The 288358-nt window shown below is 47.1% G+C and overlaps 3 protein-coding genes, 1 long non-coding RNA gene and 1 pseudogene across 8 annotated transcripts; all 5 read left to right on the top strand.

Moving 5' to 3' along the window:
* The first annotated feature begins 9354 nt into the window (after nucleotides 1–9354).
* Nucleotides 9355–12439, top strand: LOC142577690 (uncharacterized). Its single transcript, XM_075687150.1, has 2 exons — nucleotides 9355–10040; nucleotides 11847–12439. The coding sequence occupies exons 1-2, from the start codon at nucleotides 9440–9442 to the stop codon at nucleotides 12437–12439; spliced, it is 1194 nt and encodes a 397-aa protein (XP_075543265.1). The 5' UTR covers nucleotides 9355–9439.
* Nucleotides 12440–33580: 21141 nt separating this feature from the next.
* On the top strand, nucleotides 33581–35995 carry LOC142578606 (uncharacterized). 2 transcript variants are annotated; one of them, XR_012827273.1, is made up of 4 exons: nucleotides 33581–33665; nucleotides 33792–33897; nucleotides 34454–34613; nucleotides 35428–35995. It is a non-coding gene; the product is annotated as an uncharacterized LOC142578606 (long non-coding RNA). The 2 variants fall into 2 exon arrangements; XR_012827272.1 differs by having other exon boundaries at nucleotides 33606–33665; nucleotides 33739–33897.
* A 579-nt stretch (nucleotides 35996–36574) lies between these two features.
* Nucleotides 36575–53601, top strand: LOC142578605 (gem-associated protein 8-like). 3 transcript variants are annotated; one of them, XM_075688007.1, is made up of 4 exons: nucleotides 36575–36919; nucleotides 37069–37122; nucleotides 44014–44139; nucleotides 53363–53601. In XM_075688007.1, the coding sequence occupies exons 1-4, from the start codon at nucleotides 36745–36747 to the stop codon at nucleotides 53557–53559; spliced, it is 552 nt and encodes a 183-aa protein (XP_075544122.1). In that variant the 5' UTR covers nucleotides 36575–36744; the 3' UTR covers nucleotides 53560–53601. The 3 variants fall into 3 exon arrangements, with proteins under 3 accessions (XP_075544122.1, XP_075544123.1, XP_075544124.1); XM_075688009.1 differs by having other exon boundaries at nucleotides 36739–36919; nucleotides 44019–44139; XM_075688008.1 differs by lacking the exon at nucleotides 37069–37122 and having other exon boundaries at nucleotides 36576–36919.
* Nucleotides 53602–71469: 17868 nt separating this feature from the next.
* On the top strand, nucleotides 71470–281522 carry ds (dachsous cadherin-related 1). Of its 2 annotated transcripts, none has more exons than XM_075688004.1 (25): nucleotides 71470–71729; nucleotides 78644–80375; nucleotides 100079–100265; nucleotides 100361–100597; nucleotides 112814–113062; nucleotides 116855–117045; nucleotides 131122–131541; nucleotides 143203–143605; nucleotides 150909–151187; nucleotides 159719–160054; nucleotides 178132–178247; nucleotides 180337–180477; nucleotides 191160–191541; nucleotides 192460–192684; nucleotides 201026–201352; nucleotides 209837–210209; nucleotides 226991–227239; nucleotides 235430–235572; nucleotides 240329–240541; nucleotides 240794–241020; nucleotides 248119–248398; nucleotides 265415–265692; nucleotides 268020–268158; nucleotides 269382–269553; nucleotides 278106–281522. In XM_075688004.1, the coding sequence occupies exons 2-25, from the start codon at nucleotides 78666–78668 to the stop codon at nucleotides 280051–280053; spliced, it is 9225 nt and encodes a 3074-aa protein (XP_075544119.1). In that variant the 5' UTR covers nucleotides 71470–71729; nucleotides 78644–78665; the 3' UTR covers nucleotides 280054–281522. The 2 variants fall into 2 exon arrangements, with proteins under 2 accessions (XP_075544119.1, XP_075544120.1); XM_075688005.1 differs by lacking the exon at nucleotides 71470–71729 and adding an exon at nucleotides 72195–72269.
* LOC142577632 (uncharacterized) lies at nucleotides 123686–125074 on the top strand (annotated as a pseudogene).
* Nucleotides 281523–288358: the final 6836 nt, after the last annotated feature.

Raw genomic sequence — 288358 nt, 5'->3', positions numbered from 1 at the left:
ATATAATAAGTAGAAGCTAATAATTCACAAATAGCGCCTTTGCACGGTGGCGCAGTGATGGATTGTGGCTATAAGGCACCAGCGCTGCTTGTGCAGAATATTGTTCAACTCTAAAACACTGCTTTCAAACATCATTGTTCTTACGTGCATTTGTATAGCTCCAGTTCTTGTGAACAACACACATCTGGTGGAAGATTAGCTTGCACCTGCAGTTGGGGCCAACGAATAGCCAGATTTCTGCCCGTTTTCATGTTATTAGCATGTTAGTAAAGGTAGTCGTCTTTATAGTGACCTGTTTGCCCAGTGTAGAAGCTGCTGCGGGGTGTCCGAATTTTGTACACATCTTCAGCTTTGTAGGGCACACAGCATCTGGCACATAGTTTGTCACAGGCCGTGTCTTCGGGGCAAGTTGAGTTGACCCGCTTGCAAAGGGAGAACCAAGCTTGCTGGATATGAAGTAAACCACCTGTACAATCAGAGGCCTTCTTCATTTTGTGTGAAATATGTGGTTATAGCGACCCTTTTTCTATGCACTTCTTGTCTAGCAGCGGTCTTTCTTGCTTTTGAAACACTCAGGATAGATTTCAGCAAGCTCGACAGGAATAACACTGGAAAACCAGCAGATGTTAATCATTGCAGTTATCATGCGAAGCTTCGTAGAGTATGATGAGGGCATAAATAAATGAGAGTGTTCCTCAAGGCTTTGTAGCACATGTCATTAGTTTGGAGCAACATGGTGTGTAGCACGTATTTGATCGCGTGCTATAGATTCAGCAGGTGTGGCCATGGTTGAAGTGCAGCGCAAGGTAAAAAAACAGATATCTATGAGCAGCACCCTGGTAAAGGAGAGGCTGGGAAAACTAGTGGGAAGCCTGTTGAACATCCGGTTGACCCTGTTGCTGGCTTCATCAGGCAAAGTGTGAAACCAGAGAAGGAAGTCATCAACACATCAGAAGGTTTTTACATATATATACTGTGCTAAGGTTCTCAGGCAGGTCTCTGTCATAACACGTTAAGTCAGCCTGCAGGCTATGCACGACCAACTACATATGCCTTCTGTTCGGACAAAGAACTGATCATCGTAACTGACGAGGATGGAGTGGGCAAAAAACAAAAACAGCAGCTCCATTAATCTAGTTCCACTGGTATCAGCAGTGTTTTGTAAGTGTGCACCGCCATACTCCCCAATGCTTTCTTGGGTGACACCAACAAGGACCAGCTTGAGGCAAGGGGTAATAGACGTCTTTACAAGCTAAAAATGCATGCATGCATGGACAGAACATTGTGTCCAGAAAGTAGGCCCTTCACAGGGGCACTGGAGAAGGAACAGATTATTGACAGTGGGCAAAGACAAGCTTCTCTGCTTGTTTTGCGATTCTGCGAACGAGGCGGAAGGCGTTGTCCATTTTTGCGATGATCTTGCGGAGGGCCGTTCGGTTCCCGCCGTTGAATTCGACAAACATGCCCAGGACCTGAATAACGTTGAACCCTGGGTATCACCCCCCGTCACAATTGCGAAGACTGATGCTGCTTTCGGAGACTGGCTTCCAATCTTTGGGTCTGCCTCCTGTCTCTTTTCTATAAAGCAGTAGCTCCGACTTGGCGGGGGAGCATCGACATCTGGTGAGGCGGAGATACTCGTCGATCACGTCGATCGCCTCCTGCATGACTTCTTCGACTTTGCCCTCGCAGCCGCCGGAGCACCATATGGTCATGTCGTCGGCGTAGATGGTGTGCTTGACGTCCTCGACACGTGCCAACCTCCCGGAAAGGCCAATCATACAGATGTTAAACAGTGTGGGGGAGATGACGGCGCCCTGACGAGTGCCCCGCCCACCGAGCGGCACATCTTCGGAGAGGAAATCTCCAATGCCAAGCTTGGCCTTCCTGTCCAATAGAAAAGAGCTAACGTAGCTGTGGAATCTGGAACCGAGACCCAGGTCTGAAATGGTCTTGACGATGAAGGTGTGGAGCACGCTGTCGAAAGCCTTCTAGAAGTCCAGACGGAGCAGAGCTTTGACGTCTCTGGAACGGCCATCCACAATCTGATGCTTGATTAGTTTCATAGCATCCTGCGTCGAGAGTCCAGCGCTGAAGCCGATCATGTTGAACGTGTAAACCTCGTTGCCTTGAGGCACCCGTTGAGCCTGCTGAGGACGACGCGCTCCATGACCTTGCCGACGCAGGAGGTCAGAGAAATCGGCTTGAGGTTCTCGATGTTCAAGGCCTTCCCGGGCTTGGGAATGAGCAACGTGTAGGCTGTCTTCCTTTCTGCAGGAACAACGCCGCTCTTCCAGGACTCGTTGATCTTGTCGGTCAGAAAGACGATCGACGTGTCGTCGAGGTTTCTCGACATTCTGTTGGTGACTCCGTACGGACCCGGCGCAGACTTGCGGTTGAGCGCGAAGATGGCCTGTCTGACCTCGGCAACGGACAAGTCTTCGTCCAGCTCGGGGAGAAGAAGGCCTCGGTAGTTCGGGAGTTGGGTCGCCGGATGCCCGTCGCGACGGACGGTCAGGTACTTCTGTATGAATATTGAGACGAGTTCATCGACCGTGTGAGACCTGGTGGCTTCGTGAAGGGCCCGGGCCAACGTATGCCTCTGATTTGACTTCGAGCCGCTTTCGTCGAGAAGGTGCTGCAGCATACCCCAGGATTTGCCGTTGCGCATCTGTCCGTCGATAGATTCGCAGTGCTCGTCCCACTGCTGCTGGCATAGCACCTTGCAGTGGTCATCCATGACCTTGTTGAGCTCCGAGATCATCTTTCGGAGTCTGCGATTGAGCCTTTGACCCTTCCGTCGGTGGAGCAGGGCGTTTTTGGCCTCGATCAGGTGGGCGAGTCAGCTGTCCATCTGCTCGACGTCGAGATCGGTTCCCACTTTGTTGGTGGTCGCGGAAGCGTCGTTCCGGATGCATTCGCACCATTCTACGAGAGTGACGGGTGCCCTGGCTCTCCCGGGTTCTTCGCGAATCTTGCGAAAATGGTCCCAATCGATCAACGTGAACACCCTGACCCTACTCCGAGATACCTTGCAGTTGGTCTCGAGAATGTAGTGGTCGCTGCCGAACTCCATGGCGGTGTTCTCCCAGCCCACGTCCTCGACGTTCCTGACGATGCGCGTATTAAAATCCTTGTCAGTGACCAGAGTGAGGTCCATTTGGTTGCGCCCCTTGGTAGTGTCGTAGACGTAACCCGATGCCGTACGGTGCGTTGAAGTCACCGACGACGACCGAGGGCCGAGGGGCGATCAAGTCGGTCGCTTTCTTGAGGATGGTCTTGAACTGCTGGCGCGAGTCCCTGGGGTTGCTATAGATACTGAGGACGAACACGCTGTTTCTGCGCTGATTCCCTTGCTGTACGCCGAGCAGGATCTCAACCATGACATATTCGATTCTACCACTCGCCAGCTTGAGGTAGTGGGTGAGATGAGTCAGCCTTTTATCGATCAAGTGCAAGTCCCTCGCCCCTTGGGCCGTCCCGACACGGCCCTGTAGCCCTGGAACGAGGCGGCGGAGACTAATGTTTCCTGGAGAGCAATGACTTGAGGTTTGACAGCGAAAGACCTGAAAAACTGCTGCAGAGGGGCTTTCTTGTTAGAATATCCCATGCATTTCCATTGCCAAATGCGAAAACTCTCTTTGGATCTATCCATTATGGCTGACCTGACGGACTACCACCTAACGGGGCAGTTAGGGCTGAGCAAAGACTGGGACCTCCTGTCGCCGCGCTGGTGGGATAATGAAGTCTAGTTTCCTTTAGTATGGCGGGAACGGTTAGCGGTTGTACGACGGAGGCGCATGAAGCCATTCGCGCCTCAATGTCGTCGATGCGATCTGCGAGAGCTCCGAGGCCCCTGTTGGGGTCCCCGAGCACAACCTGAATTTGGCGAACGCTATCGGTGAGGAAACTGACGCTTGCGGTTACCTGTTTGCGGCCGTCTATCAGCCCAATGAGAGTTTGCTTAATCTCGCTGACTTCTGCGGACAACGCTCCCGATTGTCATGTTTGTTTGACTACTTCCTGGCGTTTGGAGGACGTCGCAGTACCGTCTACCGGAGCTCGGATGGGAGTCTCGGTGGCTCTTACTGACGCACCGTTACCCGACATATTCGAAATGAGTTTCCTGATCTATGCCATTATGTCAACTAGCCTCTTGATCGTGTTCTTGAGGTCGTCGTTTTCTCTGCGTAAGCGATTGACTTCCTCGTCCCTAGCTTGCTCTGCGGGCAGGTCGTTACTAGGTGCCGGAGCAGCCTCGGTATTGGCGCCGGGCTTAGATGCTGCCTGGGCTCTGGCACCCGGGCGGCCCCTGGAACCGGATCTGGACCTGGATTTGGATCGGACCCGGGATCTTGACCTCGACCTGGCCCTGGAGCGGCTCCTGGTGCGACCCCTGGAGCGGCCTCAGGACCTGGATCTCCCCCTGGGCCGGGAGCGGATGCGACCGTATCGGCGTTGAGGCGATGCTTGCCGGGCTTGATTCGCGCGCTCCATAGGCGGGGAAATGTGCGGTGTTGAGGGCCCGGGAGCGTTGCCCCCGTCTGCGCCCGACGAGGTACGGCATCTGAAGTCTTCGCTTGCACTCCTTGGCGGCGGTCGCCTCCGCACAGCTTGCATTTGGGACAGGCACGTACGCAGGATTTTTTTTTTTTTTTGCGAGGGGGGGGGGGGCAACCCAAGGTAACTTTTCTATACAAATGAGGGGGGGGTACCTTTACTAGTACAAATGTGAATAACGCTCACCATTCGCCATAAAAACGCGTAATCCCACAAAAGAAAAATGAAATAAGGTGTATTTTACACTCCTTTACTTGGCAAACAAAGAAGCACGCCAAATGGACTCGCGCAGGAAAGAAGCGCAGGAAGAACACTGCCAAGAACAAGTAAAGATGCGAAAGTGTAAAATAAAAATTACGTTAGCAGAATATAACTTCAAAAACAGTACTTGGCAACAAAGGCACACGGACCGCGCGGAGTTGTGTTACTCCGCCAGCCGATGTTAGAAGCAAACAAAATCGTCGTCATGCGGCCTTTTCAAAATGGCGTCGTACTTGATACTTCCGGAGCACCTGCTGTTCTTCAAAAGTTTTTTCATCGGCGGAAACAATGAGCTGTGCAACAGACATGGACAAAATATATCGAGTCTGAGCATTTCACTCTTCAAAAGTCTGCTGTGCAGTTAATTTCTCTGCTGAACCCGTTTTACTCATGAAACTTCACTACCAACTGAAATGAAACTTCACAACAAATACTTGTAGCGAAGCAAGCATGTTATTTCAGTTCAATAATGAATTAGGCATTCGCCATTCCACTATAATAGGCGAGGGCAAAGGCATAAAATTACGCGCCAATAATTTTATTTTTGTAGTTACCGCCTTATTTGGGTAACAGAAGAGGTTTGAAGTACGAATTATTTGCAGCCTCGCGGAGGAACAGTGACTGGCGGTTATGAGGGCGTGGGCGGGGCTTCATTGCAGACTTAAGAGGAAGCTTTAGCTCGGGTGCTCCTATCTAAATACATGTAAAAGGGGAATTCGTTTTTCTCAGCAGTAACTGCACCAAATTTGAAGAGGTTTGTTGCATTTAAAAGAAAAATTAAACTCTAGTGACTGTTTGTTTCGAATTTTTGCTTTATATCGTCAATTTTTTCTTAAAAATTATCAAAAATCGCAAATTTTCAGAAATCTGGACTATCAAGTTTACAACTCTGTCTTTCGGCAACGAAAAATGATATCACAATTCTGTGACTTGCATCTAATAGTACATTTAAAGCGGACAAAAGTGATATTTTACATATGAATCTCAAAAAATTTAGTAATATGGAAATACACCTTTTGCAGAACCCTTGTAAACAACGCAACAAATTCACATAAGATGCAAAATTATATATCGAATTTGTCCGCTGTGAATGTTCCAATGGATACCGTTTACAGAACCGCAACATCTATTCTTGATGCAGCGCTATGAATTTGTAAACTTCGTGCTTCTACTTTTTTCAAACTGTCGAATATTTGAAAATCTTTCTAACAAAATTCAGGCACTAAATCGAAATTCCGCTTGATACAGTCACTAGAATTTAACTGTCTCTCTCAAATACAACAAATTTCATTAATATCGGCCCAGGGGTTATCTCAGAAAACGTTTTTGCGTTTTACGTGTATTTGAATAGGCCGCCTTGGAGTTGGGCCCGAGCTAAAGCTTCTTCTTAAATTGTATCCGACTATAGTAGCGTTTTTTGAATTATCTCTGGAAGAAATATACAGAAATATATATTTGCAGAACAATCACAGTTCTTTTGGATCCCTCGTTTACTGCTCTAACAAGTTAAGTGCCACAACCGATTCTTAATTATTGTTATTTGGGAAGTTACGTAACGATGCGTGGCCGCCAATCGCATACAACCGCGTATGGCGCAGGAGGCTGCGACTCTACACGTACTGCGCCCACCGCGGAAGGTTAGAAAAACATCTGCATAAGCACAGCAGAGAAGTGGCAACGTTAAGCGCCTCGAATGATAACTGTAGAAGCGTCATTCAGAACACACGGAATTGTCCTCCACTTCCGGCGGCGTTCTCTCTATACTTTCTACTTAATTAAAAAGATGTTGATCCATGAATATTTTCATAAACAACGGTTACATTTGTTAATTTTTGCTTTTCCTTCCTGTTTGGATGTTGCCTTGGCTATGTCCCTTAGTAGATCGCTTAATTTCTCAAATCCTGGCGACTCTTGTTTCCAGTTGGCAATTTTGCAGGAAAGGAGCTGTACAATTAGGGAAAAACCACAAGAGTTAAGAGGTGACAGTCATAGTGCCTATGAGTTTCAAGGTTATTCTAGGGATTGATGATGGATGCTATCTCGCATTATGTTGTTATCCACATTATCTAACCGATATCACGGGTATATGGTTCCGAGGATCTGTCAGCGTCGCGGTGAGCCGTCACTCGAGGAAATAATGAAACAAAAAGAAAAGTTAAACGCAATTGGCATTTTCTCTGGCCGCAACTCGTTCCACGTGCATACAGACCAGCAGACCATGAACTGAATCCCTTTCCTGGTTCCTGGATCAGTCTAAACGAAGAAGGTTGAACTTACGAAGCAACAACGATGGGCGTGACCGTTGAATAGACGTTAACAACTGAATGCATCTCGAGTTAATCGCGCGCGCACCGAATTGATGAGTAAACTGGCCATCACATCCCAGGAGACGCCGATAACTATCGCCATCCAAAAGGAGTGAAAAAGGCAGCAAAATGTTAACCGCCGAATAGCCGTCAAGTCTCAACATTGATTTGGCGGCGCTTTAGGAATGTGTGTGAGAAATGGTGGCGTATGCGGGGAGTGGGGGGGAGGGGGGTATGCGTCTTAATTTCGGGGGGGGGGGGGGGTCCCTCCCTTGGGTGCGTGCCTGATTTGGGATCGCACCTATGCAGAGCGTCTGGGTTTGCTTCTCCGCATCCCCTGCAGATGGCGTCGTTGGACGAAGGGCAGACGTCGGAGCGGTGCTCGAGTCGGCCGCAGCGTCGATTTGCTTGCGGAATAAAGTGCACCTGATTATGGTGCCGCCGTACGAGACAAAATTTGGCACCCGGTACCCCTCGAACAGGACCACCACGGTGCCGGTGTTCTTGAATATTCTGGCGCCCAGCGCCGTGGGGTTTCTCGCGTTGACGAGTTTTTTGTCGATCGCCGCGGGCCCGTCGGTAAGGGAGACGCCTCGGATGACGCCCTTGCACGTGGAGTGGTGGGCGGCCTCGTAAGCGCCCACCTCAAAACGTTGACCGGCGACGGAGATGCCCTCGATGCTGATGTAGCGTGCAGCATTGTCCCTGTTGGGTGTGCTGATCACCAGTATATTTTGTTGAAACTTGGGACACATCGTGTCGGTGTCCCGCGACGCCGAATCGAACCCGGCAGCCTGCCATATGGCGTCGGTGACTGCGGTAGGTCCGAACTTGCCGATACACAGGCCTCCCGTGGGTCGCATGACGACCTTTGCCTCCTCCTTGGGCAGCGGAGGCATCCTGCCCCCTCTGATGATCTTGCTTTTCATACCCGCGCGGTCGGCGCGGTCCAGAGCGTTCGAACCGGCGTTATGCTGAACGTCGATCACACTGGCATTGGCCGCGTTTCTCATTCTCATTGAAGAACCTCTGGCGGAAAGGAGCTGCCACCCGGAGTCTTTAGTGAAGTCCTCGGGGGCTAAAAACTCCCCTTCCACCTCAAACTCCATCACAAAGTCGCTGCAAAAGCCTCCGACGAGAAGAGGCGGGCGAGCGATTTCTCGCCGCGCGAACCCTAACACGTTTAGGCTCAACACACAGTAACGGCGTAGTCAAAAGAAAAACGGCAAGAAATATCACAAATGTCCAGCCACCCATGAAAGTCGGGTATTGGCGTGTTCCTTTTGACTTCACGGATCCGAAAATGTAGAAAGTTCAGGGTTTCAGACTCGAGAAACATCCGAAAAGTTGGCAAAAAGCAGGACCCGAGCGAACCACGTCACATGTGGCTCAAACCTATTACCTATTACCGAGTGCCTGAATAAACTTTGTTTGGGTCCAGCAAAACGCGATGTGAAGATTCTTGTTGCTCTTTAACGAACCTTTTTCACGGCGACATAGGTCCCTGTAAACGCAGAACTAAGCAAGTGCTGCCTTGAGAAGAGACTTTTTGATGCCGCTTTGGAGTACTGGATATGTGCTACTCGGTCTGTGCTCGTCTCCAATGAACCACTTTGATGCCACCCTGGGTCACTGGGTATGTGCCAGTAGGCCGGTCTTCATTGAACGTCTTTGACGGCCACTTAGGTAACTAGGTGCGTACCACTGGGGATGTGTCGCTCTAGATTGCCGAAAGATATCCCTTAAGTTTCTCCGATGCTGAGTGGAATCGAAACAACGTCACAAGGGCTCCTCAAGAACACCAATCCGGTGCATTACTAGTCTGCGCAACAAGTGCAGTGGGTGTGCGCCGCTTTTCAATGAGCCTCTCGCCAACTTGGGTCTCATTTTTGAAGCCTCGAAGGTGAGGGGCCGATGCAAGTGAGGACTCTTATTCCGAATGATTGTGCTGCTGGAGAAGCGTGGCTGTTGCGCCGAGGCGCACCAGTTCCTGAGAGAATTAACGCACAGGTGCAAATCGGTCCTGGTGAACAAGTTCCTAGCTGTCATTTGTAGTGTCCATGTATAGCACTCTTTGGAATGAAGGAAGGCAACCCGGGGGTTCAAGAGGGCTTCCAAGATGGCTGCAGTTTCGTTGAAATAAATGTGTGCGCGTTCCCAACAGAATCGGCCATAATCAGTCTCCAATGCTCGAACCACCATACGTTACAATGGCAACGAAGATGCGTCTGAACTTCGTGAAGGCTGCCAAGCAACGATTTTAAGCAGAACGAAGATACCAACACACATTGTCGAAACTTCTACTTTGCGGTATGGCGCACAACATGCGTCCATCGTTCCCTTTCTTTGACGCGCGCGCCACTGACGCCAACAACGTCGGCACCGAGTGGTTGAAGTGGGTGAAACGCTTCGAAAACTTCATCGTAGCCTGCGGTATCACAGCTGATGCCCGGAAGACGGCCATACTACTACACTACGCGGGGGAAGAAGTGTATGACATATACTGTGCACTACCCGATCCTCCCGCAGCCGCAGCTGCGTCTACCGTTTCAAGTACCGGTGGCTCCAGTAACGCAACCCCTCTCTGCACCGCAGCACGTAGGAAGCTCGATGACTATTTCGCACCCCCAGTAAACACTACCTTCGAGGTTTACCGCTTTCGTCAAGCCAAGCAAATGGAAAGCGAGTCGCTCGACGCATTTTACGCCAGGCTACGACAGCTTGTTAGGCACTGTACTTTCGCCGATGACGACACCGAAATCAAAAATCAAATATTGCTGTCCACAACGTCGACACGTCTACGCCAGTACGCCATGCAGCATGACCTCGACTTGCAAGGAATTCTCAAACAAGGCAGGTTATTTAAAGAGGTCGAACACGACATCTCCGTGATCGAGCAAGAAAGCCGACAGTGTAAGGAAAACTCGGCGTCAGCGTCTACACTTTGTTGCGTACTCCAGGGTAGCGTACCGTACTGCTGCCGAGAAGTAGCGGCGCCTGCCTATCGAAGCTCGACCGACATTGCTTATTGGGTAGCGTGGCGTTGTCGGCGGGCTGCAGGCATCCGGTAGATCATGGTGACCAAGCAGGGGCGAGACGATTTGCTAGTGCGAAACTTGCACGGTTTATTCAAAGGTAGTTGAAAGAAAATAAGAAAAGCATGAAGTATGAAGTCTCAAGTAAGAAGTATATCAAAGTACATTTCGGAGCCCCTTAAATAGCTCTCTACAAGTGTGGGCGGGATCTTGCGTCCATCGATGACACGTGACAGGCACGGAGAGAGGGCCCCTCCTCCTGCAGTACCAAACACGGGAAGGAGAGGTCGATCCTCTCAGCAACGAATCCGGTCGGGTGAACGACCCCTCCGGTGCGCGTGTGCTCCGGTGCATGGAAGGTCGGGTGAATGACCCCTCCGGTGCACGTGGGCTCTTGATCAGAGGAGGTCGGGTGAATGACTCCTCCGGTGCACGTGGGCTCCGGTTCCGGGAAGGTCGGGTGAATGACCTGCCGCCACGTGGTGTCAGACGCCAACCCTAACAACTTGCAGTAAACTCCGAGCGCACCTCGCGACCTCATCAGCCGAAGCACCATGGGAAAGAGCCGTCACGGACTCGTGAGCCTCCGCGCCATCAACGGGCAAACGCGACATGCTACAACTGCGGAAAACCATGGCCTCACAGTAAGGGACGCTCTAGTTGCCCCGCTCTCGGCAAACGGTGTACTGCGTGTCACAAAACTGGACACTTTGCTAGTGTGTGTCGTTCAGCACACAAAGCCGTACACGCAATCGTGCGGGACAGCAGCCCTGACAGTGATGAACACGTTTTCATGACCTCCTCTCATTGTCACGCAGTCACGGGATCTCCACATGTGGACGTCAAACTTGATGGCGAGGACGTCCGTTTTACAATTGATACTGGCGCTACCGTGTCTGTCGTCGGTTCGAACAGCTTAAAAAATCGTTTAAGCAAGGAAACGCTGTCCAAGACATCTAAGAAAGTATTTGCTTATGGGGCAAATCCTCCTTTACCGCTACTTGGAAAGCTTGATGTTGTCATGACCTACAAGGAGAGCAGCAGCAATGAAACTCTCTACGTTGTGTCTGGAGACTGTGCACCACTGCTCAGTTTCTCTACAGCTTCCCGTCTAGGACTAGTCCAGATCACGTATAGTCTGGGAGAGGTTACCAGCAGACTGGATCCGAGGATGGCCTACCCAGACCTCTTCAAGGGAGTGGGCTGTCTAAAGGACTTCCAGGTGCACCTCCATGTTGACCCCAGTGTTCAACCAGTAGCCCAACCTCACAGACGTATTCCCTTCTTTATGCGAAAGCCACTGGAAAAAGAGCTCGAAAGGCTACAGTCCCTTGGCATAATCGAAAAGACCAAAGGACCAACCCCCTGGGTATCACCAATTGTGGCAGTACCGAAGCCACATGACCCCGAGCACATTCGAATGTGTGCTGACATGCGCTGTGCCAACCAAGCTATCCAGCGTGAGAGACACGTCACACCCACAGTGGACGACATCTTTGTTGCTTTGAACGGCTCCATCTTATTCACTAAACTCGATCTGAAAGATGGGTACCACCAACTAGAACTTGACTCATCATCCCGTGCGATCACCACTTTCTCCACACATGCTGGGCTCTTCCGATACAAGAGACTCAACTTCAGAATCAACTAAGCAGCCGAAGTGTTTCAGGACACCATCCGTCAGGTTCTAACATCCCCAACGTGCTCAACGTAAGCGATGACATATTGGTGTATGGAAAGACTGAGAAAGAGCATGATAAGACTTTTAAGGCCACACTGGAATGCCTACTTGCAAGTGGTCTCACACTGAACGTCAAGAAATGCAAGTTCAACCAACGGGAACTTACATTTTTCGGGCATGTGTTCTCCAGCAATGGTGTGCAACCGGACCCTACTAAGGTGTCTGCGATCTTGGGTGCATCACCACCTTCCAGCGCCACTGAAGTGAAGAGTCTCCTCGGGCTCGTTAACTACTGTGGTCGGTTCATACCCAACTTGGCCCACCTCACCCAATCACTCGGGAAACTCACGGCCAAAGGAGAGGACTGGTGTTGGACAGACATACAGCAAGACGCCCTGGACGAACTGAAGAGACAGCTTTCCGAGGCCACAACTCTCGCCTACTTCGATCCAGGAAAGAACATCACACTCATTGTAGACGCTGCTCCTCATGGCCTTGGTGCCATTCTCACGCAGACATCCGGAAGCGAAACCAGAGTGGTAGCATATGGGAGTCGTGCTCTTTCTCCTGTGGAGGCACGCTACTCTCAAATTTAACGGGAAATGCTGGCCGTGGTGTGGGGAATCGAGCATTTTCACATCTACTTGCATGGGGCAGCATTCTGTCTACTGACAGACCACAAGCCATTGGTCAGAATTCTCAGCAACCCTTGCTCCCTGCCTTCAGCATGGCTGGAGCGTTTGGCACTTCGAATTCAACAATACACCTATGAAGTGCAACACACTAGTGGTCCAAGTGACTGACAACCCATCTGACTACTTGTCCCGACACCCAGTAAACTCCACGTCACCATTTCGGTGCATGGAGTCTGTCGCCGAACAGTATCTGAACTTCATTGTGTCTCATAGTTTGCCTCGTGCCATGACCAGAGAGGAGGTAACCGAAGCAACGCTCGCTGACCCGGTGATGAAATCGCTCAAGAAAGCCCTAAAGCAACCACAGCAAGGCAAAGATTGGAAGACCACAACTCTGATGCCGTTCTCTCGCGTTGTGGCAGAACTGTCAAGTTTCCAAAGAAGGCCTTGTGTTAAGAGGCACGCGGATAGTACTGCCAGCACAACTTCACACTAAGGCGGTGCATCTTGCACATCGAGGACACCAAGGCATTGTCAAGACAAAACAGCTGTCGCGTGAGAAAGTGTGGTTTCCAGGGATAGACTCTTTAGTGAACCAGACAGTTAAGAGTTGCCTGGCATGCCAAGCGAACACACCAGTACACCATCGAGATCCCTTGCCAATCCAGGAGCTGCCTCGAGGCCCGTGGACTGAACTGTCGTTAGATTTTGCTGGCCCTTTCCCTGATGGCAAGTATGCCATGGCAGTGGTGGATGATTTCTCCAAGTACCCAGTTGTTAGCATCCTACACACTCTTGCAGCACCTACAGTCATCAAGCAACTGCGCACTGTTTTCGCTCAGTTCGGCTAACCAGAAGGTGTAAAGTCAGACAATGGCTCACCATTTCAGAGTGAGAGTTTTGCAGAGTTCGCCAGCGAGCTCGGGTTCAAGCATCACCGGATCACTCCACGGTGGCCAGAGGCTAATGGGGAAGCCGAAAGATTCATGCGCACCCTCAAGAAGTCTATACTCGCAAGTCGTGTCAGCCACTTGCATTGGACTAATGAGCTTCAGTCGTTCCTGCTGGCTTATAGGTCCACACCCCATAGTTCCACAGGAAAATCTCCGTTTCAACTTCTGTTTGGGAGACCCATGAAGAATCTTCTACCGACACTTGTCGCTGGTACTCACAACTCGGCTCACTATGAGGCCAGACAGAATGACACTAAAAGAAAAGCATACAACAAGTGGTACGTCGACACTCGGAGGCATACGAGTAAGGCATACTTGGCAGCAGCGACGACACATCTACTACAACGCTGAACGCCTGTCTGCATTTTGCCGCAGATTCCCCTGTCCCAGAGGCTGCAAGTTGTGTCCCCCACCAGTTCGTTCTGCAAGCGTGTCCGGAGCGTGGCGTGACATGACGTGGCAGACACGGCAGCGATTTTCCTGGTAAAGCACGACTGTTAGCTGAGCCAATCAACTGCGGCATCGGCGGCGACGTCACAGCGTCAAAGCTTCATAAACGAGTGCTTCGCGGGAGTTCGATTCACTTGGCAGCAGCGACAACGCATCTACTACAACGCTGAACGCCTGTCTGCATTTTGCCGCAGGTTGGTGTTTTAAGATACTATTGCATACAATTTACCGTCGCTGCTGCCGGGTTTCATTGCTTTGTTTTCTTTGCTTTGTTCTTTGCTTTGTGGAGTGCATATTTTCTGTTGATAATTGTATGGCTAAGGAAATAGCTAAACTAAAAGAGGAAATGAAAGCTGAACTCACTCAACTGAAACAGGAATTTAGGGATCAACTAAAGCAGTATCGTGAGGCATTGGAAAGGGACATGCGCAATGAGATTCGAGAAATGAAAATAGAGCACAAAAATCGAATTCAGAGCATTGAGTTTGGTCACACCTCAGTTGAAGAACTGAAGACAAGACTGAATGCTGAAGAAACTGCAAGACGAAAACTAGAAAATGAAAATATAGTGCTTCAAGAAAGATGCAACGCCCTCGAAGGCAGGGCCCGAGAACTTGAAAAACGCTTTGTGCACTCGGAGCAGTACTCGAGAAACAAAAATCTCGAAATACAAGGCGTCGTAAAAAAAGATAATGAGAATGTGCTGGACACCGTTCAGATGATCGGGAAAGTTATCAAAGAAGAAATTGTCGAGACTGACATTGAAATGTGTCACCGTGTACCCGCCCGAGACCCAGAAAAATCGAATATCATTGTGCAGTTTAAATCCAGGACCAAGCGCGATGCTGTGCTTAACAAGGCAAAGAGGGCACGTCTTTCTAACAAGTATATTGGAAATGAAAACACTCACAAAATTTACGTGAATGAGCACCTATGCCCTACCCTAAAGCAACTACTCGGAAATGCTATCGGTAGAAAACGTGACCATGGATGGAAGTCCGTCTGGTCGCATAATGGCAGGATATTCGCGAGGCAGTCTGACGACACACCCATTGTAAGAATACAGCATCACGAAAATATTTCGAAGATATGCTAAGTGTTGTGTTAAATCTTGTACTTTCTGTTCAAAATGGAATATTTTGAATTTGCGCTACCACAAAACGTTCATCTACAGGATACCAAGCTTATCTCTGTTTTGCATTTTAATTCCCGTTCCGCTATTCACAAAAGTGACAGTATCTCTTGTCTTCTCAACCAATTTCCTTTCCAGTTCGACGTCATCATGATTTCTGAAACTTTGTTTCAAAATAGCTACGATGTCGTCGGCCTGGATGGATATACTTCTTTTTACCTTAACCGTCAGAATAGGCGAGGGGGTGGCGTTGCCCTTTATATTAAAAATAATTACCATTATGAACTAATGCCAGAGTTTACATTCATAATTCTTGACTGCGAGATGTTAACTGTCAAGGACGAGAAAAGGGTCTTATCAGTAATATACCGCCCTCCGAGCGGAAGTATTGAGAATTTCATTGATTGTTTTGGTAAGCTTCTGGAGTTCTGTTCATTTAATAATGTTCATTTTGTCTGTGGAGGCGACTTCAACATAAATATTTTAGATAAAAATAAGTATGTGCAGGATTTAAACAATCTACTACTATCATTTGGCTTTACCAATCTGATCACTACACCAACGAGGGTTACTCAATCTACCTCATCTGCCCTCGACCTTCTTATTACAAATATAGAAACCTCAGTCTGCACCGCGGGTACGCTTTCTAATGATATTAGTGATCACTGTCCAGTCTTTATAGTGTACGCATTAGATAACAGTATCAAACAAAACATTGAATTACTTACCTACCAACACATTTCTAACGAAGCACTGGATTTATTCAGTCTAGCTGTAGGTACGCAAAACTGGGATTCCGTGTTAAGAGAAAAAAAATGTTAATGAAGCGTATAACAAGTTTCTTGCACTATTTGTGCGCATCTACACTGCGCATTTCCCCTTCAAGCAAGTTAGGAAATCAAAAACGATACGAAAACCGTGGATTATGAGTGAGCACATCAAAATGATAAAAAAGAAGAACCGCCTTTATCATGCGTTCTTGCACTCCAGATCGGAAATTAAACTTAAGGAATTCAAAACCGAAAGAAATAAACTGAATAAAATACTAAGGCAGGCAAAAATAGATTACTATCAACGTCTGTTTTTCGAAATCAACAAGAAACGTCCGGATGCGGTTTGGAAAATAATAACGTTTTAGGTCGTCAAACTAAAAGTAGTGTACCCAAGTCGATAAGCTACGCAAATTGCGAATTGATCGGTAAAGCAATGGCAGACCATTTCAATACTCATTTTGTGAATGCAAGCTTTACGCACACCCATGACTCCCAAGTCATGTATTCACTAGATAAATGTGTTTCAGAAACTATATTTATGGAGCCAACTGACGAACATGAGGTGTTTACAACAATAAAAAATCTTAATAACAGCAATGCATTGGATATTGACAATTTACAAATTAAGCCAATAAAATATGTCTTACATCACTTGCCATTTATCCGTACGTTGGTCCATATATTCAATCTAGCTATAGAATCGGCGACTTTCCCAGACGGCATGAAACGAGCTAAAGTATCCGTGCTATACAAACATGGCGATATAAATAATGCTTCTAATTATAGACCAATATCTGTCCTACCCATTTTTTCCAAAGTGCTAGAAAAAATTATTGCTACGCGCCTAACAAAGTTTCTGGACAGACATGATGTAGTAACAAACTCACAGTTTGGTTTTAGAAAAGGTAGATCTACGGAAGCCGCCCTTTTATCCTTGAAGGAAAGTATTGTGCAAAGCATAGACAACGGAGAATTCGCCCTCGGGCTCTTCGTTGATTTTAGCAAGGCATTTGATTGCATCAGTCATGACATTCTTAAATATAAACTATCAATATATGGAGTACGCGGACATCCACTCACTTTAATGGAATCATATCTCAGAAATAGAACTCAGTGTGTATGTATTAACAACGTCCTATCTTCTTTCTTGACACTTAAAAATGGAGTGCCGCAAGGGAGTGTTTTGGGCCCACTATTATTTAACTTATATATTAATGACTTAGTAAATAAAGATCCTACAGTTGATTTCTTTATATATGCGGATGATAGTACTATACTCTTCTGTGGAAAAGACGCAAACGAACTAATTATCAGGTGTAATGCATTGCTAATGAAACTATCTGATTGGTCACATTCAAATGTGATCAGAATTAACCCCACTAAAACGAAAGCTATTCTTTTCAGAGCCAGAAACAAACCTTTTCAGTTGGAACATTCAATCACTTATTTAGGCAAACACATAGAACTAGTTAATGAACACAAAATACTTGGAGTAATATTTTCATGTCATTTGAGTTGGGGTGCTCATTTTAATAACCTTCGAAACAAGTTTTCTGCAGTCGCCGGTGTACTATCTCGCTGTAGAGCTTACATGCCGACAAAAGCCAAGCTACAAATGTATCATGCATTGTTCACCTCGCAATTTAATTATTGCAGTTTAGTATGGGCAACCACAACACGAACTAACATAAATAAAATAGTTACATTACAAAAGGCGCTTTTCCGACACATTTCTAATATTGAAGCCCGATCAACAACAAAAACATTGTCACAAACATACGAAATCATATGGGTAGATCGATACTACGAATATCGTCTTTTACAAATATTTTATTTTGCAAGGAAAGAATGGAGAGATTTTCTTACATCATTAGCGACCTTGCAGCACCATGACATACCTGTGCATTTCAGAAACCCTGAACTTTGGCTTGTACCGCGCTTTCGCACCGAGTATAAGTTACAATCTATTAAACACAATTTGCCGAAAATTCTAAATAAACATGTTCACGCTAATAAATTATCTCGTAAAGAGTTGAAGATGTATTTCGTTAACCTATAACATATATATATTCATGTATAACGATGCATATAAATGACCATGTTTTCTTTTTTGCCTTTTTGTTTTATTTGTACAAAAATGTCTTGTTGTTTCTTACATACCCTGTCATAAGCATGTCTCTGAGTTTTCAATTTATGTTTAGTTTATGTTTAGTAAATTTCTGCTTAAGTTATTTTTTTTTGTACCAAAAAGGTTGCTGTTTTCGTTCTGCCATGTATAACGCCTCCTGGGTCCAGTCAAGCTGCTGACGGCAGCTTTTAGCCCGGGAGGACGTTTCTAGTCTGTACTAGAAGAACAATAAACTTGAACTTGAAAAAACAACCAGCTGTGTGTGGGACAACAAGTCCTCTGTAAACAGGACAGGTCAAACAAGTTTTCGCCTTACTTGACCCACACCCATGCTCAATCACCAAAGTCAATGGCTCCAGAATCACAGCGTCCAGAGATGGAGTGTCGATTTGTCGCAACTCAAGTTTCTTCAAAGATGCAAGCACAGTTCAAGTGGAACGGCATCAGGACCCGACCGACATGCCATATCTGGATGATGAAGCTGTGCCGAGTAACAGTGACCTTCCAACCCCCAGCATAGCTACTCCTAGCCAAGCCATATCAGCAGCTCCCAAGACCGTCTCACAGCGGTACCCCCAACGATCCAGGCAACGACCTAGGCACCTGAAAGACTTCGTGTTTAAGCAAAACTGATTTTTCCTTCCCTGAGGGGATGATGTAGTGTCCATGTATAGCACTCTTTGGAATGAAGGAAGGCAACCCGGGGATTCAAGGGGGCTTCCAAGATGGCTGCAGTTTCGTTGCAATAAATGTGTGTGCGTTCCCAACAGAATCGGCCGTAATCAGTCTCCAATGCTCGAACTACCATACGTTACATCATTCAATATAGATGTCCCGTTTTGGGACAGCCTGTAAGTCCGCAAACTTGAGTCAGGCAAGGAAAACAGTTTTTTGACAGTCCCATTCAAACTGGGTGCCCAATGTAGTACCACAATTCAACAAACACGGCAGATCTAGAAATATGTTTAGGTCTATGTGAGACATGCCGTTCCTTTAAATGCTTCAGTATTGTTCTCATGATAGTGCACCGGATTACTGAAAACAGCCGTTTATATTGCAGAAGCTGCTTAGTTGAGCGGACGTACAGTCGGGAACGGCGCTACATTGAAGGTATGAAATATAAGATAAGCGTAACATGTTTTTGTCAGTAATCAGACTCGAGAACAATTTCTTTCGTTTACACCACTAGAAAAAAGCCGAAGGACGCAACTACCTTCTTTTTTTCTTGTTCTTTTTCAATTGAACAAATTCTAGCGTTTTACGTCTGACGATATCCTTATGAGGCACCCTGTTCAGTTCTCACCATCTGGGGTTCTTTAACATGCCCCTAAACACAATTACGAATCGAATTCCGCGACCTGGTTGGGGCCTGTGATAGCAGCGCAACGCCATATATCCGCTTAACAGCGAAGGTGTTAAGGGCTACTTTCCCCACTATCACGTCCGCGTGCAGAAAAAATCACGAAGATAGTACAATACCGGGCCGACCCGCGGCGAAGGTGCATTTCGCCATTAAGGGGCCCCCGTACACAGCTTCGCTGGTACAGAGTGGAAGGGCACTGAGGTTTGTTGTTGTCAAGCATGGACTGGACATAAAATTTCACCCGGCTTACGGGCCAAAGATTAGCATATATAATCGCTACCTAAAACTGTTTTCGGCTCCCTAGTGCCGTCCGCAATAAAAAAGAACCGTGCCAATTACTCCGCGTTCTTTTACGCGAGGAAGACGGAAACATGAATGGTATGTTGCACTGCAGTTTTTTTTTCTATCAGAGTACTTCCCGTAAATCTGAGTACAGGGTGCCGGATGGGCCGATATGTTTTATTTGTTTGAAGCGGCAAGCAGGACGTTTACATGTGTTTTTTTTTTCTGGCTGCGCTTCGCAAGACCTGATAAAGAACTATATGCGCAAGAATACACACGAGGGATACATACTGCTTGAAGAACAAGAAAAAGACTTGTACACCAAAGGGAACCGTGCACTAACATAGTAGAATGAAAGCCGACACTGCGGCCCCAATGCACGCGCAGTCACCGAGCAGCATTAAAAATCAGTAAAATGAAATAAAGGAGAGAAACAAAGGCATCTATTTCAAGGCATAAATGCATGTCATATACAATTATAAACATCATTTGGGCGGTCTGATCGCAAACAGTGCCGTTGTCAGATGGGAAGAGTACTTGGCACCTGGGGGTGCCGCGTCCCAGAGCTTACATGTACGCATCAACCCAACATCATCCGATGCATTGACCCCGGCACTCCCCTTCTACCCGGGCTAACTGGGCGGGGGGCTTTGGTTCGGGCCAACGGTCCTTCCCGGACAAGGGGGCTGTTGTGGTGCAGCACGACTGAGTTACTGCACTCAACACACAAACAGCCACGTCGGTGTTACAGGACACAAGCCTGACTGACCCTCGGACTGCCTTGACGCAAAAGAGGTCAAGGCACACAACCATGGACGCCACCAAAGCCATCCGCGGAGCAGCGCGACCACACGAGCGTTCGCCCCGACCGGTTGCATCTCTGGGCTCCACTGAGCCAAACAAAACCCCATAGAACGACTGGCACACACGGCCGAGTCGAGCGACCTTAGGAGCATGCGTCATAACTTAATGGAGAGCTTTCCACCTGATTCATCAAAAATAACGGCAGGACGAGCCCACACTTCAAGAAACTTCTTGTCGCCCAAGCGATGCCGCCCTCGGGTGAAATGTTACCAGACCTCCTTCCGTGCTTTCGCAAGCACTTCGTGAAGGCCCGGCGCTCGTTCCCCCGAAAATTGCATCACAGCGTGCCAACCAAACTTGGTATCAGCACTCGGCGAGAAGAAGCACGAACTGGTTGACCGCCTGATTAGGCAAAGGGTGCAAAAATCGAACCTTCTGATATGGAACACCTGGGAGCTTAAAGAGACAAGCAATCCTTTGGAGAAGAGCTGCAGGAAGCAAACACTGCGTAAAGATATGAACCGAGTCCTCACGACCAACACAAAAGGGGCACACTCCACAAGCCGGGACGGCTGTGAGGGGCCTGTAACTCAACGGCAAACACCCTCGCGCCAGGCGGTACATGAACGTAGCTCGCCTAGCGTCGAGGAAACTGGCCGTGATGAGCTTCCAGTTTGGCCTGTGGATGGAGAGATCGTACCTTTGGCAATGCGAGGGGAGACCTGGCGTGAGGATATCGACTAGTTCTTGGATTGGAGTTGAAACTACGTAAATGCCGGGGTTTACCTTGCGGAGGAGAGAAATGGCAGCAGCCGCATAAATGGTGGACGGGGAACCTGAGCGAGGCACACAGTGGGAAAACGTGCTCTGAGAAAACAAGCGGAGTCGAGTGCTAAGGAGAAAGTAGGTCAAGCTTCGAGTTAGGAGCATATTGCCCTTACAAAAATTTTAATGTGTTTTTTTAGAAAGTATTTTCAATATTCTCTATAGAACTCTATTGTGTTTATTTTGATTGCCTATAGAATTTTCCTATAGAGTTCCAAAAGTTATTTGGCCACCGCATTCTTATAGGAACTCTAAAGACGCATTTCTATAGAACATTTCTATCGAGTTGCTTTAGAGATGCTAAAGACAAATTTCTATAGAATATTTCTATCGAGTTTCTTTAGAGATGCTAAAGACAAATTTCTATAGAATATTTCTATCGAGTTTGTTTAGAGAAGCTAGAGACAAATTTCTATAGAATATTTCTATCGAGTTTCTTTAGAGATGCTAAAGGCAAATTTCTATAGAATATTTCTATCGAGTTGCTTTGGAGATGCTGAAGGCAAATTTCTATAGAATATTTCTATCGAGTTGCTGTAGAGATGCTAAAGGCAAAATTCTATAGAATATTTCTATGCAGTTGCTTCCGAGTCCCTACAAGCAAATGCCTATAAAAGCTAGGCCGATATGTGTAAAGTACTCGCAATTTACCAAAGTTCTACTTAGGCAATAAGGACTACAGTAAATGCAGTGGCAAAATAATTGGTGCTACAACCACAAAGTATTCAGTTTGAAATGTTTATTGCACTCAGAGTAGATACATGCTTCATACATGTGGCATACACGCTTCAGACTAGAACTTGCAACACATAAACTGTAGCTGCTAACATGCTTCTCAGGTCAAGCTGGTGGTGCAAACACACGAAACATGAGGTAAAAGAATCAGTGGCAGACTTGATTACAGTTGACACCTGGCAATAACAGGCTTGACTAGGACAAGAAACCATACCATTAAAACTGCAAAAGGAGTGCCTGTTCCAGCAGTGCAGAATGAACGGTTGGATACTAAAGCCTGAAAATAGACTGATATGAATGTGCACTGCAATGTTGTGTCAGCCTGACGAAACGACACAGCATTTTAGTCTGTTTAAGTGCAAAAATAACACTGGCAGTCGCTGCAAAAATGTGGCAAATAATGGCTTTCACAGGTAAGTACACCATATACCGAAACCACAGAGCATTTTAGTCTATGTTTATGTGTAAAATTAGCACTGGCAGGCCCTGCAAAAATGTGACAAAGAGTGGTTTTCATAGAGCAGTACAGCATATATCGTACAAAGCTTAAAAGCTTGTATTTCGTTGTAATGGAAACAATTTTGAGACCAGAGCCAATATTCTAATTAGGGTGAGAAATACAAACCAGACCGACACACGCAATGACTAAAAAAGAGATTTAGCTCAGGAGCTCCTATGTAATGCACATGAACAGTAAAATAGTTTTTCTCGGCAACTATGGAACCAAATTTGATGAGGTTTGATACATTTAAAAATGTTTCCGTTCGTTACTGGAAAGTTCCGGGCTCGCAGCGTTAAAGAAAGGAAACGCATCAAGGCAGATAACGATTATTGTTGTGTGGCAGAAGGGGCAAGCAAAAGGGTGTAACCTTGCCTAAGAGTGTATACAGCCAGATATACACCCCAATGGGTGTAAACATTTAGCGTAAGAAAAGTTGACACCCTTTGGAGTGTATATTTGCCGCACAACGATAGTCGTCATCTGTCTTGCCCGCATTACCGGGCTCAAAGGAAATGCGGAAAAGACAGATGACGATTATCGTTGTGTGGCAAATATACACCCCAAAGGGTGCAACTGTTTTTAGAGTGTAGAGTGTATGTTGTTTTACCAATAGGTGTTCATTGGTTTCACTGCTGCTCAGCAGTCATGGAGGCATTACGGAATCGAGGTGTACACGAGCCGTATGTAAAAATACTGAAAGATATCTATAGCGGCTCCACAGCCACCGTAGTCCTCCATAAAGAAAGCAACAAAATCCCAATAAAGAAAGGCGTCAGGCAGGGAGATACGATCTCTCCAATGTTATTCAAGGCGTGTTTACAGGAGGTATTCAGAGACCTGGATTGGGAAGAATTGGGGATAAGAATTAATGGAGAATACCTTAGTAACTTGCGATTCACTGATGATATTACCTTGCTTAGTAACTCAGAGGACCGATTGCTATACATGCTCACTGACCTGGAGAGGCAAAGCAGAAGAGTGGGTCTAAAAATTAGTCAGCAGAAAACTAAAGTAATGTTTAACAGTCTCGGAAGAGGACAGCAGTTTACGATAGGTAGCGAGGCACCGCAAGTGGTAAGGGAATACATCTACCTAGGGCAGGTTGTGACCGCGGATCCGGATCATGAGACTGAAATAATCAGAAGAATAAGAATGGGCTGGGGTGCGTTTGGCAGGCATTCTCAGATCATTAACAGCAGGTTGCCATTATCCCTCAAGAGAAAAGTGTGTAATAGCTGTGTCTTACCAGTACTCACCTACGGGGCAGAAACCTGGAGGCTTACGAAAAGGGTTCTACTTAAGTTGAGGACGACACAACGAGCTATGGAATGAAGAATGATAGGTGTAACGTTAAGGGATAATAAAGGAGCAGATTGGGTGAAGGAACAAACTCGAGTTAATGACATCTTAGTTAAAATCATGGGCAGGACATGTACAGGACAAGCATGGGCAAGACATGTAATGAGGAGGGAAGATAACCGATGGTCATTAACGGTTACGGACTGGATTTCGAGGGACGGGAAGCGGAGCAGGGGACGGCAGAAGGTTACGTGGGCGGATGAGATTAAGAAGTTTGCAGGGACGACATGGCCTCATTAGTACATAACCGGGATAGTTTGAGAAGTATGGGAGAGGCCTTTGCCCTGCAGTGGGCGTTGATGATGATGACTGATGATGGTGAACGAGGCTGATGATGATGAACGTAATGGTTTCACTAGCCAAGACAAGCCAAACTCGATCCTTTCCAGGGTTGCCAGACTGGGCTATTAATAGCCAAATTGGGCTACTTTGTGCCCGAGTTGGCGTCAGAATTTTTCTTTTTGGCTATGTGGCTAGTTTTGGGCTACTTATTCCTGTGTAAAAAAAGTAAAAATAGTTAAGCAGAAATGAAAGGCACGCTGGAATCAAAAAATTGAAGGACGCTTAAGCTTCGCCTTCAAGAGTTGAACGCGACAGCGTTCCCGTCGACCCGCCAAGGGGTATAAGACAGTGGGCTACGGCGCAGCGACTACGCGCCCCGCATCGGACGCGGTGAGCGTCGAGCAACGCAGCGTTCGGCGCGACAACGAAATGTGCGCCTGAGCAAGCGACGCACGCCTGAGCCTTAGAAACAGCTCGTTTCTAAGGCAACACCGCGTTCACTAGAGGCGCTTTTGTACCGCTTTGAAGCATCGAACTCATGGCTCAGTGGTAACGTCTCCGTCTCACACTCCGGAGACCCTGGTTCGATTCCCACCCAGCCAATCTTGGAAGTTGCTTTTTATTTATGAAGTGCCTGCCGTGATTTATCGCTCACGGCCAACGCCGCGGACGCCGACGCCGACACCGACACCGACGCCGACGACACCGGCTTTTCTGCGACACGAGCTCCTTAACGCTATCGCGTTAAAATGCAGAACACAGCGGGTTAAAGAAATTGAGCGCGTCTGTTACAAAATCAAAATGTGCAAGTTCTATGTGAGAGCTAGAACACATATGCATGTCAAAAAGTCAATGATCGCGTCCTTTTGATAATTTTAATTAAGAAAGCTGGCCCCTGGAAACACGCCTCCATTCGCGAACTAACGCTACCCGCGCGCGCGCCAGCGAACATAGACTGTTGCTATATAGCTGTTTCCACATGTGAGCTTTCGGCGTTCTAGATACGTTTTAAGCCTGAGATTGTTTTAGCTCCAGTTGACGATGCGCCGCGGGCATCTCGGTGCTAGAACGGAGGGACAACACCGAACTGAACCTAACCGACATTTGCCGAATGTTCTGCCTGCCGCATGAGGCCTACGTGGCAATTCGTTAGGACCCTTCCTGCCCAAATTGGCCCTGCTCCATCGCCAACGTAGAACATATCCTCTTCCGTTGCCCCACAGCCACCACAGTCATCCGTTCCCTACACAACTCCAAACCCTCCTCCTGTGTTTGCTATCATGAAATGCCGCCGTCGAACGAGTGTTCATGCAGCCAGGTTTCGCTCATTAAAACCAACCTTCGAAATAGAATGCCGAACAAGACATTGGTAGCGCTCCTCCACGTGATGTTTGGCCTGTCCAGGAACGGAGGCTGCTGCAATGATTTTAAACCGGGCCAAGAATTTTTGCCCCGTTTCAGCTCTGACATTTTGTACGGACCAGCAAAGCAGTTCCACTTCGCAATAAGCTCGTGACGCTCAATCATAGCATACTTTTTTATGTCTATATAGCGTACTATATTTTGTACCAACCGCCATCTATTGTGTTAGACTTTGTCTTGCAATTTTTCGTAGTTTTTGTTTTAGTGTATTGTGTGGTATTAAGCGAAATTATCATGCGCTGGAAGTAATAATACCGAACGCATCCCAAGCAACCTTGGCCAACTGCCGCTGCTTGGCCGATCGTCGGGAAATGATCGTCAAACGACTATATTGGCCAGCGAAGGTTGGCGAGAGGTCGGTATGACAACGGCCGCCGCCTTTACCGGCGGGCAGTCGGCAGAGGGCGTCTTGCCAACCTCTCTGTCAGACTGACTCCCGACCCACCAGTTGGTCGCCGGCTCGGTACGATGGCAACGCGTCGGGCCAATGCCCGAGGCCGATGAGTAGCATAATTTAATTTTTATATCAATTCCTGTCTGTCGGTCTATACTTATAAAATTATCACTATGGAAATTTATTATAGGTGAAGGTAATACATTGTTATGCTTACAGAATTTATACTTTTCGTGACTATTACATATACACAGCTGCATTATAGCGCAATGCGTTCAGAAACAGCGATATATGTGTGTGGGACCGTTTTCTGAAGCAATATGAAACTCGTCGAACGCGTACATATGTGAATTAACCTGCCATGCTTCTTTAAGGGAAATTCTCGGGATGCTTGCAAGGATTAATTCTGTAAACATGCGGAATTTCACGTGGGCTGTGGTATATATTATGAATTTTCGCTAATTCTTTTTTACTGTAATTTAAACACTAACCTTCTAGAAATATTTGGGGTTTAACAAAGCAAACGTCACTAAATTAAACTTGTACCTACCGCCCTAAACATGGCCTCCGAGATGCCATCATAGAGCGCCGACGAATCTCTGGGGCGGAGCGCTGAAGCGGTTAGTGCGACCAGACATCGCATCGCTCTGTTTTAGAGCTGCCCTCGGCGCGCTGCACGCGCTGCCACGTTCGCTGCACTGCTAGTTTTCCTCCTACTCCCTCCCACAAGCGTCTCCTCTCCACAAACGTCACCCCCCTCTTCCACCCGGACTCTCCGCCTCCGCGCCAAGAGCTGCAACACAGAGGCGCCTTCCCCACCCACTGCATTCAGCCACCACTAAAAAGAGACGCGTTTTACGATGATTGGCATCTTTCTTTGCCTCCCTCAAGCTCCTTTTTGCATCAACTAATAGCGCTTTCACTCGTGTGAACGACAAGTGCACCAGAACATACGTATGCTCAGCCTGAAGTTAACTTATGCGAATTATTACAGACTGTGGAGCTAGGAGTCCTTGAATTCCGCTCAGCAGGCAGTACCGAGCGGTGATGCTTTCATTCCCAAACAGAAAAAACTAATGTAGGCCTTGCTCCACAGTGAATTTTTTCTATTTCATTTATCACGGCAAGACTATTCGTATCCTCCTCTTTTGGATATTTGACGTAAGGAAAGTGTCAGAAAACTAGTTAAACATCTATTTACTACAGCTGGCGCAGATATATTGTTTACTCAAAATGAATTGGTCCGATATGAATTCACAATTTAAAATTTCGGAAGAACATGCGCGACGAGGTGATAACACTGAACGCACGCTGAGCATTTGCCAAAAGGCGAACGCGAATTGTATTGAACCAAGAATAGAACTACGGTTAGGAAAATGCATATTATGTGGAAACCGCTGGAAACAAAAAAAACAGTGGCGCAAGAAAAAAAGAGGACTAGAAACAGAATGAGCCCTGTGTCCTCGTCTTTCACGCCATGATGTTTCCCATGAGCCAAATAGCCCAAGCAAACGTTATGCGACATACTAAGAATTAACTTCCCCTAATAAAAGTGCTGATGCCTTCATTTTGCAGGAGATGACTGGGGAGCGCCAGCGGTTTTCTGTTCCTGCTTTGCTACGGGACTGTGAAACGTAAATGCATCAATAGTATAACTTCGGTGTTGCACCTACAGCAACACAATCTCGAAATCTTCTCAGCCAATCTTTTCTTCCTTTTAGTAGAAATGATTTGGCTGCTACGACGGCGCAATTCATCTGCTACGGCACCGAGTCCCACTACCCATTCTCTAAATTTTTGTTTCTTCTTTCAAGAAATGGTTTGCCAAAGGCTCGAGGATCCCTTTTTACGAGTGCGTCCCAGCAAGACTTTCTCTGTTGCACGCTTCTGCAGCAGCACTTCGCGCTCGCCTAGGTTTTCTCGCATAGTTTCCGCGTGGGCGATTTTCAAATAGCAATGCAAGGTTTTCCCTCATGGTGCGGGCTGCCGATTTGACACTCGGCACGCCGCATGCCGGTTTTCCATTTGGGCTGGCAAGCGCTCTGTTAGGCACTCATACATAACAGACAACTGTATCCTCGCAGTAAGCGCGTTTCTCTTCGGTGCAACAAAAAATACGTTCCTTCATAAAAAATCTAACACGTATGATTTCGGCTCATATGTATATCTACAGCACACCGACCTCTTAATGGAATAGTGCTTTATGTTCAGATTCATGATTTATCATTCGCTATGTGCCACTGGCTGCGCGCAATTCAGTCTAATCCTTCAGACTGAGCATGTGCCATCTTCTTCGGGTGATTCGTGACGGACGGCGCGGCGCTGCTCAAGACTGTGAAGTCTCCTTTCGTTTCGAACTCGCGCTGCTGCTTGCGGACGGAATGCTTTTCTCCGGAGCCTGAGGGGACGAAACTTGTTCTGGCCTTTTTTTTCTTTCTTTTTCAGCTTCTTCTTGGATCACTGGTAAAGAAAGTTGTGAGTTCGGCGGCAAGCGAACCGCCTGGTTTCCGCGACCCCGAATGTAAAGACGAACACAGCCCCCTCACTCCCCCCACCAACACGTCGCGCGAGAGCAGGCGGGGTCCATTCATGCCGTGCAGGCGGCGATCATGTTACAGCGGGGCTGGGGAGAGGAGCGGGCTCCCTGCCGCCGAAACGCGCCGGCGCGCGTATACTACTCCTTGCCCCGCAAAACACACAGTGGAAAGTGCGTGATATATCCTAAGAACTTGAAAAGGCGGTAGCGCAAGAAGACACGGACGGAGACGAGAGGACAAGGATGGGTGCTGAACTTCCAAAAACATTTATTGTGAATGAATCAAGAATATATACATGCTGTCCGAGCCCGGTGTAATCATCTGCGCATTCGTTAATATGCCAACTATTTGTCTGACAGCGTGATGGATGCCATGTTGACACATCCCCATGCTTACACAGCTTTTTTTTCTCTCCTCCATCGATGATGGAAATAAAGTTCAAGTTCACTTCTAGAAATCGGTTCAGATTCTGCGATTTCCCGTATAACACGAGTTTTACTCTTCTTAATAACGAAAGTGTTTACAAGGTCGGGCGAACAGTCCCTGCAAGTCAGACAATGACTTGCCAGAAAACCTTCGAAATCTTTTCCTTCACGCGGATTTTTTTACATTGTTTGCGTGCTTCCTTAACCTATCATTAACACATCTCCCAGTATGGCCAATGTACACTATTCCGCACCTTAAAAGAATTTCATAGACTACCCCTTATGCGTATTCAATAAAAGGCGGCCTGTGCTTTATGCCGCAGTCACGTTACTGGCTTGCTTCCGGGTCGGTCATTCTACAAAGCTTTTACAGCTTATGGGGAGCAGCGAACACTCGTAACGCTGAGCCACCTTTTCCAAACTGTGGGATAGTGTGTGAACGTAAGGTATCACAGCTACATTCTGCCTACGCTGTGCGCGGGTTTCGCACGTTTGTGGCTTTGTGCGCATATTTCTCAGCAGGTTCCCTGCAGTGTTCTTAGCAAAAAAAAAAAAAAAGTAAAGCCCTCCTCCATTGCACCCTGTGAAAGTGGATGTACAACGAAACGATTGTCGACGTTAGACGACGTTACTCAGGAACCAACCACCACTACACCACAAGCGACGTACGTAACGCGGGCACGCATGTATACGGAAGTGCAGCATACATGGCCCCCGCCAAGCGCAAGAGCCTTATGGAACTAAATGAATCTTTGAGGGTAAATTGTCAGAAAATGCGTAAAATACAACTTAAGCACAAGCTTCAGACATGATAACTTCGGATTGCAAATCGAGTATGCGGGAAAACATAATTCTGTTGCGCGGAAACTGAAAGTCAAAGCCCTTTTCTAGCTGCCATTTGAGGTCTGTCTGAGTGGCCACGGCCGGTAGGTGGCGGTACCTCAGATTAGTACCACAGAGAAAGGTGGAAAAAAAATGCGAGCTCGCCATGCAATAGGCTGCATAAACATGCAGGGCGCCAGAAGAAAGGAAAAGCGCTTTTAAATTGAGGAGCAGTTAAATAGAGAACAAATCGGGGTGTATGCGATTATAAAAAACGCACCTTAGAGACTTAAAAGATGCACCAGTCATTGAGAATTATGTTTGGGAAGGTTGCAACAGAACTAAATCGAAAGGAAAGGGAGGGGGGCCGGAATGTTCAAATGGGAAAAAGCATATTCAAAGTGTCAAGGGCATCTTTGGTTTTCAGGCACAATGAGTGGAAATAAAACTTGGCTGGGCTTAACGTATTTATGAACGAGAAAACATTGCAGAGAGAAGAACCAAGGCTTAGCGGAATGCCTAAGTGCTGATATTAGGCGTTTTCCGAAATAATGCCGAAATTACCCTGTTAGATGACATGAATGCCCACATACAGGATCTAGACGTTTATACCGACAACAGGAAGTTATTGCTGGACCTTTGTGAGCAACGTAACCTCGTTATCGTAATTACGGGCCGTAAATCTGATGGTCAGATCAGATGGGAAGTTGGAAATAGGCAATCGACTATTGGTTACTGTCTGATGACGGAAGATATTTATGATAAGTTCAGATCAGTTGAGATAAGTTGAGCCATTGGCGAGTAAGACTGTAGTAACACAAGGACTGGCCATAAACGCACCATTTTGAAAATGGGATATGTAGTTGTGAAGGAGAGCACGGAGCGAAGAATGGCCAGTCCAACTTTGAACGCTCAACAAATAACAAATATAGCCGCGGCAGTCGAGAAAGAACACGGCAAATGGCCAAGCAAAAAGTGGGAATACAGTGAGCTTCTAAATGTAATGACGAGAGAAATTAGGAAGGAGAAGCAACACGTTTGTTGGAAAACAAAAAGGAAGTCAAAAAAGCTGGTGGAACAGCGTGATACCCGAAGCATGATGCATGATGCGCATGCATCATGCATCATGCTTGTGCGCATGCGCACTTCGTGTAATATATATATATATATATATATATATATATATATATATATATATATATATATATATATATATATATATATATATATATATATATATATATCGTTTTTTTTGTGAGACCGAAAGTCCCCTCTCATGTTATATTAGTGGTCGCGTCATTTTGTGCATATACGCTAAGCGTTTAATTGGTTTTTTAGTGACGTGCCACAAGGGACCATGCACACTGTCCGACAGCCGCTGAGCCAATTCGTATATTTAAGAAGCTGTGTTGGTGCAGCTTAGTCTTGCAGAGGCCGCCAAATTTAATGTCTTGTCATCGGTCACAAGAAAAGCTAGCATAATAAAGTAACGGGGCACGAAAGGTCTTCACGAGTGGTTCAGGCAGCAATTGAACAACACTTTGAAATTGAACCTTCAGGCCATGCGTTCACACGCGCCAGTGCGTTCCGACAGGCTGCGCAGTGCTTCGAAGAAGTGAGAGGTAGCAATTTTTTTTTGTTGTTGCTTTTGCGTAACAAATGTTGAAGGACGAATATATATAATGACGGAATATATACCAGCTATACAAAAGCGATGACGGCGGTTCATCACACGGGGAAAAACAGCAACCATCACATACAGACGTTAGTGACAGTTCATCTGGCAGTTAGATCACCTTCCGGCTAAAGGATGGTTCTGTGTTTTCTTCTGGACTGATAGAACTCTAGTAATTAGAGTGAATAATGAAATCAGAATCAAATTTATTTTCGCCATATATGCGGGTGCGCATGCAACGACCACTATTATGAGAGCAAGAGTACGTGGAGACCAGTGTGCAAGTCGCAAGAAGAAGACATATCGCGTAAGTATTACATTTGCTTTATCAAAAAGCACAAGATTTCAATACTTCAAAAACGGATATGTTTGCAACACTATTGTGTCGTTCATTATTGCTTTCTTCTTTTGTAGTTAAACTATCGAGAAAATAACTATTTAACGGGGAACAAAATTTAATCAAGTGGATATTGCATTAGACAGTTCTCGTAATAGTCATCTGAACTGCAGAAAGAGTCAAGCAAAATTGTTCGCGAACGGCGCGTTAATTGTAAACGGCCCTGTCGCAGCACAGAAAAAATCTTCAAACGAACTAAGCGCAGGCGACTCGTGGACTGTACAGTTCTAGGAAACATTTCAGTTAGATGTTTTCTCTGGGAAGGGTGAAAGAAGCGATTATACGAAGGCGAATTGTGAAGAGATGTCAAAATCTGCAATTTTTCTAGCTATTGTCGATTCGTCTAAGAATAATTAAGGCTGCATGCCAATCAATGTAAATCATAAAATAGAGCATTTCTGCTGTCGACGTGGATTTGATTGGGAAGAACTAGAGTTAGATCAAATTCTTCCAATTTTCGCTCAATTAACTAATGACGTTCAACAATCAAGCAGTTAAGAATTAATAAATTCATGGTATATCATGAGTGTTTTTTCATGCGCCGTCTCCTGTGAAGCATATCTACCATTTTCGTGCAAAGCTCTCTGGAAAGCGTATTGACTGTGTATGCATGCATGCACCTATCGAACTTCGTGCACATATAGACGTGATGCTTTGACGATAAATACTTATTAAAATTCAAATTATTTATTTCTGCCTTGTAAAGGTACAGACAGCAGAGGCGCAGAAAAAGCTGTCAGATACAGATTGACAAAGCCGCAGCCCCCTTTCGCTTGGCAGAGCCTTTACAGCGACACTTTTAAAACAAAGACAATTGCACCCGGTAATAACAGGTATACAATACTGAGCAAGTACGAAAGGAAACCAATCAAGATTATACGATATTTGTACAATACTCCCAAACAAGAAAACAGAACCTACATGCTAACGTACATAGCACCCAAAGTACTGTTCGACGCGTTGAAGAGGTCAAAATTATTGTTCACATAAGGTATATACATATTCGTATAGAGCTACCAATCCCTGCAAAATATAGAACGCAGATTTTCATTACACACACGCACGCACGCACGTGCACAGCACACACACCAAAAGGAAACGGCAACGCGCTCACAGGAAGCGCCTCAAAAAAGAAAAAAAAGGAAAAGTGTGGGGAACCGAGGTCGTCTTGGGCTGTCGCCTCTCCCAGAAGGAATGAAGAGGTTCTTGGAAAGCAGGGACGGGCGATTCTCTCTGTCAGCATCAGCTCCCACCAGCGAGGACGGGGCGAGAAAGCGAAACGGGGCTTTCCTTGCTGTCTATTTTTTCTTCGTCAGGCCAACGCCGCCTGCTCACAGGGGCGCAGGCGAGTTCCCGCCAAATGGCGCGGGGGCGCAAGCAGTTGCGTGAGTTGCCGCCAAATAGCTCTGGATGCCAGCTCGTTCCGCGTCTCTTGGTAGACTAGTTGGTGCATTTCTGCTATCATGGACTGCGCATATAAACGCAAACTACACAAAAGTGACAAGAACAGCGCAAGCCCTTTCCATGCAGTGGAGCCGCCGTATCTCGCCGTTCAAGATATGCGTACTCGTAAGTGGCATTTTAATTTCACGTTGTGTAATGCATGACTGTCTTTTTCAAGTGAACAAAGGTCGCTTTGTATTGTGTAAATGGTTTTGCAACGTATGATAAACTCCTTGTTTTTCGGGCTTATTTTTTCTGACAGGAAGAAAAAAAAAGAGGCTTTACATGAGAACGGATCAAGCGTTCGACAGTTGGGACAGGGAAATGTGAGACGTACTTTCATGTATATATTTCGAATATTATTTTTTCGTCTTGTATTCTCGTCAATTTTTCTCTAGGAAACACTGGAACGACAAAATTGAAGCACAGTGTGCGAATGACCTGCTACGCTCGGAACTGTTATCACCATTCGGGAAGAAATCGGGTAAGACGCTCGTCTGGTTATTATTGCGGAAAAGTCATAATTAATTAGAAGTTGCTTTCGTTCCTTCCCACAGATGAAAAAACATAACTGTAAATACCTGTATGATATACGTCTGGTGCATTGCAGGTAAGAATGGATTGTGTGTGGCGCGCTTCACCGCATGTGGACTAGAGTAGATCTAGGAACATCAGACAAGAAGACACGTATGTGAAACCCTGCGGATAGCCCATATGTAAGTTCTTCCTCAATTTTTCTTTTGTTGCCTTTTCGTAGTTTACGTGTAATACTTTGTCACCGCGGTCTCGACGTTATGTATACCTATACATTTGTCTCGTGGCAGTCTGCGTGCTATTTTGTTTGTGCAACTGTGTGTTGTATTCATTTATCGCGCTGCCTGGATGGTTTTTTTTTCACTGATATTCCGACCAAAGTCGGTAAACCTATCCTTCCTGTCCTCATGTTTCCTTGGGCGGCTCTAAAGCGTATCTTAGAGGAATACTTAGCTTCAGATTCCCGCATGGAACAGATGGTGAATAACATGCTGTGTTTTCTTTTTAGAGAAACTATGTATTCATGTTTAATATTTGGTTGATTTTCATTTTGTCATTCATACAATACCGCAGCCATATGCCATTCTGTCATAGAACGTTGTTTCTAGATATATTTGTTTTATGTGGTTAAAACATTTAAAACGAGAGCGTTTCTTATCCTGGCCATTATTTTTTACAGACCACGATAACCACGTATTTGGATGTCTGGTTTAACTCTACGTGCGCTGGTTCGTGCAGGTGAACTTTTTTTCCAGATACGGAGGAACGGACACCGGTCGTGCCGTGAGCACTATTCTGCAGGGCATACTTACAAATGAAGCTGCACTGCAGTTCAGCTGGAAAGGGTCGCAGGGGAGGAAGCACGCCTTCGTGAAGCTCATGGCCATCACGAATATAAGTAAGAAATATGGCATAACAATCAGCTTTCTAGTGCACGTTGCGAACATCGGTACCAACTGCATGCTTAGTTTTTTTTTCTTCATTCAAACAAGCTGCTGCTTATTGCATCTTGCTGCGTCCAGTATTAGCATTTTCTTTAATAAAATAATGCCGTAATAAGTGAGTTCTACTTGCGGCGTCCATATTTTGCCACTGCTTTTGAGGAGTTTGTTTTGCTTCACCATATAATATATGCTGTATATGCTGTTTCTGCTTTAACCCATGTATGCTAACTGTTTTCTGCAAAACATAGACCTATCATCGTTGCCATCATGTCAGCAAGTATATGTATCATGCCATAAGCTTCCCCTCTTGCCTCTCCACATTTACCTATTCACCTCCTTGTGCCGCTTGGCGCGCTCCGGGCTCCGGCGCGTTCTTTGTCTCAGCGTTTCAACTCGGCTGTTTCATACAGTGCTCACGGGAAGCAACAAGACCTATCGTGGTGTAAATAGCCGCGCTACCTATAGACACAGTAGCCACTGTGTATGCGTGTTTTGCTATGGTTCCGTGTTCAGTTCCCGCTATTGCTAACGACATATAAATTACCAACTATCCGGTACTTACACGATTTGTGTCGTCCAGCCACTCTTCCTGACAGCTTCGATACTGATTTGCACGTCACTAATATTGCTTTGTTGTCGTTTCTTTAATGTTTCGTGAATATCTGACTTATGATCTTTTTGATTGTTTCACTTCTTCAAATGGAATGCGACTCACCAACTGAACTATAAAGCGGGGGCAGCTTTCTTATATGTGCCGCTTTTTTGCAGCATTTGTGAGGAGCACGTTCCCTGACGCTTCACTAGCATCAGTGGCTAGAGTCGCAAAACGCTGGTTGGTTGGAGCAGCTGACAGGGATGGAGGCCGGAATGAAAGAAGGCGCCGTGACCCTGCTTCAAGCCCACCAAATATGAACTAGTGTTTGAAACTTGTGAACGTGTCGGTGTACATATCCAATTTAAGACAATTACAAGAAATAAAGACCTGTATCAGAATCTTTTGCCTGGCATTTATGTGGCATGAAAAGTACAAAAAAGCGTTCGCTTTCGTGTGGTACTTCTATGACGGCCACCACACAAGCATGATGCATGATGCACATGCTGTTGTAAATGCATGATGCAAAAGCTACGATTATTCGGGGCGTCAAAAGCAACGTCGGCTTTCAGCACCGGGCCGGTGCAATGCCGACCATTATTGTCGTCAGGGCCATGGCTGGCCCGCGTGTGGCAAGCGCTCGGCTGCGTTGGCCAAATAGAATGGCCCTACGGCTGGCCGACTGACTACGAACCTAAAGCCTTGGTAGGCCCTCGTATGGGACGCCGTCGGCCAAGTCGGCCACAGTGGTCGGGCCTACATCGATTGCCGACGATCGGCCGACGTTAGGCCAATGTCAATCCCCAAAGCTGGGCCGCCCTTGGTTGCCGAGGTCGGGCCAACCGTTTTGCAGTCGGCCGGAGACGTCGGGCCGACTTTTTGCCACGGTCTTTTTGTTGCTTGGGATGAATGCATGGCATTGCTTAGCGTGTTTAGAGCGCGGTGCTATTTGTGTGTCGTTCTTTTCGTGATTTTTTGGTGCTCAGGGAAAAATAAAACAGTGCATTTGCAATGAAGACCGCATTTGCCTTATCATGAATTTACCTGCATGCCAGCGTTTTTGCACTTCTTGCGCTTGTGTATCATCTGTTTTCCCCCGTGAGGATGCGCGCGGAGGTCATGAGTGATCAAGCGTGAGAAAACTAATATAGAGGTAACCTTGCGGAAAATTAATTTAATATGCTTAAGAAATGACTTCACAAGAAGACAAAGCTTTTTGGCTACTTTTGGGCTACCAAAAAGTTTCACTTTTGCCTACATTTGGGCTACTGCGGAGGCCAATTTGGCTACCTGTGGTTGGAGCAATCTGGCAACCCTGATCTGATTTCTTTTTGTACTTTTGAATTGGCGTATGCACTTTATTCTATGGTATGCAGTTACATAGGCTCTATGCATTCTGATTTAGGCGGTTTTGGTTTAATGGTACAAGTAAGTGATTGGAACTGCTTCGTCGTGTGTTTGCGTCGTTTTTTCTTCTAGTGCGCGTAGTCGACATGCGACCTTACGCATCACTCAATACTGAGTCTGAGTCATGCATGCGGGGTCGATGGTACCAGAATCCACTGTTCAAGCGCTACTGGCATCACTATCACAACACACTGAACTGGTTTCAACATCACCAGCAACTTTTGCGTGATGTCGCCGCCCAAAGCGCAGCGTCGAGTGATTGTGAGTCTCAAACTGAACATAGAATCGTCAAGACACCGCTTAACAGCATTGAAGTAACGTCTGGAGCGTTTGCCGCTTTAATTTTGCGAAGAGTGGCGCATTTAAATGGTGCTTTCTTTCCCCCCCCCCCCCATAATTTTCCATGTTAGGTAACACCTATATTGAGAGGAGGCCCCTTCAAACTTGCCAAGAACTGTGCACATGTAAGTGTCATGCAGTTTCACTACTACTGTATGCACTTGGCGACGGGAATTGGCGATGCTGGGAGCTTCGTATTTCTTGTAAATCTAAAAATGTTAAAACACCTCCCGTCACGAGGAGGGTATTACATAAAGGCACGAGCCACATAACACATCTTGGAACGCGACCCACCATAGCATAAATATTCGCGTACGAATAAATTACAAAAGGAAAAGATTGGTTGTGCAGTACAAAAGGTAATCCAAATCAGTGAACACAATGGCACAACAAAATGAAAGCAGGGGCGGGTATTTTGTAAGAGTCCACCTAGTGGACTGTCCATTTCGGCTGCTGCTGATTGGCTAGGGCCGCTCATCTCCTCTCCTACAGCTGCATCCAATCAGCAGCGGCCGAAATGGACAGTCCACCAGGTGGACTCTTACGGAATACCCTCTCAGGCTGAGCACATTACGTGCACACAAAATACTTCAAACTTAATGAGGCAATCTTCGTTCCATCTGCTCAATGGTATGTGCTGTCCCCGCATCTCGATACGGTTTCTTAAAACTGGATCCTTGCTGGTGCCGGAAGGGTGACCTCGCACTCTCACTTGACATGATTTCAGATGTACACATTTGCTATTACAAGACGAGTCGCAAGATACTTGCAAAGGGGCAAAATGCAAGAGCAGCCGTGTACTGTGCACTGGGTGCAGGTCAAAGAGCCCCAGAGAGGTGGTAAAAATTAATCTGTAGTTTCCTGCTACGGCATACCCATTATCATATTGTGGTTCTGACACATAAAACACCAGAATTTAATTTTCAATACTTGAAAACATTTTAACAATAAGGACCAAAATGAAGTAACACTAGATATTATGATGACATACAATGAATATTTTGGGTGGCATGCTTCCCCCTCCCTAGAGTTTGCTTTTTGCTTGCAGTTTAACCTTTTGAATAAATTTTGTGAAAACAAACTAGACAATCTTTGCCAGAGTAGTGGGGGTAGATCGTCGGGCAGTGTTCTCTGCAGTTGGGCTCCATGTTGCATCCTGTGGTCATGAATGCCATTGATTAGGATGAGTCATATCCTTCCCTCACTTGCACTGCGTCTTCCTTTCATCTGCCCTTTTGGCGCCCTGAGGGTCAAAACAATGCCTAACCTCCTTTCCAAGATGGTGTTTCACTGCTTGGGCATCAATGCATCTTTGTAGCGCGCAACACCGGTCCTTCGTGTCACGCCTTGTTTGCCAGTTAAGCAGCTCAGCTTGACATCCTTTGTTTCCGCTACAGCTAGAACTCGCAATGCTGGGACGTTGCAGAAAATTCCAGGTGATAGTGGAAGATTGGTTGACAACACAGAAAAGTGACCAAGCAATGGCTTTTCGCCATGACCTGAGCAGTATGCGGCAGCAGAAGACTAGGCACCTTCGAGAAAATTCTCAAGTCTCAGTACACCTGGGAATCGTTCGTAAGATGACTGGCTTTCCTTTGTTGTGTTTCCCTTCATGCCTATCAAGCTACTTGGGTGTAATGGGCATTTGCAAAATCTTGAATCTTGAATCTTCAAGAAAGGGGACGCCAAAGACTTGAAAAATTATAGACCGATCAGCTTACTGTCCGTTGCCTACAAAGTATTTACTAAGGTAATTGCAAATAGAATCACGAACACCTTAGACTTCTGTCAACCAAAGGACCAGGCAGGATTCCGTAAAGGCTACTCAACAATAGACCATATTCACACTATCAGTCAAGTGATAGAGAAATGCGCAGAATATAACCAACCCTTATATATAGCTTTCATTGATTACGAGAAAGCGTTTGATTCAGTCGAAACCTCAGCAGTCATGGAGGCATTACGGAATCAGGGTGTAGATGAGCCATATGTAAAAATACTGGAAGATATATATAGCGGCTCCACAGCCACCGTAGTCCTCCATAAAGCAAGCAACAAAATCCCAATAAAGAAAGGCGTCAGGCAGGGAGATACGATATCTCCAATGCTATTCACAGCGTGTTTACAGGAGGTATTCAGAGACCTGGATTGGGAAGAATTGGGGATAAAAGTTAATGGAGAATACCCTAGTAACTTGCGATTCGCTGATGATATTGCCTTGCTTAGTAACTCAGGGGACCAATTGCAATGCATGCTCACTGACCTGGAGAGGCAAAGCAGAAGAGTGGGTTTAAAAATTAATCTGCAGAAAACTAAAGTAATGCTTAACAGTCTCGGAAGAGAACAGCAATTTACAATAGGCAGCGAGGCACTGGAAGTCGTAAGGGAATACATCTACTTAGGGCAGGTAGTGACGGCGGATCCAGATCATGAGACGGAAATAATCAGAAGAATAAGAATGGGCTGGGGTGCGTTTGGCAGGCATTCTCAGATCATGAACAGCAGGTTGCCATTATCCCTCAAGAGAAAAGTATATAATAGCTGTGTCTTACCAGTACTCACCTACGGGGCAGAAACCTGGAGGCTTACGAAAAGGGTTCTACTCAAATTGAGGACGACGCAACGAGCTATGGAAAGAAAAATGATAGGTGTAACGTTAAGGGATAAGACAAGAGCAGATTAGGTGAGGGAACAAACGCGAGTTAATGACATCTTAGTTGAAATCAAGAAAAAGAAATGGGCATGGGCAGGACATGTAATGAGGAGGGAAGACACCGATGGTCATTAAGGGTTACGGACTGGATCCCAAGGGAAGGGAAGCGTAGCAGGGGGCGGCAGAAAGTTAGGTGGGCGGATGAGATTAAGAAGTTTGCAGGCACGGCATGGCCACAATTAGTACATGACCGGGGTTGTTGGAGAAGTATGAGAGAGGCCTTTGCCCTGCAGTGGGCGTAACCAGGCTGATGATGATGATGATGATGAATCTTCACTAAAGGGAAAGATTCTCATCCATCCGAGAGCAGCACAAAGTTTAAAGATATTATGCAGATCCCATACGCTGTGGGAATCAGTGTAAGTGAAGCTTTCTGTGCTGTTTGCTTTGATTGAAGATAGTTAACGGTGATGTTGATGGTGAGTGTTTCATTTCTTCAATGTTTAGTGCAAGACGAGAGTGCTGAGTTTATGTTGAATGTTACATTGTGTGCACCACTGCTGTTTGTCTTCATTGTACACGTAACACACAGGAAGAGGTGTTTGCTTGAGCCGTTGTTGTGCACCTTACTCCATAACCTCTGAAATAGTTGAGCGTATTCATTTCCTCACATGGCACATCGCACCATGGCAGAAGCATTAAACTTTAATTGAATTATGGGGCTGTACATGCCAAAACCACAATCAGACTATGAGGCACATCGCAGTGGAAGGCTCCAGATTAATTTTGACACCGTGGTGTTTTTTAAGATGTCCCTAAATCTAAGTGCATGAGAGTTTTTTTTATTTCGCCCCCATTTAAATGCAGCTGTCGCAGTCGGGATCTAATCCACGACTTCGTCCAATGCCATAGCTGCAAAGCTACTGCAGCAGGCACCGAAGTGTTGACGTGCGACCGTTTCGGTAGTATCACTTAGACCCTGCGGTGCGCTTTAATCAATGTGGGTCTGCTTCTGCACACCCAGCTTAAGTTGTCCACTTGACATACTTCAATGGTGTTTATTTTTCAGAAATAGCAGAAATGTACCGTCATGTACGTTGAACTTAAATTTATCCAGTTTCCCTGCAACCACTGTCGTCTCTATAGTAGTCATGAATACATCTTCTCTGGTGAGATGTGTTAATGGCCACGCAATGCAAAAAAAATTATAAATAAACTGCCGGTAGTAGGCGCAAAGGCCCAGAAAACATCGCACCGCCTTTTTATGAGATGGCATTGGGAAATTAGTGATGGCAGCAATTTTATCAGGGACATGTTGGACACCTTGATGACTAACGATGGGATCGATGAATTGAGGTTCTTCAAAACCAAAATGGCGCTTTTCAGGGTTCAAAGTTAGACCAGCTGAGCGTATTGCTTCAAAGACCGTCTTCAGTCTTCGTAAGTGCTCTTCGAACGTGGCGGAAAAAACAATCGCATCGTCATGATATACCAGGCAGGTTTGCCATTTGAGGCCTGAGAGTACCAGGTCCATTAGCCGTTGAAATGTTGCTGGCGCAGAATACAAACCGAAGGGAAGCACCTGAAATACATAAAGTTCGTCGGGCATCACAAATGCAGTCTTTTCACAATCTCTCTCATCAACTTCGTTTCGCCAGTAGCCACTTTTCAAGACCATCGACGAAAAGTAACATGCGTTTCATAGCCTGTCCAGTGAATCATCGATACACGGTAGTGGATAAACATCTTTCTTGGGATCTCGTCGAGTTTTCAATAACTGACGCAGAAGTGCAGCTACCACCCTTCTTTTTTACCAATACGACAGGTGGTGCCGAAGGATGGCCGAATAACCCCATCCTTGAGCATTGTCTTCACTTTTCTTTTTATTGCCTCGTACACTGTGGTGATACACGGTAAAGATTCTATCGAGTGGGTCTTGCGTCAGCTTCGGTGATAATGCGGTGCTTGGTGGGCAACATGTGGCAAACTTTTCATGCAGGTGAGACGCAGCTGTGAAACTGATTGACGAGCTCAAGAAGGCTGTTGTATTTGACGGGCGATAAAGTTTGACTGACATCAACCACAGGTGCAGGCCTAGGCACAGTGGACACCGCATGCTCCACTAAGAGGTGGTCTTGTATTGGGGTGAATTCGTCGAAGTAAGCAACAGTAGTGCCTTTAACAATGTGTCAACATTCCCTGCCAAAATTTGGTAGCAGGAGCTCAGCATGTCTGTCGAGTAATAACATTAATCAGTGGGTTAAGCAGTTGAAGGCTACGCAGTTTGTTGGACAAACCCCGTTCTGGTAGGCCATCGGTAAGTGACAAGTCTGTAGAGGCTATATGGGAGAGCTAATCGAACTGCACTGAGCAGGTATGAAACTTGGAGAGTTTTCCTTTTATTTGGTGAAAATATCACATTTATATCTTGTTTCGTTGATTTCCTGTGACTAATCGAAAGTGCACCATGACTTTACAGACACACTGTGTGCGTGTGTGCGCATACATACACAAACATACAACTGGGACCACTGGTTATGTGCTGGCAGCTGTCCTTGCCGAGTAGACAACTTGGACTGTGTGCCTATTCTTGGCCAGTCCCCCCAAATTAATTTGCTACTATTTTGAGACGAGGAGCATGAAACCTTAAATGACAACTTCGGCACTGGGTATTTGCTGCTGAGTATCATCAGTGAGAAACAAATGAGTTACTTAAACAACTTGTGCAACCACCTTTCGTAATCACTTGCAGTAATATAAGCAGGAGCATTGATAAACTTAGACATAGCATCCCTTCAGACGGACTTCAGAATGTGCATTAGCATAATTTTTTGTCTGTGGACAAACTTTGGTCTGTGATCGAGTTTTTGATGGTTGCGGAGGGTACCGTAGAGCATTAAAGTTACAGACAGAGGAGAAAAAGTTCATTGGTGCAGTCACTATAAATGTTGTCTTTGTATGCCCAGGCATGCTGGTGTGTTGGCCACTACTACATGCCAACATGAAACTCTGGGCCAGTGATTGATAATGTGACACAAACCCCAGCCACTGTGTTTCCTATATTAAATTTAACATGGCCAATTCTGTGTATTTGGCTTTTAAAATCATATTAAGTGTTGTTTATCACTTGGTACTTAGCAAGAAATTTCTTTATGCTGTAAATTTATGGCGCATTCCAATACCTGGGTGTTCTTGGTAATGCAGATACAGCCCTATAATTTGATGCAGGATTATGAATGCCACCCTTACGTACAAGGCATATGCAGGTTAGCTTAAGGTTGGAAGGGAAAATGCAGTATTATGTACATGCAGCAGATAGTACAAGCTATGGTTTGGGAGATAAGACTCTTAACATACTTGGGAGGTACAGCACTTATTTAATCAACACCTGTAACGACACTATTATGGGTCCTGTTTATTACTAATTCTTTAGAAGGGGTGACTAGTGCAAAACTAATTGAGTTAAGCTGTCTTGACCTTTATGACAATGGTACTTGGTCACTCTGACTGGAAAGTGGCAAACTGTTGCCAATATTCATTTATAGCCATAGTTTGGCATACTCGCAAGTCCACTGATTCGTACTCACTCCAGGCTGATTTCAAAGATGGGTGATGTAGCATCGGTGAGTAACGAAGGGAGGTTAGTATGACTGGACATGTGTATGAACGTCAGTGGGTGCTCAGTGTCAGTGGAAGCAAGTATGAACACCAGTGAGTTGTAATGTTCATAGGCAGAAGGGGGGGCTGTCTCATCACCTGTGTCTCAGGGAAAGGCTTCTCAGATGTGATGACCTGTTTGCTCCTTTTTGTAAAGCTGTCTAATACAATGCCCACCTGCTTTGGTCTCACTGATAATGGCAGTATCGCAAATAATAATGTGCATATTGAGCTGAACTTAGTGCAGTCGCACATTTGGTACATCATTCTTCTTGGTGTTTTCAGTGGAGACGGTTTCGCTCATTAATTTGTACACAAAAGTACCACCGGACTTGCTTTTTCAGTGGCGAAAATTTGTTACTGGCATTTTCTTCGGCTGAGATCTGTTTCAGATGCACTGCTCTAGTCAGTGTTAGGTATTCGTAAAGCACTGAAGAAAAGTGCTATATGCTTGCATAAATGCACAGTTAATTCCGCCATTGTGTGCAAGTCATGGCCAGATGTTTGAAGTGCAGTACAATGATTGGGGAAAATTGCAGGAGAAAGAGCAAAGGCTGTTTGGAGACACTTTCATGAGTTGGCTGAATTAATGATGTAGCAAACAGCAGTTGTGGAATGTGGGATGGCTGCCCAAGTAGTATGCAGACTGCCACTTGCCTTCCCAACTGCGCACAACTGTTGTGCTCTTATACTTTGTTGTTTTTAGTGCAGGCTTCGCAAACAGGGCAGGATGATCACTTTGAGACTCCTGAGGATGGTGACTTTGAGATGCCAGTGACTGAAGAGCTGATTGCTTTCTTTGAGCACAGTGCACGGCATCGTAAAAGTCTTGGTGAGTACCCCACATTGTTGTAACCTTAAAGCAAGGTTCGTTGGCATTTCATGGATCGTTGCATACAATCTAGCACTTTTTTTTTCTCTTGCCCACTGCTGATCCATTATCTTTCCAATTCTGCATTATTGCATTTGCATTATTGCAATTGCATTATTGCAATTCAAAGATTTGTATATACTAAAATCTGTACCCACTCCTGCTATATGACCCATAATCATATCACCTGTTGATTTGTTCTTTTCTAGTGTCATTTCTTTTGTATGTACTAATACCTGTACCCATTCCTGCTATGTCTCGAAATAGAGACAGCAATATTTGTAAATAGAAAAAAATAAATAAGCATGAGGTAGAGATTCCCCTTGTTTTTGCAGTTAAAGAATGATTACAATTCAACTTATACAAAATGACTAATTAGAAAATTCTTTAGTGCAGTTGTTAATTAGTAGCAGTGGGTAAATACTCAGTTTCTAATAAAATTGAATACATGCTAACTATTCCTATTCAAAGCTGCTTCAGCTCAAAGCTGATTCCTTAGATTAGTCTAAAGTTTTTTACAAGGTTCCACACAGCAAACTGCTACACATTATTTAAGTGGCACCTTTTCTTGAAAGTGAGCAACATACTGGAATGGGTGTGACATGAGCTCTGGGCTTCAACTCGTCGGTTCCTCTCATTTGAGGAGGTGCCTATCGCTTTCCAGGGTGCATTTATGGTAACCCTTCAAGGTCTAACAAATCTGCCAGACGACAAAGGAATGGTTACAGCACAGGGCGAAACACTTTTCTAGAAAATTATGAAGTGTGTGCATAGCATAGGTCTGGTATCTCTGGGCTGTTAAACTTCATTGCTGACGTTGCCTAAGGCAAAACAAATGTTTGGAAAACTGCAGGAGAGAGCAAGTGATTTATTATGGCAAATAATTTATGCCGAATCCCACAAGGTGCAGGAAAGATTATGAAATTATTCATGATTATGATTATGAATTGAAACCAAAGCTTTTTATCTCAAGCCAAAAATAAACGTGTGAACTTAGAGGCTGACTTTTCAATAGGCTTTTCAAGAACGGACCTTGTTCGGTCTGCAAAAATGTTAGGTGTGTTATTTGATAGCGATGTGTCATGGACTGATCACATAGATTTCCTTGCAAGAAAACAGCTGAAATTACTCACGCTGCACTCTCTGTTAGACTTCAGGCTGTCATGAGCCTATTGTAAAGGTGAGAAACAAAACCAGTCATACATTATGTCCTTAACACAGCTTGTTAGAAACCGAACAGAATACAGCACACGATCACGCGAACAATGGCATGTGCCACATCCTCGAACCAACTATGCTTTTCATATCATTACTTACCACGCCTGTTAAATCTTTCAGGGTCAATGACATAAATATACGGCGTCGCGAACAAGTCCAAAATGGTCGACATTGTATATTTACGGCGCCGTCTGTACGTTTAAGAAGCGCGCCAATTTCCTAACTTATTCTTTTCTGTCATGTGCTGCCACTATGTGGGAATATGGCGAATTTTTTTCACGCGCCTCCCTCTCTTGGTTTTCGTTACATGGTTTGTTTTAGAGCTAGTTTGCTCCCGCGCGTCTATATACTACTGCGCGCGGGTGGGCGGCGGTTTGGGTTTTGTTTCGCGGGTGGTTTTGGCTTCTTGCGCTTGCAAAACTGATGGCTATCTCATTACTAATTGATCAAAGGGTGACAGCTTGTTTCTCGCTCATTTAGTGCTCACAGGGGTGCGCATAGGAAGTATGCCGCCGTGCATGCGTTCCCGTTGCTTTTTTTTTATTTTTTGAGACTCGTGAAAACTTCTTGCCTCTGGTTGGCGATAAGATGAAGATTAGCGGAAGTTTGTCACACGTCTTACTTTTTTGACGGGCACACAACCACACAGTTTTCTTTAGTGCGCGCACCTACGCAGTTCAATTACGCTATAGACGTAAATATTAGTGTAAGAGAAGGAAGATTTGACACTTGCGAAATATTCTCATGTGCGCATTTTCAAAGCCTTGACCTATGTGTATAACAATGCATCAAATCTTTAATTCTTATAAGTTTATTTCCTTTCTTATTGTTGTTATTCATGAATGAAGAGTACATATATACTAACGCAAAATATTTTTTTCTCACTTTACGGTCACCCTAAAGCACGGAGTAAGACATATAGGAGGTGAAACTCCCGTCAGCGCGAGCGAGCGCGGGCGACCAGATAAAGTCACAATTGTTGCATGCGCCGACGCTACCGTATACAGTGGCGGCACCATGCGGCACGTCGTAGAAGCCGCAGCGGGAAAAAAAAAAAAAGCAGCGCCCGGCAGGCGGCTCGGCGGCTCCGGCCACTCCGTGGTAGAAGTCAGGCGCGCGCGGCCGAACGGGAGCAACACGCTCAACCGGTTGCCCTGGCAACCGAAACGGCGGTAATTTCTTCCCATGCCGCCAGGTGCCGCCAGCATGAAAACATATCCGCGGGCTTGTGACCTTTACTGGTCGCCGCAAACAGCGGAGTTTCCACTCCTAAATATTTCTTGCTCCGTGCCCTAAAAAAATTGCGGTACATATTTTTTTTTTTTTTCGAAACAAGTCCGTAAGAAGAATTGGAATCTGCAGTAAAAAAATCGACCCTGGGTGGTCACATATAGAGGGGAAAAAAAAAGACCCTCAGAGGGTTAAACACACTCATGCGCAATAACATCAATGTCACTTCTTGCTCTGTTTCGCATTTGTACGAGTTTTTCAGCAAAATTTGATCGTGACCAAATTTGCTGTTTCATGCTGCTTTCTGAAATTGTAAAATTTTGCAATTTGCTGCTTTTTTTCTCATGTGTAAACTGCAGATTGCTTGATCTCTTGCCGTGTTGGCTTATATTGAAACTTTCTTTTTTTGCCAGCACAAGTTGGCACGTGGAACTGGCTCTGCAATGGTGGTGCCATTCAAGACTTTGCTATGTTTCATACAGGTGTTCGCAGGAAGCGATTCTCGACAACTTTGTCTCAACATCGAGCTTGATGGCGACTGCGCAGATTCGTCACCAGGACCATTCCGGCATAACAAATTAGATGATCTAGCTAGAAGCAGAAAATGTCAGGCCGCCAAATTCGGAAGGTGCAATTTCCTGGACAACGAACCTTGGGCGACCTACATACATCACCTCGAGCTACAACAGTAGTAGAACATCAGTCGCTCACTGAGGCATGGAACCAGCTCTGTGATGGCGGTGCCATTCACGACTTTGCTATGTTTCATACAGGTGTTCGCAGGAAGCGATTCTTGACAACTTTGTCACAACATCGAGCTTGATGGCGACTGCGCAGATTCATCACCGGGACCGTTCCGGCATAGCAAATTAAATGATCAAGCTAGAAGCAGAAAATGTCAGGCCACCAAATTCGGAAGGTGCAATTTCCTGGACAACGAACCTTGGGCGGCCTACATACATCACCTCGAGCTACAACAGTCGTGGAACATCAGTCGCTCACTGAGGCATAGAACCGGCTCTGCGATGGCGGTGCTATTCACTACTTTGCTATGTTTCATACAGGTGTTCGCAGGAAGCGATTCTTGACAGCTTTGTCACAACATCGAGCTTGATGGCGACTGCGCAGATTCATCACCGGGACCGTTCCGGCATAACAAATTATATGATCAAGCTAGAAGCAGAAAATGCCAGGCCGCCAAATTTGGAAGGTCTAGTTTCCTGGACAATAAACCTTAGGCGACCTGCATACATCACCTCAAGCTACAAAAGTGCTGGAACATCAGTCACTCACTGGGGCGTGGAACCGGCTCTGCGATGGCGGTGCAATTCACAACTTTGCTGTGTTTCATGCAGGTTAGTCTTTGCAAACCCTATAGCTTTTATGGCATTGTTGCATTGCCGGTTCCATCCCCATTGCTTTTCGCATCTGTACCTTCTCACATAGATAATAGAACACGCGTTTATCATAGGCGTTGTCACTTTGTGCTTTTTCGTCGTTTTGCTTTCTATCTTTTGCTATTGCTTGTGTGCAATAATGTTGTGCTGAATCCCGGCCCTGATACTGCCCTCCTAAAGGAACCTTTAAGTGGCCAAAAAGAAATCAAAGAAAAGTTGTCATCCATAGAAAACTTCCAGGCTGAACAGCAGGTTGCTCTGACTGACTTAAGAAGCCACTTGGGTGAGCTTGAAGCAAAGATAAATAAAATTGATGAGCTCCAGTCGGCAGTTTCAAACAGCCGGATAATAGCGGAGCAGAATCGGGCCGGAATTGACACTCTGGTGCCTAAAGTTGATGACATTGAAAACAAGAGCAGACATAATAATCTGGTCTTCTATGGCATTAACGATAATGATGAACATGAGAGGGCAGTCAAATCTGAAAGCACAGTGTCAGAACTGTGGCGGTCTCATTTAGAAATAGAGCAAGTTAGCATTGAAAGGGCGCACCGACTAAGCAGGTTTAGTTCACAGAAAAAACGGCCACTAATAGCTAAATTTGCCAGTTATAAAAATAAGCAAAGTATTCTAGTTATGGCAAAGAAGTTTAAGGGTACATGTATTAGCGTCTAGGAAGATTTCCAGAGACTGTGCAAAAGAAAAGAAAGATGTTATGGGATTACACCAAAATGCACTGTAAAGAGGGTGATAAAGCAAGCCTTTGTTATGAATCTTTGTTTCTCAACAACATGAAGTACACTTATGATGAGGCACTTCATTCAGTAATACAATCAGGGTGACAGTGAAGCAACGGTACCAAGCTCAAAGTATTGCTTGTCAATTGCAGAAGCATTACCAATAAGGTTGATTTCGCTAACCTTCATATGACTAATCCCACTGTCATTCTTGGAACCGAGTCGTGGCTGAACAGTGAAATTAGTGAGAATGAAATATTTCCCGTAAATTATGCGGCTTATCAGAGAGACAGAGATCGACACGGGGGTGGTGTGTTTATATTAGTTAAATAGAAGGTTAATTCTAATAAATTAGAAATGGAGCCACGAACAGCTGAATCTATCTGGGTGAAGTTGCGTTTGCAAAATGGAAAGACTGTGACAGTCTACTCCTTGTATAAGCCACTGGGGAGCCAGATTACTGTAATCAGTGATTTGAAAGAGGAACATGGAGACAGTAAATAATGAACATATTGATACATGCACCTTCCCAGCTTAGTGGCTGTGGCATTGCACTGCAAAGCTCGAGGTCACAGCTACGATTCTGGCCACGACAACTGCATTTGGATGGGGGTGGAAATGCAAGGAACACTCGGGCTTTGATTAGATTTGGGTGCACGTTGAAGCACCCCAGGTTATCAAAGTTATTCCACGAGTCCTCCACTACACTGTGCCTCATAATCATATCGTTGTGGGGCACGTAAAATCCCAAAATTTAATTTAAATAATTACTTTTAAGCACGCAAAGGCTGTGGGGGGACTTAGGGATTTAATTTTGCAGGCACGTGATTTCCTTGTCTAGTAATTATATAGATACAGTGCTGACGCATGAAGGGCCGCACATAACAATGATAAAGGCATTGACGATCTCACATGTGCACTGATCTGCATGCCTCTTGATGATGCTGACATCCTTTACTTTCGGGCTGTACCCACATGACCAGCAATGAAAAGCCAGGTTACCACCATTTATCTGTGTTATGTTGTTAGCGTGCTCCCAGGGACAATCAGTGAGGCGATCATTGTCTGATCCGTGTAGAATCAGCTGCAGTTCAAAGGGAGGTCATAGACGACCTTCGTGATGCAGCTAGTGAAGGGCAAGATTCTGCATATCTGCAAGATTATCCCTTCCTTTCCAAATGTACTCAAAATCCCCCAGTCATTCATGTAATCATATTGTGATGTGTCTGTGTGTTGCATTGACTGCTTTTTTTTCTGCGTGCCATATTTTTCCCTCCCTGCGCAATAAACAACATTAGTTGGAAGTTCTGTGCCTGTGTTCCCTTAATTTTATAGTTCCATTTTCACACTGTTTGTCGTTGTACCAACATAAAACCCACAAGCAACCATTTTTAGGTAGTATATTACCCAACTAATGTGTTGCCACACAAAGAAGCAGAGGGGAAGCATCATGTTCCTCATTATTCAGTATTTGTATTGCCTTATGTTGAACATGTGACATGAAACTTCTGGTGCACAACAGCAAGTACCTTGTTTATTGCGAGATTGTCAGTTATCTACAGAAGTGAAGACGAGCATGCATGTCATCAGAATGTGTCATCTGCAGCGCTGGATAGAATTTGTATTTATTCAAGCAAAAATTTGTGCAACAATGCACAGGTCCTTTCATTTTGTTTTATCAGTCTCAAATGCTCATTCCTCTCTGATTTGCTTAATCAAGGTGGCCTTTGTTTTGTACTGTTATGTGTGGAGAGACACAAAGGAACTAATTACTATGTATTTACAAGAGCAGCGCAGCCAGAGACCAAGATGGAAACCGGCTCATGCCAAGCCCAGATTCCCATCTTTGTCTTTTTTTGCACTGTGTCTTAAGCATCTGTTGTATCGCAACAGCACGAACCTGTAATTATATGAGACTCGTCTGTTGGTGTGCTGCCAAGCTCAAAACTTGTAGGTACCATGGCCAATAGCAGACAGGACAGGAATCCCTGTGCAGCATGGGTACATTGTGTAAATTACTTCCACCAGTACAGACAAACTTTAATCTAACGAACATGGATATAAAATATTATTGGATTTAATGAAGTAAATATGAAATTGTGCAGCAAAAAGAACATAAAAAATTCTGGACATCGAAAACGCTAAAGCCAACATGGCATCAGTCCGCATGCTTCGCATGTGCGTCCACAGATGTGTGCCTGTGTGGAAGTGCAGTTGGCAGTTCCTTTCTTCAAGGCCTTCAACCTGGCACAAGTTGGATATTCAACCAACTTAAGTTTTCAAAGTGAATGATATCAGAAAATATGCAAACAATGGCGTATCCATATGAGCTTGAGGCTTTATACCTTCGGGTTATAATTTCAACATATCAGAAAACAATGTTATCTTTCTCGGGCACTCGAACAACTGAACATCTAGGAGGCTGACTATTAATGTGCGGGCCGAAAGAAAAGCCTGGACCCGAGTAGGATAATCTAAAATATATATATCAACTTAAAAAAGAGCAGCTGCTCTGAGGAGACACGGCCATGTGGCAGATCGTCTCCTGATGCATCACTGTGAGCCGGCCTAGTTGGTATTGATTAATTGTGAAACTTTGCACTCAACAAACAGGGACAAAGAAAGATACCCAAGGACAAGTGCTTGTCCTTGTGTATCTTCCTTTGTCCCCGTTTGTTTAATGCAAAGTTTCACGATGTCTCCTGATGCCGAAAATACTCTGTATGCTCATCCACATCTGTCATGTCCGTGATGATGTGCTTTTCGAACCTTGCCGACTAAAGCGTCACATGTAAATCCACACGTGGATATGGGATGTGTGGATATAGGACACGTGGATCGTTTTGGGACATCCATGGAACTCTTTGTGTCGGCTGGGTTATTGTGAACCCAGCCAATACAAAAGACAAGGTGTTTCACAGGATAGTTATTTGTCGCGTGTTTGCTTAGTAAAAGACTATGCTGCGCATCTTTCGTTATGAAATAAATAAATAGCATCACCCTGCACTCTAAATGCCGAAGTCATCGCCTTTCCTTGAGATTTATGTGCACTATTTTGTAAGATTGTGTGGTGCAACATCCTTACGCTGTTGAGATGCGCCTATTGAGTTCCCGCTGGTTTGTTGAGAGGCAGAAGGCATTGAGCAGAACGACTGAGTTGACTATGGTGTATGCATATGGTGTACGCAATGGGCCAACACGGCCTAAAACATGGCCGGGGTCTCTGGCTCGCCAGTCCGTCGCTGGGCCATTGGGCACAAGATGGGATAAATTTTTTCACACGAAAAAGGAGTCGCTGTGAACCCTGCATGCTCGCTTAATCACCTGCACATGTTTCCAGGGGCAAGGACATCATTGTTTCCCAGAAGATGCCCCCAAACTCAACAAATCGCCATCGGAAGGGCAGCTTGGTAGCCTTCACATGTTTGCTTGCAAGGCGAAAGGTTTCTTCATTCCCTGAAACTGCCCTGAAACACGACCAGTCATCCTTGAGGTGGCCCCGTTGGTTGTTGGACACAATGCCGGTTAATTACCTGATGCCTTCATTCACTACAGCCTTAGTGCCTGTCTGCTGCTTGCTTACGCGGCGAGCCGTATGGTGGTTCGGTGTGTTACCTGACTGACATAACAGAGGCTCAACCGCTTGACACACTTGAATTCCTTCACTCAACCTCAGCGTGTGTTTGCTGCACCTACTATGTGCACATATTCTGAAATCCCTCCACAGACTCAACCAAAGCGAGCCAACTAAATCTACTGCTTGCCTATCATGTGAGGGCCTATTTCCCATCATCCCACTCCTCAAAATTTTTTATAACTAGGCTTCAAGATTGTCATGTGACGCTCCCTCTTAGTTTTTTCCTTCCTCCATTCATGAAACACTGCCATAGCAAACATGACGACCACAAACGAGGTTGCCGTCATGTTGACTTGCAGGAAACCTCAGATTTGGTTGCCAACTCCCCACGAAGCGGCGCTCGGTTTCAGTGCGGCCGGTGGAGCATCTGGGGACATATTCTGCAACGATCACTGCGGCAATACTATTGCCTTCACGTGACCTAGTGCTCAACCAGCCAATCAGCTCATCCAATTTTGCTCAATCTAAGCAGCTGTCAATATGTTTGCACTCATAGACATTGTTGAGCGTGAGATCAGAAGTTAGACTGACGGCCGCAGTAGCGGAGAACCTATTCGCGTGCGGTTCCCTCCTTGTCCGAGAAGTCTGTTGGTGGCATGTGCGTCTTGGTCAGCGGCTTGGTTTGGTTTTCAGTCAGCAAGCCAACTTGCTGATCCCGCGCGAACACAGATTACATAGTTGCGTCTTCGCAGCGGTGCAGGGTGTATGTATGTAATTAATTGTTTGCCTTGTCAGCATGGCAAGACAAGTTGTCAAAATCTGTAGGAGACCCTTTGCTGGCCCATCTGAGGCACCCTGCTTGCATTTCTTTTGCATAGACTTGATCGCTATGTTTTTTCCCCCACTAATATATGCATGTATGTTTATAACGAATATCGGATACAACGAAGGTATTTTCGTGTCCGACGCAACATTGTTATAATGAAGTTTGCCTCTAGAACACTGTCTTGTCGGCTTACATGCAGGTGACTCTGGGGTCGAGCAGAAGTGTCAGTGGCGGCAAACGACAGCTTCAGCCTCCTGCCGGCACCACGTGCAGCTGTATGGGCCGGCTGCCGCAGCCGCAGTGCGAGGCATGGAGACTGCCATGCAGCTCTCCTTCGAACACTTCACCGACAGCCAGCAGCCCAAACCATGGCCGAACATCCCGCTCAAGCTCTGACCTTGCCATTAAATGACAGTCATGCAGGAAATGACACGGATATGTATTGTGTGTTCATGTCCGCCAGTGAAGAATGGCCATCACACAAAATTTGCATCCGAGTTTGCTTTTCTGTATAGAACGCGAATGAAGAAGCCATCATTGAAGGCTGGATGAACATCACAGCATGTGCTCACCTTTACAGAATCTTGTTGCTTTGAAGGAGCTGATATGCTACACGCAAGGGCAAACATAAATGGAATGAAAGATTGAGACACAGCCATGCTGGCTTTGTCTACAAACGGCTCTTCCTTGTCCGCCAGCAAGCAACCCTAGCTTTCTTTTGCAACCTGCTGCACATCCTCACACCATCCATGAATCACAAAAACCTCAGGAGCATATCAGCACACATGCGAAGTGACGATCTCGCTCCCAACCATAATGCCAAATGGTACCACGACATGGTATATCATTTAATCACAGCGCCCTAGTTGAAACTCCATAGCAATCCCCACTATCCCTAGAATCCTGGATCTTCATTCCAAGGGCTATCCATCAAGCAAGGATCTGTTACGGATGGGGCGCTTGCAGCCAGCAACGAAACTTTTCTATACTCTGTCTCAGAAATAGTTTGCAGCACTGCCGATGGCACAAGGCATACACAGGAATATCCTAGTGCAGCGGAATATAGCTCCGGGTGCAACTGTCTGATTATTGGCGGGATTAGTGAGTTTTATTTTTTCTTGGTACATTATAGATTACAGTGATATGTGACATGTTAGAACTCTTGCACGTGCACATCGTATACCGCGAATTACCGTGACGGTGAGCAGACTACGCGGCCCGGATGAACACATCTCAAGGGGCATTCAGCCTTCCTATTGGCTAAGAACTCCTGCAGCTTCCGAAGTGCTGCAAACAACTTGTCAGATGGCACAGCTGGCACGCGCTCGCTAACCAATGAGGTATCCTGCTCTCTTCCTCCGCATCTACGCTTTCCGTGCATTACTCTCGGTTTTTGTTGTAGCTATATAAAGAAACTTATTATGCGCTTTCCTTGTGTCACCTTGGCACAGCCATTCTAGGGGATTGGCCAAGAATGCGCATATACGAATACCACATACGCATTGCTGAAGTTGTCCGGGCCCATACCCAGTGACCCAAATTGCCTACTAGGCCGGACAGCAGCACCTAGCTGCAAGTAGTCTACCTGGGCACCTACTCAGCAGACCATGTCGCTTGGCAAGACAGCACATACCTATTGACCGCGAGATCGAGTGTACTTTGCATTGATTTTGGTAGGTTCTGTGATCCATCGTAGTGCCTAACTTTTCACGTAATCCAATCTAGCGGCCTGCTATCTGTTCATAATTGTTCCGATATTTTTTATACTGTTGCAGGTGTGTGATTTTTACTTAAAGCTGGAATATGCAAGAACCACCAGCACTTGTACTAAAACGACCTACCAAATTCCAAACTTCATTTTAAAAAATCCAGTAATGACTATGATCGTTAACCACATTCTCAAATAGCAAAATTGTTAACAGTTTCTGCAAATAAGAATATTGCCATGTATGTTCTGTCTCTCTGCATTTGAGCATAATAGTAGTAGCCATTTCGTGCTGATTTCAAGCGTTTTCCTTTATTTATTTTATGCATCTTAAGATATATATAGTATTTAAATGTGTGCATTTTACTGCATGAACACTATTCCTTCCACATTTTACTATGGTGAGTTTTTGGACCAAGTGGCAATAATGAAATACGTGTCTGAGAAACTAATTTATATAGTTTCACCCTGTTGCACATTTTATGTTTGTCTTTTACTTTCCTGTTGTTTTTTCTCTATCTTAAAACTGCAGATTTGTTGTCAAAGAAATGGATAGTGCGTTGTATTGAATGAACTGAGGAAAACGTCCGAAAATGAACATTCTCTGATCAATAAAAAGAATTTCGGCAGATACACTTAAAGGGCCCCGCACCAGGTCCGGCTATTTTGACCTGACAAGCGCCGTGCGTACAGTGTACCCTGGAAAGAGCTTATATTTCAAACCGAATGTCTTTTGCCCTTGTCCTCACAGGCACCGTGCTCCCAGCCGAAGAGCTGACGCGTATCGCACAAGTGCGTCTACGTACATGGCAGTGTTGCGACGTCACTTATGGTACATGATTTCGACATATGTTCAAGGCAACATCTGTTATTTGTGTAATCTGCTGCTTCAATCGACGTATTAAAGTTTAGAGGAAATAATGAAACACACATATCAAATGTCTGTGTTTTGTTTTACTTCGCACCGCAGCAAGAGAGATGTACTTCTGTTTAGTCAGCTTGTTCCCTCATAGTGCAGTCGCATGCGCAGAAAATGAAACTATGTCATTTGCTACCATATTCCAATGCACAATCATGATCTGTGATCCACTTGTGTCAGCCTCAGTATATGTGTAGCGCTGACTTATACCGCTAGTCAGGTGTTCTCATGCACAGCGTGCAAAATCGTGCACTGCGCGAAACGAGACAAACACAACAGCTCACGTGCGATGCCTCCAGCTCAACGTGATCCTTGAGCTCCGGTATGGGAGAACACAGAACGAATTTCTAGCCTTTTTTTTTCTAGCCTCCACTTGCGGAGGCTAGAAGGGGCTGGAATCATGGGTTCGCGGCACTGGAATATTCATATTGTGGCTATTCATGAACCAATTAGAAAAATTCTTGTGGGAGAACACTTCCTAGAGGGCACCCGCCGTGGTTGCTCAGTGGCTATGGTGTTGGGCTGCTGAGCACGAGGTCGCGGGATCGAATCCCGGCCACGGCGGCCGCATTTCGATGGGGGCGAAATGCGAAAACACCCGTGTGCTTAGATTTAGGTGCACGTTAAAGAACCCCAGGTGGTCAAAATTTCCGGAGTCCTCCACTACGGCGTGCCTCATAATCAGAAAGTGGTTTTGGCACGTAAAACCCCAAATATTATTATTATTATTATTCCTAGAGGGCACGTAATAACTTCCAGCATATAACCAGAATTTTCTATGTGGCCTGGGGAGGGCCTTTTAATACTGCTTATGTGTGGGAATGCTAAAGCATTGTCGCTTTGGTGAAATGTTTTCGCTTTAGTATTCATCCGCATGTCGTCGTGCGCATTGTAAAGTTGCACGGGGTACCTTTTGAAACATGACGGCGGTGGTAAGCCTCATTTTATACACTCATGATATGGCATTGATAGTGTTGTTGTTTCCACTCACCAGGGCCGTGACTAGGGGGGAAGGTATTTAGGGAGTCCTGACCACCCGCCGGGCCCCCCCGAAAAGTATACAATCTAGCCATAGGGCTACCGATCAGCACCAGCATGGACAAGTTGCTACAATTAGGCCTACACAACACGATAGAAGAGCTCATTCAAGCGCAATGTACGGCACAATATGAACGCCTCTCCAAGACTAGAGCAGGCAGATGCATCCTAGAGAGACTAGACATAGGTTACCACACACTGCACGGTGTCAAAGTGGACATCCCGAGAGAGACCAAGGAAACAATGGTAATACCCCCCATATCAAAGAACATGCACCCAGAACACAATAAGGACAGACGAGAGAACAGAGCGAAGCAGATACAGAAGAAATTCGGCAACGACAAGGACCCAGTCTTCGTAGATGCGGCTCGATACAGTCGCAGACGGGGTTTTGCGGCAGCCGTAATTGATAGTGAGAAACAGTGCAAGACGTGCACGACAATACGCACCACAAGTAACAAGCCAGAGGAAGAAGTAGCCATAGCGCTCGCAGTAGTTCAGGCTAACGCAACCGTGGTAGTCAGCGACTCTCAGACGGCAATAAGAAACTTTGCCAACGGCCGAATCTCCCCGGAGGCACTACGCATTCTTCTTGCAGGAGGCCAAAATTGCAAAAGAAGGATATTCATCACATGGACACCCGCTCACAACCTCGCGGAGGACGGCAACAATGAGGTGGCACACGACGCGGCTCAAGGGCTTACGGACCAAGCCGCAGTCGCAAGTGGCACCCTCCGGACGTGACGGTGCGGTAAATGAGTGGGAGTGGAGGACAAAATGACCCCATATAATGACATGACGAAACACTATAGGTTACAGAGGGACATATTCCCGCGACCTCACGCAAAATTGACAAGAAAGCAGTCTATAGATCGCATGGTGGCAGTTGCAAAGTAGGACGTATCCGAATCCTGCGCTCTCGCACATCCTATATCCGGATATATATCAAGCAGACAAATGCAACACATGTGAATCCAGAGCCACTCTGGAGCATGTATTATGGGAATGCCGATGGATATATAACAATAACGAGAATGCGGCCTCTAGCAACAGCCTTCGCACGCGCTGCGAAGCCCCGCCCTCGAGGATCAACTATGGGCCGTCCAGCGGGCCGAGGATGCCGCCAGGACCCACGAACTCCTGGCCGTCACCTATAAGCGGGGCCTTTGGCCCTCCCCACCAACTCACAGGGCATGCAATAAAGTTATTTCCTCCTCCTCCTCCTTTAACTTTTTGGGTAATACTAAAATATTTATATGCCATCACAGCAATCTGCGTGCAGTTGCCAAAATTTTTCATACACTGCAACTTGCCTGATATTACTTCCCTCTTCTTTCCTCAATTAAGCCTTCTCTTTTACAAGGCCACCTCAGCGCCCCCTCTCTCGCCCACCCGCCTTGCATAGCCGTGCATCTCACCCTCCTGTTCCTTCATATCTATCTTTTTTTCTACTTCACCCCATGGCGGCTCCTTTATTGGTTCCTGATGCTTTCCCTGCCCATTGCCGCTTGATTCTCTGCCTGTGCGGAACGCGCTTGTCGGTTTCCAGTCCCTGTGAAAAATATCTACGTCTGTCTCAATGGCAGCAGCAAGCTGTCTGCAGACTTTTGCGGAACAATGACACACCGACACATGTCGCTCCTCCACGTTTCCTGGGTCCTACCACAGAAAAAAGCAAGCCTAAGCAATCATCAAAGGGTCGTCGCGATGGTGGTGAGAGGAAAGCATTTCAAGCAATTCCACGTGGCAGCAAACTCATGCCGTCATGGGATAATTGCTGCCGCCAGAGATGTGCGGATGTAAAGAACACAGTGAAAAAAATGCGCCACCTGTTCCCAAGCCAAAGTGTGGCGCTCTGCAGGCCACACAAGTGGGTCGGGCTCTGCTGGCTTGTCTATAGCAAGCACACAGCTCTGACCGTATGGATAGCATGGTGAAGAAAAAGAAAGCAAAACCTGCAGGACGGCATGAGGGGAGAAAAAAGATAGGAGGTGGCTTTTCCTTGCCTTCCATATAAGATAGAAAAAAAAAAACAGATATTTGCTGCAGTGAAGCCGACATTTCCCTTCCTTCTGGATTATTTAAAAAGAAAAAGGTCTGTTGTAGTAAAATGCAGAGCCCAAGGATATTCTGCAGTTTTAAGCGCAATACAAGTGTGGAACAGGAGAGGGTGCGAGGGTAGATTTCCTGCGCATTCGTTCTCTCTCTCTCTTCGTCCAACGTTTTTGCCAAGAAATTACAAATGTGTCTCTTTGGAGTCGCTGGGCACTTACATTTGCATGCACAGGATTGCGGTAGCAAAAGACATGCAGCAACAACCAAGCAAACGAAACTTGCATCTTACTTCAAGAAAGTTCGAGCGGAGGATACAGGTGGACGAGAAGAGTTAACCCTGTCAATGGACAAAACTGTCCCTTTCTGTGCACAGCCAGAAAGCCAAGTGCGTCAGAACTTTAGCAGCGACTCAGGAAAATGCACAGGCATATGTGAATCACCTGAGAATTAATTGCAGCAGGCCCTAATGAACAGCAAGCACGACACACCCATGCGCCACGGCAAATGGTGGCGGCCGCCGTGCAGCTCCAAGTGACCTTTTCTCTACAGTCGGCACCGTGCAAAGTGATCCCTTGACCACGGAGTAATACATAAGCAAGGTGAGTGGCATGGCACACACACATTCTGGTTCACCTGCCCTCGGTGTGGTGGGTGCAAATATTTTTTTGTCCTTTTTTGTCTTTTTTTTTTCTTTTTGTCTCAAATACTAAGCATGTACTTGATCCGGAGACAATGGAGAGGCTGCTGCTTGATCCCTGTACCCCTCCGGCTAACTAGGATTATCCAGCCACAGTGAAAAGAAATCTGAAGTTCCAACCTCACTGGGCAGATTGTTACGTACAGCTTGTTTATTCAGAGAACCTTCAAGGAGCGTTATGCAAATATTGCATGGTCTTTGTAGGTGAGTATGCAGGAAGGGGAGCACCAGCGCTTGGGCTGCTTTGTATCTAAGGCGTTTACCAATTACAAGAAAGCCATGCACACCTTCAAGAGTCGTGCATCGAGCAGTTGCCACAGCATGTCAACAACGCTATCTGAGAACTTTCTAGTGGTCCAGTCCTGCCCATAGCATGACATCTTAACACAACTTGACCACGGCCTTAAAAACCTGCAGGCAGAAGAAAACCACAAGAACTTGCTACAGAAAATGGAAACAATCCTGTTTTGTAGCAGGCAGCAAGTGCCACTTCGTGGCACAGACAGCTCTGGTCCAGTAAATATGTCTCAAATGCAGCCATTGACAAATGACAAAAATTTCTGTGCACTGCTTAGAATGAGGGACAAGTGTGGAGATGCTGTGTTGGGAGCTCATGTTGAATCCTCTTAGGCAAATGCCCTGTACACGTCATGAGCCCAAAAATTAAAAATGAGTTGATCATCCTCTGTGGTGAAACCATACAAAAAAAAGATAGTTGACAACGTCAACTAGGGTTCATGTTTTTCAGTTCTAGCTTACTGGTATATCTTGCAGTGCCCACAATTCCCTATGTATGAGGTATGTCGAACACGATGCTTTCAAACTACCCCATACTTAAAGAATATTTTGTAGGTTTCGTTCCTGTGTACAATCTTACTGGCAAAGCTCTGGCGTGCACAATCCTGGACAGCCTTAGGGGTCATGGCTTTGTCCTGCACCTACTTTGCGGGCAAGGATACAACAGCATGGCATCAATGAGCGTTCACCTAAACAGTGTTCAAGCCTTCATTTGTCAAACTGCATCTATAGCGTACGTGCATTGTAGCGCCCACTCATTAAATCTTGCTTTGCTTCACAAATGCAAACTCCCCGGCATTCGCAACTGTTTGGGAACTGTATCCGCAGCCTGTGCATTTGTGAGGGCTTCGCCACAGAGGACGAACCAGCTGCAAGACAAAGGAGAAAACTTAACACAAGAAAGAAAAATCGCTTGTCTCATTTTGCCAGACAATGTGAGTGGAGAGTCACGATGCACTTCAGCATTTGCTTGATCTATACGTGCCCATTGTCCAATTTGTTGAATATTTGGAAGAGGCCATGTCATCTGATACTTTATCAAAGGCTTCTCAAATGCTCAGTGCCATCACGAAGCTTTAGTCTGTCATTTCGCTTCCGATCTATAGCGATCTAGCTGGCTCTTTTCTTTAACACCACCACTTTGCAAGTTTCTGCAAAATGTTGACTGCAGCTTGTCTCAAGCATACGATCACATAAAGAATGTTATAGACGTTCTTTCCAGAAAAAGTGCGAGTGCGAGAACAGAATTTAGTAAGATTTTTCAGAAGTCGCTCTCTTTGCAGCACATCAGAAATGTTGAGATGGCCCTAGCACACATCACCAGAAAGCAGATGCAAAGAAGCAACGTACCTTCTGCCGTTCTGCTACTCACGAAAAACACTACTGGAGGAATGTGTATTTACCTTTGCTGGCGTACTTCGAAAATCAATTAAGAGACCGTTTCAATGCCCAGATAGGGAGGTTATGGTTGGGCTTAACACGCGACTGCCAAAATTTTGCGGATTGGCTAGCCTTTCTGCTATTGATGACGCAGCGAAGTTTTACCTTGGCGACATTCCTGTGCCTGATGCCCCCAAAGCATATGTAGTTGATGCTGTTGAAGCAGACTTTTGCAAGTTGCCAAGAAGGAAGAACTTCCTCGCTTAAACTGCTCTCAGTGTTTCAAGTGTCCACTACAAGCTAGCCCTAACTAGCCCAAGCCCAAGCTGCAGCCATTCTATGTTCTCTGCGATTCTGAGGAAACTTCTGAGCAAGCAGATAGTGAGAACGGTAACAAAAATTTGATGTGAGTACGGGAAACTTTTTTGTTTGCTTCTAAACATTCATACCTTTCTTGCGTCGCGTTTGCATTGTATTGTTATGTCAGGAGCCGTCTGTAAACAGAGATCAGTATCTCTTCAAAAACAAACAGAACCTTGTGAAACACTCAAGGGGGGACGTGGCTTTCGAATAGCAAAATATGTAGAAAAAATCGATTTTTTGAAAATCACATTTTCAGTTTCTATAACACTTTTTCTATCTGATTCCGAAATATCACCACTATAAACCACGCAGAAATGCCCTAAAAATTATTTTATAGGCCAAGGTGGCAAAAAATTTTGCGGAAATCAAGTAAGAACAGCGTTTTTTCAAGCCACAACGTACGCTAAACCTATGTGTACGCTAAAAAATAGCGGATCGTCACTGCGCATTCGCTGAACGCTAAACGAAATAGCGAGTATAGCGGGCGTACGCAACTCAAAAGCGTTGGCGTTTTTGCGGAGTTTGTGGGAAACATGGCGGCGGTCCCGGCTGCCCGCTTCGAATTGAATTTGGCGTTGCTTTTGTAAAATGCACTTCGTTCGTAGCAAATGATTGTTTAGTCTCAGGCCGCTTCGACGGCCGAGTATTATGGATAACCTCGTTGTGCTTTCGAGATCACTTCTCGTTTCCAACGAGTCGAAGCCTAACAAAAGAAACGTTCGAGATGTCAGCGTCACCTATCGCTACAGGCGGGAAATAGCCGCAACGACGGCATATGGCCTCTGAGATTTAAAGATATCGCCGGCCAACTAAAATTGTGGGAAACATGCGCTGCTTAGCGTACGCTACACTTTGCGTATAGCGTACGCTATAAGTTGCATACGCTAAACTAAATTTAGACAGTTTTAGTTTAGCGTCCGCAACTATAGCGTACGCTAAGCAGCGCACGTTTTCTACAATTTTAGTTGGCCGGCGATATTTTTAGATCTCAAAGGCAATATGCCGTCGTTGTGGCTATTTCGCGTCTTTAGCGACAGGTGGCGCTGACATCTCAAATGTTCTCGGAAAGGAAAAAAGAAACCGAAAAGCTGGTGGAACAAGGAGATACGAGATGCGATCGCCGAACGACAGAAAGCATCTCGAGAGCACAGGCAGGCAAAGAAGGCGCAGTTGCCACAGGATGAAGCAACCAGTAAATGGGAAATATACCGGGAGAAAAAGTCTATGGTTCAAATACTGGTGCAAGCAAAATTAAAAGGTGAAAGTGAAAGTTGGTTGTCAGAAATACGTGAGAAAAAGAAGGCCGCACCTAGAATATTTTGGAATCACATAAAATTATTAGGCAGGAAGTCAACAACAATACAACAACATATCCTAGACGAAGATGAAAACAGACTGGAAGGAGAAGCAGCGCAATAAATTACATCCAAAAAGTAACAGCCGAATCTTTCCAAGGCAAGGACGAGGTTGTATTTGAAGAAAAAAAGAACATGAAAGAGACCCAAGGGGGAAAGGAGCTAGTGCTTACAAATTTAAACTGGAAGAAAGCGGAAGATAAAATTCCTAAGCGCACAGCCACAGGGCTAGACGAGGTTCCCGTTAGGCTGATAAATGATCGAACTGGGACCAAAAAGTAAGGAAGCTCTCGTGAAAGCAGTTGAAAAAACTTTAAAAGATAGACGAATACCAGACAGTTGGCGACAAAGTAGAATGAATTTAATTTATAAAGGTAAGGGGGAGAAAGACATAATTCACTCGTATAGACCGTTGACCATTACATCGGTAATATACAGGCTAGCAATGCAGGCAATCAAATTAAAGCTTCAAGCATGGGCAGAAAATAATGGCATTTTGGGAGAGCTTCAGAATGGCTTTAGAATAGGTAGGCGTTTGGATGATAACTTGTTTGTTCTTACTCAGTGTATTGAAATATCAAAAGCAGAAAGCAGACCGTTGTATGTGGCCTTTTTGGACATTACAGGAGCATACGACAACGTACGTAGACCGCAGCATTTTGTGGGATATTCTGGAAGGGGAAGGATTAGGTAACGATTGTATACAGCTTTTGAGAGAGATTTACCTAGAAAATACTGTTTGCATTGAATGGGAAGGGATGAGGAGCGAGGAGAAAGTTCATATCAACAAGGGACTGAGGCAGGGGTGCCTTTTATCCCCACTGCTGTTTATGATGTACATGGTGAGGATGGAGATGGCGCATGAAGGAAGTAAGATCGGGTTTATAATCTCTCATACAAACAGGCGGGTACAGTAGTAGCAGCTTCCAGCTTTATTTTATGCGGACGACATTGTGTTGCTAGCTAACAAGCAAAGTGATTTGCAACGTCTGGCTTATATCTGTGGACAGGAAGGCAACAATTCAGGTTTGAAATTTAGTGTTAGAAAATCAGGTGTTATGGTATTCAACGAAAACAGTGAACAGACAGTGGAGATACAGGGCCAAGAAATACCTCGGGTAACAGAATATAAATACCTTGGTATATGGATAAACGAAGGCAATGGATATATGAAAACACAGGAAAAAACCATAACAGTCAAGGGGAAGAGAAATGCAGCCATAATGAAGCACAGAGCGCTATGGGGATACAATAGGTACGAGGTCCTCCGAGGTATGTGGAAAGGGGTAATGGTTCCAGGACTTACTTTTGGAAATGCGGTTGTTTGCTTTAAATCAGGGGTACAATCAGGACTCGACGGGAACCAAAGGTCAGTGGGTCGCCTCGCATTGGGCGCTCACGGGAAGACTGCAAATGAAGCTGTGCAAGGGGATATGGGCTGGACTAGTTTTGAAGTGAGGGAAGCTCGCAGTAAAATTGAGTATGAAGAACGGCTGAGGAATATGGAAGAAAGTAAATGGGCTGGGAGAGTGTTCAGGTATCTGTACAGGCAAAACATTAAAACATTGATTCACAGTGGAGGAAAAGAACTAGGAAGCTTACCAGCAAGTATGCGGCCTGTGGGGTGGGCAACACAGCAACAAAGAAGGTCAAGCGGAAAGTCAGAGAGGCTGAATTAATCTCATGGGTGGCGGCAATGGAAAAGAAACCTGCCATGAGTAACTACTTAAGGGGAAAAAACGAAATTAGGAAAGAAACCATTTATGATAACTCAAAGGGAAGCTCATTACTTTTCGAAGCGAGATCGGGATGCCTTAGAACACGCACCTATAAAGCGAGATATAAGAAGGAAGAAGAAGCATGTGCTTGCTGCGGTAAAGCTAGGGAAACGACGGAGCATATTTTATTAGAATGTGAAGACGTCTATCCAGCGGTCGATTTAAGCACCACTGGCCTCCTTGAAGCCCTTGGGTTCAGCGGGAGCAGTGGTAAAGCAAACAGGTCCGCAATAGACATCAGTAAGAGGCGATTGGAGGATTGGTGGAAGAAAAGTAGGGAAACGACAAAAGACGGAGACTTACAAAAGCACAGTTCGCAATAGGGTATCAGAAGCATCCCGAGCAACGGCGACGCGGACTTAGCGACCCAGATTCGCGCGCGGAATCCTCAGACATGCGGCTAAGAAGCCTTTCAGCACTCGGTGCTTCGGAATTCGCGACCAAGCACATCACGCACGTAATCCTCGAACCGCGGCTAAGCATATCGCGCATATGAGTCTCCGACTCAGTGGTCAAGCACATCGCGCGCGGACATATTGAACCCTCGCCTAAGCATTTTGTGCATCGGCACCTCGGACTGCGTGACAAACGCATCAAGTGTCTCTCCTCGAGCCCCCGTCTAGGCATTTCCCGCGTCGGCACTTCGGACTGCGCGAATACGCGCATCGAGTACGTGTCGACTCCTCGAGCCCCCGTCTAGGCATTTCGCGCGTCAGCACCTCGGACTTCGCGAATAAGCGCATCGAGTGTCGACTCCTCGAGCCCCCGTCTAGGCATTTCCCGCGTCGGCAACTCGGACTGCGCGAATAAGCGCATCGAGTGTCCACTACTCGAGCCCCCGTCTAGGCATTTCGCGCGTCGGCACCTCGGACAGCGCGAATAAGCACATCGAGTACGTGTCGACTCCTCGAGCCCCCGTCTAGGCATTTCGCGCGTCAGCACCTCGGACTTCGCGAATAAGCGCATCGAGTGTCGACTCCTCGAGCCCCCGTCTAGGCATTTCCCGCGTCGGCACCTCGGACTTCGCGAATAAGCGCATCGAGTGTCGACTCCTCGAGCCCCCGTCTAGGCATTTCCCGCGTCGGCACCTCGGACTGCGCGAATAAGCGCATCGAGTGTCCACTACTCGAGCCCCCGTCCAGGCATTTCCCGCGTCGGCACCTTGGACTGCGCGAATAAGCGCATCGAGTACGTGTCGACTCCTCGAGCCCCCGTCTAGGCATTCCGCGCGTCGGCACCTCGGACTGCGCGAATAAGCGCATCGAGTGTCGACTCCTCGAGACCCCGTCTAGGCATTTCGCCCGTCGGCACCTCGGACTGCGCGAATAAGCGCATCGAGTGTCGACTCCTCGAGACCCCGTCTAGGCATTTCGCCCGTCGGCACCTCGGACTGCGCGAATAAGCGCATCGAGTGTCCACTACTCGAGCCCCCGTCTAGGCATTTCGCGCGTCGGCACCTCGGACAGCGCGAATAAGCACATCGAGTACGTGTCGACTCCTCGAGCCCCCGTCTAGGCATTTCGCGCGTCAGCACCTCGGACTTCGCGAATAAGCGCATCGAGTGTCGACTCCTCGAGCCCCCGTCTAGGCATTTCGCGCGTCAGCACCTCGGACTTCGCGAATAAGCGCATCGAGTGTCGACTCCTCGAGCCCCCGTCTAGGCATTTCCCGCGTCGGCACCTCGGACTGCGCGAATAAGCGCATCGAGTGTCCACTACTCGAGCCCCCGTCCAGGCATTTCCCGCGTCGGCACCTTGGACTGCGCGAATAAGCGCATCGAGTACGTGTCGACTCCTCGAGCCCCCGTCTAGGCATTCCGCGCGTCGGCACCTCGGACTGCGCGAATAAGCGCATCGAGTGTCGACTCCTCGAGACCCCGTCTAGGCATTTCGCCCGTCGGCACCTCGGACTGCGCGAATAAGCGCATCGAGTGTCGACTCCTCGAGACCCCGTCTAGGCATTTCGCCCGTCGGCACCTCGGACTGCGCGAATAAGCGCATCGAGTGTCCACTACTCGAGCCCCCGTCTAGGCATTTCGCGCGTCGGCACCTCGGACAGCGCGAATAAGCGCATCGAGTACGTGTCGACTCCTCGAGCCCCCGTCTAGGCATTTCGCGCGTCAGCACCTCGGACTGCGCGAATAAGCGCATCGAGTACGTGTCGACTCCTCGAGCCCACGTCCAGGCATTTCCCGCGTCGGCACCTCGGACAGCGCGAATAAGCGCATCGAGTACGTGTCGACTCCTCGAGCCCCCGTCTGGGCATTTCGCGCGTCAGCACCTCGGACTTCGCGAATAAGCGCATCGAGTGTCGACTCCTCGAGCCCCCGTCTAGGCATTTCGCGCATCAGCACCTTGGACTGCGCGAATAAGCGCATCGAGTACGTGTCGACTCCTCGAGCCCACGTCCAGGCATTTCCCGCGTCGGCACCTCGGACTTCGCGAATAAGCGCATCGTGTGTCGACTCCTCGAGCCCCCGTCTAGGCATTTCGCGCGTCAGCACCTCGGACTTCGCGAATAAGCGCATCGAGTGTCCACTACTCGAGCCCCCGTCTAGGCATTTCGCGCGTCGGCACCTCGGACAGCGCGAATAAGCGCATCGAGTACGTGTCGACTCCTCGAGCCCCCGTCTAGGCATTTCGCGCGTCAGCACCTCGGACTGCGCGAATAAGCGCATCGAGTACGTGTCGACTCCTCGAGCCCACGTCCAGGCATTTCCCGCGTCGGCACCTCGGACAGCGCGAATAAGCGCATCGAGTACGTGTCGACTCCTCGAGCCCCCGTCTGGGCATTTCGCGCGTCAGCACCTCGGACTTCGCGAATAAGCGCATCGAGTGTCGACTCCTCGAGCCCCCGTCTAGGCATTTCGCGCGTCAGCACCTCGGACTGCGCGAATAAGCGCATCGAGTACGTGTCGACTCCTCGAGCCCACGTCCAGGCATTTCCCGCGTCGGCACCTCGGACTTCGCGAATAAGCGCATCGTGTGTCGACTCCTCGAGCCCCCGTCTAGGCATTTCGCGCGTCAGCACCTCGGACTTCGCGAATAAGCGCATCGAGTGTCGACTCCTCGAGACCCCGTCTAGGCATTTCGCGCGTCGGCACCTCGGACTGCGCGAATAAGCGCATCGAGTGTCCACTACTCGAGCCCCGGCTAGGCATTTCGCGCGTCGGCACCTCGGACTGCGCGAATAAGCGCATCGAGTACGTGTCGACTCCTCGAGCCCACGTCCAGGCATTTCCCGCGTCGGCACCTCGGACAGCGCGAATAAGCGCATCGAGTACGTGTCGACTCCTCGAGCCGCCGTCTGGGTATTTCGCGCGTCGGCACCTCGGACAGCGCGAATAAGCGCATCGAGTACGTGTCCACTCCTCGAGCCCACGTCCAGGCATTTCCCGCGTCGGCACCTCGGACAGCGCGAATAAGCGCATCGAGTGTCCACTACTCGAGCCCCCGTCCAGGCATTTCCCGCGTCGGCACCTCGGACTGCGCGAATAAGCGCATCGAGTTCGTGTCGACTCCTCGAGCCCACGTCCAGGCATTTCCCGCGTCGGCACCTCGGACAGCGCGAATAAGCGCATCGAGTACGTGTCTACTCCTCGAGCCCACGTCCAGGCATTTCCCGCGTCGGCACCTCGGACAGCGCGAATAAGCGCATCGAGTGTCCACTACTCGAGCCCCCGTCCAGGCATTTCCCGCGTCGGCACCTTGGACTGCGCGAATAAGCGCATCGAGTTCGTGTCGACTCCTTGAGCCCCCGTCAAGGCATTTCGCGCGTCGGCACCTCAGACTGCGCGAATAAGCGCATCGAGTGTCCACTACTCGAGCCGCCGTCTAGGCATTTCGCGCGTCGGCACCTCGGACAGCGCGAATAAGCGCATCGAGTACGTGTCGACTCCTCGAGCCCCCGTCTAGGCATTTCGCGCGTCAGCACCTCGGACTTCGCGAATAAGCGCATCGAGTACGTGTCGACTCCTCGAGCCCACGTCCAGGCATTTCCCGCGTCGGCACCTCGGACAGCGCGAATAAGCGCATCGAGTATGTGTCGACTCCTCGAGCCCCCGTCTGGGCATTTCGCGCGTCAGCACCTCGGACTTCGCGAATAAGCGCATCGAGTGTCGACTCCTCGAGACCCCGTCTAGGCATTTCGCGCGTCAGCACCTTGGACTGCGCGAATAAGCGCATCGAGTACGTGTCAACTCCTCGAGCCCACGTCCAGGCATTTCCCGCGTCGGCACCTCGGACAGCGCGAATAAGCGCATCGAGTACGTGTCGACTCCTCGAGCCCCCGCCTGGGTATTTCGCGCGTCGGCACCTCGGACAGCGCGAATAAGCGCATCGAGTACGTGTCCACTCCTCGAGCCCACGTCCAGGCATTTCCCGCGTCGGCACCTCGGACAGCGCGAATAAGCGCATCGAGTGTCCACTACTCGAGCCCCCGTCCAGGCATTTCCCGCGTCGGCACCTCGGACTGCGCGAATAAGCGCATCGAGTTCGTGTCGACTCCTCGAGCCCACGTCCAGGCATTTCCCGCGTCGGCACCTCGGACAGCGCGAATAAGCGCATCGAGTACGTGTCCACTCCTCGAGCCCACGTCCAGGCATTTCCCGCGTCGGCACCTCGGACAGCGCGAATAAGCGCATCGAGTGTCCACTACTCGAGCCCCCGTCTAGGCATTTCGCGCGTCGGCACCTCGGACAGCGCGAATAAGCGCATCGAGTACGTGTCGACTCCTCGAGCCCCCGTCTAGGCATTTCGCGCGTCAGCACCTCGGACTTCGCGAATAAGCGCATCGAGTACGTGTCGACTCCTCGAGCCCACGTCCAGGCATTTCCCGCGTCGGCACCTCGGACAGCGCGAATAAGCGCATCGAGTATGTGTCGACTCCTCGAGCCCCCGTCTGGGCATTTCGCGCGTCAGCACCTCGGACTTCGCGAATAAGCGCATCGAGTGTCGACTCCTCGAGACCCCGTCTAGGCATTTCGCGCGTCAGCACCTTGGACTGCGCGAATAAGCGCATCGAGTATGTCGACTCCTCGAGCCCACGTCCAGGCATTTCCCGCGTCGGCACCTCGGACAGCGCGAATAAGCGCATCGAGTACGTGTCGACTCCTCGAGCCCCCGTCTGGGCATTTCGCGCGTCAGCACCTCGGACTTCGCGAATAAGCGCATCGAGTGTCGACTCCTCGAGCCCCCGTCTAGGCATTTCGCGCGTCAGCACCTTGGACTGCGCGAATAAGCGCATCGAGTGCGTGTCGACTCCTCGAGCCCACGTCCAGGCATTTCGCGCGTCGGCACCTCGGACTGCGCGAATAAGCGCATCGAGTGTCCACTACTCGAGCCCCCGTCTAGGCATTTCGCGCGTCGGCACCTCGGACAGCGCGAATAAGCACATCGAGTACGTGTCGACTCCTCGAGCCCCCGTCTGGGCATTTCGCGCGTCGGCACCTCGGACAGCGCGAATAAGCGCATAGAGTGTCGACTCCTTGTATCTTCGGCTAGGCATTTCACGCATCGGCACCTCGGACCCGCAACCAAGCATATCACGCCGCCGCCTGATTTTCGCGAAGTTAAGCAAATAATGCTTTCGCATTAAAGTCATTCTGTTTATTCTCATAAACCATTCTCTTAATTTTGGCTGTAGGAAATCATTGTCACGTCTGGGACATTAATTCAGGGCCTGGTATTTTATTTTTGTCTAAATATATAGGGTGTCGCAACTATGATATGCACCAAGATTTAAATATATGCAAATGATACGTTGCTCGACAAAACCAAGGTAATGTTTTTGCCGTCGCTTGGAGATATTCAGGCTCTTTTTGCATTCTGCCTGATTATTAGTGTTCATTAATTAATCAACTTCCCAAATATAATTAGACGAAACGTGTCAATGATACAATTGTCGAGCAACATGAAAAACTCCCGCTATAGCTTTCTGTGGCTCAATATATACGTGCTACATACAAGTGTTTTTCCTAGCGTGAAAGAAGCCCGTGAATACACGTAGATTACCTCGAGCCGGGAGTCGCGCGGCAATTCTGTGTATTCGCGGGCTTCTTTCACGCTTTGAAAAACACATTTATGTACGTATTAAGGAACAGAAAGCTCGCGAATACACGTAAAGTACCTCGAGCCGGCAGTCGCGCGGCAATTCTGTGTGTGTTCGTGGGCTTCTTTCACGCTTTGAAAAACACTTTTATGTGGCTCGTATTGAGGAACAGAAAGCTGTATCGGTTTTTTTTTCATGTTTCTCGATCAAGCAATTCGCAGAGAAGGAAAAGAACGATATCGAAATTGATTTGAGGGTCGGAGCTGCCCATACGCACATTGGTATTAGAATGTATATGCGTTTCGTATCCTCAATGGAACTATGTTATATATGACGCCGTACTCTACGTACACAGCTAGTTGTCGGTCGCTAAAGAGATTAGCGCACCGCGGGACATTGACCCACGTGCTTACTGTTAAGGACAACTGCTGAATGAACGCTCTTTCGTCCCGTTTCTCGCACTGTTAGGCCAACAGCTTAATTGTTGATATGCGAAACTCCATGGAACGCAGTGATCAAGCTCAGAGAGCTAGCGGACGACGGAGTGCAGCTTTGGGAAATGTACCGAGTCACGGTTGCCTTTAAGATCCCGGCTGCAGCTTTGTGAAGAGTGCGCGGGTTGTCCCTGTGTTCCGCAAACGTTGCTGCCCCGATCGAGTGAGTTTCGGCAAGTCGAGGCGTTGGGCAAGTGAACTGACGACGCCGGATTTTCCTGCGGCCAGGATCGGCGGCACGTCACGTTCTCGGAAGAGAGAGGGAAGGCGAGGTCAGCGGCAGCCTTCTTCTCTCCCGGTCGGCGGGGCTGACAGCGAACAATCTGGGACCGTCTTTGTTCGACCTGTTGAGCGAGTCCCCCCTCGCAGCAGCACCGCGCTCAAGCCATGGCCGGCCGGATTCCTTTGCCCCCAAGAGGTGCACCGCTGCACCAGAGGTGAGGTTCAAGGGGCCCGCGGTTTGCGTCAGACCTCCGGTTCTTCGTTGACAAGTTGTGGGCGCGAGGTACCAGCGGTCGGTTCAAATGCACCGCATCTAAGGTCTGATCTTCGTTTGAAGGCATGGCCGCGGCGTCGCCGAATTGTAATCGTGTTCCACGGCTCGCCCTGAACACTGGCTTAAGATTTGACCGCCTGACTTCCCTCTTTTTTTTTCCCGCGTCGTTGCGAGTATTTGCATATATACACCGTACCGAGGGCCGCCAGGAATTTGTTCGGTTTTGACTTTTATGTATGCTTGCCCAGAACCGTGCAAATGCTAGATCTGTATGTTCTTGCCTGTGAAAGCGTGTTAATGAGTGGAATTGAAAAGTTAAAATGCCACGATAGTTTCCACAAGTCTGTCGCAGTAACGGCGGTCAGAGTGCAGCGCCTTATTTTACGGCGCGTGGCCTGCGTGCAGACGAGACTGTCAAACTGCAGCGCATGGCGTGTGCTACCACGCCAGTGGCCGCGGGCAACATGACTGGAATTAAATGGTTCGTATTGAAGAAAAGTGATTTTTATTGGTGCGAATGATTACAGCCGCTTTAGCACGAGCTACTGTCAAACCGCGATGGACATGTTTGCAGCGAGCGCGGCAGCCCCTGCGACTGCTCGTCTTGGCAAGTGGGCGGAGCCGAGAGCTGACAGGTAGCTCGGATTATCGTGGTTTGAGCCGAGGTGCTGTACTGAATATTTGAAAACATTGTGTAAATCACTGTTCAAGAACACTTTTTCTGGCAAAAATTAAGTTAATATATTGTACATGTATATTTGACTAGCCATATATGAATGATTATAATTTATTATATGCAACGTTTATCTTCCTGGAAGAACATCTTGACTCAAAATTTGTCAACATCATTATTATTTGTTGAACTTCCTACCAGGAAACCTGGCTGCTTGAATAGTACTACTCACGACGCACACCTATAGGCTCACTGACAGTATCAATTTAACTGGCTATTTTGACCTGCATGCTTATATGTATAACCATGTCTGGCTGAGTACGTGGTAAAGGCAACTGGAAGCGTACCCTTCTAGAAGTTTACCATATTAACCCCTTACTGAACGAATTTTAATTTTATTAATTTGACAATTAAGCCTAATGTTAACATATGATATGCTAAACAAAACTCTCTTTAAAAAGAAATGGTTGGTTGTGATATTATGAGTCAGAATTGTCACATATGTAATACACCATGCAGTTATGGGTATATTTTGCAACTGCAGAAAAGCATTTGAATTGCAAAAAACTTGTAAAAAATATCAGAACCATTGAAAAAACTTGACACATTATTTAAGAAATGGAGTGTTTCTTACAACTCTATTTCGTACAAGTTTCATTAAAATTTAGAGTCTTAATTGATAGCTTCAATATATAAGTTGGCTCATTTATAGACCTTCATTCTATGTTATTGCTTTGCATAGTTTTTAGAAGTTTGACGCTAACCAATAGGGAACCCTTTTCTTCTAAGATGAAAGGGCACTGAGGGACCTGATTTTTCTTAGTCACAACCACATGAAGCCAGGGAAAACATCGGCAAAAGTGTTCGTTGTGTTATTTGAAGTGCAGAAATTATAAACTAAAGGGAAAATGAAAGTGAGTGAAAAAACAATTTGCCGCCAGCAGGAACTGAGCCCACAACCTCCACATTACAGGTGCGTTTCACTACCAATTGTGCTGGGGTAGCAGCTGTTCCCACATCCTCATTCGTGGATGTCTATGTATGACGTCTACAAGATCTAACCTGGGGAGTGTTTATAGCCAGTGGTACTCATAGCCATGGTGGCTGATGTGGAACGAGAGTTAATTGTTGCTGCCGTTACTAGCTCTTGGAACGCTCCACCCTATAATGGTGCTAATAGAGAGTATAGCTGATACAAACATTATATTTTGTCACAAAATTTGCTCTTTTGTGAGAGAACAAATCTCTGCTCTCTTCCACAAACCGTGCGTTCCGTGCGTTTTTTTATGCTGTCGAAAAAAACCCGAAAAAAAAATGTTACAAAAATTCCAAACATGGCCCAAATCAGAAAGTTCTTTTTAGTTTGATGCGTCTTGGCGCATTTTCTATTTCACACAGAAACTTGAAAAAAGCATCAAACACAGAATGTTTTCTTTGCAACGTATATGCAGAATAGTATCTTCCTACATTAAACTCAAGAGAAAAAGATAGTTAAAAATGAACAATTTTTAACCAACAACTTATTTTCAAAAGATAAAACAACAAAAATCTCCGGTTCCAATTTTTGAAAAAAATTTGGATGTCACAACGAGGTTCAGTCACAACAGCGGTACAGAAAAAGCGACCGAAAGAGTGCGGTGCTGTTCAGTACAAACATTTCTACTTGGTCTAGCTATTTACGACATACGCGATGCATGCGGCACATAGCTTGGTCTGAATATTCTGTGCCGATTATTTACGCGTTCACAAGAAGAAGATTGCTAAGAAAAAAATTTTCATTGGGTAAACGTTTTGGATGTTGCCTCCCTGCGGAAGCTACTGCCAGAGGCTAAGGGTATTCACAACACCGACGAGGTCTGCCAGCACTGCTTTACATGCCTCAAGGAAATTCTGTCTTCATCTAGTGACACCCAAAATGAAGCAGATGAGACATTCCTTCAGGAAGAAGATGTTTGCTGACTTGAACAGGTACATCCACCTTTCTTCTGATGTCTCGTCATTGAAGCCACCATCTTCCATTCATAAATGCAGCAAACAGTCTTGTAAAAAGAGAAAATGGGCTGAGATTGAAAGTGTTGTAGTGACGAAGGTATGTTCAACTCTAAGCACTGCATACAGAAGCGTTGGTACACCTGAACCGTCTGTGATGGAATGCTGTGCATGCGCTGGCTGTTTAAATAGCTTGAAGTAAGTGAACGAGTCTTCAAGGTTCTATCGAGAGCACATCCATCTCTTAACCATCGTGCCACCAGAAGTTCAAAACAAACGCATTCAAGAGGCAATTCCAGTTGTCACAACATATATGCTCAGAAAGGCATGAAATTGGTGTGAGAAGCATGGAATGTGGTCATATTTTTATCCGTACATGAGGTCAAGGTTAAGCCCGTTGAATGTGCAAACTGCGCTCAACTACTTCACCAAGGACGAACTTGGGTGCTCTGGGCAGAGCCCGAACAAGAAAGATGTTGTGTCAGTCATCACGAATGGCCAGAAAGAGCATGTCTTGAAGCGGTTTATGACACATTCTATTCGCGAGACGTTCCAGATGTTCAAAGCAGCTCACCCCGAAAGTGCCATCGCCCTGTCAAAGTTTTACAGCCTCTATCCAATATGGATGTTGCTTGCACCACAAGAGGTCTGCATTTATTGCTCTAATGCGAACCTTTGTGTCTCTGCGCTTCAGAACTTATGACATTGAAATTTCATTGCAAGGCATGAAAGCATTGTGCCTTTGCAGCTCCCCAACCACAGATTGTATGTTAGGTGAATGTGAGCGCGGACCATGGAATGAAAGTCTCACTTTGGCCAGTCTGGGAATGGTCGACGAGGATGAGGTCACATTTGCTGTTTGGGAAAGAGGTGACTTGATCAAAAAGACGTTGTCCCCACCCCTTCTTGTGAAAGAACTCGGCGAATGGGTGACTGAATGGATTCCTCACGAATACACGTGCCGCACTCAAGCCATGGCTCTTTATGAGGTAAACAAGTGCGAGCAGCGCTGAAGGATTGTACTGCATTTTGATTTTGCGGGAAGCTGGACTGTACTTCCCTCAAATGATACACCATAGTACCATTAGCCACAAGAAACAAATCTACATTTTCACTTGTGTTGCCACGACAAGGAAAGCAACACACAGCTTTGCTGCCATAAGCGACAATATGCATTATGACGCAGCACGTGCCCGCTACACCCAGGTAGAGTGCACAACGTGTTAGATGAAAAAGCACCCACATACTGTCATAAATGAGAAGAAAGGGGCTTAACCGAGAGGCCCGATGTTTATTAGTCATATAATAAGAAGCCAACAAACAGTGACACCAAGGACAACATAGAGGAAATTACTTGTGCTTAATAAATCAAATAAAGAAACGATAAATTAATGGAAATGAAAGTGGATGAAAAAGCAACTTGCTGCAGGTGGTGAACGATCCCGCAACCTTTGCATTTCGCGTGCGATGCTCTACTGATTGAGCTACTGCAGCGCCATTTCCCCATCCACTTTCTTGGGTATTTATGTTTCCTAGTAGAACCCTGGGAGTGTTAGCCAGCATCACCACTCACAGACCTTGGCAGCGGATGTGGAACATCCTTTCTGCCGCAGGCGTCACAAGAACGTCATCTTTTTTGGTGAAGGCAACCGGTCAATAAACCCACACATGCTACCTGAAGGCATCGATGTTGCTGGATTCGAGACCCTCGTTATGTAATGCATGTTTGATTTCTTGTGGAATTGCTCTTCAGTGCATTACATAAGCAAAGGAGTTCTGAGTTCTAAGTTGGAAAACTGTCGCTTGCTTCAGCAAATTTTTAAAATTTTTCTCATGCATTGCAAGCTTATCATTATAATAAAGTCAAAGAAACTTGAAAATCGCCATTCACTCATATATGTTGTGAGCCTGAATTAAACCAAATGCTGAATTGAGTGAGACCTAATGAAGTGTGCAGTCCTTAGCTACTCTGTGCTAGTCTGTGAAAATTATAGTTCATTGTAACAAAATAAAAATCCTTAGCAATCCTGCATGGTTCAGGGCTATTTAGGTTTCTGATGTATACTTCTACACTACCATGAGGTTGTTTTGACATAATATCACAGATGCATGTACTTTCTCCGAGACCATGCCATCAGAAAAACTTCATTTGGGCCTAGTTGGTACACAATTCTGAGCTTAATCTTACAGCGCTAACACCAAAGACAGACCACAAAAGGAAAAGTGCAGTTAGGGTAAAAACAAAGTTTATAGACTTTTGTAAAAAACTGGAACTGATGTCACTTGCAAAAAGCATAGGGAACAGTAGATGCAGGTGCCTATCGGTATTTTTTAAGACTAAGACCTACAAGCCAGATTCACCATTCAGGACCATTATCAGTGAATCTGGTTGTTGGAAGATGAATGTAAGCCAATTCCTGCAAAAGAATTTAAAGTTACTAACAGTCATCATCATCATCAGCCTGGTTACGCCCACTGCAGGGCAAAGGCCTCTCCCATACTTCTCCAACAACCCCGGTTCACTAACAGTAAACGACCCTTTCCGAACAAAGAACTCAGATGACATGGTGCAGTTTTTGCTTGGGAATCAGGATGTAGGTTATAGCTTTCTGTTGATGTTGAAGATTTATTTTCTTCAGTTCCACAGTGTGAATTCCTGTCTTCGGTACATGCATGTATTGAGTATAGTAGTACGATATCGTTCCAGAATGAGCGCCGGACTTTCAGTGGGTAACTTTTTAAGTCTTTTAGAATATTACCTTCCAGTTACTTTTATTGTTTTTAATGACCAACCGTATTTACAACGGAATGGTATTTGTGTTGGGTCGTGTGTTGCTCCCATTCTTGTTGATATTTCTTCGTCTAGTGTGGACCATTCTTTAGACCATGCCTTTATTGAGTGGAAAGTTTTAAAAGTCTTTAGGTAGGTTGACAATTTTTTGCTATTTTTATCGCTTGACTACTCCTACCAGGATACGATCAATAAGGTTTTAAATGATTTTAAGCTGCATCGACAAGGTCTTGTTTTTACCCACGAGAGTCCACAAAACAATGTATTGCAGTTTTTGGAACTAAAGCTTGAGTTCTGTGAACGCAATGTGTGTTGGGTGCATCAAACCCGTGCAAAAAAGGAACTTTTGTCCTTGAAGTCTGCGCACTCGAAAATTGTGAAAAGAGGCATTGCGTCGTCTTGTGTGAAATTGGCTCGTAAGAGTTCGTGTGTGCACAAGATGCAAGAAAGTTTTGATAATCAGATCAGCCGACTTCTGGTAGCTGGGTTCCCTATGTCGCTTTTGACTGCCGTGGTTGAAGCTCTGATTCAGAGAAGAAAAACCACAAAAAGGCCGGCCGCTGAACATGAAACGCGAAGGCCTGTGGTGGTCCCTTATACACACAAGGTCACCCATCAACTCAAGAAAGTTGCTTGCAGGCATGGTGTTCCTTTGGCGTTTTCTGCGCTGGATAAGCTTTCAAAGCTGTGCTCCCGCACCTACGGAGAGAGCAGAGGAGGATGCCAAATTCGGCATGGTGCTTCATACGTGTTGTGCACTGTCGGCGTGGTTTATGCCATTCCACTCTCACGTGGTAAGACGTACGTTGGCCAGACAAGGCGTTGCGTCGATGAGCGACTCAGGGAACATGCGAAAAAAAAATAAACAAAAATGTAGATAGAGGAGCACACCTTGTTGCGCACATAAACTCTTGCAACAATTGTGAGGCACGACTTAATGGGACGTCGATTCTTGTCAAAAGCAAGAATGAGCATGCATGGCTTGCCTTAAAGGCCTACCACATAAAAAGACAGACAAGGCAATTATTGCATCAGTGACACATTTTTGTCCCTGCACCCATCTGAATTTGACTTTCTACATTTGCGTATGTGATAATTTGACAGATCTCTGTAATGGAATCTGTGCGTCTGCGCGGTTGTATGGCGTAGGGTTTGTATATGCATCGACGATGAAGAAATAAAGTTGTTAGTAAACAGCCCCAGTGTGTGTTGTATCTTCCTTTTGTGGTCCGTCTTAGGTGTTTGCGCTGTAAGTTTAAGTTCAGAATCTTGCCATCAGAGCAATCTTATTTCCTGGGAGCACAGCACTGTGTAGTAAATGGCTGCCAGGTCTTGGTGGTTCGAGTGATTATTTCCAGACTGTATGTGTGTTGCTAGGTGAAAATGTTGTGTGTATTTTCAGGCATCATTCATGACCCTCAGCCATGTGGCAGTGGCTCCTCTGGGCGGCCTGCTGCCTGGTGGTGGGTGCGGAGCTTGTCCAGGAGTTTGAGGTGGCTGAGGGCGTGCCGGCTGGCAGCTTGGTGGGTGTCATTGGGCGGGACACGGGCACTCAGCCACCGTACCTGATTGTGCCGGCACCTGGCTCAGCTGTGGACTCGGACCTGAGCATAGACCAGGCCTCTGGACAGGTGCGCACCAGCGTGGTGCTAGACAGGGAACTGCGCAGCGAGTACTCCTTCGTAGCAATACCACCAAGTGGCGACAATGTGCGCGTTAGCATCCGTGTGCTCGATGTCAATGACAACGCACCCGAGTTTCCTGTGGACAGCATGTCACTTGAGTTTCCAGAGAACACACCTCGAGACGTTAAGCGCACCCTCAGTCCCGCGCGAGACCGGGATTTGGGTGAGTTCAGCACACAGCACTATCGAATTGCTTCTGGAAATGTGGACGGGGCCTTCCGTCTGGCTTCCCATCGGGAGCGCGATGATGTGCTGTATTTGGACCTACAAATTAGTGGGGCCCTGGACAGAGAAGCAACGCCCTTCTACAGCCTGCAGGTGGAGGCCTTTGATGGAGGCCGGCCACCACTGCGGGGCACGATGACAGTCAACATCACCATCCTCGATGTCAACGATAACCCGCCTGCCTTCAACCAAAGTCGCTATGTGGGGCGTGTGCCGGAGAATGCCAGTGTGGGCACCGCAGTGCTGCGTGTCCTTGCCACCGATGCCGATGCAGGTGACAATGGCCGTGTGCGCTACTCCATTAACCGGCGCCAGAGTGACCGTGATGGACTCTTTGCTATTGATGCCGAGTCAGGCCTGGTGTCCGTCAGCAAGCCTCTGGACTTTGAGGCCAAGGACACCCACGAGTTGGTGGTGGTGGCGCGTGACTGTGGTGACCAGCCTTTGGAGGCAACTGCCTTTGTGTCAGTGCTGTTGACTGATGTGAATGACAACCAGCCGAGCATTAACCTCATATTTCTCAGTGACGATGCATCACCCAAGGTGTCAGAGGATGCACGTCCTGGGGAGCTGGTGGCACGCGTCAGTGTCAATGACCCTGACTCAAAAGCCGAGTATGCCAATGTCAATGTGAGTCTCAGTGGAGGAGATGGGCACTTCGGTCTGGCCACCCAGGACAACATAATCTACCTTGTCATGGTAGCACAGCCGCTGGACCGAGAGACTCGTGCTCGGTATGGCATGTTACTCACAGCCACGGATCAAGGTAGCCCACCCCTGAATGCCTCTCGCTCTTTTGAGCTGGCTGTCACTGACACCAATGACAATGCACCCGAGTTTGACCAGGACACATACCATGCCAGTGTGCTCGAGGTGGCAGACCCTGGCACGTCAGTGCTACAGCTGACTGCTTCTGACCGTGATGAAGGACGCAACTCACTGCTGCGCTATTCCATCCAGCACACCCCAGACACGTACTCGCAGTGGTTCCACGTAGACTCGCGCACGGGCCTGGTGACTACACGCACTCCCATTGACTGTGAAACAAGCCCTGTGCCACGTGTCACTGTGCTTGCTACAGACAGTGGGGAGCCCCCACTGTCAGCTAGTGCCACATTGCTTGTCACCATCAGTGATGTGAATGACAACGAACCCATATTTGACCAGAGCTTTTACAACATCACTGTGGCCGAAGATGAACCCATCGGCAAGTGTGTTCTCAGGGTGAGTCCTGTTGCCTTTGAGAAACTGCATTAGAATTTTCTTGAACAGACTACAGCAGTTGTATGTACTGACAAATCATGCAGGACACAGTTAAAAAAAAGACTGGCAGTGCATGACTTCAAATACAGACAGAGCTTGACACTTACATCTTGATGTTGACTAATACAACTCCTGTCCAGAACTTTTGTTATCTCCTTACATGTAGTGTACAGTTAAATGATATTACAAAGTAAAGCCACTGTGAAACAAGTGTTTATAAGCACGGTTGTTGCTCACCCTCAGGTTCTTTTTAAGCCTACGTATTTAGGTTTAAAAGGGCCAATTTCATTTCCTTCTTTAGAATAAATAAATTGAGAAATCATAATGCAGAAGCACCATTTCTCACATAAATTCTGCTAAAGCATACACAATCTACTACGAACAACTTAGAGTTGTAGTTTTAACCTGCTAAGACAACGTTTGACACAGAATATTTTAAAATAGTACAAGTACCAATAAGTGCATGATGCATGTACTAAAAGGAAATTAAAGACATAGCCAATAAGAGTGTTGCACTGCTTTTGCCAGTCAAGTCTGCAGTCAGTGGCACATTTCAGCAGTTCCTGCCAGGTTGTCCAAGGGCTCAAAGCTCTGAGTTGTGGCATTTCAGGTGGAGGCACTGGCCAAGGATCGAAGATGTCTGTCACAATCATGCTATCATCATTGTGCATTTAGCAATATAAACATTGCTTTTCAAAGTTCATGCTGTGATGTTCCATGCAGGGAATTTCACATTTCACGAGTTTTTGCCGAGGACTTTGGCTTAGGCTAGGTTTTTTTTTAAAGTCGTCTTTGCCGCGATACAGCTGCGTTATGCGGTGAAGCATACGAATGTCGCAACTGTGGTTTTGGTTTTTTATTCGATTGCACCGAGCAGGCAGTTTAGGCCCATTATACTTGGAAACAAAAAAAAAATTACCGACGATTACGTTACTTCCTAATGCGAAATTTGAGCGCAGCAAATAAGCTGTTTCACCTTTTCGATAGATTGAGGCAAAGAAATCGAGCAACACATGTATGCGCTATCACAGAATTTTTTTTTTTATTTTTCACACGTATTCCTTTAACAAAGACTCCACTAGGTAAGCTTCTGCTTCGGCGGCACGCACCTCTGGATTCTGACGGCGACGGCGCTGGGCCTCTGCTCTGGCAGCTCATTTAGCAGCAGCAGCAGCAGCAGCAGACGGAGGACTTCCATCGGTCGTCTCGCTCATGGCTCAGAAAGAACTGGCAGATAATTTCGCAGTGGCGAACGGCAGCGGCAATTTCGGCTCGGGCGGTGCACATATACAGATCCGCCGCCACCGATCTGGCTCTCTGATTGCCACCGCACAGGGCGAACGGCAGCGGCAATTTCGGCTCGGGCGGTGCACATATACAGATCCGCCGCCACCGATCTGGCTCTCTGATTGCCACCGCACAGGGGTTGCATTGGAGGAGGAGCGAAGAAAGGAATTAAGTTCGAGCCGGCGCTTTGACAACCGGAGACTCGCAGGAAGAGGGGGGAGGGGGGCGGCGTGTACACCCAGCGGCAAACGATGGGGGCAGAAGCGCGCGCAGCAAGCGGACAACACGATAAAGGGAGGAGGGAAGAGATAGCAGCGACTGACTGATGCCGCTGACGCCGATAGTGAGTCAACCCCAGCTGCGGAGTTGGTTTCAGGGACAACGCCGCCGATGCAGACACAAACAATATGATACCCTCGCTTCCGCAGCGCTAAGAACCAGGTCTAGCCGTGGGAAGGTGGTCACGTATTCGTCGACGTGCCAGGGCCTACGTGAAATAACCGGCGCGTCGGCAACTGAAGAGCACCCTATCCGCCACACAAGAACAGGGGGGGTGGGGGGACCCTTTCCTCCTCTTTCTGCATGGCGGCGACGGTGTTCTATGCAGTCACGTTATCTTGACTCTCTAGCGGCGTCAGCGGCATCCAGCGGTATCAGTCGGTCGCTGCTAGCGCTGGGGGGATGAAAGGGGGGCGGAGCTGGTTACGAGGCCGACGACAACGACGACGACGACGCGAAACCCAGGAACGGACGCCAAAGAGCTGCGCTCTAAAAAGCCGTGTGTTAGAATCAGGTAAATGCCATAATCAAACATTGTAAGGCACAGTTATTGCTTGAAAATCTTCAAAGCTTGCCAAAAATAAGTGTTTTTGACGATAGATGGCGTGTGTTGTGGGGATGCTCAACTCGCACGCATCCCCAGATGTTGTTTTCGCTGCATGGCTCTTGTGTCTTCTGTAATCTGGCTTCTCCGTGTAGCTAAGCGGTGGCAACGATCGGTGTGGTTGCAGCATATTACAGGGGATGGCACGAGTGTTGTGCTACTAACACCACCTAACGGTGGGGTTACTCGGACTCAAAAGGGAGTAGGCTCTTTAATTTCATTTTTATTTCCTTAAAGACCCCCATAGGGATTTTACATAAGGGGTGGGGTTAACATGAGAAAGCAAAACATTTTTTTTTCATGATGACAGGTGGGATGTAATTTTTTCTAGGAAGATAGATGGACAGGTGATGGCTGCAATTTCATAGGGAAGGTCGTTCCATTGCTTGCTGTTCGGAGGAAAAATGACTTCGAAAATGTAGTCGTACGGGCACGTTGGCGTGAAACTTTCAGCGGATGACCAATTTGGTGAGATGTGCGTGATGGTGGTGCGCAGATGTATGGCTGCTGTTTGAGCTGAGAAAAATAAAATTTGTGAAATAGGCACAGGCTAGAAATACAGCGACGGAGGGAACGACTGCATAATTGGGACTGTAGCTTGAGAGATTAAACACTAATATAGGATGAGTATGAGCGGTAAATGAAACGGGCGGCTCTGTTTTGCATAGCTTCTAATGAGTCAATGAGGTATGCTTGCTGTGAATTCCAGATAGTGGATGCATACTCAAGTTATAGCCTGATTAATGATTTATAAGCTAGTAGCTTTACATTTTGAGGGGCGTCGCCAAGATGACGTTTAAGAAAGCCTAGTTTTTTATTCGCAGATGATATTAACTTTGTTACGTGCTCGTACCATGATAAGTCATTGCTGATAGTGATGCTGAGGTAAGTATAGAACGGGACAAGTTCGACAGGAGAATAGGAAATAGATTGTAAATAAATGCGGGTTGTGACGACGATGAAAGGACATGAGCTTCCACTTATTGGGATTAAGTGTCATCAACCAGTGATTGCACCATGATTGAATGCGGTTAAGATTGTCCTGGAGGGATTCTTGATCAGCTGTATTAGTAATTGGGGCATAAATAATGCAATCGTCGGCGAACAGACGGACATGATATGATAAATTTTGTGGCAGATCGTTAATATAAATTAAGAATAGGAGGGGGCCAAGGACAGTTTCCTGAGGAATGCCCGATGTTACCGGTAGACAGTTAGAGGAGTAGTTGTTAATAGTAACGGATTGTGAACAATGTGTGAGGAATTCTTTTAACCATGCAATAATTTCTTGATGCAAGTTTAGTCTGGAAGGTTTTAACAGTAGACGTTGATGAGGTACCTTATCGAATGCTTTGGTGAAGTCTAAAAAGATGGCGTCAGTTTGTAAGTTACCATCAAAGTTGGAATGAAGATCGGAAAGATGGCAAGCTGTGTCTCGCATGATAAGCCTTTTCTAAATCCATGTTGGGATGGAGTGAAAAAATTTATAGAGTCTAGATGCTGCATTATCTGGGAGATGATACTCTTCCTCTTTGGCTTAAGGTTGGTGAGCAGTGCGGACATTTTGTGCACTCGCCCACTGTTTGCGGGGCTGCCCTGCGAAAGGCTTGGGAGCAGGACACCGGAATGGACGAACATGATAGTCTGAATGCGCCACCATTCGTGTGACCATACACGTGAACGATTAGACGTTGGTGTCCAGCATGAGAGCAAACATATTTGCTCACTATCTGGTTGCGGTGAACCGGAATTTTAGATTTGTCACGCGCCCATTGGCATGTTCTACCTGCCACAGTTGCTTAGTGGCTATGGTGTTGGGCTACACGAGGTTGCGGGATCAAAGCCTGGCCACGGCGGCCACATTTTGGTGAGGGCGAAATGTGAAAACATCCGTGTACTTAGATTTAGGTGCACGTTAAAAAACCCCAGGTAGGGAAAATTCCCGGAGTCCCCCACTACGGCATGCCTCGTAATCAGATTGTGATTTTGGCATGTAAAATGCCATAATTTAATTGGCATGTTGTATGAGTTGTGATTCGGCTAGCCATCATTAGCGTATGAAAGGTGCAGTGAATGCCCTTTTGATTGTTTCCGCTACTGTGGAGACCTACTTGGTCTCAAGAGCATGTGCGAGACCCCACAGCATTCAACAATTCACTGTCCCCTAACCTCAGTCGAGATAGACGCTGCCACTAAAGGGGTTGTGGGTCACCATAGGGGTCAGTTGCCTGGTGACCAGTCAAGTGCAAGTTATCTCGCAAAGGCCAATTTTAGGATCGAAAAAACGAAAGTTTGGGCCAGTAGCTGTATGGGTGCTGTCCAGGACCGTTGGTCGGAATCGAATACACTGGTGCGAAATTAACAGAAGTCAATTTTATTAGTTTTGACTGGTTGAGTGGACGGGTGAAACTTTGCAATGACAGGTGGTAAGCAAAGAAGTAACACAGAGAGCAGCTGCTTAACAGTTTGCCATGCGATGGCTTTGTGCCGCCATAGTTGTTTTTGTGATGGTTGCTTGTGAGTGGGAACAGTGATTCCTCATCTTTGCTAGATGTGTATTGATGTCCGATGGCTCATTTCACAACAAAATGCAGTATTGAGCAAAAGTTTCTGCTCTAATGAGGACAGGTGGAACAGGAAAATATTTTGTCAAATTTGCGAGGATGCAGGAGTGTAGAATGCTGCCCTCCACACAGACGTGCTCGGGAGTGACAGCACAGGAAGAAAATGAGCAGCAGATGACACGTAGAAATATTTGTAAAAATTTTTGTGGCTCCTGTTGACAAAAGACATGTTCTAAAGGGAACTCTTCTTGTACCTAAGAAAGATTTGTGGCTGCGTGGGAAACATAAGTTATCTCGAGTCATTACTGCAAGCTCCATGGCATTTTGCTATCTAGTTGGCACTAATTTCAGCTTCTGGTGAATACTTTGTGTAGATCTATTAAAGAGACTCTAAATGCAAACATTGGGTTAAGCTAAAATGATAGGTTGGTTCTTCGTGTCCAATGGTCATTAAAAAAAAATTCTAGAACAGAGCTCCTGTAAGCAAGAAAACTACATAAATGTTGGACATAATAGGCACTGCCACTGTGAAAACGCAGTGCCAGCTCCCATGATGTAGTATAATATTCCCCTTGTAACTGTTAAATTCCAGTCAGCCACTTACTTGCAACCACATGATGCTGACAGATGCTGATACCAGATAAAGCATAGGCGAAATCAACTAGTGCTATATTTTATTGAAGTGTGGAAATAATCAGCAAAAGGGAAATTAAAGTGGATGAAAAACACTGGATCTGGGAACCGAGCTGCTACAGTATGTTGGCACACTTTCTTGAGTGCACTAGATCTAGCCCAAGGAGTCATGGTGAGTGCCACTTATGGCCAGGTGACTGCTGTTCCACATTGCAATCATACATACGCACACCTAGGCTTTACAGGGTGCTGGGAGATGATTTTCAAAGACAACCATGCTTGCTTCGCAAGAACAAAGAAAGCAACTCTCTGAGGTGAACGGGTTTCACTTCCACTGCCATGACCGTGTTTGGCACTGGCTCCCAGGGCCCAAGCAAAATGGATGGGAGGGAGGCTGCCACAGGAGCTTAATCTGTAAATCATTGCATACACATAATGCAGAATAGTATTCAGTTCGGTTTCCACATGCGGTAAGTTGTCTTTTTGTCTACTTTCATTTACCTTTACCGTAGTATTTATGCATTTCAGTTAAAAACCTAACAGTTAATTTGCCCTATGTTTCTCTGGCATCAGTGCCTGTTGTCATCATGTGTTCATCGTGTGGTCGCCATCCTGAGGTATGCGAGCATTTCTGACATGTGGCTTGGTCCTGGAATATGTTGTGCAGAAATTTAGTGCACTGATAAATTGAGTGTGTAGTGAGGTGAGCCCTAGAGTGAGTGTAGAATAACTGACCACCATCAACAGAAGTGTTCTCCAGTGTGCATGCTTCTTGGCCAGCACAACTGACTAGCTGGATACATGCTTGTTGGTATAAGTCAAGTGTACATGGCTGAGGATAAGAGGGCATAAGGACCTTATGGTTAAGCAAAGCATTTTCTTTAGGCTCATAAATGGCACATCTGTAATCAATGTGACTTGTTACTTGGAAAACAGCTTGTCTTATAATGGTTTCTTTCTCTTTATTCTTTGTGGTTCTTTTTAAATACGTAAACATTTCTGTGCTCACCCAACGAGAAAAACCGTCCGTCACGTAAGACAATATGTAGGTCGATCCCTGATTGAGTGCAATTGCGAGCTGACCCACAGCAGAGGTGAAGCAGGCTTCAAGTACTCGGCAAAGTGAAGCGAAACATGCATACATTCTTTGGAATCACCCATACAATATAGACAGAGCCCGTATCAGCGAGTGGCTTTACCTTCGTGCTGCCTGTCGCTTCCACGCGAACAAAACGGCGAGTACACAGTGCTCACAAATCTCTCGGCACACGCCTTACCTTGCCCCTTTCGCAGATCGCTTTCAAAATATGGGTCTGCACATCTCTCTTCAACGCGAAGTGGCGAGAACACAGCACACGAAGCTATCAGCAGTTGGCACTCTGTCGGCATCACAGATCGCGTTGAAGATATGTTCCATGCAGTGCATATTGGTTCATAAGGAGCTAAAGAGCGATCATCATCATCAGCAGCAGCAGCAGCAGCCTGGTTATGCCCACTGCAGGGCAAAGGCCTCTCCCACACTTCTCAAACTACCCTGGTCATGTACTAATTGTGGCCATGTTGTCCCTGCAAACTTCGTAATCTCATCCACCCACCTAACTTTCTGCTGCCCCCTGCTACGCTTCCCTTCCCTTGGAATCCAGTCTGTAACCCTTAATGACCATCGGTTATCTTCCCTCCTCATTACATGTCCTGCCCATGCCCATTTCTTTTTCTTGATTTCAACTAAGATATCATTGACTCGCGTTTGTTCCCTCACCCAATCAGCTCTTTTCTTATCCCTTAATGTTACACCTATCATTCTTCTTTCCATAGCTCGCTATGTCGTCCTCAATTTAAGTAGAACCCTTTTCGTAAGCCTCCAGGTTTCTGCCCCATACGTGAGTACTGGTAAGACACAGCTGTTATAAACTTTTCTCTTAAGGGATAATGGCAATCTGCTGTTCATGATCTGAGAATGCCTGCCAAACGCGCCCCAGCCCATTCTAATTCTTCTGATTATTTCAGTCTTAGGACAGTCACTACCTGTCCTAAGTAGATGTATTCCCTTACCACTTCCAGTGGCTCACTACCTATCGTAAACTGCTGTTCTCTTCCGAGACTTTTAAACATTACTTTAGTTTTCTGCAAATTAATTTTTAGACCCACCCTTCGGCTTTGCCTCTCCAGGTCAGTGAGCATGCATTGCAGCTGGTTCCCTGAGTTACTAAGCAAGGCAATATCATCAGTGAATCGCAAGTTACTAAGGTATTCTCCATTAACTCTTTTCCCCAATTCTTCCCCATCAAGGTCTCTCAATACCTCCTGTAAACATGCTGTGAAGAGCATTGGAGAGATCGTATCTCCCTGCCTGACGCCTTTCTTTATTGGGATTTTGTTGCTTTCTTTATGGAGGACTATGGTGGCTGTGGAGCCGCTATAGATATCTTTCAGTATTTTTACATACGGCTCGTCTACACCCTGATTCCGCAATGCCTCCATGACTACTGCATGACTGCTAAAGAGCGATACCAGCTTATAATGATCGGAACGTCATCAGCGCACCTGGTGCTACCACATGCAGCACTTTGCTTGCCTCATCAGTTCACCTTGCGCCACTGTCCACAGTAGTTTGTGTTACCGCCACGGTGTCGTTTATACTGGCCACATAAATATATACTGGCCTATATACATATACTGGCCACATAACATTGATAATGACGTCAGGCTGGGTGGAGATGAGCAAGTGGTACAATGCTTACTCATACTTAGACAACTCCCAGAGGAGTTTCCTCTTGAACTTTTTCTTTGTGACCAAATATCATTTTTTTTTAAATGTATGTAAGGAGATGTTGGTGCTTCATATATGTGCTAGCTACTTCTATGCTCCATTGTGCAATAACAATAGGAATGCGCAGAGTAGAACAAAGCCATAGCAATACAAAAAAGCACTAAAGAATTAACATTTGCTAACATTCTAGGTGTTTGACCAATAATGTGCACATACCCAAGGCTGAAACTGTCATTTAAGGCTTCATACTCTATTCTGGAAGTTTGTTTGGGGGATCTATTCTGGGGATTTGCCATGAATGGGCGCACACCCAGCGGCCCCCCCACACACACCCACACATGCATGCAGTGGCGGCAGCACAGTGTACCGGGTGATTCCACGAGAGACCAAACATACATGTCTGCTTGATATTTTTTATTTTGTCTGTTTTTTTTTATATGTCATATAGGAATGGTTCAAACTGTGTGGAAACGAAAATTTTATTTCCGTAACCAAAAATCGTTTCCAGCAAGCCAAAAAAATATTTGAAAGTGGCGGCGTGAGCATCCTCCTATTACTTACCGCAACATTTTCCAGTTTTGCAGCTGAATTAAATGCAAACTAAAAAAATGTGTTGAAAAACATTTCTACTCATTTTAGTACGCTTCGCAGTAAATTACTTCCATGCGTTTTTTTTATGCTGTCCACCAAAGAAAGAAAATGTAAAGAAATTCCAAACAAGGCCCAAATCAGAAAAGTGTTGTCACTTTGATGTCTTGGCGCGTTTTCTATTTTACGCAGAAACTTGAAAAAAATGTCAAACATAGAACGTTCTCCTTGCAGTATTTATGCAAAATGTTATCTTCCTACATGATATACAAGAGAAGAAAAAAAATGTTAAATAAAGAAGTGTTTTCAAAAAAACTCATTTTCAAAAATAAAACAAAAAACAAAACTCCAGTTCCAATTTTTGAAAAATTTTGGGATGGAAGTCCGCTTATGTCGTGCAAAACGTGGGTGCAATAATATGTTTCCTCATTTCCTTTATTCACAAAATATAACAGGCCACAGTGGCCCATGTTGAACATGCTGGCGTCAGTACCTCTGCTGGTTGTCTGTCATTTGCATTCTTGCATGTATAGTTTTGATTTCTCTGCTGCTTTAGAACTTCGCTCTGGCAGCTTCTTTTCAACAAAAATGTATTGTCAGATTTTATTTGTGTCTAGCGTGTGCACAGATTGGGGGGGGGGTACATTGAGGTCTGGCACCCTCTAAAGTGCTAATGTGTACTGAGTTTTCAGCCTACAACCTCTGTAGGCATCGCACTTACATTTCCATTATTCGCTTGTTAACGGCACGCGAGACACCGCGAGTGGCTGGTCTTGCCAAAAACCTGCCTGGTGTACACGGTAAATTACACTCGACGACTGATAATTCAGACTCCACGGGGAACGTAATTAAGTCGGAACTAACGAATGTCTGAAAAAATGAATGTATCCAAAAAAGATCACTGTACATGTATTTGCCTTTTAGGCCCCTGTGCAAGGAATAAGTGGTCGATGTGTTGCTGCACGCACTTCCACTTGCGTTGTGGGGATGCGCGACTCTCGCGCGTCCCCTGATGTTTTTCCCGCATGGCGCGTCTCCTGTAATCCGGCTTCGCCGCGAGGCCTGCGTGATGCCCGCGGCGGTCGATGTGGTTGGGGCGCAGTGCGAGAGATGGCGCGAGTGTTGCGTTGCTAACGCCGCCTCACGGCAGGGTTACTTGGGGGCGCAGGGGAGGACGGGCTGCCTCTTCCCCGGCGGGTCGGCGAAGAGCGTGGACATCCCGCGCGCCGCCGACCCATGCTTCTGCGAGACCGCCTCGCGTGGCCGCCTCGGAACGCGCCACCGTCCGCGTGACCGTACACGCGAATGACCAGGCGTTGGGATCCAGCATGGGGCGAACATATTAGCTCGCTTTCCGGTCGCGGTGAGTCGGACTTCTAGATTTGTCGCGCGCCCATCGGCATGTTTTGTGGATAGCAACTCGGCTAGCAGGCATTGATTTATGAAAGGTGCAGTAAATGCCCTTGTGATTGTTTGCACTACTGTGTTGTCGTTCCTTTGTCCCAAGAGCACGGGTGAGAGACTCCACAACGTGCAACCAAGTCCACCTGTATTTCTGCTAGTGTTGAGTTTCACTGTACGCCGATGCAAGGACTGCAAAGGCTTGAGTCAGATCCGCATGTGGAAGGCTCCAGAGCACATAACACATCATCATCCGAGTCACTGTTTGACGATGGGAGAACTTGCTCAATTATTTTGTAATAGTTCAGTACGGCACACAACGAAACCGCGCTGTCGACGTCTGCAAAGTCTTCAAATCTAATGGTGGCAGGAATCGGCACACTGCAGCCTAGTGGGTCATCAGTGATGTCTGCATTTGAGCTCGCTGTAGGTGGCAGTTCAGCCTCTTCAGTTACGAAGCCGGGCTCATTCGGACTGCGAGGGCACCGTTGGTGCCATTTGATGTAAACTGTCTTCTTAGAGCCAGTGGAGCGCTGTCTGGAATGTAAACTAAACAAACAAGCACAGCATGGCAAAACTGCGTCATATTTCCTTATATTTTGTCAATATATATTGTGTGCTGCATATCTGCAAGGCAAACTCAACAAACAGAATGACAATAGCGGGCCATGCGCGGTGGTGCCGGAAAAGGATGTGATGATCGCGCTGTTGGTGCAACCTCACAATTCAGGCAAGGCCTCCAAGTATGGCAGTTGCAGTTAAATCTCAGAGGCGTAGAGCGGTGACCTAGGCAAGGCCTGAGAGATTACCATCTAGCATGTGATCTGAGGCCATACTTGATGGATCGAGGTTGCCGGAGGAGATAATGGCGACAGAGTTGGCATAAGGTACAGCCATGGACGGTATCCAGATAATGAAATGTAGAGCTGGCGGCTGTCCAAAATATTGGTCTTCTTTACACATTAAGTCTATGGGGCCATTGGCGGTGCCTAAAAAGCTCTCCAAATTACCGGGCATGTCCGGATTATCAATGTCCGATTTATTGGTCAGCAACTGTACGCGGCGCCAAGGCAGGCTAATCTGTAAGCGAGGGAATGCTTCCATAATCAGCAGCTGTGCCATTATGGAGGTGCTACTTCACTGCCTGCTCCCCATACCCCACGTGCAATGGATACTGGAACCTTCTGTGGCACCACTGCGTGTGACTCATGCTGTGCCTTTATAAAAACTTATCTGAGTCATTTCTGGAGCCATTTCTTTCGTTTCCCATTATGGCAAGTTTTCTGCGTCGCTTACAAATAATGTCTTCCTGTCTTACCTCAACCTTCACCTTTGGTTTCAGCTGTCTGAAAAAAGGCAGTGCGGCATGACTGAGCCGAAGGCTGCCGAAGTTGCCTAATTTATTATGTTTTGCCAGCACCTCGCTGATGCGCTTTCCCTCGTCGAGAACAGCAGAGGTTACTGGTGGTGCCAGGCAGACATTGCCCTTCGATAATGAGCGCGGCCCACAAGTTTCCGCAGTGAAAAGCTTTGGGCGGCCTTGTTCGTGAAACATGAAACCGCGAGACGTTCTGGAGGCTGTCACAACAGCGGTGCAGAAAAAGTGACAGAAAGGATGCGGTGCTGTTCAGTACAAACGTTTCCACTTGGTCTAGCTATTTACTACATACGTGATGCATGCGGCTCATAGCTTGGTATGAATATTCTGTGCCAATTACTTACGCGTTCGCAAGAAGAAGATTGCTAAGAAAAAAAAATTTCATTGCGTAAATGTTTTGGATGTTGCCTTCCTGCGGAAGCTACTGCCAGAGGCTTACGATATTCACAACACCGACGACGTTTGCCAGCACTGCTTTACATGCCTCAAGGAAATCCTATCTTCATCTAGTGACACCCACAATGAAGCAGATGAGACATTCCTTTAGGAAGAAGAAGCGATTGATGACTTGAACAAGTACATCCACCTTTCTTCTGATGTCTCATCATTGAAGCCACCATCTTCCATTTACAAATGCAGCCAACAATCTTGTGGAAAGAGAAAATGGGCCCAGATTGAAAGTGTTGTAGCGACGAAGATACGCTCAACTTTAAGTGCTGTGTACGGAAGCGTCGGTACACCTGAACCGTCTGTGATGGAATGTTGTGCATGCTCTGGCTGTTTAAATAGCTGGAAGCAAGTGTACGAGTCTTGACGGTTCTATCGAGAGCGCCTCCATCTCTTAACCATCGTGCCACCAGAAGTTCAAAACAAATGCATTCAAGAGGCAATTCAAGTTGTCACAACATATATGCTCAGAAAGGCATGAAATTGGCGCGAGAAGCATGGAATGTGGTCATATTTTGATCCGTACATGAGGTCAAGGTTAAGCCCGTTGGATGTGCAAGCTGCACTCGACTACTTTGCCAAGGATGAACTTGGGTGCTCTGGGCAGGGCCCGAACAAGAAGTATGTTGTGTCAGTCATCACGAATGGCCAGAAAGAGCATGTCTCGAAGCGGTTTATGACACATTCTATCCGCGAGACGTTCCGGATGTTCAAAGCGGCTCACTCCGAAAGTGCCATCGCCCTGTCAAAGTTTTACAGCCTCTATCCAATATGGATGTTGCTTGCACCACAAGAGGTTTGCATTTATTGCTCTAATGTGAACCTTTGTGTCTCCGTGCTTGAGAACTTATGACATTGAAATCTCATTGTAAGGCATGAAAGCATTGTGCCTTTGCAGCTCCCCAACCACAGATTGTATGTTAGGTGAATGCGAGTGCAGGCCATGGAATGAAAGTCTCACTTTGGCCAGTCTGGGAATGGTTGACACGTATGAGGTCACATTTGCTGTTTGGGAAAAAGGTGACTTGATCAAAAAGACGTCCCCAACCCTTTTTGGGAAAGAACTCGGCAAATGGGTGACCGAATGGATTCCTCACAAATACATATGCCGCACTCAAGCCATGGCTCTTCATGAGGTAAATAAGTGCGAGCAGCGCTGAAGCATTGTACTGCATTTTGATTTTGCGGGAAGCTGGACAGTCCTCTCAAATGAAACACAATCGTACCATTGGCACAAGAAACAAATCTCCATTTTCAACTGTGCTGCCACAAAGAGGATGCGAAGAACCCGACCTATATATACTTTGGCGAGGAAAGCATGTCGTCTTCAAGACAAATCTACTTGTTGAAACGTGGGTCCTGCTTTCACCTTGTTCTCATTTTGCTTATCGTCTTGAATTTCCATCTCCTGCCTTCCTCGTGTTTTCCCCACAAAGAGGAAAGCAACACAAAGCTTTGCTGTCATAAGCGACAACTTGCATCACGACGCAGCATGTGCCTGCTACACCCCAGGTGGAGTGCACGATGTGTTAGATGAAAAAGCACCCGTCTACTGTCATGTAACATATGTCGGCAATGGTGCAGCAAGCCATTTTAAAAATAGGTACCAACAGTATGAGTTGTGCCATTCCAAATATACGTCCGCGAGGTGAATACTTTTCGCTATCAGGCATGGGAAGAACGCCTGCGATGGTGTGGGTCGATTCTTGAAGCATCAAGCTTACCTGCACAACCTGAGGTCTGGAAGCGCTACCTCCATTCATTCAGCACATGAGATGGCCTCCCAATTGAGTGGCAACCTCAAGAATGTGGCCCTGTTTCATGCATCTGCTGCAGCCATCGAGGAGCATCGTCAGCAGAAGTCAGTGGAGTGGAAGTCAGTGCCGCGTGTGCCGGGAATTCAGTCATGGCATGTGTGGATGTGTGCTCGTGATCAGTCAAGTGGACATGTGTTGTCCGTTGTGAGAGCTGCCGCTAGCCAGCTTAAGGTGATTAAACCCTTTTAAATACTAACTGCAATGGACACGCAATAAATTTGTTCGAGCACCACAAGTAATGTCGAGTTTGTTCTCCCTTGAGCTTCAGAAAGCAAAGCAGAAAACACGTTCTCTGTTCTTGCCACATTAAAAAACCCAGTTAAACCTTGCTTCATTTGTGGCAACCGTTGCCTTTTCTTTTTTTAAGAGAGAGTAAATGTTAACAAACCGGAAGGAGTCATCACGGCACTAAAGCCAGCACACTCAACACGGGCCTCTTTGTCCCATTATACATATATTTTGTGAATAAAGCAAATGAAGAAACATATCACACCACGTTTTGCCTGACATAAGCAGCCTTCCCTCCAAAATTTTTAGGAAATTGGAATCAGAGTTCTTTTTCTTTCTTTGAAAAAAAGTTTATTTAACTATATTTTTCTTCTCTTATGTTTCATGTAGGAAGATAGTTTACATAAATGTTCCAAAGAGAACATTCTATGTTTGACACTTTTTTTTTTTTCAAGTTTCTGTGTAAAATAGAAAACGCACCAAGACGCATCAAAGTTACATTTTTCTGATCTGGGCCATGGTTGGAACGTTTTTGTTTCTGGACAGCCTAAAAAGACTCATGGAACTGATTTACTGTGAAGCGTGTTAAAATGAGCTGAAAATCTTTTCAACACAACCGTTTTAGTTTGCATTCAATTCGGCTATGAAAGCTGAAAATATTGTGGTTAGGAATAAAAAAAACACTCGCCCCGCCACCTTCAAATATTTTTTTTTGGTTTCCTAGGAACACTTTTCAGGAGTAAAGTTCTTGGTTTTGTGCAGTTTGAATATTCCGATATGGCATAAAAAACCAGACAAAACAAAGATACCAAGGGGACATGCATGTTTGGTCTCTTGTGGAACCCTACTTAGAATGACAGCAGCCAGTGCATATCCTCTGTTTAAAGTCTCTCTCTCTCTCTCTCTCCATTAATGAAAAATGTTCACTAATGAAGAGTAAATAATTAAGTAATACTTCGTGATGAAAATATACTGGCCGTAAGTACGTATGACTACGGCTACTATGCAGTCAGTACGATTTCTCTAGAGCTCTTGGGTATTTTTAAAATCTTGGTCCAAGTTATCTGGGACACGTATGTATATCTGATGAAGAAATAGCCAAAGCCAGAGCCCAATCGCTTCAATCTCTGTTTTTTCACCTGGTCTCCTTATTGCTGCGGGGAAGTTTGATCCTGAGCCCCAATTATGACAGCGGTAAAAACGCAATGTGAGAAACACAGCTTTTGGGCTACTGGCTAAAAAACAGTGCAGTGAACTTGTCTATTCTTGCGAGGTACATGCAAGGTAACTTTTACTTTGTAATCATTGATATAGTTCTGTTTCAAAGCCAAGAAAACTCACTGACTATTACGATATTCCCTAATGCAAAATTTGAGCGCAGCTCTATATGTGTTTTCATTTTGCAACATATTGAGGCATTCCACCGATCACTGTGCCAACTGGCAGAGTCATGACGTGCGGTGCTACATATAGACTGGCCACATAGTTGCCACTTCCCAGCAACTGTAGCTTATGCAACCATAATCTTTAGTGGGAAACTCTTGCAGCTAATGGTGTGTACGAAGGTGAGCTTTCCAGTTTTCTTTATTTCTCCTGTAAGGCCGCTGATGTGGATGCACGGATGTGAGCGCCATCTGGTGGTGCTTTAAGGTGGCATCCTCCGCTTTTCTCCTTGTGCTTCCGCTGCACCCTCCTCCTCCACTTTCCTCCTCATGCTCTTGCCATCTTTTATCCGCCGCTGCACTCTGAATTAGCGTTCATCCTCCGCTGTGCTTGTTTGCTCGGCTTCACCGAGGTATGACACTGAGGCATGCCGACGCTCAGCGCAGGAATGGGCGCCTAAAAGCGGCGCTCTAAAATTCTGAACTCCCAACATGGTTTGCGTTGCTAGCGGTTCTTTGGCTGACATCTGATGCTGAGATTTGATGCTCTCATACTGGTCTTCGTCGCACGAAAATTACTGCGATCACCTTCGCAGCTTTGCTGTGAAATTCTGTTTATCATCATAACCACTGCAATCACTCCATCATCTTCGGCAGCATCAGTTCATTGCTGTGCTCACGAACTGCCTTAGTTCATCACTTCAGGTACATATAACTGCTCACTTTTCAGCGCTCTGGTGGTGCAGGTGACATTGTGCTGGTTGAAATTGAATGCTTTGAACATATTCGTCTGGCTCTGTCAGAGTGCTTAGGCACTGTCACCTTTGAGTGGGATCAAAATGCGACAGAATTCCGGTCACGTGGCTCCTTTGATTGTCTTGTAAGCAGCTCAATGTTTCTTTCAGACAGGCCTTCTCTGACTTGAATCTCAAAAGAGCACTGTATGAATAAATCAAATGTGCCATTAAAGGGATGCTAAAGAGAAAAATAATTTCACCTATATGTATGTGTAAGTTACCCTTCTGCAACGCCACCCTTACCGTGAGAAGATGCTTGGCAAGCCAGAAGCATGAATGGTGATGCCACTTCCTGCACCAGGTGGCTGTGACACCAGGCATAGGCCTAGTGAACTCAGTAAAGATGGACTGTATTGTGTTCTAAAGAAGCCAAGGACTGAACATAGAAAGTCTAGGGAACATTTACTGAGCCAATTTGGTCCAAATGGGATAAAATCCATGTCATGCTGACCTACCGACGTTGAGGTTTCGGTGCAAAATTCAAAAAGTGCTACTTCTACCTTCATTTTCTCTTCAGATAATTAACCTATTATTGCAAAATTAATGATAATAGAGTTTTGAAGGAATACTGACCTGATTAAGGTTTGCTCTTTAGTGTAATCCTTTGCCACCCTATTCCCTATTCTGTTGTGCTCTTGTTACAGTAGAATCTTGATAAACTGAAATTGCTTAAACGGAACTACCGCTCAAACAGAACACCATTCTTGTGGTTGGTTGGTTTTGTAATCATGCCATGCTGTCTGCAATGTCTCTCAGTTAATGGAACTCCTGATAAACGGAACCAATTTCCCTGGTCCCTTGAGGTCCCGTTTAAAGAGAGTACACTGTATTTGCATTTGCTTATCTCTTAATTTCACACTGTTACTATTTGGTACTTCTCAAACATAATTGATATTAGTAGCTGAATGTATATGTCAGTGCTGATGCCATGTGTTTGTGTAGATGCTAACTCCTGGTGTTTTCTTTATATGCACCAAATTTTGCAGAATTGCATGTGGTGTGTGCCACAAATGCAACTTTCAAAGCAAAGCTTTCTTTGCCTCTTCCTTCAATTTTCCCCACTGCTGCTGTCTGGCACACCGCGTTGGGGGGTGGTTCAGAGCATGTGTATACATGACAGGAGTGCAGCAGGGAGGAAAGACAACACAAGAAACTTGTTTGGACCTTTGCACCGCATCAAATGTGCACAATGCCCCCTGGAGTGCCCTGTGCATCACCAAATTAGCTTGACACCTGTAATTATCCATGACCTCCTGCAAAAATATTGCATAAATTGCGGCACTTACCTTTCTACTAATGTGCAAGTCTAGAGGGAAGCTGGACAGAAAATGGCAGAGGAGGGGGGAGAAAAGGCAGGGAATAAGTAGAACTGACGCAGTCACGAAACGAGTGAGTAACAGCCTTGCCACTCTTTGCTTACAGTTCCCATAAAATAGGGGGGGAGGGGGGAATAGGGGAGAGTGCGACGTGAGAAGGCAAGGAAACACTACTACTGTAGACACGACAGTGGTTGTGGGCAAACAGGATAAATATAAGTTCAAGGTTCGGTATGGCATGTTTATGCTATTTCTGAAAAATAAACACCCTGCAAATTTGTCACGCGGACAACTTACACAGGGTGCACAGAAGCAGAGCCACATTAATTTTATTTATTTATTTATTTAAAATACTTTCAAGGCCCGAAGGCATTACAGAAAGGAGTGTGTGAACATAACAAAAACATATTCAATGTGGCGTTTCATGAATGGTGGTTTTGGAAGGTGTCGGTATCAGGATGGCTGCAACAGTGGCAGGAAGATGGTTCCAATCTTTGCTTATGGTAGGGATGAATGCATTACTACAAAGTTTAGTACGTGAAGACAGCACACCAACTTTGAAACTCTGGTCAGAGCAAGATGATATGTATGGCGGTTGGGTGATAAGCTGTTCTTTCAACAAAAGGTTGTGGTGGTAGATTTTATGGAAGAGCAAAAGGCAGATGCATCTACGACGGAAAGAAAGTTCTAGCAAGTTAAGTGTTGTTTTCATTGAGGTAACGCTAGCATATCGGGAATAGTTTGATAAGATGAAACGCGCTGCACAATTTTGATGCCTGCATGATTTTGGTGTGCCTCATAATCTGACTGTGGTTTTGACATGTACAGCCCCACAATTCAATTAAAGCTTAATACTTCTGCCACGATGCAATGTGTCATGTGAGGCAATGAGTATGTTCAACACTCTCAGAGGTTGTGAAATAAGGTACACCACAAGGCCTTAAGCAAACACCTCCCCCTGTGTGTTCTGCGTACTATGCAGGTAACGTTTAACATTAACTCATCACTCTCGTGTTGGACAAAACGTTTAAGAAACTAAACATTTGCCGTCAACATCGCTAATTACTCATCAACCAAAGCAAACAGCTCAGAAAGCTTCGCTTACATAATTTCCCACAGTGTGAGGGATATGCATAATTTTCATCTGGGTTACTGAGGGCATTAGACACATGAGAAATCACAATGCTAGGTTAGGCAATTCAGTATATTTTGTTAATTGGCTATACGGTAAGTCACTTTAGGACATATGTTGAACTTCTGCATATGAAACCTGAATTTACTATTGGCATGCCGATTGAGTAGAGACTAGATTTTGTACAACTTTTCATGTGCTATGGAATCGTTCATATTTTAATTTTTTTACTTTCATTACAGGACGTTTTAAAATTAGTGCCAGCTTCAGAATTCCTACTAAATTGACATGCATTGAGCCTGCTTCAGTTCTGCAATTCCAATGTGTTCTTTAATTAAACAGCCAAATAACAGATGTTGGTTAACTGAATGAATGAACCAATTAGATAATGTGATTTCTCATGTAACTAGATTTGTGTCTTTGACTAATGCACCTGAAAAGCAAGGTTTGTGTTGCCAGAGAGCGCAGGATCGAATCCCGGCTGTGGTGCCTGCATTTTGATGGAGGCGAGATGCAAAAGCGCCTAAGTACCGTGCATTGGGTGCACACTAAAGAAACCCAACTGGTCCAAATTAATCCAGAGTCCCCTACAGCTTGCCTCAGAATCATGTTGTGGTTTTCGTGTGTAAGACCCCGGAATTTATTTTAGCTAAGAACTGTCTTATGTGCCATCAATAATATAAAATCTGGTACACCTGATGGAAAGCTCTCGGTATCTTATGCGCAGTGGGCTTACATGCAGTGACAAGACATTGCTGCTTTTATTTTTTCAGAATATATGTGTAGATTTCTCATGACCTTTCTCCTATTAGTGAAAAATGGAATAGTGTGGGTCCTGTAAGCTGCAGTAGGCATGGTGTAAAAGCTTAACTGATTCCTTATGCAGTTTTCATGTATGCCCAGTCTGCTGTGCTGATGCTTCAGACTACCAGAAAGACTTAAACAATGAGAAAAACACGACTGTGTGCATGTTACAAGAAGTACCAGATGTAATGAGTTAACCGCAGTCATTGGTGGTTATTGGAACCTTTACTCTCCCAGGTGTCAGCCACTGATCCTGACTGTGGTGTGAATGCCATGGTGAACTTCACATTGGGCGGTGGGCCCAGCAGTGACTTCCGACAGTACTTTGCCGTGCATCCCAGCACTGGGGAACTGTGCTTGATAGCCAGCCTTGACCGGGAGCATAGGAGTTCCTATGAGATCCCCATTGCTGCCACCGATCGAGGTATCTATTAGGTTAACCAGTGACAGTGCTTTGATGATATAGGTGCTTTTCCATCTCCTTCTTTCACTGAACTTGACTGTTTCTGTGTGCTGCAGGTGGACTAAGCACCATGGCTATGGTGAAGGTGTATGTGCGGGATGTGAATGACAACCGGCCCATCTTCTACCCTCGCGAGTACAATGTGAGCCTTCGTGAGCAGGACACCCTGGCTGCTACCACACCTGTGGCTGTAGTGGTGGCCAGTGATGCTGACTCGGGGCCCTTTGGGACCGTCTCGTATCACATTGTCAGTGGCAATGATTTGGGCATTTTCCGAGTTGACCCCACTTCAGGCAAGTTATCTGATCTAGTTTGGGGTAAGAAGAGTTGATGGAAATTCGAAGTACTTATTTGCTACTAGCTATCTTTCTGGCTTCTCTAAAGATGTGAAAGATTGGAAGTGCATATGGTGTGTGTGGGGAACAGGAAATTTCATGGTGAACTTTCTGCCTATTAGATGTATTCTCTTGAGAGGTAATGTGACATAATGCATTTCTCTTTATTCACCTAAAGATGTGTGCTCTTTTTATTGCAATAGCAATTATATGGACACTCCAGGCATATTTCTGCCGTCGGCATCGCTGTGAGGTTCCCTATACAGTCTACAGGTGATAAAATTGTCAAAAGCGGGGAGGAAGCGCGCCGCCTTCCGTCGCACACAAGGCTTTGGAGGGAGGGTGGGTTGGGAGGGTTGGCGTGCTGCCACCTGCATGTCGCCGCAAGGGCCACGAGCTTGTAATGCAGCTTTTTCCTTCAGCCCTCTACATCCTCAGGGTAAATTAAGTGAAATAAAATGAATAAATACAGTCAGCGTCCAATTTTGCGGACCCTCTAGGGGCCACGAAAACGTCTGAAAAATCGGGCAGTCCAAAAAAAATGTGTACTTTTTACTGCCCCCAAGGCTTCAAATTGCCACAGGCACGTCCGAAATAGCTCTAAAGGCCTGCCAGTACAGAGGTGAGCAGCTTTGTCTAGGACACGCCGCTGAGGTTCTGCGGAGCGAGGCAGCGCCGTCTAACATTAGTGGTTGGGTTCGAGATAGGTGTCCACTGCGCAGGTGTAGCAAAAAACCCGGCTGCCTGCTCACCACCTTCTTTTTCCAGTTCCCACTTTGTGTGTTTGCTTCCCACAGCAAGGGCCACACTGCATGCCTATGTGGCTTTAATATGGCCTTGCCTCGGCGGCCAGTACAGCGCCGTGCTGCAGTGTTTTACGCATGTAACAAGGTGGCCAGGCGAGTGACAATAGGTGACGGCAGGTGACCACGTGTTTTTGCAGAGCTCGCAAATTCACCGTTCTGTGCAGATACAAAATGCACTACTCGTTTCTAACACGCAGCGCAAAGACTAGTGAACAGACAACACTGCCGGTGAGCATGGTGCATATTGTTATGGTTCACTTTGTGCGATAATGAATGGAACGGATGCCAAATGCCTGAGACACAATATGCCTAATCGTCGCGCTCATCAACTTGAAAAAGCTTGTCTATCAGGTGTGTGTGGCTGGATTCTGCATCAGTGTAAATCCTACTCACCTTTGTCCTACGTTCAACCTTTCTATGCCAAAGAGTGGTTTCTTTCCATGTTCCTTCGTGTGGTTTGACCCGACGTGACCTATGTTCAACCTTTCTACACCAAAGAGCGGTTTTCTCCACGTTCCTCTGTGTGGGTTGACTTGACATGTCCTGACAAGGCCTGCTACCAGGGAGTAAGAGAGAAGGAGGTTGCCTGGATGGTGGAGGGCATAAGAAGGCCAGCAAGACGCCACATGGAGACAATTCTTCTCTGCCCTTGCGTGCAGGGGCACGCACGCTAAACGTTTCTGTATTCTTTTGCCTTGGAGCGCACTGCTCACCCGTAATGATGTATTATACCTCTGTTATTGTTTTTACATCACCTCGTCTTCCCTGCCAAACCCTCTCCGATGGTCAATGTGGTTCGAGCTCCAAGCAGACGCTGTTGAAGTTCTCCAAAACTCCTTCCCCATAACAACCACGATGTCGAGTATACAAAAATGCGCGGTCACCTGCTATCACTCATGTTTTCTTGCCAGTTGCCTGATTACACATGTAAAACGGCGGCATGGCACTGAACTGGCCGCTGTGGCAATGCCATATTAACACCAAATAGACACGCACTGCGGCTTTGCAGCCACCAATAGCGAACGCACAAGGTGGGATCTGGCATAAGGAAATGATGAGCAGGCACCTGGCTCTTTTTGCCGCATATCCGCAGTTATCTCGAACCCAGCGGCTAAAGTTAGACGGTGCTGCCTTGCTCCACAGAGCCCTGGTGGCGCATTCTAGACAAGGCTGCTCACCTCTGTACGCTTATTAGGCGTATCGGTGCTGGCACTTTGATAGGGGACAGCAGGTGCACGTGTGTATAAGTAGGGTTGTTCATTTTTGGGTAAAACCTGATTTTACCGGATTTTTGCACCCCGAACATGTTTCAGGAGAATCGGGTTAAACTCGATTTCTTCCCGAATGGACCTTCCCAGTAGCGATGTGCACAATTGTGCGCTGACAGTCCACCATTCTCTCCGCGCGCCCTGTGCAATGTAAACAAACAGCCCCATTCTCACCCTGTTGCTTGAAAAGTAGATGTTGCTTTCTAGTGCTGCACTTTTTTATCCCCCCTTTCTTGACAGGTTGCCGTGAGTTCGTACGTGCACACACCTAAAGAAAAGGTTTGCAGAGGAAAGGGGCAAACACGTTTGAGGCTGACCATGCACCGAGCACATGGCTGCCAGTCAGGGAGTAACAAATTTAGGATGAAAAAAGAAAGCCAAGAAAACAGCGCTTCACCTACTGCAAATTAGTCTCGGGTATCTGCACTTGCTTCTATGGCTTTCATATGAAAGGAATGGGTGTCCAGTCAGTGGGGAAGGGATTGAGCGACGAAGATGTTCAATGCATGTGTTTTTTACCAGCGAGGGCCCCGATGCCTATTCTCACTTTTCTTCAGTCAGCCTCTGTCACGGTGAGTTAGACACACTCGTGGGTCGGCCTTGTTGAGAGCCATGTAGCGTTCTGAATCCCCCATGCTTCATGCAGATTGTGATTTACTGTTTCGACTGTCCACAAAATAAGGGAAAGAATCCACTGCACTCACAATTCTGTTTCGACAGGAACAGCAAGATTCCGAGAATGGTGGCATTGTTCCGATTTGAAGGACTTCAAAAAAAGGGTTACGTTTTATGGGGGGGCGGTGAAAGACAAACGAAAGAATGTGACCAGCAAGCGATAGGTGGTTGGTCTCTTACATTTTAATACAGGTGTTCTCGACAAATTCGAAGCACTGCTAACAAAGAACTCACCAGCCACCTGGAAAGAAGGAACTTGCAATGAAGTGAATCATGCATCTGATTGGTTTAGAGTGCGAACTCTATCCAATGATATGCATGATCACCATCGTCGCTTCCCATTACAAGGGGCGACTGGTGAACGCAGAGCCACCGTCACGAACATAAGGCTCCAGTACGCGGCACGGGAAAATTAAGCATGGAGATGGGAAGAAAACGAAAGACACTGTATGACTGGTGTAAAGAGCATGAAGATCTTTAGATAGCAACGAAAGACAGTGAAGGCAGCCGCGCGTTAGTGTGCAAATATTGCAACACTGATATGGTCGCTGATCCAGTGAAGAAACCCATGACCGAATTTGCGACCATCTAGCGTCATCTCGTCATAAAAAGTTCAAGATGCTGACCCAGGAAGCTGAGAAGGCGGGAACATCTCAGTAGACGCTCTTTGATATGTCCTGTAGACAATGTGCGAAAGAAACTGAAGTGGACGGCATAATCCATGACTTCGTTCGTGCCCTAGTGTACAGTGGAATCGGCATCCACCAGGTGGACGGACCTCTGGGGGACTTTAGGCTCAAATATTGCAAGACCGCGAAGACAAAGGCTTTGACTGGAATACAGCCGAACCCACTTATAATGATACCGGTTTTAACAATATATCGGTTATAACAGTGAGAAGCTACTGCACTGTCAACTTGTGCATGTTTTCCATGGTGAAATAACCCGCTTACTACAATGCGCCGATGCCACATTATCGGTTATAGCAATGAAGTCTGGCTGCTGGATGTCCGAGCTGAAAGCTAATGAAATGTGAAATCCTTGAAAAGCAAAAAAAGAGAAATTCGAGCCGCTGCACGATGGGCCGCTGCTCCAACAGTCACCGTGCACTCATTTTCATGTGGGAAGCAATATATCGGACAAACTGGGCGTTGCCTCAATGATTGGCTCCGCGAACACAGCAACATTGTAAAATATGGCTCCGGTGGTTTCTTGGCAATTCATTGTCGCGATCATGGCTGCAAACCTCTTGAGGACCAATGCACAATTGTTTCCCGTGGCAGTACGCAGCTCATCCGTGAAATATCTGAAGCGCAGATGATCGCAAAATTGGGTGATAAGTGTGTTAGCTTCCCTTCTCTGGCTCTCACAGAAAAAGAACTAAGTTTCTTGACGCGGCATCACATGACTTGTAACTATGTTACTTGAATGCGCAGCTCATTTTCATGTAAGTGCATGCGCGGTCTACACTGCTTCACATGTATAAAATTGGTTTCAGTGGTACATTAAACCTAGTTGAAAGTTTGCGCTTGGTGTGTCGTCCCCTCACATCCGTGTCGTTTTTGGTTGCGCAATATCATTTGAGTAACCATTATAAAGCCTACAAGTAATAAAGCCAAGGCAAGTTTTGGTGTAGCATTTTTTTTTTTTTTCGTGGAAGTGTGGATAAAATGGGGGCATCTGCTTAAGCATGCTTGGTGCGTGCAGACTGCTTGGTATGTCTTGAAGAGTCGTTCACATAACATTTGACGGCATTCGACAGATGGTAAGTGGGATCATCATTAGCTAGACTTGTCACAAGATCATTACATGGGAAAGAAAAAAAAAATCGAATTTTGATGACAAAATTCAGGGGCGCGATCATTACGCGAGTGCAATCATTATGCAAGTAAATACGGTACTTATGAAAAAGGAGTTGTTTATGCGAAGGCAATCCTGATGAGAGACACACTCGGTTCCTTTTTAGATGCCCAGAAAATTCTTGAAAGCGGAAAACTTCCAATGCCCAGCTTTGATAACCTGGTAAACGTCAAGCAGCAGCAGACTGTCAGCGAACTTTCAACGACGATCGGTAAAAGCGATGAGGCCAGAGCTATTTTGTCTATGTTACCCAAGAGCAGTGCCAGATTAGTAAAAACATGTTGCGAAGAGTTCCGCACGAAACTCGCTACAAAATGGCACTGCACTGTTGAACGGAACGTCTCAAAGAGGAAAACCAGCTAAGTTTGTGGAAGTTGGGAGCTGTCCTGGATCCGTTTCAGAAGTGTCTGTTGGGGCAGTCATTTGATGACTACCGACCTCTGTTCATGTCTGTAACTGAAGATGTAAATTTGCTTCATGACAAGTTCAACCAGTACTTGCTGGAAGCAAGCCCCACAAACACAACTGCCGAACTCATAGAGTATTGGCATGACTCTTACCACTCGTTACCCCAGGATGGCAAGTGCTGCACTGACATTGTTGTGCCTAGCTAATGGAAACTGTGATGTCGAGAGAACTTTCTCGTAGCTGAGATACGTTCAATGACCGGACAGGTCTCTAATGGAGACACTCATGTTGCGCATGCAGATGATAATGTATATAAACTAGGGTGTGTAAAAAATCGATGACCAGCTTTTCGTGAATAAAATGTTTAATTTCTTAGAAGTTATCAATGCTCTTTACTGTTATCATTACTGATTTATTTCCAAACAAATGCCAAATTTCGATGAATATTTGCTAGAAAACCGTGCTGTCCCCTTGATTACCAGCTTGAAACAAACACCGATTTTAGTGTGTTAGAGTCAAGAAGCCTGTGATACTTTCCGATAAAATAAACTGAGTGTATTACTTAGTACATCTGCAGATTTAACCAGAAAAAAAAGTATTTTGGAACGGTTTCACAAAAAAAAAATCTGATTTCTCCCCGACTATCAGTTCTTACCCCAATATAAAAAATATATAAAACCCGAGACGAACAACCCTATGTATAAGGAATATGTACTAGGTCTCGTAACAATTGCCTCTTTCATATGCTTCACTGCAATACTTTACTTACGCTTCATCGCGTAGCACTGCTGTATTGAGCCGAAGCTGACTTTTGGGATCCGTCATTATGCAACGCACCATGCTTTCCGAGCTTTGAAACCATTGGCGAGGATTACAAAGGCAAAGTCTTTTGCTAATAGTGGAGAATTGTTTCAGTGAAAAACATGGCACAGAACAGCAAGAAACTTGGTAGCAAACGTCGAAATAGTTGTGCCTGGTGTAGCTGCGATGGTGGCTATGGCTGCAAGCAGATCTCCATGCGAGAGTGCCGGTTCGAGGTGGTGAGATAGTTAAAATGGCAACGGTGGTGGCTTCCATTAATACCATTCTGGACCTTTGGCGATAGCAAAAAGTCCGGAAAATCAGACGGCGAAGGTTTTTGACGTCTGAAATTTCAGGCGTTCTTGTACATAGGCTCTATGGGGTACATGGCGGTGTCGCGAAGGCGTCTGAATTATCGGGCATGTCAGAAAAATCTGTCGTCTGTGCTCTTGCGGCCTAGCTGATTCCCCACCTCATGTGTACAATAGTCTTCTGCAAAAGCCACGACGCAAATTATTTACAAGAGGCTAAAGAAAATTAAAGATTGTCATTTAATTGGTGCATATCAGTTTTGCAAGCCAAGAAGTTCCTCACAGATGTTACGGAATTGAAAATGTTTAATTAATGAACTACGGTGTAGGAGGCAGGCAAGCTTTCATCTTGCTGGTTGCAATTGCAAGCATACTTGACAAACAGGTGCCAAAGGGAGGAAGCAAGACAGTCGGATCACTTTCAGTTCTTTCACTAGATTAGGTATGACAATTCTGGAGTGGCAAGGTATAAGAAAGGTGCGCTATCATGATGGTGGTGACAGAGCTCGTGCTTTTGCACTACACTCATGGTGTGCACGCTCTGATATCGCACGCGCCGGATGACCACCATGGGTTCGAGCACTCTGAGCCACCATGCATGCAGGGTGCCGAGTCTGCACTTGCTCCGGCCCTCTGCACTTGCTCCGGCCCGCTATGCCTACCGCACATGTACCCCGCTGGTCCCAGCTAGGTGAAGGCAAGCCCGCATGTGCAGCAAGGGAGACCGTATAGGCGAAGTTCTCCAGGAAGGGCGAACAACATTTATTCAGCTGGGACCCGATACAACAAGTTTAAACAACACATCCGAATCTAACTCTAATTGTGACACAATACATCGCCAAATGGTCACCTGTGGCCGCTAGTAGCACACCGCATTAGAGAAAACAAAGAACTCAGTAGAAAGAGGCTGCCTATTCTTTGGTCAGCGCCTGCCATCGCACACCTCACAGCAGAGAAAATGGAAACAGAAAGAAACAGAAGAACAGACGGGGGCACGATCGCAAGGCAATGCCTCAGGACATCGACACAATGGAAGAGGGCATGTGCCTGCCGAGGCTGGGACCCTGAGAGCCGAAGTAACCATTGGTTGCCGACGGAGAAAGGACGCTGCCGCTGGCAGACAGAAACGCGTACGCACCTTCCGACGCCCCCTGATGTGGTCTCCCCAGGCCACGTCTTGCGCACGCACACCTGGAGTGCATGCAACCAGGGCCCGAATCTTGCCAAAAGTCGGCCAATGAGTGAAGCCTGTCGACCTTCCCGTGGGCGGGATGACAGCCGAGTGACAGTGTTTTATGACCCGCTGCCATCCCTTCCAGAAAGGGAGGAGAGGGACACGGAGCCCTTGGAAGTGCAACGCAATGGCATCGCACAACCACTGCATGCACTCGAAACCCCACAACCTCTAGAATTAAAGGTTATGTCTATCATGCAGGGTGCAGATACAGTGAAACCTTTTTGCTGCGATCCTGTTTCTTACAATTTCGTGGTGCTAGCGTTCGTGATAGAGAACACAAAAAGTGACTCAGTACAGTTTGTGGGGATTGAAATATGCCCCCGTGCCTTTGTGTGGGCAGTCATCTGTTATGTCGTCCCTATGCCTCTCCCTTCCGACTCGCGACGGTCATCGGTGGTGGTGCTCGACTCGTGGTGGTTTGCAGTGGAGGTGCTTGCATTGGCTGCCAGCAGTTCACCACTGTCAGGAAAGTGAGCGTGAGGGAGATCTCTGCAGGACAGCACTGGGTATACACATGCTTTATGCTTGTCCGCCGGCCCCTTTGTGTCTCAGACTTGAGTTTGCCTGCAGTGCCTTTGCACATACGGCGAGTGCGTGCCTTGTGTTGATCCTTTCCGGGTGGTAAGCTGAAGAGTGGTGCCTAGTGCTTGCGCTTGGTCCGCACTTATCAGAGGCCCAAGCCAATGAAGATTGCCCACGCTCTCGTAAGTGCACCCATTTGTTATCATGAGAGCAAGCAGCATATACTTTTCCTCGCGGCTTGTCGTGCTTAGGTAATCATCCTCTTGCAGCGACGTGCTAGTGGTGCCATTTCTATATTTTTCACCCTTGGTGTGGGAGCCCTTTGATTCTTGTGTGGGCCCGGACCCAAGCGTTTGTGTATTGTTGGGTGTTGCTGCAGACAATAAATGGTCTCTTGCATGTGTAGCATTCAGTTCCCCCTTTTGGGGCCAAGTGCGTGTGCACCTAGCTGGGACCCGAGTATGTGTGCACTGGGGTGCTAAAGTATGAGAGGCGACGGCTGATGTGGCCCTGTGGCTCGCTAAGCTCAAACCCGCGGTGGTCAGTACTCCTGTGAGATACTAGACTCCCATGCTTACGTCTCTTTTTTTTTACTGGCTAATACGTTCCCGGAAAACAATCTTTCGGCACCAACGTCTGGCTGGCGTCGCCCAATAGCTTGATTTCATTTTGGTTTTGCGTTGCTGTTTTAAAACGTTATGCAATAGAAAAACAACAACATACGTGTCGGGCCATTCAGGACCCACCTGCTCGCTGCACATCGGTGTCTCGTGCTGCAACGATTTGTGCAACACTTCGGATTATGTAGAGGTCAACTACAGTTGAGTCTGCTGAATATTTTAGGGACTTTGGATTGTACATTTTCCTAGTTAGTATGTTTTTTTTTTCTTGCACATTTTCAGGACATATGGACGAGGTTCTACTGTATTTCTGGCCATGTCAACCATCGTTTGTGCAAGTTACGAGACCATAATGCTTCAGGTTAAGGTTATTTTAATAGTTGCTTCATGCAATTCCACAGTATTGATGAAACGGTGTTTTCAACACTGCTTCGCTTTTTTTTTTTCACATCTATGGGACTCATGCTAAAGTTCACCTAGCTCACCCAAAACAAAGTGCTTCTACTCAAAAATGGAAATGCTTGCACCGAAGGTGATTTTTCTGCTCCCAAAGCTACTCCGAAACATGCTATACAGTTGAATCTTAATACAACTTCTCCTTCCTGTCGTATTTCCTTTCTTTCGTCCCGTGTCAGTTTAGCGCTACTCCTGCAACTATGAAAAACTTTGTTAAATTGCAAATTTTGTTAATGCGAGGTTCTAAAGTTTTAGCGGTAAAAAGTAATTTCACAAATTCACAGAACATCCCCGGTGGATAGTATCTTGTCACTAATTACTTATAAGCAAATCGCAAGAAGGCCTTCCATAATAGCGTGGTTATGAGTGCCAGCGCATGCAGTGCAGATCGGGCTAAAAGCAGTGCATTAGCGTGGCTCATGGCACTCGAGATTACCATTTTGCTTCACATGGCACCGTAAATCTTGGGTTCCATGGCGGACCGGGCTTAGTGCCCACAGCTGTCATCAGATGGCGCCCTCAAATTAAAAACAAACGTGCAAGAGATGCGGATATTTTTTTTAAAGGAAAGAGAAAGGAACTGTTGGAGTTTTGCCAGAAAGGCAGAGCATTGATGGCGATGCAAAGAGACAACTACATGAAGTAAGGTTCGTAGGTTTACCGTCATCACGCACACTTGGGCAAAAATCACTTGATGACCAAGAAGACTCGTCGCAACGCGAGCAAATGCATCACACCGTGCCTTGAAAACTTCAGATTACGCGACCACCAACACTAGACACACGGGAACAAAATGTGCCTGAAAGCACCAACCATGTCATCTTTGGCTTTGCACTTGCCAAAGATTACCTCCAAGATACGGCGCTTGGCCTGCATATGGACAGCCATGCGCAGCTACAGCAAGAGCACAGGAGAGGAGACGAACATGCTAGGCAGAGAGGGTCAGTAGGTATGCATCCCCTGCCCCTTTCTAGTGTGTGCTTGATCACATTACAGCGCGCTCACCCCTTCCCCAGCCCCCTTGCACTGAAGGAATCGCCAGCTTTGGTGTTTCACCTAGCACTCCGAGCTGCTGCGTGCCCTGCGGTCTCCGTAAGTTATTATGTGACAAATTGTGCAGCACTGTCTCTTGCATACTGCGTCGCGGCGCACGCACTTCGATTGCGTTTTTGTCGCTTGAACTTTTCATGTGGAAGTACACTTGCAAATAACTTCTTCCTCGGCCATCATTTTTATAGTCTTTTGCTAGATTTACCAGCCATACAGGCTCCAAGTACATGCTTGAAATGACTGAAAACATCCTTAAATTGAAACCGTGTAACGAAATTACTTCGCTAAATTAAGAAAGAAAATACACCGTCTTCAGTGGAACTAGGATTGCAAAATACGCAGTTTCATTAAATAGAGGTTTGTTAAAATGAGCTTTGACTGTACACAGTAGAACCTATTGCATATGTTGTGGAAAAAAATGTGAGAAAAGGTTGAACTAGCCAGGAAAACATCCGGCATGAAGTCACTAAAATATTTGGCAGGTTCGGCGGCCTATGTAATGTGAAGTGCCATGCGAATCCTTGCAGCATGAGATGCTGACACGCATTGAGCCGGTGGGGCCTGAGCAGTCATAGACATGCTTTGCCGTTCTCTTGTTTCATAGTGTTGTAAGATGCAACAGGAAGCCAAAATGAAATCGAGCTCATGAGCGATGCTGGAATACGATGCCACCATAGCCGAACCTGGTGCTGACTTTGTGCTGCCTGTAGCAGGGAATGGTACACTTCCAACGGCATTACGCCACACATGTTGTGAAACAGATAGATGTGGATGCTTATTGCAGTAGGATTAGCACTGATAGCTGTGAACACAATGTGCGATGACCTGCCAGGAATATTTGCTGGTACCAGAAGAGGAAACCGAGTGCATGCTGGCATTTTCACGTGCCGCAAGCAGGTGAGTATTATGGGGAAGCTACCGTCGCAGCTGCCTGCTACTCTCCATTGTGTGGGCCTTGCGCTTTATCCGTTCACATAGGCTCTAGAGGCCGGATAACATACTGACATACCGAACCTTGGTGCCAAAAGGTTGTGTTTTCCAAGAATGTATTAACAGGTAAAAAAGAAGCATAACTGTATTACGTAATTTTTTATGTTCTCGACTGTGAACGTTGGTGCCAGGAAATTGTATGAATCAACGTCGTATCAACAAAGTTCTACTGTGCTCCATTTCATACATAGCAGGCAATAACACGGAGGACAGATCTTTTTTGCAAGCCATGAAGTTCCTCACAGATATTAAGGATTTGAAAATGTTTGAATAACCAGATGAAAGTGATCTGTCTTGCTTCTTGCCTTTGGGCACCTATTTAAATGGTCCACTATGCTTGCAACTGTAACGAGAAAGATGAAAGCTTGCCTGCCACCTTAATAGTAGTTGGTTAATCAAGCATTATTGATTGCTTAACATCTGTGAGACTTGGCTTGCAAAAGTGACAAGCCCTTCGTAGCGTTGCCTGCTAAGTATGAATGTGTTTCCCCCCTTCCTCTTTTTGCAACACTGAAATTGCCCCTTGTATTTCATTCTGGCTTGCAATATATATGTAAGCAGGTGTCTATGTTTATTCTGCTTATGAATTGATTGTCTGATGGGAAATAGTGTTCGTAATCAAGTGGCTCTACTGAGGAGTATCTTACTGCGTGCATTCACATTAAAGAATAGTGAATCACATATGAAACAAAGAGATAGGCACACATCATGTAATTCAATGTAAAATTATGTCTAATACTTTATGTCGTGAAAGATGATGTATTTGTTACATGAAGGGTGTAGGGAATTTCTGAACCTGTTTACCACCACCAAATGAGTGGAGCGACATGTTTCTGTGACCAGTGGCTACAGTGCATCATTTTCGTTTACGGCCAGGGCATACTACCCCATAATCTGGAAATACAAACATGCACAAATAATATGTAGTAACTTCACATAAGCTTGTGTCTATAAGTTGTAGTGTTAATATGTGACGTAGAAAGCATCGCAGATCAACGAGAAACTGCACTGTGAAATGCACGAAGTGCTTCCACAGCGTTGCCTGCTATGTATGAAACAGGAGTATAGGCTGCTTGCTGCACCCCCGTGCATGGCACAATTACATCGCATGGGATGAAGGTATTGCTGGAACACTTGGCTAAGCCGCTTTGGCATATGTGTCTTGTGCAGGGGAGCTACTGGTGGTTGGGCAGCTGGGCAGGTCACAGCCACTGCATGAGCTCCGGCTTGCAGCACAGGACGGGGGAGGCCTACGATCGCTGCTCGACGCCCGTGTCTATGTCAGTGTGCTGGGTCGGGGCCAGCGGCCACCCCTTTTCCAGCGACCGCGCTACGCCTTCCAGGTGCGGGAAGATGCGGCACCAAGTACTGTCATCGGCACTGTGGCTGCTGCTGCTGCTGCTGCTGCCAGGGCCCCTGGTGAGTCATTTCAACATTTTTGGCGCCAGCTTTCTGTATCAGCTGCTTTTGTTGTTCTCAGTGTAGTTATGTGGGTTCTGTATCTGGTTGCCATGAAATCCTGCATATGAGTTTTTTCCTTGCATTTTGACATCTCAAGTTTGCTACACTTAATCATAGTGGCATACCAACTATATCTAGAGTGGGAGGGCAAAGCGCAGACAATCTGACCCCCCTCTACCCCTCTCCCCCCCCCTCTCTCTCTCTCTCTCTCTCTATATATATATATATATATATATATATATATATATATATATATATGTGTGTGGTGCAAATCACTATTACATTAAGGGAAATAGCTTCAAAATGCTTCTGTCAGTTATATTTATACTTAATAGACAGGGACCTATTTATCAATCACACATTTATCAATCCTTTCCCATTTTTCCTTGTCCATTCACCTCGCCGTCTGTACCCTACTTCCAATGCCCCTGACAGCAGCTCCTCCATGCGATCGCCGTCGCCTCAGCGCCGTCGCTCTCCAACCCAACCTTGCCGCTTTTCCTCGCCAAACCGACGGACAGAAAACTAGGCCATGCAGCCCTTGGATGTAGTGCTGCATCACGTTGGTCCTGTCCAAATCCTTCGTTGACGCTCCTCACCAACACGAACCTAATTGAAGCAGAGGTAGATGGTGTTCCGTTGACGGCATTAATTGATACTGGAGCCCAAGTGTCCATGACGAGCACTAACCTATGTCGTCGCCTCAAAAAAGTTCTTACGCCTGCGCCACTGTTGCCGTCAGGGGTATGTGCACTGCTCGCATAGGAATTGCTGGCCTCCAAATTCCAGTCCTGTTCTTCATGTTGACCAATTGCCCTCATGACCTAATCTTCAGGCTCGTACCTATTCGTCGCACCTATTCGTGATGTCTTCCTGGTGCGCGACATCTTTGTGTGACACCCCATCGTAAACCTTGCCTCTAATCGGATGTGTCTCCCCGTTATCAACTTTGGCTTGGCGAAGTAAGTGTTACCTGAAGGCATAGCGGTAGCCACGCTCCGGTCAGTGACAGACGACCACGTCACTGCTTTTGCAGCTGACGCGTCTCCAGATCCTCCTGATTACGCGTAGGAGCCTTAAACCTTGACGGCCCATCACGTCCCATGGTCGCTCTGGACCTCGCGCCTGACTTATATCGCCTTTTGCTTTCCTACCGTGACATATTTGACATTGCCAATCGACCACTTGGTCAGACGTCCCTGACTAAGTGGTCGCGGGTGAAGAGCGTGTGAAATGCAGTTCCCGAGAAAAGGATAAATAAGTACATGTGCCAATATCTTCACATCGGCGGTAGGAAGCGAAGCCAGCCACGCTTTCACGTTCAATCCACCCTTGTGGCTGATACAGCCGCCCGCAGTGCAATGACACTGTCATGACAAGCGCTAGCAGCAGGGAGAAAATGCTTTGTCTGCCTCTCGCTTCAATGCATCTCCGAAACTCGAGATTGAGCAACGCCCAGTGCTAATCATGGGATGACAGCGCACTATGTCACGGCATTTCAGTTCACCCAGTCTTTGCACATGTGCAGATTACCTCTAAAACAGCCGTGCGCAGCCACGACCAGACTAGAAAAAGAGGCGCATGTTGCGGGGATGCGAGACTCTCACGTGTCCCCTGATATGTTGTTTTCCCGCATAGCTCTCGTCTCCTGTAACCCGGCTTCGCTGCGTGGCCTGATGCCCGCGGCAGTCGGTCTGGTTGAAGCGCAGTACGAGAGATGGTGTGAGTATTGCGCTGCTAACACCACCTAACGGCGGGGTTACTTGGGCGCGGAAAGGAGAAGGCGCTTCCTCTTTGGCTCGAGATTGGCAAGTAGCGCGGACGTTCCATGTGTGTGCCGATCCATGCTTCTGCGAGACCGTCTCGTGAGGGCTCGTTCGAATGCGCCACCGTTCGCGTGACCGTACGCGCGAACAACCAGGCGTTGGGATCCAGAATGGGTCGAACATATTCGCTCGCTATCCGGTTGCGGTGAGTCGGACTTCTAGATTTGTCGCGCGCCCATCGGCATGCTTTGTGGATAGCAAGTTGGCTAGCAGGCATTAAAGGTGCAATAAATGCCCTCGTGATTGTTTGCAGTACTGTGTTGTCGTTCCTTTGTCCCAAGAGCACGGGTGAGAACCCCACAACGTCAACCTGACCTCCCCTCTCGCCTTGCTTGCACGGGAAGGGTCTGCTCATTAAGCCACTATCCTTCTCGGCTCACCCTCGCACACTTTCACTTGCACCTAAGCATTCAGCACATGGGTCACGATAGGATCTTATCCCACTTAAACTTTATGTGGAAAATTGCTGCTCCACTTTTGTGATGGCTCTTGGTCGCGCACACAGTGCAGTCAGCACTGCGTGCATGTCGCTCTCTTGTGTCCTCATCTTTGTTGCGTGGTGTCCTTTTCCAATGAATCGCCAACAAGCCCAAGCTTCCACACTAAGTTTACGTTCGTTGTCTTGGTATTCCTTTGAGGCAGCAGTGAAATTGTGGATAAGCACACTTCATTATACAGTCGACTTCCATTAATTAAATACCTATGGGATTGACAAACTTTATCTAATTACCCGGCGGCTCAAATCAAACATGACGCTTAAGAAACGGCAGAACATACTGCTGATTCATTTGTCAGTATTTGTCTGATTCTAACACCTCCTGAATCAAACCTGTGCCCACTTTCTATGCGTCCAAAGTAAAACTGACGTAGAAATGACAATAAAGCTCCTACACAAAATAGAAATCTAACATGCACCCAATTTTAGCAAGAAAAATGGACAAGAGTCTAATATGTGTTGCACTGTGGTGGCCGGTTTTTCAAAAGTCAGCTTCGCCGCTTGATTTTTAGTATCACCTTCGCCACAATGCACCTATGTTATGCGGTAAAGCACATGAACGTCGCAAAGGCAGTTTCGTATAGAATTGGCAGCGTGCAGGCAATTTCCTGCCCAATTTCCATGGAAAAAAGTGCATTATAATCGAGTAAATACCGCATGCAAACATTGTGAGCTAGGGTTATTGCTTGAAATATTCAATCGGAGATAATGTGTTTTCAGCATATTCACTGTCACTTAAGCATCGCCGAGACGCGCTGCCTATAAAGAGGATTTGGGTCACTGTAGGGGTCAGGTGCATGCGCACTGACTGGTAAATTTTGAGTTATCCGATGAAGGCTAATTTTAGGATCAAAATGTTGAAAGCTTGGGCTCATAGAAAAGCATGAGTGCGCCAACCTGGACCTTCATTCGGAATTGTATTAATTAAAAAATCGAAATAACTGAAGTCGAATTAACGGAAGTCAGCTGTATTGAGGTTCAAAATACATGGTGTCTATGGACAAGAAGCTACATCGTTATGTTGAGAATTTTGTTACATTGAAGTTTACTATATTGAGGTTTAACTTTGCTGTACGCTACCAGATGCAAAAATTTTTATTTTCGGATGGTTTGACAACAAAGATCGCTAGAATGATGTGGCGGTGTTTTTAAGGTGAGTATGTTCCTCAGCTACAGGTTTCAGGGCTCTATGTTTCATCACTGCTTGTCAGGTTGATGACATTTCAGCACTGATGTATGTAAATAGTTTTGAATATACCTTAAATAAATATTGGTATCAATGCTGATACCAGCATTTCTCACTCTTAATTCTGGCTGTCATTTTTGAGCAACCATGGTATTTTCTATTGTGGTGGCTCTTTCTTGTGAATAACGTGTTTTTTGCAAAAACTGAGTGGCGTGCTGCTGAATCGCTTGGGGCACTTGCAGCAGCCGGGGGTGGTCAGCCCAAGGTGCGCTACTCCATCTACTCTGGCGATCCTGAGGGCTACTTCTCGATTGACACCCACCTGGGCAGTATCCGTGTGGAGCGCCCTCTGGACCACGAGGCACACCCATTCCTGCTGTTGAACGTGCAAGCTACGGCTGGCACCCAGCCCCCTGCCTATGGCCACACTCAGGTGCAGTCTCGCATGCCAAGCTTGTTGTGGTATGGCAGATTACAGCACTCCACACTGTGCTGTAGTGCTTGTAGTGAGACTGTGCTGTGCCCTTCATGCACATGGTTCCACAAATTTTAGGATACCATACTTTCTAAGAGGCAGGGCTGCACATAAAGCTGCATTCCTGGACAGAAGGAGAAGCCTGAGCACCATGACAAAAGGACTTAGTAGGGCAACATAGAAAGGGTTGCCTTGGACGACACCTATGACTGGTAGAATGGAGGCTAGGATGGGTGGAAAGGGAGGAACTGCACAAAGTGGCGAGGGGGACACCAAATAAGAAATGTACTACAGTGGAACTCCGTTCATAGGTTCCTCGTTGTTGCATTCTCGCAGTCCCAACCTAACTACCATGTATTATGTTCTCCCTTGATATGTCATCATTCCGTAATTATCTCGCATCTTGCGTTGCATTTGAATGCAGCGGTCACATGAATTTAGCCATGCAGCAGCCAGCCGGTACGCTGCAACAAGCGGCCAGGTGCTGCACAAGCATATAGAAAGAAAATGTTCTTAGAGCATTTAGCAAAGCACCTGAAGAAGTGTGTATCAGCTAAAACCTACTGGGAACCATGCACACTGGGCCAAATCCTTCGAGTGCAGAGCTGCACTTATTTTCGGGCTGGCAAGGCTCTTGTATGCATTGTATAATTGCTGGTTCTGTTTAGTCACCTTTGCCGCAATAAAGCCATGTTATGCGGCGAAGCATACGCAAAATATTTAGGCGGAGCATATCAAGAGTTGAAAGAAATCTGGTATGTGTGGGTGGCGCAGCAGTGGAGCTCTGGGGTTGGGCATAAATAGAAACACGCTTCTGGGATAATGCTCCCCCCCCCCCCCCCCAGTCACTTTGCCAGTAATTTGGACTTGCTTGGGGGGGAGGGAGCTTGCTCGGAATTTTTATGGTACACTCTTCTTCTCATGCTTTCATCATACTCTCCTCCTCTGCTTTCCGCCTCGTGGTTCTGCTGCACCCTCCTCCTCCGAATTTGCTCTTTCGTCCTCTGCTGTGCTTGTTCACTCAGTTATGAGGGATGCCGACACTCGCCGCAGGAATGGGCGCCTAAGAGCTGTGCTCTGAAAAGGCAGTGGGATCGGCCGTTTTCATTCCCAAGAAACGAGAAGCTGTGACACATGTGACAAATGTGGGTGCTGGCAGTGTGCTGCGACAAATAGCAGCCTTCAGACACCGACAGAGTTTGTGGATTTCACTTGTGCTTTTCTCCAAAATTTGAACCAAGCGGCTGCTGCCTTGGCAGTGTCCTGCTGCTGTGTTGGCAGTGTCCTGCTGCTTTGGTGCTGGATGATGTTAACTCAGAGTGTGAACACAGAAGGCAACTACTGGAACAAATGTGCTCATGTTTACATTTACGTGATGCTAACAGCACGTGACACATAGGCATACTTGACACGTGTTAGATAAGTGTTAACTACGTAAACAGCAGTTTGCTACTGTAGTGTACAAGCATTTAAACCTCCTGCTGCATCGATTGATGTCACATGGGTACTTATGATCACGGCTGAGCGATATCCGGATAGAGTGCTGCTACATGGGCATTTCTGATCGCAATTTCGCTCGATCTGGATCCATTCTATCATGATCGAGCTTCTTGATCACGATCGTAGATGTGGATTGTCTGCACTCTCAGTGCTCAGTGAGCGCAACCAAATGTCTCCATAAGTCCGTCCACGGCAAGGCTACATGCCCTAACCGAGCGGTATGATTTCATTGCTCCCACGTGCAGTATGGTCCAGGCAGGTTCACAAGGTGAACATTTATGTTGCCGAATTGCAGGCTTGGCCAGCACTTTGGTCATTCTTCCAGCTGTCTACGAAGAAAGGATCAGTGTGCTGCTTGCTATAAGCGAATAGTTTATCGACATACCACTGACAGGCAGCTTCTGGCAGAAAACTCACGTAGTTGTATAAATCCATCACAGCAGATTGCCATAATAATACAGTAAAAGCTTGTTAATTCGAATTCCGCAGGAATGCTATGAAAATTCTAATTATACAAAATTTGCACTAATGAAAGCCAGAGGGAAAAAATTGCTCGGTTAAGGTGTGCATATAGTTCGACGTGGCGTGAGCACGCGCACACACATGCTACGTCACGCAGGCGTGAACAACAACGTCTATACTTTGAATCACTGGAGCAGCCAACATAACCGGATGCGGCCAACACGGTCCGATGTGCCCGACGTCAAAGATGGCTCTTGCTCCATCCGCGCGTTGGTCAGAAAAAGAAATCTTGCAGTTTCACCCGAAAGCGAAGCATCAATTGCGATAGCAAATTAGTAGATAAATATACGAAGTAAGGATAACAGGTTTATCAGCCATATAAGCTTGTAAACATTCGCTTACTAACTAAAGTAACAAGTACGGTGTCACGCGCGCACAGGTAAACATGAACACATTTCGCTTGATCACCGCGGAAACTCGCTAAAAAATGCTGGGCTGAGGAATTGCAGCAGTAGCAGCGAGCGAATTGACCTTCGTACAGCTCTCGCTTCAATGCAAACCAAACATATAAAGCACATTGAATACGGAGCTACTGGCACTACGTGCACTACGCGGACTTTGGCCACGTCGCAGATCGCTTTCAAGATACGGCACCCGCATGCACGACCTACTGGAACTCCAGACGTGCACAGATATCCGGTTTCTATGGGAGCCACTTGCGCCAACTCTCGTTCAACCATTGGCCGTTGGTGTCGCTTTTATAACCTGTTCGGCTCCTACTCTACAGTTGACTGGTGCGGCGGCTGTTGTGTTGTGACGAACTGCTTGTCTAGTTGATGATTTTTGCGAACGCAGTGACAGTAATGTCACAAGGCTTTGATCGGTCACTTGGCTCCAAAAGTTGACTGCCCGAACCTAAAAAATGTCGGAGCGTGTAGTCCACTGCTCTCTAAAATAGAATTAAATAGCCGCTCATATATTGCCCTTTTCAGGCAGGAGCAAACTGTGCAGATCTCGCAGATTATTATAAGTCACATTGTATAGTTAGTAAAGTACACAACAGTTTCATTGTATACGTTGTAAAATTCATTTCTGCGCTCTTTAGGAACTTGAAATTACCCTAATGTTCAACGACAGAATGATTACCACTCATTTTAACTCTTAAAAGTTGTCTGTGAATGTGTCGTGAGCTCGGAAAGAGAATCACGCACACAGCTTCACTGCGTACGTATCCTTGGCACCACTGTTATTCTTAAACTGTACCACGCAGAAAAGCTAGCTTTACAGTTTGAAAAGAGTTCCGTGGCATAATTTAAGGCGTGCAGTGCAGCACATTTTAAAGCACTGGGATCACTTTTGCAAGCTTTCTACTCAGCTAGACATCCAACGACATTAAAAACAAGATATGCTCAGCTTTCCTTGAAACAGACTCGATCAACCTATTGCACATGTCAGGCGGAGGACTTACTCCTGAATACTTTTTCCAGATCATCTGCCTTTCACTACGGCACACAGCAGTAAATCCTAATGTCATCTACGACATTAGGCTATCTGTAATCAACTCAAAAAAGCTGGATTATCGTATGAATCTTTTAAAACAATTTTTCCAGTCTCTTATGGAGGCTAGGAAAGGGAAATTATTGCTGTCGATCTAGCATTGCATCTGCCACTTATGCTCGTTGTTTACATTTCTTGCACAGCTCCTCCTCTTCTACTTTCACTGTTCAAATGCAAAGCACTCAAAAATTTCTGTTTTCATTTTATATTTGTGAATTTATTCATTTAATGTTAATACAAGCGCTTTATGCCTGCTGAAATGGCAGCACGAGCACTGAACAAATTGCAGAAGCAGACGACAGTGAACAGGATACAACTAGCACCACTCTGCTCATACGTTCTGTCCCTAGCAGCAAAAGGGGCGAAATCGACCAAGCATGCTGAAGCGGGGAGATCTGTGCAGGTCTGGCGTGCAGTAGGTCGTGCTCGCATGGCCACGCAGTAAGCAGCAGCCGCCAAAGAAGACCCCCCCCTTCTGCCTCACCCCCGTGCCTCGCGTGCGACAAGAGAGGACGAGCATCCACTTCACCTTCCTCATGCGCGTTTGCCTGCTCACTCATCATCATCATCATAATCATCATCATCAGCCTGGTTACGCCCACTGCAGGGCAAAGGCCTTTCCCATACTTCTCCAACTACCCTGGTCATGTACTAATTGTGGCCATGTCGTCCCTGCAAACTTCTTAATCTCATCTGCCCACCTAACTTTCTGCTGCCCCCTGCTACCCTTCCCTTCCCTTGGAATCCAGTCCGTAACCTTTAATGACCATCGGTTACCTTCCCTCCTCATTACATGTCCTGCCGATGCCCATTTCCTTTTCTTGATTTCAACTAAGATGTCATTAACTCGCGTTTGCTCCCTCACCCAATCTACTCTTTTCTTATCCCTTAACGTTACACCTGTCATTCTTCTTTCCATAGCTCGTTGCGTCGTCCTCAATTTAAGTAGAACCCTTTTCGTAAGCCTCCAGGTTTCTGCCCCGTAGGTGAGTACTGGTAAGACACAGCTATTATACACTTTTCTCTTGAAAGATAATGGCAACCTGCTGTTCATGATCTGGGAATGCCTGCCAAATGCACCCCAGCCCATTCTTATTCTTCTGATTATTTCCGTCTCATGATCCGGATCCACGGTTACTACCTGCCCTAAGTAGATGTATTCCCTTACCACTTCCAGTGGATCGCTACCTATTGTAAATTGCTGTTCTCTTCCGAGACTGTTAAACATTACTTTAGTTCTCTGCAGATTAATTTTTAGACCCACTCTTCTGCTTTGCCTCTCCAGGTCAGTGAGCATGTATTGCAATTGGTCCCCTGAGTTACTAAGCAAGGCAATATCCCCAGCGAATCGCAAGTTACTAAGGTATTCTCCATTAACTCTTATCCTCAATTCTTCCCAATCCAGGTCTCTGAATATCTCCTATAAACACGCTGTGAATAGCATTGGAGAGATTGTATCTCCCTGCTTGATGCCTTTCATTATTGAGATTTTGTTGCTTTCTTTATGGAGGACTACGGTGACTGTGGAGCCGCTGTAGATATCTTTCAGTATTTTTACATACGGCTCGTCTACACCGATTCCGTAATGCCTCCATGACTGCTGTGGTTTCGACAGAATCAAACGCTTTCTCGTAATCAATGAAAGCTATATATACGGGTTGGTTATATTCCGCACATTTCTCTATCACCTGATTGACAGTGTGAATATTGTCTATTGTTGAGTAGCCTTTACGGAATCCTGCCTGGTCCTTTGGTTGACAGAAGTCTAAGGTGTTCCTGATTCTATTTGCGATTACCTTAGTAAATAGTTTGTAGGCAACGGACAGTAAGCTGATCGGTCTATAATTTTTCAAGTCTTTGGTGTCCCCTCTCTTATGGATTAGGATTATGTTAGCATTCTTCCAAGATTCCGGTACGCTCGAGGTCATGAGGCATTGCGTACTCAGGGTGGCCAGTTTTTCTAGAACAATCTGCCCACCATCCGCCCGCTCACTGTCGCACGCTTCCTCTTGCACATACGGCATATGGCCCACAGCTATGATTTTATCGCCCTTGAGCTTTATACAGAACCTCACTGGAGAGAAGTGACCTGCAACAGAGGCGTTGGCCATGCCATGGCCAGGTGCAAACGCGTCTCTCTCCAGTCAGGCCTAAACAAAGGGCCGCATATGTAAAAAGCAAAGCCGCAGGGCCTGCACGGTGACGCCAGCATCACCAACGTCCTCCCACACACTAGCACTTTCCCCATTCACGATGGCGCGGAGTTCAAATTATCTGTGGTGGTGCTGCTTTTGGGGTGAATTAGCGGGCTGTTACATACATATTGCTTTCAGTACATTTCTGGGTGGATCATATAGCTGCTACTTCGAATTATCCGAAATTTTGAAATAACGAGTTGTGAATTAACGAGATTTTACTGTAATGGCATGAGAGAAAAGTTTTGCCCACCAACTCTTTGCGTACTTCTCGCACTTTGCTTTGTGCGGGGCCCATGACGTCACACTGCTTACAAAAGGGAGAGGGAGAGATCCATTGTATCACTGAACATAGCCTCCTATATTTTTTCATGCTCGCGCAATGGTGCTGCAGAGACCGTCTGTGGCCCTCTCCCATCCTCCTTGATTCACGCCTCTGCTCTGCGTGAGAGGCGCTCGCACCCCATACTTGCATTCCCTCGGACTCGCTGACCGAGCTTGCTTCTCATCCCTCATCAGAAGCCAGAGTGTGCTCGTTTCTTGTGGACAAAATGCACGTCAAACAGAGGCTACTTTAACATAAAGTAAGGGACGCCTTCATCGGCGAAGTAGACTATGGTGGGAGTATCATAAGAAAACAACAATGAGCCTTTGCTGGCCAACTCACTTCTGTGCTTCATCCTCAATGGCCTTTCATTTTCGTTCAAAATACCCGTGGCCTACGTCTTCACGAGAAATTGCACTGGCCGCGAGCTGCACACGCTCATGCAACACGTCCTGAGGGAAGTTGAAGACATAGGATTTTTCGTCATGCGTATTGTCACCGACAACCACAAGATCAATGTCTTAGCATTCCAACTTCTATTCAACGGAAGCCCCACGCATTCTATCGGAACACCAAATCAAAGAATCGAAATCAGTGCCACTTGGTCAAAAACGTGCGATCACAGTTTTTGTCCTGTGACATCTGAAAAGGAGGCGAAATAACTGCGAACCACTTGAAGAGCCTCTACAAAATGCAGCAAGGCAGCCTTGTAGAGCCAGTTCGATTTATAACGAAAACCTGTGTTCCCACAAATATTGAAAAAATGAACGTGAAGAGAGCAGTTCAAGTTTTGTCTCCTGCCGTGAAAACTGCACTGAAGCTCCTGCAAGAGCAAACGGGCCACACATGCGACACAAGTTTCGCGGTTGTGGGACCGACGGTTGAATTCATGGACACCGTGCACCGCTGGTTCATGCTCATGCACATGAGCAATTGTACCCAGCACATACACCAGAACAATGCCGACTGCAAGCAGTTCGAATCTACAAGCGATGTACGGCTAAACTGGCTTGAAACAAGCTTCCTCGACTGCCTGGCCGATCTCAAAAGCGAGTGCCTGGCGAAGAACTTCTTAACCAAGGAAACTTACGAAGGCCTGGTGTTGACAATTCGTTCAAATGTTGACTGTGTTTGATATCTTCTGGAAGAGATGTGCTTTCACTTTATTTTATGGAGGAAAATGTCGTCTGACCCGATCGAGTCATTTTTTGGCTGGCTGAGGAAGCCAGCAGGCTCAAATGATCAAACAGATGCCCAAGCTGTTCTCTCAGGTATTGAGAAGTCTCCGAAGACTGGTATCGCATCGGCATCAAGTAGGAGCAACGTAATGGCAGCAGAAGGCAACGATTGCTTGTCAATGCTGCCGCAACAGAAAAACACACGGGAAGGAACCAGCAAGGAATTCCCTGCAAATGCATGTAGAGAGCTCACAGAGCAACTCAAGTGAGAACAGCCTCGGCTTCCTACTCCAGATGTCGCAGCATTGGCTATGGTATGCGGCTATTTGGCAAGAGCTGTACAAGAAAAGATCGATTGTGTGGAGTGCAACAAAGCCAAACGCCTCGGCGCCCTTGCACTCGCTGATAAAGCACCAAGACAGCGGTGAACTCATCTACCCATCTGGACAACTTTTAGCGGTTCTCTATGCATTAGAGAAATTTATCAGCTTTCTTCTCGCAAGAAGGCACATGAATCAGCCTTTGAAAAAGGCTGTGAGTGGAGGCTGCAATACTCCACGAGCACAAAACCTTGATGTGCTCGACACCAGGATATCAAGAGAACCTGCTGAAACTATTGCTGACAAAGTCTTTTTTGCCCAATATTCACAAATTTTGCAATGAAGGCGACAGGCAAACACGACTTGGCTAAAGTGTTTGAAATAAAATTGCTATTCCGAAAAACCCTCAAAATGTGGAGTATGATGTCACAGTTCGGTGCTTTCTGGTGAAGGGCTGACTCTCCACATCATGTTTTAGGTTGCTTACTTCTGATGCACATTGTCTAGAAACATCAATTCAACGTGCGATTTTATTTTATAGTTCTATGTCAAATACGAATGCCAAACGTGTCTCCACGAGCGCGCGCACAAGCAGCGCCGTCGCGTCATCTGCTCTGGGACGGTATGGGAAGGCAGCGCGATCTGATGGCGGGCGCATGAACTAGGCGGTACGGATGGTGCGCTTTGTTTCTCCCGTCAGTGGGCGGGCATGAAAAAATATAGGAGGCTATGCACTGAACATCACGTCTAGGTCATCAGAAAAGTGTTCAGTCAAAGAGGTTTATAACTATGTGACTGCCAATCACTTAGGCATTTTGGAAGATCTTTAAAATACATATGATGTGTTTTCACACGTCTGACTTTTGAGGCTCCGTAGGTGCCATGAAAGTGTCTGAAAAATCGGGTAGTCTGAAAACATGAATGCATGCTTTTTGCTACCCTCAAGGGCTCAGATCGCCACAGGCATGTCCGAAATAGCTCCCAAGACCTGCTAGTATACTTATTAGACGTATCGGTGCTCTTATTGTGACAGGAGAAGTTGAGTGCACGCATTTATAATTAAAGAATACATACCGTATCCTATGACAGTGGCCATTTTTCATTCTTAGTATGCTTCACCTCAATACATTGCACATGCTTGACCTTGTAACACCTCTGTTTGCGGCAAAGCTGACTTTTGGGAACTGGCATAATTACTGTTACGACTTTGCACCGCTGCCACCACTATTACAACTTTGAGGTGGTCCCGTAGCGCTCGTCACCCGTTTCGTGACAGAGCGTTGGTAGCGAAGACTCCGAGTCAGGCGTCGGTGAGAATAACGAAAGGGATTTTATACACTATATACAGGTCATTATACAGGACAAGATCGGCTCACAGCAAACGCGACTGTTCCCGCACGGCGACGTCCGGCGAGACTCCAATGCGTGACACATCTCACTCCACTCGAGAGTGGCACTCGGCTCCCGGTGGGTCGGTGGATCCGGTTTTCCAGGCGGCGGCGGCGGGACTTATAAAGCCCTGAGAAACGATTGTTACTCAAATGGCCCAATACAAAGCAAGCACTCGACGGTCGCCCGAGAGGTCAAACCAGCAACCGCGCTTGCCACCCGCTTCCAAGTTGCCATGCGCGGTGACCTCCAGGCAAAAGGAAATACGGCGCTGGGCTGTCTAGCACTTTGTTGCACGTTTGGACGTGTCGCTTGCCGATGCTTCTGCTCAGGACGCCGCTGCTTGACGGCTCAGCATCTTGACTTTGTGGGGTCTCTCCTCCCGTACTCTTGGGACAAAGGAACGACAACACAGTAGTGCAAACAATCACAAGGGCATTTATTGGGCCTTTCATAGATAAGTGCCTGCTAGCCGAGTTGCTATCCACAAAACATGCCGATGGGCGCGCGACAAATCTAGAAGTCTGACTCACCGCGACCGGAAGCGAGCGAATATGTTCGCCCCATGCTGGATCCCAACGCCTGGTCGTTCGCGCGTACAGTCACGCGAATCGTGGCGCGTTCGAGGGCGGCCACGCGAGGCGGTCTCGCAGAAGCATGGGTCGGCGCGCACGCGGGATACGTCCCCGCCGCGCGCCGACCCGCCGGGCAAGAGGGTCGCTGCACGTGCGGCACGGCCGTCCCGCTTCCTGTCTCCAACCCAACAGCCCGAGCGCCTTGTCTCCCGACGCCCGAGCAACCCCGCAGCGGCGCGACGCTCGCGCCATCTCTCGCACCGCGCTTGTACCACCCGACCGCCGCGGGCGCCAGGCCACGCGGCGGGCGAAGCCGCCCTGCAGGAGACGAGCCATGCGGGAAAACTAGATCTCAGGGGAGGCGTGAGAGTCACGCATCCCCACATCCCCCCAACCTTAAATCACTACATATTCCAGCGAGACATGTGACACGGTCTAACATCAAACTGTGCTTCGCAAACAAGGTAGAACATTAAACAGTGGTCGCGCCGAAGAAATGTCCGCACGCTGTCCATAACATGCGAGCCGACATTGTCCTTGGGTGCACCGCTGGCGTCCGCCGGTCACAGCGGCAGCTTTGCAGACTCGACGGCACGATGCCAGGCCAGGACTCCGGAGACGACGACGCAGTAGTCGGTACGAACAAGCGTCGCTCGCGCCGACGCGCCCTGCTGGGAAGAGCCGCCGTAGCTGTCGGTGACCGCCGGCTCTTTTGTCCGCCACCGGGGGTTGTGAGCTGGATGCAGGAGGCCGCCGAAGTCGCCGCGCCGAACTGGCCACAGCATCACCATCGCCCGGGGTGGCTCGGTCGTAGTCCGGGGCAGCAGCGCAGACGATGTGCAGGTGACGGCAAACCAGGGGTGACTCCAATCACGCTGCGTAAACTCAACACACTCGGCAAACACTAAAGTAGTGCAAGGGAGAGGAATTATGCATGCGCATCGCCCACGTGGTACGATGTTCAACTCGGCTAGCAAAAGATCGGGCAGCTACTCAGATGCTAAGTTCACGTGAACGAAGCTCGCTTTCTTGAGTCGAACGAGTAATTTCAATTCGTGCGAGGCTAAATAGCATGAGGGAAGCGAATTGCAACACCTCAACGCCACGGTCCAGCAGGTTGTGTCCCTCCACGTGCGACAGGCAGCTTCGTAAAGCCTTAGGCCTAAATCGTCGCTACCCTGACAACAACCGGCATCCAAAAACAACACCCAAAATGAGCGCAAAACAGGCAGCCGCGAGGAGACGTTAGCTCTGTGAGGTGGTCCTACTCCGCTCGGTGCACAAAGCATCCGAGTTGACGGCGCCCACCGTCCCAGACGGTGTCGGAGCGCCCGGTGCCAGGCCGCAATACTAGTCAGCCCGTAGTGGCACCCGTGGCCCGCGGCCACCCGGCTCCCAGAGCCGCGACTTCATCCGAGTCAAAGAGATAGAAGAAGCTATTTACATAAGAAATTCGGATCACCCACGAGGCTTCCGTACTCACTCGCTTCAGGCTTGCCACTGCTCTGCGGGCGCTCAGCCTCGCTCTCCCAGGATGCAGACCACGTGGCTCTCGTACCGACGAATGCCATTAAAAAAAAAAACACTTGCGAAAAGGCTTAGCATGTTGACATGTTCAAACACACTACTGCTACCATCACCTCGCTCAAGAAAGCACGCCGCCGACGCTAGCGATCAAAATCCACGCTAGGCCTACGCTTCGGTTCAAACAAAGGTCTCGAACGAAGCAAACTGTTAAAACTATCGTCCGATGCCCCAAGAGTCCCACGTTGGGCGCCAGATGTGGGGTCTCTCCTCCCGTACTCTTGGGACAAAGGAACAACACAGTAGTGCAAACAATCACAAGGGCATTTATTGGGCCTTTCATAGATAAGTGCCTGCTAGCCGAGTTGCTATCCACAAAACATGCCGATGGGCGCGGGACAAATCTAGAAGTCTGACTCACCGCGACCGGAAGCGAGCGAATATGTTCGCCCCATGCTGGATCCCAACGCCTGGTCGTTCGCGCGTACAGTCACGCGAATCGTGGCGCGTTCGAGGGCGGCCACGCGAGGCGGTCTCGCAGAAGCATGGGTCGGCGCGCACGCGGGATACGTCCCCGCCGCGCGCCGACCCGCCGGGCAAGAGGGTCGCTGCACGTGCGGCACGGCCGTCCCGCTTCCTGTCTCCAACCCAACAGCCCGAGCGCCTTGTCTCCCGACGCCCGAGTAACCCCGCAGCGGCGCGACGCTCGCGCCATCTCTCGCACCGCGCTTGTACCACCCGACCGCCGCGGGCGCCAGGCCACGCGGCGGGCGAAGCCGCCCTGCAGGAGACGAGCCATGCGGGAAAACTAGATCTCAGGGGAGGCGTGAGAGTCACGCAACCCCACAACTTGTCAAGGGAGAATTAGGGTGCTGTGCCTTTCGGCGCAGCCCCGGGTTTGTCCAAAGGGCGTTCGCAGGATAAATTCTGCATCTTGTAGATTCCGATTCCGGGCTGGTGGTAATGGCACAACATTACACACTGTGGGGATGCGTGACTCTCACGCCTCCCCTGAGATCTAGTTTTCCCGCATGGCTCGTCTCCTGCAGGGCGGCTTCGCCCGCCGCGTGGCCTGGCGCCCGCGGCGGTCGGGTGGTACAAGCGCGGTGCGAGAGATGGCGCGAGCGTCGCGCCGCTGCGGGGTTACTCGGGCGTCGGGAGACAAGGCGCTCGGGCTGTTGGGTTCGAGACAGCAAGCGGGACGGTCGTGCAGCGACCCTCTTCCCCGGCGGGTCGGCGCGCGGCGGGGACGTCCCGCGCGCGCGCGCTGCGACCCATGATTCTGCGAGACCGCCTCGCGTGGCCGCCTTCGAACGCGCCACGATTCACGTGACTGTACGCGCGAACGACCAGGCGTTGGGATCCAGCATGGGGCGAACATATTCGCTCGCTTCCGGTCGCGGTGAGTCAGACTTCTAGATTTGTCGCGCGCCCATCGGCATGTTTTGTGGATAGCAACTCGGCTAGCAGGCATTGATTTATGAAAGGTGCAATAAATGCCCTTGTGATTGTTTGCACTACTGTGTTGTCGTTCCTTTGTCCCAAGAGTACGGGTGTGAGAGACCCCACAACACTTCAAAGCTGTCTGCGAGAATGACATAGGTGGAGTCGACGGCATTGCCAACAGTGGCAAATTATTTCAATGAAAAGCATGGAACCAAACAGCTGAAAGCTTGGTAGCGAATGACAAAGCAGCTTGGACTAGCGTTTCCAGGATTGGCATGCAAGGACGCTGGTTTGACAGTGCGAGATAGTCAAAATAGTGGCACTATTGGCTTCTATTAATGTTGTTTCAAACTTGCAGTCACAGCAAAAAGCATGGAAAATTGGACTGAAAATGGTTTCAGCATCCGAAATTTCAGACGTCCTTATATATTAGTTTGTGGTGATGCCCTGAAGGCGTTAGAATTATTGGGCATATCCGAAATATCGGCCACCAGAAAAATTGGTCGTTGACTGCTGTCGCATGTACTTGCAGAAATCTTTGGGCTTACCTTTGTGATATGGTTACATGCTGTGCAGAATTATTTATCCTGAAACAAACATTGAAGGTGAAAAAACAATGCTGTGCAGAATTATTTATCCTGAAACAAACATTGAAGGTGAAAAAACAATGTGTAGACCACTTTTAAACAAGCAGATTTGGCCGTGGGCATACACACATATTTCATCTTTCATGTTTCATGTGTCAAGTTCTAATGTTATAGGTGTGGTCCTATTCAAGCAAGACGGGGTAGTGAACAGCCACCTGTAGTTGGCTCTCAGTTGCAACCTTTGTGTTGGTAAGCCCAGTTCATGCTTTTAAAGACAAACTACCTTATAAATTGGAGTATAGGTTCTGGGAATATAGGTCGACCCCTTACATTGAAGAAAGAAAAAAGAGAAATAAAAAGATTGACACAATGGGTTTAAGTTCACAATGGCGCTGCAGGTTTGCAGCAAACTGACTGCTATCGAACGTGCATGGAGCTCCCGCATGAAGTCTGTAAGTGTGTCCTGAAGCTCTGGGTGCATTGCGTGATGCCCACGAAGTTACGTTTTATGTGGGTTGCACACTGAAAGGTTTCCTTTTGGTGGCCACCAATATCATATGCTTTATTCAGAGACCCTAAACTGGCGCTGAGCGGCCATTTGCCATTAATTTGGTGAAGTCTCTACCTGCGCTACTCATCGCTCATCAGACAAATCACACATGAAGTTGATCGGAAGAGCAAACACAAGAAGACACAGCGACAAAAACAAGAAAAAAAAATGCCAGCAATCACGTTTGGATATGGATGCAGTTTTGGCTAAGCGCTTGCCAGCATGCACACCATAGGTTGCCAGACAATGACTAACATTCAGCTAAAAACCTGTGAATAAGATTAGTCTTATTCCTTAGTCTTGTTTTTCATAAAACTAGCTCTACTTGTGTTTCGATTTATACAGTGATCTCGAGTTGTGTCATTTCTGTGACACACATGTGATGGCATTTCTCGTGTGCCCATGTTGAGAGACCGGTACATGCAGGTGAACGTGACAATCTGGGATGTCAACGACAATGCGCCACGCTTCGAGAGTGCAGTGCTCAAGCTGAGCTTGCCTGAGAATGTGGCCGTTGGTACAGCAACATACGTGGCACAGGCGCACGATGCTGATGCAGGGCGAAATGGCGCGGTACGCTACTCGCTGCTCGAGGCACCCCCAGGTCTCTTTGAACTCGGGCCTCGGTCGGGGCGACTGGCCCTACTTCGGCCACTGGACTACGAGACGCAGCCTCGCTTGCACCTCGTGTTGGGCGCAGCAGATGGGGGCACCCCAGTGCAGTCAGCCTCTATGACATTGCTCATTGAGGTGCAGGATGTCAATGACAATCCCCCAGTGTTCGACCGGCCTGTGTACAGTGTCAATGTGCTCGAGTCCCTGCCAGCCAACTCGCATTTCCTGCAGGTAAGACACCAACTGAGGGTGCTGCAAGTAATTAAGGTCTATAGAGAAGTAACTACGTTTACTTGCGTCATGTTTCTAATTTTTCACTGTGTGCCAGTGTTGCACTAGGAATTTTATTATACCAATGTTGCACAAAAACACCCATTGACACAACATTTGTGCAAATTCATCAATCAACCCTATTCTGGAAAGGTTCTACTGGGACTTTGGCCGAACCCTTGTGCAATGTCCTAAAGGCTTTTATCAAATTCTTGCATTAGAGCAGTCTTGATTTGAGACTTTGAAGAGTCTACACTGTTCAAGTTGCTTCTCCCATCTCCCTTCCACCCCACCGACATCAGCAAGAGGGTGAAGGGAGACGAGAGATGGGCGACGAAGGTGCGCCATGTGGAGTGTGCAGCATAGAGGTGGATGTGGCGAAGCAGCTCTCATTGTATTTCTTCTGTTGGATTTCGCATTCATTTTATGCACATTCACCCACTAGTCAGATTTAGTTGTTATAGTCAATAGTGCGGCATGGGAGCATTGTAGTAAGCTGTTTATATTACCATAGAGTACAAACGAATGTTCACCATGGCAGCTGCTCATTGGTATGTCTGAGTATTGTTAAAACCAGTTCAATAATGCTTCGTTTATTCGGCCCTCATGAGTCTGGACTTAATAAAATTGTTTTTGTTAATTCAGAGGTATTTAGCTGGATGTCTGTTAATTTACATAACTCGCGGCGAGCACGAAGCGTCGCAAGAGAGCAAAAATGGCAGTAGCATTTAATTGAAACCAAAAACCAGTTAATTAATGGAACGCTGGGACGCTTCATGCCTTATTGTGCCTTTATAACCTTTATTCTCGTGTTTACAGGCACAAATAACACCACATTAACTGCATGCCTTCGTAATTGCGTAGTTGCCATCCATGATTGCGTGCATCGGCCGCTTGCTTTCAGAACAATGTGGTCGCCATTCATGATCATGTCGATAATGACCGTAATATCGCACGCAGTGGATACTGCAAACGGCAGTTTCGTTTTGACTCAGTGGGTGCATTGCCATCCATGATTGGGGGAATAGCGACCATGGTTTTGTCCACAGCAGTTGCGGCAAGCAGTAGTTCTGTTCTGGCTCTGTGCATGCATTGGCCGCTTGCCTTTTGGTTGTCACATGTCTAGTTTTCTAGCGGGGGCTGAGTGGACACGAAAGCATGGCTGGCTTCGCCTCTTGCTGCTGATGTGAAGAGATAGTCGACACGGCATGAAACCATATGTTTCATTGTCGACTCTGAAATTCAACAAATTCTCAATTCAGATTTGCTTTTTGTGGATGCCTGATAACTAGACAAATATGGCGGCCCCTTCCGCATAAGAAATATTCATTGGCAGCTGTACTTATTTGCATAATAGGTCGAATTTCAATGTAACAAAATTTTGATATAACGAAGCAAATTGCTGATTTTACTGGCTTAGTTATATCAAGGTTTAGCTGCACAATAATATTTAGCCAGACTGAAATTTCATTGCAGTTTTTCCCATCCTGGTGTCAACTTCATGTGTTTTTCATCCCTTACAGTCGCTGATCAAACCTCACGGGGACTGCGGAAATGTCTGAATAAACAGGTGTCTGGAAAAGCAGATTAAGGAAAAAAAAAAAAAGAAATCCTTTATTTCCACGCACTTATTCGGGTTCGGCAGTAGGCTTCAAGAAATCGTGAATGCGCCATTGCACGCTGTTCCGTATACGTGCAATCAGATAAGCCTGAATCACGGAGAGGGTTGTATGGTCACTCTAGGCGGCTGAAAGCACAGTCACTGCCTGTACACGCTCCGCATGCAACGGCAGCATGGCACATGGTGCGTCATCTTCCAACTTGGAGTCGTCGTCCGGCGGTGCAGCAGAAACGAATGACGAATGATCTCGCCGTCATCGAGTTCTGCGCATGTCAGTACAGCAGTGTCAGCACCTGTGAAACTGTCAAATGAGACGGTGTCCGTAATCGCAATGCAACCACTGCACAGGTCTCGGCAGAACATTTTTGGCGTCAGTAGGGAGAACATCGGAAGGCGACAAATCCTAGGCCTCCTGGCACCCGCTTGCCGGCATTCCCCAGCGCAGTCTGCGCGGGCATTGCCAGCGCCATTAGACACTTGACGCGATGTTTCCGTATGCCACGTTGCATCACTGCAACGTCGACACAGCACACAAAGCAAACATCACTACGCCATCACGCCGACACCAGTCACACAAGTGAAAAACGTTGCCTACTCGCAGCGTCGTGCACGAAGAAAGAAACAAATCAGCTGCTGGGTTGTCTTGATATGGCTTACTAAGCTGAGACCAGAACTGCTGTAGCCACGAACCAGGCAGAAATGACGATGATGAGTGGGGATTTGCAGTAGCGCCACTTCCTGGGGCAGCAAGGAGGCTCCGTTCAAAACAAAAATGGCGTTCAGCAAGTCGAACCATGCACTGGTCAGAGTGGGTGCATAGTGCTCTCGATCGAGTTGGCTCAAGGAGTGTCCTAAAAATCCGATGAGAAGTTGCAAGGTGTCCAAACTTTCGTCAGTTCTTATACATTATGGTCTATGGGGAAAATGGCGGTGCCGCAAAGCAGACCAAATAATCGAGCATGTCCGAATTTTTGGAGTCCGAAAAATCAGTCGGCGGCTGTATTTCAAAAGCTTTTGCACCAGAGTCTAGATATCTTAAAATCTGTACTGCAATACCTGTGAGAAATCACTACCCAAAGATTTCCACAATTTGTCTGCAGCTGCAATATCGCTGAAAAGGGAAAGCAGAATTTCGTGTAAACAGCAACTTTTGTTTAATGGCGTCAACTAACCATGGCATGTGCCCTGCGCCTGCGCAGTCTCCTGCAAGAGAGGCCCTGATGTCACTCGACTCCCAGAGTTATCCACTCCTGGTGAAGCGAGCCTCTTGCACTTAGTGCTGCACAGAACAAAGTCTGGGGAGAGAAAGCAACTGTGATAACTGCAGTCTGGTTGACAGACTGACAACAGCGCACACAGTGGGCAGGTTTCACACTTGCCAAGCCGGGTCCATGTGCACTGTATTTATTTCCTTAAAACTGCGGTGCCTCCTATCTGCCGGAACGACAACTGATCCTATCACGTCCCTCCCCCTTTATTTAGATAGTGCCAAAACAGCGTGTACTTAAAGGCTGGCTGCAGTGAAATTCTAGACTGCATAAAAATAAGAAGCCCTATTTCAGATAATGTGCCTATGTAAAAAATATTACGCTTGGAATATGAGTGGATGCTTCCCAAAACACTCGCAGAAATACAATGTTTTTGATACCAAAACTGAAAAAAAAAAAAACACCGCCATTACCACTCGCCGGAAGTGACTTACTATTTAAGCTGTAGAGAACCAGCGCTCAGGTCATCAGCTTCCTTTGCTTGCATGCCATTCCCTTGTATCAGCAAACAAGTTCCACACGTCTGCTAGCCACAGAGTTAGTATACTCTGCTGGCTGCTGCTTGTGCTGTGCCCACGCTGTTGCGCACCTACGATGTTCTTTTAATGCACAGTATTCTGCGTTCTGCCTCTGCTCGAAGAAGAGTGCATTGGGGTGGCCAAGCTAAAGGCCCAGATAAACGCGGAAGCGATCCATGCGCAGTGCAGTTACGCTATGTCGTCGAAAATTGGGTGCTCTGCAGTCTAGCTTGGCTGGTCCAAGAATATAACAGGTCCTATCTCACGCCAGAGTCACTCGAGCAGGCTTCATTGCGCGCTACCTTAGCTGACCAGCAGCATGCTGGCCTATACAGTTGCGGACCTCGTGGGGACCAAAAAATAGTCTCGCTGGTTGTTTCGGAATCCCGCTCCTAGTGATTATGATATAGTGCTGACTAAAAAAGAAAGAAAGTCCCGTCCCCTGAAGCAAACGTTTTGTCAGCGAAGGAAAAGTGGGAAGATGGCACGCTCTCTCTGTTGATAGCATGCACCTCCCAATCTTGGAGGCTATAGAGTGGGCCACTGGAAGCCAAGCCTGGCCAAGCTTGCAGAAAATCCTGCATGGTATCGTGGCTCGAAACGAGTGATTTAGTCTGGAGAAACGAACTTTTGGGCCTAAACCTGTCTGAAAAATTGGTCGTGGAGATGCATAAACTCAATGGAAACTCTGATGGTGCATTTATGAAGCCCAGAATATCCATCAAGTCCAAATTCTTGGAGTCCCGAAAATCTGTAGGCAACTGTATACAGTTTGGTTTCACTGAAGTGAACATTTTGAGTTTGCATCTTCGACAAACGACAAAGTGCTTGCTCGCCATGCGCTTCTGTGTTTGTGCAACGGCAACAACTGTTTGTCACACTGCTGTGGGTCACATTTAACGTGCAGGGTAAAATTTTAATAGCAATCTTAGCGTCTCTGGCATGACGCACCTGACTTCACTGGCTGCGGCCTAGCATGCTAGAAACACTGGACTTGTCGACCGATCAGACAACTACTGCCATCTGTAGTAAAAGATGAGGAGCAGCTAAGGCTCAGCACGGCTGGGCTAGTCGGGTGCACCCTCTGCCTGGCCGTAGGCTTGGCGCAAAGTGTGTGTAAAATTACGGCCAGAAGTTTCACCTATTTCGCTCTGGCGGCATCGCATTCCTGCATGGTTTGCCACCACATCTATACCATGGCTGCCGCGCCGCATTCTCCTTCATAACGAATGCAGCAAGTTGTTCCTTCCGACATTGTTTGTGGCACTGTGAGAAAAAATGCTTTCGTTCGTCTACCTCGACAACTCCGATGTAGAGACGTGCTAAATGTCTCGAAGTTGATGCACTACCGGAAATGATTGCTCGAGAATATTGCCCCTGAATGCAACTTGCCTTTGCTTTTCATGTGCTATCATGGCTTATAGTAAGTTATAGTCATCCAGAGAATGTGTTTGGCAAGCAGATCTTGCATGGGTAAGTAACTGTGCTCATGAAATGTGGCTTGTGCATTGAGGTGCAGTTCACGCGCTTGGTACGTGTTGGCAGGTCTGCATTGCACTTGCCGGCTATGGCATGATGTACGCTTGTGCTCTGAAAGTTGGGACAGGAAAGATGTGTTCGGCCTTCCTCTACACAGCGTTGTGTACTGCACAGCCATCGCTCATTTTCGAGTATGTGTTCAAGCACCTGATTGCCATGCAACACGTAGGCATTCTTGCAACAGCTCAAATAATGTGCTCAATGAGAAAGCGCACCGAGAAAGACACCCATCAACTTGTAAATGTTGAGCGAGTGATGCGCCTGGGTGCAACTGAGAGATCAGCAGTCGTGAACAGCAAATTCTGAAACATTTACCATATCCAGATCGCTACCGCTCATCGCCAGGTACGTGCATTGTCTGCTTAGGTGCTATTTAAAGGCTGCTATTAAGAAAATAAGACAGTTACCAGCTATGCAGCTTTGCCAAGATTACACAGATAGTATATGCTAAGCATTTATAGACAATTTAGCCCGTATGAAATTTCATTGCAGTTGGCCTTTAAGGTGGTGGTACTATGTCAGCCATCTTGCGAGTAGTTTATATTCGCCCACCAGGCGGCGCCACTCAGTCATGACTGAAGAAATTGCGTTGAATGGGAAGGGATGAGAAGCGTGGAGAAAGTTCAAATCAACAAGGGACTGAGGCACGGGTGCCCTTTATCCCCACTGCTGTTTATGATGTACATGGTGAGGATGGAGAGGGTGCTAGAAGGAAGTAATATCGGGTTTAATCTCTCATACAAACAGGCAGGTACAGTAATAGAGCAGCAACTCCCAGGTTTATTTTATGCGGACGACATTGTGTTGCTCGCTAACAAGCAAAGTGATTTGCAACGTCTGGCTAATATCTGTGGACAGGAAGGCAACAATTTAGGTTTGAAATTTAGTGTTAGAAAATCAGGGGTTATGGTATTCAACGAAAACAGTGCACAGACAGTGGAGATACAGGGCCAAGAAATACCTCGGGTAACAGAATATAAATACCTTGGTATATGGATAAACGAAGGCAATGGATATATGAAAACACAGGAAAAAACCATAACAGTCAAGGGGAAGAGAAATGCAGCCATAATGAAGCACAGAGCGCTATGGGGATACAATAGGTACGAGGTCATCCGAGGTATGTGGAAAGGGGTAATGGTTCCAGGACTTACTTTTGGAAATGCGGTTGTTTGCTTTAAATCAGGGGTACAATCAGGGCTCGACGGGAACCAAAGGTCAGTGGGTCGCCTCGCATTGGGCGCTCACGGGAAGACTACAAATGAAGCTGTGCAGGGGGATATGGGCTGGACTAGTTTTGAAGTGAGGGAAGCTCGCAGTAAAATTGAGTATGAAGAACGGCTGAGGAATATGGAAGAAAGTAAATGGGCTGGGAGAGTGTTCAGGTATCTGTACAGGCAAAACATTGATTCACAGTGGAGGAAAAGAACTAGGAAGCTTACCAGCAAGTATGCGGCCTGTGGGGTGGGCAACACAGCAACAAAGAAGGTCAAGCGGAAAGTCAGAGAGGCTGAATTAATCTCATGGGTGGCGGCAATGGAAAAGAAACCTGCCATGAGTAACTACTTAAGAGGAAAAAACGAAATCAGGAAAGAAACCATTTATGATAACTCAAAGGGAAGCTCATTACTTTTCGAAGCGAGATCGAGATGCCTTAGAACATGCACCTATAAAGCGAAATATAAGAAGGAAGAAGAAGCATGTGCTTGCTGCGGTAAAGCTAGGGAAACGACGGAGCATATTTTATTAGAATGTGAAGACGTCTACCCAGCAGTCAATTTAGGCACCACTGGCCTCCTTGAAGCCCTTGGGTTCAGCGGGAGCAGTGGTAAAGCAAACAGGTCCGCAATAGACATTAGTAAGAGGCGATTGGAGGATTGGTGGAAGAAAAGTAGGGAAACGACAAAAGACGGAGACGTACAAAAACACAGTTCGCAATAGGAGATCAGAAAATTTGGACGTGGTAGTTCATAGTGTTTTTTTTTTCCTTTTCTTTTTTCATTGGTTAACCCAGGTAGGATATTAGGCAGCATAGTAGCAAGAGCTTGGTGGCGCAACCCACCGCCCCGTTCCAAAGGGGACGCTCATAACATCCATCCATGAAGAAATGCTCTTTGCCCATGCAGCACAGCGTTATCGCTCGGCGCAGGACACACCTGCATGTATCGGAAGTTTCTCCAATGTTACTGATGCTTCTATCCATTGTCTGTTGTCACCGACGCTCATGAAATCTGATTGTATGAGCGACATTAATTGTCTAGTGCTTTCTGGAAGACACGCAGGCAGCAGGGATTACTCTGGAAGCTTTGATGACTCATGTATACAGTCGAACCCGACTATATCGAACCCGTTTACATCGAATTATTCTATATATCGAACAATTTCTAGACACGATATAGTTACAATGAGTATATATCGCAAAAATTACGCTTACATCGAACAAAAATAGCAGCGACACCTGATATATCGAACGTCAAGCGGCGGAAAGTGCCCCCGGAAGTTGGCTTTCCCTCGCAGTGGCGGAGAAAACCCGGCTGCGCGGCTCCATCCAACCGCTCTCCCTACCGTGACCGCGCCCGACCGCGCTGCCTCGGACGAGCCGTCGGCACCCCCCCTGCAAAAAATGATCCTGGCCCGCCCACAGCGCTTGCTCAGACAGCCAATCAGATGCTCTTGTGCCCTCGTCATGCAAGATGGCGAAAGTGCGACTTGTCTCGCTGTTTTTGTGTGCGCCTTGTAGGCCTTCTCTCGCAGTGTTGCCGTGATGAAGCGGAAGAATTTGCCTTTCGTCGTGAAGCTCGCAATCATAAATCGTGTCGAACGCGGTGAGAAGTCTGATGTCCCCGCAGAGCACAACATTCCGAGGAGCACTCTCGGCACGATCTTGAAGAATAAGGGGGAGATTAGGGCTAAAGCGTCCAAACTCGCGACCCAGTGCCCGTGGCGCCCGACCCGTACGCACGGCCGTGTACGAGTGGTTAATCTGAAATTGCTTCAGCCGTGCCGATTTCCGCGTGCTCAGTGATGACCGTAAATTCTGAATAATGCGACGAAGCCGTTGCCAGTGTTGCCGAAGTTTGGAGCGAACTGTCAGAATTTCCGGAAGCTGTTGACGAATCAACAGTGGATGAGTTTGTGAGCGCAAATGATGTGTCGCGACCACGGGAGAGCCCGAAAACGAAGACTACATTGCCAACATTGTACCGAGCACAAGTGAAAGTGGGCACAATGAGGAAAGCAACGACGGTCCTTGGCCCACATCCTCCGAAGCGATTGGTGCGCTCGCACTAGTCCGGTGCTTCTGCGCGAATGCGGAAAATTGCGGCCTCAGCTGCTCCGACTCCTTAATGTAGAAAAGTGCGTGCGTCGCAGGCAGCGAAATTGCCAAAGCAGAAGGAAATGCAGGACTATTTCGTGCGAAACTAAGCTAGTTTAATCAATAAAGTGATTTTATAAATGGTACGTGCTTTTATGACATCCAATTATTTAGCAGGCTTATATCGAATTATGCTCTATATCGAACTGATAGGCGTTTTTTTGCGAGTTCGATATAGCCGGGTTCGACTGTAAAACCCGACGCGTTTCGCCGCTGATCAGATTTCGCCGATCGCCGACCGTGTTCGCCGCTATCGTTGTGCTTCGAGTGCAACTTGCTTTTCTGGGCACAGGTTTGCCCAATAAAGTACGTTTCGTCATTCACAGTTTTGCGACTGTTTTCTTTACCGTCACTCCTACGTGACACTAGGAATACAACTGAACCAGTAGTATGACAAATTCCTTCTGACCACGAAGTTACTGCAGGTTGCCTTTGCAGTGCCAGTTGATTAGTGTCTATTAGGAATCTCAGTAGCGTGAAGGAACACGACACAAAAGAAAAGCAGGGTAGTCTGTCGACCTCAGTGTCCCCGCGACAATGAGACATGCCCAGAAAGACGAATGCGTCCGTGTCCTGTGTTCTTTTTCTCCTTTCCCTGTCTTTGCGGCTGTCTTCCTGACCGTCCCGACGCACTTGCCACGTGTAGATGACAAGACGTGGATTTTATTCGGGGTTGTGAAAAGAAAAGGCAGAGGGTAGTCTTGCTGGCCTGACAGTGCGGATGGCTGACAGCTAAACATCGGCCAGCAGGAGGATAGGGTAAATAGTAGACATGAGGGAAAGTGGTAACTCAGCGCACTCTCGCATTGCGTGGCCAGCACTGTCTTGTTCCGTGTGACATGTAGGCCGTGGGCAAAAGCGCGCACATGCGCTTTTGTCTGCCGTTCATGAGCGGATGCTGTTCTCGTCGAAAATTTGAAGGTATCTCATCAAAAAGGCGCATTCTTGTAGAGCAAATTTCACTATTACTGCTTTCTTCATATTTTTTTTTATGTGAAGGCTTTAATTGCTAAAGCAGGCGTTTGTCTTCTCTATTGATATGTGATGTATGTAATGTTTTCACTCAATTACATTCCTAGCTTACTTCATGGACGTGAAAACTCGCTACAATAAATTGCGGTACAGAAAAGCGACGATAACGGATGCATATAACAATGTTCTTTGTCACACTTTCTCGACATGTATGGTATTGGGCAAAACAACACATGAACGGGACACTATAGCTAATAAGGCTGTATTTCAGATCCCGTCATTCTTTACATGTTTCGGGAGGAGGGGGGTATGAGCTGCGCAACTATGAAATAGCGTGAAAAAACACAAATAGACGGGGCATTCGCAATAATGCTAGCCATGAGGCTCCCTTTTCATCTTTCTCGGCTCCCTTTTCATCTTTCTCGTCCGTTGATTTTGGGACCCTCGTCTACATACTACATGTACTAAACTGATGTTTAGTATGTATTCATCATTATCAACATATGAGGTGCTCTTTTTTGTGCGCTTCGTCACATGTTCTCTCCTTGATGTTACTTATTATGACAATGCAACATGCAAAACTTCTTGCAATAAGTTTGCGCTCGACTGTTAGTGAAGTATTAGAATAATATATTGAATGGCGAAATTGCACATCAGGTTTGAATAGCCTGCCGAAACATGTCGTAATCAATAAATACGATCTCCGCGGCGTTCGTTTTTCGGAACGCTCGACTGTTGGTGAGTTTTCTTTAGAAGGTAGCATTTTAGGGCCGCCAACTTCCATATAATTTCAAATCGTCTGTTAGGTTCGGTTATAATCACAAATCAAGTCATAGGGCATGTGTGATCCCCACTTCAGCAGTGGAATAGCATACTCAGGTCGCTTATGTTGAAATTTTTTACAGTATTTACAACTTCAAGTTAACAGGGTCCTTTATTTGCCATGTATACCTAGAACATGAAATCGCCTTTCTGAATTGAAAGTCATGGTGCATTTATAAACATAGTAGCTAACATTGTACGATAAGAAATTGTGCTAATGTGTGCTTGCACTGTTAAATTTTGTATAATCACTGAGCCTGTCATATTATTATGTTAATTATACTTGTATTCGGTTCTACTTTTATTTCATCATCATCATCATCATCATCAGCCTGGTTACGCCCACTGCAGGGCAAAGGCCTCTCCCATACTTCTCCAACAACCCCGGTCATGTACTAATTGTGGCCATGCCGTGCCTGCAAACTTCTTAATCTCATCCGCCCACCTAACTTTCTGCCGCCCCCTGCTACGCTTCCCTTCCCTTGGGATCCAGTCCGTAACCCTTAATGACCATCGGTTATCTTCCCTCCTCATTACGTGTCCTGCCCATGCCCATTTCTTTTTCTTGATTTCAACTAAGATGTCATTAACTCGCGTTTGTTCCCTCACCCAATCTGCTCTTTTCTTATCCCTTAACGTTACACCTATCATTCTTCTTTCCATAGCTCGCTGTGTCGTCCTCATTTTAAGTAGAACCCTTTTCGTAAGCCTCCAGGTTTCTGCCCTGTAGGTGAGTACTGGTAAGACACAGCTATTATACACTTTTCTCTTGAGGGATAATGGCAACCTGCTGTTCATGATCTGAGAATGCCTGCCAAACGCACCCCAGCCCATTCTTATTCTTCTGATTATTTCCGTCTCATGATCCGGATCCACCGTCACTACCTGCCCTAAGTAGATGTATTCCCTTACGACTTCCACTGCCTCGCTGCCTATTGTAAATTGCTGTTCTCTTCCGAGACTGTTAAACATTACTTTAGTTTTCTGCAGATTAATTTTTAGACCCACTCTTCTGCTTTGCCTCTCCAGGTCAGTGAGCATGCATTGCAATTGGTCCTACTTTTATTTGTCCACCTACATATATATTAGCACTCATTCATTTCTAGCAACATTTTTTTCTTGATAATACTGCATTAAAGGGAACTGTGTTATGTATGGCTTGATTGACCGGTTGCCTTCACCCTAAAAAGATCGCATTTTCATTACGCCTGTGGCAGAAAGGATGTGCCACATCCGCTGCCAAGGTCTGTGAGTGGTGGCGCTGGCTGACACTCCCAGGGTTATTTCATTTATTAAGCACAAGTAATTTCCCCTACGTTGTCTTTGGTGTCAGTGTTTGTTGGCTTCTTATGATATCACTTCCCTGTATATGTCACTTAACCTTGAATGTTATTCTGAACCAACCAGCGCGAAATGAATTGCTGTGATTCATTGCCAGAAACGTACATATTTCTGTTAACCTGAGCATGCTAAGAACCCTCGTGACTGCTGCTCCTGGTGCTGCAGGTGAGTGCCACCGATCGGGACACTGGCAACAATGCTCGGCTGACATTTCGGCTGACAGCGAGCAGCGAGTTTGGCATTTTCCCGAACAGTGGCCTGCTTTACCTCCGTGAGCCACTAGACCGGGAATCCTGCGATTTGTACTGGCTCTCAGTTGTGGTTGTGGACAATGGCAGCCCAGCCATGTCAGCCACAGCCAGTGTGGAAGTGCATGTCCTTGACGCGAATGACAATGCACCCGAGTTCAGCACCAGAGCCTTGGAGCTGATTGTGCCGGAAAATGTGCCAGCAGGCCACCTGGTTGGTCGAGTACAGGCTCGTGACCAGGACACTGGCAGCAATGCTGTGCTTCGCTACAGCCTGCTGCATGCCAACAGCAGCAGCTTTAAGATCGACCCAGCTACTGGTGAGTGCACTATGTAGTCCGTAGAATTATGCTTGCTCATCCTCAAGCAGTCAAGATTTTCACCACAGAGGGCTATATGAAATGAGTTATACCAGAGATGCTACAGCTAGGCTGCTTGTGCCTAAGTGCTGCTACATTTGCGACTTGCTGTGCCAAGCTATGCCAAAACCGTAATGAAGGGTTTGTGCTCAGGCCAGCTTTATCAAAAGTGGCAGCAATGTGACTAACCTAGTTTTGAAATGATTAACAGTCGTTGTACCAAAAATGTAATTGAAGCCAACGTTTCAACAAGAGGACTTGTCTTCATCAAGGCAACAACTGCATTCCTTCACAGCATTTATCCGCACAAAGCTCACTGCCCCCCGTACTCCGTAATGGTTGAGGGGGTGATAAAACCTGTGAAGTATGTAGCAGTCACTATAGCTCCTTGCTTGGCCCATATTTTCGATAAGGCGATCTCATTAGCTATTTTCCTGCAGAGAATGAAAATGACTAAAGTATCTGTTGTATTTCAAAGGTGGTGACAAATATTTTCTTAGTAATAAATAGGGTTGTGCAATTTAATTACTCCAATATCTCTGGATCGAAATAAATGGTTAACGGTCGAATTAGTTGATTTTCAAATTGAATATCTACTATTTGATTTTTCGAGTATTCAATACATTCGGTGTAGAGACCTGCGACATGTGCTGCAAAATGAGCGCCGAGTGCACCACGGGTGGCCTCCCCCTGGCAGACGCATGTGGGAAAGGAGGCGCCTTTTTTTCTCTCTTCCTATGCGGGGAGCCAGACGGCCTTTCTCGCGGTGACACAACTCTTTTGCAAACTGGTTGCAGTGCTCTCAGTCGTGGTTTGTGTGAAAAAACTGTGTGCGCAGACCGTGGCGAAGTGAGCGGCTGCGGCTCTAGGCATCAGCTTCATAGTGCATCAACACTTTTGGCGGTGGCACACAGAAAGGAAGCACCGTTGAACCTGATAAGCGATAGGCTGGACGCTCGTTCGAGAGCGCTGCAATATGATACCGCATGAGTGCAGTCAGGTGGTTTTATTTCACATTTCATGGACTTTCTTTAAAAGCCGAAAAAGAAAGAACTGCACATATGTTGCCACAAAAAATTGGATAAAGTGAATATTAAAAATTTTGCATAATTCATCTTAGTTAATTAAATAATTAAGCGGAATATAGAAAGTACTATAAGGAGTGCCACATGACAGGAAACCATATGCCGTCGGTTTCATTCAACTGTGGCTAACAACTTTTAAATTTCTTGGCACAAGTTACATGGAACACCCTGTATATGGAAAAGGCAAAACAGATTTATTATGCGACAAATTTCAAGTGGCTGGAGTGAAATACCTGCTTTAATTTTCATTATGCCATAAGTTTTGTCATAGTTACTTGTGATGAAGCACACTGCTCTATTTTGAATTTATTCTAGCATAAAAACTAAGTAATCTTAGTATGAAGGTCATACTGATTAAGTAAATTCTAACTGTGGGCAAACAAAAGTCTGATATGCCAATTTACAAACTGTAGAAGGGGATTTATGCAAGTTCTTTTTGAGATAATCCAGAGCTTTTTAGGCTTTTATGCAGGTAGCTGTTATTTGTGTACTCCAGGAAAGATTTGTTGCACGTTCAATGCCAATGTCAGAGGGACAGTGGTGATACTTACAGTCGAGGACTGATCGTTCGGACTCCACGGGGAACATAAGTAAATCCAAACTATTGAACGTCCAAAAAGATGAATGTATCCAAAAACGATTATTTTATTTACGTTTTAAGGCCCCTGTGCAAAGAAGAAGTGGTCGATTCATTGCTGCACACATTTCCGCTATGTGCAACAAGTCCACCTGTATTTCTGCCAGTTTTGTGTTGTCTCTGTATGCCGATGCAAGACTGCAAAGGCTTGAGTTAGATCCGCAAGTGAAGGCTCTGGACACAGCTGATCCAGGTGGACGTGCTCCGAAGCACACATCACATCATCATCATCCGAATTACAGTCGCAGTATCTTGCTCAATTGTTTCGTCATCCTTCAGTTCTGCACGCAACGACACCGCACTGTTGACGTCTGCAAATTCTTCAAATGTAACAGTGGCAGGAATTTGCACACTGCATCCTAGCAGGTCATCAATGATGTCTACATTTGAGCTCGTTGTGGCAGGCGGCAGTTCAGGCTCTTGAGTTGCGAAGCCGGGCTCATTCGGACTGCAAAGGCACCGTTGGTGCCATTTGACGCGGCCTGTCGATAACTTAACGAGAAAGACTTCTTGAAGCCAGCAGAGCGTTGTCTAGTACACATACTAAACAAACAAACAAGCACAGAATGGTGGGACGCTGTCCAGAAGGCAAATTCAACAAACAGAGCGGGCCATGCATGGTGGTGCCGGAATGGATGTGATGATCGCGATGTTGGTGCAACCTCACAATTCAGGCAAAGCCTCCAAGATTGGCATTTGCAGCTAAATCTCTGAGGCACAGTAGTTCGACCAGGGCAAGGCCTTAGAGATTGCCATCTAGTGTGTAATCTCTGAGGCCATACTTGGTGTCTCAAATCTCTGAGGCCGTACTTGACGTCTCATCGAGGTCGCCAGAGCAGATAATGGCGGCAGAGCGCCGGCGTACACTACAGCCATGGACAGAGTCCTAATAATCGAATGTAGAACTGGCGGCTGTCCGAAATATTGGTTGTCTTTACACATTAAGTCTATGGGGCCATTAGTGGTGCCGCGAAGCTGTCCGGATTATTGGTGTCCGATTTATCGGTTGGCGACTGTATGATGTAAAAGAAGCTAGATGTTTTCGCGAGAAAAGAATAATTTTACAGTTGTCTAAGTTTAGGGTCATCTGCCATGTAATGCACCAGAAACTGACAAGGTTAAGGATCGACATTTGGGCGAGTTGGTACTGTTTAAACATCTTGAAGGTGCAGCGCAATATGGCCAAGACAGAAGGCAGGAACACACAGGACAGCACTCATGTGATGGACAGCGCTGTCCTGTGTGCTTCTGCCTTCTGTCTTCGTCATAATGCGCTGCCTCTTCAAGATGACATGGTTAAGGTCATTACGTAATAATAATAAATGGTCATCGGGGGTTATCGTATGGTATATAATGCAAGTGTCTGCAAAAAAACCTTAAAAGCATAGTTGTAGCTAGTGAGGTAGAAAGATGGGCGAGTTGGAAAGGGTGCATACTTATTAACCAGCGCGAAAACAATGGAAGACACAGGGGAACGTGGCAAATTGTTTGTTATTCTGAAAGGTTCTTATAGTGAAAGCCTCAAAATTAACCATTCAGCCCATCAGATATCCATCAGTTCATAATTTGTGACCATATGAGCTATCCATGAAAACGTCGCGCTTGGCTGTTGTTTCTGCCGCCAAGCACCACGGCAGCAATGGAGTGGCGTGTGCAAAAGAGATGCTGACGCCAAGAAAACCCGACAAGGAAGCTCTATGTCCCCTATGAATCATATGTTTCTTTTTGTTTGTTTTTAACGCTCCTTGCCATGGACACCCACTGCAACCGTCTTGTCTCGCTTGAGGTGGATACCTGAACTATTTCAAAATGCAAGCACTTGTAAACGACGCCATCCAGAAAATGTGACCTTGTGGCACCTCCGCGAGTGCAAAGGTTACATTTCTCCACGCGTGTGGCTGGTATGGCTGCAGAAAGAAGCACAAAGGAAAAAAGAGGCATGCGTAGAAAGAAGGGCGAAGGAATAAAAAGATGCGCCTCTCTCGCTAGGCGACACTAGTCTGGGCGTCATGGCCTCCTCAATAGAAAAAAGAACGGTCCCTTCCCACACTCCGGTATTTTTCTCCTCCTATGAACCTTTTCATCGTGCGAGGAGGAAAGGGTGCACAGCGAACCTTTCCTCCTCTCCGGCTTGTGCGATCCAGTGCAGCACTGCTTGAAAGTATTGCTCTTGCATGCTGCGGAACGATTTCGAGATGTTTTAGATCGTACTTCGTGAAATTTATGCAATTTCCGTTCATATAAGGTCGTCAGGGAAGCCTTTCGGTGCATCGGTAACTACACACACGTGGAAATATCTCTTCGGGGCGCAAACATGTGACACGCATTATCAGCCGCAGTGCGTGTATCTGTTTGCGTATATTATTATATAATAATAACTATTTTGCATATATTGGTTTTAATTCTTGAAGAGAGACGGTTTCTCTGCATTACCAGCATGACATCGTAAATCTGCTCCCTATCTGATCGCTTGGCATTGGGACTAAAACATAAGAGCGCATGCTCGCGTACGGTCAACCTAAGGCAGCCACAAAACATCTGAGCGGCAGGCGCTATTAAATCTTTGTGATACACCGGTATCGTTTTCACGCATTTCAAGTCTAGTGGGCTTGAAATCACTATATGTCTGCACTAGCCTCCTGCATGAGGCTGATGGTGCTGCTCAACGCAGCGATCATTGCGGTAGGTGAACCAGCATTATACATATATAAGCTATTGGCTTCAGTATTCCCTTTTTGCTGTGCAAAGCCATAATATATGAGAAGGATCAATGCGATGGCTATTTTTACGGATGAAATTTTTGTAATACGTGTGAGTGCGTCGTAGAGAACGGAACGAACACAACCGGAAAAAAAAAAAATTCGATTATCATCCTCTTTCTCAAAAACGGAGAAAATGGGCTAATGCCACAATACGATCTTGCATATTCATGCCTCACAATGTTTATAGATTTATAAAGATTGATGCCGTATGCTTGGACAATGCGCTATATAGAAGATATCTGTAGAAGATATATAAGATATCTGCAATCCAGCACCTACCACTACTTAGTATGCTCGCACAGTTCGCAAACGGTTGCTTTGCTGGACAAGCTTAATTCACACTGTAAGGTGTGCTGTTATTACTAACTAAAATAATCTTATTTATGGGGGGGAACCTCATCCACCAAACCAAGTAGTCACGCAATGTAATCTGTCGCTAACAATTTGAACGCTTGTCAAAGTATAACAGCACAGCTCCTTTCTCAGCAGAACGGTACCCACACTGTTACGATCGTTGCGTAAGTTTCATTGCTCCTAAACCACAGCTTAGAACTAGATGATAATACTGCAATAAGGTCACATTAGTGAATGGAACATTCAGAAATACACAATTGGTCTCTGAGGCTGATGGTAGGCTCAAATATGCGCGCACACACTGCGCTGTGTGCTCCATCTGCCTCAACGCCAGCAGAAAGTCTGGCCATACCAACTTGAACCACTTCAGTATGTCTCACAGAACCATTTACCATATACAAGACGCATGTCATACTAAATAGACCGTACAAGCCCGAAAACAATCGCCAGCAACTACTGCCGAGCGTACACCTGCCATGCAGAACGGAGCGCTCGCCCCAGCCAGCATGCTGTTTGCTCATAGATGGTGCCACTGCGTAGCAATATGGTGGTGCCCATGAAAAAATGGTCTATACCATCTCAGGTCTTTCGAACCCATGCGCTGCAGTGTCTGCTTTCTGCGTCATGCCGTCTGCTAGCCTACTGTTCCAGTTGCTGTAAGGGATACATGGAAATAATCTAAGAATCATTTCGAAATATTAGTTTGTAGTACTGAGTCATTGTTAACATGATATGGAAATTAAGTAACAATAATTATTTTGAAACGTTTGGTATTGTGAAGTTCGTAATACTGAAATATTTTTACATTGAAGCTAGAAGCAGTTAGCTGGGGATTTCTGAAAAGTTTGTTAATGTGGTGTTTGTAGAAATGATGTTTCACTGTATTTGGTATTTGCATGACCCTACTTGCAAACCCTTGTATTTGGAAAACGAGATTGAAGGGCCCTTAAAACTATTAAAAATAAATGTGCTCCTTGAATTTCTTTAAAACGTGGGTTGGGGGTGACCTTTGAACATTCAAAGTAACAAACTTTGCATAGTGGCTATGCCGTGTACACTGTCTGTCGGGAAACAATCCTAGATATGTATTTTCTTTTGAGAGTGTCGCTAAACGATTGCAAAGTGAAGTGTCCACAGCCACCAACGACATGCTTGTTTAAATAACCGTTGCCATTGCAGAGCTAGACAAAGCCAGATCAAACAACCAAGCTGTGCCACCATTTTGTTGTGTTGCTAGTTAATTAATGCCACAGCCATCATGGCTCCATTTTCAAGCCCTAGGCTCTAGAATTGCTTCGTGGAAAGTAAGTTTCAGCCATTTGGCATTAACACGGCGACTATCTTTGGCTGTAGTCAGACACTATTAACCATCATGCCAGAAGGTGATTGATATTACTACAATGGGAAAGTCAGCTTAGAAAAGTGACCTGAAAGGTAAAAAGGAGATTTCATAATTTATCAGTGTATGTGTATGTGTAAGCTTCATTCCCCCTCCTTGAATTTTGACTTTCAGCATCCTTGAAATCCTTGAATTGTCCTTGAATTTAGAGTCAAATGTTCTGCATGAATCTTGGATGTTACACTTAATGTATCCCCCATTTCTACTCAATGTGAGCTCGGTGTCATGTACACTTTTTTAAGGACTCTGGTAAACATTCAAACATTACAGATAATGGCGGTATGACACTCTGGAAGACTTGAATAAGTAATTTACTACAGAGGTGGTAATTAACTTACACAGATTTAACATTTATTGTTTGACACTCACAAGATGCTTTCTGCTTCAATGAAATAGAAACAATGTACCCCTTATAGTTCACCAAGAAAACTGGGGAAACCAACTACATGTCTCATAAAAGCACAAAATCTGGGAGAAAACAATTATTCAGTAATTATTTTCAAACCACATATATAACCTACACGCTTCAAAACTATTGCTACATGTCTCCCATAAATATGGCCCTTATTTCCTTTAAATATTAAGTCTCTGCTGTTGTTGCTTCTCTCAGGGGAGCGGGGAAACATTTTGAACATTTCACAATGCCCCTAAACAGGCTATAGACAAGGGTTTAACAGTTTTCATTTATTCCCTAATTAACCTAGACATTTCATAATTTGCCTGCATATTGTCCCTAACATGTGCCATATTTCTCAATCTATAAACCGTGTTGTGAGTTATCTATTTTTCTTTTTCAGAAAAAACGTGGCAATGCGCGTATAAAGTCCTTGAGCACTTTTAGTTTCACTGATAGCTTCCTTGTAAAAAGCAGTGAGGCTTTCTTGCCATGCATTGCACAAACCATGAGCTTCACTTCATCAGCATTGGGACAGCCATGAGTGCTAGAGGTGTGTGTGCCCCACATGAGTGCCGTTTGAAGATGGCGCAACAGTGCTGCTAGTGTTGGCACTGCTGCTGCTGTGTGTAGGTGATGTGCACAGCCTGGCCACCCTGGATCGTGAGGCCCAGGCCAGTTACGAGCTGCTGGTACAAGCTCAAGACCAGGGCACACCTGCGCTCTCGAGCACAGCACGGCTGCGGATTCTGGTGGCCGACGAGAATGACAATGCACCAATCTTTGTGGAACCCCTGGACCGTTTGCTGAGTGTGCGTGAGCATCAGCCTGCTGGTAGTGAGCTGGTGCAAGTGCGTGCTGTGGATGCTGATGATGGGCCCAACGGTCAAGTCATCTACGAGATTGTTCCAGGTTTGGCCTCTCCACTTATTGGAGCCCACTGATGTCTTAATCAGAAAAATCACTTTGAAACCACACAACTATGGCTATCATGTGCCCACTTGTATACAATGCCATCCAGTGAGGGGAGCATTGTTTCCTTCTGGTTGGCTTGAAGAAGTGTCTTCCTGCATTTTTGTTTTCATTGACCAGTTCAATTGAAATTCATTTCTGCTTATTACTGTGGTAGATTTACATATAGAGTTAAACCTGGGTGTAACAAACCTCGTAGCGAATTCCTGGATTTAACAAATTTTTTTCATTCCCCACTGCCACCCCATAGAAGCCAATGTATTTCTGACCTCCATGTAACGAATGCATTGTGGCAATTGACCTTGTTGTAACAAATTTTCAATGCTCATCATTTACCGTATTTACACGATTGTAAGTTGACTCGAATGTAAGTTGACCCCCCCATATCGCGTGACAGGAAAAAAAAAAGAAGAGCATACCCGAGGGCGCATTCAATAACAAAAATTTATTAGTGGCTGACATGGTCACTGGACTACTCGCCTGCACTAGTGCTGCCATCGTCATCGTTGCTACGGTCCCACAGCGCATCGTTGTCCCGCGAAATTTCACATTTGGCAAACGACTGCACCACGACATCTTGTGGAACAGCAGCCCACGCCGAATGCACCCAACCACACACAGCCGTCAGGGAGGCTCTTTTGACAGGTCTGGTTGGCGTAATTTTGCGGTCTTCTGCCGACAGCCATTCGTTGTAATCACGGCGGAGCAGGTCCTTAAAAGGCGAAGATCTGGGCTTGTTTCATGACCATGTCGTACTTCACTAGCGAGGACCGATCGCGCATTTCAGCGACGTACACCGCAAGCTTAGCCTACAGCTCCGGAAAGCGTCAGACTTCGGCACGTGGGAAATTCCTCACTTGCCGTCACAGGTGAAAATTTCGCTTCGCTGCAGTCGCCACTCTCGTACCACCCGTTCAGAAACATCGGAACTTGTGGCCTGCTGAGCATTGATTTGTTTCTTCGGCGTAAAGGATGGCAGCCCTCTTGAACGCTGCTGTGAACGAGTGCCGAATGATTAGTGAGCCTGGAGCACTCATGATGAGATGACTGAGGAAGCATAGAAGTAGCACGTAGCCGGCAGTCAAGTGGAACGCGTCAAACCAGTGCCTTTCGTCCAACTATAGAGAAAGCTAAGCGCAACAGGCAAAGAGAAACCTGCAAGCGGTGTCTGCTCTTCCATAACTACCCATGCTCCCCGCAAGCGCCGTTGTTCTGAGGGTGCCGCCGCGAATGGAACAGTGGTGCTTCCATCAACTATTGACACCCCCTCATGAGTGTTGTGTGCACTGTAAAACTCTCAAAAATGTTGAAAAACCCTTCCGAAAAGTGAATAAACACGTGGGATAGCGAAAAGCTACGGGTAGGGCCATAGAGCAAACATAAAATTGTAACTATGTTGTAGTTCCCGTTGGTCTCGCTTTTTTGGCGGTGCCATGTTTTGGTTTTGATTGTAAGTCGACCCCCCACTTCAGATTTTCAAACTTAAAAAAAGTGGTTGACTTACAATCGTGTAAATACGGTATTATTGTTAGCAGTAGCTCTACTGAAAATTCTGGTAAATAATGCGTAACTTTTGTAATTCATAAATAAGGCAAGCGGCCGATCACGAGGGGAACGCATGTGATTGCAGCGAGCCAGAGCAATTGATCCAGTCTGCCATGATGATGATGATGAAAGTCGCTAGCTTCCCTAGCGCTGCTCTGTGACAAGCGGATCAGCCTCTGCATTTTTCACTTATGCATGGTGACACCAGGTATCACTACTGTGCCTACCTGTTTTAGTTTTCTTTAGGCTTATGTGCATTGGCATGGACAGTGCTTTCTCTAACTAGATGTCTGCGACGTCACTTCCTTTTCCATTGGAGGCTCCCTGCCTCATTTGCAAGCCAGAACTGCAGAGCGGCGCTCACAACCGTACCGTGGGAGTCCCGCAATCCTCGTCAGTGCAGCTTGCTGTTGACAGGCCAAGTCGGTAGATTCCGCGCTCGTGGCTGGTGCAGGAGGCCCTGGTCTAAGGGTGCTTGTATTCATCAAAAACTGTCAAAACACTGGGCACGATAACTGGCTTCAGCAGCTACTGCGTAAGTCTTTCCTAAAGTCCATAGTGTGGAAGTTCTAACTGCACACTACAGGGCACTACAGGGTAACTTGATGGCACTTAATCCTTACTCGAAATTGCCAAAGCCACTGGTCACGCAAACTGCTGTTGGAAGGTATCTCATGAAGACATGCCCGGGTCCCTTTTTTCTCTGACTAGATGAGCATTGTGGCATGCAGCAATGGCACATTACTGTACAAAACCTACTGTGGTAAGCTGAATAAACGAAGAAATAGCATGAATTTTGTGTGCTTACGCATGCATCACAACATGTGGTCATCATCTGCTCGAGTTTTACCAATGGCACAGCCTCCAGTGTGTTGCGAGCGTCCTCTGTGAGGCAGCTCCAGTAGTCGTACCAAGAGGACAGGTGTAAAAGGGAGAGGGAAGCGCAGGTGTCTAGTTAGAGGAAGCACTGGCATGACACGGTGGTGGAGCTGTGTGAACGTGACAGTGGACACGATGTGAGTGTTAACTTCTGCAGTGTATCGCACATTTCTCATGGTGTTTGTTAACTTTGGAAATGAGTTTGGCGAGGAAGCGCAAAATTTTGTCTTTCGAGGACAAGCTTTCAATTGATAATGTGGTTGCCGAGGGCAAGAAAGAGGATGTTTCTGCTCGGTTCAACATCCTAACCAGCAACCTGCCAACTATCTTGAATGCAAAAGAAAGCATTCGCAGTGCATTGGAGTCCGTAATAAGTTTGAAGAAAAAAAAAAGGATCAAATTGTCGACTTAGGCTGATGTGGACAACGCCGTGTTTACGTGGTTTTTGGATACACGGGCATAAATGAATGAACCAGGGAACATGAACTAAATCTAATGAAAGATGGCAGGGAACATTTGGCAGCGCACTGCAAGGCCCGCATGTGCAAACCACATTTTCGTGAGATTAAGATTCTTGGTAGAAGCAGAAATCAAACAGCATGTAAGCTAATGGAAGCTTATCATATAAAAAAGAAAGGTTCAAGTTGCATTAGTGATACATCTGTCTGGCTCTACAAATCGGAAATGAGATTGTTCGACTGCTGGATAACCTAGGTTCGTGAACAGTTTGTGTATGCATGTATATATGTATTTCTGGGTTACCACCCAAACTAAATCAGTTGGAAGAGCTGCCCGTGTTGTCTTCTGTGTGTCTTCCTTTTTTGTATGTGTTTTAACATGCAGCAAAAAACATGTCTTTTAGCGAGCACCAACTAGGCCAACAAGCAGTTCTGTTGCAACACCACTCTTATTCCCTATGAGGACGTATCATCAGTGAGAGGGATCAGCTTCTCGTCAAAATGTGTCAGCACTTGGTTGGACACTAGTAGTTGTTTCACATGGTCGAACACCATCTGCTGTGTTTTTCCCCACAGCCAGGACACCTTCTTATCTAACAAACGGTGCAGGAGTTCTGCAATAGTGGCTTTGTGTGGCAGAAATACATGATAGAAATTTAGACAACCCAGGAATGCCTGCAGCTCAGCTTTGTTTTGAAGGCCGCGGTGCCTTAAAAGGCCCCTCACCTGGCCATTTTGAGCTGACAAGCGCATAGCATACAATGCATGATAGTGATCGTGTTTGCAAAGAATTACATCGCTACATGCCACAGAGAGGTCTAAAATTTCAATCTGAACACCATTTTCCCTTTCCCTCGCGGCGACCGCGCTCCAAGCCGGACAGTGACGAACTCGTGTCCCTGCGCCTATGTACTCATGTCCGCAGTGTGACATCGCTCGTGGCGACACGTAACCTCTAGAATTATTCAAGGCATCATCTGTTATTTGTGTGATCTGTTGCTTAAATTGACGAATTGAAGTTTAAAGAAATATTAATGCATACAAACGGAGTGCCTGCGTGCTTTTTGTTTTACTTCGCACCGAAGCAAGAGAGATGTACTTCCGCTTTGTTTGCCTGTTCCCATGGTAGTGCAGTCACGTGCGCAGGTACCAAAACTGTGCCATTTCTTACCGTGTTTCAGCACTTGGTCATGCTCTGCGACCCGCTTGTTCTGCCTCAGTATTTGTGCAGCACTGAATTACACTGCTAGTCATGTGTCCTTGTGCACTGCGCGCAAAATCATGCACTGTGTGAAATGAGACAATCACAACTCGTCTGTGACGCCGTCAGCAGAAGTGCGCAACGCTGAAAAAAAAAAGCGAGGAGAAAAAAGAAATGAAGGCGGGGTCCATGACATATGCGTCATGCGATCCTTGAGGTCCGGTATGGAAGAACGCAGGGAAGGAATTTTGCTTGCGGAGGCTTGACAGGCCGAGTGGAGAGAGTGTCATGCTTGGCAGTGGACCTTGCCTGCTGAAATCATGTGTTCACGGCGCTCAAATATTTCTATCTACTATTAAGGAGCCAATTTGAAAATTTTTTTCGGCAGAACGATCCCTAGAAGTGCATAGCAACTTCCAGCGTATAACCGAAATTTACTATGGGGCCTGGTGAGGGGCTAACGTTGGCTTGCATCTTGGCCGGTCTCGAGTGGATTCCTTCCACATTGACTCGGAAACCCAGAAATTGCACTTGAGTCACTCCTAGCTGACATCTTTCTTTTTTGACCTTAAGCCCAAACTCTTGGAACCGTTGGAGGACCTCTAGAAGCTGACTAAGCAATTCTTGGTGCGAGGCTCCCGAAATTAGGACATCATCAAAATATGGAATAATGCCTAGTAGTTCGTGCAGTAGCTTTTCTAATAAACTTTGGAAGATGCCAGGTGCCCCGCTGACCCCGAATTGTGACCAGCAGAAGCAGAGAGCACCCCGATGAATCACAATGGTCTGTGCGTCTACAGATTCATCTGTCACTGGAAACTGCTGGTAGGCCTGTGCCAAATCTAGCTTTGCAAAAACAGCTCCACCAGAAATGCATGCCAGCAGATGGCTGACCACTGGCACCAGGTATGAGTGCAGCTGCAAGGCCTTGTTGATTGTACTTTTGTAGTCTGCACAGATGCGGATGTCCCCATTTGCATTCAGTTGCGCAGCAATAGGGGTTTCCCAAGAAGCGTGATCAACTGGCTCTAGGGCACTTTATCGTAACAGTTTGTATAGCTCGGCATCAATTTTAGGTTGTGGGGATGCGCGACCCTCACGCCTCCCCTGATGTTTTTCCCGCATAGCGCGTCTACTGTATTCCGGCTTCGCCGCGTGGCCTGCGTGATGCCCGCGGCGGTCGATGAGAATCCCACATCTGGCGCCCAACGTGGGACTCTTGGGGCATCGGACGATAGTTTTAACAGTTTTGCTTCGTTCGAGACCTTTGTTTGAACCGAAGCGTAGGCCTAGCGTGAATTTTGATAGCTAGCGTTGGCGGCGTGCTTTCTTGAGCAAGGTGATGGTGGCTGTAGTGTGTTTGAACATGTCAACATGCTAAGCCTTTTCGCAAGTGTTTTTTTAATGACATTCGTCAGTACGAGAGCCACGTGGTCTGCATCCTGGGAGAGCGAGGCTCAGCGCCCGTGGAGCATTGCCAAGCCTGAAGCGAGTGAGTACGGAAGCCTCGTGGGTGGTCCGAATTATTTATGTAAATAGCTTCTTCTATCTCTTTGACTCTGATGAAGTCGCGGCTCTGGGAGCCGGGTGGCCGCGGGCCACGGGTGCCACTACGGGCTGACTGGTATTGCGGCCTGGCACCGGGGGCTCCGACACCGTCTAGGACGGTGGCCGCCGTCAACTCGGATGCTGTGTGCACCGAGCGGGGTAGGACCACCTCACAGAGCTAACGTCTCCTCGCGGCTGCCTGTTTTGCGCTCATTTTGGGTGTTGTTTTTGGATGCCGGTTGTTGTCAGGGCAGCGACGCTTTAGGCCTAAGGCTTTACGAAGCTGCCTGTCGCACGTGGAGGGACACAACCTGGTGGACCGTGGCGTTGAGGTGTTGCAATTTGCTTCCCTCATTCTATTTAGCCTCGCACGAATTGAAATTACTCGTTCGACTCAAGGAAGCGAGCTTCGTTCACGTGAACTTAGCATCTGAGTAGCTGCCCGATCTTTGCTAGCCGAGTTGAACATCGTACCACGTGGGCGATGCGCATGCAGAATTCCTCTCCCTTGCACTACTTTAGTGTTTGCCGAGTGTGTTGAGTTTACGCAGCGTGATTGGAGTCACCCCTGCTTTGCCGTCACCTGCACATCGTCTGCGCTGCTGCCCCGGACTACGATCGAGCCACCCCGGGCGATGGTGATGCTGTGGCCAGTTCGGCGCGGCGACTTTGGCGGCCTCCTGTATCCAGCTCACAACCCTCGGCGGCGGACAAAAGAGCTGGCGGTTACCGACAGCTACGGCGGCTCTTGCCAGCAGGGCACGTCGGCGCGAGCAACGCTTGCTCGTACCGACTACTGCGTCGTCGTCTCCGGAGTCCTGGCCTGGGATCGTGCCGTCGAGTCGCAAATATGCTGCTGTGACCGGCGGACGCCAGCGGTGTACCCAAGGACAGTCGCCTCGCATGTTACGGACAGCGTGTATACATTTCTTCTGCGCGACCACTGTTGTGTGTACTATCTTGTTCGCGAATCACGGGTTAATGTTAGACCGTGTCACATGTTTCGCCGGAATAAGAAGTGATTTAAGGTTGGGGGGATGTGGGGATGCGCGACCCTCGCGCCTCCCCTGATGTTTTTCCCGCATAGCGTGTCTCCTGTATTCCGGCTTCGCCGCGTGGCCTGCATGATGCCCGCGGCGGTCGATGTGGTTGGGACGCAGTGCGATAGATGGCGCGAGTGTTGCGCTGCTAACGCTGCCGACAGGCGAGGTTACTTGGGCGCCGGGTGACAAGGCGCTTCCTCTTTCCCGGCGGGTCGGGGAACAGCGTGGATGTCCTGCGCGCCGACCCATGCTTCTGCGAGACCGCCTCGCGTGGCTGCCTTGGAACGTGCCACCGTTCGCGTGACCGTACACGCGAATGACCAGGCGTTGGGATCCAGCATGGGGCGAACATATTCGCTCACGATGCGTTCGCGGTGAGTCGGACTTCTAGATTTGTTGCGCGCCCATCGGCATGCTTTGTGGATAGCAACTCGGCTAGCAGGCATTGATCTATGATAGGTGCAATAAATGCCCTTGTGATTGTTTGCACTACTGTGTTGTCGTTCCTTTGTCCCAAGAGCACGGGTGTGAGAGAATCCCACAAGGTCGAAGCGCTAAAGGAACCCTTTTTGCTTTCAGGCGGATAGCTACAACCGCAGGGTTATGTGCAAACTGCATGGGTAGTCCCTTGTAGCAGCCCAGTGTTCCATAGAACACAGAGGCAAAGTCTCTGAATATGTTATTGAGTGAGAATTGTAGCTGGCCGATATGTTGCACCCCTGTGATATTGATACCGAGCGCTGGAAACCACTCCAGCCCGAGAAAGCTTGGGTGCTCGCACTTGACAATGACAAGGCAGAGTGGGCCGTCAAAATTTTTGAACTGCACTTGGACGGTAGCAATCCCACGCACATCGATATGTTTGGATTGATAGTTCCTCATGATGATGTCAAGTGGCTGCAGCTTTGGGACACAGCCCTTTGGAAAAATACATCCGGCGGTGGCGTAGGAAATGATTGAAAAAGTTGATCTCGAGTCCACCTCCATCTGACACTGTGCACCTTCGATTCTGACTCCCCCATCCTCATGTAGCTTCTACTTGGCGGGTTGAGGCACATTGGTGATAGCAATCATTGCCAAGTCATCGCAGTAAGAGATGTTTGTTCGAGGAGTGGTCTTGAAACTTTGCGTCCGGCCTTCGGCTTCGGAATTTTGACATGGGTCAGGCTGCCTCCGGGACCGGCAGACCGTAGCAGTGTGCCTGGTTTTTCCACGTCCTCAGCGCTGCACATCATGGAACTGACACAGGCGGTGTTTATGTGGGCCCCACAGCTGGCGCAGAAGCTGCTCACCAGTCTCTCCATGTCGCGTCACTAACCGGGACTCGCATGTAACTGAAGAACATCTTTGGAGGAGTCTTGCTCGCCGTCATCAACCATCTTCGTTCCTTGGTGCACTGGCTCAAATCGCGGTGTGTTTGTGCTTTGGAGTGTGGGTACGCTGGTTTTTCGGGCAATGGCCACCAAGGGAGAATTTCATTAGGAGCTCTGGTCACAACATATGTTAATTTGCGCACTTTCTACAAGAACTTTACACCCCTCAAATTGTGCATTCTGTGTAAACCTTTCAGAACTGCCTGTTTGGGTACATGTAACTTATAAAAACACTTTTGTCACTGTTCTGGTGGGCTACCTGTATTAAACAAGTGGACTGCTCTGCTGGAGAAAATGGTCCATATTCCATGTGTGATGCATGTTAAATTAAGATAGATTTGTTTTGTGGAAGGTGAGCTTAGCCATCTTGTTGGAGTTTGGTGAGCATTCTGTCGGTGAGAGGATTGGCATGATGGCATTGCAGGCAGTGGTCAGCAACGAGATGGGCGTATGGCCTTTGCCGTGGATGCACACACGGGCCGGCTGACCACACGGCTGGTGCTCGACCGCGAGAGCCAGGAGGAGTTCTCGCTGGTGCTGGTGGCACACGATGGGGGCCTGCCACCACGTGAGGCTCGGCTGGCACTGCTGGTGCGTGTGCTGGGCCTTCACCAGCCACCTGGAGTGGCTGCTGGTGGCTCCACCCGGAGGATGCACGTCCGTGAGGGAGTGGCTGCAGGCACTGTGTTGGGCTCCCTGGCACCACACCCAGCAGGGGCCACCTTTTGCCTCTTGGGGGATCCACATGTCTTTGATGTTGGTGAGCTGTACTTTCATACACAAAGATTGGAGGATACTTAAGCTTCGACTGGTGGAACGCAATAGCATTCAAAGATCCCTGACTGCTTCTCACGTTTCCCAGCAACTGCAGCTTACGTAATCGTAATGTTTACCGGGAAACGCTGGTGACGAACGCTATGCACGAAGGCAAACTGACTGTTAGAAATCCTGCCTTTTGCATGAGCCAATCCGGAGGAGTGCACAGCAGCGGCAAAAAATGTCGTAATTTTCATGTTTTTGTTATTGTTTCGTGCTTTTATTACAGTTAAACCTCGATATAACGAACTTCAACACAACGAAAACCTCTATATAATGAAGTATTTACTTTTCATAGCTTCTTGTCCATAGAACACCATGTAATTAGAACCTCAATATAACAAAGTGTGTTTGTATGCGATTTCAATATAACAGAATTTCGCTTCCGCTGCAAAGGAATGCCGAGAATAAACGGAAGCTTCAGCGGATGCAGATGGTCAAATGATTTAATTACAAGCGGCTGCTTGCAAACGCACGTCTCAAATCGCACGTGACATGACAAGAGCGACGGCCGAACTGAAGCTGCATCATGTTTCGTATAAAGTCCAAGTGTGATAAGATCCTATCGCGCCTCGTGCAGTTTGTGCTTTAGGTGCGAGTGAAAGTGTAAGAAAGATGGTGGCTTTACACACGAGTGCCGTCTCCTCGTGGAGAAAAGGGAAAGAGGGGGAAGGGAGCGAGCTCGTGGTAACATGATCAAGCGCACACGAGGGCGTGGAGGAGGGGGGGGGGGTCAGTTTGCGCGTGGCCCAATTTCTGGTGTGCGTCTTGGCCATTGCTACGCATGGCTGTAAGCGCAACTGAGCGCCTACGCAGCCGCGCACCCTGCTTTAGAGGTAATTTGCTGTGTGTGCAAAGAGTGGGTGTGCTGAGACGGCGCGACATTATGTAAGCTGTCTTCCTTCACATTTAGTATTGAAGATTGCATAATCTCTAGTTTCGGTGACCCGTTGGAGCGAGAGGCAAATGAAGCATTCGCTCACTGCTACCGGCGCTTTTCATAATAGCGTCATCCCAGTGCGGGCGATGCTATCAGTTGTGGGGGCAGAGTGCATGCGGAAGCGGGGCTGGCTTCGCTTAATTCGTACTGCCTATGTGAAGATATGGTCGACGTGGCATGAAATTGTATCATTTGTCGTCGACTCCCAAGTTCATCCAAAGGAATTGTTTTCTCATTCAAATTGGATAATTCTGAAAATACTGCAGCCCCTTTCCGTGTAAGAAAAATCGATCGGTGACAGTACTTATTTGCATAAAGATCGAATTTTAATACAAAAAAGTTTCGATATCACGAAGCAAATTTCTGATTTTACCTACTACCTTACATTGAGGTTTAACTGCGTTTAAGTCTGAGAAGATTTAACATTAAAGGCACGCACTATTGGTGTTATGTTTCATGACACTTGTTTGTGGGCTGTCATTCTCAAAATTCTGAGGAATAACTTTGTCAAGCATGTAAGATAGGGTATTAGCAACTTTAGTGATAGAATGGTGTCTGCTGTGTACAAGCTGTCATCTGCTTAATGAGCTAGGATGCATGTCCCCGGAAAATGGAATGAGTCATCGTATTATGGCGACAACACGCTCATTTTCTACCTTGAGACAACATACATGACCTACCACCGGAATGAGCGCACATTCTAGGCTCCGCTATCGCTATCTTGCGCAACGCAATTGATTCGGCTCGGCAGGCTGAGAAGCGGCCGAATATCACCAATAGTGTTGCGCACGGCACAGGTATCCGCTTGTGCGACACAAGCGCCGGTGCTGCCATCTCTTGTTCTCTTCGCTGCTTACTTACACTGCATGAGGATACGCGAGGAAACTTAAAGGTGCCACTTTGTGTGCATTTCTTCTCTATAAAGTAAAAAGCTGCCATTATCATAACTTCTGTTGATGCATCATGTCATAACTTCTGTTGATGAATCTTGATTACAACACAAACGCAGCAGTGAAAAGTGCAAAAATTCGCAAAAGGTTTATGATATTCAACCAATATTATTTCAAATAAATTATTATTTTTTTAATTATGGCCCAAAACCCAAATACCAACATCATTTAGCCAAATTTACGTTTAGGAAATGACCCCTCCCGTGACGCTAATCACGGCATATTCCTTCAGTCAATCAGCAAGCTGATATGGCAGCTATCTTGGACCGCGACCACATATTTGGGAAATTGCAAATGTATTTAGCAGGCTTCTGCATGCTACCACTCAATTTCTTTTTGAAGTGCTAACATCACAATGTAGCTGCCAAGGACCAGGAAAAAGTATTAGTCGATAAAATTTGGACGTCCATGTGGCATTTCGTCATCTTGATAAAAATGCAAAATTCCATTTTGCAAAACTTCCGCTTCCCGTCACAAATTTAGAAACACGTGACCTCTTGACAACCAATCAGACGCGCGCTGTGATGCAAGAGGCCGACTCATTGAAAATTTTATTCTGACCTCTAGTGCCTGCGTGTTTAATAAGAAGGAACCAACATATTACAGCATTCATATTCATCCATAGACATAGCAATAGGCTCTGCTTCCCTTCTGCCTCATCTGGAATGGAATGTGATGAATAATCCTTTTGGAAGTAACCACTTCCCTATAACTTTAAACTCAATAATGAAGCATGACAACCTTCCCCATGTTCCCATTTGAAAATTAGCATCGGCTGACTGGGAGAATTTTAAAGAATCTACTCATTTACCACCTGATTTTATAAACACTTTTAGTATATATGAAGCTGTCGCATATCTTACCGCTTTTATTATTGATGCTGCTGAAAAGTTTATCCCGCAAACAAATGGTGGTTCACTTAAAAGACATGTTTTCTGGTGGAATGAAAACTGTAGAGATGCGCGAAAGAGGCAGAATAAGGCATGGGGAACATTGCGTAGGTCACCGAATGCAGAAAATCTAATTGAATTTAAACACATAAAATCGCAGGGAAGGCGGATACAACGTCAGGCGAAGAGAGAAAGCTGGGTGAGGTTCCTTTCAGGTATAAGTTCTTACACACAGGAGGCAAAAGTTTGGAATGGCGTAAGGGGGCTAAAAGGGCAGCAAATAAATTCGTTGCCTCTGGTGAACGATCAAGTGAATACCTTAGAAGAGCAGGCAGACACCCTAGGGGAGTACCTTGAGCATGTGTCGAGCTCAATCCACTATTCCCAGTCCTTCCTTAAACATTAAGAAATAGAAGAATGTAAGCCAATCATACGTAAATGCAGACAGAATGAACCGTATAACCGGCCTTTCAGTATTGACAAGTTGAGAGCTGCCTTGAACACATGCAAAAGCTCTGCACCGGGACCTGACAGAGTCATATATGACATGATCAGAAACTTACATACTGACACAAGTTACACTACTTGCACTGTTTAACTCTATTTGGGCTGCGGGATACCTCCCATCCACATGGAAAGAAGCGATTGTGGTTCCTGTTCTGAAGCAGGGAAAATACCCTTCCTTGGCGGCAAGTTATCGTCCGATAGCTCTTATAAATTGTCTGTGTAAGCTTTTTGAAAAAATGATTGATCGCAGACTCATACATTTCCTGGAACTCAACAATATGCTCGATCCTTATCAGTGTGGCTTCAGAGAAGGGTGGTCGACAACCGATCATCTTGTGCGCATTGAAGAATATATCCGCGATGCATTTGTACACAGACAGTTTTTCCTATCGATATTCCTTGATATGGAGAAGGTGTATGACCCAACATGGCGCTACGGGATCTTACGAGACTTGTCGGGAATGGCCATCTGTGGAAATATACTGAAAATAATTGAAAGCTATTTGTCGAATCGTATCTTCCACATGAAAATCGGCAAAGTATTATCGCAACCTTTTATACAAGAAACTGGTGTACCCCAGGGAGGCGTACTCAGTTGCACACTCTTTATTGTTGAGATGAACACACTTCGGTGCTTCTCTGCCACCGGCCATCTTTTATTCCGTATACATAGACGATATACAAATAGGTTTCAAATCGTGCAACCTTACAGTGTGTGAGAGAGACAGGTACAGGAGGGCTTAAACAAGGTGTCCAACTGGGCAGACCAAAGTGGATTTAAAATCAACCCCCAATAAAGCTCTTGTGTTCTCTTTACAAGAAAGAGAGGCCTGGTTCCTGATCCTTTCCTAGAACTGGGCGGGCAACAAATTGCTTTCAACAAATAGCACAAATTTCTAGGTGTTACACTTGACTCCAGGCTTACTTTCATTTCACACATAAGGTGTCTTCAAGCAAAATGTCTAAAAACAATGAATTTACTTAAAATTCTATCCCACACAACATGGGGTAGGGATAGGAACTGTTTACTAAATCTTTATAGGAGCCTAGTTCGATCACGATTAGTTTATGGTGCCATAGCATATCACTCTGCCACGCAGAGCGCGCTAAATATGTTAGACCCCGTTCATCATATGGGTATCCGCCTGGCCACTGGCACATTTAGAACAAGCCCTGTCAAAAGTCTATATGTAGAGTCAGATGAGTGGTCACTCCATTTTCAGAGAACATACATCAGCTTCACCTATTTTCTGAAAGTGCGCTCTAATAAAGAACATCCGTGTTTCACAACCGTTAACGACTTGACGTGGGGAACACTTTTTCGTAATAAACCCTCTATGTGACTTCCTTTATCATTGCGTGCAAAAGAACTTAGCGAAGAAATGGATCCCCAACCCCTTGAGCGATGGGAGACCTTGTTATCCAGGCCGGCCCTACCGATTCAGCTCGCACTGACGGACAGGGGCCAGGAGCTGCTGGGAACATACGGGCCCCGTAACTAGGGGACCACCCCGTCTGGTGCCTGCGTGCACCACTGATTCATTTCGGGCCCAATAAACGTTGATTCATCATCATCCCAGTTCTTGAACGCCACCTAATGCCACCAGCTAAGCTATTACTGCCCTGGGAGTGGCAGGTGATAGACTGTGATGTATCCTTTGTAGAGATCACAAAGCATGTACCTGACCTCGAAATCGCTATGCATTTCCGTTAACTTCAATCGAAGTGCACCTGCTTCGAATTCTACACAGACGTGTCAAAATCACATGCTGGTGTATCTTATGCTGCTGTTGGTCCCTCTTCTTCTAAATCTGACATATTGAACCCGCTACCAAGTATCTTCACTGCAGAAGCCTATGCAGTACTATCTGCAGTAAAACATATTGTTACGGGGTTAAAAACAGTCAGACGTATATATACAGGATATTTACAATAATCGTAGCAGCTGACAAGATGGTAAACAGCGCGCGAAGTCCAGAGCATCGTCTTCTTCCGACCAAGCTGACAACATCTTCTTCGTCAGCATGTCACATGACCCCCGGCGGCGGAAGCACCGGCTCGGTCCTGGCTAGGAGGCGGGCGAGTGATACAACTTAAGACATGCGACATGGACCACGTCGGAGCGATGCTGAGCCACGGTTAGCTCAAGAGGGGCGATTTCGTACGTGGCGTCAGTTACTTTACGCAAAACACAGTAAGGGCCAGAGTAACGTAAAAGTAACTTCTCCGAGAGGCCACCGCGACGCGACGGCGACCAAAGGAGAACCAGGGTGCCCAGTGTGTAATGGACGTCACGATGGCGGGCGTCATATAAGCGTCGCTGATTGTCCTGTGACTCCACAAGTCGACATCGGGCAATATGGCATGCTTCTTGAGCTTTGAGTATGGCTTAACGGGCATACTCGGACGTGGAATTCAGGCTAGCAGGCAGAATGGTGTCGAAAAGTAGCGTAGGGTCGCGGCCAAACAAGAAGAAGAATTGAGAGAAGCCGGCGGTATCATGGCGAGACGAATTATAGGCGAAAGTAACAAACGGCAGCGCAACGTCCCAGTTGCGATGATCAGCGGAGACATGCATGGACAGCATGTCAGTAAGGGTGTGGTGAAGGCGCTCTGTTACCGTTCGTTTGTGGATGGTAAGCAGTAGCAAGGTTGTGTTTAGTTGTGTACGAGTGCAGAATGTCGTTGACAACTTTAGAAAGAAAGTAACGGCCGCGGTCGGTGAGGAGCTGTCGAGGGGCGCCGTAGTGGAGGATGACGTTCCCTAGGAGGAAGTCGGCGGCATCGGTTGCACATCTTGTCGGAAGAGCTCGTGTGATTACATATCGGGTGGCGTAGTCTGTTGCTACAGCAATCCACTTGTTTCCCAAATCAGACGTAGGAAAAGGGCCTACATGATCAACACCTACTCGGAAGAATGGTTCTGATGGTACGTCAAGTGGTTGAAGGCGACCAGCAGAGAGTGTGGTCGGCTTTTTGCGTCGTTGACAAAGGTCACATGCAGCGACGTAACGGCAGATGTCATGGTATCATCATCATCATCAGCCTAGTTACGCCCACTGCAGGGCAAAGGCCTCTCCCATACTTCTCCAACTACCCCGGTCATGTACTAATTGTGGCCATGTTGTCCCTGCAAACGTCTTAATTTCATCCGCCCACCTAACTCTCTGCCGCCCCCTGCTACGCTTCCCTTCCCTTGGAATCCAGTCCGTAACCCTTAATGACCATCGGTTATCTTCCCTCCTCATTACATGTCCTGCCCATGCCCATTTCTTTTTCTTGATTTCAACTAAGATGTCGTTTACCCGCGTTTGTTGCCTCACCCAATCTGCTCTTTTCTTATCCCTTAAAGGGACACTAAAGGTTACTATTAAGTCAACGTGAACAGTTGAAATACCATCACAGAAACCTCGAAATGCTTGTTTCGTGCCAAGGAGAGACTTATTTTAAGAGAAAATGCATTCTGAAGCGTCCGCGTACCTCTAGCGCAGTTCAAATCGCCCGCCCTCCGATCGAGGAGTATTAACATCATGGTCTCATAGTGACGTTGCGCCATCGGTGAGTAGAACGGCGTCCGGAGACGGCGCTACGGCTTTTCTGCGCAAAACGCGAACGCGCGGGCAGAAACAGAGCCAAGACAGAGCCGACAGCAGAGCGAAAGCGGGAGTATGGTGGCTAGCGGAAGGAGAAACGAATTACGTCCCACATTACGTCCCACGGCACACGGAGAGTCCGTTTTCGTTAAACTATAGCCTGCGGCGAGCTCGCAGCGTGGTCGGCGTGGTCTATGAGAAGCGACGAGCCTTTTCGCACTCGCAACAGGGCATAAAAATGTGCGAATCGACGCAAAACTCGGCCTAGAAACGTGCTTCGCCACAGCCAGGGCTCAATACGACCCAAGCTGGCACGACCCAGATGTCGTTTCCCGCACCGCCACCAGGCGCCGCTACTATACCTCAAACTCCAGCGCAAGACGCCCATAAGCTGGTACTTCATTCTATGACGCTAACTTCGACGCTCGTCGCAATGGACCCTGACACCGACAGATTGGCTCGCGATGGTGGGCTCAACTTCAGCGATTTGAGCACCGACGAGCGCGACCTGCTGCTGAGGGCTCGCACTGCCGGCGTCGTTGCGTACTACGACGGCGGCCTCGACACCGGCTCTCCGGAGCGGGAAAGCAACGAGGGCTTCCCACGACATCACATGGACGTGGCATTCTCGCTGCTTGTTCCAAATGAAAGTTTCGCGAGCCAGCAGAACCCTCACAGCACGACGCGATAACGAAACTACTGAAACTCCAAAGCGTGCGCGGCGCAGAGTCGAACGAAAACGAAACCTTTAGAACACCTATATTACTGAAGGGTAACGTCAAAATGTTACTTTTTCTTAGAATCGAATAGACGTAGACAAGTAGCATTTTTTCCGTCTTATAATCGAATGAAATGATATTTTTAATACGAGTAGTTGAGTATTAGTAACACAAATTATGAGGAGTCCTTTCGTCATCGGGCTAGTACCGGAATGTCGCTGGGGGGTCTCAAATCGTGTCATACACTTACCTCAATTTCTCGGTTACTAAAGCTCTGTTCGCGATTATATTGACGCCTTAGACGTTCTAGAACATTGCTCTACCACTTTAACTTGAGTTTCTGGTAACCTTTAGTGTCCCTTTAACGTTACACCCATCATTCTTCTTTCCATAGCTCGTTGCGTCGTCCTCAATTTCAGCAGAACCCTTTTCGTAAGCCTCCAGGTTTCTGCCCCATATGTGAGTACTGGTAACACACAGCTGTTATACACTTTCCTTTTGAGGGATAGTGGCAACCTGCTGTTCATGATTTGAGAATGCCTGCCAAACGCACCCCAGCCCATTCTTATTCTTCTGGTTATTTCAGTCTCATGATCCGGATCCGTGGTCACTACCTGCCCTAAGTAGATGTATTCCCTTACCACTTCCAGTGCTTCGCTACCTATCGTAAACTGCTGTTCTCTTCCGAGACTGTTAAACAATACTTTAGTTTTCTGCAAATTAATTTTCAGACCCACCCTTCTGCTTTGCCTCTCCAGGTCAGTGAGCACGCATTGCAATTGGTCTCCTGAGTTACTAAGCAAGGCAATATCATCAGCGAATCGCAAGTTGCTAAGGTATTCTCCATCAACTTTTATCCCCAATTCTTCCCACTCCAGGCCTCTGAATACCTCCTGTAAACATGCTGTGAATAGCATTGGAGATATCGTATCTCCCTGTCTGACGCCTTTCTTTATAGGGATTTTGTTACTTTCTTTGTGGAGGACTACGGTGGCTGTGGAGCCGCTATAGATATCTTCCAGTATTTTTAAATATGGCTCATCTACACCCTGATTCCGTAATGCCTCCATGACTGCTGTGGTTTCGACTGAATCAAACGCTTTCTCGTAATCAATGAAAGCTATATATAAGGGTTGGTTATATTCTGCACATTTCTCTATCACTTGATTGACAGTGTGAATATGGTCTATTGTTGAGTAGCCTTTACGGAATCCTGCCTGGTCCTTTGGTTGACAGAAGTCTAAGGTGTTCCTGATTCTATTTGCGATTACCTTAGTAAATACTTTGTAGGCAACGGACAGTAAGCTGATCGGTCTATAATTTTTCAAGTCTTTGGCGTCCCCTTTCTTATGGATTAGGATTATGTTAGCGTTCTTCCAAGATTCCGGTACGCTCGAGGTTATGAGGCATTGCGTATACAGGGTGGCCAGTTTCTCTAGAACAATCTGACCACCATCCTTCAACAAATCTGCTGTTACCTGATCCTCCCCAGCTGTCTTCCCCCTTTGCATAGCTCCTAAGGCTTTCTTTACTTCTTCTGGCGTTACCTGTGGGATTTCGAATTCCTCTAGGCTATTCTCTCTTCCACTATCGTCGTGGGTACCACTGGTACTGTATAAATCTCTATAGAACTCCTCAGCCACTTGAACTATCTCATCCATATTAGTAACGATATTGCCGGCTTTGTCTCTTAACGCACACATCTGATTCTTGCCTATTCCTAGTTTCTTCTTCACTGTTTTTAGGCTTCCTCCGTTCCTGAGAGCCTGTTCAATTCTATCCATATTATAGTTTCTGATGTCCGCTGTCTTACGCTTGTTGATTAACTTAGAAAGTTCTGCCAGTTCTATTCTAGCAGTAAGGTTAGAGGCTTTCATACATTGGCGTTTCTTGATCAGATCTTTCGTCTCCTGCGATAGCTTACTGGTTTCCTGTCTAACGGCGTTACCACCGACTTCTATTGCGCACTCCTTAATGATGCTCCATGAGATTGTCATTCATTGCTGCAACACTAAGGTCCTCTTCCTGAGTTAAAGCCGAGTACCTGTTCTGTAGCTTGATCCGGAATTCCTCTAGTTTCCCTCTTACCGCTAACTCATTGATTGGCTTCTTGTGTACCAGTTTCTTCTGTTCCCTCCTCAAGTCTAGGCTAATTCGAGTTCTTACCATTCTATGGTCACTGCAGCGTACCTTGCCGAGCACGTCTACATCTTGTATGATGCCAGGGTTCGCGCAGAATATGAAGTCGATTTCATTTCTAGTCTCACCATTCGGGCTCCTCCACGTCCACTTTCGACTAACCCGCTTGCGGAAAAAGGTGTTCATTATCCGCATATTATTCTGTTCTGCAAACTCTACTAATAATTCTCCTCTGCTATTCCTAGAGCCTATGCCATATTCCCCCACTGACTTGTCTCCAGCCTGCTTCTTGCCTACCCTGGCATTGAAGTCGCCCATCAGTATAGTGTATTTTGTTTTGACTTTACCCATCGCCGATTCCACGTCTTCATAAAAGCTTTCGACTTCCTGGTCATCATGACTGCATGTAGGGGCATAGACTTGTACCACCTTCAATTTGTACCTCTTATTAAGCTTCACAACAAGACCTGCCACCCTCTCGTTAATGCTATAGAATTCCTGTATGTTACCAGCTATTTCCTTATTAATCAGGAATCCGACTCCTAGTTCTTGTCTCTCTGCTAAGCCCCGGTAACACAGTACATGCCCGCTTTTTAGCACTGTATATGCTTCTTTTGTCCTCCTAACCTCACTGAGCCCTATTATATCCCATTTACTACCCTCTAATTCCTCCAATAACACTGCTAGACTCGCCTCACTAGATAGCGTTCTAATGTTAAACGTTGCCAGGTTCAGATTCCAATGGCGGCCTGTCCGGAGCCAGGTATTCTTAGCACCCTCTGCAGCGTCACAGATCTGACCGCCGCTGTGGTCAGTTGTTTCGCGGCTGCTGGGGACTGAGGGCCGGGGTTTGATTGTTGTATTCATATAGGAGGTTGTGGCCAAGTACTGCACCAGGGTGGCCAATCCTGCTCTGGTGAGAGAGTGCGTTACCGGTTCTGGTCACCGGGATCAGGCCGCACTCCAGGCCTGTTTGTGCAATTTTCTCAACACACGTTTTTTTTTTTTATTTTCCGGTGGAGAATTGCGCGGCACCGGAATTTGAATCACGGTCCTTTTGCACTGGAGACGGATACTCTACAGTCCCCGCAGGACTTAAATTAAAAATTGGATTCTGGGGTTTTGCGTGACAAAACCACTTTCTGATTATGCACGCCGTAGTGGAGGGCTCCGAAAATTTCGACCACCTGGGGTTCTTTAACGTGCACCAAATTCTAAGTACACGGGTGTTTTCACATTTCGCCCCCATCGAAATGCGGCCGCCGTGGCCGGGGTCCGATCCCGCGACCTCGTGCTCAGCAGTCTAACACCATTCTAACACCAGTCTAACACCACTGAGCAACCACGGCGGGTCCCGCAGGAGTTGTACGCCTCATTTAACCTACAGTGGTGCCCAATTTGATCAGTCAAGGTGGGCCAATCTGAGCTCGGTTATACCGCATGGATGGCACTCGGCTAGAGAACCTGGTATTTATGACCTGCACATGTGTGGCCACACATAATTGAGGATATATAATTTTTCTTTTTTAGGAGGGTTTCTGTACAGTGATAAAATGAAGGAAAAGACATTAAAAAAAAAGAAAAAAAAGGGGGCGGAAAAAAGGAACATAACTTGTGATTTGAACTCGTGATCCTTCAATGTTGCCCGGAAAGGTAGCTCAGTCGGTTGGTTCGTCAAGCCAGCGGTTACTTTCAAGTGCCATAGCTCCTGCTCCGAGCCTCATACTTATGTGGAAAGGGGCTGGTGTTGTCCGCGACAGTATGTCATGGTATAGAACAGGCCAATAAAAGCGCCGACGAACGCGGTCATAGGTCCGTGACGCCAAGGTAACCGGCAGTCGGGACATCATGAAGCTGGGCGAGAACAGTCTGACGCAGATGCTCAGGCTCAGGCAGGGCCGTCCGGGCGCATGTTAGAGCGGTACAATATACCATCTTGGAGTTCAAACATGCAAAGGGAAGGATCGGGCATCGTTGAAGCGAGCCATTGAATAAGGTCTTGTAAGGAGGCATCCCGACGTTGTTCGGCTCCAATATCGCGAAAACCAGCCAGAGAGAGAACGGTGACAGGTATGCCGGCCGCAGAAACGTCAGGAGGGTCGACAGGATGGCGTGACAAGCAGTCCGCATCTTGATGTAACCGGCCGGTCTTGTATACAACTGAGTAGTTGTATTCTTGAAGGCGCAGAGCCCAGCGGCCAAGGCGCCCTGAAGGATCTTTGAGGGACGAAAGCCAACACAGAGCGTGGTGATCAGTGATGACTGTGAATTGGTGGCCGTACAAATAGGGACAGAATTTACCCACTGCCCAAACGAGAGCCAGACACTCGCGTTCAGTGATAGAATAATTGCGCTCAGCAGAGGAGAGAAGGCGGCTGGCGTAGGCAATAACACGTTCTCGCCCTTGTTGTTTCTGTGCCAAGATAGCGCCAATACCGTGGCCACTGGCATCGGTACGGACTTCTGCTGGAGCTGACGCATCAAAGTGAGCGAGAATGGGCGGGGACGTAAGCAGCCCAATCAGCTCGGTGAAAGCACCAGCTTGCTCAGGGCCCCAAATGAATGCGGCGTCTTTCTTGAGGAGCTGTGTGAGAGGGCGCGCAGCGTTCGCAAAATTTCGGGCAAACCGACAGAAGTAGGAGCAAAGGCCCAAGGAGCTGCGAACATCCATGGCACATGTTGGCACGGGAAAGTTTTTCACTGCCCGTAATTTATCGGGATCAGGGCGTACACCAGAAGAATCGACGAGATGCCCGAGCACAGAGATTTCCTGACGACCGAAGTGGCATTTGGACGAATTTAATTGTAGCCCAACCTGACGGAAAACAGATAGGATCATCAATAGGCGTTCGAGGTGTGTCTCAAAAGTCGGAGAAAAAACAATCACGTCGTCCAGGTAACAAAGGCAAATGGACCACTTGAAACCATGTAGGAGGGCGTCCATCATTCGTTCAAATGTGGCCGGGGCATTACATAAACCGAAAGGCATCACTTTGAGCTGGTACAGGCCATCGGGAGTAATAAATGCTGTCTTCTCGCGGTCCATGTCGTCGACGGCAATTTGCCAGTAGCCCGAGCGAAGGTCGATGGACGAAAAATATTGTACTCTATGCAGGCAGTCCAGGGCATCGTCAATTTGTGGTAGCAGATAGACGTCCCTCTTGGTTACCTTGTTGAGGTGTCGATAATGCACGCAAAATCGCCAACTGTTGTCCTTCTTTTTAACTTGTACAACAGAGGATGCCCATGAGCTGCAAGAAGGTTCGGTGATGTCTCGAGAAAGCATCTTGTCAACTTCATGTTGGATGATTTGTTGCTCAGTAGGTGAGACGCGGTAGGGTCGCCGATGGATCGGGCTCGCATCACCGGTGTTTATTCGATGTTTTACGACAGATGTTTGTCCTAGAGGGCACTCTCCAAAGTCAAATATGTCCCAGTATGAGGCAAGGAGGCAACGTAGTTCATTAGCACGCTGGGGCGGAAGGTCGGGAGCAATCATTATTGTTAGGGCATTCAAGTCTGAAGGGACAGAGGGCGAAGCAAGAGTTGAACACGAGGAGCTGTTACAAGTTAAAGCCGAAATGCTGTAGTCTCTGGCCGGCGTTATTTGCGCCAGGGATATTCCGCGCGGGAGTACTTGTGTACAAAGTCCAAAGTTCACAAGTGGAAGGCAGGACACGTTGTCCGAAATGGTAATGACGGTGTGAGGAAAAGTGACATTATGCGAGAGCAGGACATCCGGATTAGGGGATACAATGTAGTCACCGTCTGGTATAAGTGGAACGAGGGAGACACCTATGTAGGTAACGGCACGGTGCGGGAGGCGAATATGCTCTGTGGAACATGGCCGTATCGGAGCACTATCGGTAGGGTCAATAGCAGCGGGTAGAGCGAGTTGCACAACACCAGCAGAACAGTCTATCAAAGCAGAGTGTGTAGACAGAAAGTCAAGGCCCAGAATGAGGTCGTGAGGGCAGTGCTCTAGAACATAAAATAAAGCAGAAGTATGATGTCCGGCGACACTCACGTGAGCCGGACACATGCCAATAACGGCTGGTGTTCCACCGTTGGCGACTTGGACCACAGGCGACGGGGCAGGAGTAAGGACTTTCTTGAGACGATTCCGAAGCTGAGCATTCATCACAGATACCGTATTTACACGATTGTAAGTCGACCCCTTTTTTAAAATTTGAAAGTCTGAAGTTGGGGGGTCGACTTACAATCGAAACCAAAACATGGCCGCGCCAAAAAAAGCGATACAAACAAGAGCTACAATGTAGTTACAATTTTATGTTTGCTCTATGGCCCTACCCATATCTTTTTGCTATCCCGCGTGTTTGTTCGCTTTTCGGAAGGGTTTTTCAACATTTTTGAGAGTCTTACAGTGCATGCAACACTTATGGGGGGGTGTCGATAGTTGATGGAAGCGCCGCTGTTCCCATTTGCGGCGGCACCCTCAGAACGGCGGCGCTTGTGAGGGGTATCGGTAGTTCATGGAAGAGCAGACGCCGCTCGCGGGTTTCTCTGTTTAAAGGCATTGGAATTGGTTTGACCAACTTTTTGACGCGTTCCACTTGACTGCCGGCTACGTGCTACTTCTATGCTTCCCCAGTCGTCATGAGTGCTGCAGGCCCACTAATTGTTCGGCACTCGTTCACAGCAGCGTTCAAGGGGGCTGCCATCCTTTACGCCGAAGAAACAAATCACTGCGCAGCGGGCCGCAATTTCGATGTTTCTAAATGGGTGGTGCGAGAGTGGCGACTGCAGCGAAGCGAAATTTTCACCCTGTGACGGCAAGTGACAAATTTCCCACGTGCTGAAGTCTGGACGCTTTCCGGAGCTGTAGGCTAAGCTTGCGGCGTACGTCGCTGAAATGCGTGATCGGTCCCTGCCATTGAAGTGCGACGTGGTCATGAAACAAGCCCGGACCTTCGCCTTAATTTAAAGGTTCTGCTCCGCCGTGAGTACAACGAGTGGCTGGCGGCAGAAGACTGCGAAATTACGCCAACCGGACCTGTCAAAAGAGCCTCCGTGATGGCTGCGTGTGGTTGGGTGCATTTGGCGTGGGCTGCTGTTCTGCAAGATGTCCTGGTGCGGTCGTTTGCCAAATTTGAAATTTTGCTGGACCACGACGCGCTGTGATGACGATGGCAGACGATGACGATGGCAGCACTAGTGAAGACGAGTAGTCGAGTGACCATGTCAGCTACTAATAAATTTTCGTTATCGAATGCGCCCTCGGGTATGCTCTATTTTTTTTTTTTTCCGGTCAAGCGATATGGGGGGGTCGACTTACATTCGAGTCGACTTACAATCGTGTAAATACGGTATGTGCGCGCCAGTGTCAATCAGAGCCATAACAGGTACACCATCCACATTCACTTTAACGAGGTTCCGATGTGTGGGCAAGGTCAGAAGAGCATTTTTGCGTCGGGTCGGTTTGGCAGCATCACCTCCAGGTGTTGTACCCGTTTGTTTTCCGGAAGGGTGCGCCGGAAGGAGCTAGGGGACGGTGATCGGCGAGATGGGGGCGATCAGGAGAAGCGGCGACATGCCGAAGGAGAGCAGCTAGAACGGGTAGGCAGAGAAGTGTCGCCAGAATGTACTGGCTGCGTTTGCGGGGGGAACCGAGGAGCGGCATAAGGGCTGTGGGATGGGAGGTAGGCCCAGGGGGTCGAAATCCACGAAGACTGGCAGTGACGTGAAATATGGCTGTTACGGCCACAAGTGAAGCATATAGGCTTGTCGTCTGGAGTGCGCCATTCGGCCAGATTGCGATACCGTGTTGGGGCATTCAGGTTGCGGGTGCGTATGACAGTGCTGGACGTAGTGTAGTCAGGTCGATTAACTGAGCAAACGTTGGTCAAGCCATTGTTGGCCAATTCCTGGCGCACGACGGACTGTATCAGTGAGACAGTCGCCTGGCAATTGTCGGGGCCATGGGTTGGGGTTGTGACAGGAGATGCGGCTTCTATTTCACGTCGGATGATATGTCGGATGATAGGACGTCATCAGAGCGATCGGGCGTGGGCGGACTGCGGAGGTCTTTACAGGTGGACGTAGCAGCGATGTTGGGAAGGCGGGGAAATGGCTGGGCAATGCGGTGACTCTTGGCTTCTTCAAACCGCCGGAGTTCGGTAATAATGGCTTGTTCAGTGGAAGAATTCTTGAAAACAAGGAGGTAGAAGGCATCATCTGCTATGCCCGTAATGATGTGTACAACTTTATCAGGTTCGGACATCTTAGGATCCACTTTGCAGCACAGAGCGAGCCCGTCCTGGATGTACGTGAGGTAGGATTCAGTGCACGTCTGGACACCCGAAGCAAGGTCTTTTTGGGCGGCACACTGACGTCCAACAGGCTTGCCAAACAAATCTTTCAGCTTCTGTTTACAAATGTCCCAGCTGGTAAGTTCCTCCTCGGGGGTCTGAAACAAGACGCGTGCCGTGCCCACGAGGTAAAATATCAAATTAGCGAGCATGATGGTCTGATCCCAGTGGTTGCTGGAACTCACCCGCTCATATAGTTGAAGCCAGTCTTCAACATCAGCGTCGTCAGTGCCAGAAAAGGTTCCTGGGTCGCGGGGTTGTGCTAGAATGACGGTGGGCGTGGGTGCCGACGGGCCCGAAGCATCCTCGCCTTGTGCTGGCATTGTAAATGCAGCCAAGGAGTGCCCGCTGCGTAAATCCGTCTTGATAATGATCCCGCAACATCCATAAAAAATGTTACAGGGTTAAAAACAGTCAGACGTTGTGGGGTCTCACACATCCGTGCTCTTGGGACAAAGGAACGACAACACAGTAGTGCAAACAATCACAAGGGCATTTATTGCACCTTTCGTAGATCAGTGCCTGCTAGCCGAGTTGCTATCCACAAAACATGCCGATGGGCGCGCGACAAATCTAGAAGTCTGACTCACCGCGACCGGAAGCGAGCAAATATGTTCGCCCCATGCTGGATCCCAACGCCTGGTCCTTCGCGTGTATGGTCACGCGAATCGTGGCGCGTTCGAAGGCGGCCACGCGAGGCGGTCTCGCAGAAGCCTCGGTCGGCGGTGCGCGGGATGTCCACGCCGTTCGCCGACGCGCCGGGGAAGAGCCAGCCCGTTCTGCCCTGCGCCCCCAAGTAACCCTGCCTTCAGGCGGCGTTAGCAACGCAACACTCGCGCCATCTCTCGCACTGCGCCCCAACCACATCGACCGCCGTGGGCATCACGCAGGCCACGCGGCGAAGCCGGATTACAGGAGACGTGCCATGCGGGAAAAACATATCAGGGGACGCGCGAGAGTCGCGCATCCCCACAACGTATATTTACAAGATATTTACAATAATCGTAGCGGCTGACAAGATGGTAGACAGCGCGCAAAGTCCAGATTCGTCCAGTCCAGTCCTATCAAGCAGATAGAAACAAATACGTTTAATGGCTATAGACTGCATTAGTGAAGAAAAATTGACCAGCAGCTCTGACCGCCTATGAGGGCCACCGAAAAGTGCTTCCAGGAGAAAGAGGGGTGTGCAAATCTGCAAGCCTGCCATGTTCAGGAGAATGAGGCACTGCTGCAGAACACTTATCACTGGAAGGAGGTAACTCATGTATAGGTTTTCATCCTGTTGAACACTAGTTCTCGCCAAAGTGCTCAAAGCTGTGCTGTGTTGCCTGTTGTACTTTGTTTCATCAGAAATTTAACTGGTTACATGTGATTGGTTACTGAAAAAAAAAAGTAATTGAATTAAGCGAGCATTACTGAGTTAACAAAACAATTGTTCAGTTACTAAACTACTAAAAATTATGATTACAAGTAATTATTACAGGTAATCCATTACATACAAATCTGTTAAGTTCGTAGTTCACACTTTTGGCAGTGTTTGATTTATCACTGACCCTGTGACGTGCCACTGTCATGGCTTGTAAAAAAAACAAGCCCTAAAAATCTTGGTTTTAGGTAGTAGTTTGCAGTCAAGTGTAATGATAAATCTGGCTTTTGTGACCAGTGGGGTAAGCCCCACTGCATACAAAGCATACAAAGCCTAAAAATTTAACAGTACAAGTACTAGTAGAGTCTGCCGGACCTTTGTTTGGGTAGCTGCCGACAGCAAAATTGCATTTGTACTGATGAACTTCAAAACATCAGTAATATAATCAAATATCTTGTGTGAACAAGGGTCAGATGTTGAACTCGTTTATGATTGCTTGGATGGCATTATAAGTGATGGTGTTTAATTAACTTGTAAGCTGATGTTACTGTTTGTGTTTTGATGTGCTCCATGGGTGGATACTTGCAGGTCAGCACTCCGGGGATGTGTTCACTGTGGGGGAAGTGGACTTTGAAACTGGCGGTGAGCACCAGCTGCAGGTGCGATTGGATGATGCTGGCACCACCACACTTATCCATGTCCAGGTATGTCATTTACTAAATCAATGCCTGTCTAGATCGCTGCTATGAAACTGCAAGAACTGGATCTGCCTCTGGCTGTCTTGACACTGTTGAGCACGCAAGCGGGTGATGCCAATCCTCTGTGGAGGCATCTTCTCCATTTTCAGTGTTCTGTCAACACAGTAACAAGGCATGACACAAACCAGGGACAATACTGTGGTCCTTCTGCTTGCCTAGAGTAGTCTGAAGAGCACTCTATCATTGGTACAGCCGAACCCTGTTATAGCAGTCGCACGGGAGACCAAATTACCTTCACTATAATGAATAATAAATACACTCGCAGGTACGGTTATACCTAAATATAGCAAACTTCAATATAACTAAGTATTTAACTTTTTATAGCTTCTCCATAAAGCACCATGTTTTAGAACCTCAATATGATGAAGTGTTTTATACATGATCTCAATATAATGAAATTTTACTGCCACCGTGAAGGAATACCAAGACCATAAATGGAAACTTCCACGAACGCACACGGACGAATGGTTGAATTACAAGTGCATGCTTGTGAACACACCTCTCATATCGCGTGACCAAGACCAACTGTCGAAGCAGAGCAGCATCTTACATTCCCTACAGAGTCCAAGTGTGATAAGATCCTATCGTACCCAGCTCACTGTAGTCTTTGGGTGCGAGTAAAAACGTGTGAGGTTGCGCCAAGAAGGTTCGTGGCTTGATGAACGTCGTCTTCATGTGAACAAGGGAATAAAGGGCATAGGGGAGCGAGCTCGCCGTAATGTGATCAAGCGCACATGAGGGGAGGGGGTCGAAACGGGGGACAGGTTTGCCCACGTCTCCTTTTCTAGAGCAGCTGTGGCTGCGCATGGCTGTCTGTGCAGCCGAGCGCATACCAAGAGCCATGTGGCTGAGCATGGCTTGGTTTCTCAAAAGTCATCATCCATGCTGTGGGATTCCTAGGGTCTCGCAGGAATACCTCCCACCATGGGTTCGAGCTTAGCAAGCCACAGGGCTGCGTCAGCCATTGCCTTACGTGCCATTGCGCGCATGTGCTCAGGTGTCAAAGGGGCTACCGAGCGCTACGCATGCAGGAAAACACGGTATTGCCCTGAGTTGGAAGAAACCCTTCGTTGCCTGCGGCACAAAAATGCCTGTTCGCGGGAACCAAAGGCGAAAATGCAAACAGGGGCACCTATAGCACATTGAGGCAAGAGTAGAGGCTCCCGTGACGTGACGCGGGGAAAAGTCCCACAGCTATAAGTCTTGCTTTCGCGATAACCAATGGGCCAACTCACAAGAGCTCGGGTAACGTGTACATGTTGGTGTGCACACAGAAAGTAACTATCATGTCAACAGTAAAACACAGCATGAGCATGTCTAGTGCACCGATAACCCTCCGCATGTCACTCCAGCACATCACGTTCAGGTGTACGCCAGGTATACGTTTTGGTGAAAACTTGACTTGGCACGGTGTGTTTGGCAAAATATCTCTCCTATATGTAGTTGACACCCTAAAAGAAAAGTGTAAACAGGTTTTGTCACTTACAAAACACGGCACACCGTGTAACAACATTAACATCTGAAACTGTTTACTTTGCCACGCTAGTTGAAAGGCCGGGCTCCATAGACAAATCATCACTGTCGGCGTCTAAACCAGATGATCCAATGTCATCTAAGGACTCCTCACTACTGCTCACATTGCGAATTTCAGCATCTTCAGACTTCTTCAGCAGTGCGTGACGCATTTTCGGCGCCATGTTGCAAAAACTTGATGCTATCTCCTCCGCTGCTTTTTTCTTCTTTTCTTCTTCTTTTTTTGTGGGAACTCTTGCGCTGGAATGCAAAAAAAAATCAAGAACAAAGAAAATGTGTAATAGTTTTATTACTGGCTAGATGGCGTTAGGTGTCGGTAAGTGCGGAGTTTTATTTTTGGCAGGACATTTAAAACCATCTATCCATAATGAACGATGCTCTGTGGCACGGTAAGGAAAGAGTTAATTGGGTCGCTTGAATCTTGGGTCCGTTGAAGTTCACTCAAGTTCACTATAAATGGTTTCGACTCTGTTTAATGTGGTTTGTATTCTCTAAAATGCAGATTCAAGTGGAAGACTTGAACGACTGTGCACCCACCTTTCCGGAGGACCCTGTGCACTTTTCCGTTGCTGAAGACGTCCCCCAAGGAACTGTAGTGTGGACGTTTGCTGCTCAAGACTTGGACAGTGGCGATAATGGCAAGGTCTGTGCTGCATTCTATTAATCCACTTCACGCATAGCAGCTGCCCTGTCGTATTGCCAAGGGCAAATTCGTCAACACACACTCTAAACAGGAAGCTCCATCGCATAAGGTATTTATTAGCAGCATAGACAGTTTATAGCGTAAATCGCTGGAGTTGCAAATATCCGCCCTATAAGTGGTACTGCACTATAACCAAAAGAAAATTTGTCAAAGGCTGCATAAGTGCAAGACATGTGGACCAAGCAGTGGCACATACCTGAGAATCGAGGCATGTGACCAGGCTGTTTGCACCCGTTTAATTTACTCACGTTAACTAGTTAACGTTCAAGTACCCACAGTTCTCTCATGGAGCAAACAAAATGCAGAAAAAAAAAATGACGTAGAGGAAAGTAATTTGCCAACTAAATTTTCAGACCTGCTCTATCATTTCAATTTCCCCGTGGCACTACCACCAACTCCACAGAACTTGTGGGGATGCGTGACTCACGCGCGTCTCCAGATATCTTGTTTTCCCCCATCTCCTGCAATCCCGCTTCGCCGCGTGGCCTGCGTGACGCCCGCGGCGGTCGATGTGGTTGAAGCGCGGTGCGAGAGATGGCGCGAGTGTCGCGCCGCTGCGGGGTTACTTGGGCGCCGGGAGACAAGGCGCTTGCGCTTTCCCGGCGGGTCGGCGAACAACGCGGACATTCCGCGCGTGGCGGGCTGTCTCTTTCCTGGCGGGTCGGGGAACAGCGTGGACGTCCCGCGCGCCGACCCATGCTTCTGCGAGACCGCCTCGCGTGGCTGCCTTGGAACGCGCCACCGTCGGCGTGACCGCACACGCGAATGACCAGGCGTTGGGATCCAGCATGGGGCGAACATATTCGCTCGCGATGTGTTTGCGGTGACTCGGACTTCTAGATTTGTCGCGCGCCCATCGGCATGTTTTGGGGATAGCAACTCGGCTAGCAGGCATTGATCTATATATGAAAGGTGCATAAATGCCCTTGTGATTGTTTGCACTACTGTGTTGTCGTTCCTTTGTCCCAAGAGTACGGGAGGAGAGACCCCACATCTGGCTGCCCAACGTGGGACTCTTGGGACATCGGACGATAGATTTAACAGTTTGCTTCGTTCGAGACCTTTGTTTGAACCGAAGCGTAGGCCTAGCGTAAATTTTGATCGCTAGCGTCGGCGGCGTGCTTTCTTGAGCGACGTGATGGTGGCTGTAGTGTGTTTGAACATGTCAACATGCTAAGCCTTTTCGCAAGTGTTTCTTTAATGACATTCGTCGGTACGAGAGCCACGTGGTCTGCATCCTGGGAGAGCGAGGCTCAGCGCCCGCGGAGCATTGCCAAGCCTGAAGCGAGTGAGTACGGAAGCATCGTGGGTGGTCCGAATTTCTTATGTAAATAGCTTCTTCTATCTCTTTGACTCGGATGAAGTCGCGGCTCTGGGAGCCGGGTGGCCGCGGGCCACGGGTGCCACTACGGGCTGACTGGTATTGCGGCCTGGCACCGGGCGCTCCGACACCGTCTGGGACGGTGGGCGCCGTCAACTCGGATGCTGTGTGCACCGAGCGGAGTAGGACCACCTCACAGAGCTGACGTCTCCTCACGGCTGCCTGTTTTGCGCTCATTTTGGGGGTTGTTTTTGGATGCCGGTTGTTGTCAGGGTAGCGACGCTTTAGGCCTAATGCCCCGTTCACACTGAGACATTCGGCGTCTGGAGCGGCGCCCAGTTCGGCGGCGGCGAGATCCGTCAGAATAGCCCCTTCCGCGCCGATCGCTCCCGTACCGATTTTTGCGGCAGCTGCCGCCGGATTGCCTCGCCGCCGCGCGGCGCTGACCAATCGGGGAGCGCGAAACAGAACTTCCAAAGATGGCGGCCGAGTCTCACGTCATGTCGCAGTCGTCGCAGTCATCAAAGTCCACCGCGACATCCGAAATGCTCATCGAACTGGTGCGCAACCACCCAGTCCTCTACGATAAGCACCACTTGAAGCACAAAGACAACGTGCTGAAGGATGACTTGTGGCACAAGATCGGTCGTGAGCTTCGGCGAATGCTTCTGCGCGTCGTGCATCGCCAGAAAGATGCTTGCCAACAGGCCGAGCAGTACTGCCTCTTCTTGCTCAGGGTTCGTCATTGTCTTTCCAAGTAATGGTGGAGACGCGCAACATAAACACGCGAACTCGACGCGAGCGGAGACAACTGCGCAATTTCGAGCCACGCAAACATCCGGGATATCCTGCGCTTGATTGGAGGTTGGCACTTTATGGGGCAGATGGCGATGTATGTGTTTCCGGCGGCGCGGTCCGCAAGCAGTGTGAACTACGCGATTTTCGGCGGGAGGAGAATTCCATTCGCTGTAGACGCCGGATTCCTCAGTGTGAACTTACCATAAGGCTTTACGAAGCTGCCTGTCGCACGTGGAGGGACACAACCTGGTGGATCGTGGCGTTGAGGTGTTGCAAGTTGCTTCCCTCATTCTATTTAGCCTCGCACGAATTGAAATTACTCGTTCGACTCAAGGAAGCGAGCTTCGTTCACGTGAACTTAGCATCTGAGTAGCTGCCCGATCTTTGCTAGCCGAGTTGAACATCGTACCACGTGGGCGATACGCATGCAGAATTCCTCTCCCTTGCACTACTTTAGTGTTTGCCGAGTGTGTTGAGTGTACGCAGCGTGATTGGAGTCACCCCTGACTTGCTGTCACCTGCACATCGTCTGCGCTGCTGCCCCGGACTACGATCGAGCCACCCCGGGCGATGGTGATGCTGTGGCCAGTTCGGCGCGGCAACTTCGGCGGCCTCTTGTATGCAGCTCGCAACCCTCGGCGGCGGACAGAAGAGCCGGCAGTCACCGACAGCTACGGCGGCTCTTGCCAGCAGGGCGCGTCGACACAAGCGACGCTTGCTCGTACCGACTACTGCGTCGTCGTCTCCAGAGTCCTGGCCTGGGATCGTGCCGTCGAGTCGCAAAGCTGCTGCTGTGACCGGCGGACGCCAGCGGTGTACCCAAGGACAGTCGGCTCGCATGTTATGGACAGCGTGTAGACATTTCTTCTGCGCGACCACTGTTGCATGTACTATCTTGTTCGCGAAGCAAGGGGTAATGTTAGACCGTGTCGCATGTTTCGCCGGAATTAGAAGTGATTTAAGGGTGGGGGGATGTGGGGATGCGCAACTCACGCGCGTCCCCAGATATCTTGTTTTCCCCCATCTCCTGCAATCCCGCTTCGCCGCGTGGCCAGCGTGACGCGCGCGGCGGTCGATGTGGTTGAAGCGCGGTGCGAGAGATGGTGCGAGTGTCGCGCCGCTGCGGGGTTACTTGGGCGCCGAGAGACAAGGCGCTTGCGCTTTCCCGGCGGGTCGGCGAACAGCGCGGACATTCCGCGCACGGACATTCCGCGCGCGGCGGGCTGTCTCTTTCCTGGCGGGTCGGGGAACAGCGTGGACGTCCCGCGCGCCGACCCATGCTTCTGCGAGACCGCCTCGCGTGGCTGCCTTGGAATGCGCCACCGTCCGCGTGACCGCACACGCGAATGACCAGGCGTTGGGATCCAGCATGGGGCGAACATATTCGCTCGCGGTGCGTTCGCGGTAAGTCGGACTTCTAGATTTGTCGCGCGCCCATTGGCATGTTTTGTGGATAGCAACTCGGCTAGCCGGCATTGATCTATGAAAAGTGCAATAAATGCCCTTGTGATTGTTTGCACTACTGTGTTGTCGTTCCTTTGTCGCAAGAGTACGGGAGGAGAGACCCCACAAACTATGCACTGTTTCAGTAGTTCCATGCAGCAGAGTCAAGGCTATGCGACCTGCGAGCGCAGATTCTTGTGCAGCAAGCTGTCGTGTTACAGCTCGAAACCTGTTGAACGACTAAATGGCCTTGATAAGTGGACTTGTCGGCAGGTGTTTAATTGGAAGTTTCTGTGCAGGCTGCAGCTGCAGTTTATTCTGCGAATTTGCTTCATTCTTTAGTAAAGTATGTGTTGAGGCTCTATGATACTGAAAATAGAGTTGTCCACTTGTTCAATTGAAGATGTGCACAGAACAAAAAAATTAATGTAGTGCTGCCATACAGACATTTATTTGGATTTAAAAAGTACGAACAGTTAATTGATTTTACAGGGACTAAATTCATACATGTAGTTGACACAGCCGCAACACCACAGACGACTCCCTCCTGGGTAGTGCTTCATCCTTTGTTAAAATTACGTCCGCTGACTTGCTCACATGGTATCATTCCAAGCTGCTTTATTACGTGAAAGCAACAAATAAGTTGGTAATGAACATGCTTGGTACAGTGTGGAAAGAGCGCAGTAAATGTGTGTAATGCGGTAAGTGGCTGCACTTAGGAATGTCGGCGAGCTCACTGTGTGCAAGTGGATTTTACAAGAGAAATCAAGAGATGCCACCACCATCCCGTGTGACACACTGGCCAAATACTCCTTCCGAATCCTCTGCTTCTGCTGTCTCTGCAGCACCCTCCTTCTTCTCTGTATCTCTAAATATCTTGAATGCGTATGCTTTTTTTGGTGTCGGAGCGAATATACAACGAATTGCCTACCACTGCTGTCACAACAGCTGATCTCGCTGCGCACTTGCAGTTGTAGTAGTAAATCCTGCCACCAGCTGCACTGCAGCACTCACCGCTAGCAGACGACAGGTCACGGAAGGGCACCTTCAAGGTGTTCGCCCCCTTGATTGGTCAAAGAAGCCTGTAGCATCCACAGTGCTACACACAACTACTGAAACAGAGAACAATAAAAGCTCTTAATTCAAACTCTGTTAATTCGAGCTTACAGTTAATTCGAACTGACACCTTGGTCCTGGCACAGCCCTGTATATTTCAGTGGTGTAAAACTCCAGATAATTCAAATGGGTCGGTATCCATGACGGTTAATTCAAACTGGGAGCCCCTAGTTTACAGCCCCTGGTTTACATGGCCAGCGCCATCTTTGTGTCTGAGAGTGCAACTTCATGGTCTCGTCGACAGAGAAACGCAGATGTCTGTAATGAGGGCCTTCCTTCACAAAAGACTCAGAAAAGTCCCTGCACCTGCTGTACCGTGCACAGTACATGTTACCGACGACAGTGCACCACCGGTTGTCGGCATGTGTACAGCACGAGTAACATGCCGGCCATCAAACCACCGTCTTATTTATTGCGTTGGAGCGATGTCCACATTACTTGATTTTGGGGCTGGACTTTCTTTCAACCCATTCTGCCCTAATAGACTACGCTACAGGTGTCATGCAGCTGGATCTTCCTTCTGACAACTACTTTGTTTCTGATGCCCATCATCCGTCCCTGTGTTCTACAGAATTCGCCCGGTTGCTGCCTCAAGCTGCTACTACTGCGCCTTTTACCGCTCAACCACATGTTCCTGATGGCGACTACAATGTCTCTCCACTTGTAGACGTTATTCTACTGCATGGCGTCGTGCTCCCAAGTCTCGTTGTCACCATTGTCGATACTTCTCCGTGGTTTCCCATTCTCAACTTTGGATCTGTTGCGCACATTCTTCCTGGTAACATGACAGTGGCCTGTCTGGCGCCTGTGCATGGGTACGAGATATCTCCGCTCACGCCCACTATTTCTGCCTCTGTCAGCCCTATCGTCGCGTGTTCCCGTTCGGCTTCATCACCCTACCAAGACGTCAATAAAATGATGGCTACCAACCTCTCTCCAGCTCAAACTGAAGACCTTAGGCGCATTCTGTTTAGTTACCGCAATACTGTATTTACCCAAATGTAACGCTAGTTCTTTTACCAAAAATAGAAGTGAAAAGTCACCCCCCACATTACATTCGAATACTAGGTATAAAAATGCTAAGAAAGGCACCAAACACTCATTATTAAGCTCGCTTAATGTGCCGCATTTACATGTGTGTCAATTGACCTGTTCCTTAAAATTCGCACGCTCGAAATTCAGCGGTCAATTAATATGTGAACCGCGGCCAGGGCGAGTTGCGAATGTGGTGCAAACATGAAAAAGGCAGAGCAAACGACACCAACGAGAGCGTGCCAGCTACGAGTCACCTAGCAGGGACCAAACGCGCGCGAAATGGACGCGCCTTTTTCTCACCACTAGGTGATTCTACGACGAGCACCCTTTGGCGCGCAAAATGGACGTGCCTTTTTCTCACCACTAGGTGATTGTAGTGACGTAGCAATCAGTTTGGGCGGGCCACTGGTGGCGCGTCCTGGGCACTTGTTTCCATGATAGTACCACGTGACCCACGCCACCGATTCCTCAGGCAGTGCATAGCAGTATTGTCTGTTCAGCGCTTAGACACTGTGGTCTGTTCCTGCCTGCTTAATGTACCTACATCCAAAATGGCATGCTCTCACACTCAGTATACTGCTGGCTTCAAACGCAATACTATTCTACTCGCCAAAAAAGTCGATAACTCAGCAGCCGCAAGAAGCCTGGACATCAACGAATCGACGATGAGGGGGTGGAGGAATCATCGCCAGGAGTGGTTCAATTGCAACAGTCATAGAAAAGGTTCCCTTGGGCCCAAGAAAGGCCACTTCCCGGATTTGGAGCGTCGTCTTGCGGACTTCGTTGGTGAACAACGCCCCCGGCTTCTTAGTGTGAGCATTGAAATGCTTCAGTGCAAAGCTTGTGAACTTGCACGAGACGCGGGTTTGGCACCAAACCAATTCAAGGCATCACGCAGCTGGATAAAGAAGTTCATGCGAAGGGCCAATTTTTCCCTTCGACACACTACCTCGATTTGTCAGAAACTACTCGAGGACTTCGAGTCGAAACCTCGCATTTCAGCGGTATGTCATTGATCTCCACAGCTCTACCAACATGCCTCTTGGACACATCGGGAATGTGGACCGAACCCCCATGTGCCTTGATATGCCAATGGTTAGGACAGTGCACAAGTCTGGTGAACATGAAGTTCGGATTAGAAACACTGGAAACGAAAAGAATCGGATAACAGTTATGCTCGCATGTTTGGCTGATGGTCGCAAGCTCTCTCCCTTCATAATTTTTTGCCGGAAGACTATCCTGAAAGAAACATTTCCAAACAATGTTGTCGTATGCTGCCACGAAAAAGGCTGGATGGACTCGGAATTCGTCATAGATTGGATTTCCAGCATTTGAGACCGAAGGCCAGGTGCATTGCTACATCCAGAATCAATATTGGCATTGGATTCTTTTTGAGGTTACCTCACACCCAGCGTGAAAGAAAAGCTGCAGCGTGACCGAACGCATTTGGTTGTTATACCGGATGAAATGACGTCCATTCTTCAGCCCTTGGATGTTTGCTTGAACAAGCCGTCTAAGGATCGCTTGCGGCAGCTGTACAGTGAAACCTCATTAAACCGTAGTTGGCCGGAGCTCGAGAAAGGTACGTACTAAACGGTAGTACTGTTTAACCGAATGAGATCGCCCACTTACCTGTCGAAAACGGAACTCAGACAGAGTGCGATGAAAGGGGAAAAAACATGCAGTATTTATTCACTTCGCGCGACAAAAGCATTATTTTCGTTTGATGCCGCAGCGGCCTAGCACGCCAACGACAGCGGCCTCAAACTTACTGAGGCTGCGTGCCAGCTTTTCAGCCAGCCCCCTCCCTCTTCTCGGCAAACACTCGCATGGCAGATTCCTCCTTGGCGTTACGTATTCACCGAGCACGTGCGCAATAGTGCTGCAGAAGTCCCGGGGGCGCCTTTTTCATTACGGGTGCCGGAGTTTGGAATAATTTTCATTTGGAATAGTTCTGTTATCGCGCCCCTATTGTCGTCGCGACGATTGCATTCATGAGGCTGATGCAACGCGCAGCTTATGCCACTGTCGGGGCTGAATCGCCCGCGCTATCGCTTTCCGTGTCGTCCTCGTCACTGTCGCTAGTCGACACTTCGGCAACAACAGAGGCAACGATGGCGAAAAGTCGAACCTCGTAGCCGACATATCTTCGCGGTCGCAGCAGCGCTGCCGAGCAACTTCTTCGCATTCCAAATGCCACACACTGTAGTCAACAGAAGATCCCTGTTGCGTGTCAGCGCCCACTTCTTCGTGTCACGTTCGATAGCACGGACGATGTCTAATTTTTCTTCTATGCTGAGCACCTGGCGTCTTTTTTTATCCAAGCTTCGGAACGACGCGAGTCCTCGCTTGCACGACGCCATAAGCTCTCTGGCACCGCGTCGAAATGATGTTGATGTTGATGTGGCTTCACGCACAAACGCACAGGGCGCTTGGAGGCCTTTGTTCCGATCTCTGAGGCGTGTTGTTCTGCCGGGCCGCCCGATGGAGACGGCGCAGCGCCGAGTTTGCGCGACGAAAAGTTCAAAAGCTACGTTTTAACCGATGCGTACGCAGTAAGCTGGTAAGGTTTATGCGGATACGAAACACATTATGTTCAATGGCCGCTGAGTCGGGGATTTGACTTTACTACTTTTAAAACGAAACTACTGTTTAAGCGGGTACGGTTTAACGAGGTTTTACTGTATTGGGACTGGATTGAATGTGGATCTACCTCAACACCTGCAGGGAGACTGAAACGCCCGAGTGCATCTACTGTTGCCCAGTGGGTTTCAGCTGCTTGGTACGGGCTGTCTCGTGAAACAGTCTACCGCGCATTTAAGAAATGTTCCATTTCAAATGCCCTCGACAGAACTGAGGACAATCTGCTGTGGGAAACAACTAGTGACACAGAGGAGTCCAGCTGTGATGATGACAGTGACGGTGACATCAGTGGCGAGGATGAAGATTAGGCAGAGTTTGCAGGCACTTCAATAAAGCTGCTCTCGACTTTTCCCATAGTTTGTTTCCTGCATTACATTCGTGTTCTATAGTTTCGGTTTCTTGCATTACATTCGTGTTTTTGTGTCTTTGATCTTGCGCGTTCGCAAAGTCGACCCTCGCGTTACAATCGTGTTCTTTTTTTTTCCTGGTTTCGCCCTCTCAAAGTCAACCCTCACGTTACAATAGGGGTTGCGTTACAGTCGGGTAAATACGGTATTTTTTTATTTCGATGACCGCGTGCTCGGCCAGACAGCTGTAGGCACTCATCGGATTCACACCGGCGATGCAAGTCCCATCCATTGCCACCCCTACTGCATGTCTGCTGCAGAGCGCAGCGTCGAAGATGCTGAAAAAGAACATCATTGAGCCTTCCACTAGCCCTTGGGCCTCACCCGTCGTCCTGGTCAAGAAAAAAGACAACACCTGTAGATTTTTTGTTGATTATCACCATCTGGACAAGATCACCAAGGAGGACGTGTATCCATTGCCTCGTATTGGTGATGCACTTGACTGTCTACATGGCACGAAATATTTTTCATCGATTGACCTCCGCTCGGGCTACTGGCAGATTGCTTTTGATGAGAAGGATCGTGAGAATACAACCTTTATTACTCCTGATGGAATTTTTTAAAATTCAGAGTCATGCCCTTCGGGCTTTGCAATGCCCCAGCAACGGTCGAGAGAATGATGACACCCTTCTCCGAGGCTTGAAGTGGACCATCTGTCTGTGTTTCTCGATGACGTAATAGTTTTTGCTCCAACCTTTAAAACCCACATTGAGCATCTCGCGACTGTCCTTGCTGTGTTTCGCGCTGCAAAACTTCAGCTCAGCTCGTCAAAATGTCACTTCAGGCGTCGTGAAACAACCGTTCTCGGGCACCTTGTAAACGCCAATAGAATTCAACCTGACCCGGCCAATGTTTGAGCCGTGCAAGACTCTTCTGTGGCGTGCTCAGTTAAGGACGTTTGCAGCTTCATAGGCTGCTTCAAGGTTGCTGCTTGCTGCTAAGTAAAAGTTTTTTTGAAGCTGGAACCAGTTTAGTACTAGCACTAATGAGAAAATTTCTAGTAGCATGGTCCACTGTTCTTTTGCCTTGCATTTAAACTGTATTTTATCCTTAATGCAATTTTTTTACCTCTCTAGAGTGGTAATAACTGTAATTAGTAAACTGCATTGTTGAATTTAATTTTCTTGTTTCTGACTTGTTTTGTGATACACTTGTCATCACTAGTTTCTTTATCAATGAAGTTTACATGGGAGAAGAAATTTTCAGCATTTGAATATGGCTAATACTGGGCTTGTATTACTGCACAGTACAATTCAACTTGAATTCATTTCATGCTTTACTTGTACTACCACATACCCCTAAGTCAAACATAATTGACAGTGCTTCATTCGTTTCTTTCTGCCCTTGTGTTAATTTTGCCAATTCAGCATCATATAGCGACCTGCCCACACTTCTGAAGTTAACATATGGTAATAGAGCTTTGTTCCATTGCAGTCCCACTTTGAGGATGCAAGGTCATGTCATTAGGCAAGTATGTCCTGAATCTGCAACATGTTCGAAACTGCAATGGAAATGTTCTGCAGGAAGAATGCTTCACAGTTAAAGAAAAATTTGCCCTAGTCAAACTGGACACCCCAACTTTTGTGAGGCAGTATGGGTAGCTTTGTAGTTCTTTTTGCAGGATGGCCCTTTTACAAAAAAGTTGCCACTATATGGTTGCATCTCAGCCATATCGCAGTCTGACTCTATATATAACTCTTACGAAGGCCGTGCCCCCACCTGCATATTCTTCCAACAGAAAACACCCATACCTATGAGACCTTTCCTTCAAACATTATATATACATATAATTTGGGAAGCTTGTTTTCCCCTTTTCCCCTCCGGAAAAAAAAAATATTCGGACTACGTGCTTGTTGCAGTTGGTGTACCAGCTGGATGAAGAATGGCCGTCTGTGGGTGCTTTTGAGGTGGAGCCTTCCACCGGAAAGGTGATGGTGCGCACACCCTTGGATCGGGAGAGCCAGGCCTCGTTTGTGCTTGTTGTCAAGGCGCAGGACCAGCCAAGCTCGGGGGCTCCATTGGCAGCTCGTGTCACCTGCTACATCAGCGTCGAAGATGTCAATGACCACAGCCCAACTTTCGCCTCGACTGCAGAGGCTACCATTGCGCCTGATGCTCCTGTGGGTGCCATCTTACAACAACTCATTGCCATTGACTTGGATGCTGGAGAAAATGGCCACGTCTCTTACCACATAGCAAATGGAAATGATGTAGGCTACTTCTCTCTCGACCACAACACAGGTGTGTCACTATCCTGGTGCTTTTGCATGGTGTTCATTGCTTATGGTGACGACTTTATTTGCTTCTCTGCATGCCAAGTCCGAGTTTCTTCAGTGCAAAAACCTGCGAATATAAAGGCATGCCTTTGGGCTAGTAGCCCATTTCAATTTTTTTTAAATGAGTCTGCAAATATCACCTGGGGTAGCAAATGCTGTGAGAGTAACGTGGGATGTTATTACATTGCGTACAAATATTTCTAACTGCAATTTGAATGTTTTCCTTTGGGTGAAAAAATTCAGGCTATAAGAGGATACATACAATGACGTAATAAGTTGGAATGGGAGAAATGATCAGCTCTGGTGTAACTGCCTGAAAGACTGTAGAAAATGAAGGACTGATGGTTGCATTCATGCCATTGGTGTAACGAATGGATTCCAGAGCTCCCATTTTTGGGCCTGTTGGGTGCAGTGCATTGAACTTCACTTTCTCCACTCTCCACCAAGTGCCGTACAGCCACTGCAAAGCATTTCATTGAGTGAATTTCTCTGTTGAGCTTATTAGCGCACAGGTGCATGTGCGACATATGCTGTGCTGAAACGGCTCGCCCAAGCACTCGGGCAGCAATAGAGTGGCTGGCTTGGGAACCCCGATCTACACCCACCTTATTTTTCTATTGAGCACCTAGAAAGTCTTATAAAAAAATTTTTCCTCTGCAATTATTACATCACGCTACTGCACATAAGTTTTCCATGGAAAAAGTGTGAGCATCATGTGAGTAAATACAGTATTTCACATATTGTGATGCTCATGCTGAGGTCATGGCCATGGTATTTTTCATATTTTCTCACTTGGTGTAGCAACCTCATAGACAGCAGCTTCTTTAATTTACAGGAGGCACTGCTACAGTGTGGTCCTTGCATTGCTTATGTGTTGATGCAGGGCTGCTGACTGTTGCACAACCTCTGGCAGAGCTGCCCGAGCGGCTCACTTTGAACATAACTGCCAGCGACAATGGATCACCACGTCGCAGTGCCCACCAGGAGCTGCATGTGCGCCTCAGTGAGGCACCGCAGCGGCCACCACGCTTTGACCGGCCACACTACGCAGCCAACGTGTCTGAGGATGCTCCCGTGGGCACTACCGTGCTCGCAGTTCATGCTTCAGGTATGCACGCATCCTAGTGATTCATTTCTTTTTATATCGTTTCTTTTTCTTTTTTATCTACTGTGCTAGCAACCACTTATACTTTATATTGTTTCCTTCTTGTCATTCATTGCGCTAGTAACCACTCGTACTCGGGCTTGTATGTAACGAGTTGTAAGTAAATTATTACTTTTACTCAGATTATATTTTTTGGCAGTTTTGCCATTGACTGATTACCTCTTTTAGTCAGTAATGCTCACACTAATTCAGTTACATTTTTCAGTACTGAATTACATGTAATCAGTTACTTTATTGGCAATACAAGCTCTAATAGGCAACACAGCTTTGAGCTCTTGAATTTGACAGGAACCACAGTAGAACGCCTGCAGGTGCGTATGTTTAGACAGGCAAACCCTGGACCGAATGTTTATTTCCCTATATGATCTAAACCAAATATTGGCCGACAAATTGAACTGGTGCTGTTATGGCTCGATAGTGAATGGCCACTTCGCGCGTTTATTCAATATCACCTTAGGATGATTTTTCCAGCTTTTCATTGGACGGTACTGGGAGTGCCTTTGTCTAGGCCCAGTAACAATGAAGCGCAGCGCTTCGTTGAAGACCCAGGTCGGAGCACATAGTGGCACTGAGTACTAACCACATCCTGTGCATTAGGTGTTCATATGTTGTAAAACTGCCCTTTTCTCCAGCTCAAGCTTTGACAAAAAAACAAGGGAATATTGACCAAAGCAAAATTTGAAAAGCATTTGTTAGTGAAGGTAAACAACCTGTTTCCTTTGTGTGTTTGTATGTTGCCATATCTAATAATAATAGTAATAATGGCAACATGGGAATAGTTGCAGAGGATGCACGGATGAAATAGGCAGGCCAGCTTGTTCTGTTTGCTGTACTTATGCTATGTTAATAAAGGTTAAATGTAGCGTAAAAGTAATTGATTACTTTTTAGTAAATGCTCAGTTACTTTCGTGGAGTAGAAATTTATTGCTGTAATCAGTTATGTTTTTGAAGGGAGTAATTGTAATACTAGTAATCAGTTAACCTTTTTTTTGTAATGTTTACAAGCCTGCTCGTGCTATCTTGCCAACTGAGAGGTCTCCGAAAGCCAATGACAAAGGTTATGAGGAATGACAAATTAAATGGATTGTTTCAAAAGGAGGCTTCTGAGCTCCTGCTATTAAATTGAACAATTTCTCTGTAATTTGATTGTAACCGGTGTGTATTATTATTATTATTATTATTATTATTATTATTATTATTATTATTATTATTGTTGTTGTTGTTGTTGTTGTTGTTGTTGTTATTATTATTATTATTATTGTTACGTAAGAAGACGCAGATGAAAAGCTATATACAAGTATATTTACAACGTAATACGCCGCGCTTGGCCAAGAGGCAACAGCCCGCGCTAGCCTCTAATCGACGTCGTCGTCTTCTTACTGCTAGCCTCTTCGTCATCGGTAATACTATTCCGTAGCACTACCCCCGGCGGCAAAAGCACCGTCCCGGAGCGACTAAAGGCCGGACTCGGAAGCAGTGTAGTAGGCCTTGAGCCTACTGACGTGCACGACATCACTAGATGCTACAGTAGATGACGAGGTTGAGCTCACAGGGGCAATTTCGTACGTCACAGGCGTCACCTGGCGCAGCACGCGGTAGGGCCCTGTGTATCGCGAAAGGAGCGGAACAGCCCCCGTGCTTGGTATGTGTGCCGCCCGCGTCTCCTTCGCCGATCGCTCAACAATCGTGCTATTCACAGTCATCGCCCACTGTCCCCACGACATCATCCTCGGCTTAGACTTCCTCTCCGCACATTCTGCTCTCATTGATTGTTCCGCCAGTACTCTCCGCCTTGACCTGCCTGTTCTGGATCCCGCTGAACCACACCCCAGTCGCCTCAGTTCCGTCGACTTCGTTCGCTTGCCACCTACGGCACTGACTTACGTTGACCTAGTTTCATCCCCACCAGTGCCCGACGGTCACTATATCGCAGCTCCTTTACAAGACGTCCTCCTTCCACACGGGATCACGGTACCTCATGCCGTTTTATCTATTACGGCTAATTGCGTCTGCCTGCCAGTGGTCAATTTTGGCTTGACGCCCCAAGTGCTGCCACGCGGGATGTCTCTGGCCCAGCTTTGCTCATTCGAGCTCTACCTCGTTCCGCATTATTATTATTATTATTATTATTATTATTATTATTATTATTATTATTATTATTATTATTATTATTACAGCAGTATATTTGCCCCGGTATTGACATCTGCACAGTCACCAACTGATTTTTCAGACCTCATGGGGACCAATAAATAGTCCGAAAAATTGAACAGTCTCAAGAACTCGTTCACCAAAAAAATAAAATTTATTAGGCTTAGACTGGCTTAAAAAATAGTCTGAAAATGCCCTGCCTCATACTACACTTGGAAGCAATCAAGGGAAATATTCTGTAAGAGTCCACATAGTGTATGTGTCCATTTCGTCTGCTGTTGAAGTTCTATTTGGCTGGGCCAGGCTGCGATTCCACAGCAGCGAGGTGCCACAGCCAATCAGCACTTCAGCAGCAGCAGCAGACAAAATGGACATGTCCACTAAGTAGACTCTTACAGAATACCTCCCAAGGTTCGCTGAGATTTGTGCAAGAGTGACGTCGTTTCCGTATACAGTGGACAAGAGTGTCACCACATTGACAATCTCTGTTGACAATCTCTATTGGCAGAGATTGTCATGGAGATCGAAGAAACAAGCCACGTTACTGTGCACCACTTGGTTCTCATGAAGGCACCGGTCCTGGCACCAATCACACAAATGCGAAGCTGCACAAGCACACACAAAGGTGCGCCGTCTCCGAGACGCACTTGCTCTGTGGACACACCACATGCAAAATAGCAACCAAAACTTTAAAAAAAAAAAAAGAAGAAAGAAACTGATCCCACATTAAGTGATGACAGTGCTGACTGAAAAAGAAAGTGCCGTCCCGTAGAGCATTTTGTCAGCTAAGGGAGAGGGGGCATGGCCTCCGAAACAGGAGGATGGCACGCGCTCCAAGGTTCTTAGATGTACTTCAGTTTCACAGCTCCCTATGCGCGCCCACTGGCTGGTATGGCCACAGCGGCTATCATCGGGACTACCGGTGCTGCAGTCGCATCTTTCGTCATGCGCCACGTGTCGTCTGCTCTGCTGTGATGCGTCGTTTGCCGCAACTGGCATGTACTGCTTGGCCATCAGTAAATGTAGCTTAGATACACACTCTGAGTTTTGTGACAAACTGCTGCACTTAACAGGGACTTCACTGTGTATGTGCCAGTGTATCTTGCGATCGCGTCTCTCTTCATGCACGGTGCTTCGTTTACTATAATTGCTGCGGTCCATCATTTGCTCCACTTAACCTGTACTGCTTGCTCGTTAGTGAATGTAAATGAGCTGCCCGCTCAAATTCCTATGCCAAGGATAATGCGAAAAAATATTGCCCTGCACCGGCCTTGAAATACATGTGTAGCTAGCGCCCACGATGCTGATGCTGTACAGTGCAAATGAGTGGTCGAGCACGACAATTCTGCTTTCCAACTGCCACGTGTAAGAGACATGTGGCACGAAACGACGACGACAAGAGGAAAGCATTCGAAACGGCACAAGCGCCTGAGGAGAAAGTTCTGGAGGCTCGAGGTGTGTAACTCGAGCCATGATAGGGAGGAAAGCAGTGCTGAGCTGGCATTGTCTGCATGGCTCTGGCTGAAGAAGATGGTCTCGCCAGCACCGTTCTGATGTCAGGAGCAGAGGGTGTTCAGTTATAGAGGCCGTGATGCTGGAATTCTGAGGCATGGCCATCGATCTCTGCGATGTTTGAGCGAGGCTTCTCGGATTTGCCGCAGCCTCCCACGGTAGTTCCAGGCACTCCAGGAGCAATCCCCCTTCAAAGGCAAGCCAGCAACGTCACGTAAGATACGTCCCCGGGGCACCTCATCGTCGCCAGGCCTAACCTCCTAGGCCTTGCTGCCACATCTTGGGCGACGACCGGGACACAGGCATCGGAGACAGGAGCATTGTCTGGCTGATACACAGGCGACGGCGTCTACAGGATCATTGGGAGTACTAGCCATGGATGAGATGCGATCAAGCTCAGACTATGAGGCAACACAAGCCGGTCACAGAAAGTAAGAACATTGCCTTCGTGTAGTGACACAGCCGGGGAGGCTAAGGTGGTCAGACTGCTGTGACAAGCGAGGACTAGAATTCACATGATTGGCAAGAACTCTGCAATTAATTGTTAGCTTTGTTTGTGGTTTGTTTGGAGCATCTTGTAAGGTTTTCACATATTTTCATGGTTATCGACTGCTGTTAGTTTTTGTTCTGGGGATTTTTCTGTGTAATTAAATCACGTCTCTGGTGCCGTTGTGCACCCCTCATTTCCATCTCGGGAGTGCATGCCCTTGAGATCGGTGACACCAACCTTTTTCTGGCAGCGTATACTTAACACATGTAATAAAGACAAGCACCTGTACATAAGCAGCAATATTAGCAAGGTATCGCACGCAACTCAAGATTGTAAGGTGCATCAAATGCTACTCCTCTGCTGATAAGCTAACCGCCTCCTGTTATGACAAACGAAACTCCTTCTATCTGGAAACTAAGTTTATTGTGCTCGGGGAATTTCTCCATTCGCCATCCGTTCCGCGTCTAAAAAAACTAATTTCTGCATGCCTTACTACATGTCACTCATGCACATAAATAGATGTACAGTTGCGAGCAAAAGTTTTGGAACCAAAGGTGCTGCAATATTTTTTTTTCCAGCCTAGGCATTCCAGCTGAAATCAAGAGCGTACGCCCATGTGCACATTTTGACTAATGCAATGTATTAAACTAATTTTAGGCTGCAGAACTGTTCTAGAAGATTTTTATTTTTTTCTCATGCCATGGTTATAGAGAAAAGCATTCAACAAGAGTGAACACTCCCATAAGGACCAGGGGCTGAATTGACTGCAGCTCACCAAGCGGATGAGGTTAACATCTTCTGATCAAAAATAACGTACAGCGCGAAGGACAAGGACAGCGATAGACGACTTACGTCTATCGCTGACCTTGTCCTTCGCGCTGTACGTTATTTTTTATCATGAATTACCAACTAGCCCAAGCAACCACCCTAGTTAACATCTTCTGGTTTCGGGTGCGCGTTTTGAATACTAGCTGGCACGTGCTACGTTGGCTGCGCTAATTGGCGCATTATTTTTTTATTTGCTTCTGCTGCTCAGTTGCGCGCAGCTTAGTGCGAAATCATTTATTTAATTAAAATGATTGCAAAAGATCTGTACAAGCCTCCATCGAATTTGTGCCCTGTGAAATTTCATAAAGTAGACACAAGACGCCTTGTAAATGAAATGTTTATTTCGCTGTATATAGAGGATCGTTCCGGGCTTTTTGCGCATTCATACAATGTTGCGGCATCAGGTAAGCAGCATTAGTTCCCGTACGAAGCTTCACCGGATGGCATCAGCTGAATAAAGTAAATTGCAAGCATGTGTCATTTTGGTATTTAGACCTTATAGGAATACTGCATGTGGAGGGGAAATGTGCGAAAGTGGTGAATGGGCAGCATTACAAACAAAAACAATTCGCTTTTACATGCATGCTGTCGAAAATACCCGACTCATTCCAAGCCATACTATAAATTATGAAGAAAACATCTGATTTTCAAGCATTCCCCCATTCCTGGGCAATATTTCCTGTACTTCAAGAGCACAAATGCGTGAGCAACTGCGCATTTCCAAAGCAACTTGGCCTCGGCTGATCCTATAGTATGCGACATACACAGAAGTGGCCACAACGCAGGCCCTCAGCCAGATCATGCTAGACTTTCGCAGAATGCCTTCTACTCGCTCTCAAGAGAATTGCGTGGGTGCGAAGCCTATTTTCAGCAGAAGCTTGATGTGGGCGAGTTGGTTTAACATACTTGAAGAAAAGAGCGCTGCAAAAACGCGGACTAAAAGAACATGTACGACGGACAGGCGCTAACTTCCAAGTAAATGTGTATTTTTTAAAGAAACAGGATATATATAGATAGAAGCAAGAATAGCACCACTGTGACTTCACGACCTCTCTATCGCATCAGAAAAGCAATCTCTTTTTTGAGTAAAGATTGCGTTTGCAAAGTATTGCATCATTATGCACCGCGGAAAGATCTGAAATTTCAAATCGTATACCATTTTCCCTTCTCCTCGGGGCTGGCATGCTCCAAGCCAGAGGATGATGTACATGTGCTAGTGCGCCTACGTACATGTGTTTGTGCTGTGACGTTGCTCATGGTGACATGTGACTTCGAGAATTATTCAAAGCAGCATCTGTTATTTGTGTAATATGTTGCATGAATAGACAAATTAAAGCTTAGAGAAATAATAAAACACACAAACTTAATGTCTGCGTGTTTTTGTTTTACTTCGCACTGCAGCATGAGAGATAAACTTCTGTTTTGTCTGCTTGTTCCTACATCATGTAGTCCCGTGCACATACACCGAAACTATGTCATTTTCTACCATGTTTCAGTGTGGGATCATGCTCAGTGATCCGTGAAACCCGAAATATATTTATTTCAGACAAGCAGTATACATACATAGTTGCCTAGGGAATTGGCGTAAAGGCGCAGAAAGCCTGACGGTACGCTGATCACCTGCTTACACACATATGAATAACCAGTCATACCTAAATATGGACATAGGTTGGAAAAGAATACACATTGCGATTTTTTCAAGAAGTCATGCCATTATACACAATGTGTATATGTATATTGAGGTGGTTTGCACATGAAAACAAACAAAATGAATACCTTATACACAGCTATAGCTAAGAAAAAAAGAAACAGACAAGTGTAGCATATGCAAGTTACATAACATAAAGAAAGGAATTGAAAGTGGTGTAAAGTTAGCTTTGGATTTTTAAACGGTAGACATGCATCTTCTTTTTAAAGATATGAATGGAAGAGCTTTCTTCAATTAATGTCATGTCGGCTTTTGTCTGCCTCAGTGTTTGTGTAGCACCGACTTATACCGGTAGTCAGGTATCCTCATGCACAGTGTGCACAATCATGCACTGAACGAAACGAGACAATCACGACAGCTCGCACGCGACACCGTCAGCGAAAGTGCGCCGTGCAGCAAAAAAGTGAGGAAAAAAAAGTGAAGGTGGGGTGGGGCCCATGACGTATGCGTCATGCAATCTTCGAGGTCCGGCATGGGAGAACGCAGAGAAGGAATTTCGCTTGCAGAGGCTAGATGGGGCAAGTGGAAAGAGTGTCTCGCTTAACAGTGGTGCTCACCTCTGAAATCATGGGTTTGCAGCACTGAAATATTTCTATCTCGGCTATTAATGAGCCAATATGAAACATTTTTGTGGCAGAATGCTCCCTAGAGGACACGTAACAACTTCAAGTGTATAACCAAAGTTTGCTATGTGGTCTGGTGAGGGGCCCTTTAAAAGTAGGTACTTAAAGCAGCCTCCAGCCTGACCCCAGGCAGGCAAGCTTAAATAAATGCAGTAATTATGTGTACGCAACTATAACAAAATACTGAGATCACTTTAACATCAAGTTCTTAAACAGATGATTTGATTTGGAGAGGGAAGGGCAGAATTGTTATTTACCCCATTATTGTAGAATGTTCCTCCAGTTCCTCGACTCAAGGAAGTGAATGGCAGCGGTGTCCCTCCTCAGCAGAAGCGGTTGCTGTGCTATCGACACCCCACAACAATTCTTGTGAAGCATAGCGTCTTCTTCAGCCGAGGGATGACTTGCTCGACTTGTTAGAGACCTTCAAGTCAAGCATCGTTTAACAATGCGGGGTTAAATGTTGACTGACTAAGTGTAGCAGTGCATTGCTACTGTATCTTGTGGGGACACTCGACTCTCTTGTGTTCCCTGATGTCTGTATTCCTTGCACGACTGTTGCATCACTTGGTGGTCAGTTTTTCTTCACCACACACACAGTGGTGGGGGTCAGTACCATAGTTATTCAGCCACAATGAGAGAGGATGCGAGTATTTTGGTGATTGTAAGCTTCCCATTTGGCTTTGGAGTGCAGCATGGACAAACAAGACTTCTCGCATGTGCATTGGGACCGCACCTAGGCCTCAGAAGCTCAGCACATTCTTATAGTACCACCTGTTCTGCAGCACAGCTTCATCAATGATCCATCCCTTGTATTCCAGCTAGCCTGCATCATAATATAGGAGAAGCAATAAATGCCATTTGTATATTTTTGTTCGTGCGTTGTTGCATCTTTTGTGCCAAGATCCAATCAAGCCCATGTGTCAACAGTGTAACTTGAAGGCTTTTTCTTGCACCTGGTTTTGACGCACACAGGAGGAGGAAACCTGTCATACAGCCTTCCTGCTGGCGGTGGCCTTCTTGGGGTGGACACACACACTGGCGTGGTGCACACCTTGGCACTGCTCGACCGAGAGGCACAGGCGCAGCACGAGTTTGTTGTGTTTGTGACAGACGGGCAAAATCAGGAGGACAGCTGCCTGGTGTTAGTGCGGCTCCTGGATGCCAATGACCAGAGCCCCGAGTTTGATGACTCGTGCCGAGGCGTGTCTGTCCCTGAGAATGGACCTCAAGAGGTGCACACCCTGGTGGCCTGGGACCGCGATGAAGGCCCCAATGCTCGTCTTCTCTACTCCATCGCAGGTGAGCTGACCAACTGACTAAGAGTATGTCTCAAAATATGTATATAAAATATATATAATCTAAACATATGTGTCTGGTTTTATGCTGAATTTCGTGGCGATTTCGTGCTGCTGCTGAAATTTAGTGCACAAGGTGCGCTTAGCCATTGGATGCCCAAGCAATTCGGAAAAGCCAGCCTCTGAGTTGCAAGGGGCACAAGGTTGCAAACCACGAGGGTGTACCTATAGCACAAGAAAGGGGATGGTAGCGACTGCACAAAAGAATCCAACTGCAATAACAATGCTCTCTCTGGGAGCATAGGTCCAATGAGCCAATTCTCGGCAGTGATGCCTCTCCATGCAGCCTCACTAGGCAACTATGCCAGCTCGCCATCACATGCCCATGTCGCACCTCCTTGCAGCATATCCCATGCCTGTTACAACATTTCAAAATTGAACACTGGCCGATGCGTTGCCGCAATACACGGTCAAACGAGGCCTAGGACTTGTAGTACAATCCTCCCTCTCCCCCTCCATCCTTCTCATCTATCCTATTTCTGCACCAATGCTGGGTGGTCAGCGCACTAGTTGCGTGACATTTTCGTGCCCGTCATGTAAATCCAAAGCTAGTCCTGTGATGAGTTGCTCAAAGCTGCAAAAGGAGACCAATGGACGCCTACAAATGGCACGAGAACCCGCCAAATTGACATTCTGACCAACAAGCGACGAAATTAATGTTTCAGTGACCGTAGGGGAACCTTGTTCACAAAAGAGAAAAAAGACATATCTGTTCTGTGAGCATATGGGCACTGAAATGTCAATAACATTGTTGTTTGTCAGAGACAAGATCTATGCTATTTCTGTGCAATATTGGTGGTAGTGCTATATTCTTGCAAATGCTGTACTTCGACAACGATGAGATGGTCAGATGCCTCACACTGAAGGAAAGCAACAGAAGGGGTTTGCTGCACAAGTTGTGTGGCAGAAGTCCTGCTTGCATCTGGCACAAAACATAGGAAAAACTAAAGATAATGTTCTTCCTGTTCTTTTCTAAGCAACTGTCATGTCAAACGGTTTTAATTGGATTTGAGCGCAGCTTTTGTCTTGCTCATTTGTTGTTTTTGCAGTGCCACACCCTATCCTGAGCTTATTGCTTGACAGAAAATGTGATGAGTAATGGCTTGCACAGGGTCAAATGCCTCTGAGTTTATGGAAATTTGATGCCTTATAATAAGGCATCAAATCTGAACCTGAACCTGGCAACATTTAACACTAGAATGTTCTCTAGTGAGGAGAGTCTAGCAGTGCTATTGGAGGAATAAGCAGGCATTAAATGGAATATAATAGGGCTCAGTTAAGTCCGGAGGACGAATGAAGCATATACAGTGCTAAAAAGTGGGCATAGGTTGGTGAGGACAGACAGCTAGTGGGAATTACTCAATATTCCAAGTTAGCGTGAGTCAAATATGCAATATATTAGTGTAAGTGCTGTGGGGACTGAGGTATGCGCCGGCATCATTGCGCGGGCATTCACCTGTTCTGTCGTCCCTACGCCTCTTCCCTTGCGGTGAGGGTGCTCGCATTACGAGGATAGCCACTGTCGTCTGCTCACAATGGGAGCGCGGGTCTTCTCTCCGGGATCAGCACTCACTGGGTATGCATGCACTTTCCTCTTGTCTGCCGGCCCCTTTGTGTCTCAGACTTCAAATGCCTTTGGCCAACAAGCCTCAGTGCCTGGCGTATGGGGAGTGCTGCAGTTGTGTGATGCAAAAGGGGCACTAGCATACAACCAAAATGCAGTGGAAAGGAATAGCATTGGCCATCACTCAAAGAAATGGTTGGAGCCACAAGAGCCAGGCAGCAGTGCTTTATGCTTTTCTTAGCTCGCTGCCTAATTTCGCATCGTTGACGGCATCCACACAGGAGAACTTTGGCACTTAGGAGAGACGGTGCTCTCATTAAAGGAAGCACACGTGGTGTCGCAAGTGTTTCCACCAATGAGAGAGGACAATTCAATTACGGTACCCTACAAAACCACCAGATGGTGTTGCCCTCCACACATTATGGGTGGTGGAACCCATTGACTGTTCCTGCAGTATTGTGGAAGTTATGTGTTTCCTATTGACAGCACATATGACATGTGAGTGCAGGTTTAGAGGTTCTCCAGAGATGCACAGTGCTTTTGGTTGCAAACGTCAAGCATGCTCGAACGTATGCTTGTTTGTTTCACAGCGGAACGCACCAATTGAAGCAACAGTCCCCAGGGATGCAGTGTGTGCTTCTTTTAAAAATGCCGAAGTGAAGTGGACCCACCATCAGTGTTAGGCTCATTCACCTCACGGCAGAGCACAGAAATTTACTTGTCTTTTTTTGTAGTATGTTTTGTGCTGTATCTGATCACACTGAATTTTTTTTTTCTAAGGCCACGACAACAGTTGTGGTGGACAGCCATTTAATTTTAATTCAATGTGAGGCATATCATGTGACAAACATGGCAGAAAGCAGCGTGAGATTCACTCTGACTGTGAGTCACACCTTACAACTACATAATAATAGACGATTTGTTGCTGGCTACCTTACTGATGCACTCAGTATGAAAAGATAGTATACGGTCGAGTTCCAGCTCTGATGAGGCTAATGAAATAGATAAAATCCACCACACTGCTGCTTTGATTGGCAGTATTTGCCTAATTCTAGCGCACTCCCAAACTTAAGGAACTACCACTTTCTGAGGATTCATAGTAGAAAACAGTGCGCACCCAAATCTAAGGCACACGCAATTTTATACAGTCAACTCCCATTTATTTGACACTGATGGGACCGACAAAATTGATCGAATTATCCGTTGGGCCAAATTAAACAATACACAGAAACAAATTCCAAAACAGATTGCCGATTCATTTGGCAGTAGTGGCAGCGGTGGCTTACAGGTAGAGCATCCGCCTCGCAAGCAAGAGGGCCAAGGTTCAAATCCTGGTGCCGCGTAGTTTTCCACCGGAAAAAAAAAAAAATTCCGCGTGTTGATAAAATTACATAAACAGGCCTGGAGTGCGGCCTGATCCCAGTGACCAGAACCGGTAACGCACTCCCTCACCAGAGCAGGATTGGCCACCCTGGTGCAGTATTTGGCCACAACCTCCCATATGAATACAACAATCAAACCCCAGCGCTCAGTCCCCAGCAGCTGCGAAGCAACTGACCACGGCGGCAGTCAGGCCTGTGACGCAGCAGAGGGTGCTAAGAATCCCTGAGTCCGGACAGGCCGCCATTGGAATCTGAACCTGGCAACGTTGTGGGGTCTCTCACACCCGTGCTCTTGGGACAAAGGAACGACAACACACTAGTGCAAACAATCACAAGGGCATTTATTGCACCTTTCATAGATCAGTGCCTGCTAGCCGAGTTGCTATCCACAAAACATGCCGATGGGCGCGCGACAAATCTAGAAGTCTGACTCACCGCGACCGGAAGCGAGCAAATATGTTCGCCCCATGCTGGATCCCAACGCCTGGTCCTTCGCGTGTATGGTCACGCGAATCGTGGCGCATTCGAAGGCGGCCACGCGAGGCGGTCTCGCAGAAGCATCGGTCGCCGCGCGCGCGGAATGTCCGCTCCGTTCGCCGACCCGCCGGGGAAGCCGAAGCGCCTGTCTCCCAGCGCCCAAGTGACCTCGCCTGTCGGCGGCGTTAGCAGCTAATTAGCAGCGCAACACTCGCGCCATCTCTCGCACTGCGCCCCATCCACATCGACCGCCGCAGGCGTCACGCAGGCCACGCGGCGAAGCGGGATTGCAGGAGATGAGCTATGCGGGAAAACTAGATCTCAGGGGAGGCGTGAGAGTCACGCAGCCCCACAACGTTTAACGCTAGAACGTTATCTAGTGAGGCGAGTCTAGCAGTGCTATTGGAGGAATTAGAGGGCAGTAAATGGGATATAATAGGGCTCAGTGTAGTTAGGAGGACAAAAGAAGCATATACAGTGCTAAAAAGCGAGCACATCCTGTGCTACCGGGGCTTAGCGGAGAGACGAAAACTAGGAGTCGGATTCCTGATTAATAAGAATATAGCTGGTAACATACAGGAATTCTATAGCATTAATGAGAGGGTGGCAGGTCTTGTTGTGTAACTTAATAAGAGGTACAAATTGTGGGTTGTACAGGCCTACGCCCCTACATCCAGTCATGATGACCAGAAAGTCGAAAGCTTCTATGAAGACGTGGAATCGGCGATGGGTAAAGGCAAAACAAAATACAATATACTGATGGGCGACTTCAATGCTAAGGTAGGCAAGAAGCAGGCTGGAGACAAGTCAGTGGGGGAATATGGCATAGGTTCTAGGAATAGCAGGGGAGAGTTATTAGTAGAGGTTGCAGAACGGAGTAGAATGCGCATAATGAATACCTTCTTCCGCAAGCAGGATAGCCAAAAGTTGACGTGGAAAAGCCTGAATGGCGAGACTAGAAATGAAATAGACTTCATACTCTGCACTAACCCTGGCATCATACAAGATGTGGACGTGCTCGGCAAGGTGCGCTGCAGTGACCCTATGATGGTAAAACTCGAATTAGCCTAGTCTTGAGGAGAGAACAGAAGAAACTGGTACATAAGAAGCCAATCAATGAGTTAGCAGTAAGAGGGAAAATGCAGTAGAGGAATTCCGGATCAAGGCACAGAACAAATATTTGGTTTTAACCCAGGAAAAGGACCTTAGTGTTGAAGCATTGAACGACAATCTTATGGGCATTATTAAGGAGTGTGCAATAGAAGTCGGCGGTAACTTCGTTAGACAGGATACCACTAAGCTGTCGCAGGAGACGAAAGATCTGATTATGTAATGCCAGTGCATGAAAGCCTCTAACTCTACAGCTAGAATAGAACTGGCAGAACTTTCCTAGTTAACCAACAAGCGTAAGACAGCTGACATAAGGAAGTATAATATGGATAGAATTGAACATGTTCTCAGGAATGGACGAACCCTAAAAGCAGTGAAGAAGAAACTAGAAATAGGCAATATCATTATACTAATATGGATGAGATAGTTCAAGTGGCTGAGGAGTTTTATAGATATTTATACAGTACCAGTGGCAACCATGACGATAATGGAAGAGAGAATAGTCTAGAGGAATTTGACATCCCACATGTAGTGCCGGAAGAAGTAAAGAAAGCCTTGGGAGCTATGCAAAGGGGGGAGGCAGCTGGGGAGGATTAGGTAACAGCAGATTTGTTGAATGATAGTGGGCAGATTGTTCTAGAAAAACTGGCCACCTTGTATACGCAATGCCTCATGACCTCGAGCGTACCGGAATCTTGGAAGAACGCCAATGTAATCCTAACCCATAAGAAAGGGGACGCCAAAGACGAAAAATTATAGACCGATCAATTTACTGCCCGTTGCCTACAAAGTATTTACTAAGGTCATCGCAAATAGAATCAAGAACACCTTAGACTTCTGTCAACTAAAGGACCAGGCAGGATTTCATAAAGGCTACTCAACAATAGACAATATTCACGCTATCAATCCGGTGATCGAGAAATGTGTGGAATATAACCAACCCTTATATATAGTTTATATAAGCGCACACCCACTTTCTATGTGCCCAAAGCAGAAAGGTAATGTAGAAATGACATCCAAAACAAGTAGGAATATATCGCGCACCAGATTTTTTAGCAAAAAATAGTACGTGTTGCACAGTGACAGCTGGTTTTCTAAATGTCACCTTTGCTGCAAGACATCCCTGCTATGCGGTAAAGCATACAAACGCCGCGAAAGCTGCTTTGGTTTTATGTCCTATTGAATTGCACAGGCAATTTTTGGTCCAATTTTCTTGGAAAAAAGAAAGGCGCAAGTTAGAATCGGGTAAATACCGTAATCAGACATTGGTGAGCTATGGCTATTGCTTGAAAATCCTTGAAGGACAGACTAAAAATAGGTGTTTTCAACAGGAGGTGATATGCAATCAATGCATGCCCTGTCTCCTAAGCTCTGCCATTTTTAAGATTGAAATAACAAAAGGTTAGGCCCATAGAAATGTAGGCACAAACTGGGATGTTTGATCGGGATTGAATTAACCAAAAAATCGAATACCCGAATTAATGGGAGTCTACCGTACCGCAGGAAATGTATAATGCCCCTGATTCTTGCAATCATAAATAAGATGAAACCTGCAGATCTTGACTTCACAGAATGGAAGTTAATCTACATGTAATGTCATCTATCATCATCACTCTCTCGCAGCTTTTTTATCTCTGTCCACAGTGTGTTGCCCTCCATGCGGTTTATTATGCTTGATATTCAGCATTTCTTGAATAACTCCACGACCATCACAAATGAGATAGTGGCCTACACCTAGACCTACACCTACACCTTGCTAGTTCATCCTGCGACGCATGAAAGTGTCTGGAAGATCATGTGACAGGACTCTGTTGCTGCTAGGTTAACCTGTAAAATAAACTTATCTTTTAAATCCACTTTCATAATTAAAGCCTGAAGAAGGCACATTGTTGTCACCGTCATGTAGGAAGAAAAAATACTAACAGAAAGCATAACGTCAGGTAGTTCGCTTCGGCAAGCCTCTGATGCTTCCCTCTGTGATTGCCAAATCCTTCAAACCTTTCGCTGTCGGACCTTTCTGGCCATGACGCACCCCCAGTGTCGGCTTGGTTTCAGGGAACGAGCATAACCGGGAATGAACATAGCAATTTATTTTTGATTATGATTGGTATACAAATAACATAGTCAGTGCAATATGCACATTTCAGTGTTCTGCAGCTGTTTTTAGTAAACATCATCATCATGAGCCTGACTATAACATCCATTCAAAAATCCAAATCTGACGATGCGGAATTCACCTCTTCCTCACATGAGACGCTGTCCGAGTCCGAATCCGAGCTTGGCTCGTATTTTGAATCGGAGGAGCCACCGCTCCAATGAGCAGACGAAGGTCCTGAGCGCTCAGCCATCGGAAAGTAACCGCGCGCAGGGAGGATGTGCTTTCAGTCGCCCGCACAAAGGAGAGGAATGGGACGTTGTGTGATCAAGAAGACAGAGGGAGATGGAAAAAGGCTAAAACAAAGTTCGAGGGGCTTTACGTTTACTGCTGCAAGCCGGAAGCAAGGGTGCGGCGAGAGAGCGAAAGCAGCAATCGAGTCACTCTTTTTGGAGAGGCAATGGCGCATGCCCCTGAACTTCACGCGCCGTAGTAGACACACCAACAGAACAAAACTAAAAACCTTCAAACCAGCGGAGATGGCAGAACAACCCTTGAACCCATAACCACACGCGCGCGACACATGATCCAGCGAATGCGGAGCCACCGCGCTACTCAGCAAAGAGAGAGAGGCGAGTGGCAGTCGCACCGTACTCTTCAATACATGTACCAACGCAGTGCGGGGCGAAAATACGAACTTGTAGAAAGATTCAACAGATGGCGTGGCCAGTGCAGGAGCGCCAGCTTTGCGCTCAGGCGCGAAATTTTGAACGCACGATAGAGAACGTACCGGTACGTCAGTGACACTGTGGGGGGGGAAGCGCGATGACGTACCGGTATGTCCGTGACAGCGAAAGGGTTAAGGCATTGTTTGGTCCGTTGTAGTCGTGCTGTCATTGCGATCTGCTCTTGCCACCTGTTTGCTCTCTTTCCAGTAGTACTCTCTCCCCTGTGTTCTCTGCACACTCGGCAGTTAGGAATTACTGCTTGCCTATCATGTGGTGAGGGCCTATTTTGTACAAGCCTTTTCTTTATATTTTTTTTATGGTTGACTTCAAAATAGTTGCATGATGCTCCCCTATAGTCTTTTTTTTTTTCATCTACAGGAAAACTTGTTCTGCCATTATCTTGTGATGAAAATGGTGATGACGCTGGCCCTGAGAGTAGGCTGTTGCTAATGCTGCAAATGCATTTTTTTTATCTGATTGTAATGCGTAGAAAACTTTCAGACCAATTCTTTTTTAAACATGTGCATTAAAGTTGGATAAGTGCAAATGTATTGTAAGCTGTTGTTTTGGGTGCGAAATAATGTGTCTGACACATTCGCTGTTTCCTAGTGCTGCCAGGATAGACGTTGGAGCCACTGGTGTCACCAAGATATCCAGTATTCCTCCCAAAGCATTCAATATTTGCCCCGTGCAGTCCATGTTTGGTTATTCACGGCTTTGCAGACACTATCATTCTCGCATCATCTGTGTGCTGCAATGGTCTGTTTGCAATGCCTAAATCTGGTGGGTTGCCCTATTAGCAGTTTAATATTTTATCGCTATATGTGTTAACAGTTGTTTTCTCGTAAGCATGTGTGAGCCAATGGGCTTTGCGGTGCAATACATTGAGGTGCTCTATAGTATTAATTTACTAGTGCGTATCTATGGCTACTACTTATTCCAGGGCTGCACAATAGTTTTGAGAGTTCCATGCTACATTACTCATTTGTTTATTTTCATGTTAGATTTGTATTTTTCTCGTCATTGTATTTCAGTTTCATTTAATGTAATCAGCAACTGCTAATTATTTCAGTGGGGAATGTCGGGGACAAGTTTCGACTGGAGCCCCGCACGGGACGACTGCTGACGAGCGCACCGTTGGACCGGGAGTCGGTGTCCGAGTACCGGCTCACTGTGCTGGCCACAGACCAGGGCAGCCCTGCCCGCACGGGCAGCTGCACCCTGGTGGTGACAGTGGTGGATGAGAATGACGAGCCACCCCGCTTTGAGCAGGCGGTGTACAGCGCCAGCGTGGCCGAGGACGCTGCTCCCAACACAACAGTGTTGGCTGTGCGAGCACACGACCCAGACCTAGGACCCGGAGGCCGTGTCTCCTACTCGCTGGCCAACGAGACAGCGGCCCTGTTTCGAATAGACAGTGACACGGGTGTCCTTACCACAACAGGGTATGCACATGCACACTTGCTTATCATCATCCAGCGGGCACAAGTGGACTGTGAAATGTGTGTGTAGGAGTTATGGCAGCAACGTCTTGAGATGGAAACTTGCCAGCTTCTGCTCTTTCACTGTACTGCAGCTGCAATTATTGTCCTTGCTGTGAGCAACTGAAAGCTCCATTTCACAACACAAAGCAGACAGCACTGTGATATGTTTTTTTACAGACAGCACATATCTGAAAGCTCAGCATGCAGAGCAGTACATCTAGGCTGCTGTTTCTACTATCTTGAGTTGAGCTTTCTTCAGGCTTGGCGAAATTATGCCTGGGGACAATGTGCTGGCCTGTATGTTAGACACGGATGGACCCTAGAGATGGGTTTAAAGGGACACTAAAGGTTACCAGAAAGTCAAGTTAAAGTGATAAAGCAATGCTCTAGAACGCCTAAGGCGTCAGTATAATCGCGAACAGAGCTTTAGTAACCGAGAAATTTAGGTAAATGCACGACACAATTTGAGACCCCCCAGCGACATTCCGGTACTAGCCCGATGACGAAAGCACTCCTCATCATAATTTATGTCACTAGTACTCAACTACTCGTATTAAAAAGATAATTTCATTAGATTATAAGATGGAAGAAAATGCTACTTGTTTGCTTCTATTAGATTCTAAAAAAAAAAATAACATTTTGACGTTACCCTTGAGTAGTATGGGGGATCGAAAGGTTTCGTTTTCGCTCGACTCTGCGCACTCGACTTGGCGCCGCGCGCACTTTGGAGTTTCAGTTGTTTCTTTATCGCGTCGTGCTGCGGTGGTCCTGCACGAAACTTGCCTTTGGAACAAACAGCGAGAATTCCACGCCCATGTGATGTCATGGGATGCGCGAACAGTCAGCAGAACTTGGCCAAGGGCAGATACAGCGACGAATCCAACGTTACTTATCACTGTGTGCCAACGAGTGAACCTCTCCGTTCAAAGTGGTTAAGTGCCATACCTCTGCCACAGCGCGCTGGCAGAAAGCCGAAAAATCATGTAGTGTGCTCGCTGCACTTTCGTCCAGAGGATTACGAGTTCATCGCCGACTTACTGAAGTCGCATGAAGTGCCTTTCAAAGCAGGCCGTCGTCGTAGTAGTATGCAATGACGCCGGCAGCGCGAGCCGTCAACAGCAGGTCACGTTCATCAGTGCTTAAATCGCTGAACTCGAGCCCAGCATCGCGAGCTAATGTGTCATTGTCAGGGTCATCCATTGCAACGAGCGTCAAAGTTGGCGTCATAAAATAAAGAACCAGCTTATCGTCGTGTGCTTTCGCTTCCGCTAGCCACCAAGTTCCGCTTTCACGCTGCTGTCGGCTCTGTCTTGGCTGTTTCTGGCCGCGCGTTTGCGTTTTGTGCAGAAAAGACGTAGCGCTGTCTGCGGGAGCCATTTTACTCACTGACGGCGCAACGTCAGTATGAGACCATGACGTCAATACTCCTCGATCGGAGGGCGGGTGATTTGAACTGCGCTAGAGCTACGCGGATGCTTCAGAACGCATTTTCTCTTAAAATAAGTCTCTTCTTCGCACGAAACAAGCGTTTCGAGGTTATAGGGGTATTACTCAGGCTCGCGCGTGCGCACCTGACCCTTCTCTGGATCGCACAGCACCGGCGGAGCGGCAGTCGCTCACTAGCACTTTCGCAGCAGCCCTAGCAGTCAGAGCTGTGACCCCTAACCCGCGGTTCGCAGTGAGTTGCGACCACGGCGGGTTCAGGCCAGTGGGGACAGGGTGAGTCTCGACCTAAGGTGTTTATTCACCTTGGTGTACAAATATACCAACTGGACAACAACAGCAACAACACATACAAATACAACACAAAACAAAACCACAGCGGCGGAGCATTCCGCACGTCTGGGGTGAAATAAACCGCACAGTGTGGGAACCACAAAAGAGGCTGATAAGAGTTCAGCTCACCCAGAGTGGATCCGCGCTCGGGCCCTGGGGCGGTCAGTCGCACACAAAGGCCGGGCGCAACAGGGGGACGGCGTGCGGCGGTCTCAGCGGCTGAATTGAGATGCGGCCAGTCGCAAGCTCCTCAACCGAAAGACAACGGTGCATCGGGGGAATAGCGCTTCTCCCCGAGCGGTGGAGAGGAAGTCTCCCCGGTTCCAAGAAAAGGAAAGGAGGGAACGGGGTGCCTTGGGCTGCGGCGTTGCGGCCAGGCGCGAAGAGCAGCGGCAACGGCTCACGTGCCCTCTCCCAGCTACTCTCCGCGAGCGAGCACGTGATTATCGCGTGATAACCGCGTGGCCGCTCCGGAGATATCGGGATGCGCGTGCGATCCCCACATCCCCCCCTCCTTAAAATAACCCTTTAGCCGCTAAGAGGCCGCCGTCACTTGAGGCTTTCCTGAGAGGGACATGCTACTCCGACAGCAACACGGTTTGAGTCCATGTTGGTGAGGGAGCAGCTCTAGCTGCAGATTGCCGTGGTTGCCGTGTGGGTAGTCGCGAGCCAGGCCGGAACATCGAATGGTGGTACGGAGCAGCTTGACAGTAATAGGATGTAGTAGGAGGCAAGAAGGCTGCTGGGTCCGGGCCACCTTGCTTCTCGGCGGCGTCACCTGCCTTGTCGGACGTGCCGGGTCCGTGGTGGCGAAAGGGCCCCTGAATTTCTCTTGGCTGTTTCGATTATGCTGACGCGATCCCCGAACCAGCCTCGATATGGCGCTGGACAGCTGTCTTTTGATGTTCCCGGAGGTCGTTGCCCTCTGGTATTTTCGAACGCGTTCCTTCCTGTTCGTCCCGACACAGCTCTCTCTGTCGTTGCGCACCCTAGCTGGTGTCGGCACGCAAGATCGGCAAAGGCGTGCCGACTCACCCCTGACGATGGCTTGCACCTCGCTGCGCAGCAGGGGTCCACTCTGTCCCTGCGGGCGAAGTCTTTCGCTCGGCCTTGAGGCTGGGTACTTGGTTGCGGAGCTCGAAACTCAGTTGCGGAGCTGTTCGGTGCGGTTCGGAGAATTCTGCGCCGCTGCGACCATTCCGGACCGGAAGTCGCCCGCTGCACCTCTCACCTCGCTGTTAGCCGCCGGAGGGTCTTTTCTCGCCGCCTGTTGCCTGCACTGCGCTGCTGACTGCTTCGTCCGTACTGGCAGCGGAGACGGTCTTTCCTTTTTGCTTGATGGTTGTTGCACGGCTCCCGACGGGCGGTCTGCTGCTGCGACAATTCTGTTAGCCCCTCTCGCTTCTTCCAAAGAGAAAGCGCGTGCTCGCTCTGGAAGCCTGCATGCTAGACATCGGAGGAGCGTTCCGTCCGATATCGCGCACAATAAAATAGCCTCCGCGAACCGGACAGAGTTAGTTCTGCCGAGATCGCAAGTTATAACGCCGCACTGGGCTCGAACGTCGAGCTGTGCCACCCGATGCCGCTGCCTGCGGGCGCGGGAGAGCGTTCTCCTCGGGCCACTCGTTCCCTCTGTCGTAGAAGGGTTTGAGATCACAGACATGCACCGGTCGGCTGATCGGTCTTAACTTCAAGTCCGCCAGCCTGTACACGAGCGAAGAGACAGTCTCTCGCACCCGGTACGGTCCTGTCCATTTCGGCGCCAGAGACGCTGAGAATTTCTTACTGGCGTCGCTCAGGACGTGATTCCGTCTCAGCACCAGGTCGCCCACTTTGTAGTGAACTTCCCGATGAGAGCGGTCGTACTGCGCTTTCTGCTCGGCACGTGCAGTGCTCAGGTTCCGTCGCGCTTTTCGTAAAGCCTCCGTTACCTTCGCGCGCAGCCCAGTCGCATAATCGGCGCGTGCCGACGAAACAACCAGTTCCGTGCTGCTTCGTTCCTGTAGAGTAAGTTCTACCGGATTCAACAGCTCCCTCCCAAGGTTGAGGGTGGCGGGTGTATACCCAGTCGATCGATTCACTGTCGACCTGATCGCAAATCCAATTTCAGGAAGACAAGCGTCCCACTCATTGTGCGTCCCCGCAAATGCAACTAGCATGTGCTTGATGTTGCGGTTCACACGCTCAGTGGGATTCGCCTGGGCATGGTACGTGGTTGTTCTCCTGTGCTTAATGCCGAGAGCTGCACAAGAGTCCACGAAGAGTTTGGCAGTGAAGTAGGACGCATTGTCCGTTATCAGCTGCTCAGGATAGCCGAATCGTGTAAACACCTCGATCAGCTTTCCCATGATTACGCGTGCCGTCAGCTTCCGTAGGGGGAACAGTTCCACCCACTTGCTGAAATGGTCTGTGACTACGAGAAGGAATCGGTTCCCGCTCGGTGTCCTGGGGTAAGGCCCCATGACGTCACATGCCGCAATTTGCCACGGTGTTCGGCTATTGATCGGCTGCATGAGCCCGGGTGGGCGTCCACCACGCGGCTTCACGCGTTGGCACACGTTGCAAGAGCGGGCGTAGCGCATCACATCCCGCTTCATTCCAGGCCAGGTAGCAAAGCGGCACAACTTCAGATAAGTCTTAGGGCCACTTGCATGTCCGGCGATGCACGTATCGTGAAAGTAGCGTAAAAGTGCTCCTCTCAGCGTGCGTGGAATCACCGCTTTGAAGGACTCGTGTGTGTCCTTCTCCGCGGGAATGTATCTCAGCAGGACGCCGTCAGAGTCTAGCAGGTAGGAATCCAACGCGCTCACAGCATTACCAGCTGTTTCGGAGCGCCGCGCACCCATAGCAATACCAGCTGCGTCCATGTGCGCCGCGGCCGCGCTGCCGGGCTCCCGGAGCCCCTCAAACACTTTCTTACAAAACGGATCCTCCCGCTGTGCCTCTAACAGCTCCTTTCTGCCAAACACGCTCCCCACTGAACTGACGCAGTCCAAGTGGTTCACGCTCTCGTCCTGAGAAGGGGGTTCTTCCGCCCTTCCTTCGGGACCAGCGCCGTCGAGCATTGTAGCAGTTACTCTGCTCTTAGGTTGAGTCACTGAGGGGTCACGATGGGTATTAATGTTACCCCTCCTGACAACCTCAATCGTCGCAGCGGTTAGTCCGCTCTCAAGCTCAGTTTCGGGCGAGGTGAGTTGAGTAGTAATGTTACTCTTCTCACAGTCAATGGGCGCCCGCGAAAGTGCATCCGCCACAACGTTGTTCTTTCCTCTCCTGTAGCGAACGGTAAAATCGTATCGCTGCAGGAGAAGTGCCCATCGCGCGAGCCGGCCGCTCGGCTCTCCTAAGCGCCTAAGCCAAGTTAGAGCCATATGATCGGTCTCAATTATGAATGGGACTCCATCAATATAGTAGTCGAACTTTTTGAGAGCGAAAATGATCGCTAGACATTCCTTTTCGGTCACGGAGTAATTTTTCTCTGCGGGAGTCAAAGAGCGGCTGGCAAAAGCTACCGGGCGCAAACTACCTTCGTGCTGTTGGAGCAAAACCGCTCCTAGGCCAAGGTCGCTGGCGTCCGTATGTATGACAAATTCTTTGTTCAAGTCTGGTAGCCTTAACTCGGTGGTTTCCACGAGCGCGTTTACGAGGTTGCGCAGTGCCTCCTCTTGCTCGGGACCCCACCTCCACTGCTCACCTTTCCTCAACAGCATAGTCAAGGGGGCTTGCAGTGCAGCGCAGTTTGGGATGAACTGTCGATAGAAGTTCGCCAGCCCCAAAAAGCGTCTCAGTGCGCCTATGTCTGCCGGTGACAGGTAGCTCAATAATGCCTGAACCTTGTCATCACACGGCAGAAGGCATCCGTTATCAAGTTTAAACCCCAGTAGCGTTACTCGGGTTGCTGCAATCTGGGTCTTGGTCGGGTTTAGCGTTATCCCCGCAGACCTCAGACGCTCCAACACGTCCCTGAGATGGCGTAAGTGCCCATCAAAGGTACGCGAGTATACCACAACATCGTCCAGGTAAGCAAGAGCGTGGTGCCACCTTGCGTCACCCAAGACACGGTCCATCAGGCGCTGGTAAGTCGCAGGCGCACCGACAAGTCCGAATGGCATACGGGTAAACTGGAAAAGTCCCCTGTGACAAGTGAAGGCAGTCTTCTCTCGGTCACAGGGATCTACCTCCACCTGAAAGTATCCTCTGCTTGCATCGAGCGTGGTGAAGTACTTCGCTCCGCCAACGTTGGATACGATCGAGGGAATAAGCGGATATGCGTCCTTGCGTGTCACCTCGTTCAGGCGGCGATAGTCAACACAAAGGCGGGGCGTCCCATCCTTTTTAGGAACCAACACCACAGGAAAACCCCATGGGCTGTCCGACCTTTCAACAACGCCTGTATCGAGCAGTTCGTCCAGAGCGCTGTCTAGTGCTTTCCTCTTAGCCAAACTCACCGGCCGAGGATTACACTTCCACGGAGAGGCGTCGCCTGTCTCAATTTTGTGCCTGTATAGCGTAGTGCAACCAGGCCGCTCTGTGAATACGGCGTCATATTCAGTCAAAAGCGATGAGAGGCGAGCCTTTTCTTCCCCTGACAAACTGCTTGGGTCATCCAGCAGCGGGTGGTATCGTTCGCCCCTCACTGCGGCACAGTCTGCCACCGCAGCGGGGGTTATGGGCTTTGCGGGAGGGGAGCAGTTCCCCTCCACGCCTCTTTTCTCAGTGCGGTTGGCCGGACGGCATGTCGACCCGGCCGCAACCGTTCTGAGGGACCTTTTCGGGCAATCGTTGGGTTGGTCTGCGCGCGAAGCATCATCGAATGAAGTTGTCTCTGACGCTTTTTGAAATGAAACGAAAGGTTTCAGGGTGCCACATGCTCGCTCCCTATATCCTCCGTTGCAGACGTCAATAACAATGCCCGTCTTGGCGAGGAAGTCTCTACCAAGAATTATAGCAACCGACAGGCCGGGAAGGTGAGCTAGGCGTTGTCGCCTCACCCGTTTCTCCCACCGCACCACAAGCCTAGCAGCACAGCTCGCGTGCGCCGTGCCACTGGCGAGTCGGAAGGTCACAATACTCTCTCTCAGTCGGATAGCGTTCCGACGGAGATGTTCACACACCTCGTCGCCAAATAGTGAAGCGCTTGCTCCTGTGTCTAACAGCGCAAAAAACCTGCGCCGGGCGACTGTAACCTCTATGAGCGGCACTGGCGTGTCGTTGGGTGGTCCGAAACGACAAGCCAGCAGGGCAAGGAGTTCATGTGTCTCACTTCGCACCGCTGTAACCGCCGCCGGCCATGCAGCGTTGCTCACCAGCGGCCCTGCTAGTTTTCCGAAAGCGCGTGCTCTCGGTTCGCAGGCTGTCTGCAATCCCGGGCGAAGTGCCCCGGCTGGTTGCACCGATAACAGAGGAGAGCCGGCCTTTGTCGGGCTTGGCGTCCAGTGCCTCGCGCCGTTTGACCGTTGTTCCTCTCTATCGACTGCTCCCTTGCAGGCACGCTCTGCTCTGGCATCCTCGAGCCGGCATGTCGGCCACGATTCTGCATACCTCGGCCATCGGCAGCGCGTGCTGCACGCATGGCATAAGTGTACGGGTCGAGAGCTCAGTCAGATAAGTCCCAACCGTTTCTCAGTTGTCCGTCACTGAAAGCAACCGCACCATCTCCACCGGAACGAGTGCGAAAAGTGTCCCCGTTCCAGGCGCATCGCGGCTCAAGTGCCCTCGACGCGGGGGGTGGAGGTCGGTATGAGCGCGAGGCGAGTATGTCCGCCTGTATGCGCTTTGCCTCCGAGGCCAGCTCATCCAAATCCCTGAACTTGCTGCCTCTTAGGTACGCTGCGAAGGTGGGATGAGCTTGTCGCGTGACTCTCTCCACCTTATCGCAGTTCGGAGCAGTAGGGTCAGCGGTACGATAAAGTTCGTCCATCGCCCTGACGTACTCGAGCAAGGATTCGTCCGGATGCTGAGTACGTAGCTCCAACTCGTGCCGCAGACGACGCTCGTAATCTGCGGGCAGGAATTCCTCGCGTAATGTCGCTCGGAACTCGGCCAGCGTGCTAGACCGGTAGCCAGTAAGCCGGAACCAGCGGGCAGCGTGATCAGTTAACGACACTGGTACGGCGCGTTCCAGTATCTCGCCATCGGACAGCCCCGTCGCGCGCTGGTAAGTCAGCACGCGATCGAGGTATTCGTTGACGCTAACTGAATCATGATACCCGCTGTAGGTGGGTAAGTCCACCCTCACTCTCGGTCTAGCAGCGGCGGCAGATGTCAGCAGAGTGTTCTGCACGGCACCTGTCAACCTCTCAATCAAGCGCATCGCATCGTGCAACAGTGCCTGTTGAGGCTCGCTCTGGCCAGTAATGCCTGGCACAGGAGCAGAACACGTTGAGCAAGTGTGCCGCAGTAGCTCCATGCTCTCCGCAAACTCTGGCGAAGGGTTCGGCGTAATGTGCCTCACGCCTTCAAGGGTACATCCTGCCGGAGAGAGCGCCTCGTGTGTAGCGCTACCCTCTTCGAAGCTTATCAAATTCCCAGGGCTAATGTTCGCCGCAGGGCATGACTGAGCGGTAGCAGTTACCGCCGCTTCGAATTGTTGCCTGTTGGTAGCAACCTGCGACAGCGTATACAACGGCTGTAAGTCAGCCCCGTATGCTGCCATGGTTCGTTCGTGCAGTGGCAGTCACTCACACAAACAGACTCAACCTGTCACACCTCTGGCCCCACGTTGGGCGCCAAATAAGGGGTATTACTCAGGCTCGCGCGTGCGCACCTGACCCTTCTCTGGATCGCACAGCGCCGGCAAAGCGGCAGTCGCTCACTAGCACTTTCGCAGCAGCCCTAGCAGTCAGAGCTGTGACCCCTAACCCGCGGTTCGCAGTGAGTTGTGACCACGGCGGGTTCAGGCCAGTGGGGACAGGGTGAGTCTCGACCTAAGGTGTTTATTCACCTTGGTGTACAAATATACCAACTGGACAACAACAGCAACAACACATACAAATACAACACAAAACAAAACCACAGCGGCGGAGCATTCCGCACGTCTGGGGTGAAATAAACCGCACAGTGTGGGAACCACAAAAGAGGCTGATAAGAGTTCAGCTCACCCAGAGTGGATCCGCGCTCGGGCCCTGGGGCGGTCAGTCGCACACAAAGGCCGGGCGCAACAGGGGGACGGCGTGCGGCGGTCTCAGCGGCTGAATTGAGATGCGGCCAGTCGCAAGCTCCTCAACCGAAAGACAACGGTGCATCGGGGGAATAGCGCTTCTCCCCGAGCGGCGGAGAGGAAGTCTCCCCGGTTCCAAGAAAAGGAAAGGAGGGAACGGGGTGCCTTGGGCTGCGGCGTTGCGGCCAGGCGCGAAGAGCAGCGGCAGCGGCTCACGTGCCCTCTCCCAGCTACTCTCCGCGAGCGAGCACGTGATTATCGCGTGATAACCGCGTGGCCGCTCCGGAGATATCGGGATGCGCGTGCGATCCCCACAAGGTTTCTGGGATGATATTTCAACAGTCCACGTTGACTTCATATTAACCTTTAGTGTCCCTTTAATGGCCAGACCTAGTATAGCAGACTTCCGTTAATTCGGCTCCGGTTAAATTGATCTCAACCGAAGGCCCCGGCCGGCAATGATGCATTTCTATGGGCCCTGACCTTCGTTATTTCTGTCCTAAGATTGGTTTTCAACGGCTAATTCGAACTTGACCAGTCAGTATGCACACGCCTGACTGCCTACAGTGACCTGAATAAGGACCCTTTCACTGGCAGCGTTAGTCTTGGCAGAGCTTAGGGGACAGTGCATGTGTTGATCACGCATCATCTCCCATCGAAAACACCTATTTTTGGACTGCCCTGGGAGGACTTTTAAGCAATGACCATAGCTCACCATGTCTGATTATTATGACATTTACCTAATTCTAGTGTGCACCTTCTCTCTCTTCCCCGCCTCTCCCCCCCCCCCCCCCACTTAAAATGAACCAAAAGCCAAGTTTGCAGCATTCATATGCTTTACTGTATAACACAGTTGTATTGCAGCAAAGCTGACATTAAAAAACTGTACCGCGAAATGGACCTCAGGAAGATGGCTGCCGTTGTGCTACACATATAATACACCTGCCCATTTTTCTTGCTAAAAAATCGGATGCGTGTTGGATTTCTAGTTTGTTGGCAGCTTTAATGTAATTTCTATGTTAGCTTTCTACTTTGTACACATAGAAAGCAACTGCGCATTTGATTCAGGTGCATGAATCAGTGGTGTGTTATAAAGTTTTTTTCTGCATCTTGCTTAAAGGGCCCCTTACCAGGTCACATAGTATATTTCGGTTATAGGCTGGATGCTGTTACGTGTCTTCTAGGGAGTGTTCTGCCGCAAGAATTTTTCAAATTGGTTCAATAATTAATGAATTTATTTAGTTATTTACTTACTTATTTATTTATTTATTTATTTTTAGTCCCCAGGCCAGGGGCATTCGGGACACAAATAGCTGATCACTCACATACCTTGCCGCTTGCCTCGTGTGACTGGCGCTCGTCCCTGTCATAGCTTGACTCCCTCGCACACGGCGATCTTCCCCAGTCGAAGCTTCTTCCCTACATCACGCCCCATGACCCAATCGGAGGGACGCATAGCATGCCGTTATGGCACGCGGCTGCGGCACCCGGGGCAGTCTCCTCGCAATGGCAAATAAGTCCGGAGCCGAAGGCACAGCGACAACTGCGCCCGGTAGACCAAAGGAACCCCTCCATCCCTCTCCCCTACCAGCTGAGAAATAAGGCGGCGGCATATAACACAAAGGAAAAGTCCCCTGTATCAGCCACCATTAGACATTGCAAGGACGGCTGACCTCCTGCCTCTGTTCCAGCCCTTAAACACATATTAAAGAAGTACGACCATTACAATCGGGGAAGATACACTAATAGCATAATTATATAGTACGTACAGCAAACCTAATGAAAATCGCGCACTTAAAGAACTCAAATGGAACTGTATAAAGCACTGCCCCAGAATACCACCAGAATAAATGCACTGTCTGTTACACGAACACACACACGCACACACACACGCACACACACACTCACAAGTAAATATAAAAAAGAGGGTTAAAGAACCCCACCTAGAAAATAAAATGGCAAGACGTCCCCAGAGCCTTAGCGCTCAGTCCCGAATGTCTCATTCCAAGGCCGTCGCGGGCACTTGGTCGGCGGCCACCACGTTCGGATGTGTTTGTTTCTGCGGAATAATTAGTCGCTCTCTGTGGGCTGTCTCTTCATCGTCCGCAGCGCCCTGCCGAACGAGCGCTGGGAATCTGGGGTCCTCCTGCATCTTCTGCCAGCACAATTGGGCCAGCCCGCCGTTTGTCAGCGCTGTCGGGCCAGTAGGCACCGGGGGATCTCGCGCCACACTCTTCCCCCTGTCCTCTGGGTGCGCCCGGCCGGTGTAGTGGCTATGGTGAATAACAAGGGTCCCGCAGTTCCCGCAGGTAGCAGCACCAGCAAGGAGGGGCAGGTGGGCGCCGCCCGCGGCCGCGTCTGTTAGAGTGAGTGTGTGCCCCTTAAAAAAATAGGGCACAGGGTGCTGGCTCCTCTCCACTCTGCGCTGCGTGGGCCAGGCCTTCACCAACACATACCAGAGGGGTGCCGATACACCCTCCTGGCATGTCCAAGTGGCCACACTCCGTGTTTTCGGACTGGTCTCCATAGTTCTGGCGGGCAGGACAGTCGTTGGAGCAGGGAGCATCCTTGCAGCTGGAGTGCCTGGCTGTGCAACCCCGCATCAGCGTCGGTTGCGGCGGCGGCTCGAAGGCGCGACGGGAACAGACGGCTTGGCCACTTTGAGCGCGAGTCTGCTGCAACTTAAGCTACCGACGAAGGCGACTGTCGAGAGAGAATGACTGCGGGAAGACAGTCCCGGGGCACCGGCAGCTGTAGTGCTAGCAAGAGTAGTAAATGCTGACAGTAGTCGTTTCCAAGAATGGGCAAGAAGAGATAGGAGGCACAGGATCGAGGGAGCTGGACATGGCGTTCGTCACCTTTTGCACGCACACACACGAAGCACCCGCAGCACGCGCCCTTAGGGCTTGCAACGGATCCAGGTGCAGGGAATCCAATGTCTGAGGCACCGAATGTCTCAAACCTCCCTCACGTGACGCTCCCGTGGTCGCATGCCCCCACTTTCTGAGCACTAACGCGGCGAGTCTCAAAGACGAGGCAGCAAAGAATTAGGGCACCAAGCGCCCCTCTACAGCTATGTACAATGACGATGTGGGGTAAGAAGCGGGGCACTTTGAAAACAAGGCTATGCACACGAAGGAGATTAAACCACTAAACCGAACGGTTTAGTCTCCAAACAAGAAGAAAAAAACAAACAAATTCAAACAAGAAGATATACAAGCACTGAACAAAAGGCAAACGAAAGCACATGTGTCTTTTCGACATCTAGTTAGGGCGGGCTGGAACCGTACGCGCTGGCCTCTATGCGGCAAATCCCGAGAGAAAAGAAAGCACTCGGTCGCAGAGGCAGAAAGCAGGAGTAATGCGTTTCTTTTACCAGAAAAGTCTGGAAACGCGAGGGCGACTTCACAATGATGGTCGTCACCTGAGGGGGTATCAATGCGACGGCCGAAATCAGTCGGAAACACCGAACGGGCTCTGTTCCCCGGAACACCCTAGATCGCTGGGCTCCGGCGCTGGCTCGACTGGCCTGCAATGGTAGGCTTTCAAGTCGGCAATGTGAACGCGGCCCCTAGTTCTCCCCGTCTGAGGATCCGTCAGCTCACACAAGTGGTGAAAGTTGTTTCTCCACTCGGTAAGGCCCCAGCCATTTAGGAGCCAATGCTGCGCAAAACCCTTTGCTGGTGTCACTAAGAGTGTGGTTGCGTTTAAGCACCAAGTGATCGACCTGAAAGCAGACGTCGCGATGACTCTTGTCATACTGAGCCTTCTGCTGGGCTCGGGCGGCTCCCAAGCTGTCCCTTGCTCTAGAGAAAGCGCGGGCAAGCCGGGAGCGAAGCTGCGCTGCGTACAAGGAAAGGTCCCCTGGCAAATTCTCAACTCCTGCTTGGCACTGCATAACAATGGTTAGCAGATTCGCCAGTTCACGGCTAAAAGTGCGGAAAGCGGGGGAGAAGCTTGTTGAGTGGTTTTGCGCCGTCCGGATGGCGAATGCGAGTTCGTTCACGTGGTCTGCCCAGTCCTTCTGGCTCCTGGCAAAGGCCGTGACCATTGACTTCACAGTATGATTAAAGCATTCCGTGAGGTTGGACTGGGGGTGGTAGGGCGATGTGAGGCGATGCTCGATCTGAAGGGATGTACACTCTCACGAAACACCTGAGAAGTGAAGTAAGGCGCATTGTCAGTAATCAAACACTCCAGAAATCCAAAGCGTGTGAAAATTTCCGTTAGCTTGTCCAACACTGCCCGGGCCGTCACCTTGCGGAGCGGAAATAGCTCCACCCACTTTGTAAAGTGATCGACTACTACCAAAAGGTGCTGAAAGCCCTGCTTACTCTTTGGAAAAGGTCCAATTAAGTTGCAGGCAGCAAACTGCCAAGGCCGCTGACTGTCAATCGGCTGCATTAAACCCGGCGGACGGCCACCGCGAGATTTCACCGTCTGACACACGTGGCAAATCCAGCAATAACGGAAAATGTCATGCTTGGTACCGGGCCAGGTGACAGTGTGGCCGAGTCTTGCAAAGACCTTCGAGCCACTCAGCTGTCCAGCCAGTGGTTCATCGTGAGCATAGCGCAAAAGCGCGTGCTCAGACTTTTCGGTATCACCACCTTAAACGGGTCAATAGATTTGTCCTTGGTAGCAATATATCTCAGCACGAGCCCGTTGTGGTCCAGCAGGTAGGAATCTTCAGAAGTACTAGCAATACAAGCTGGCCCAGGTCCTTCTGCGCTTGTTGCAACACCAGCAAAGTTACAGCGCTCCATTTCCGCTACTCTACCAGCAATTTTCTTGCAAAATGAATCCTCCTGCTGGGCCGTTAGAAGCTCTTCTCGACTGAATATAATCGCAGTCCCTCAAGAGGGAAAGCCGGTTCCATAACTTCCCTTTGAAGATACTGCAAAGGCCTCGTTCTCCTGTGTCGCGGTACACGGCTGTCTTTTTGCGGCTAACCCCTTCTGCACACGCGCGAGAACATCACACGCGGTGACATCGTGTTCATTAAACGCACAGTCATGAACGGTTAAGTTACCAGCAGTGCCGGGCGATCTATTTACAACGCTCCCCTTTGGCTCGTTTACAACTATTGTCTCCACTGAGGGAGAACTCTCGTCACCGCCCGGCTGTACAACGGTGAAAACCTCTTTTACCGCAATCTCCTCTGTAGATGGGGGCCCGAAGACTGCCTCTGCGCTCGGTGCGTCACATTCTGCATGTCCGCACCGTCGCTGACCAGTGTCGGTGACGGGAAGCGCCAGGTAGTGTTTGCGAACGCATTTCGGTCCGCGTGCGCGAACCATTGTTCGACGCGGCGTGGAACCTGCCTTCCCCCGCCATCGGAGGCCGCGGGCGCCGAGTGTGCTCCGTGTGTTTGGGTGCAGTTTGGTACATGCTGGCCATATTGTAATCAATAAACGCATTAACTGTCCTGGAAGTCTCATGTTCCTGGGAGAGCGCCCTTACGTACGGCCACAGCCGGCCAGGCCTTTCGGCTCGGTGCTCAAAGCTGCGGCAGGTCTATCGCCGTACACCGTTGTGCTGTGTCGTGAAGCTCCCCTTCTCGGGGTCATTTGGCAATGCCGTGCGGGGAGACGTAGAGTGAGCCCACATTTTGCCGCCCAATGTGTAAAATGTGAAATTGTAAACACGTAAATGTAAATGTAATGTAATCTAAACAATGTAAAATTGACATTAGAGTTGCTAAAATCAAAGTAAAAATCGAACATGCACCTAATGTTTTAGCAAGAAAAACATGACATGCCTCTGATTCAGGGGAGAAAAATAAGAGGAAAGAAGAATTAATTGAATTTTACCTTCCGAGAATCCAACATTCTTTGCTTAATGCCTATCATGATCATTTTAATGCTGCATATGAAGAACCACAACATCAAGTCCCCTGTACAGTATTGAGTGTGTTTGATATTCCGCATTTATCTAACGACTCCGCAACAATTGCAAACGGGATAGTTCACCACGCCTAGACTTCACTACTTCTTCCTGCAGCGCAAGCAATTCTCTGTCGTCAGGCCTCCTTTGCTGACCCAGTGACCAAAGTTGTCTAATAGCTTGGGCTACTATGTGGCTTGTACTCATGATGCCATCGTGGTACCATTACCATTGTCATCATACAGTCTTTGTGATACAGTCGTTGCAACACCATCGTCGTCATGCACTCATCATCCCATTGTCCTCATACCGCTGACATGTCATTGCGTCATCATACAGTTGTTGTCATGCATTATGTTGCCATTCCATCATCATGCCATTGTGGTCCTTCCGTTATCATCTTCAAAGTTTGTCATACAAGTCTTATGCCTTTGTCGTCACAAAGTCATCGTACCATGATCGTGATGCCGTCATTGCCATGCTGTTGTTTCATCATCGTCATTTCAGAAACATCATGCCATCATCTTCGTTCCATCAACATCATTTTTTCTCCATTGTTCTATAGAAATCATGCTGTCATCATTAAATCATGATTATGCTGCACTTGTTGTCGTGCGAACGCAATCATTTCCTTTTTGTCGGACAGTCCCTGTCAGGCGCCCATTGTCATAATGTCGTCACGATGCTATCGTCGTCATGCCATTGCTATAATTCCAGCTTTGTCATATCGTTATCGCCATTGTCATCATCCTATTGTCTCATGCTGTGGTCATCACGATGTCATAGATATATATCATCTCATTGTCCTCATGCTGTCATCGCTAAACTTCCTTTGTTGTTTCATTGTCACCGCGTCATTGTCATACAATGATCGTCATGCTGAAGGGCAATCTTGGCAAGCGAATGCCATAGCAAAGTAGGCTGATAGCGGAGACACTGTATGTCCCGCAAAGCCGAAGCAACCGAAGTCTCAGAATGGCTACAGATTTTAAATAATCGTGACTTCACCAATACTTTGCTTGAATGTTAATCGCATTACCATCGACAGCCATCTGGACAAAGGCCATAATTATTTAGGACAAGGCTTTCCAAATTGTTGCCATGCCAGACATGCATGCAATAAAGTGTACACACCCACATGACCCGTACCAACTAGCTCGCACCCAAACCCTTCTAAGACACTGCAGGAATTAAATCCATGCAGAAACTCTATTATACAAAAGTATAAATGAACATGGGAGACATAATATTGACGTATTTTTCCGCATGTAACCTGCCACCGCGTATAACCGACACCCACCATTAAACAGCCTGTAAAAAAGAAAATCCATGCATATAACCTGCAGAAGTAACTGCACACAACAATGCTCACATCTTTGCAAGAACAGTCTCCATTCGCAGATGCATGGCTCATCCAAGTCATTTCTTCGACCAGCGGCTGTCTTCCCCCTCCTTTTCGATGATGCTGATAATCTTCTGATGTGCTGTAAAGTACAGCTGTCCAGCGTAGCTCATTGTGATCAGAGTTCTAGTTTGCCAGCGACGTGTACTTCGCTAACTACTAAACACAAAATGGCGACCCTTAAAAGAGGGGTGACCTTGAAGGCGGGAAGAAGTGAGCTTCAACATGAAGGGGTGGGGAGAAGGTGTGGTTCCGTAGAAGATAATGAAACTCTTCATGAAACTCTTTGCGAAGCTCTTCATGGAACCGCGGCACGTGCTGCCCTGAAGCCTGAGGCAAAATATAACTCGCACCTCGAATTTACTGTTCATCTTTTCTTTCTGCAAGTTATACATGCAAAAATATGGTATAGTAGTGCAACAGGGGTGGGTAAGTACGAATGCATAGGACCTGAAAGGAATGAGGCCCCTAATTTGGGTGAAAGCAATATAGCTACATTGCAGCTGTGTTTTGTTGCAGGTTGTTTGACCGTGAGAAACGTGCCAGCTACACTTTCGAGGTGCAGGCTTCGGACAACGGCCGCTACCAGGCCCACTGGGCCCATGCCCGTGTGCAAGTCACCGTAGTGGATGTCAACGACAATAGCCCCCGCTTTCTTGAGTTCCCCTACGTGGCCCACGTAAGCCCTCATGCCCCCCTTGGATCCCAGGTGGCCCTGGTACAAGCCCATGATGGAGATGACGGACCCAATGCAGATGTGTTCTATACGTGAGTGTGTTCGCACAGGCTCCTATCCCACTTTGTCTCTGCTTTCCCTCCTTTGCTTTTTCTCTCTTGTATGTGGAACCATCATTTTATAAATTGGGTGATAAGCCACAGCGGCTGCATTTCAGTGGGGATGAAATGCGAAAACACCCACGTACTTATATTTAGGAGATTTAGGTGCACGTTAAGGAACCCCTGGTGGTCCCAATTATTTTTGAGTTGCCCCCAACGGTGTGCCTCATAATCAAATCATGGTTTTGGCACGTAAAACCCCATAATTTTTTAAACCAAATGTAAGCAACTTTTCTTTCTTTCTTTTATTAATTACAGGCCTATTTCTCTGACTTACTCTGTTGAATTAGTCCATGTCAGTCATAAACACATAATGAGATATCTCAAATCCAATGACTTTCTGCTAAAATTCTTAGCATGGGGCTCGTTGCAGCAGTGGTAGTGTCACAACTAATTTAAGGTTCGCACAACATTCTTAGTGACCTTGATATTGATAACCAAATTGATGCACTGTTCGTTGAGTTCGATAATCGTTTGCTGTTTGTTTTGTTTACCTTGGGGACTCCTTCAACTGCAGAGGTAACCTCAGGTGTTCCTTGGACATTTATTATTCTTAATTTTTATTCATAATTATAGCAACATAGCAACACTCGCGCATAGTAGCAACACTCGTGCCATCTCTCGTACTACCCTGCAAGCATACCGCATTTACACGATTGTAAGTCGACTCGAATGTAAGTCGACCCCCCCATATCGCTTGACCGGGGAAAAAAAAAAAGAAAAAAAGAACCCGAGGGCGCATTCGATAACGAAAATTTATTAGTAGCTGACATGGTCACTGGACTACTTGTCTTCACTAGTGCTGCCATCGTCATCGTTGCTACGGTCCCACAGCGCGTCGTGGTCCAGCGAAATTTCAAATTTGGCAAACGACCGCACCAGGACATCTTGCAGAACAGCAGCCCACGCCAAATGCACCCAACCACACGCAGCCGTCAGGGAGGCTCTTTTGACAGGTCCGGTTGGCGTAATTTCGCAGCCCTCTGCCGCCAGCCACTCGTTGTACTCACGGCGGTGCAGAACCTTAAAATTAAGGCGAAGGTCCGGGCTTGTTTCATGACCACGTCGCACTTCAATGGCAGGGACCGATCACGCATTTCAGCGACGTACGCCGCAAGCTTAGCCTACAGCTCCGGAAAGTGTCCAGACTTCGCCACGTGGGAAATGTCTCACTTGCCGCCACAGGGTGAAAATTTCGCTTCGCTGCAGTCGCCACTCTCGCACCACCCGTTTAGAAACATCGAAATTGCGGCCCGCTGCGCAGTGGTTTGTTTCTTCGGTGTAAAGGATGGCAGCTCTCTTGAACGCTGCTGTGAACGAGTGCCGAAAGATTAGTGGGCCTGCAGCACTCATGACGACTGGGGAAGCATAGAAGTAGCACGTAGCCGGCAGTCAAGTGGAGCGCGTCAAAAAGTTGGTCAAACCAATACCAATGCCTTTAAACAGAGAAAGAGAAGCCCGCGAGCGGTGTCTGCTCTTCCATGAACTACCGATACTCCCCGCAAGCGCCGCTGTTCTGAGGGTGCCGCCGCAAATGGGAACAGCGGCACTTCCATCAATTATCGACACCCCCTCCATGAGTGTTGCATGCACTGTAAGACTCTCAAAAATATTGAAAAACCCTTCCGAAAAGCGAACAAACACGCGGGATAGCGAAAAAATACGGGTAGGGCCATAGAGCAAACATAAAATTGTAACTACGTTGTAGCTCTCGTTGGGATCGCTTTTTTTTTGGCGGGGCCATGTTTTGGTTTCGATTGTAAGTCGACCCCCCAACTTCAGACTTTCAAATTTTAAAAAAGGGGTCGACTTACAATCGTGTAAATACGGTACTGACCGCCACAGTAAAGTCACGTGGCGAAGCTGGATTGCAGGAGACAGGAGCTATGCAACAAAACAACATATCAGGGGGCACGAGAGAGTCGCGCATCCCCACATCCCTCCAGCCTTAAGTTACTACCTATTCCAACGAAACATGTCACACGGTCTAACATCAATGCGTGCTTCACGAACAAGGTAGTACATGCAACAGTGGCCGCGCCGAGGAAATGTCCACCTGCTGTCCATAACATGCGAGCCGACATTGTCCTTGGGTACACCGCTAACGTCTGCTGGTCACAGCAGCAGCTCTGCAGACTCGACGGCACGAGCAGTAGTCAGCAGTAGTCGCAGTAGTCGGCACTCGCAAGCATTGCTCGCGCCGATGCACCCTGCTGGCAAGAGCCGCAGCAGGCCGTTGGTGACTGCCAGTTATTTTCCCTGCCGCAATGGATTGCGAGCTGGACACAAGCGGCTGCCAAAGTCGCTGCGCTGAACTGGCCACAGCATCACCATTGCCCGGTGGCTCGATTGTAGTCCGGAACCGCAGCGCAGATGATGTGCAGGGGACAGCAAACGAGGAGAGACTCCACTCACGCTGTATACACTCGAAATACTCTGCAAACACTAAAGTAGTGCAAGGGAGAGGAATTTTGCATGTGCATCGCCCACATGGTACGATGTTCAATTCGACTAGCAAAAGATCGGGCGGCTACTGAGATGCTAAGTTCACATGAACAAAGCTCACTTCCTTGAGTCAAACGAGTAATTTCAATTCGTGCGAGGAAAAACAGAATGAGGGAAGCGAAGTGCAACACAGTTTGTGTTCCCTCACGAGCGACAGGCAGCTTCGCAAAGCCTTAGGCCTAATGAGTCGCTAGCCTGACAACAACCGTCATCCAAAAACAACACCCGAAATGCGTGCAAAACAGGCAAGCGCGAAGAGTCGTCAGCTCTGTGAGGGGGTCTTACCCCGCTCGGTGCACACAGCACCCAAATTGACGGCCTCACCGTCCCATATGGTGTCGGAGCACCCAGTGCCAGGCCGCATTACCGGTCAGTCTGTAGTGGCACCCGTATTTTTTTTTTCTTCTTTAAATCGTTTACCGAATGAACAGGTCCGCTTTATACACCGGCGCGATTTATATACGTTTTTTTCCCCCTCAAAACTGCCTTTTTGAGGGGGGTGCGATATATTTGTACAAAAGTGCGACTTATAGAACAGAACATACAGTAATATTTCGAAATCTGGGTATTCTTAGATTTCTGTGTATCCTTTACAGCAGCCGGAACAGCAGACTAGCAGAGAAGGTGCAGAAAGTGGACGCCATGGCATATGTGTTTGGAAAACCCAAGACGGGACTGAAGGAAATGAATGCCAGCAGGGGACTTTCTTTTTTTTTTTTTTCATGGCACGGAATTGATAGAGAATAGCAACAGAACAGGCCAAGAGCCCACACTGACGTTTTTGTGGATAGCTCATACAGTGACAACTGATAATCTGAGGGGTTGATGGGTGAAATAGTTAATTTTGTGGCATTCACTATAATGCCCTTTCAGAATAACAAACAATTTGCTGCAATCCCCTGAAGTTCGTTGTATCGAAATTTCACTGTAGTCATGTACTTAGTAGCTCATCATTTTATTGCGATAGCAATTATATAGACACTCCAGGTGCATTTCCACCGTCCCCATATAAAGTCCAAGCGCAATGACATCGTGGCTGCACGCCGTATGCTCTAGGTGCGAATGAAAATGTGTGAGGGTAAGCCGAGAATGGCGACTTGATGTTGTGCGTGTAAGGGAGGAAGGTGGGGAAAAAGTGCGCCATCTTGCACTGTGCACAAGGCACCAGGGAGACGGAGAAGGGGGGGGAGAGAGAGAGAGAGAGAATTATATTCCGGCGGCGGCTCCTTATGGTGCAGCTGAGCACAGCCGTGCAGGCCCCGCCGTGAAAGCGTTCTGCAATCCAAACCTCGCGGAAAGTGATGCACACGGGGCACAATGGTCAGGTATTTTTTGGTTTTGGAGACTAATGTATTTTATTTCATTATATCCATTAGCAGGACAATTTCACTTTGTTAAAACAGGGTTTTAAATACGTAGATCTCTATGGGGATTTCAAGGTAAATTTCATTTAATTTATTATGTGCATTATTTCATTTGATCACATTTTGTTATAACAAAATGGTTGTCCAGAGGGTCCACGATGACGCCATAAGGCTCGGCCTGGCGGTGCCGACGTGGACACGGCCCGCCTCGGTCTGAAAAGACCGAGCTTCAGGACACTAATAAAGTTTTGTGAATGAATGAATGTTATAACAAGGTTAGAGTGTACTATCCTTGCTTCGTACAGCTGCCTACTAATTTGCTATCGAAATCAATGCTTCGCCTTTTGGGCAGAACTGTAACTTTTCTTTTCCCTTCTCTCTGTCTATTTTGCAATGTGTTCAGTGATACATCTTTTCTTCTTTAGTCTAGTTGTAGCATCTGTGTAGTACTGTTAGGTCATCTGTGGAAAATGTTGGTATTTATTTTTTCGTTACATTTATCATAATCTACAGATTCTGATCTTTGTAATTATGTATTGTCATCTTGTTTTAATGTCAACACTTTACTCAAATATCTCTGAATACATTCTAGTAATTCGATAAGCTTTCTACTACAGTCTGCTACATCATGCCTACAATCAGATGACACAAGGTTCAGTGACAACAGACAATGGATAGGACTATCGACAACATTCAAGAAACTTCCGATACATGCAGGCATGTCATGTGCTGAGTGATTACGTTTAACATTTGCTATCCGGTGAAAAGTGGTCACCGGAGAAAGGTAAACAAGTACACGTGTCAATATGAGGAATGGGAAGAAGTTTTTTTTGAAGGATTAACTTGCAATAGGATTTCATCACACTCCAGAAAAGCTTATCACACTTATCACATCAAGATATACTAATATGCAGAAGGTCCTCATTTAATGTTGCAGTTAAGGTTTAGAATCCTCTTGGGTGAATGTCATCAGCGTAAAGTAAGCATTTAGAGTTATTGCGGCACTTCAGTAAATCATTAATATATATAAGAAACAACAATGGTGCTAGTAAACCAGTAAACCCCTGTGGTACACCCTTTTTAACAATGCATGAGTCGGAGGAACGTTACAATTCTGCACAACTGGAAGTCTGTAATTGAAGGGCCCTCACCAGGTCTGACCATTTTGAGCTGACAAGCGCAGTGAATGCACTGTAAGCCAACGAGATCGTGTCTGCTAAGTATTACATCCCTGCGTGCCACGGAAAGAGCTTAAATTTCAAACCGAACACCTTTTGCCCTTCTCCTTGCGCGAACCGCACTCTCAGCTGGAGAGCCGACGTATATCGCACAAGTGAGCCTACGTACATGGCAATGCTGTGACATCGCTCTTATTGGCCCCTGACTTTGAGCATTACTGAAGGCAACAGCAGTTACTTGTTTGGTGTGTTCCTTCAATAGACAAATGAAAGTTTAAAGAAATAATAGTGTGTCTTCGTTTTTCTTCGTACCATAGCAAGAGAGATGTACTTCTGTTTCATCTGCTCGTTACCATGTCGTGAGTCGCATGCGCGGAGAGCAAAGCTTTGTCATCTTCCGTGTTCCAGCGTGCGATCATGATCCGCTTTCATCTGTCTCAGTGTTTGTGTAGTACTGACTTATACTGCTAGTCAAGTGTTCTCGTGCACAGCGCGCAAAATAGCGTGCTGCGCAATACGCAACAGCTTCGTGAGAAACCCTCAGTGGAAGTACACTGTGCAGCAAGAAAATCTAGGGAAAAAAAACGAGGACGGGGCTTGTGATGTATACATCACACAATCCTCCATCTCTGGTATGGGAGAATGCAGGGAAGGAATTTCACTTGCGGAGGCTACACGAGAGCACGACCTACTGAACTCCAGACCTATACAGATGCCTCTTGCGCAGCATGCCTGGTCTAGTTCAACTGTTCTGCCACTGGGGACAGAACGGACGGACAGAGTGGTGTTAGTTATAACCTGTGCACTGTAGTCTACTTCTGCGATCTGTTCCAACACTCATGCTGCCATTTCAGCATGCACAGAGCGTTTCTATTGGTGGGGAAGGAATAAATTCACAAACATAAAAAACAAAATTTGCGAATGCTTTGTGTTTGAATAGTGAGATTAGAGGAGGAGGAGCAGTGCAAGAAAGGTAAACAATGTGCTCAGGTCGCAGATGCAATGCTAGACAGGGCATAACTTTCCTTTTCCTAACCTCTCTAAGAGACTGAAAAAGATTCTTTTAAATAATTCATGGGATAAACTACCTTTTTTTAGTTGATTATAGAAAGCCTAATGTCAGAGCTGACATATTAGGATTTACTGCTTTGTGCTGTAATGAAAGGCAGAGGATCTGGTAAAAGCTTTAACAAGTAATAATTCCTGCACCTAATGTGTGCAAGAAATTGATCGAGTCTGTTTCAAGGAAAGGCGAGCATAGTGTGGAGTTCTCACGCCCATGCTCTTGGGACAAAGGAACGACAACACAGTAGTGCAAACAATCACAAGGGCATTTATTGCACCTTTCATAGATCAATGCCTGCTAGTCGAGTTGCTATCCCCAAAACATGCCGATTGGCACGCGACAAATCTAGGAAGTCCGACTCACCGCGACCGGATAGCAAGCGAATATGTTCGCCCCCATGCTGGATCCCAACGCCTGGTCGTTCGTGCGTACGGTCACGCGAACGGTGGCGCGTTCGAAGGAGGCCATGCAAGACGGTCTCACAGAAGCATGAATCGGCGCGCGCATGGCACGTCCGCGGCGTACGCCAATCCGCAGCCAAAGAGGGAGCGCCTTGTCTTTCCCGCGCCCAAGTAACCCCGCCGTGAGGCGGCATTAGCAGTGCAACACTCGCGCCATCTCTCGCACTGCGCTTCAACCACTCCGACCGCCGCGGGCGCCAGGCCACGCGGGGAAGCCGCACTGCAGGAGACGGGAGCTATGCGAAAAAACAAGATCTCAGGGGACGCGTGAGATTCACGCATCCCCACAGTAGTTAATATTATTTGATGTCTAGGTGAGCTGAAAGCTTGCAAAAGGGATCCCATCGCTTTGAAACATGCTGCACTGCAGGCCTTATGTCTCTGCACTCTTTTCCAAACTGCAATGCTAGCTTTTCTGCGTGGTACAGCAGCAGCATAACAGTGGTCCGAAAGATACGAACGCTGTGAAGCTGTATGCGTACAATTCTCTTTATGAACTTTTGACACACTCGCAGGCAACTTTTAAGAGTTATAAAATGGGTGGTAATCATTCTGTCATAGAATGTTGTGGTGGTTTTCAGTTTCTAAAACACGCAGATCTGAACTTTACATTGTTTTGAAGTTTATGAACTCTATAAACATTGTCACCTAATGTGCAAGAGCTGTGCGGCTTGTCACTGTGAAAAGGGCAGTAGGAGTGGCTATTTAACACTATTTTTGAAAGTAGCTGACTACACGCACTATCATTTTTCAGGTCCAGGCAGTAAGCATTTGGAGCCAAGTGAATTATCAAAGCCTTGTGACATCACTGTCGTTGTGTTTGAAAAATCATCAACTATGCAAGCAGTTCATCACAACGTAACAGCCATAGTTCTAATTACAATGCCGTTCTAATCAACCGTAGAGTAGCAGACAAACAGATCATGAAAGCGACCCCAGCGGCCAATGGTTGAATGAGACTGGGCACAGGCGACTCCCATAGAAGTCAGTTATCTGTGCAAGTCTGGAGTTTCAGTAGGTTGTGCACGGGAGCAAGTGGAGAGAGCATTATGTTGGCAGTGACACTCGCCTCCTGAAATCATGGGTTCGTGGCACTGAAATATTTCTATCTCGGCTGTTAATGAACCAATTGAAGAATTCTTGCAGTAGAATACTCCTTAGAGGGCATGCAAGAACTTCCAGCGTATAACCGAAATTTGCTATGTGGCCTGGGGAGGGGCCCTTTAACATAATTACGAATAAGGCTTAACACAGGGCCAGTGATTTCGAGAGATTCCGAGTTTTAAACTAAAAATTTCATTATTAATTATACTGAATGCTTTTGTGAGATTGATGCATAGAACTACAGCACAGAGGCCGACACAAAGAGAATTTTGAGTATATTCTGTAAACTCAGCTAAAGCTAGTTCGCGAAGTAGTTGGCTAGAAAACCGAACTGTTGTCTGGCTAAAAGATCAAATTTTTATAGATAACTCGTTGGACATTATTGTACTATTGTCATTATGAAGAAAAGATGTGCGAGACAAGTTGTGCTGCTTCCTTTGCAGCACACCGAGTGGTGGCAAGCTGCACCTCGACATGGACACCGGACTGGTGACAGTGGCTGCAAGTTTGGTGGCCGACAGTGGTCAGCTGCTGCACTTGGACTTGGTGGCTCGAGATCGTGGTCGGCCCTCCCGCATGGCCAGTGGTGGGTGCTCTGCAATGGCGACAGTTATTCGACTTGACAGGGTTTATTCAAAGCTATCCATCCACTAGTAATCTTGTAGGTTACACCCGTTGTTCTTTGAGGTCACACTACTTCTCAAAACTAACTAGGCTGTAGGAAATACACTTCCTACAATAAGTTCCTTGCTGCTGAGCTTATGCTGGCCATTCCTCATGCCCTAGGACCTTGCCACCATTTAGATCACTATGGAAAACAGGAAAGAAATAGTCAACTTACGTTAATTTAACTTTGACGGGACCAACAAAATTCTTCAAATTATCCAGCTGGTCTAATTAAACAAGATGCAGAAAAAAAAAAGCCAAACTCATTGTTTATTCATTTGGAAGTATTTGCCCTAGCCTAAAGCTTGGTCTACATGGTGCGATATTACACTGCGTTTTTCGCAGCTACGATTTCCGTAAATGCGAACTTCGCATTACCGTTTCACATGCACCGAGCGCGGCAGCTGCGATTTTCACATTCGCGAGCACCTAGCAGAGGTCTGAATTGTTCTTGACGTCAGTTAGCTTCAGTAAGAACAAAGTAAAGCAACTTAGAAAGCGTTTTCGTTAAAGTTTTCTTTCTGTTTGAGTGTGTTACTTTATCAAAAAAAAAATTTATGTAGGAAGGCCACAGTAACATTTTTACAATCCATGTTGTGATTGGTTCCCCGTCCTTGCTGTATGTGCATTTTTGCAAAGAAGTTCAGTAGTACTACGAACATCGAAAAATCACACGCACGAAAGGTCCAACGGCCTATTTGCCGCAAGTGCGAAAACGTAGTCACGTTCACACCAGGTGAAACAGGCTTAACATGCCCTCAAATCGTATGCACGCCTGTTTTATATGTGTCCAAACTGGCAAACTAATGTCAACTAAGCCAACTTTAGGATCAAAATAACCAAAGTTTCAGCCCATAGAAATGCATGGACGCCGGCCGGGCCCTTCGGTAGAGATCAAGTTAACCCCCAAAAATCGAATTGACTGTAGTCGAATGAACAGAAGCCTACCGTATGCCGTATTTACTCGTGTGATGCCCACACTTTTTTCCGATTTTTACTGGGTGCGGGCCTTACATGAGGTAGGCTTATGGCTATTCAGTGAAGCCCCGAACTGTGCTCAGATTTTTATGCAAAACAATGCTGCCACAGATGGCTCAGTTTGGAGTATGTGATGTGCTTTGCATTCTTTCTTTTCCCTTTTTTTTTTCTTTTTTGTGTGATCATTCAAAATCTGCGGAAAAAAAATCTTTTGTTCGTTATTCAAATATATTGTCTCTGCCAAGTAATGGGGCAAGCACACAGTCAGTCTGCAGCTTAGCAAGTTTTTGTCGTCGTCCTAGCATTCTTCTGTTTCTGTACAAAAGAAAGGCTGAAATAAGTTGACTTAACACATTCACAATTACTGACATATTTTTTTGGATACATGAAATGCCACGAAAATGTCCAAATAATCGGGGAGTTAAAAAAAACGAATTGCAATGAAAAATTGATTTCATTGTTGTCGTTTTTTTTTTTGGAATGCCAGTAGTGGAAAATTTGTTTACCGACTTTTGCTCAGTGTTGTGTTCCAATAAAAGAAAATTTAGGTACTTGAAGCTTTGTGATGGATGAAACTGCGGGTGCATATTATGCTTGCCTAATGCACAGCTCAACGCGCGTCGATTGTGGGTCATCGTTTATTAAAGCACAGTACAAAAACGGCCGAAATTTCAAACTGAAGCCTGCATGCCCTTCCTCTTGGGAGAGCCCCACTTCCAGCTAGCAAGTCAAACTTGCTAGCTGGAAGCTGGAAACTTGCTATTTCGTCAGCCAGGCCAGGTACTCTGTGCTGGCGAAAGCAAGACCATTGTCAGACATGAGGAGGTCCGGCAACCCCTGGGCAGCGAAGACCTGCCGTAGTGCCGCAATGGTCGCGCCTGCTGATGGAGTGGTGACCGGTAGAACCTCCACCTACTTTGAAAAGGCATCAACCACCACCAGGAAGTAATCGCCCTTGAAGGGCCCCCCAAAATTCACATGTAGGCGAGACCAGGGTCTCTGTTGGAACGGCCAGGGGCTGATTTCCACATGACGTGAGGCCTGCTGATGCTCCTGGCAGATTTGACAGATCTGCACCATGTGAGCGATATCCTGGTCCAGGCCAGACCACCAAACATGTTACCGGGCCACCATCTTGGTCTTTTCCACACCAGGATGACCCATTTGCAGCAAGTGCAGGTCCCTGGACCGGAGACTGTGGGATCACCACCCTGGAACCCCACAGTAGGCAGCCCTGCTGCAAGCTGAGCTCGGCGGCCTTGTGGCTATAGGCCTGCTGGACCAATTCCTCTCCACGGGACACCGCCTTGATCACCTGAGACAGGACTGGGTCCCGGCTGGTCGCTTGCGACACCGCGGATCTGAAGAGTACCTCCGGGTACGCGTGCTCCAGCATAAGCACTTCAGCAGGTTCTGGAACGGCATCAGGCACCTCAGGCAGGGGCAGGTGGCTCAAGGCATCAGCAGGTCTCAGGTCCTTTCCCGGATGGTAAACCAGCTGGTAACTGTAAGCCGCCAGCCTCTAAGGCCCAGCGTACCACTCGAGGTGATGCCTGCACGGGAACTGCCTTGTCAGGCCCCAGCAGCCCCAACAGCGACTTGTGGTCCGTGACTGCCTCGAACTTCCGGCCCCACAAATACTGGTGGAAGCATTCAACACCGAACATGAGGGTCTTCCTTGTCTAGCTGACTGCAGCATTGCTCTGCAGCATGAAGCAAATGACACGGGGCGTTCCTGGCCATCCTTGTTCCGGTGCCACCAGGACGGCTCCCTTGCCGTACGGTAACGCATCTACGGTCAGGACGACAGGCGTGGCAGGATCGAAGTGTACTAGCACTGGAGCCTTGGTGATTAGCTCCTTGCTGCGCTGAAAGGCCCAGTCCTGCTCCTTCTTCCAGATCCATTGCCGACCATCTCGAAGCAGAAGATGGAGCGACTAGATGCTCTGACAGGTTCGGCAAGAAACTCCTGTAGAAGTTGACGAGGTCAAGGTAGCTCTCAAGCTCCTTCTTGTTCTGGGGCTTAGGCGCCTTGAGCACAGCTTCAACTTTGCGGGGAACCGGGGCTAGGCCAGCCTGGGAAATGACATGTCCCATGTACTCATCACTGGGGGCCAGGAAAATGCACTTTTCCAGCTTTGGCTTGCAACTGGCATCCTGCAGTCGTGCCAGGACATTGTGCAGGTTCTGCAAATGGTCCCCGTCGTCGCTACCAGTAACCAGGATGTCATCCAAGTACACCACCACGTGCCTCATGCCCCTAAAGAGGTTGTCCATCTCCCTCTGAAATATGGCTGGGGCTGAGGCCACGCCAAATGGTAAGCGCATGTACTGGAAGAGCCCCAAAGTTGTCGATATTGTGAAATACTTCCGGGAGGCATCCTGAAGCACCAGCTGCTGGTAAGCATCTCTGAATTCGAGCTTGGTGAAATTCTGCCGACCGGAAAACACTGACCAGAGATCTTCAATCCAGGGCAACGAGTACTTCTCGACGGTAGCGATGGTGTTGATGGTAACCTTAAAATCCCCACAAATCCTGACACTGCCGTCTTGCTTGAGGACTGGTATGATGGGAGTGGCCCGTTCAGACGTCTTGACGGGCACCAGGATGCCCTCTTGCTGTAACCGTTGCAACTCCTGGGTGACCCCGTCCTTTAGGGCGAACGGCAGTGGGCGAGGCTTGAAAAAAAAACGTGGCCGGGCTCCCTCAGGTACATAAATGCCAGCCGTCGTGCTGGTCAGTCTACAGCTGCCATTGCTATTTGCTCCATAAATGAGGACAATGAGTCCTAATATGACATGTGACTTTGGCCTTCTTCTTGCAATGCACCTGGGACCATTGGAGCCCCTTCTTGCTTTTCTTTTTCTTCCTCCATGTTTTACATGAATGGCAAGATGCTAAAATTTTTGCTAGAAGGTTCAAATATAGTACTGCAATGCATTTGCATGCAGCACAAGCAAAAGGACAAATCATTATTCAATAAATTGTCTACTGAAGCAGGAAATACAAGCAAAGGATAGATTGCTTGATTAGAAACATGTACAGTGTAACATTATTGATACGTTCGTGGCTGTTTTGTTTTCCCAGCTGCTATGTTGCATTTTCACGGTCCTGACATAACTCTCATTGACTCCCATGGATTATGTTCCCATTTTGATATGCCAGCATTCTGCAATGTTCTCGCATCTTCCGTTGTGTTTGAAAGCAGCAGTCATGCAAATTTAGCAGTGCGGAGGGAAATTTGCTCTCGCATATTGTAACAAGCAACAGGTACGTTGTAACAAACAGTCATTGCGTTGTAAATCGGTACTTTGCAACAAAGCAAATCATTGATCACTTGTTGAAATATATTCATTGATCGCCACAGTCACGAAACATTGTATGTGTCTCTTAATGCGTACACATCATCCCCAGTCACAGTACGTGTGCTGAGACATCTAATAACTGTACTGGCAGCGATTCAGAGCTGTTTCTTATGTTGCTGCGGGGACTTGCGTCCTTCCTCGCTGTTACGTTTCTTTTTTCATTCTTTTTTCGGTCCCTTTAGAAATGTATCAACGGGGTTCTAATGTCGCACATCGCTGGTTACACTGTTATAACACTGTTCACATAGTGTTCGTTGCCACCTGTGGAAGAGGTGAACGTGAGTGAAGCTCTACTCAGTTGAATGTTTGGTCTGGTTTTGTTGTGTTTGCAGGAGTGCTGGAAGTGTGGGTAGGGCCCGTGGCAGGCCCACGGCTGGAGTTCTCGAATGCAAGCTATGTGGCAAAGCTGCCTGAGGGGGCAGCTGCCACAGGTTCAAAAGTGGTGCAGGTTCATGCCTCAGCCAGCAACCAGCCTGGCCTGGCTGTCACTTACAGCCTAGGGCCTGACCAGGATCATGGGCCATTTGTGATCCACCCAACCAGTGGTGAGCTTGCAATAGATGACAAGTCTGTTTGGCTATTGATAGCTTTGTTGAACATGCTCTACCCTGCTTAGCCAATTGACAATAGCAAAACTCTGGCTTTCCCACTTGGCAATGCTGGTAAGGTTGTAGACCCCAACTTGAAGAAGGTTTTAAGGCTTCGAGCACAAAGGGCATTGGTGCCTTGAATGCAGCTCATTGCTATGTGGTCCTGGTTGCTCTAGTGCGCAAACACAGTTTCTGTGTGTTGTGCAGGCACTGTGCGTGTGCGGGATTCCCAGCAGCTGGACTATGAGGAGTGCCCCGAGCTGGAGCTGCCACTGTGGGCCCATGCAGAGACACCTTCAGGGGCCATGCTGCATGGCTATGCCCGGCTGTTGGTGCAACTGCTGGACCAGAATGACAATTCACCACGCTTCTCCCTAGAGCGCTATGTGGCCTCTGTCTGGGAAGGGCGCCCTCGTGGAACCTTTGTCGCTCAGGCTAGTTCTCTCTGTTGTACTGCCAAAAACTGCCAGTCTACAAGGAAAGGCACAGATATAGTTTACTGAGAGCAAAATGAAGTCACCAGCCACCCTTTTTTAGGTGCGAAGAAGGGAGCATACAATGCCCCTCTAATTAGGCAGCCAAAATAAAAAATTTAAGGGAAGGATCCAATGCAGTAGTGCAAGTAATAACTAGAGCTTTAGTCCATTGTTCCAGAGCACTGCATGGGCCATCTGCTCTGGCCCACGCCAGGCCTGAGCTTGAAAGGGTAATGAGCTGGCCCGCTTGATCCCGGCCCAGTGTTTTCAAACCTGGCCCTTTCCTGGCCTTACCCATTGTGAAAACATTAGGGATAGGCAAATGGTAAATTTTAAGCTTGAATCGAATTCAAAGTGAATAGTAATTTGGTTGAATAATTTCTAATCAAAGAGTTCGAATACTTTTACTTTGTATGTGAGATTTTTTTTTTTAACACGATATGAGCCATATTCACAAACTGAAACTAAGTGCGATAGAGCTGTAATCACAAAACAAACTAGGTAGCTTTCCTCTAGAAAAAATATTGCAATGAAATTGGTCAAATCAGGCAAGCAAACAATGTGCAAAGATCATATTTTTGATCAAAAATGAGCCAGATTCTGCAGGCATTCAAATGAAAATAAACCAAATCCACTTGCCCAATAGGAGAGCGCTTTCCATGCTACAACAGTCTCCATGCAACATGGCAACAGTTTCCATGCAACATGGCAGTCTCATTGCAATTTGTGTACCTTATTTTATGGCAGCCTTCATTTCTGCTCAAGAAAAAGGCCCTGTGAAAGATTACAAAGGAAGCTCCCTATGCTTTCAAGCAGCCGAATTTGCTCTCTCCAAGTAATATCCCCAGTGTTCATGAAGCATAGCAGTTCCCTTAATTGCCAATGCTCTAATGGCTTCTCTACTGAAACCACATCCGACCTTCTTATTGAAAGTCGTTTTCAACAGTTCTGGGGTTAAACCACATCAAATTGTCTGTTTGAAATTGGAGTCAAACCTCAACTTTACATCTTAATATTAGTCAAACGCGCTGCATAATTTTTCATTACTTGTAGCTATAAGGTTGCTCTATCTGACGTATAAAAGCTTTCATATACATGTAATTGCCTAGATAGTGTTTCATTTTGGTCTGATAAAAATTTTTTTAGTTTTTCTCAAGTTCTGCTTAAGTGGATTTGACTCATTTCAAAGAAAGACTCCTCAGTTATTTTGGTGACAAATAATGTTTCAGCATTTGCTATAACTAGGTTAATGCAAATATTAATTTTTTGGCTCGAAGTGAATAGTTGTGGTCTTTGCAGAAAACCTTTAATGGCTGTAACACCATGTGGTATTGCAGGCGTAAAGACAATCATGAAATAAATTAATAGGGGTACCGAGAAGAAGTTACCAAAATGCTAAATTTTTAGTAAAATTTATTTGAAGAAACTTCATTTACAGGCTTCTGCTCAGTGTTGGGGTTCAGTCTACTTGAGTTTTGTGATGGCGGTGCACGTGGGAGCATTTCACGTTTGCCCCCCACATAGCTCAATGCAAGTCACGAATCATCGCTATTCCGCGAAGTGCTGAAGTCTCATGCGACCTTCACTGCACCAGCTGCACTGAACCGGCAGTTTAGGCTCGGTGCTTTCTACCTGCTTAATCCATTCCGTCCAGTAAGTGCACAGACGAACTTAACACACACTCCCATTTATGGCTAATCGCCTGTAGACCCACACACTGCTTCTACGGCCCTTAATCTATCCCGTGTGGATAATCTCTTGCGCAGTCACCATTGAGCCACTCGATAAGTAGCAGGTTCGGCAAATGTTTGTCATGGCGACACTGCCTTGGCTGTTAGGCCTTATCAGCGCTTATGGTTTGGTTGCTGAGAAATGACATTGCCAAGGAAAGTGAGGATACGCAGGACAACTTGAATGACACAGTGTTCCAGATTTTCCAACACCGCATGAAATCCGAAATTTGGATTGGCGGCACAGTGGCCCAGTGTTGCTTCGTTTTTTACTTGTCTTGGCTATGAGCCATGTCAATGGCACTGCGACTTGCTCTTTGGAACTGAACCTGTTGATTGTATGTTTTTTACAGTGAAGCTGTTAGAGCTGTGCTGGGTTTCTCTTCACATTCGCAGCTTCGCCAAGAGAGAGCGAAAGCACAGTATAAAAATAACATCGCACAGCATAGCGACGCGGTTAGGGTGGGTGGAGCCTAGCCGGGGAGAAGGAGCGGCGCGGCGGGGACATAGGTAGTGTGACGTCATTGCTGTCCGATAAAAACCCGCGCGCTCGCTTCGGAAGATTTCAACTAGCTACACCGCGTCGGAGCTAGCATGCATCAGAGCTAAGGTGCGGCAGTTGCCGCCACATCACACCGTTGCAGCAGCTGGCACAAGACACTGACGCATATGCGGTCTCAACAAATCGCTTCTGTGATGGCGGGTGCCTCAAATGGCACGCCGTTCCAACCGAAGCCCCCCCACAGAGGAAGACGGCATGGATTTTTCTGAAGCCTTAACTTCCCCCATCTCCGCTGGTATCCAGTGTTTGCGATAGCAGAGCCACGCATAATTTTTCCTATTCATATTCGTATTTTCCAAGTAACTCGAAAATTCTGAATACTGAAATTTTATCCGAAGGGAATACCAAATAGCTCAGTATGGTAAATCTATAGACTGTTTTATTGAGGGCACTGCCATTTTGCGATCAAGGCACCATCTATTGTCTGGCACCAAGCTGGTATGTGACAGCACGCTAGAGGGTGCGTAGTGAGCGTGCTGTTGACGATGAGTGGCAAGTTTTCATGTTTTCCTGCGAAGTCTTGACAAGTTTTTGCCATTGGGTAACTTCGTACCATGTCGTTATGAAGGTGCCTAGGGGCAGCTCTGCTCGTGATCAAAATTGGAGGCGAGTCAAGTCTGAACATTGTCAATACATAACCCACATGCTATGTGTTATTATTGTATGTCTAGCCTTGAACTTTATTAAGGTATCACTTAGATGACAACAGTCAGAGTTGTCTCCATGTGCCATGCAGTGTACCACACCAGCGTACATTCCAATCCAGGTAACTAGCAAAGCTCCAAGGAAACACATTTTGCTAGCTTTCACGCTTCTCAAATTTTCGCTGTACGATTTTCTAAGCATTGTTTTTCTTTCACCCGGGCATCAATCTTTACAAAATAAAGAACTGTAAAATAACTCGACCAGAAGGGCCACTAACATGGAGTGCTTGATAAAACGGCCTGGTAACAGTCACCGCAAATATGCGCACTCTTTTAGGTCTTAAGTGGTGCCTGTGCAAACACACCTCGCCAACTCAAGGAAGATGAAAAACAAACTCTCTGCAACAGCTACTTTATTTTCTCGAGTTATAACAGCGCTTGATACGCCACATCGGCCAGACAGGTTCCTGGTGATATTCAGAATCAAGGAAGAACCCACATGAACTAGGGGTACCTGCCACACAGTAGGCATGGCTTTGGTTACAGAATGAGAAAGAACACACCTTAGTTTTCTTTGTCGGCATGTACTGTTTTCATAATACATCCCCAGTCAACTTCCACATAAATGTTGGTTGCCAAATATGATAAGTTGAAAAGAATAACTTTAATGTGCGTTCACAAAGAAATGGTTTACTTCGTCCATTGGTTCACCAACTCGAACACATACCTTTCGTTCATATCCCCGTTTGATCATGGGTGCCGATTTCGTTGCCATGCACTCACTGGAAACAAATTCTTCTGAACATATACACGACAATGCTGATGGCGTCAAGTGCATTCTGTTTATGCTTGCAAACCGAAGCCGATGCTTGTCTGCAACTGCAGCAATGGAGTCCACAGAGTCGCCATGGTTGAAGATACACTTCAAGTTCACTTCCAAAAGTTATTTTTGCAGCCAAATACAGCAGAGTGATAGCCTGTTGACCTTGAGTCATCTGGCATTGTAGCAATCGCAGACAGATCATGATAGAACTGCACTAATTCACAGTGACACTGCTGCTAGTATTCTAGGGACCATGCCGCTACCGTTCCAAGCTGCCGCTATGAGAAGTGGCGATTCGCACATACCAGTGCAAAGAGGAAAGTGGTGTGGTATGCTGGTTCAAGGTTACATTGCTCCTTGCCCATATATCAGTGTATACCAATTCACCCAATTTTCTGTTTTGCTGAAGTGCAGTCAAGTCTCGAAATAACAAATCATGCGGGACCGCCAAAAATCTTTCGTTATTCTGAGAGGTCATTATAGTGAAAGAAACAAAATTAATCATTCCACCCATCAACACCTGAGTCCATATGTTGTCACCATTTGAGCTATCCATAAAGACATTGCCATTGGCTATCGGCCCATGCTCTTGCTATTTTCCATAGATTCCGCTGCCATGCACCACTGAAGCATCGTATACAAGAGTGGCGCGCACAAAGCAGACACTGACACTGCGAAAACTACTGCAAAAAGGAAGCTCCATGTCGCCTCCAAAGCGCAGTGTTTCTTGTTTGTTTTTCACATTCCTTGCTGTGGGAACAGCAACTGCCTCACTCGAGGCGGACACCTGAAGTATGCCAAAGCACAAGCGTACATAAACGACACCGTCCGGCAAATGCAAAGTGCGACCATGTGACATCCCTACGACTACGGAAGTTAAATATTTCTCCGCGCGCATATTTAGTATGGCTGCAGAAAGAAGCGCGAAAGAAAAAGGCATGTGCAGAAAGAAGAGTGAAAGAAGGCAGAGATGCAACTCCGTTACTAGGCGACACTTGCCTGGGCAGAACATGTGCTCGCAAAATCCAATGCGTCGTCACCTCTGGAATAGATTTAAAAAATTCTCTCCCACGTTATTTTTATTCAGTGCCGTCTCAGGTTTTCCAAACCTGTGCGCCGTGACGTCTGCTTTCTGCACCTTGTCGTCTGCTAGCTTACTGTTTCAGCTGCCACGACGAATGCGTGGAAGTCTGAGAATCCATAGATCTTGGAATATTAGTTCGTAGTACTGAGGCGTTGTTAACATGGACATGAAAACTGAATAATGATCGTCATTCTGAAAAGTTCGGTATTCTGAAGCTCGTAATACTGAAATATTTTTACACTGAAACCATAAGAAGTCACCTAGAGATTTCTGAAAAATTTGTTAATCTGAAAAGTTTGTCTGAAAAGTTTGCTAATGCGGTGTTCGTAGTAACGAGGTTCCACTGTACATACTATACTCTCTTCTGTCTGTGATTTGATGAAAACCAGACATCGAGGCCATGATAGGGAAGTTCTCTAAGAACCTGTAATAATTCTTCAGTGTTTGAGAATAGTAAAGGATTTGTTCTGTAACATTGTGGAAATTCTCATAATTTATACACAATGCATGTCATGCAGTTTAGGTGATCGAAGATTTGTGTCAGTGAGGTCATTGATCAAGCTTTTGATGAGGCTGCTGCATAGTCTTATTTAATGTTTAATCATTTGTTTCATACCACTTGCCACATTAAAGTGCCGTGCTGGCAATTTTTTCAGCAAAATTTGGACTTGATGATAATATTGTGCAGATATTTGAACTTAACATTACTTAGATATAACAGCGTTGTGGGCCAGCAACTTTTGAAGCTGTGTGTTCATCAAAGTCCTCACAAGAAGAAAATTGGGTAAAGAGGGGAAGGATTTGATGAGTGTGTTCATCATAAAATTTCATGATTTGGATTTTGTACACTTCCTTTACAAGGTTGTCGGCTGAGATTGAAGCATGATTGGATGAGATTAAAACTAACGATTAGATGAGATTAAACTAACAGCGCACACGGCTTCCTAAAGGAGTCTGACCTCAAGGGAGTTGTGGTCGTGTGACATGGGCACTAGCGAGTATTTCACAAAAGCTGCCAAAGGCACGTTGGGAGCTGTTCGGTTTACGTATGCACACAAAAATTTTTAACTCTAATTGCTCCTAAAGCTATCTTACCTGAAGTTGTTCGAATAAACAAATTATTATACAAGTATACAAAATGTTCACTGCTTCTCTAAAATGTAAAATAAACTCCGTAAACATAGTGATGCCTAAAGCGAAGCTGGCAACCATGTGCTTTCCCCTGTTTTCCTGTACGGTGTGGCGTGGCTACTGATTTTTGCTGTTCTTGTTGTGCGCCCTGACTGCATCTTGTTCTCGGTTATTTCGCACGCAGGTGCAACGACATGACACACGCCGTAAACCTCACAGTGAAGGATAGTGTCTGTGTGTACAGTCAAGGGGTGCTCTGGGACGAGAGTATAGGGAAGCAGCCAGCATAAATCTAATGAAGCATTGCTTAAACTGTTCTGTAATGGAACCAAAATTATCATACGTATAATCAAAATTAAATATAAAGCCTTAACAAAAATTAACGTTTCAGTTCCACTTCAAGCACTGTGAATGAGTGCTCCCTTCACCAAAAGCTCCAGTAAACTCCCTTATCAGAAGGGCAGCCGTATGACATCGAACGCATTTCCCTCGAAATAAAGACAAAAGTTAAAAGGAGCATGTGTGCACCTATGTGACAGGGGTATTAAATACGTCCGCAACGATTGGCTCTTTAATATTACCGTATTTGCATGATTCAATCGCGCACCTGTTATTCCGAAAAAAATGGGTCCGAAAATTGCCAGCACGTTACAATCAGATACGAAACCTATATCCGCACCAAATATAAATCCACACCAAAATAAAAAGGCAGCAAGAGGCAACATTGAAAGTCACTGCAACTACAAGCAGCCATTACATTCACTCTGAGCTGCCCATTGAAAAGGCACCCACTTGTGGTGTGTCTCTTGCAAGCATCTTTATCCTGTCTGTCCGCTTGTGCATAGCAATAACGAAGCAAAAAAAGAAGGATAGTTAAATAAGTTATGTTAAGTTTCAGTTCATTGTCGAAGCATAGCGTTGTTGCCCGTAGGCTAAGCTGCGCTTCAACAGAATCTGTCGCAGGTTATAAAGGAATATGTGCCTCCTTTTTTATGTTTTGAATATGGCCTAGAATCTCACATGGTTTTGCCTTGCATGAGGTCATAGTGAAGTGTTGCATGAGCCGTTGTTGTTGTTTGCAGGTGTCAGCGTTGGATGCCGACCAGGGCAGTAGGCTGGTGTACCACATAGCGGGTGGCAATGTGGACCAAGCGTTCGTGCTGGAGCCCCCATTGAGTGGCCGCGTGCGCACCAACACAGTTCTGGATCGTGAAATTCGTGACACATACCTGCTCACCCTTGTGGCTACTGATGATGGCCAGCCTCCTCGCACAGGGTCATGTACTCTGCACATCACAGTCATTGACGCCAATGACAACCAGCCCGTCTTTCCTCCAGACAGTGTCGTCAGCATTCGTGAAGGTGTGTTTTTTGCCTTCCCACTTTCTTTGTTTAAATTAAATTAAATTATGGGGTTTTACATGCCAAAACCACAGTCTGATTATGGGGCACACCGTAGTGGAGGACTCCGGAAATTTCGACCACCTAGGGTTCTTTAATGTGCACCCAAATCTAAGTACACGGGTGTTTTCCCATTTCGCCTCCATCGATATACGGCCGCCGTGGCTGGGACTCGATCCCGCGACCTCGTGCTCAGCAGCTCAACACCATAGCCACTGAGCAACCACGGTGGGTAACACTTTCTTTGTTTGAATTTGTACAAGTAAGCTTTGGATCTACGGAAAGATGTGAATTTGGGTGAGCTGGTGAGAACTTGGTGAAGTAGGGAATGCTGGGATGTTTCAAACTTGCCTCTGACACATATGTAAGTGCATTTAAAAACTGTAAAAAAAAGAAATTTTAACTAGCATACTTCGGTCATTACTAAAGACACGTTTCCAAATTGTGGCACCCATCATTAAACCTTCTCCTGAAATTACCCTGCTAGCCAGCCGTTTTAAACAAGGAGTTTGTAAAATGTTCTCCTTTACTAACATACGGTTACTTGTTGCATGAAATTATGATTATATGTTTATGCCTCCAGTAATCATTGATTGACATTCTAAAGTGCCGATCATTCCCTGGCCATTATTCTGTTAACTCTAAGCTTTTGAAGAATACCTCAGCTTCCATATCAAATTATCTTAACTGAAAATTTTTCAGCAGTCCTTAGGTATATCTACCATGCCTATGGAATGGAAAATTGAGAATGTGGTTCCCCCCTACAGTAGAAGTCCATCAGTGAATCTCTTGCTATAATTATAGGCCCATCTGTCCCGTCAGCATCTGTTGCAGAATGGTAGAACACATAATATTTAACCTTGTCAGTTCTCTCTAATCTCAACTTGTTTTACAGTGTAAGCTGTTATGGGCTCAATGCAATCCCATCTGTCCCGTCAGCGTCTGTTGCAGAATGGTAGAACACATAATATTTAACCTTGTCAGTTCTCTCTAATCTCAACTCGTTTTACAGTGTAAGCTGTTATGGGCTCAATGCAATCCCATCTGTCCCGTCAGCATCTGTTGCAGAATGGTAGAACACATAATATTTAACCTTGTCAGTTCTCTCTAATCTCAACTCGTTTTACAGTGTAAGCTGTTATGGGCTCAATCCAATAGCTGTTTCAGTTGGCGATGCTGTCTTCCGCCACCACCGGTGTCTGTCACAGCTATCGCCAGGAGAAAGAAAAAAATACTCAGTTCCTACCAGGTGCACACTTTGCAATGCAGTTGTATATTATTGCACCAGATGGCATGCCGTGTAGCAGTTCCAATGCATGGTGTCACGTGGTGCGAGATGCGCACCGCAATTCATTATGTGTCCCACATAGCTTTGATACATGTAAACTTTCCATTGCAGTCACATTGCATTATATCAGGTGTCATGAGATGTAGCAGTTGCATCGTATCGTGCCACTTGTCAAGGGATGTGACATGTGTGCCGCATAGTCTGGATGCATGTGTGCACTCTTCAGTACACGCCTCCTTGCAAGGCGCTGCAGAAGAAGAGAATTGTGGAGCTATGCGCGCAGCTGCAACCAGGCAACGTCAGGCTCAGCAGACTGCTGTGCAGAGAGCATCACAAGCCGCAACTTTGCATCGACGCCAGGTGAACAGTTCAGCTCGTTCTTGTGAAAACGACGCAAAAAGACTTCGCCACAAAGACCTTCTAGTGCATGCTGCCAAAAATGCGGTTCAGCAGCTAGGTCGTAAAACCAGGTCTTGTTTGGACTTTGCATTTTAAACAATGAAGTACCTGTAGTTCCCCGCTGCATATCCTTCATGACCTTACTTCTTAAATAATGAATGTGTGCAAATGAACTGTTTCCCTACCATGGGGGAAAATGGGTGTTTTCAATAAGTTATGCCAGATTTTTATATCTTTTTTTTTATGAAGGAACTACTGTGTTCAATATTTTATGTAATTCATACAAAAAAAGCAGAATGAATGCACTTTTCCAGCATGAAAGTTTTATTAATGAGATGTCATAAAAAAGATATAAATTGCCTGAACCAAGATTGTAGGATAAAATTGTAAAAAGTTTATAAAGACATGCTTTTATCTACTAAGACAAATATGTAACAAGAATTATGAATGTATTGCCGTCTAATAGGCACTATCTCCAAAAAAATCTAAACTTTTCATTGAACAGGTATTCCACTGCAAAAATTTAAGTACAAGCACCACAGTTTGGCGTGCCGGGCTGCAGCCAGCAACGTTCCGAGCTGGCTTGCATCGTCCTCGTTGTTACTCTTAGAGTCCAAGTCCAACAAAAAAAGCAGCATCCTCAGACACAGTGGAATCGCGAGGCCTGCTATCTATCGAAGCGTACACGCCGCTCCCGGAGGCGGCCATTTTTGCTTTCTACTTTGACAATCGCGAAACTTCGGAGTTTGTTCAAAAATTAACACCTGGCGGGAAAAAAGCAAACTGTTTAGAAAACAAAAATATAGTTTTCCTCCTTGACATCCTATGGTGCAGTGTGTCCTGTCCGTAAGTGGCACAGAAGGTCTCGGAAGCAGTGTTTCAAACCATGTATAGCGGGCGGCCATTTTCACTTTCTACTTTGACGATCATGAAAACTTCGGAGCGGGTTAAAAAATCTCCGTCTGGGGAGGGAAAGGGGACTGCTTAGAAAACAAAAATATAGTTCTCCTTCTTCATGTCCGAGAGCCCAGTGTGTCCCTGAGCGGGCTGGCGATGCCCAATGGTTGTGGTACGGAAAGAGTTAAAATACTACTTCTCCGTATTCTCGGTACTTGCAGTTACCGTCTTGAAGCAGTTTACAACGGTCTCCTATGAAGCCGCGCCTCCAACTTGCGCTGTGACTGCTGCATATGCCACGCAGCCCTGCGAGTTTTGCAAAGCATATATGATTTTTGCAAAGCATATATGATATAGAACTTATATCCATTACATACAAGCTACATTGCATTCTAGACATGCTATTCACTGCAGACAGTATTTTCTTAGATTTTTCTGAAGTGTTTGACAAGGTATGCCACAAGCTTTTATGATACAAACTAAGTCGACTTAGCATTGCCTCTAACCTCTTAAAATGAATTGGTTGTTATCTGAGTAATCACTTGTACTTTGTTAGTGCTAACGGCTAATGAAGTGCACTCAAGTGTATTCCAGGGTTCCATGCTAGGTCCTCCTTTATTTCTCATATACATTAACATCCTTCCTTCAGCAGTAGCTTCTAACATTAAGCTGTTCCACAATTGTGTAATCAGGTGCTATCATATCGCAGATTGCACGAGCATGGCTTTCCGTTGACGCAGTGATGCCATCGTGGTATTGCCATAAACACGAGAGATCGGAGATTGAGATAGAAGGAGCACTGTATTTATTGATGCATAAATAAAAGCACCAAAAGCAAGCGCAAAAAAAGATGCAGGCCTGCGCAGCACACGCAGCACAGTCCAGTGTAAGCTGGACGAGCGGCTTCGTAGGAGCCCCATTTTTGGCAGCATGCAACAGGGAGTCTGCGACGAAGTCTCTTTGCATTGTTTTCATCAGAAAGAACTGAACTGTCCTCCCAACGTCAACAGTGAACTGCAGCTTGTGCTGCTCACTGCACAGCGGTCCGCTGATCCAAACATTGCCTGGCTACAGCTGCGTCCGTAGCTCTACGATTTGCTTCTTCAGCAGCAGTTCATATCTTGCTAGGAGGCACCATAACATGGACTGAAGAGTAAGCACGGGTATCCAGATTTACACGTTGCACGTGTCACATCCCTTGACAGGTGGCGCAATACGATGCTGATCATGATTAATTGGCACCCCCTTTGGAAGGGGGTGGCGACAAATGGTTACTGCTTGAGTAAATCAGGTTGAGCTGCTGCCTGTCGGGACACCTGATGAAATACAACACAACTGAAATGCAATGTTGCACGTATTGATGCTATGCTGCACATGTTTCACATCACGTGACAAGTACAAGTGATGATGATGATTTATTGGCATCCCCTTTGAAACAGGGCGGTACCAATCACCTAGCCTGCTTGATTTAACCAAGCATGACCTCCTTGGCAAATATGTGTGCAATCTTAAGTGCATGTGGATGACATACATTTCCTGCAACAAATTTCTGCATAAAGCATTTACAAGTGTCGAGCTGCCATTATTAGCTGTATTTCTTGATGCCTGGAAAAAACTGCATCACACAAGCTTCATATTTAACAGAAATGAGAGGCACCTGAAGTGCAACGTATCTCAAGATTTTCAAGCTACTGGCTCCAATTAAGGATTTTACAAAAAAAAAAAAAAGAATTCATGAACCCTCCTCTTTACGGTATTCCCAGGCACGATATGACATTCGCCTTATAAGAGTTGGGGTCGGGCATGTCAAAAGTGGTAGCTGGCCCATGCCGTCATACAACTCATCCACGCTAAGGATGTTGTTGAAGGGAGGAACTTGTTCTCATCAAGAATGAGCAGTGTGGGATTTATTTACAATATGTACATAAAGGGTGGACAATGTTACATTTCATCAGTCTAGCATGACTGAAAATGAAGCACACACAGCAGTCGAAAACAGCTGCTTAAAACCTCCTCTGTCCTCCGTGCCGTCCAACCTTCGTCCAATCGGAGCATTCAAAATAGTCAAAGGACCCACTTTTGAGGATGAGGGTTCACACACTCACTTCCACACTTTTGTTTCACTTGTGGGGCTTCCACTCTGCGTGCGGCTAGGGCTGAAGGCAAGCTCCGGATCTAGCCCCACACAGTCGCTTTGTGTTACTCCCCAACCCGTAGCGTGGGAATTGCGGCTACGTCGGGTTCGAACGAATAAGGCAACCAGCGGCGTCAACTGTAAGAACGTTTATTGCTACCGGCAATAAAGAACACTGGCAGAGGGACGTCCTCTCTGTAATAATAATAAATAGGCTGGCCTCGTTGCCCGGGATAGTCAGGCAACGTGGTCACTCAAGGGTTGCGGCAGGTACTCCAGTCCGGCAGGTTAGGGGTCCGGCCTCAGAGAGCGAGGGTCTCCCCCGGTCGCGCTGTTTTGTACCTTTTTACCTGGGCGAAGGGAATGTCCTCCTCGCCCGTCAGCTACCTGCCCGCGAGTCGGGGAGGAAGGGCACGCGCGCGTCGCGAGAGCGAGGGAGAATCGGGAGAAGGCATAGTGCGCCTCTCCCGTCTATGCCGGCTCTCGACGCGACAGCGCGGGGAAAGATGGGCGCGTGTGCTCCCCACACACTGTACACACCAAGTGAAGAGGATCCTTGTAGACAGTGGTTGTCACACTTGACTTAAGCTGGTGCATGTTGATTCCAGAGTTAACTTTGCAGTTAGCCGCTGCATATGTCACACGACTGTGACAATTACTGGGGTCCATAGGAAAGCGCCGTAAAACACCCTTTTCCAGAAGTTCTCTTGCTTCATCCAATTAGACCGTAAAAGCGGCAGCGAACCAACTAACAATACTCAGTTCACCAAACATGGCTAGCCTTGCTGGTGCCGTCGGGCTGACTGAGAAGGTGCATTGCTGCCTTCAGAAAGCAATTCATCGTAGTGGGCTGGGAGAAGTTCGAAGGTCACTATGCTCACAGGCCGATCATAACAGCCTGCTGTCCTCGGTATACTAAAGGAGGTACTTAGTTTATGTTTGATGAAAGTAACAACCAAGTAATGGTTAATGTGTATGGAAAGTTCAGAATAGATGGGTTTATTGCAGCTTTTTAAATAAATTACATATTCAAGCGCTCCGGAGCATCATTAATGTTTTACAATCATGCAGATTTTGGCCCATTTCCTTGGCAGAACAAATGTCACCAAGCATAAGTGGGGGAAAGCTACGGCACATCTCCGTGCTTAAAAATGCATGTGAAATGAACACTTCTTTTGCTAGGAATTTAAGCAGCTCTTCAAGAGTGTCATACTGCTGTTATCAACTATGCTTCCCAACAAACCAAGATAACTCTATATTAGACCAGCTTTATGCTTACTGGAAATAGGGTCATGTTCACTGCAATGTCCAACGAAACTTTATAACTTTTCCGGCCAGATTAGAAGCGTTGCAAATAATTACTGAACTCTACCTTTTTGTGCTTCTTTTCCATTCCACAAGATTTGTGGTAGGTTTACCCAAAGTCCTCGATTAACTGCAAAATGTGCATTGTTTATGTTTGTTTAAATTTAGAGACAGGTTATAGGCGATGTGTAAATAAAGTTGAACGTGTGTGGAAAAATTACAGGCCTTAACAGTAAAGTATATTTGCAGGCTATCCAGATCATTATAACTGTGTTTTAAAGGGGCCCTGAGTCACTTTTTATTGAAACCGAGAAATTCATTTGAAGTTAAACTAGGCTATTTCAGAAATACTTTGCCACTAACCGTATGTCACTGCGTTCAGCATAAGCATAGTTGGTGGCAATCAAACATCCCCGTCGCGATGTTTCCGGTTCTTCAATGACTTGCACTTGGAAAGCTACGGTGTAGTAGAGCATGCCCACAACGCTCTGCCTATTGAACGTTACTGTGGTGTGCAGTTCAAGTTTGATTTTGGATGTTTACGTAGACGCCACTACGTCTGACTTTGGTGCCTACGACACTTCAAACACGGTTGCTCTCAGCGAGCCACATGCGCCCAGCCAGTGAACTCGGTCGCTGCACCCCGCAGCTGTCGCAGTATCTACGCTATGTAGCAGACTGCTGCTGCATGTAACTGTAGTGCGTATGCACAGCATTTGCTTTGTGCATGACAAGGCTTGAGTACCCACTCGCGCTCATATGCTCCAGTCTGGCCAAGCTACGTGGTGCGGACCGTCTTTTTCCTGCACCAGCTTGACTGACAGGTAGCAGCCACACCGGATTTGTGCATTTTGAAGCGCTATCAAAAGCTCAATACGAAGTGAAGCCTGCCAAGGCATCTGACCAGTAGTGGCCAGGAGTTGGCATGCACTGGCAAGCATGCGTGTGGTCTGACTTTATGTTTTGCATGGTTCGAGGCTAGTTGACTGTTCAAAATTATTTGAAATTAGGAAGACCCAACTGCTGTAGTACCGATAAGCAGGGTGTAAAAGTTTAATTCCTACGTGGGCAGCTGCGGCTGAACGTGAGCAGACGAGAGTCTGCTTCTTCTGGAAGTATGTAATTATTATTGAAATTCGAAAACAGATTTTCCCTTGCTTCAGCCTGTTTATTAAACTGCATCAATAATTAGGGTGGAGGCTTGGGCGAGTTGGTGGTGGTTCATAACGGCGATGTTTGCGTAGCACACGAAAGTAGGAAAGCAAGGACAGAGACGAGTAAAGAGCACTAACTTCCAACTGATCTTTATTTGCGGATGAGCATAATATATATGTGTGGCAAACAGGAAAACATATAGAAAAGGGGGAAGGGGATATTCAGAGCCAGAACATCATTGTTAAGTTGGATCACTTGACGGGCCACAATTGCCCTGCACTCGGCCAAGTAAACTCACTCAGGTCGTGACAGAGCAATGGAAGGGGTGCTTACGCAGCAGTCACCTAGATTGTAAATGTACTCCGCTTCCATCATTTCTCGGGTTAACCGCAAATAAAGATCAGTTGAAAGTTAGCACTCTTTACTCGGCACTGTTCTTCCTTTTCTACTTTTGTGCACTATGCAAACGCCGTCGTTATGCATCAATAAATGTACACAGTAACAGTAGGAAGAAGCGCACTGATCTAAAAACCCTTGTTGGTTGATGTCAGCTATTGGCCAGCACCAGCCACATATAGGAATCTGCTATATTATGAAATAAAGCATCCAGAAAAGAATAAGGAGCAGACTTCTGTTGAAAAGAGAGCGTTTGAGAAAGCGGTGACTTCGTGCACCACTTGCGAGCTCCATGTGCAGTGCACGACTGCAAAATTTGGCTGATGTGTTCACAGCAGCGTATGCTATCCACGGACTGTGTTTTTTTCACCAAGCCCTATTGGTGGTTCAGGATGGGTATTCACATAGTAGAGAAATCCTGGTTGTCGGTGCGGCGAGTATGCATCATGTGACAACAAAGCCACGATTTTGCCAGATGGTGTGCTGCTGCTGCGCATCCTCAGGGAAAGGGGACCTTCCAGAAAAGTGATCCCCACTTGGCAGGGTAGGGAGGGGAATTTCATGCTGGTGTCTGGGAACCTTGAACAAGTTGCTGCTACACAGAGCAGAAACTGCATTGCAATCGCTTTGTTGTTGTTGTGGTTGGCAGCCCTGTCACATTTGCGAACATTCCAGTACTCTGGCCAAATTAAATGACGACGGCACCTTTCCCCATTGGTCAAACAATTCCCATGCATTTGGGGTGTTAAATTTGAAGCATACAACAAGGTGAATTTTAATAAATTAAGAGTGGTGTCAAGAGTAGAAGCCGACAGAGTAGTCTGCTAACACTGAACTCCCTCCCCAGTTACCTTGCCTGTGAGCAAGGGACGTCTATGAGGAATTTTTCTCAGAGCCTGACGTCACTCACCTCCACCCATATGCCCTGAAAAAACATCCCTCATGTTAGCACCCCTTTGGGAACAACACAGAATTTAAAATGCTGCCCTAGGGGAACTGCGAACCCTAACAAGATCACATCTCAGGAAAATGGGGAGAATAATATGGCCAATATTATCGCAAATTAAAACGCTTGTTGATGAATTACTGCATTTCTAAATATGCTTCACCAGGTGCCTCAAAACATTATATACTGGCAAGGTTCCAAACAGACAATCAAAAAAGGGCAACATTTTAAAATATGCAATTACAGGCAACTGAAATATTTATTGCGACTACTCAAAAGGAACAGCTTCACTGGTAATTGGGTTGTGATTCTGCAAGGTCACACAAGTCTGCTTTTTGGTGTGGGGGTTTCACAGCAGAGTAACATAGGTCACCCCGATGACCACTCTTCTGGCCTGACAACAGCTAGTGCCTGGCGCCACTGGTGTGCCAGGGCCTCCTTCCCGCTCTGGCAGGGATCGCACAGTGGCTCACTTTTTCGTGTCATTTGCCACAGCGTGCGAATTGGTTTGCAATATTAGACATGTGTAAGCATGTTGTAAGCCAATGTACTTGGGCTGGGACTTTTGAAAAATTCATATCATCCCAAAATTTATCGCATGTGATCGTATCACCGAGATTCCAATGTGTTTTGAAATTATGCAGAATGTGGCTAGTAGAACTAAAAGTTAACAGATGTGAAGTATTGCGTGTGCCTTGTATCACTACATGTTCATCCGTATATCAATTAAATAACATCACCTTAGATTGCATAAACCATAATATAATTACCATACTTATTCAAATCTAAACCGATAGCTTTTTTTTCCAAGTAATCATACACCAAAATCTAGGTTCGGCTTAGATTAGAGGATATTAAAAAAAACGTGCCAGTTTTAATTGAAAATGATTAAAGTGGTGCATAGCTAGCGCCATCTAGAAAAGTCAGTATCGCAGCCACTATTAGCCGTGCCAGTAGCCAACTGAAGTACACGAGCGACGTCGCATTTTGAACCATGTTGTATCGGCATGTGGCGCGGCGTTAAGCCCGGGATACATGAAGCGAACTTTAATAGCGGACTTTCATGATGACACCGGTGGTTTGCTGGCATCGCTTACATTCAGCGAAAAACAGGCAAACGGCACCGTAGGCTAGCCGCGTATTTGTCAGTTTTGGCAGACTCTAGGAATGTGTTTTTGGATAAGAAAAAGAATATGAAATAGGCTTTTTATTGCATTATTTGTTGTTATAGACTAAACAGCTTGGAAAAATGTTTCTTAGAGGCACTTACAAACGATTGCGCACATTTAATTGAGCTGCAAGTATTTTAGCAGGCTGGCTTTGGACCGTCTGGCTATGTTGAGCGGTGGCACCACAAAGCGCAGGCATTGCAAAAGGTTTTGTGGTGCTCCAACAGCAACGTTTGCGTACTTTGTGCAAAATCATATTGTGGTTATTCATGTTTACTTGAGCTTCAGTTCCTGTTTGAAAGCTTCCTCCAACAATAAGCATGTAGTTTTTAAAAACACTTTGAGCGCAAAACAAACAGGGGCGAAGAAAAGGAGCAACACAAGGACGAGCGCTCGTCCTTGTGTTGCTCCTTTTCTTCGTCCCTGTTTGTTTTGTGCTTAAAGTGTTTTTAAAAATGAATCTGTTCCAACTAGGCCGACTCACAGTTATGCTTAAGCGTTTAGTAGTGAAGCCGAAGAGGACATAATTATTCATATTTGGCGTGAAATGGGCCTTTCAGCGGGTCTCCTGGGCCCACACAGATGCAAACAGCCAGAAGATAAGGCATGGTCGGCTTCTAACTATAATCTGTCATCGCTATTTTCCCTCAAGGTGCTCAAGCAGAAGGGACTTATTGTTGTAGTAGAGCAGGGGTGATTTCTGGCAGAAGCACAAAACCAAACCTTACGAGCAGGCATGCCAGCAACGAGGAACCGTTTCTTCCCCTATACCCAAACCGATGCGTGCCACCACACATACAAAAAAAGGCAATAATAACAAAAGCAGTACAATGCACACTCTAATTTGCGCCATGGAACCTTTGATCGGGTTGGTAACAAATTGCACCACATTTATAATTATTATCTCTTTCGTGAGCACCTCACTTAAGTTTGTAGACAAAAAATAAATTTACACAAATTTGTACTATTATTTTCATGCTCTCAAACATTCAATATTCGGCTGTAATATTCAACGGTGTCCCTTTCACGTGCAGAGAGCCGGAAAGGGCACAGCCAAACTAGTCCAAACGCCCGCATTCCATCACTTCAGTGGGGCTGCATGATGAATGCTCCGAGGGAAAAAGAAAAATACACAAAAACCATGGAGGAAGGAAAGTGTAGGAGGGGCCCCGGCCAGCACAGACATGTTAGAGAAAGTTTGGCAGAAGTCACATGCTGTATTTTGCAAAATACCATGGGACTGTGTGGGATTCTCGCCCGTGCTCTTGGGACAAAGGAACAACAACACAGTAGTGCAAACAATCACGAGGGCATTTATTCCACCTTTCATAGATCAATGCGAGCTAGCCAGGTTGCTATCCACAAAACATGCCGATGGGCGCAAGACAAATCTAGGAAGTCCGACTCACCCCGACTGGATAATGAGCAAATATGTTCGCCCCATGCTGGACACCCAACGCCTGGTCGTTCGCGCGTACGGTCACGCAAACGGTGGCGCGTTCGAATGAGGCCTGATGAGACGGCCTCGCAGAAGCATGGATCGGCGCACGCGCGGAATGTTTGCGCCGCTTGCAGAGCCCGAGTCAAAGAGGAAGAGCCTTCTCCTTTCCGCGCCCAAGTAACCCCGCCGTTAGGTTGCGTTAGCAGCGCAACACTCGCGCCATCTCTCGTACTGTACTTCAACCATACCGACTGTCGCGGGCACCAGACCACGCAGCGAAGCCGGATTACAGGAGGCGGGAGCTATGCGGGAAAACAACATATCAGGGGACACATGAGAGTCTCGCATCCCCACAACTGGTACCCCAAACATCAACGTTGCCATAGCAACCACGCTCCTGAAGCTGTCACTGCTGCTTTCAGCCTCTGAAAAGTGAGATAAGTTTCTTTGGCCCGCGTCTTTCTCGCAGCACATTATGTTCGCGACACAAGCTGACTTTGGAGTGTAGTGTGCAAGCTTGAGAGTTGTGTTTTGGGTCTGTGTGTGGTGTCAACCGGGAACAGAGGCACTCAAGCAATCACAGCGTGAGTCTACACCGTCTTCTTCAGTGTGCCACGCAAAAACACAGGAGCGCGACTCCTTCACTAAAACTGTTACAGAAGTTTCGTAGGCTCTGTGCTGATGCGCATTGGCAGCACAGTCTTCCAGCGGCTCGTAGCAATACAAGTTCAAAGCTCACGCCTATCTGCTCCGGTGAGCTGATTGGAGGAACAAACGGAGATGAGACACCAACAAGGCTGCATTTCCGGCTTCAAAAACGTGACGTCAGGGCCTCTCCTATTGTTTCTTTCCTCCATGACAAAAGCTAGTTTCTCACTATAACACCTAGAGGGAAATCTGGTGCCACCGTCTATGGGAGTTTCTTAAGGGGCGCTGTGCCATCATTGGAATGATGATATATGTGTCTGCGAGGCTTGTGTTGGCTGGTGTTGTAATTGGCTTCGTCTAAAACGTGGATATGGCTACACAAATAACACATTCTTAAAATAAGATCTTCATAAAAGCTTTTCATTCAACCATATTGCATCTTCCAATGAAATTTACTCACCTACAATGCCTACATTGCGTAACGTCCCGGGTTTGTCTCTTTGCCAATGATGTCGTAATTTACCGCACAATTTCCTCTTATACGATCACCAATGCTTGCAATCTGACCTTGATGCAATTACCTTATGGTGCTCCAAATGGCTAATGTCGCTTAATATCTCTAAAACCAAGTTAATGACATTTAACGGCTGAAAGTCTCTAATTGCAAACACTTACTTCATTAATAACAGCAAGATTGAGTCTTCCACTTCCTACAAATATCTTGGCCTTCATTTCCATTCTGACCTAACGTGGCATCACCATATTAATTTAACCCTGGCAGCAGCTAACTGCACTCTTGGAATACTTAAACGAACCCTCAAGCAAGCGCCACTACTCGTACGAAAACAGGCATATATCACGATCATTCGGCCGAAAATTGAATATGCTGCAGCAATTTGGGATCGCCATTAGGTATACCTAGCTTATAACCTTGAAGCCCTGCAGAACCATGCTGCTCGATTTATTTTTTCAGATTATTCAACATTCACCAGCATTACATCATTAAAGAAACGTGCTGATTTGCAATCCTTAAGCCTTTGTCGCAAACACTCTCGCTTATCACTATTACATCGAATTTTCCACCACTTCTCACTTCGTGATGATTTTTTTCAGTCACTGCCGATTATCTTTCCTCGCCGCGATCACCCTAACAAAATGAAACTCATTTTGTGTCGGTCGTCAACTTTCGCTCAATCCTTCCTACCATGCACTGTCATCCATTGGAACGATTTACCCTCATACATAGCCATGGGAACTGACATAGCCAAATTTAAGGAAATCATTTGCACTACTGTGACGTGTTGTTAAAAATGTTTTTTCTTATTAAGTGTGTTTTCTTGATATTTTTTATGCTTTGCGAGTTCTTGCTTGCTCCTCACGTTTTTATGTACGTTGTTTTTTGGTTCAATTTCACATATGATAACTACAGTGCCTTGTTGAGCGGAAAAAAATTCTTGTAAATGTTTTTCTTTTTATGCATGCTGTACCTGAATGTACACTTGTGTTGTGTCTTGTAGACCCCCCCCTATGTAATACCCTCCTTCGAGGACCTTTAGGGGTATTGTAAATAAATAAATAAATAACCAAGCGAAGGAAAGCAAGAACAAACAACAAATTGTTCCAAAGCGAGCGCGAATTTTCATCGTCTGACCTCCACCTTTAGCAGCTCACTGATACTTTATATGTTTCATATAATTGTACATGCAATAACAAGTTTTCATAATTAAACAAAACATGTTTTTGTGTAATAATAAAGCTAAAACAGCTTTTTACGTGCTGTTTTAGTAGAGAACGAATCATTGTGACAGACGGAATGGTGCTTGCCAGCAGGTGTCCTGGCTCTCCAAAAACGATGCCAATCTGAAGTCACAATATAGTGGCATCCCCATGCCTATCACAGCGCTGCAGCACCAGATTTCCCTCTAGTTAACTCTATGACAAAAACCAACCAGCTGCCCAGAAGTCGGAGGGAGATCAAATCGTCACGACACCTAGTGAGCCCGCAAGGCGCTCCCACCACTTCCGACGACAATTTTCACCGGGCAGAGTTTTTGGATTGGACTGGATAGCCGGTGGGAGTGAAATTTTTTTACACCAATGGGCAAGCATTCGCTGCCAGGCAAATTTAGTCACTTGGATGCCGGTTCTCCGCTCCATGTATCCTGGGCTTTATCGTAATGGCACCAAACAGGCAATGACACTGCAGTATCGCTTTCACTCGTAAAGTTGTGTAGCCACAGTGCATTGTCAAACTTTCAAGCTGGGTGGGACTTCAGCATCGATGAGAAAAACGTTCATCACTGGAGGGGGCAATGGGAGGCGCTTTTTGCATTTGCCTCAATGAGGAGATGACAGCGATAAGGAAGATAAGCACGCGATAACAGAGACTGAGATTGCACCGCATTTCGATGCATACAAGCCGTGCAGCACTGTCTGCGCATGCGTGGGCGTGCAGACGCAAGCTTGCACGCGTCCGCAAGCGTACGAGGCTAGCAGTGATGATGACATAGAGTGAGCTCAGCATGTTCATACTAAATAAATGCTGTTTTCATTTTGTGAATGCTGCCCTCACTTTTTTGTTTGGCCTGCATTCGAGGTAAGTTTTTAAATTTTTTTCTGGCTTCGGACACTCGGGGGTTGGCTTAGAATTGGAATCAGCCTAGATTCGAGTAAGTACGGTAGTTTGATGCTCATATTACAAGCAATATGACTTGGGCTTTCCCTACTGGCTATGTGATTGGTTACTTGGTTACTTGTGTTGTGGTTCTTCGCCTGCTACTTGAAGTTTAAAATTGTTTTATAACACACTGATATGCTCTAACCTAGAATATGCGTCAGCAGTGTAGGACTTGTGTCAGGATAATATTATTACTTCCCTTGGGCATATTCAGAATAGTGCCATTTGCTTCATATTCTTTAACTATAATCAAAGTGCAAGGAGAACAGCTGTGAGAACTTGTCACTTTACCATCGTTAACACTTTTATTCAGATATCCTGTTTAACTTTGTTCTGTAAGTTGTATGATCACCCTGTGCCTACTTGAATTAATTTCGTGACCACATTATATGTCCCAATGTATTGACCATCAGCATGAGGTAAGAATTCAGTCATGTCATATAAAAACTTTTCAGTCTTTTCTTTTCTTTGCACATCCCATGAAAGGTACCATTAATGCTCCCCAAAAGTTTTTGCCATTAATGATAGTCACACTTCACAAGGCGCTAGGCAACATTGTACAGTAAAACCTTGTTAGTTTGGCCCCCATTAATTTGGAAAATTGAATAATTCGGACTCGTCTTTTGATCCTGGCAGCCATATGCATTATTTAATGGTATCAAAATCCTGTTAATTCGAACGTATTTGGAAGCACACTGGTTAACTCGAACAACCTTCGAAGTGCGGTGAGTGCGAGAGCATCGTAAAAGTGTGATGCAAAAGAGCAAAAGTTGCGTTAATAGTTGCGTAAGTTGCAAAAGTTGCATGAAGTTGCCTAAACAAAGCGGCGGAGTCTACATCACTGTAGTCGTCAGTAAAAACTGTTTTGAGAATGACAGGGACAAACCCGTCATGCCTATTTGGGCCTTTATAGCATTTGTTCTTGCATTTATTGCAGCACATGACAGTGCATTGGCCACGTGCCTTCAGAACTGCGTGGTCGGCACCCATTATCGCATCAATAGCAACCATGGTTTCGTCCGTAATGGTTGCAGTAAACAGTAGTTTCATTCTGACCCAGTGCAATTCACGCGCCATATTTCCATTTTGTTAATGCCGGAGACATGCGAGAGCTGCACCACCTTTGCCCGCGCTTGTGCGCATGTGTGAGTTGGGAGAGAGAAATCTAGGGACTGCACCTAGGTACTATGTGGAGGAGCACGCACTTTGCTCCGTTTGTTCCTAGCCAAAGGCAAAGCACACTACGTGAGAACCGGCACTTAGCTTCCGTTCAAACGGTATCACAGTGGCTGATTGCGAGTCTGTGACGGGGAATCATACAAAACAATAAATTCGCAGTAACATGTCATTATTCTTTGGTCTGCGGCCGCTAAAGCAACACCTACCTGAGTCCCCATCCCCGCTTTTCACTCCCCTTGACCCTCTGTGTCAGGCCTGGTAGTGAAGCATAGGTAAAGAACAGCTACTACAAAAGTAAAAGGTGAAAATGATATAACAAGACAGATTTAAGAAAGGTGGTGGGGGGGGGTGACGTTTTAAGACGCATTCGAACTGACCCCCCAATGACAAGCGCTGTGCTGTGATCGCTATGCCACAAAAGAGGAATGGAGGGAGAGCTTATTCCGTAGTATTTATCCGCAGTCGCATAGTGCAGCTCAGATAGGGACAAACGAGCAAGCGCAAGTATGCATCTGTAGTACCTAGGTGCAGTCCCCACATTTTTCTCTCACAACTCGCGCATGCACGCCAGGAAAATGCGGCATATCTCTCTCGTGTCTGCACCGTTGACAAAACAGAAACATGCATGTCAGACACGGCGGAAGCTGTAGAGTATAAAAAAGCAATTCTACAGTGGCCCGCCTGCTGGCATGAAACCCACTGGGTACATTGCGATGCTGTTGCCAACCAGCTCATTGGCGAAAGAATAATCAGGATATGCGCACAGTAGTAAAAAGCCTGTCTCTGATGAAGATGTGGCTCTTGTGCCGCGGCCACACAGCGAAAGAAGTTGCGAGGTCTTTGATGTTGCAAGTGCTAATATGTCATGAGATGACGAGAAATGCCGCTTCTGCACTTTTTTGTACAACATAGAAACGGAATTTGCTAATTCATGCAGCAAATAAAAGTGTTTTTATGTAGCATTTTGTTTATTGCTTTCATGATACCTTCTGTAATTCGATGTTCAGATAACTGTCTTTTTTTTTTTCAGTCTCGTGAAATATGAATCAATGAATTTTTCCTGTACAGGTGTTTCTTTCATAACCTCTGCATTTCTTGTTACTTAATCATTGTTTGTATTGTTCAATCGTACATAGTAATGATAATTACTGCCTCTGAAACACTTAAGCTAGCATTGCTTGAGTAGCAGCTACTCGTCATTGTCTCTCGCCCCACTTTAGTATCATGTCCTTATTTTGTAACCGCTGTCCTCTTTGATGCCTCTGGCCCTGTTCGTGAGCTACTAAACAGAGGCATGTGGCAATGGAATGTTGAGTGCAACACCAGTTTTGCGGTGCATGCAGATGCCCGAGTGGGCTCCACAGTGACCACCATCACGGCCAATGACGTGGACACGCACCCAATGCTGCGCTACTCCCTGGCTGAGCCACGTGGAGCCTTTGTGGTGGACCACTTCTCGGGCCGCCTGCTGCTGGCCGAAGCGCTCGACTATGAGCAGCAGCGCGAGTACCAGCTGCGACTGCACGTCTCCGACACGGCTCATGTGGCCGAGACCCTGGTCACTATACGCGTCCTGGACACCAACGATAATGCCCCTCGCTTTCTACAGCCCTCTTACAGTGTGAGTTTAAATTGCAAGTCCTTTCTTCACCTGGTGATAATGTAGGGTGGAGCTCTGCTCAGGCCAATAGCTAAGCACAGAAAGAAGTAGCATTAAGACATCGACCCACCGTGGTTACTTAGTGGCTATGGTGTTGGGATGCTAAACATATGGTTGTGGGATTGAATCCCAGCGACGGCGGCCACATTTCACTGGGGGCAAAATGCGAAAACACCCGTGTACTTAGATTTAGTTGCACACTAAAAAACCCCAGGTGGCCCAAATTTTCGTTGTCCCCCACTACGGCACACCTCATAATAGCATCGTGGTTTTGGCATGTCAAAACCCATAATTTAATTTTTAATTTAACTAAAACATTGCATCATTCTATCTCTGCTCCCAATTCACAGCTTCTGCTAGTAGCACGTTCACGTGCCATTAAAACAAGCTGCTAAAGTAAATGACAGCTTTGCTAGTTACCAGACAAGTCTCCGTTCAAGGTTCCAACTGTTAATATTTAAATACGGTCAACTGCCATTAACACGACAGTGAAGGGTTCAGTGGAATAGATTGAATTATCTAGGAAATCAAATTGAAGGGAGGGGCATAAAAACATTCAGACACACCACTTCTTTATTTTCGGAGTATGTACCTGCGTTTAACATGCACCCAAATCTAAGGCACGTTTGATTTTATACCACTACAAATGAGGCACGCCTTCAATTCTGGTAATCAGAAATAAAATGAAGTCTCAGTCTACTTAGAAATTTAAAATTTATTAGCATTTAATGTCCATTATCATATATCTCAGACAACCTTTATTGGTGTGTATGAGTGAAAACACGTCGCACTTCTTGCAGTGCATTTTAATACGTCACATTTCTCAAACCACTGCATTACAATCACACAAGGAATGGTGATCCAGGCTTAGACAGTTCCTCCTGCAATGCCCCTCGCAAGTCTCTGGGATGCTGGACACTAGCAATTATGGTGCTGACAGCTTAGCATGTGAAGCGGCACATTGTCATCGCTGCCATCCTATGCCGACTTGTTCTGCTGCCATATCTCATGGTGACAATGACAGAGATGCTGCCTCTGGTGGTAGGCCTTGCTAACACCGTGAATTTGGTTTCAGTTCTGTATGTGATTGTAATGCGCAGGCAACTTTAGGACCAGTTTTCTTGTAAACAAAGGCACGTTGAAATCTCGCACATATATAATCACTCGTTGCGAGTTGGTGTTTCCCCGTTGAAATCTGCCAAAAGGAGGCTGTGTTTTTGGACGGATGTAGCATGTCTCCACCAAGACTCGGCACCCATTGGATATGAGTACACGGCCCCCAATGCACTTGACCATTGGATTCAGTCACCTTAGTGGTGACTAGTCAAGTTATCCAGCAAGGAGGAACTTCAGGATCTAATTATCAAAAATTTTGGCCCAAAGTGATACACAGCATGGCTAAATTCAGAGCGCGAACTACTGGGACACAAGCTAAGGAACAAAAGGCAGGACGCGATGCTACTTGCAACTGAAAGTTTATTCGGAAGGTTAGAGATAATATAAACCTGACATGTCCTATGTCATCACGCGTCATCAAACGGCGTAAAAAATTGGAAGAAACAAAAATGACTATTTATCAATGTGAGCTCGCCAAAAAAAAGTTTTTTTCCAAATACGACTACGAAATACAAATACGGAAATTTTTTTGTCGAACTAAAATTGATAGTCTTTTTTTTTTCCCCAGTTTTTTTATGCCGTTTGATGACGCGAGATGGCATAAGACATGTCGGGTTTATATAATCTCTAACCTTCTGAATTAACTTTCAGTTATCAGTAGCACCGGGTTCTGTCTTTTCTTATTCCTTAGCTTGTGCCCCAGTATATCACACTCTGAATTTAGCCGTGCTTCCAACCAACTCGCCCATTTTTTACTTGTGATGTACAGGCATGTTGCGATTGAATTTATAGAAAAATTAAATTACCCAGAGTCAAAATAATGTAAGTCTACTGTATTACTGTTCCTACAAGGCACATGAAAGGCAGGAAAACTCTGAGTCCCCCTGACTTGTTGGAGGATCTAAATTATCGTGTGCTTTCGCCACAAGGTTAATGCGCAGATTTTAATGTACACCGCACTTGCATAAAAGCATGCTCAAAATGAGTTCATGAATTACAGAGCATTATTGGGAATCCTAGAAGCAACCTTGATGGCACTTTGCACCAAAATCGCACTTAGTGTTTACACTACAGTATGCATTTCAGAAGTGTGGTCTTGCTCAAGATGTGTTGGTGGAATCGCGCTTCAACATGCAAGGCTGACTGTTTATTTTTTATTTATTTTTCTATAGGTGCTAATTTCTGAGTCGGCTGCGCTTGGGTCATCTGTAGTCACTGTCAGCGCCACTGATTTCGACTCTGGTGACAACGCCCGTATCCACTACAGCTTGACTGGCTTTTCAGATGGCTTTTATATTGATAAACAGACTGGTAAGTGTGGCTTTGAAACATAGGCAGGTCTAGAAATGAAACTAGTAAACTGTGATTTCTAACATATTGCAACAGGCATAGTTGTCAAACATGGTCCACCATTTGTATGATCGACAAAATAAAAGCTGTAGCATATAACAGGTAATTTTGCAGAGACCCAACGCAATGAAATGCTTTGAAACCTATATTCTTGCATGAGGCACCAGTACTGCCTTATTGGCTTTAAGTATTGTTATTCAGTCCGTTATGCACATTTGAAGGATCACTGGCGTGTTGGCCAAACTGCATTGCTGCACTTTCTAATCTGCCAGCATCCTCGTTTGCCCAGCAGCCACATGCACACAGGAACGACGGTAGCCACGAGAGGGGCTCCTTTCATGAGAGTCCGTTGTGCACGTGCCACTTGATGCTGTGGAAGAATGTCTGACACTGTCGGGGGGTCTATTTTTGCTGGCGTGCAAAACAAGTCTTACACTACTTACGACTTTGTCAAACTAACATCACCGATAGACCCAGCCAGCAACAGAGCACATTGGACACAAACACAGGTATTTATATATAGAAGAGGAAGCTTCAGGGATAAGAAAACTGGAAATTATTTATTCTGCAGGAAAGATAATTGTGGAGGTGCAGAGCTCTGTCATTCCTTGGTAGCATCCAGCAAACAGTGACACTGAAACAGTACCTCGTGATCTTTCCATTGATTCTGACCGCACTTACTTTAATCACGCAAATGAACATGCCGACTTAAATGCAGGCATGAGAGGCTGCAGCAACATTGTTTGGCCACCACTCCTGTGATGTCTAGGCTCTTAAGCTTGCAACATTTTCAGGGGTGACCGCATAGGAAGTTACTTTGCGATTTATAGGTGAAATAGTGTTCGAACGCTGACAATTGTTGATGTTTTGATACGAATCTCGTACTACATATACCTGAAAAGAGAAACAGTGCACAGCATTCGTGTTGTATCTGAAGACATCCTGTAGTGACTGCAGAAAGTTTAGTTTGTGCATGATGGTTATAATATCTAAACACACACATATTTCAGGTAAGCAGGCTCTTTTTCAAACCTGAAGGGGATGATGAAAATTTCTTTAAAATTGGGCAGCCCGTAGGAAATGTATCTAGGGGAAAATAAATTTTTAAAATTTTAATCTGGCTATGTGTCCTGCACGTTCAGCTGTACCCTCAACATGAGCAGAGTTGTGTGTGTGTGTGACAGGCACAGTGTACACCAACCGAAGCCTCGAGTGGGACCTGACCCAGCCAGTGATGCAGCTGCTGGTTCGAGCAACTGACAGCGGTCACCCAGCAAAGTCGAGTGTCATTCCACTCCGCATCCACCTGGCGGACATTAACCAGAGTGCACCCAAGTTTCTAGAGACTGTCTACAGGTTGGTTCTCGTTAATGCTTTAAACAGAAGGGGGGCATCATCACGGCACAGGTCACTTAGTTTCTTTCACTTTCATCATTATGATTGAATTACTAGGCTAAATACTTCGGGGCAAACAGCGCAAAGAACACAGACAGTGGTAAAGGTGCGCAGAAAACTACAGGTTGCGCTGCCATCCAGATGTTTACATATCTTTGTGAACATTATAAGAACAGTGACACACCATTATCATCTCTTCATTTTTGGGGTTCGAAATCATGCCTCATCAAACTCAGAAGAAGCTTGCAGGCTGAAAACGAGTGCTCAATGCCAACAGAGGTGAATGGGGTGTTTTCGTATCCTGATATGCTTGATGGCTTTGCGCACTCTGGGATTCATGAGTGCTCACCTGTAAGAACTTGAGAAATTACTTTGAACAGAAAATACCTATTTCTTGTATAAAGCAGACTGCAGGCCTTTGCACAAACTTTCGACAGGATCAGGTTATATAGTGCAGAGGGAAAAGACGGAGTGCCAACTGCTAGCAGATGCTTGTTTTTCTAGAGCACAATTTTATACGCTTGCACAGAGCCACACAGGTTCTGCCACACACATGGGATGCATTAAACGTTTATTATGGCAAGGTAGCTGGACTCGCCAGACTCAAGGATCAGTCTGGACGAGTCTACTGGTAAGTGATTTGCTGACTTATAGTCGCTTATTCCATTTATGCCACAGCGAATGCATTTTAGTAGGGGGCAAACTGAAAAAAAAAAAGATTATAGTAATTAAGTCAACTTCCTTTAATTCAACCTTGGCAAAACCAGTGAAGTTGGTCACATTATCTGGTGAGTCGAATTAAACAAGAGGCAGAAAAATGACCGAAAGACACCGCTAATTCATCAGAAGCGTTTGTCCTGATTATAAAACGCCTCCAAATCGAATGTGCACCCTTTTTTTATCGATTTAAAGTGGAGGACTAACATAGAGGAAGTACTTTCGATTCTGGAAATAAATAAGAAAAAGACGAAACCAGTGAACTTTAACATCGTAGATTAGAAACCTAGTTCCAATAGTCATCACTCTCGGACAGCATATTATGGCCTTTTATTAAAAGTCGCAACATTTCATCGTTTGTACGGTCCACCGTGCTTTTGATAGACTGCATTTATTTTAAATAGTGTGTGAATACTCGAATATCACCAAATTGAATTGTATAGTGAATGTTCAAATAATTTGATGCACAAATCGAATACCTACTATTCAACTTTTTTGATATTCAATATATTTGATGTGGAGACCCAGGCAGTGGCACATGTCACGTGTGCCATGGAGCCCCCCGTGCTTGATTCCACCCAAGCAAGTGTTTCACTTTGTTTTTCGCGCAAAAGTATCACTGAGCACACCGCGGTTGAGCCAGCCCAGCTGATGCAGTAGCAGATTTTGTCATTGCAAGCGCTCCCCAACATCCGCCAATATGGGATCGCACACACACAGCCCCTAGGCACCACAATTTACAGAATGGCACTGCCTCTGCCGGCATAAGGTTCGTCTGGGTCAGCAAGGCTGATCGAAATGATAATGCGACGTGGACAGAGGGGACAGAAAAGATTTCTGTGCATATATCATAAGGTGTGAAAGCACGTGCAAAGATTGGGCCATTTAGCCGCTGATAGGTACACAGATGATGCTGAATATGCTCGAACGAGCTTAACACCGCTTGAACAGCCATCAATATACCAGTACGCGTGATCTTGGGACTGATAACGAGGGTGTCTACCAACCGGGAAAATCGGGACTTCTCAGGGATTTTGAGTAGTCTGAAAAAACTCAGGGAATTTGTGCCTCTATCAAGAAAAATTAGCTGTAATTTTATTGAAAGGGTTGAAAGTCGCGGTAATGCTGGCTCGAGTAACAGAAAGAAATCGTAATGCGTCGTCTTTGACGTCCTGTCGTTGACTGGAGGAGTTGCCAATGTGCAGTCAAAGACCGACTGTCCGGATTCCCGATAATTTGGATGGCTTCACAGCACCGCCACATACCCCATAGAGTCAGTGTATCAGAACGTCTGAAATTTCGGACGCAAGAACTCTTCGCATTCCAATTTTCTGGTCGTTTTGCTGTGACCGCAGGTCTAAAATGGCATTAATCAAAGCCACCACTGCTGCCATTTTGATTACATCACCGCCTCAAGCCGGCGCTCTTGCACACAGATCCGCTGGCAGCCGTAGCCACCACTGCGGCAACGCTAGGCCTAGCTGCTTCGACGTTCGCTTTGAAGCTTCTTGCCGTTGGCTGCCGTGTTTCCTATTAAAAGAATTTGCTGCTGTCAGCAATGGCACGGACTCCGCATTTGCATTCCTCGCGTTTGGCTTAGAAGCTTGGAAAGCACAATGTGTTGCATAATGCCGATTCCTGAAAGTCAGCTTCGCCTCCGTACAGAAATGTTGCTTGGTGAAGCAACACAAAAGTATTGCAGTGAAGCATAACAAGCGTGGGAAGGTGCTATTGCCATGGGAACAGTATGTATTCCTTAATTATACACGTGTGCACCCAGTATTTCCTGTCACAGTACGAGCACCAATATGCCTAATACGTGTACCGACAGGCCTTCAAAGCGTTTTCGAATGTGCTTGTGGCGGATTCAGCCCTTAAGGGAAGTAAATGACATGCATTTATTTTTTCCAACTGGCCGATTTTTCTGACGTTTTCGCGGCCCCTAGGGAGTTGGAAAAATCGGACGTGGACTGTGCAACTGACCAAGAAGATGCTTCAAATAGTCCGTGGGGCGAACAAGTGGCGAAAGAAGGACAAGAAAATAAAGGACCTATGCATTGCGGAATGAACGGGAAAGGAAGCGTGTTGCCGCCGTTTTGAGCTCAAAAAATGAAGTGTTGACTGATGCCGAGATGCAGGTGTCGCTCATCCAAACCAAAATAAACTCCTTAAAGCAGTGAAACACAACGCTAAGATGTGTGCACGCTGAGAGTATGTCAGGAAAGTTGAGGTTGACTTACGAGCTGTTGAGAGAGAATCTCAATTGTGACAAAGTTCGGGCCTCATACCACTGAGCTTGCTATCAGTTGATAGAAATAGCTCATATTCGAAAATATTTGCTTTTGTATGTATCTCCTTTTTTATTCGTATTTGAGAATGGCTGACTTGATCTCAAATTTTTTTTTTAAGACATTTTATTTGTTGTGCATTTTACTAACCCCTCCCTTCTATTTTCTTTTTGAATAGCATAAACACTACTCCTTAGTATTCAAATTGGATTAAGTCGTTTTTTTTTTTTTTTCATATGCTTTTACTAGAGAGTGACAACATCGGGCGATATGGTTTCAGCTTGTCTCAAAATTAAACATAATTCTGCATCACTCAGGGAATTTTGCAAAGGCACTCAGGGAAAACCTGGAAAACTCAGGGAATTCAGAAATGTCTACTTGGTAGACACCCTGGATAACTGATGAGTGTCATGTGTAAGAGGCATGCGGCGCAGAAAGGAAGAAGAGGACGATGTGCATGTATCAGTCCAAACGGCACAAGCCCTCAAGGCGCGTGACCCGAGCTGGGATTATCAATGTGGTTCTGGGCCAAGAAGGTTGTAGCGTCAGCATCGCACTGGCGATGGGAGCCATGAAGGTTCAGTCAAGTACGTGACACTGGTGGCCCAGGGTGTGGCCGTCGACCTCGGCGACGTTCGAGCGAGGCTATTTGGCCTGCTGCAGCCTCTCAAGGCAGTGCTGGGCACTCCAGGAAGGATCCCCCTTCAGAGGCAGACCAGCATGTATGATAATCCCCGGGGCATCTCGTCGGCACTTGAAGAAGTAGCGGCGAAACCCGGAATTAAGCCTAATTGGTGAAGCCGGATTGCACGTCACCGACGGAGTTAGGGACACCGGAGATGAACGAGTTGAGTGGCCAACACCAAGGCAGCAACATACGGAGTCAGCGAGAACACCAACTATGATGAAGATCCGACACGCTTCGGACTCGGAAGATACGTGCAACAACAAAAGTCATTAAGAACGGTCCTTTCTAGTAGCGTCATAGCCATAGGCTAGGGTGGCCCGACTCTCGCGTAGCAAACGCCAAGGACTAACGTAGCCGGTAATAAGGACATGTTTAGTGATTATTAAGTAGGTTGCATAAGCGTTAGTATTTCTTCATTGTGTTTTAGTTTGAGTTTGGGGTTGAGTGTGATTAAAATCTGTTTGCAGTGCTACTCTGCGTCTCCCAACCCCATCTCTTGTAACATATGCACGCCCCCGAGATCGGTGACACACGACAGTGCACCACCCATACAAACATATCAGCAGCAAGCATTCTGTGATGGCTAGTGGCGCGTCACCACATCGGCCAGTGGCGAAGTTTCACCACAGCCACACTGCCTAGGTCATTAGGTCTAATCGGCACTGCTTTATCAGGCATCCATGACTAAAGTTATGGTTTTGTGCCAAATAGACGTGTCATGTCACTGATCGCCTGGCTGCAAATATTTGCAGGGATGGCAGATGGACAATGTGGGGAGATGCCGTGCATGGATTAGCTGTGGTCTTTCTGATTTCATAACCTTTGACGGGTGGCAAGTGACACTGAACTCAACAATTAAAGGCGCCTGCTCTTTACCGTAAACGCCGACTGCGGTCGACCGACACAGCACTAGCAATGGCTGTGTGCAGACTGCTCATTGAATCATTTAATGCGCGGTTCACACTTTCATCTGTTGCGCATATGGGCCTTACGATAAACCACCTGCCATAAAATGGGAAAGCCCTTCTGTATTTCGGAGAAAAACTGGAAGGTAAAACTTTCTATACAATAAATGTTTGCGTAAAACACACGTCCACTATTAAAATGAGAACATCATTGATATTTAGTACAACATCACTAATTCTTTAGCTTCAGAGGAAACGTATCACTTGATTCTATTCAACATTCTATTGTAAAATATATTTCTCGGACCTTCGTACACTAGAACTGAGCTGTAATCAATGCTGGCATACTAATTTTGAGTGCCCTTAAATAAAGTAGACTACACTGTACATCATGATTCCTAGGCAGACATGGGCACCCTCACAAGGGCCTTCCTCACCCTCATATGCCCTCACTCTCACATTGTGAGGGTGAGGTGAGGGTAAGAGAGGGTGCGGTGACACTGTGAGGTTAATTGAGGAAAAGGTGATTAATATGGTTGAAGTACAGAAAAGTCACTCAAATTGTATGACTGGTGAGTTTGAAGTTTAAAGTTTTGAAGTGCACTGGCAGGAAGTCTTTTTTCTGCAGATGTAGTCCATTTTTGATTGGCTAAGGTCATCAATGGCTGTCGATGTTGTGCACACATGTCCATTTCATCCCGCATACTCATGTCATCGCATTTGCACGTTGTGGATGCGTGGAGAGTTGGTGCCCGTGCTGCTTCTCGCACTCACGAGAAGGTATTTGAGGGGTGAGGAGGACCTTCCCCTCACGAAAGGTATAAAAGAAACGCACCATGGGAGATCCTCACTCTCTGGCACACGACCCTAAACCTGTCAGCTAGGAATACCTGCTGCAGCCCATGAGTGACCTTGTTTGCTTGACTATCCCACGCAATGAGGCGGGGCTATTTATTACTTATTACAGAGTGTTCTTTATTGCTTGTAGCAATTGTGGGGTTCTCACCCGTGCTCTTGAGACAAAGGAACGACAACACAGCACTGCAAACAATCACAAGGGCATTTATTGCACCTTTCATAGACTAATGCCTGCTAGCCAAGTTGCTATCCACAAAACATGCCGATGGGCGCACCACAAATCACGGAAATACGACTCACTGCGACCAAATAATGAGCGAATATGTTCGCCCCATGCTAGACACCAACGCCCGGTCATTCGCGCGTATGGTCATGTGAACGGTGGCCCGGCCCGTTCGAACGATCGTGTTTGTCCATTCTGGGGAAGGCCTCGTGAGACGGTCTCGCAGAAGCATGGATCGTCGCATACGCAAAACGTCCACGCTGCTTGCCAACCCCGAGCCAAAGAGGAAGAGCCTTCTCCTTTTTGCGCCCAAGTAACCCCGCCGTTAGGTGGCGTTAGCAGAGCAACACTCGCGCCATCTTTCGCACTACCCTTCAAGCATACCGACCGCTACAGTAAAGCCACATGGCGAAGCCGGATTACAGGAGACGGGAGCTATGCGACCAAACAACATATCAGGGGACACAGGAGAGTCACGAACACTTACACAGACAAAAGCAAATCACAGAGCATGATCGCATGCTGGAACACAGTAGAAAATGACAAAGCTCCGAGCTCTGTGTGCATGACTACACAATGCGGGAACAAGCAGGCGAAACTGTAGTACATATGTCTTGTTGCCGTACGAAGAAAAACAAAGACATACAGACATTCGGTTTATAGGTTCTATTATTTCTCTAAACTTTAATTCGTCTATTGAAGGAACAGATCAGACAAATAACTGCTGTTGCCTTCAGTAATTCTGAAAGTCATGGGCCAATATGAGCGACGTCACAGCACTGCCATGTACGTAAGCGCGACCTGGTGAAGGGCCCTTTAAGAGCTAGACTGCCATGGCCACTACCCCGTTTCAGAAAGAGCCTGCTCCTAAGCTAGGATCTGTCCATCCATGATGATAGATCAAGAGGGAGGGACTTTGGGCCAGTTGGTCCGACATGTTTAAAGAGAAAAAGAATCTTGACTTCAGACGAGACGTAAGGAGTGGACAGGACGAGCGGTAACTAGCGACTGAGGTTTATTACCATGAAGCACATAGCAGCAAAAGGTCGTATCTGTGCACAGCGTGCCTTGACATGCTGAAGAACAAGATGAAACAAATGTGGCAGAAAGCACCCTAGATGACTATGGAAAGTGCCAAGGGGCAAAAAGCAACTACAACAGGCTAATCAAAAACCGGGTTTGAACTGTAACTTTTTTTTTTCATGTATTCTATATTAATTGCTTCTATTTGTCAATGATATATGTACCCCCCCCCCTCCCCACTGTAATGCCAAACTGGCGCTGTGGGTACTGTGATAAATAAATAAATAAATAAATACACACACACACACAGGTGCTGTGTGTGTTTGTGTGTCTTCTTCGTGCATGTTCGTGTTTCCTTAACATTTCGAGTAATGCCCATTGTGCTTTCAGGTGTGTGATGGTTGGTATAAATGGTGCAGAAATTGTTGGCCTCAGCAGTGCCTGGCCTCAGCAATGATTGTTGAGCTTGTGCAGTGAAAATCTAGTGCAACTTCCAGACTGGGGTCTAGGCTTGAAGCATCTGCACTTTTTATTTATTTATTTAGAAAGACCACAGGCCTACAGTAAAGCATAGCGTGAGGGGGGCATATGGTACAGTTTATTACAAGGTGCGATCGGCTAAAAGATATTGATGCATAAACATAAAAAGAAACAGTGGCACAAAATGATGAAATTTACATATGTACTGAAAGATGTCAAAAACAAAGAAAAAAAAGGAAAAGGAATGAACAGATAAGCATTGCATAAAAACAGCAAGAAGTATACATAAAAGCAGCAAGGCCCTTTGCGTTGAGACGTTATACACAGCGTAACGTTAAAAAAAAGAAAACATATGGCATAACATGTGGCAATACATTGAAAACATAAATGTAATGGGATTGATAAGTACCCATGTACTAACTCAACCCTACACACAGTATGGAGAAAAATTTTTGACCAAATTACTGCGAAAGGCATCATGATTTCTGAGTGACCTGCCGTGGTTGCTCAGTGGCTGTGGTGTTAGGCTGCTGAGCACGAGGCCGCGGGATCGAATCCCGGCTACGGCGGTCGCATTTCGATGGCGGCGAAATGCGAAAACACCCGTGTACTTAGATTTAGGTGCACGTTAAAGAACCCCAGGTGGTCGAAATTTCCGGAGTCCTCAACTACGGCGTGCCTTAAAATCAGAAAGTGGTTTTGGCACGTAAAACCCCATAATTTAATTTTTAATGATTTCTGAGTGAAGCAATGCTATCCGGAAGGCTGTCCCAGAGACTGATAGCACGAGGTAGCGGTGAAAAGTTAGATATTTGTGTCGCTCCGTATACGCGGACATCGCTGAAATTATTGTGCAATCTGCACGATGTGAAGATGTGGTGTTTCAAGCATAGTAGGGATAATCCGTCAGACTGAATGAACTTATGGAATAATGACAGCAATGCTATATCACGGCGAGTACTCAGCGACTGCAACAATAATTCGGCTTTGATCTGCACGGTGATAGACTGGGCACTGTAATTATGAGTAATGAAACGACTTGCCCTATTCTGAATGATTTTTAGCGCTTCAATTAGGTAATGCCGGTATGGAGACCGAATGGGAGATGCGCACTCAAGCTGGGGTCGCACGAATGTTAAGTAGGCCATTTTATGCAAGGCAGATGGAACACAAGAGGCAATGGATGGCAGCCGGTAGAAACTGCTGCTTCTACCCGGCATTGGCATAGATAGCGTTTTTATCAGCTGTTTACCAAATTTAGAAGCAGTGCTGCATGCTGAAGAAAGCTTTGTAGCAAGAACCTCAGTCTCGCCATAACTTGGTATTTGCAGAGCCAGCATACCAGAGAACACACTTCCGGGTTCGACACTCCTGCGAGTGTCGGCTAGTGACCAAGACGGGCGTGTGGAGTACCGGCTCCTGGACACGGCCAGTGGGCGGTTCGTGCTCAGCCGTGGGTCCCTGGTGCTGGCACGGCCGCTGGAGCCACGTGCACGATATGCACTGCGTGTTCTGGCCACAGACCTGGGCCGGCCACCACGCAACGCCACTGCACAGCTGCTTATAAACGTCGAGGGTCATGGGCCACCAGCATTTGCGCAAGCCCGTTTTGAGGCGTCCGTCTCGGAGGCTGCACCACTCGGCCACACACTGCTGCATCTGGGTCCTTCAGTGCCAGGCCTCCGCTATGCCATCAGCTCTGGAAACCGGCTTGGGTGCTTCCGAATTGACGAAGCTGGCGACCTGGTTGTGGCCGCAACGTTGGACTATGATGTGGTTACCCAGCAACGACTTGTGGTGCGCGCCACAGACAACAATGGTCGGGCAGCATTGACTAGCGTGCTGGTACGCTTGCAGGACGAGAACGACAATGCACCCCAGTTTCCGTTGGCCGAGTACGTTGCCTCGGTTGAAGAAGGCGCGCCCCTGGGCAGCCCACTTCTTGTGGCACGAGCCATTGATGGCGATAGGGGCCCATTCGGCAGGCTCAACTACTCGCTCATTGAAGGCGCCCAGCTGGTCAGCGTGGACAGCTCTACAGGTGCCCTGACCTCGGCCACCGTGTTTGACTACGAGACACAGCCACACTTCCAGCTCACAGTGCGTGCCACCGATGCAGGTGGACGTTGGGCAACGGCCCGTGTTCACGTACACATTCTCAGTCGAGACGAGTTCGTGCCGGTGTTTGACCAGGAAGAGTACAGGTTTGCTGTGCCTTTAGGTGCCCCCATAGGGCATGTGGTCGGGCGTGTTCATGCAACCGACCGTGATCGTGGACCTGACGGCCGTGTGCTGTACCATATTCACGGTGGCAGCATCCACTTCCGTGTGAACGCATCTTCAGGCACACTATCCGTTCGTGCCCCATGGCCTGGTGGCAGCCGCCTTCAAGTGGTGGCCAGCTCGGGTCGACGTGGCTCCTTGGTGGCCACCACTGGAGTAACCCTGGAGGAGGCACCAGCAGCACCTGCAGCTGCTTCAGCGTCGCGTGGCCTGCCAGCCTGGGCATTGACCTTGCTGTTACTTGCATTGACAGCAGTGGCTGGGCTTGCAGCTGCTGTGGCGCTTCTGCGGGGCCGACTACAGACCAAGCGGCCTGCCGAGCCTAGCTTGGACACGTCATTTGACACAGTTGACTTGCGGCGGGACCCATTTCCAGCCTTCTACGAGCGGCCTGATGATGCAGCAGTTGCCATGCACACTTCCGAGGTGTCTGAGCAGTCAAGTGGACGTGGCTCGGCTGAAGATGAAGACGAGGAGATTCGCATGATCAATGAAGGGCTGCGGCCACAAGGTGACAGTGGTTCTGACATGTCGGTGCGCAACACCCATGAATACTTGGCCCGACTGGGCATTGACCCTGCAGCACCAATTGACTCGTGGGCAAAGGCGCCCAGTGCTCCTGCTGATGATGAAGACTTGTCAAGTTTGCTCTATGCAAAGCTGGATGAACCAACCGAGAGCCTGGGTGAGCCATCAATGACAGGCTCATTAAGCTCCATTGTGCATAGTGAAGAGGAGCTGGCTGGCTCATACAATTGGGACTACCTGCTTGACTGGGGCCCGCAGTACCAGCCACTGGCGCATGTCTTTGCTGAAATTGCCAGGCTCAAGGATGATGTGCGGGCCGGTGGTGCCCCACCACGGTCCCCTGTTGGAGGTGCAGTCGATGACAGTTACGCTGCCGCCCTGTCGCCCTCTTTCTCCCCTGCACTGCTGCCGCTGGCCTCCAGGTCGCCTTCACCACTGCCCTGTTTGCGTCGTACACCGCCAGACTGACTTGTGCCATGCTCTGTAAAAAGCTACTTATTCTTAAATACTGATTCCACTGGCTGCATACATTCCGACTTACTGCAACAGGCAACAGAGGGAAATAGCGATGTGTAATGTTCTGCCTCTGCAAACCATGTAAAACTTAATGCATCCTTCTGTTTGCCAGGTTGTGAGCATATCATTTTGTGTATATGCATTTCACTACATATCCATCACCATATACTGGAGCAGTGCACTGGCACCTGCACTCAGTTAACGTTAGCTACATGATACAGACCTCGGAGGTCCTATCATATAGGACACGTCATACAATGAATATAAAACAAAAGTAGATGGGTACACCTGTCTGACCTCACTGCTAATTTTTACGACAGCCATGCTGTTCCAAATTGAGGTATCTAAGTGGTGGATCAAATTCAGCACAGTCATTGCAACATGTCTTTCTATATCAACCACTCCTGCATCTACTGCCAGCTTTTGCAGCTACGAATTCCACTGTGCTGTGTCTGTGCAAGTGTGTACGCTGGATTTGTAGCGCTTCACAGATTGAGGAGAGCTAGTCTTGCCTCACAAAAGGACTGCAGTCAATACTAACTGATGAAATGTAGTTTACCTACTGCATTGACAGATTGACAACCGTAAAATGCGCACAACCCAAGCATTGGCTGCAACTGAGGGTCCGTACAGGGCTTGTTCCTAAACAATCCATTTTAATTATTGCATGTAGACTGTACATTATAAGCTATGTGCTCAAGAACACACCTCCCTTCCAAAGTCACACAATTGTGGTGAAAACACTCGTATATCATCCAAGCCATTGCCTCATTAACTTATGCTTTTCATTATGTGTGTTCTGTGCAGAATATAGTTGCCCAAGCACGTATTGCAAATGATATGACAAGTGAGCGCAGGGTGCACTGAAAGAGAGCTACATACTGTGTAACAATACGCTGACATTTAGCAATGCCTCTGCCTCCAGCCTCCGTTCTGTATTTTTGAAAGTTCAGTGTGTTCACGATGATGTATGTTTATGTAGTGTCATATTTTCTGAACATGAGGTTTTGAAATTTGCCTTTGTAAGTATGCTAATGTTTCTGCAAATAATGCAGTATTCAAATATGCTGGCTCCATTTGAGCCACCTAACCATGGTGCCCAACAGGATCCTCCTTATCGATCCCTACCCTCGAGCACAGATCAACCTCGTATAGCTCTTCAGTGTTGCCTTTACTTACTGCAAACATCTTGTTATTGGCAAGCTCTGTAAATTCATGCTAAATTTTTTTAATTAATACACATTGACATTGTGCTAAATAACTATGCCATTGCAATATAAAACTGGCACCACTTTGTACAAATTGTAAACATTGGGACCCAGCAAAAATAAGATAATTTGCAATGTCAGTTTTAATCTATACTACTGAATTTTAAGAAACTGCCTTTGGCTGATAGCACAATTCTAATCCTTGAACTGCATTGCTCACTTGCACAATAAATAGAAATGATTGACTAACAAAATTTTACAAAGTTTTTGACTAATTTATGAATTGTACCCAGTGAGATTGCAAGACAATGAATTCTGAGGATGGCACGACTTCCAAGGCATGCACTACAAAAATTGCAGTAGAAAATGCATTATTGTACAACTTACTTTCCCTTAGGGGGAAGTTTTAGATTTAGCGCACCTGAAAAACTCTGGGTGCGTGAAGGTCCATTGGGGTACCCTAAGTGCACATCTTCTTGGTGTTCTTTTGTATACCTCCTTGAATCTTTCTGTAAACCCAGAGGCTTGCATCCCCAAGCTTTGAGTGCACAAAATCACAAAACGCTATTTTATGCATTGAATCGCATATATAATGAACGCTAATGTATTTTGTCACACATTTTGGAAATAAGTATCTCTAAACTGGTGTCATCCTAAGAATTCACTTGATTTGGCATTTGATTTCTCACACAAGTAATGTCTACTTTTTTGAGTAATTGAGCTGAGGGACTAAAATTGTGCTATCTGCCCTAGGAAGGTTTTTGAATATTCTGTGTACTTCGAAAATATCACAGCTGGCTGGATTAACTGCCCTGATGTGGTTACACGAGGTGATACAGTAGAATAACATCAGAAGGATTCTCCATAGTGGTATGCACTTTATGCCATTTCGTTTCAATAAAATATTTTCTATAAATATTTTTAAACAGCTCTCGTCAAATCTCTACTGTGCACAATCGTTTTCCTGGTGTATTGTGGGCATGGCGACTTTTCGAACTTGTGCTGCTGTAACAGATATGCAGTCTGCCAATTGCACAGCAAAAAAACTAATTCTGGGGTATACTGATAATTGTTGCACCTTGCTGTTGAAAATGTCTATTGATTGGATTGTGTTCTTGGTTTATTAATTAGGTATGTAACATGTAGCATTACTGTGACTGATCTTGTAAAGATTCTCACTTTCACTGCCAGTGGTTCTCAACTGCAAGACATAAGCTATCTCAACCAGACTTTTTTTTTTCTTGAGTATTGCCAATGTGTGTCCTATATACCAGTGCAACGTGGCTACTGAAAGCTGCAGTGCAACATAGATTCCTATTGTGATCATGACTGCCATCACTGTGCCAACTACTCTAAAACCTGTGATGCAAGGGGATTTTGGGCAAGCCACTTTACAACATGCTGAAACTGCTCTGCTTTTGTGCCTTTATCCTCCCTGATGTGTAGTAGTGCAATTGTGTACAAATATTATTGGCAGAAGCTGCCCTGTATATATGTTGCCCCAGAGGCCGCTTGGAACTACCTCATAAGTGCGGCTTGTGTGCCTGAGCTTAGCAGGCTGGTGCAGTGAGAAATAAAGTTTTGCTAGATCCCTTCTCTCTGTGATCAATTCTTTTGGATTCACTAGGGCTAAGGGGCCTTGCCATGGTACCTCTAGTGTTATCTTCTGGGCTCTGACCACTCTGTGGGCACAAAAGGCTGTGAAGAATCGCTGAACTGGAATGGGCCACAATGCCTACTAGGGTGCTTCAGCTAGGAAAGAAAACTTCTACCGTTACATTACATGCATTGCACTGTTTCTGTGCATGAAGAAAATAGCCTATGCCGCGAGAACATCACCACCATTGCTTGGCAAAAAGCCAGGGTGTCTACCAACCGGGAATTCTCTGGGAATTTGTGCTTCTATTAGGGAAAACTAGCTGTAACTTTATTGAAAGGGAACGAAAGTCGTGTTCGCACGCAGATCCGCTGGCAGCCGTAGCCACCATCGCGGCAACGTTAAGCCTAGCTGCTTCTATGTTCGCTATTAAGCTTCTTGCCGCGCAGTGCCGTGTTTTCCATTGAAAGAATTAGCCGTTGTGAGCAATGGCACCGACTCCGCCTTTGTAATCCTCGCGATTGGCTTCAAAGCTCACAGAGCACAGCGCGTTGCGTAATGCCAGTCTCCGAAAGTTAGTTTCGCCTCAGTACAGCAGTGTTACGCGGTGAAGCATAACAAGCGTGGGAAGGGTCAATTGTCACGGGACACAATTATACACGCGTGCACTCCCGTCCCCTGTCACAGTACGAGCACCGATATGCCTAATAAGTGTACTGGCAGGCCTTAGGAGCTTTTTCGGACGTGCCTGTGGCAATTTTAGCCCTAAAAGGCAGTTAAAGACATGCATTCATTTTTTTTTTTGGACTGCCCAATTTTTGGGACGATTTTGCGGCCGAAAAATCGGACGTTAACTGCACAACTGACCAAGAGGATGCTTCAAAGGATCCATGGGGTGAACGCGTGGCAGAAGGAGGATAATAGAAAAGACCGACACACTGAGGAATTAACGGAAAAGGAAGCGTGCCGCCGCCTCTTTGAAGCAGCTTGAGCTTAAAAAACAAAGTGTTGGCTGACGCCGCGATGCAGGTGTCCCTCATCGAAACCAAAATAAACTCTTTCAAGCAGTGAAACCCAACACCGAGATGTTGTGCACTGGCTGAAGAGTATGTCAGGATAGTTGAGGTCGACTTCCCAGCTGCTGAGAGAGAATCTTAGTTGTGACAAAGTTCAGGCCTCATACCGATGAGCTTGCTATCAGTTGATAGAAATAGCTCATATTCAAAAATATTCACTTATGCATCTCCTTTTCATTCGTATTTGAAAATGTTCGACTCAACTCGGAATGAGTTTCACCATTTATTTTGCTGAGCATTTTACTAACACTCTCCTTCTGTTTTCTTTTTAAATAAAGCATATTACTCCTTACAATTCAAACTGGATTAAATCAATTTTTTTTTCAACATGCTTACTAGAGAGTAACAGCATTGGGCAACATGGTGTCAGCCTGTCTTGACATAAAACCATGCATAAAACGAAGTTCTGGCTTATTCAAGGAATTCTGCAAAGGTGCTCAGGGAAAACCTGGAAAACTCGGGGAATTTGGAAGTATCAACTTGGTAGCCACCCTGAAAGCTGACCTTTGCCAGGTTTGATGAGTTTGTATGCAATGTCTATGGTGCTGCAACAACTTGGGTGTTACACCTGTGCAATGAAACTTTGAGGTCGAGGTGAACCATTATGGTTCCTCGGTTTATTTGCTCACTACATGGTGCCATGACCAGGATTAACCCTCACCATTGAGGCTGGGATAGCACAGCCCCAATTAAAGAAAAACAAGGCAGCAAATGTGCGCTTAGCCACTGGAAGCGGATGTTGTGGAGCCAACAGCAAACACACAAGGGAGAATAGAAGTCATCACTTCAGTGTGAATGTGAGCCTGCATCTTGACCATGAATCAAAACATTGTTTCACAGAAATAAAGATGCAGAGGAAACAACGAGCCAAATTTGAGAGAGTAATGGAATATGACATGAAGATAATTTAAAGATAACGCCCAGCATCAAGAAACTGACAGTAATGACGCATGATCAAGATAATCCAGCAACAAAAAGTTTTGATAGCATCAGCCTTCAGATCGTGACAGTTTCTTGAAGTCATTGATGGAAAAGAAGCTGTACTTATTGAGGGGCTCCGATAAGACAGCTGTCAAGCAGGAAGAATTCGATAAACCAAGATGTGTGGACCAAGAATTTTGTTGGTCTTGTATTGCTGACAAGAAAAATTAGCACAACAAAAAGACAACTTGCACAGTCTCCCGTGTGAGCTGTCTTTCTTTGCACTAATTTTCCTCATCAATGATCAAGTTAGAACCAGTCAAAAAATGTCAAAGGTTTGCAATAACTCTGCTACATGGTACATGTTCGCACAAACACAACGGAAAGCAACTCACCCTTGAAAGTTTCACTCACACATGCAGCATACAGCGTTATCAGAATGTTATCGTGCTTGGACTTTATATGGAACATCATGGCGACAGCATAAATGTGCCTGGAGTGTCAATACAATTGCTATCGCAATACATATTCACCGGGGAAGTTCGCTACAAGAGGCGTTAAGGCCCTCTGTATTTTGGGACGAGTTTCAAGGAAAAGCACTCTTCAGCTTGTCGCGCAGCTTCGTACACTGGTGGACACGCGAAAGCATCAGGACAGTATGGAAGGAGATTGTCGATGGTATGCGAAGGCTTATGTCCATACAGGAGGAAGAAAGGTGAACATCCCATAATAGCTTGTATCGCAGTTTTGTATGAGAATGTTACAATAGTAAGAATGCAGTCCCAGCTATCATGGTCAAGAATGCACCAAGAATGCAGTTATACCGTTTTGTGAGCCCGTTGGTCTGCGGGTGGTATGCTGTGCTCATATGATGAACAATGCAGCATCCCAAAATGAATAATTAATATTTGGGGTTTTACGTGCCAAAACCACTTTCTGATTATGAGGCACGCTGTAGCGGAGGACTCCGGAAATTTCGACCACCTGGGGTTCTTTAACATGCACCTAAATCTAAGCACACGGGTGTTTTCGCATTTCGCCCCCATCGAAATGCGGCCGCCGTGGCCGGGATTTGATCCCGCGACCTCGTGCTCAGCAGCCCAACACCATAGCCACTGAGCAACCAAGGCGGGTCATTCCAAAAGCAGAGCTTTGACAACTTTGGAGAGGAAGGTACAACCTCTATCACTACGGAGTTCTCGAGGTGCGCCATGTCGAAGGATGAAGCGATGTAGGACGAAAGAGGCTACATCTCGCACTGTAGCAGTTGGTAAAGCAGCAGTTTTGGTGTAGTGTGTCCAATGGTCCACAGTAACTATGATCCACCGACTGCCTTCAGGTGTCATTGGAAGCGGGCCATGAAAGCCAACGCCGACACATTCGAAGGGTTTGGCAGGGCACGAAAAGAGATGCAAGGCACCAGACGCGCGTAAAGGTGGTGATTTGCGACATTGACAATCAGAACAGCACTAATCAAACTTTCGTACAATAGTGTACATTCTGCGCCAGTAGTATTCGCCATTGCTGCAGCAATGGTGAATATGTTCGTATGATGTCGTAAGTACTCCGGCTTGGCGACATTGCAGATCGTTGTGAAAGGAGGCACAGATGCGTGATCTTAAGCTGCAGGAAATGACCAGTAGATCTCTACGGCCTTCAGGAGCATAGTTGTGTTGGTGGAGCAGCTGATCACGAATCGTGAAATGAACACCTTGGCATCTGAGGAATAGGCAACAGGGATTGTCGATAATCCAGAGAGATAGGCGAAAAGAGAAGCGATCTATGGGTCATGGCATTGTTCGGTGCCAATTAAGTCGAGGGATGACACCGCTGTGTGTGCAAGTGGTTCCACAGGCCGAGTCTGGAGGTAAAGGTGAATAGGACAAGGCATCTGCATCAGAGTGCTTGTGACCGCAGCAGTAGACGACGCGAGTATTGTACTCTTGGCAAGGTCGTTAATGATGCGACGCTCTTCGGCAGAAACGCAGTACGGTCTTTGACGCAATGATTGGTGTAAACTGGTGTCAACGTACTGCTTCACTTCCGACGTTCGGCCCAGTTGCGCCTGAGAAACATCAATAAAGTGGCGTAGAAGCTGAAGACGCTCACAACTAGTGTTCAGCAGGGGTTAGTGCGGTGGCGCTCGAGAAGATGTCAATCGACGACTCTTCAAGTGTTGAAAGGGCATGTAGTTCATTGTAGTCAATATGGCAAGATTCGTCTGGCACGCTAACAAAGAACAAAGAGTCATGGTGTTCCATGTGGTTGCTGAAACCTGTGGCAATGTCAAGCATTGGCAAGAGACAGCGAAACGACTTTGCGACTTATGAACATGCTGGACAGTATAAAGGCCTTGGCTTCGGTGACGGCACAGTAGAAGACTGGGACAAGGGCAAAAGAGCCAGGCAAAATGCCCATGTCCTCGTGCACGGCCAGTTTAGGCGGCTGATCAAGAGCATTGTGGAATGGGGCGTCACAGAGCGGCAAAAATGAAACTTCAGCTCATGCGCAGTTGATGACGGGATAGGAAGTCCCAGCCGAACTCGAGGATGACTTCATGCAAGGAGGCAGGAAGAATAATAAACTCGACAATGTACAAAATGCCTTGTATAATCACAGGGGCAGTATAGGCTGCGAGAAGTGAAACGTGCTGCGCACTTGCCGTGTGAAGTAACAGTCCAGAGACCGGCGTGGTTACCTTGTGCAGTGAGCAGCCAGAAACGGCAGCGCCGGTGTCCAGAAGCGCAAAAGTAGAAACACAATTGACAGATATTGCCACCATGTTAGCAGGAGAGGAGCGAGGACTTCGGCAGCTCAAAGATGGCACAGTTCTTGCCTCTAGAACTGCGGCGCTTAGTTTTAATGGTCGGAGGGCACGGGTCGGCGACGCAGTGTGGGCAGCGATCGTTGACGAGGAGATGGAGAGCAGCGCGATGGAAATTCAGGGAGGTCTGGACAACCACAGCGCTGTGAGAGACCAGGAACGAATTGGCACATGGGCTGACTGCCATACTGGAACAGCCGGGCAGCATCGCTGGAAGTTCGAAGGTGATGGGGTCAATGGCGAGCGCTATGTCCTTGAGCGCAGCCGGCGTAACAAATGGGACAATGTCAGGTGTCCGCCAAAGATTGCAGACTCTCAGACCAGCCCAAAATGCAGTAAGAGCAGTGGGGGCAGTAGATTGCATGCTGCAGGGTTGAGAAAGGTGGCTGGGGAGGCCTACGCACAACCTGCACATACGTATGAGGCACGGCTACAGGCTGCACTGCCTGCGCATGGGTAAGAAGCGCAGTCACAGGCGGCTGGTGGTGGGCAACAGGAACTGCTTGAGCAACCTCTTCGGCATGTGACAGTGCAGAGCATACGTGGCAGACGAGACGACGGCTCCCGAATGAAGGGGACCAAGGAAAATTGACAGGCAAATTCCTCGCGCACGAAGGCTTTGTTTTATCTG

This window comes from Dermacentor variabilis, chromosome 4, assembly GCF_050947875.1.
Source record: "Dermacentor variabilis isolate Ectoservices chromosome 4, ASM5094787v1, whole genome shotgun sequence".
Classification (NCBI taxonomy): domain Eukaryota; kingdom Metazoa; phylum Arthropoda; class Arachnida; order Ixodida; family Ixodidae; genus Dermacentor; species Dermacentor variabilis.
Note: the sequence above shows the minus strand (reverse complement) of the source record. Positions and strands in the feature narration are given on the sequence as shown.

Coding starts and splice junctions, on each gene's coding strand:
- LOC142577690 (XM_075687150.1), top strand. CDS start 9,440: ATGGCGCACAACATGCGTCCATCGTTCCCTTTCTTTGACGCGCGCGCC. Junction 10,041..11,846: donor CGAGCAAGAAAGCCGACAGT/GTAAGGAAAACT, acceptor ACCATCCGTCAG/GTTCTAACATCCCCAACGTG.
- LOC142578605 (XM_075688007.1), top strand. CDS start 36,745: ATGCGACCTTACGCATCACTCAATACTGAGTCTGAGTCATGCATGCGG. Junction 36,920..37,068: donor AAGCGCAGCGTCGAGTGATT/GTGAGTCTCAAA, acceptor TTTCCATGTTAG/GTAACACCTATATTGAGAGG. Junction 44,140..53,362: donor ACGGCATCGTAAAAGTCTTG/GTGAGTACCCCA, acceptor GCTTACATGCAG/GTGACTCTGGGGTCGAGCAG.
- ds (XM_075688004.1), top strand. CDS start 78,666: ATGTGGCAGTGGCTCCTCTGGGCGGCCTGCTGCCTGGTGGTGGGTGCG. Junction 100,598..112,813: donor CCGAGTTGACCCCACTTCAG/GCAAGTTATCTG, acceptor TGTCTTGTGCAG/GGGAGCTACTGGTGGTTGGG. Junction 235,573..240,328: donor GCCCTCCCGCATGGCCAGTG/GTGGGTGCTCTG, acceptor TTGTGTTTGCAG/GAGTGCTGGAAGTGTGGGTA.